The sequence below is a fragment of the Stenella coeruleoalba genome, assembly GCF_951394435.1.
Source record: "Stenella coeruleoalba genome assembly, chromosome: 2".
NCBI classification, from domain to species: domain Eukaryota; kingdom Metazoa; phylum Chordata; class Mammalia; order Artiodactyla; family Delphinidae; genus Stenella; species Stenella coeruleoalba.
In genome coordinates this window covers 11,402,355-11,690,712 of record NC_137147.1, presented here as the reverse complement: position 1 = coordinate 11,690,712, position 288,358 = coordinate 11,402,355, and the positions used below count along the sequence as shown (strand labels likewise).

The window sequence follows — 288,358 nt, the reverse complement described above, 5'->3', positions numbered from 1 at the left end:
GCTCCTTTTCACAGCCTGTTCTTGCTTCGAGAGGCACTGCGTGTAGGTGCCCTCAGTCAACAGCCCCAGCTGAGCTCCCAGCTGACAGGTAGCATCAACCACATGTCACAGTAGTGAGCCAGTTTGGACATCCAGCCCAGATGGGCATTCAGATGACCACAGCTCCAGCAGAGGAATGTATGATGGCAACTAGATGAGAGGCCCTGTGTGAGAACCGCCCAGCAGAGACCAGTCAATCCAAGAACGCTGAGAGACGGGGAGAGGGGTGTGGTTCTGATGTGGGATGAGAGGGGAAGTGGCAACACTCCCATGCCCACGATAAAACAGCATGTATGTTCTGGTCTCATTTACGTAACATCACATATGTATCTAGAAGCCTAAAGAGGGGCTTGAAAGATAATTACCAGATTGTTAATGGTGGTTAGCTCAGAACGGAGACATCCACGTGACCTTGACTCTATATTTTAATGAGTTGTTCAGGTGCTTTACAATGAGCATATGTTATATCATTACATATAATAAGCAAGGTTACTGAGGGTGGAGTGGGAGAAAGATAATAAATTAACCTCAAGGTTTTTCTGCAACACAGCCTTGAAGATTATCATGGCTATTTTCTTTAGGTGGTAAAATTAAAAGGATTTAAGTTTTCATCATCAGGATTTTATTCAGATCCTGGGTCAGGTGAGTTTAAGGAACTTGCCCAATGTTGCAAGGCTGGTATATCAGTCAGGGCTCTTCTTTGCCACAGAAACCAACAATAGCTGATTTAAGTAGATAAGAAAGTTCTTAAAAGATCATTGTGGGGGCTTCCCTGGTGGCGCAGTGGTTGAGAGTCCGCCTGCCGATGCAGGGTACGTGGGTTCGTGCCCCGGTCCGGGAAGATCCCACATGCCGCGGAGCGGCTGGGCCCGTGAGCCATGGCCGCTGAGTCTGCGCGTCCGGAGCCTGTGCTCCGCAACGGGAGAGGCCACAACAGTGAGAGGCCCGCGTACCGCAAAAAAAAAAAAAAAAAGAAAAGATCATTGGGCACCTATTCATGATAAAAACTCTCAGTGAATTAGGAATAAATTGGACCTTTAGCACCTTAACAAAGGGCATCAAAAAAACCCTGCAGCTAACATTATATTTAATGGTGAGTGACTGGACACTTTCCCCCGAAGTCTGGGGAAAAGTCAAGGATGTCTGCTTTCATCACTCCTAGTCAACATCCTAGTCAGCACAAGGCCAAGAAAAGAAATAAAAGACATAAGGATAAGGAAGAACTAAAACTGTAGGCAGTATGGTCCACATAGAAAAGACCAAAGAATTTTCAAAGACACTATTAGATCTAGCAAGTGAGTTTAGCAAGAAAGAAGGCTACAGGGTCAATATATTGTACAACAAGTTATTTATTTAATTGAATCTTTGTGGGCTAGCAATGCACAGATGGAAGAGAAAATTAATTTTTTAAAAAGGTACCATTTACAGTAGCACAAAAACTATGAAATACTTAGGGATAAGTAATGTGTAAGACTTCTAAGCTGAAAACTATAAAATATATTGAAGAGAGAAATCAAAGAAAACTTAGATAAATGAGATATACTGTGTTCCTGGATTGAAAGACTCAATACTGTCAAGACGCCAGTTCTCCCTAAATAGATCTCCAGATTCAGTGCAATCCCAATCAAAGTCCCAGCAGGCTTCTTTGAGAAACTGACAACCTGATTCTAATATTTATATGGAAAAGCAAAGGACTTAAATTGGCCAAAACAATTTTGATAAAGAACAATATTGTTCTTGAAATCGTAGTACCTGATTTCAAGACTTACTATAGTAATCGATACAGTATGCTATTGGTGAAAGGATGATAGATTGATCAAGAGAACAGAAAAGAGAACCCGGATATAGGCCCATACATATGTCAATTGATTTTTGATATAGGTACCATAGCAGTTCATTGGAGAAAGGATAGTCTTTTCAACAAATGGGGCTATTGGACATCTATATACAAAACCAAAACAACCGCCCCCAAACCCTCAATCCATACCATACACAAATAGCAATTTGAAATGGGTTATAGAGCTAAATGTAAAAGCTAATATAAAACTTCTAGAAGAAAACAGAAGAAAGTCTTTGATACTTTGGGTTAGGGAAATATTTCGTAGGACACAAAAGTGCGAATCATAAAAGAAAAAAGTAATAAAATGAACTTCATCCAAGTTCAAAACTTCTGCTCTTTGATAGACACTTATGAAAATAAAAAGACAAGCCACAGACTGGGAGAAAATACTCGCAGAACACAAATCTGATAAAAGACTAGTAACCAGACTATATTTTTAAAACTCTCAAAACACGATAATAAGAAAATAACCCAATTAAAAAATTAGCAAAATATTTGAACAGAACACTTCACCAAAGAATATATGTGAATGACAAATAATCACATGAAAAGATGCTCAACAGTACTTATAATTAGGCCAATAGAAATTCAAACCATAACCAGATACCACTATACACCTATTGAAATGGCTCGAATTTTAAAAACCTGACAATTTCACGATGCTGGCGAGGATGTGGAACAACGGGAACTCTTACACATTGCTGGTGGAAACTGGTGGAAATGCCACCTGGTACTGAAACGGAGCAGGACCCTATGGTCCTCGCCCCCCATGTCCTCTGCCTGCCTTTTGTCTGTGGAAAAACTTTAGCCAAACAGTAAGTTTAATCAGAGAGATGAGAAAATGCAGAAGCAAAGGAAAACAGCCAAACAAGAGCAAATGATAATTGCTTAGTCATTAAGCATAGTCAAGAACCTTTGGCTCCTCCTCAAGGACTATAGATAATATCCTGAGCCGTATCCCATGAGCTGTCGTGTAGATACTGAAGCCCCCACCAGGTGGAGAAGTTAACTGCACGATGACCAGGCTGTAGCCATGACATCAGCTGGCACAATTCTGAGAATTGACCTGAAAGAATGGGAATCATTCTGCCATTTGCGACAACATGGATGGAACCTGACAGCATTCTGTTAACTGAAACAAGTCAGAGAAAGACAAATACTGTATGACCTCATTTATATGTGGAATTTGAAAACATCACCCCATACAAACAGACAGTAGAATGGTGGTTACCAGGGGCCGAGGGGTGGAGAAAACAAGAAGATGTTGATCAAAGGGTACAAACTTCCCTTCCCTTATTCATAAGATGAATTAGTTCTGGGGATCTAAAGTACAGCGTGATGATTATGTTAACAATACTGTACTGTGTACTTCAAAGCTGCTGAGAGTGAAACTTTAATGTTCTCACCATAATAACAGCAACAACAAAATGGTCATTATATGAGGTGAAGGATTAACTAACTTTATTGTGGTAAACATTTTGTAATATATACATGTATCAAATCATCACATTGTACACTTGAAACTTACACAATGATAGACGTCAATTATATCTCAATAAAGCTGTGAAAAAATACCCCAATAAATCTGCAAAAAACGGGGGCCACTGAGAGGGCCAGAGAAGCTGGTTTTGAGAGTATACGCCGTGAAAAAGGCTCAGAGTCATACTGGACTCTGGACTTAGCCTCAGTGAGTGTCCAGTCAGGAAAACAGAAACAGGTTTTCAAGCAGAACAAGACTTACTCCATAGGCTGAACTGATGGAATACACGGGGCCCAGGTCACATGCCTGTACCTTAGCAGCAAGGGAGGTGAGGATTGGGAATATCTGGCATTTTCAACTTTTCAGGTGGAGGATTCACCATAAAATAAGGGAGTCCAGATGCTAGAGGCCAAAAGGAATGACAAATGTCCACTCTAGCTAGTAAATATGAAAGTTGGGTTTCGAGCCCTTATCAACCAGGACCAAGGTCCTCATCATGACATGGCAGGTCTTGAGGTGGTGCCTGAATGCTGCTCCCAGGATCCAGTCAGTCTGGAATGGGTTAACAACTGTGGCCCCACTACCATGTTCTCTCCACCGTGAGAGTGGTGAGCTCGGGGCTTCCCCTTGGCTTCAGCTGCTTCTCTCAGCCCTGCCCACACTGAGATCCCACCTGGGCCCTTCGGCACCATGTGTGGCTTCAGCCGGGAATGTCTTTTTTGGCTTAGAAGCGGCCAGGTCCTCAGAGAACAGAGGCAGGAGGGACACCCCCTTCATGGGCGCACAAGACGGGGAAGCTGGAGCTTGGAGCAGCCTCCGTGTCCTGATAGAACAGGAGGGAGGAGTGGAAGGTCGGGGTGGGTTAAGGAAGAAGAGGAGAGGTCAAGTTGAGGTTCTGAGATAAAAGCCCTTTCCTCCCCTCTGTCTACTTGCCCTGTTCTCTGAGAAAGTCTGGCTCCAGGCAACCCAGGCTCTCACTTACCTCTGCTCTCCTCCTCTGTTGACCCTCCCAGGCTGCTCAGCACCGTCTTCTTCCACCTTCCACCGATCTCTGGATCTTACTAACCCACAGCACTTCCTGAATCTCAGCCTTGAAACACTCACGCACCTAAAAACACTACCTGCAGGGAATAACACAGCTGAGAGAAAGGTATGGACTCCCGGATTCAAAATCGACCAAGGCTGGGAGGGCATCTTGGGAAAAGGAAACACCTGCAGAGCAGAGAGGAAAGAGAAGGAAGGTGCAGGGAACACCTGCAGGGTTCTGCTGCTTCAACCCTCTAAACCTCAGTGCTGCCTCCTGGCCTGACAGATCCATTCAGGATGACCTCTCTCCTGATAGAGCGACATCAGTCAGAATCAAGCAGAGCATCATTTCCCCCTTCAAGAGCTGTGTATTGGGCTGTGTCTATCCCTAGGCATCAGTCATGCAGCCCAAGTTCTTTCCCATCCATGCTTCTGCCTGGACCAGGCTGCTTCCATTCCTAGGACCACAGGTAACTAGGTGGCCACCACTGAGTACTGTCTTGATGAGACTGGTGATGACTGTATGATTCCTCAGTGAAATGGGAAAACTCAGGCACGGGGAGTTGCCTTTTGGTGATTCTTCTTTTAACCACATAAGGCTGGCAAAGGACTCAGGAGCTCTTGTAAGTTGCTGATGAGGGATAACTCTTTGATCATTGTCACAGTGACTCATGCACAGAATAAGAGGGTCCAATGGGTAGGCTAGGTTAGGTTATGCTGCAGTAACAACCCCCAAATCTGAGTGGTTTAACACAGCTAGAGTTTATTTCTGGGCCATGCTACGTGTCCAAGGGTGTGTCCCCAGTGGGTTCTGCTCATGTGTCCACTCAGGGACTCAGGCTGCTGGAGACTCCATCTGGACATGTGCTGGTGGGACCACTGCAGCAGTGAAGGGAGGGGAGTGGAGTGAACAGCTCACCGGTTCTTAAAGCTTCCTCCTAGAAGGACACATGCCCTGTGAGTTTCATTGGCCTGAGCAACTCAAGACTCTGCTGACTTCCGAGCAGATGGGGACGTGAAATCCTACCAAGTGCGTGGAAAGCAGAGTCAGCACTAACGGGGAACAGCATTAATGATAACCACAGATGTGCCCTCTGCTGTTGGCGTGATCCTATCTCTCCGTGTCCTCTTACATTTATGTTAGTAGCCTGTTTCAAAAGGCATTTAACACAAGAGGGAGGGGATATGGGGATATATGTATACGTATAGCTGATTCACTTTGTTATACAGCAGAAACTAACACACCATTGTAAAGCAATTATACTCCAATAAAGATGTTAAAAAAAAGAAAGGCATTTAAGTTTGCTGAACTTTGAGCAGGAGAACTTGAAGCATTCCATGCCCGACTCAATGAAACTCACCATATGATAACTCAATCTCAACCCTTAGGTATGATCACCGGACTTTTGTTCCTTGTAACTTGCCCACTACACCGCCTGCCCGCCTGTTGGGTTGTTAGCTATTCCCTGCGCCTGGATTCCCCATTAACACCACATCGATCCCTATGCCCTCTCTCCACCTGGAGTTCTATTATTGCTAATCACCGTTCCCAGCAAGTACCATCGTCTTTGCTGAGTACAGAGCTTTTTCTCTGGCACCCACTACTGATTCGTTCCCCTGGCCTAGCCCCGGCCTCTGTGCCGCACCAGCCCAGCCACCATGGGCCCGTCTAGAATCAGCCCCATCCCCTCCCAGTCCATTCATCTAATTGAACTGGACCATGAACAGCTCTCCTGAGACGTTTGCATTCTAGATTTGCGTCCAGATAAACCAAGCATCCACCTTTTTTTTTTTTCCCCTCATGCCCTTCAATCCCAGGAGGTGGAGCTAAGATTTATGTAACACCTGCCCCAGTCTTCCCCTTCTGCTCAAGCCCAGAACATTTTGTGTTCCTACTCTTGGTGCCCAGCCAGAGCGCCACCCACGGCAGGTGAAGGGTGGAGGTGGAAGACACTTCTGGAATAAGAGGGTGTCAGGACCAGGTTGAGCTGGGAGGAGTATCTGTATGTTGGGTGTAAGCCAGAGAACCGTCAAGGGGAAGCCAAGGTCGAAGCCGGAAAGGGAGTGCCAAGTACAAGAGGCAGAAAGGATGGGAACGCGGGACACGTATCACAGGGCCTTAGCCAGGAGGATCATGAGTAGGACACAGCGGGGGTGCCGGGTGGGCAGGACACAGCCCAAGGCCATAAACGGCCCGAGGGCTCTGGGCCACCGGCCTTGCCTCTCTGTTCCCCACACCTTGCAAGCACTTCTAACCCAGAGTCAGAAACACTGGCTTAAGAGACCAAGAGACAGACGGAAGCTGACAGATCCGCGCGTCTGTGGCTGTGATTCAGCTACCTCTCAGCTAGTGCAGCGAACCAGCGGGCAGAACCAGGAGTGACTAATACGAAGCTCTGGGGCTGCAGGAGTTCTGCACGGGCTGCCGAGAGGAAAAGGACACAGGGCTGGAGTCTCTCAGGTACTCCGTGGCCTGGCCCGGCGTGGCTGAGAACCGGAGGGACAGGCACAGCGGAAGGGCATCAGCGGTGCTACTCTGAGGCCTGCCGTGTGCTTAGGTGCGGGGCAGCCCCCTGCCCCCTGCTGGTGGATCCCGGCGGGGCTTTGCTCCGCGAGAACGCTCCGCACTCCCCGCCACTGGCAGTCAGGGAGCACCGTGGGGCCGCACCCCGGGCACACCCATCCGCACCCTCCCCCAGCAGGCCCCAGGGGTACCCGGGCGCGGAAGAACGCAAGAAGACCGCGCACGAGAGTGCAGAAGCCACTGCTTGGCGGGATGGTGTAAGGCGGGGGTGGGAGGGATAGGGTGGGGTAGGGGGCGGTCCCTCTCATGGGCTGTGTTCTGATTGGCTGAGGAAATCTCAGATACCATTGGTCTAAACCTGAAGTCGGCAGCTGACCGTGCTTCTCAAGGGTCCTTCTGCAGCATTTTTGGGGTCTTTGGGGTTGAGGGGTGCAGGGGGCTGTTGGAGAGATTTCTGTCACAAGCGATCAGAACAGTTGCATTGCACCCAACATTGGGGGCTGCACTCCCAGCTCCCAGGCATGCTAGCAATTTTCCTGGGCTCTGTCTCGTGCTCTCTGAGGTCCTACGGGGGGGCTATATCATCAACGTAGGGGGTGCCTCAGGCTGTCTGTACTCAGGGCAGTAGGCAGCACACCACACCACTCTGGCTTTAGAGGAGGGGTGCGTGAAGATGTTCCCTCAGTTCTCTCCAGCCACATCTTTCCTTTCCTTTTGTCTTCGTACCTGGACCAAGGAGAACACAAAAACTCCATGTGCTAATTGAAGCAATATCTTTCATCAGTAGACCCAGTGGAGCCTCCCAGAATACTCTGTGCCATTCTTCTTCCCTCTGTGTCTTGCAGCCAGAGAAGAGTGAGGATACCATATCTTGGGTGTCTTGTCCCACCGTGGAAGGCACCAGAAACGCCCACCACCCACCATATTTTTAATACCTGTGCTGTACTGACCCACTGAGTTTCCAGCTCACTTCAATAAAGCTTGAGATGAGACAAGTCCCAAACTCCATTATCTCAGTCCCCTTTGGGAGCATTTGCTGCCTTCAGGGCTTTAACGAACACAACCCCCCACTTCCATCAGCAGCCCCTCTGCTTTTACAAAATGATAGATGATACACACCTGCTAAAATCAGGTTGTTTTGCATGCAGAGATTTTCTTTTTTCTTTTTGGCTTATGTCTAGCTACATTTCCAGAGACCTGAGGGAAAGTTGCAAGGGAATCTCTGGTCAACTCCATAATCATTATGCCTGAGAGATAATGCAGAGACTCTCTCACACCTCTACTGACATGTTCTGGTGAAGCGCGTTTCCAAGGTGAGATTCGGTTAAGTTCGTGCTGAACCGAAAGAGGTTGACTCAGAAGTTGATTTATCAGAGAGCTGGAAAGAAGCCGGCCCGAGCGGTTGCCAAGGGCCCCATGCAGAAGTGCTGAATGTGTAAACTGTATCACTGTTTAAAAATGAGCCAACCCAGAAACTCTGGCTTCAAACAGCTCAGCCTCAAACAGCAGTGGGAAGCAGTCAGGAGAGGCTCCCCTGTGATCATGCCACAGAAGGGGTTCTCCTGCCCCCACTGTCATTCCAGCCACGGCAAAGAGAAGAGCTCCTGCCGGGGCTGGAAGCCTGGTGCTCTGGGATGGCCATGCAGGATGTACAGAGGCCAGAGAGTTTGGGCAGCCGTGAGCCAGAGGCCAGGTAAGGGAGAGAAAATAAAGGCAAAGAATGTGGATGAAGAGTGTGTTTGTGTGCCTAGACAGTGCCTGATGACATTGTAGACACGCAGTAAGTATTTGTGAATGAATGAATGAATGAATGACTAACACAGGCCAGGAGCTGTTCTAGGTACTGGGATATATCCATGAACAAAAAGAAACAGCCAGACATTCCTTGTGGAACTTTCATTTTAGAGGCAGGGGAAACAGACAATAAACATACAAAATACAGACATCATAGAGCATCCTAGAAGGAGTTATGTGCCTGAAAAAAATAGAGAAGGCTAAGGGGCTTGAGAGTGCTGGGGGTGGGTGGGTGTTGGAATTGTAAGTAGGATGGTCAGGGCGGGCCTTCCTTACCATGTCATCACTGAGCAAAGACTTGAAAAAAGACAAGAGAACTGGTCAAGTAGGTATCTGGGAAAGAGAGCTCCAGGTCGAAGAGAAAAAAGCCCATGCACCGAAAATTTATGTCCACACAAAAACGTGCACAGGGAGGTTTATGCAGCTTTATTTATGGCTGCCGAAACTTAGAAGCAACCAGTATGTCCTTCAGTAGGCGATGGGTGAATAAATCGGGGTACATCCAGACAATGGAATATTACTTAGTGCTAAAAGGAAATGAGCTATCAAGCCATGAAAAAACCTGGAGTATCCTTACATGCATATTACCAAGTGAAAGAAGCCAATCTGCAAAGGATTCCTGCTGTATGACAGTCTGGAAAAGACAAAACTACGGAGATAGTAAAAAGATCAATGGTTGCCAGAGATGGGGGACGGAAGGGTGACTAGGCGGAGCGCAGAGAGTTTTTAGGGCAGTGAAACTACTCTGTATGATACGATAATGAAGGACAGATGTCCTTATACATTTGTCCAAACCCACAGAATGTGCAATACCAAGAGTGAACCCCAATGTGAACTGTGGACTTTGGGTGATGAGGAAGCATCTGTGTAGGTTCATCAGCTGTAACACATGCCGCTCTGGGGAGAGTGTTGATCGTGGGAAGGTTATTCCTGTTGGGGGGAGGAGATACATGGGAAATGTCTGTACCTTCCTCTCAATATTGCTGTGAACCTAAAACTGCTCTAAAAAAATAAAGTATTAATTTTTAAAAAAGCAAAATAAAAATAAAAAAGCCTGTGCAAAAGTGAGAGTGAACCTGGAGAGGCACAGTGAAGTAGGCAGTGTGGCTATGTGGACAGAGTGAGGGGAGAAGGACAGAGAGATAAAAAGGGGAGTGCCGGTCAAGGTCGCGGCAGGAAACAGTTGGTCTGCTCACACTGGATGATTGGAAGAGAGTTTAATTAAAGGACAACTCGCAGAGTAGACAAGATTCCGGGGCACCAGGATTCAGTATCCCCGGGTGCCATTACCCACCCTGAAACTGAAAGGGCAGGAAAAGAGAAGTTACTAGAACCCAGGGAGAGAGGAGGTGGCTGCTTGCTGGCTGAGTGACACTAGCAGCCATGCAGAGCCCTGCAGGGGGGAAGCTGAGGGAATAAGCACCCCAGGTCTCCTTTCCTCTCTCCCTCGGTCACCTGCCCAGGGCCCCCTATTGTCTGAACCCAACCGGAAGCCAGAGAACCCTCTGCAGGTCAGCCTCTGGGGGCTGGGAGCAGGGTAAAGGGTGGAGAGTGGAAACACAGGGACCAACCAATGATGCCCAGCACACAGCAGATTGCGCAGGGCCCTGGGGCCACCTAAGGACTTCGGCTTTTCCTCTGAGTAATACAGGAGCCCTTGGGGCTGTTGGACAGAGGAGTGATGTGATCTGACTTCAGTCACGAATGAATGGATGAATGTCGTAAATAAACATCAGTAGGATCCTTAGTGCTGACATTAGTGACCAGGAGCTGAAGGAAGAGCATGAGCCCTAAGGGTCAGTGGAGAGGGAGATGCAGGAAATCGGTAGTGATGGTTTGTACATCAGAGGGAAGCAGGATAGGAGAGGAGGGGAGGGCGCAAGCACCCAGCACCTCCAGACTCAGGCAGCTGGGGTCTGCCGGGCTGCTTTATCCTCCTGGCCTCTGAGAGAAGTGCTCCAGATCAGTGGTTCCCTCTGAGATTCTACTCTCAGCCTGGTGAGGTGGGCCTGGAACCCTGTAGGACTGCCACGGAGACACCAGGCTTGTGGGTGTGGTCCTGAGTCATCCCAGGGTGGGGGGACTTATCAAGTGAGCCCACATTTGAGTGCGCGTTGCCCTTTGCTTGCTGTTAATGGGCTGAATTGTGTCCCCTCAAAATATATGTCAAAGTCCTCACCCCTAGGACCTCAGAATGTGACCTTATTTGGAAATACGGTCGTTGCAGGTGTAATTAAGTTGAGGTGGAGTAGGGTGGATCCTTTGTCCAGTATGACTTGTGTCCTTATAAGAAGAGAGAGATGACGTGAAGACAGACACACAGGGAGAAGGCCATGTGACCACAGAGGCAGAGACTGGAGTGATGCTGCTGGGACCCCAAGGAACACCAAGGATCAGCAGTCACCACCAGAAACTAGGAAGAGGCAGGAAGACCTACATGACCCAATGCCAACCAGCCTATTGGCCGGACAGTGACCAATCAGTGCTCTCCCTCGAGAATTTGCACTGAGACATAGATTCCTCTGCTGAGCTGGGTGCTTGCAGGAGATGCTGCCAGGGCCCTACACACATCCCCTCCACCCTCATCTCTACACACCGAAGGCAGCTGCGGGGCACGCCTGTGCTCTCTACCTGAGGACCCTGTCTGGCAGTGGGAGCATGTGTAGCACCAGGTGAGCCAGAAGTGCCGGAGAGTTAATGCTCCGAGAAGCAGCCCTCGGCCTGATGAGCAGAGCCAGCGGATACATACCCAGCTTCCTCAGCCCTCAGTCGGCATAACTCTTGTTTTTCCAGAGTTTTGCAGCAGGATTGAGGTTGAGTTGCACGTGGTGGTAATTTGCTTGGTGAAACCTTTTTATTGATTTCCTTCTTTGTCTCACTCCTCAGCCTCCCAGTGTTTGTGGGGTACCCCCCAAAATAAACTACTTCCCTAGATTCCTTTTGTCATGGTCTGCTCCTGGAACAACCCAAACTAAGACAGGGCTGGGTCTACCTGTCTAGTAGACTCGAATCGGAAGGCCGTGTGAGGACGGACGTTATCATGAAGGCAACAGAAAGATGAGTCCGAGAGAAGCAGACTGGGCGGGTCCACGAGGCCTCTGAGAGACAAGAAGATAGAAGTCACCAACACCTGAGAAACAGACGGAACAGCTGCGTCCCCACACACCCGCGGTCGCTTTCCCTATGCTGTAAGCTCTTCTGTTCCCTTTGGCCCCGAAACTTTAACAACAGCAAAAACAACAGTCAACCTATGTAACTTACTATAGGCCAGGCACTTTCCTAATGGCTACACCCATAAGGTTGTCAGATTTCAGCAATGAAAAAATCCAGGCTGCCCTATTCCATTTGGGACATACTTTTCTTAAACATTTATTTGTTCCCTGAAATTCAGATTTAGTTGGGTGTTGCCTTGAATCTGGCAACCTGATATACCATAAGGCAAGCACTCATGATCATTTTACAGATGAGGACCCAGAGCAATTAAGCAATTAATCCAGGTTCACAGAGATGCCAAGTCATAGGGCCAGGCTGTGCACCCGGGTGGTCTAACTCCGGAACTGTCTTCTCAGCTGTCTTGGGGAAGGCACTCAACAGTAAGTTGTGCTGTATCTCAAAGCAGTGCATTCCCTGTTGCTTATTCTTTGTGGTCAAGCAGTTGGGGCCATAATGGATTGGTGTTTGAGTCCTGCCTGGGAAATCTTTTTCTTTAAATTTTTTATAAATTTATTTATTTTTGGCTGCGTTGGGTCTTTGTTGCTGTGAGTGGGCTTTCTCTAGTTGTGGTGAGCAGGGGCTATTGTTGGTTGCAGTGCACGGGCTTCTCATTGCGGTGGCTTCTCTTGTTGTGGAGCACAGGCTCTAGGTGAGTGGGCTTCAGTAGTTGTGGCATGTGGGCTCAGTAGTTGTGGCACATGGGCTCAGTAGTTGTGGCTCGTGGGCTCTAGAGCACAGGCTCAGTAGTTGTGGCGCACGGGCTTAGTTGCTCCGTGGCATGTGGGATCTTCCTGGACCGGGGACCGAACCCGTGTTGCCTGCATTGGCAGGTGGATTCTTAACCACTGCATCACCGGGAAGTCCCTGCCTGGGAAATATTTAAGGCAGGAAGGATGAGCTTGTGAGCTGCCTTGGTGGAGGAGCAAAGGAGGGGTTTGCTGCTGTGTGGGGACCAGATCTTGTCTGGGCAAGGACATGCGGGTTTGCCATGGACCTGTTGGGGGCCATCGATAAACCCCCACCTGCCCTGGTTTGCCAGGGACAGTTCCAGTTTAGATCTGCTGTCTTGGGGTCTCATCCTGTTGAGCATGTCATTTGTAAACAAAGTATATTGTATTAAGTTCCATTCAGACAGCCTGCGTGGGTTTGGCGGGCCTCCACTTGGCACTCGCAGCTGCCACCATGGCCTCATCTAGTAGTTCACCTGTGGTTCACCTGTGGTTCAATCCAGAAGTTTCCTAGCAACATCTGTCTTTTCCAGTTGCACAACTTAACCAACACCTTTCTTTCAAGGACAGCATGCAGGGCGCTCACAAAGAGTACCGTGACATGGGGGATTAGGGAAAGCCAGCTGCTGCCAGCCTCGTCTGATGGTAGGAGAAAGTATTTGATGCTGCGGATCTGGTGGCCATTTGGCGTGCCAACCAGCTGTGCCAATGGCCTGTACCAAGAGCCTGTGCTGGGGGCTGCAAAATGCTCAAAGCCACCAGGCTGCCAGTTGATGGTGTCAGTGGGAAATATAGGAAACTGCAGATTAGGTGTATGGCAAGTATGTGGGATGCAAGCTGAGCAGTCCTCTCCTGCAGCACCGAGAGAAGTCCGAGCACCCTTGGTACAGTGGTGTTGTCACTTATCACATGGTGTAACTCTGCTTATGCACTGCATTGCTTGGCAATGCTTTTTACATTTTCAGGAAACCCTTCCAGTCGTAATGGAGCTCAAGAACATTTGTGTGCATATTTAATGAAAACTTAAGCACAATTATTCTGTTTCCCAAGAAAATTGATGACGAGCATGTACCTAGCACAAAATGTTGACGTTTATCCAGACACCACGGGGACCATGGTCACCGACCACATGGAAACCTGAAGACGGGAATCTGCTGAAGAAGCATCAACATCCACTGCAAAAGTAGTGATAATTTTTAGGAAGTGATGCCCTAAGTGGGTGACTTAACATGTGCAGCTCCAGAGAAGTCCATTTACACATCCCTCTGTGGACCATGACTTTGTTGAACAGGGACAGAGTTTCAGTTTGGGATGATAAAAAAAGTTCTGGGGATGGTTGCACAGCAATGTGAATGTATTTAATGCCATTGAATTATACCCTTAAAAATGGTTAAAATGGTAAATTTTATGTTATGTATATTTTACCACAATAAAAATGAATCTTGTTCATTTTTTCTCAAGTTTCCTTGTCCATATACAAAGAGAAGTGATAACTGTTATCGTGTGGGCTCCACTGGCAAAAGAACAACCTTGCAAACAGTTAAACGATGCCAGTTTGATATCAATGTCATCCAATGTTTTAAGTATATCCGTTAACTCCAATGCGGATTTGATGTTTTTCAACCAATTCACGGAATCAAAATAAAGTTTTAAATAGTTCATTCTCCCAAGGGTAAATCATCCAAAATGAACGTAAACACATTGTAAACTTAGTTAAAATATCCAGCATTGAAGATAAAATTGTTTCTGTGGTCTCAATACAAATATATTTGGTGAATCACAGCTTTATGGTAAAAATGATGTTTGTACTAAATGAGCAATGACCTTGGAATTGGCTGTGATGCACATGTAATTCATTCAAAGTAGCTGTGATGTCCACCAGCTGAAATAAAAGCTGCAGTTGTTAAACATTACGAATATTTGTATGCATACTCAGAGTAACTGTGACAATGCTGAAGCAGCATTAAAACAGTTTTTTTTGGCTGACGAGTCATTAATCAGATGTTAGAAATGCTTGAGCTGTGGCAGAACCACTTTGTAGATCAGCCCAAGAGTTTTACCAAGCTTTTTCTTTTTTTAAAGGGAGTCTCAACATTTTTGTCAAAAATCAGTTGGAAATATTTAATCAAAGTACTCAATGAATGGAGCACTAAAATAGAGCTTCAGGTTTTGAAGCTTTTTAGCAAATTGCAATGATGGAAGACAAAGCTTGCAAACAAGAAGGCATGAAAATGAAAAAAAGGGACTGAAAAAATTCTGGGATGCGCTTTGGGAGATCTTAACTTGAGGGGAGAATCTTTGGATGGAGCTTATTTTTTTAAGTGTATAAATTTATATTCTGTACCAGATGGAATAAAATTAAGAAAGGCCTACAATCTAGGTTTGACAAAACACTGAAAAGAGTCACACTGCTCCAAAATTGTTCTCCTGATGAGTATTCCACGCTGTACTAGGGACTTAATATGTCAGAGAAGAACATATTTGGTGTATCATTTTAAGTTCCTTTCTAGTTGGATCTAAATTAAGTGTGAGTGTTTGTTTCCTTTGGGGAAAATTTTTTTTTTCCCATTTAGAATTTGTGTTAAAAATGTCACTAATAAACCCTTGAACCTCAAAAAAAAAGAACAGTCATAAATATAGATCTATTATTCGGTGCCTTTTTATCTTATAGAGATACTTACTAAAGAAAAGTAATCTGAAAGGAGGCAAAAAGACAATGTGTGAAAATATCTTGGCTGAAATATTATACATTTTGATTTGAAATAAATTAGAAATGAGAATCTCCTTCATCTAGCAAAATTTCCTTTGAGCTCACCAAGCACCTCAGCACCAGGAAAGAATATTTTCTCAATTAAAAATATCATGGTCTGCTTGTGGTTGCTATGGGGGAGGGGGGTGGGGGAAGAATGGATTGGGAGTTTGGGACTAGCAGATGCAAAATGTTATATATAGGATGGATAAACAACAGGGTCCTACTGTGTAGCACAGGGAATTATATTTAATATCCTGTGATAAACCGTGATAGAAAAGAATATGAAAAAGAATGTGTGTGTGTGTGTATTTAACCGAATTACTTTGCTGTACAGTAGAAATTAACACAACATTGTAAATAACTGTACTTCAACAAAATAAATTAAAAAATAAAAAAATATCATGGTCTGTAGAGGAGTCTTTTGAAGATCTCAACAATTTCAAATGTATCAACAATTAAATGCAATTTTGAAGACAATTTCAGGCTATTTTATAAAAATCAAAAAATAACGAGCCCAAATTAAAAAAACAAAACGACCCATATTCTTCAGAAGAGTATTTACGACACGGTATTAGAATCAGATATAGCTACAAAAGAGAGTAAAAGTACTTGATTGTGCACCCAAAGTAATTATTCTTCTAAGTTTTTTCAATGTTCACACAATTAGTATAAATACTTTCAAGAGTTTGTTCAGACATATATGGATACAGATATATGTTATTTTTATTTTGAGAACGAATATTATTTTAAAATAGAGTTTTTGAATGAAACTATTTTATAGGTTCACCAATGTCGTAAAACCAATTTGTTGATCAATATATAAACATAATTAATACAATTTTAATTGCTTTTAGTACCCCCTAACCTCACAGGAGACAGACCAGCCGGAGACTTTAAAATCCTGCTCAGAAGACTATTTGAAAAGGCTGGGATGCCATAGTGACCGAGCAGAGTGAGTGGGCCACAGGAAAAGAACAGAATGCACTGCCCACGTCAAGGTGTTTGCAACTGCAGTGCCCCAGCAGGAGCCACTGAAAGACCCAAAGAAATGCCCATGCAAGAAAGGTGTGTAATACAATCAGACTCAGGGGGCGTGGAGCCTTTTTACTGTAGAACCAGTCAAGTAGCAAATCTTCTGCCCCCCTTTCCCTGCCTTCCCTCCCCCTCACACTCCAACCCACAGGAGCCAGAAACCAGAAACTGGAGTTAGCCAACTAGGGAGGGGAAAGGGAGAGAAGGACCACAGCCTGGTGCTGGAGCACGAGGGCAGGAGGTGGGGCAGAAGTCTCACCTCTGAGTCAAGATTTGGCTGTTGGTTGGAGAGGAGAGTTGCATTTCTGAACTGAGACAATGGATGGCAAAGAATAATGACCCAGGGACTTTTTAAAACCTCTTTGGTTTTAAAACAAACAAAAATTGAGGGGCTAATAAGGAATGAAACGTTGATGTTACAATGTGGATAGACCTCAAGAACATTACCGGCAGCAAAAGAAGCCAAACATGAAGGTCACATATTGTACGTTTCCATTTATATGAAACCCCCGGAATAGGTAAACCCATGGAGACAGAAAGAGGACTGGCTAGAGGTTGCCGGGGTTGAGGCTTAGGGAGTGGGAGATGGAAAGGAGAATGACTGCTAATGGGTACGGGGTCTCCTTCTTGGGGTGAGGAAAATGTCTTGGAACTTGATAGAGGTAGTGGTTGCACAACACTGTGAATGTACTAAATGCCACTGAGTTGTACACTTTATTTTATTATTATTATTATTATTTTGCGGTACGCGGGCCTCTCACTGTTGTGGCCTCTCCCATTGCGGAGCACAGGTTCCAGACGCACAGGCTCAGCGGCCATGGCTCACGGGCCCAGCCGCTCCGCGGCATGTGGGATCTTCCTGGACCGGGGCACGAACCTGTGTCCCCTGCATTGGCAGGCGGACTCTCAACCACTGCGCCACCAGGGAAGCCCAAGTTGTACACTTTAAATGGTTAATTTTATGTTATATAAATTGTATCTCAATTAAAAAAATATCAAGGGGCTACCCCAAATGTTCATCCAGGGACAGGAGAAGGATGCCTCCTACTGGGATGGTTTAAAGGCCAGTGCCTAGCAAAGAAAAAAGTTTTTTGTAAGGACTGTTGTCTCTCACATTCTGCGTGTAATACATATGACTAAATAGGGCTGGATGCCTCAAACCATGTCAACTGTACTCTCTGGGGGATTTAAAGAATTTTCGAGGGCAAATTTGGACTCTGCTGAAATTTCACCTACTGTGCTGACTTCAGACCATTAGCTCCACATACTCTGAGCAACAGTAAAGCATTAGGCAAGTGAAGACACGACAGAGAAACAGCTTGAATTGTCTCCCTGGGAGCTGAGTCTCATTAATAGGAGAGTTCCAGGCTGGGGTGAAGTTCTACAAGCTTCTGCTGCCACAGACTCTGGACCACTTTGGACCAGAACCAGCCATCACCTCCTGTCATTCTGAGGTTCAGCTCTTTGGCGTGTCCTCGTTTCCCCTACCTCTGGATTCTGACCATAAATCCCCTAATTCCTGAGACAGGTTCTGTGCCAAGCAAACAAGGAACCCAGACAGCTTGGAGTCCAAGAAGCCTGCTAATTCGGAAAAAGCCTCTTGCCCCAGAAGAGTAGGGACTGGCAGCTGGCAGGCATCCTGGGTGTCGGCACTGGCTGTTGTGTGCCCAGGGGAAGGTGGGCAGGTTATTTTAAAACACTGGCATGGCGCTACTGAGCTTTGAACTTATAAATGTGCATTAAAATTGGAAATTATTAACCAGAGAAGTAGGGAAGTAATTAGGATCCAAAGTACATTATTAACTCAAGCGAGCAGATCAACTTGACCTCTCCATGCCTCAGTCTTCTCCTCTGCAAAATGTGAATCCTTTTGATTTAACCAGATGGTGTGAGAATGGGATGGTATAGATATATATCGAAATGCTTTGAAAAGTACAAAGTGTAACACGAAATGCAAGGGTTTTACCCAAGCTGTTTACATAGGAACTTAGTCCAAAACACACCTAGTGGCAAAACCGAGGGCTTTCAATATTTAGGGAGAAGTTGGGCCAGTGGCTGGATCTACAGCCAGACCATACTCTCTCATGCAGGGTTGGAAGATCTGTTTGGGCTGTGTACCAACACCCTGTCCTCAAATTTGTCATTTATTAGAAAGAGAAAACTGGCCAGAAGGGGTAAACCCAAATGAGAAAAATTAATCATCAACCTCTCATTGTAATTGCCTTTGTTTTTCAGGATTAATCAATCCTAGGTCATAAAAATAACACAAAGATTTGAGTTTAAAATTAGGGGCATTAAGTAGCGCAAAGAACAAATTTCGAGTGTTTCTTACTTGTTTACCTAGCTGGGAGCATGAAGGACGTGTGTTTAAGTTGGCTTATTTGGAATTAGGAGACTTTGATCTAGATGTTCCATTCTCTACCAAACCATGATGACATTCAGTTCAACTCAGTAGATATTTGCTGAGTTTCCATTTTGCTTCCAAGCCAGGGATACTGGGGTGAATGAGATAGGTTTCCCCTCCCTTAGTTTGTACATAGGCTCTTGGAGATCAGCCCCAGCCCTTGTCTTGGGTTTGAAGGAAATGAGTAGACATACACAAAACCCGTAGACATACACTTTGAAGTGTGTTGGGTGTGTATTCTAGCCAGAGATTTCCATGGAGTTAGCACCAGCAGAGGGGGACACCCAGGTTAGAAACCCTTCTTTTGAAAAGCTACCAAACTCTCTGGTCCCTTAATCATATCCCGAATCAAGAGTCTGATATTTAAACTGACAGCCACTCATCACGTTTGAAGGGCAGACATCTGAAATTAGAATGCCCAAAGGTCAGGAAAGCAGAAGATGATATTTGGTGTGTTGTCACAAGGCAGTGTGTTTTAAGATACTACACTCATTTGCATGGTGGTTGAAGGTTTTTTTTTTTTAAGACAACCACTAAAACTCCAGACCAATTTTCAGCCTGAGTACTCCCCATGATTTTGCTCCAAATACTCAACAGATGGGCCGTGAGTTGAGTTTTCCTGAATCTAAGCACCAGCAGTGTTGCCCAGCTCAGAAATACAATAAGCAAGACTCAACCCAAAGTACAAGAACATTGATTTTTTTAAACTAATTTAAATTTAATTTAATTAATTTATTTATTGGCCACGCTGCATGGCATGTGGGACCTTAGTTCCCCGACCAGGGATCGAACCTGTGCCACCTGTGGTGGAAGCACAGAGTCCCAACCACTGGACTGCCAGGGAAGTCCCAAACATTGATTTTTTAAAGAATTTTATCCTTCCAAAGATCACAAAATACTTGCCCCGAGCTGCTACAAGTGAAGTTTCTCCAGGGGCTTCCATCCTCCACTCAGCTAGATGCAAGACCAGCCAAAACCACAGACTTTCATCCAGTGTCTTTCTCCCAAACGGGTCTGGGAAGTGCAGGCTGGAAAGAGGCTTACGATTCAGTTTTACCATTTGATGACGGAAAAGAGGAATCTCCTTTTATGCTCTGTTGGCACCAAGAGGGTTAGAATTTCAGAGCTGGATGACACTTTAGATTTGGTCCAATGACTGCTCTTCATTTTCCAACTCCAGGACTTTTTATCTTTCCCAAACTGAAACTCTGTACTCATTAAACAGTAACTTTCCAACCTCCCCTTCCCCCAGCACCCAGCAACCACCATTCTATATTGTCTCTATGATTTTGACTACTCTAGGAACCTCATATACGTACAGTTTGAATCATACAGTATGACATTTTATGATCTTTTATGACTGCTTATTTCACTTAGCATAATGTCTTCAAAGTCATCTATGTTGTAGCATGTGACAGGACTGACTTCCTTTTTAAGACTGTATAATATCCATTGTAGGTATATACCACAATTTACTTATCCATTCATCCATCAATGAACATTTGTGTTGTTTCCACTTTTTGGCAAACACTGCTATGAACATAAGTGTACAAATGTATGTGTGAGTCCCTGCTTTCAATTCTTTTGGGTATATACCCAGAGGTGAGATTGCTGGATCATATGATAATTCTATATTTACTTATAAAAAATCTATTTATTTATTTATTCGGCTGTGCTGCCTCTTAGTTGAGGCACGTGGGATCTTCATTGCGGCGTGCGGGATCTTTGGTTGCGGCATGTGGGATCTAGTTCCCTGACCAGGGATCGAACCCAGGCCTCCTGCATTGGGAGCATGGAGTCTTAAGCACTGGACCACCAGGGAAGTCCCTATGTTTACTTCTTTTGAGGGACTGCCATAATGTTCTCCAAACTGGCTGCACTATTTTACATTCTCACTAGCAATGCACAAGCCTTCTGAGTTCTCTGCATATTCACCAGCACTTGTTATTTTCTGTTTTTTTTTTAAATTTTTATTTATTTATTTTTGGCTGCATTGGGTCTTCGTTGCTGTGCATGGGCTTTCTCTAGTTGCGGCGAGAGGGGGCTACTCTTCGTTGCAGTGCGCGGGCTTCAGTAATTGTGGGACGTGGGCTCAGTAGTTGTGGCTTGCAAGCTCTAGAGCACAGGCTCAGTAGTTATGGTGCACGGGCTTAGTTGCTCTGTGGCATGTGGGATCTTCCCGGACCAGGGCTTGAACCTGTGTCCCCTGCATTGGCAGGTGGATTCTTAACCACTGTGCCACCAGGGAAGCCCTATTTTCTTTTTCTTTTTTTTTTTTTTTTTTGCGGTACGCGGGCCTCTCACTGCTGTGGTCTCTCCCATTGCGGAGCACAGCCTCCGGACATACAGGCTCAGCAGCCATGGCTCACGGGCCTAGCCACTCCGTGGCATGTGGGGTCTTCCCGGACTGGGGCACGAACCCATGTCCCCTGCATCAGCAGGGGAACTCTCAACCACTGTGCCACCAGGGAAGCCCTATTTTCTGTTTTTGATTATGGCCATCCTAATGGGTATGAGGTGGTATCTCACTGTAGTTTTGATTTGCATTTCCCTGATCATTAGTGATGTTGAGAATCTTTTCATATACTTATTGGCCATCTGCATATATTCTTTGGAGAAATGTCTATTCAAGTCCTTTGCCCACTTTAAAATTGGGTTGTTTGTTTTTTGTTGTTGAGTTGACACTTCTTTTTATATATATTACTAAATGGGTCACAGGAAGGCTGCGCTTACCCAAAGACACTTAGCTGGATGGTGGCAGAGCCAGAATAAGAATTTAGGGATCCCAGTAACACAACAGGGCTTTGTCCCACTTCATTCCTTATAGAGGAGGAAACAGAGGTGCAGAGGTGAGGAGACTCACCTCTGCTACTTAGGGCTGTGGGCTCTAGGGCACAATCTGCCAAGAACAGGCTCCATTTGCTGCATCTTGCTCAGTGATTGGAGCCCAGATTCTCAACCCTGGTGCTATGGTTTCAATTGTTTCTCCTGTCCCCAAATCCACATGTTGAAACCTTAACCCCCAATGTGACTGCATTTGGAGATAGGGCCTTTAAGGAGGGTAATTAAGGTAAAGTGAGGCCATAAGCGTGGGGCTCTAATCCAATAGGACTGGTATATAAGAAGAGGAAGAGACACCAGAGCTCTCTCTTTTTCTCTCTGTGTATGCACAGAGGAAATACCGTATGAGGACACAACAAGAAGGTGGCTGTCTGCAAGCTAGGCAGTGAAGCCTCACTGGAAACCATCCCTGCCAGTACCTTGTTTTGGCCTTCTAGCCTTCAGAATTGTGAGAAAATGAATTTCTGTTGTTTAAGCCACCTAGTCTGTGGTATCCTGTTATGGTAGCCTGAGGCTACTAATACACCTGGATTCAGAAAGTTACCAGATGGAGAAGACCCCAGAGAGGAGTGCCAGCATGAGGTATGGGCGGTCAAGTTGGCCAGCTGGGTCTCACAATGCGTGTGGCCATGTTAAGTTTTTCTGGAATCTTATAGGCTTCAATCTGATATCCGAGTAGTCTCCTCCTGGCAGGACAGAATTTCCTGATGTTGAAAATAAAGAGCTTAACAAAGCCTACTAAAATAATTCTAAAGGCTTCCTGGATATCAAATAGCTCTCACTAAAAAGTATTCTGATGATTTAAAAGTCCCAGACACATGCATATTAGGTTTCCCTCAAAGTGCACATGGTTTCACCACCAGTGTTGTACTTCTTTTATTCTCTTCTCTTCTCTTCTCTGTGATCTCTGGTTTGGGTGGGTTTTCTCGGCTATTTCTGATGTATTTGTCAGCCTTTCCTTCCCCGTCCACCAGATTAACTGCCAAATCCCTCCAAGGTTCCTTATTTCTGTAAGATCTATTGTAGTTATACTTCAGATGGTCTTGATTCTAAATCAAATAGGACCCAGCAAGCAAGCGCCAATGGGAAGAGGAGGAAGTGAAGAGCATCTGTGAGTGGGGCAATGGTGGGTTGGGGAGCAGGCTGGCTCTTAAGGATGGGCCTAGGGAAGGGGGCTAGAATGTCAAGTGGGAAACTGAAGCAGAACCCTAACCTAGTAATAGGAATGGGTTCAACACCATAGGAGTTGTCCAGCACGGTGCACTAGCTTGGTGTCAGCAGACAATCTTCTAAACCACTGAGCTTCTCCCTTCTGCCCCTCACCCTTTGCTCCATTTTCTCCAGCTCTAGCCCATCCTTCCTGTCCTCACCACGCCTCACCATCCAGTCTCTTTGTTTCATGCTACATAATATTTCATCCCTCTTTCTTGGATTTGTCTGCTCACTGGGGACTCTCAGGGTAATGTCACAGTCCTGGGACTTCTTTCAGGGTCAAGGGCAGGATCCCAACATGAGTAGGGGCTGGCTGAGACTCAGCTGTGTCAGCTTCCCAGCGTGAACTCTGGCACACATTCCAGAGCCTCTGAAGATTTTACCTGGGAGTTACCAGTTCCTAAAGGAACCGGGCAGGGTGGGAGTTCTAGATGGGAGGTCTAAGAGAGTGGTGAAGTTGGAATTTACACTCAGGAATTAAGACTCCCAACCTAGTGCTCGGTCTGCTATAGTACTTCTCAAATTCTGATGTGCATCTGAATTTTCTCAACATGTAGATTCTGATGTAGTAGGTCTGGGGCGTGGCCCTGGATTCTGCATTTCTAACACACTCCCAGGTAATATGGACACTGTTGTTCCGCCCTTTGAGTATCAAGGCCCCACTGCATCATATTAAGGGAACTCCAGCTGTGCTGGAATTTCAGCTACCATGGAAGGCTGGAATATTTTTGAGTACATTGGGCCTCTAGTCAGGCCTGGTGGGTACCACCTCCCCTGATGCCTCTCATCAGTCTTGAATCTGTAGCCAAAAGGTTCTCAAGCTTGAGGGTGTATAAGAATCACCTGGAGGGCTTAAGACAGTCATCTGGATCCCATTCCCAGACTTTCTGATTCAACAGGTCTGGGGTGGGCCCCAGAATTTGCATTTCTATTGTTTCCAGGTGATGCTGATGCTGCAGGTCTGGGGATCAGACTTTGGAATCACTGTTGCAGAGTAGCTAAAACTGAGGTACCACTAGGGTCCCACAATAGAGAGTCTGATGGTTTGGGTTTGAACCTGATTCTACTCCTTACAAATAGTGTGATATGAGGTAAGTCACTCCTTTTCTCTGAGATCCAGTCTTCCCATCTACAAAGCAATGATAAGGCACCTCATTGCACAGGATTGCTGAGCAGTTGAGAAAGAATGTTTACAAGTGCTTCACACGTTTGTCCCTAAGAACGGGTTCCCAGTCTGCATGGAGAATCTGTCTGCTGCCATCAAACAATTAAAATTATTCAACTGTTTAAAGACCTAAATATACGACATGACACCATAAAACTCCTAGAAGAGAATGTAGGCAAAAACATTCTCTAACATAAATTGTAGTAATATTTTCTTAGATCAGTCTCCCAAGGTAAAAGAAAGAAAAGCAAAAATAAACAAATGGGACCTAATCAAATTTAAAAGCTTTTGCACAGCAAAAGAAACCATTAACAAAACAAAAAGACAACCTATGGAATGGGAGAAAATACTTGCAAAAAGATGCGACTGACAAGTGGATGACGCAACTGACAAGCAGTAATATCCAAAATATACAAACAGCTCAGACAACTTAATATCCAAAAAACCCAAACAACCCAATCAAAAGACAGGCAGAAGACCTGAATAGACATTTTTCCAAAGACTACATACAGATGGCCAACAGGCACATGAAAAGACGCTCAAAATTGCTAATTATTAGAGACATGCAAATCAAAACCACAATAAGGTATCACGTCACACCAGTCAGAATGGCCATCATCAAAAAGTCTACAAACAACAAATGCTAGAGAGGGTGTGGAGAAAAGGAAACCCTCCTGCACTGTTGGTGGGAATGTAAATTGGTGCAGCCACTATGGAGAACAGTATGGAGGTTCCTTAAAAAACTAAAAACAGAGCTACCATATGATCCAGCAATCCCACTTCTGGGCATATATCCCCCAAAGACGAAAACTCTAATTTGAAAAGATACATGCACTTCAATGTTCATAGCAGCACTATTTACAATAGACAAGAGATGGAAACAACCCAAGTGCCCATCAACAGACAATTGGTTTAAGAAGATGTGGTATATATATACAATAAAATATTACTCAGCCATGAAAAAGAATGAAATATTGCCATTTGCAGCAACATGGATGGACCTATAGAATATCATACTAAGTGAAGTAAGTCAGAAAGAGAAAGACAAATATTATATGACATCACTTGTGTATAGAATCTAAAAAATAATACAAATGAATCTATATACAAAACAGAAACGGACTCACAGACATAAAAAGCAAACTTATGGTTACCAAAGGGGAAAGACAGAGGGGAGGGATAAATTAGGAGTTTGAGATTAACAAACTACTCTACATAAAACAGACACAACAAGGATTTACTGTATAGCACAGGGGAATGGAAAATAATCTGAAAAATATATGTGTATATATAACAGAATCATTTTGCTGTACACCTGAAGCTAACACAATATTATAAATCAACTACATTTCAATTTTTTAAACAGTTGTTTCAGTCCATTGGTCTGTTGTTTTAGTTGCTTGACTTACCCTTTTCATGGAATTGAGTAAATTAATCAAATGCATCGTATATTTTTTTCCAGGACGCTCTTTGGGAAAGCGAGGTCTAGAAAACCTGCATCTGAAACCCACAAGGCATGGCTTGTTAAACTTTAATGTGCATACAAATCACCTGGGGAGCTTGTTTGAATGCAGACTTTTATACAGTGGGTCTGGGATGGGGCTTGAGAATTTGCATCTCTAACATGCTCCCAGGTGATGCTGGGGTTGCTGGTCCAGGACCACACTTCTTGTAGCAAGAATTCTGGAACAGTATGAATGTGCAGATTCCTTGGCACTGCCCAGACCTTTTCTATAATTTCCTCAGGTGATCCTTCGGCAAACTAAAGTTTGAAGGCTATTGTCTCAGTCAGCCTTAATCTTTTGCCTTATAAATGTCGGCTGTAACCCAAACAGTGGGAGATGTCAACATCACATGGCCTGCCCAGCACATTTCATGGGGATGGAGAGGGAAGCAGAGGTGCCTTCAAGTCCCACTTCTACCACTTCTGGGCCATGCTGGGAAAATCATTTCACTTTCAGTTCGTTCTTTTGAAATAATCGGCTCATTTGTAAAATGGGAAAAATAATATCTGTCCTTATAATGGGTCGTTGTGAGTCTGGAAGGCTTGCTGGGTCCAGAAGCACTTTGGAAACTGTAAATTTGCAAATGCAAAGGATTATCTTAAAAACAGAAAAGGTTAGGGTAAAACTTTCTGTGTCAACTTATGAAAAACTAATTTTACCTGGGTCTTGGCCATAGGCACGTGGCTGAATGCAGAGCACCACGAAGGCAGTAAAATATTTTGGGGTTGGTCCAAACCTAACCCAAGCATAGGTCTTCCAAACCTTTGAATTTTGACCAACTCCAAAGAAAGCCAGGTGGGTATGACTATGTCTCCCTTAAAAATTATTTAAATTGTTAAATGTACATTAACACAAGCAACATCTGAAGAGTAACATGTAATAGCTCTGACCTTCTCCATATAGGAGTCAGTAGGGTTTGAAAAGCAAGGGAATTGTTTGGAACTGAGCTCATTTCACAACACAACCAATGTTGTGAATATTGTTTCTGAGTGAGCCCACAAACCCATTTACCTCTTAATATAGCTAAAACTCAACACTTAAAAAAAAACTAACAGCAGTGTTGTGTAAAGAGCATTATGCTGTATGAAGCATTTCTATATTCACTGATTTTTACTTCCTTCCCATTTTAAAGATGAGGAAACTGAGGCTTAGAGAGGTTAAGAGAGTAAAGATTATAGAATCAGTCACAGGCCAAGAGCTTGAATCTGGTCTGCTGATTTCAAGACTGGTGCATATTTCTGGCCTTCTAGAACCAGTCCCAATGAGCAGGGTTTGAAGGATTCCATCTTGGATCATCGTGTACATACCTATTCCTATAACCACAAGACCTGGGAATTCTCCTTCCCCTGCTTAGTCTCCCACCTGGTAGTGGAGGATTCAGCAGGACAGTGCCAAGGGCAGAAGTATTAGTCAGGACAGACAAATTACCTTAGCAGTTTTTGAGGGATATGTTTTGCCCCTTGGGCTCCTCGTTATACTTTCGTTAATTCAAAGGGGTCTGTCTCATCTCTAATTGGAAGCAAAGTTACTACCTCTAACTTAAGCAAGAAAATGGGTGTATTGCTTAGGATTTATCTTGGTTGCTAATGACTGAGACTTGAAATAATATCAGCCTATATGAGTTGGAGGATTGTTTTTTCTCTCACTTCAAGCCTGAAGGTAGGTAATATAGGGCTGGTATGGTAGTTTCACGAACTCCTCAGGAGCTCAGGCTCCTCTGCCTTTCTCTTCACCATCCTTAGGGCTGATTTCTACCCTCCAGTTCACTTTATGGCTGTGATATGGTCATTGTAGCTCCAGCCATCACATCAGCACTCCAGGTAGAAAAAAGGAGGAAGAAGGGATGAAAAAGTGCATCTCCCAAATGAGTTAATGTCTTTAAAGCTGGGTACAGGGACTTCCCTGGTGTCTCAGTGGTTAAGAATCTGCGTGCCAATGCAGGGGACATGGGTTCAAGCCCTGGTTCAAGAAGATTTCACATGCTGCGGAGCAGCTAAGCCTGTGTGCCACAACCACTGAGCCTGCATGCCACAACTACTGAAGCCTGCGTGCCTAGAGCCCGTGCTCCACAACAAGAGAAGCCACTGTGATAAGTCCACGCACCGCTCCGAAGAGTAGCCCCCGCTTGCCGCAACTAGAGAAAAGTCCACGCACAGCAACGAAGACCCAACGCAGCCAAAAATAAATAAATAAAAAAATAAAGCTGGGTACATTTATTCACTTAGTAAACCGCAAGCTTTATTTCTAAGGAAGAAGGGAGAATAGCTATTGGCATCTATGCTCTGTTAGGATTTTGGGTAGTTCATGGGACTGAAGGTCAGCGACATCTCAGGGATTCAGAGAAAGTCTCTGTAGGGAGCTGTTGTGGGATCATTTTGCCCTGCTTCCTTCAATCCCTGTGGGTCCACTCAAGACTCAAATTCCCAGGAGAAAGAGTCTAAGTTTAAGTTTGCCTTAGCTGCTCGCTGGGGGGTCTGAGAAGTGGACCTCTGTTGTTGACTCTCCACCAATTATAAGGACTGGGCCAGGATCCTTGCTCAAAAGAAGGGATTCTGGGCAGAAAAAAGTCACTAGTGTCTCCCAGGCTTCATTCGTTGTCCCATTTTGTTCTCTCTCTTCCAGCCCCGGAATCTTCTCAGCACAGAGAAGGGATGGTAGGGTGTGGAGTGGAAACAACAGGGCTTTTGCAACAACACACCTGGGTTTACTCACAGGTCTGCGTTTACCAGGTGTAGGACGTTGGGCCCGTATTACTTCACATGGCTGAGCCTCAGTTTCCTCAGCTATTGGAAAGGGGATAATCTTACGTGCCTTAAAGTTGGTTGTGAGGATTAACATAGTGGAATCGGCACAGTCTCACTAGTCTTGAGGATGAATAGGGTCACTTTGACAGCGGTAATCTAAGTTTCACTGATTCTCCATGACCTGTGAGCCCCCGCTTCCCCTGCTTCAAGTATTTGTGAGGACAGTTAGGGAATGCCCTGCACACGTGCTTACCAAGAAGTCGGATACTCCCACGCATTGGTGTTGCCCTGCCAGGCACCTTAACCCTTGTCCTTCACTCAGCCCTGGGGGGCCTTTATCAAAGCTGAGCTATGGTTTGGGGAAACTGTCGGGAAAAAGCTCTTCTCCCCTCTTTGAAGTTACTCTCAGTGGAAGGGACCCAATTTAGCCGTCCTTGGGTCTCAGAGTTTTCTTGAGGCCTCCTTCCTCTCTGAGGCCCTGGACATGCAGCCATAGGACTCCCTGGCGGTGTTCTGATGGCTGAAGTTGCTCATCACATATACAGAAATCCATCTTCTCCTTTCTCCTTAGGAAGTAAACACTGATGTCCAGCTGGGCCCCTTGCCACCTGGAGTAAAAGACAAGATTTCTTGGCTTCCCTTGGAACTCAATATGTCCATGTGACTAAGTTCTGGCCATCAGGACATAAGCAGAAATGCTATGTAAAAAGAAGTCTGCTTAGGGAAATTTCTCAGCTATAAGTGTGTCCCTTTTTGCCTTCTTCCTTCATTTTTTCAGACAATAGCCTGAGTTGTGATGACTGGAGCTCCAACAGCCATTTTGGACCCTGAGGAGAGCTTGTAGACAGAAGCTATGTCCTTAAACAGTGAATCAGAAAGGTTGAAGTCCGTGTCCCTAATGATACTGTGGAATCTCCATGCCAGTCCTGGACCATCAGTTCTGGACCTCCTTTGCATCAAAGAAAAATAAATTTCAATCTTATTTAAGCTATAGCTATTTTGAGGGTTTCCTTTTTTTGTGTGTTATAGTCAGCTGAAACTGATCCTAATAGATGTTGCCACACTCACATCAGGTAATTTCCCTTTTCCCCTTGGGGTGAATTCTTGCCAGGTGATCTCTCAGTCCTCATGAAAACAGATTTCTGAAGGGATCTTCCCCACTGGTATTCCAGATGTGTCCAGGCATACCCAAATCCTACCTAGAATCAAACTGGGTCCCTCCTAACTCACATTGTATCTATTCTTATAATACATGGTCTGACACAGTTCTGAGCATACCAGGCTCAATAAAACTTAGTCAGCATTCTCTTCATCCTTTATATGTGTAGGTGCTCAACTCCTTCCACCTGTTAGGTCTGGGCTGTAATGCAGAAGGCTGAGCCAGGGTGGGGAAATCCTACATAAGCATCTATGAACCAATCTGCCCCCCTAGAGGTCCCTTTCCACTTTCCAGCCTTGCTTCCCTTTAGGACATTGCCGGGCAAGACCCTGAGCTCAGAGGGTCAGCCACCATCCATCAATAACACCTCCTGCTGAGCCACTGGCCGGGGCTGGGGGTGGGGTCCCAAAAGGAGAAGATGGAGCCCTTATCCTCAGAGGCTTCTCTACCCAACAGGGACTAATAACGCTGAATGATGAGAGTTGAGACTGGGACTCAGGAACGCAAGGCCAGCTTGAACTACATTATGTGCCTCTGAGGTCTGACTCATCCCAAATAGCCTCCGGGTTTCCTGGGTAACCTTCTCCCCTCCCCTAATTCATGCTGACCTGAATCCAGGCTACTGTGGATGCAGAGGTTCTCCTGATTATTGGGGTCATGGGTGGCTGAATGACTTTTGTTGTTCTGATGATTTGTCTTTAAGCAGGAAATCAGATCTAAGCCAGTTCTAGGCATTCAACTTATTAACTGAATTGAACTAAGGAAAAGGAGAGTAAAAAAACATGCCTGAACAAATGGAAGGAACGGGCCAAGTCAAGAGATGGTTTCTTTCCAAGTCCCTGCAAAAGTGGAAGTGTGCTTCTCAGGCCCAGGACAGTGGGGCTGGAGTCACCATCCCTCCCGCTCCCCCACCTCCCTTTTCTCCTCATCCCAGGCTGCGCCAAGGAGTCTGGGCTTTATTTCCCACCAAAGACACCTGAGGAATCCAGGGGTCAGGCTGAGTCAGGTGACCCAGTGTGTGTCACTGTGTTCAGAGTGTGCAGTCCCCCTTCCTTCCTGGAGTCTTAAATGAAGGCCTGAGAGGGTCTTTGCGCCGCAGAGGTCCTGAGACAGCAGAAAAGGGAGGCTGAGGTGTGGACAGCGAGGCCCAGAGGAGGCTCAGGGAAGCTCCTCAAGCCAGCATTCCTAGGAAAAATGCCCCTGGGGATGGTGGTTGTTCTTCCCTTCGCAAGGTCCTCGCTCAACTGTAGAGTTGCCTTCTGCAGTTCAACAGAAGTAGACTCGGTCCCCCATGTCCTATAAGCCCAAGCGCCTTCCTCTGAGTGTGTGGGAAGGAGGTCGAGGCACCGAGGGAGCAAGTTTTCTTGTCAGTAATCCAAACGGAAAGCTGGCCCAGGAAAAGTTTTTGGAGTAAATCCACCCCACCTTGGAAAATTCTATCAAATTATCATATTCTGCGCTATATACACACTTTCTATAAAAGCAAAAACTAAATGGTACTTCAGGAGACAGGGCCTTGGGGTGTCTTGCACAGTAGCCTAGGGGAGCTTAGAGGTTTCCTTTATTACACCTAGCTCTCATCAGGCAAGATGTATTTTTACTGTACCTAGCTCTCCATTCAAATGATCAGAGCAAATCCAGTTACAAATGACAATATCTCTTTGAAACGGTGATGGTGACAGAATCTTGAGTGTTTCCAGTATGCAAGGGGTGGTAAGTGGAATGCAGCGTAAGGTAGTCTTTATTACCAACTTATAATGTGTAAACTGTCACTGACAGTCTATCTAATTAGTGTGTTAGTTATCTATTGCTACATAACACATTACCTCCAAACAGCAGCTAAAGACAACAGTTATTATCTCATAGTTCCCGTGGGTCAGAAATTAGGAGTGGCTTAGCTCAGGGCTTTTGGCTAAGATCTCCCAGGAGGTTGCAGTCAGGCTGTCGGCCAGGAATGCAGCCTCATCCGAAGCTTCAGCGGAGGTGGAGGATCAGCTTCCAAGCTCACGTCCATGGTCGTTGGCAGTCCTTGGTCCCCCACCATGTGGGCCTCACCACAGTGCTGCCTGGTGACATGACAACTGGCTTCCCTGCAGTCAGTAATGTGAGAGAGGCTGAGGCCCAAGACAGTCTTTTTGTTTTTTAATATTTATTTATTTATTTGGCTGTGCAGGGTCTTAGTTGCGGCATGCGGAATCTTCAGTTGCAGCATGTGGGATCTAGTTCCCCGACCAGGGATCAAACCTGGGCCCTCTGCATTGGGAGCACGGAGTCTTAACCACTGGACCACCAGGGAAGTCCCCCAAGACAGTCATTTTATAGCGTAATCTTGAAAGTGGTGTCCCATTAGTTCCGCCACGTTCTATTTGTTAGAAGCAAGTCATTCGCTCCACCCACACTCCAGGGAAGGGGATGAAACAAGGATGTGAAAACCAGGAGGCAGTGATCATTGGGGTGGGGAAAGGGCATCTCAGAGGCTGATTTCCACAGTTTCTGCCTTTTCTTTCTTTTTGTTTTTTAAACATCACAAATACTTCAGGGATTTCTGTGGCTTAATCATTACCCTGGTGTCCCTACTATTTTTTTCTTTAAAGTCAGAAAACTCCTGCAAGGGAGTTTTCGGGCACTGGGGAGGGAATTCTATCCTGTGGTTTATCTTCTGTGGTTTGGGGAGAAATGTTCCACAAATTGGATTTTCTAGACAACTGAGGGCTTTTCCCTTTAAACACCCAAGTTCTTTCCATACTGTACAGGAGACCCATGTAATTCTGGAGTATAATTCCTGAGACCATTGAGAATACCTAGATTACAAAAGGAAAGGTGTGTACGTATGACTAGGTTTCTCAGGAATTGCAATTCTATGATGTCTCATTTCTCATAAGCATTCCCACACATTAAGTTAAATAAATATCTTTGTAAGTTTTGCTAAAACTCTCTCATGTGGTTAATAACTTTTGTGCAGGTTGGAGCAGTTGCTAATATAGCTTTGAGAATCAATTTTTCTTGTTTCTGGAGGACTTGATTATGTCCTAGCTATGAGCCATTATTGAATGAAACATTTCATTCCTTTTAAAAAAAACAAAAAAAGTATTATCTTTATTCCAAGCCAAACTGTCATCCAAGTACAAAGGCAACTGAGAATTCCTAGTGTTTGAATGGCAGAATCTATTAGAGGATAAACTTAGACTCCCCCAAGAGATGATGGGAAAATCTTCAACAAAAGAATGGGCAGGGGCTTCCCTGGTGGCGCAGTGGTTGAGAGTCCGCCTGCGGATGCAGGGGACACGGGTTCGTGCCCCGGTCCGGGAGGATCCCACATGCCGCGGAGCGGCTAGGCCCGTAAGCCATGGTCGCTGAGCCTGCGCGTCCGGAGCCTGTGCTCCGTAACAGGAGAGGCCACAACAGTGAGAGGCCTGCATACCACAAACAAAACAAAACAAAACAAAACAAAAAAAAAACGGGCAGAGGACATTGATTCATATCACTGTAGACCAAGACAAAACACATGCAGTGACTATGATGGAGGAATAGATTCTAAATGATCTAGAAGTGATATAACTGACAACAATTCAGATGCAAAGGGGGAACAAAGTTATATACAGTATAAACACATTGTGGTATAAATGAGACACTTCATTCTGTAGGTTACTCTAAACATCTATCCCTTGCAAAAGAACCACCAATTTCTTAGTCATCCTCACTTTTTCTTCCCTTCTAATACAGCTCTAAAGGTCCATTTTCCTTGTGCTCTTTTCCATGCCTTGGCTTCCTCTTTGAGGCAGTACAGCTTAGTGGTTGTGAGGGGAGGCTCTGGAGTTATACAGTCTTGGTTCCACCACTTCCTGGATGTATGACTTTAAGCAAGTCACTTGACCTCTTTGGCTTCAGTTTCCTCATCTGTAAAGTGGGACTTTTTATGTTTCCTACTCATAGGGCTGTCGTGAGGATTAAATGGAACAATCCACGTAAATCTCTTAAGAAAGTGCCAGGAACGTAGTAGGTGCTCAATAAATGTTCGAGGTGATGGCCACTGGTCATGGGAATAAGAGACAACAGCAAGGTCATACTGAGGGCAGGTGCTGGCCATTGACAGGTATACTCAATGGCATCCTGGTATCCAAATTCTTGTCCCATCTAAAGGTAAATCACGTCTAACCTTCAGGGTTGCTGGTGAGTGGACTAGACACCTACTCTACTGAGTCCTTCCTGCATCTGCAAAGAGAGAGCCAGGAGCCTGAAGTGACCTTTCTCTTGGGATTCAGGTTCCTCACCAGGAACCAGGACCGATATGCAGGTGGACTCATTCAGCCATGTCTCAGACATGAGACTCCCATGTCTCAGAGGTGTGTGCTTGGGGTTGTTAGCCCTTGAACAAAATAGCCCAGACACTAGTGTGTTCCAAATGCAAATGTTTGCATTTCATACGTTTCTGCCTCTGAAAGATCACTGCCAGCTGCTGCTGTCGGCATTGCCAGCATGCCTGCTTCCAGCAGCCCTCTTCCTTCTCCTTCGAATTTTTTACTTTCACGGGCTGGGAAATGTGAGAGTGAACCTTAGTAGAATTTTCTGTAAAAGACAAGGCTTTTTTTTTTTTTTTTTTTTTTTTTTTTTGCGGTACACGGGCCTCTCACTGTTGTGGCCTCTCCCGTTGCGGAGCACAGGCTCCGGACGCGCAGGCTCAGCGGTCATGGCTCACGGGCCCAGCCGCTCCGCAGCATGCGGGATCCTCCCGGACCGGGGCACGAACCCATGTCCCCTGCATCGGCAGGCGGACTCTCAACCACTGCACCACCAGGAAAGCCCAAGACAAGGCTTTAAGGGAAGGTCCGAGGGCTGTGCCGCGAGCAAAGCTTGGAGCTGACGAAGGCTGTGTACTGTGGCAGAGACAGCAGCGGGCAAGGACTTGACCTTGTCTCAAACCACCACATTTTTGAAGTTTTATTTAAACTTTATCATAGAGTAAAACTTGGCTCTTTTCCCTTTTCTCTAAATTTAAGACTTATAAATGTATGTGACCACCACCCCAACTGGGATACAGAATAGTTCCATGACCCCAAAAGACTCCCTTTATGGCCATGCTCTCCCCCACCCAGAAGCTCTGGCAATCCCGATGTTCTCTGCATCACGACAGTTTTGTCCCTTCCAGAACATCATGTAGATGAAATCATAGTGTATGTAATTCTGAGACTGGCTTCTCTCACTCAGCATAATGTCTTTGAGATGCATCCAGGTCATCGTCTATCAACAGTTTGTTTCTTTTCATTGCTGAGTAGTTTTCCACTGTATTGTTTATTCACCTGGTGAGGGATATCTGGGTTTTCCCAGCTTTGGGCTATCACAAACTCCTATTAACATGTGTGTACAGGTTTTTGTGTGAATATAAGTATTCATTTCTCTAAGGTAAATATCCAGGAGTGAGAGTTCTGGGTTATATGGAAAGTATATGTTTAACTTTATGAGAGATCACTAAACTATCTTCCAGAGTGGCTGTACCATTTTGCATCCCCACCAGAAATGCTCCAGTTGCTCTGTGTCCTTGTCAGCACTCGGTATTGTCTGTCTTTTTATTAGTCATTCTAGTAGGTGTGAATTGGTATTTCATTATGGTTTGATTTGCATTTTCCTAATGGCTAAGGATGTTGAACATCATTTCATGTGCTTATTTGCCATTCTTACATCCTTTTTGGTGAAGGTCTATTCAAGTCCTTTGTCATTTTTGAAAGTGGGTTGTTGGTTTCCTTACTGTTGAGTTTTAAGAGTTCTTTATGTATTTTGGATACAAGTCCTTTGTCAGATCTGAGACAAGGCTTAAGCAAATACTTAAGCACCTGAGACATCTCCCTTATTAAATGGGGATAATGTAGTTTTCTTCGCCTATTTCCCAATGTTGCTCTGAGGATCAAATGATAAAGGCAAGTGAAACATCGGAAGTTGGGAAGGAACCACCGTTGCTGCCTGGGTTATCCAGGTTCTTGTGTGAATGGTCTGTGCCCTACAGGTGTTTCTTTATTTGCATAATATTATGCTCCTTCCAAGCAGGTACTTGACAGATTAAAAGGTTTAAGGTGAAGGGGAATTTTGTGGAGAAATGGTCTCTGCTGACAGCTACTCCTTTTTTTTGTCACCGCTGGAGCACATTTCCTCCCCCCAGATCCCAGGAGACTTGGCCAGGAAGGTGCTAGAGGTCGATGGTGGCTGAGCAGCCGGTGTCAGGAGCTCCTCTGCAGACCATCTGCCCCAGCTTTAGGAAGCAGCTCCTGCTGGCCCAGGCAGAGCCCAGCACTCCCGTTGAGTGAGGATCATATGCCACAACTGAGGGTTGAAGAGAGATGTGCAGGAGAGGATGTGACTTGTTCCCAAGTGAAGGACAGACAATTGGACTCCATCTTCCAGATCCCATTGCTTGGCCGGCTCCCTTGTGAGCGAGCCAAGCTTGAGCCTGGCTCAGAGGAGCCACCAGTGGCAGAATATATAGGACCCGTGTCCTGGTAGTGTTTACCCCCAACCTAGCAGTGCTCACAGGTGCCCCAGGAGTGCTCACCCGTAATCTAGTAGCGCTCACCTATATTCTAGCAGTGCCCACCCATATTATAAGAGTGGGTATAAGGGTGGCCTCCGCACTGTCTATCCCACCCCTCTCACCTAGCACAGGAGAACTCCAGTTTGAAGAATTCACTTCAGCTTACGGGGTGACCCTGAGGTCTTTGAGAATAATCCCATTCATCCTGCTACTGACTGGTTCTGGAACACACATGACCTGATTCGGCCGATGAGACACAAGGAGTGGTTTGCTGAAGGTCTCTGGGAAATTGTCCTACCTTTTGTGGGTGGGGGCAGGGTGGGGTGAGAAGCCAGATCCATTCACTCTGTTTCATCCTGTCTGTCTGTTTGTGTGTCTCTCCGTCTCTGTCTCTCTCCCCCTCTGCTGGGGTGCCAGCAGCTAAGACCACAGGGACCCAGACTTGGAAGGAGTCCAGTGCTGAGGCTGGACGAGCAGAGACGCGGAAGGAACCTGAGCCCTTGTTTCCGCCCTGACGCCCTGGTGAAGCCCACCTGATCTGGAAGTCTTTGCTGAAGTTGACAATATTCTCTCCAGTTTAATTCAGTTTGAGTTCAGTCCCTTATTATTTGCAGCCCAAGCACAGTAGCTGTTATAAGCTGTCCCCTCACCAAGCTCAGGACGCCTCCTTAGTTCACAAGTCAGACTTCAGAGGTACCGAGTGGCTCTGGGGGTGAAGACAAGGAAGAGGCAGAAAGGCAATGACCTCTTCTCACTTCAATGCTACAACATCAGTTTTATGGACCACATCTCATTCTTTTTCTGTTTTAACATGGAAGCGTTAAAAATCACCTAACCCTTATTAACTTGGATTAAGGTGAGGGGAGAGTCTGAATTATAGCATCTGTTCAAAGGAAGGCAGTTTGTTTTATTCTATTTGACGTGCACAGTAACTAGACCAACACTGGGTAGAGGTCCCGTTGGCCTGCTTCAGGGCAGACACAGTTAACATATTGTTGCTATGCCAACACTAATCGTTTCTTTGGGGATTTTTTTCTTCAGAAATATAGGCAATAGTGGCTGAGTCAATAGTGTAAACGAGGTAACAGAGGCAGCAGAGGAGGCTTTAACCTATTTCAGGGAACAGACTGTTTTCAAGGAGCAGCAGCCCCTGGCAGAACAACGCGGTGCTAATTGTGCATTCATGACTGCGGCTCGGGACAGCCCCGGCGCTGCCCGAAGGCTCACGAGTTTTAAATCTGAGGAATCCTGAAGGCTGACGCTCCAGGGCACACGCACCGGAGACCCTGCCGCGTTCACGGGCAGTGACAAAGCCACACACACAGGACACGGTGGAGGAAACTCGCTTGGGCCCCGTGCACTATCGGAGGATTTCTCTGTGGGAATGTGCTGCACTTGCGCCTTTTTAGTAACCACTGGTTACCAAGGCAGTGAGTGTATGCGTGTGCGTGTGCGTGTGCGTGTGTGTGTGTATGTGACACAGAGAGAGAGAGAGAGAGAGAGAGAGAGAGAGAGGCTGAGTGCCAGCTGGCAAGAGCATCCCTCGACTTGTGGAGATTTCTCACAAGCCCTCAGACCCTGGAGAGAGCTGCAAGTCCTTGGTCCTGGCCCTAGTTTAGTTTTCCTCGTTGACTTCCCAGATTGTTGCCGAAATCTTGAAGACTAGAGCCAATCAGAGTATTGTTTTCCTTAGCGGATAAAGACACGTTCATTTTAGGAAAAGCCATCTAATACTGGTGTGTATTTGGGCTGCGGGTCGGGGGAAGGCCCCTTTCCTTAAATAGGAGATGACCACGGAGGAGGGGGGAATCCTTCAGCGTGTGCCAGGTGTTGAGCTACCTGAGAGCCAGGTCGCCCTCCTTCTTTCTCTGTCACGTGTGACTCGAGTACCTGCCAGGTGTCAGGCGCTGTGCGGTGTGGAGATGGGGATGAATGAAACACAGAACCTGCTTGTGAGGGGCTCACAGTGTAAGGGTGTAAGGGGAGACATGCACACACGCACACATGCGCACAAGCACACAGGTGGCTCTAACGTGTGTTGAGATGTACAGGGAGCGAGAAGCACGGAGGAGCGTTCAAGCTGGCATTTGAAGCTAAAGGAGGCGTCCCGAGCACAGAAGGGAGAGCAGACAGCATGCGCAGAGGCAGGGCAGTGCGAGCGGAGAGCTGGTTTGTTTGGGGACCAGGGAGGCCTCCAGCCTGGCCGTGTGGTGCAGGGATGAAGAGCAGGGGCTCTGTGGGCGGGTTAGCCGGGATGCTAACGCAGGACCACAGGCACTTTACCCACTCTCTCTAAGTCTGTTCTCTTGTCTGTAAAAGGGGGATAATAATCATACTTGTATTGGGCGGCAGCGATTAAATGAGATGATACAGGTTAAAGTGCTTAGAGCCGTCCGGGCACATGGTAAGCATGTCACCCGTTCGCAGTGTTTCAGAAGCATCGCTGTCAGAGGAGTTTGTGTTAGTCTTTCTGAAGCCAACACTCCCCTGGTTCTTCCTCAAGGCACTCTGGTCCTGCCAGGTGTGTGAAAGTCTTGGTCATGGAAACGATATACTATTTTTAACAAGTGAGGTTCCACAAGACATTATGCTGAATCGGAACTGCCAATATAAATTCAGAATCTCACAAAAAAACGTCTGCAGCTTTGTCACTACAGAGGGTAAACTCCTTGCAGCCAGATTTTGGTTTTCAACGTTTGTTCTCCACTAATGGAATCAGGTCTCCTTGGAAGGTAGGTGATTCTGTATCTTGGGGCGTGGGGGGAGATAATCCGGATGGAAAGTTCTGGATCATCTCATGATCCAGAAAGGAAGAATGCTATAAAGGACGCCAAGGGCATCCTGAAGGTGCTCACGCGGACAAGTTGGACAATTTGACCTTCTAATCATGTGGTTTATTGGAGAAAACTCGTGAAAGGCCATGAGTTCATAATGATATGCAAATAAGGACTGTTAGTCTAACATTAAACAAAAGGGGAATTGAGTGACTTGAGGTGGATGACTAGTGGGGTATAGTATTTGCTTTTTATTCTAAAATTAAGGGGTTGTTAATATGTGTGAGTATTTCATTTCTTCTATAAGGCATGTGACTGGTTGTAATGACCCGTCCCAAGCAAGCAGGGATGGGTGTGTGAACCTCCGGGTCACTCCTGGCCCCTCTCCTCTGCTCACCACACAGGGACTGGCTCTGATGGGCTGCGTTTCCCAGGTTTCTGATTGGGTGTGGCCAGCTGGGAGGGAGGCTGGAGAGTGGGAGGGAAGGAGAAGCCAGGCTGTTTCTCCCCATGCTTCTCTGTCTCCGGCCGTCTCCAGCATCGGCTGCATCACCTTTATAGCTCCAGCTGCTGTCCTGTTGGAGCTACCATGGTGCCAGTTTCTTTGGGGGGCCCCCAGCCGCAGGGCTCCACTACCACCTTCTCCTTTGTCTCACCAGCCCAAAGGTGTTAGTGGTTTCCTCAAGTTGCTAATCTCCCTGTCTCCTGTTCGGCTTCTCAGCTGTATAGTCAATTCCCTTCGATGTATCCCCTTCATGTAAATTATTCAAATGACCTCTGTTTCCCAGTTTGTATCTGATAGGATATGTCATTGTTTCTATCTGCACAGGCAGGGAAGAATAAACACCAGGAACTGCGAGTCAACCAAATAATCCCAGAATAAACAGACACAGTGGCAAGGGCAGGAAGGGTCAATGAGCACCGCGGTGACATAGAACCCAGGCAGGGGGAACTCAGAGCCGAGAGGCGGCACACAGAAGAAGCAAGCAGGGAGAGGCTTCCGCACGATTCTCCTGGTGACGCATTCGTCACGTGTCCTGAGGAGAGGAGCTCACTTTGCACATGAGATCCCTCATCTGGTAGGAGATGAAATGTTTCGATGGTCTTATATGAATAATAATAGAATGCAAGTAAAAGAATGCATAAGTTTCAAATAATATTGTGGGACCAGGTCAGTACATCCTAATAGGACAAATGGGTTAGATGGTATCAGCTAAGAGACATTTAAAGGTAGAATCAATTCTGGGAAAGACGCCGAGAGTGGCAGGTGCCGTGCGTGTCCTGTCCGGCTCCCCTCGGTACCCATAATTCCCTCATCTGTCACTGGGCAGCTTCAGACCACGAGCCCTGCCACTCTTTGCCTGAGGGCTGTCTCTGGCCACTGGAACCAGCTTGGTCCAGGTGGGCAGCCTGGAAGTGTCCATCTCCAGGGCAGCCCTCAACCAATATCTGATGAGAAGGGTGGATAAATATTCCAGCACCCCTGCCTCCCACTTGGGGTAGCTGAGGTGTGATCTACACCGTCTCCCATGTTTCTGGGCAGGACTGTGCCTGGTCACCCACAGTGGTCACCTGCTTGCCGACACGGCCTCTCTGGATTCCTCCTTTCCTGGTCTCACGTCCCCATGTCCTGACGGGTGATTCCTAGAATCTCCTCTCAGAGAAACTACTTCCACTCATATTCTTGTTCAGTGTCTGCTTCTGGGGGAGCCCAGACTAAGGCACCTTTAAAAAAAATAAACTCATTTGGAATAATTTTAGATTTAGAGAAAAGTTGCAAAATTAATACAGAGACTTCTCATTCAGTTCCTTCCAATGTTGATTTCTCTTTTAAAGAAATGGCTTTATTGAAGTGTAAATGATATACAAAGGACTGCACGTATCTAATGTGTTTGGAAATATGCAACCCCAGGATACCATCACCACAATCACGGTAGCAGACATACCAAACACCTCCCAAAGTGTCTTTGTATCCTGCCCCCTTTTTTATTGTTAGTTTTGTTTTATAACACTTACCATGAGATCTACCCTCTTAAATTTTTAAGTGCACAATATATATTAGTAACTATAGACACTACGTCATACAGCAGATCTCTAGAACTTATCCATCTTGCATAACTGAAACTTTATACCCACACATTATCTGGTCATTTGTTGCCTGTTAAACCTAAGAGGTTAACATTGCACATTACTATTAACTAAATCCAGGCTTTCTTCAGATTTTATCAGTTTTTCTGCTAATGTCTGCTTCCTGGTTCAGGATCCCACAGGATCCCACCGTGACTCCGTGGTGTCCTCTGGTCTATGACAGTTTCTTAGTCTTTCCTTATTTTTCATGACCTTGACAGTTTTTTGTTTGTTTTTTTTGCAGTACGCGGGCCTCTCACTGCTGTGGCCTCTCCCGTTGCGGAGCACAGGCTCCGGACGCGCAGGCTCAGCGGCCATGGCTCACGGGCCCAGTCGCTCCGCGGCACGTGGGATCCTCCCGGACCGGGGCACGAACCCGTGTCCCCTGCATCGGCAGGCAGACTCTCAACCACTGCGCCACCAGGGAAGCCCTGACCTTGACAGTTTTGAGGAGAACTGCTCAGGTAGTTTCTAGAATATCCCTTGGTTTGGGTTTGTCTGATATTTTTCTAACGGTTAGACAAGAGTGACGGGTTTAAGGGAAGAGGATCTCACAAACGAAGTGCCCTTCTCACTACATCATCTCAAGGAAGACACCAAATTCAACTAAAAAACATTAAAAAAAATCGATTAAAAAGACAGATGATTAAAATCCCCAAGTCATCACAAGTAAAAATTTTTTATAAAAAGGGACCCAGCCTGGAGTCCAGGGGCTCATGTTTGAGTCACCTGGCATTGGACAATCCAGGTCCTATGTCCCAGCCAAGAACCAATTAGCCAATTGCCTGATTCTATGTCCTCAGCTTGTCTGAGAAAGTGTCCTCTGAATTTTGGCTCTGGTAAGACTAATGACTCCTCAGGAAGGAGTAAATATTATTGAAACCCTAGGACGATATAAGAAATGCAATAAAGGATTAATAAATGTAGCAATAACCCTGGGAAGGAAATATATCGGGTGCAGAATAATGAATTAAAGCCATGGTGTGTGTGTTTTAGAGTGGGTATAAGTAGGTGCAGTAATAAGTGGTGTAACTTGTGTTTCTGAATATTTTCTCTGCTATTTGAGGTCTTTGAACTATTCAGAAGAATCAAATGGATTGTTTGTAGTGGAATTTCAAATTGTTTAAGAACATATCATTCATCATATTTATAACTGAGAAAAATTGGTTTTCTGAGTTCTCTTAATTAGATGTAATTGTAACAAATTAAGGATTCAGGAAAGTCTACACAATTGTGGGAGCTTCTTTTCCCCCATAGAAAAGCCCCTTAGGCGTTAAATCGTCTATCAGTGGGTTACAACAGGACTAATAGTCCCTCCCGGCTCCTATCTGTAAAGCTGTTAGCTTTCAGCCGCTGAAATACTAAGCCTCTCATAGATGCTTTAGGCATTTTCACATCTTTCATCTCATTTTATCCTCATAAGAACCTGGTGGTATTATCTTCATCTGACAAATAAGAGAACTAAATGTGTAATTTAGGATGCATCTGAATGTGAGAAAGAGAATACTGGACCAAAAATGACTTAGACGGCAATAGATTTATTATCTCCTTGAGAAGCGGCACTGCTAGCTGCAGGGCTGGTTAATTCAGGGGCTCCGTAACACCGGTCCCAGCTTCTCTGTGCTGCTCTTGACTACTTCTCATGGGCATAAAGTGGCCGCAGCAGTTCTAAGCATCCACAGTGTCCTCGTGTGAAGCAGGCTCTCCTATGGTGTTAGGGAGGAAATCCTCTCCCAGCAGTGCTTTGGTGGCTGCTCCTCACTGGCTAGGATTGAGTCCTGTATTCAGGTCTAAGCCAATCACCTACAGAGGGGCGGAGTTACATGATTGGCTTGGACCAGTCAACCTTCATCTCCTGGGACTGGGAGGGTGGATAGGCAGCCAAACCAGCAGAGAAGATGGGCACAGGCAGCCCTGGCTGTGAGGAGGCGTGGCGAGGGCGGGGCTTGTCTAAGCTCAACCTGTCAAGCCGGGACTGGAGTCTTAGGTTCCAACTTACACTTTGGCATTTCCCACTAGACCTCTCTGAGCCCTTGGAATGAGGTCACCCCTTTAAGTGGTCTTCAACTTGGAAGGAGCCTCCAGGGCCTTCTGGGCCAGTCTCTCTCTGACCAGCCGGCGAAGCTGGGTTTAAACTTCACAGAGCAGACTTGTCTTGCTTCTTCCCAAAGACTGTCGCAGCTCCTGAGGCTCCGAGGGCCACGTAGTCCATGCTTTTTACTGCACAGATGGGAACAGTGGGGCGGGGTGGGAGAAGGAGCTCATGGTCACAACAGCAGGGGACTGGATTCAGGGCCTTCAACTCCTGATTCTTAATACGTTGCCCTTTCTACGCCACCTGGCTGTTTTGCAGGTGAATACTAATAAAAGTGAGCATGTATGGGGGGCACTTTAGAGCAGCACTTGAAAGCACAGCCTGTGGAGCCTGACTGCTGTGTTTGTATCTTTGGGCGAGTTATATTACCTTTCTGTTCCTCAGTTTCCTCATCTGTAAAATGGGTATAATAACTGGACTGCTTCCTCGGGTTGTTGTGAGGAGTAAATGAGTCGAGTACACGTAAAGGCTTTGGCACACCTGGTAAGCTTTTTAATTATTATCGTGCTCCTACCACGTGCCCAGCACCATGTTCTATGTTTTGCATTTATCTAATCTTTATGACACCTCTATTATTAGCAGAATTGTTTTACAGATGAGGAAATTAATGCACAGAAATGTCAGATAACTTCCACAGGGTCCCATAGCTGAGGCCACACTGAGTGTCAGACCATGTCTGTCTCTAGAAGCCTGAGCTCTTAATCGCTTTGCTATCCTGTCTCCCTCCCTTTGGTGTTCGGCCTCTTGGGTTCTCTACTGCAGATAAAAAAAAACCAAGGCCAGCCAGGTCAAGCCCCCTAGTTCATGGTCACCAAGCTAGTCAATGAAACAGGAACTAGGAGAGAGGGACATTTCACCAGCCCACGCTTCCCCTGCAGAGACAGAGCCTCCTCAGGTTCTGACAGCAAGATTTGTCTCAGCTACTCTGTCAGGCAGTTCTTCCTCATGTCAGACCCAAATCTTTCCTGCTTTAATTTAGGCTCATCTTCTTTTTGCTGAATCTCTGAGACCTTTTTCTAGTTTATTTGAATTGTTAGCTTATGAGTCAATGAGCCTTCACACCTGCCACTCAGCCCTGCCCTGTTTGTCCCCCGACGTCCACTTCAGAGCCTCTCCCTGAGGATGTAGCTAAGGGCTTTCTGTGCCACCTTCAGGGACAAGAGGACCAGGGGTCTCTAGAGTGTCTACTCTTGCCGCAGTCTCAGCTCAGCCTCAGCAGGATCCCATTCCTCCCCAGGCCTGGATGAAGCATCTCCCTCCTGACATCTTACTTCCTTGTACTTCTCCAGACTTCCCACCTCCCATCTGGCTGGGGAGTGACTATTTCTAATATGTGAACTGGGGGAGGGAGAGACTGTCCTCTAGACCGGCACTGTCTACCACTAGTCACATGTGGCTATTTAAATTGATTAAAAGTCAGTAAATTTTAAAAATCCAGTTCCTCTGCTGCACTAGCCATGTTTCAAGTGCCTGATAGCCACGTGTGCACAGTGCCTTTGTATTGGACAGCGCGAGCACAGAACATTTCCACCACTGCAGAAAGTTCTATTGGACGCAACAGAATTGTGGTTCTCTAGCTCAGAATCATATGGAGAACTTGTTAAAATACCTAATGCCGGGCCTCCCCAACCCAACCAGAGTTTCTGTCTCAGTATGTCTGGGGTGGGTTGGAGGATTTTCATCTCTGACAGTTTCGCAGGTGATGCTACAGAGGCTCGCCCAGGGCCCCCACTTTGAGAACCGCTGCTCTTCACCCACCACTGGGAGAGCCTGCTTGGAAGACCCATACGCTGACCCTGAGCTGACAGTGGGAAAGAAGCACTGGTGGACACAGCTCCCTCAGCTAAGCTTCAAGAGGGAGCGTGAGACCAGCCTTTTCTTTTTAATTTTTATTGGAGTATAGTTGATTTACAATGTTGTGTTACTTTCTGCTGTACAGCAAAGTAAGTCAGTTACACATATGTACATATCCACTCTTTTTTTAGATTCTTTTCCATATAGGTCATTACAGAGTATTGAGTAGAGTTCCCTATGCTATACAGTAGGTTCTTATTAGTTATCTATTTTATATATAGTAGTATGTATATGTTGATCCCAATCTCCCATTTATCCCTGCCCGCCTCCCCCCTGTAACCGTAAGATTGGTTTCTACATCTGTAACTCTATTTCTATTGTGTAAATAAGTTCATTTGTACCATTTTTTTTAAGATTCCACATATAAGTGATATCATATGATATTTGTCCTTCTCTGTCTGACTTACTTCACTCAGTATGACAATCTCTATGTCCACCCATGTTGCTGCAAATGGCATTATTTTGTTCTTTTTTATGGCTGAGTAATATTCCATTGTATATATGTACCACATCTTCTTTATCCATTCCTCTGTTGATGGACATTTAGGTTGCGAGACCAGCTTTCTAAAAGCAAACATTGGCGGGACAGTGGGGTGTGTTCCTGAATTTGCCAAAAATAAACCCCACCCTCAACCCAACAGAATAATCCTGCACCCTCGTGGGCTGCCTGGGCTTCATTTCCACTTGTTTGTAAGTTCTGAGAAGGAGCCACTTCAGTTCCAACCCTCATCACTGTCCTTCTCCAATGACAAATACAAAACGAGGAGCCACTCCAGTGTCACCTAAGACACTGGTCCTTGGTTGCAGTTTTCTTTCCACCTTGCACTTTCCAAGACCCATATGTACCTGGTACCTTCTCTTTCGAAGAGGCTGTGTCGGGGACAGGAAAGCACTGGATTTGGAGTAGAAATATTTGGATTCAAGTTTCTGTGTGACCTTGGGCATTGCCCCTCTGAGTTCAGTAATGGCGTAATATGATCATATTACTTTACAAAGCAGTTTTATGCTCAAGTAATATAGGATGTGATTTTGTTTGTAAGTCACAGAGTGCTAACCAGACCTCAGGTCCCGTAGCTTGGTGTGTAACTATTAGAGCACAGGCTCTACCCAGTTATTTGTTTATCCACACATCTCTCGACAGCCTGAGAACTCCTCAAGGCAAGGCTCTGTCTTATTCACCTATTAATCTTTGAGCCCCCTAGTGCTTGACCTGAGGTCCAGCAAATAGTTATAACAATAATGATTATTATACTAAAGCATACAGCATGTATCATGTGTCAGGCACTGAACTAATATATTAATTCATTTAATTCTTACTGCTTCTGCACAAGGTATGTATTACAGTTATGAGATTATACATAAGAGGTGCCACGTAAATATCTATTTCAGCGTCTAGGGCAGCCCTTCTCCAACTGTAACAGGAATAGGAATCACTCAGGGATCTTGATCTTGTTAAAGTACACATCCTGATTCAGCAGGGCTGCGGTGGGCCCTGGGATTCTGCATTTCCAGCAGGCTCCCAGCTGCCAGGTGATGCTGCCAGTCCGCAGACCACACTGCGGGTTCAGAGATCTAGATCATTTAACAAGTCATCAGATAGAAAACATCCAGTCCCTTGTGGGGTGAATGCAGGGGTGGGAAACACTCAGAAAAAAATAACTCATGCCTTACTTTGGTGGTGAGAGGATTACAGATCCTCAGGATAGACATTCTCTGAGGGGATGATGAAGTGAGTCAATCAAAGACAGCTTTCAAAGTCTCATTGGAACAGTCTGTTCTCACAGTTTCCAGGAAAGGCGCAGGGTAAATACTTTCCAATATTAGGAACAAAGCTTACAGTGTGGGACTGCACATCTGATCTTAACAGGGAGCCCAGCACTTGCGGTCAAATCGCCTGGACTCTGTCCTCCAGCGAGGGCTGTGAGACCTTCCCATGGCAGCCACGGCACAGGTGGACCTGAGGCCAGTCCCCCTAGCAGGTGGATGGATGCTCAAGGGCAGTGGGAGGAAGTGTGTGGATGAAATGTGGCCTCAAAGTCACACAGAGCTGGGTTCCAATCCGTTGCCACTTGCTAGCTGTTCAGTCCGTGTACCTTATCGCCGTGTTTCTGTTTTCTCAGTGTAGCAGACAGATGATACCAGGTTTGATGAAGAAACCAAAACTCCCGGAGGCTTTCAAACAGAGTGACTGTGATGCAAAGAATTGGTTACAGAGGAGATGGCAGAGCTGGAAGCCAAACGGGGCAAGGGGTGGCAGTCCAGAGGCTAGCAGGAAGACAGCTGTGGGCTGAAGGCCCGGGAGGGAAGCTGTGTTTCCACAGCCCAGGGGTCAGGTCACCAGCGTGAGGCTGGAACCACAGAGGACACGGCCCTTGCCAGGATGCTACCTGAACAAGGACGAAGGAGGAGAAATACCCCTAGGGCTTGGCTGTTTACCCCACCCTCCAGTTTCTGCCATTCCCTCCCTGGGCTGAACCTAGCTGGACGCTGGGAAACACGGCCTGCTGCGGCCAGCCGTGCTGCAACCCGGAGCAGGAAAGGGGAGGAATGGCTCCGAGGGCCAACAGGCTCAGGACCTGCATCACAGGTTCAAGGACTGGGCGGGGACGCCTGTGTAAACGCCCCGGCACAGTGCCGGCCACACCAGTAAAGCGCGTGTCCTTCCCGCTCTTGGAAACAGCCGGCCTCTGGGGGTTAACCGTGTCTTCTGGGATGCCGTCTTGGCTATCAGCAAGTTCCCCTGTCTGTGTGGAACTCCAGGCTCTGCAACTCAAGAGAACCCTTCTCTACTGGCCTCTAGGGATCCTGGAACAGGGGGGAAAGGGTCCTTCAGACCAAAGGACCATCGGGGCCCTGGGAAGTGGCCAAGGCTGGATGCAGGGACACCGGCAAGGGGTGAGGGCCTGGACAGGCCTGTCACTGTGTTGTCCATTCGTTCATTCATTCATCCATTCATTCATCCGTCCATTATTCTCTTAACAAGCAGTCACTGAGCCAGAACCACAGTAGGTGTCAGGAATGCAGGCTGTGTCCCAGCCTGGTGGGTGATACAGGCCTGTAAATTAATATTTCAGTCAGGGCTATCTTGGTTCTAAGAAACAGAAAACGATTCAAAAAACGCAAGTGAAAAGGAGGCTTATTGAAAGGGGTAAGGGAATCTGATGGAATCAAAGTTCAGGAGGTGCAGCTAGACCTCAGGGACCCGGCCCCGTCTTGCTCTCTGCCTCCCTGAGCGTCTGCAAACCAGATCACACGTGGTTCCTGCTCCCCCAGAACTTCTGCCTGTGGTGACGCTGGCTTCCCTGCAATCAGCTGACTCAGGCCTTGACTCCCTGAGACTGTACAAGTCCAGCGCGTCCTCACCAACAAACTGAGATCACTGGTCTCTCCGTTTACATTATAGCGAGAGATCCTGCCCCTGACTGACTCTCTTGAGTCAGACCCCAGGCCCCATCAGGGTGGCCTGGACAGGACAGGCAGTGGGGAGGCGGGGGGAAGGGCGGTGCGAGCTGCCCTTGGGAGGGGCAGGTCCTGACAAGGGAGCCGAGGGCAGGCAATGAAACATGCTTCCTGCAAGAAATTATTACAGATCTGGCCTAAGGAGTGTATTGAATATGGAAAAGCATTTAAAGTGATAATAGTGACCATTTATCAATTTATCAAGTTTTTATGTGTCAGACATTATATAAGTGCTTTTTATATGTTTACCTCTTTTAATCCTCACTGTAGGCCTCAGAAGTCTGCTTTATTATTTTCCCCATTTGACAGATGAGGAAAACAGGTTGTAGGAGGTTAAATACTTGGCCTGAGGTCAGGTGGGTGGAGGTGGTAACAGCAGACTTGAGCCACATCGCTGAGCCACATGCCTTAGTCCTGTGTTTCTCTGCTTCCATCGAGAGCAGACGCCCATCGGTAAGGCCATTTCCTGTGCACAACCTACAAGAATGCTGTCTCCAAACCAAACCTTCCTTTTGTTAAAGAATTTCAGATGCACAGACTTGGGGCATTAATGTCCCATTTTAAGGCTCACCATAGCCATCCACCTGTGCTCAGATCCTCCTTTATCTTGATCATGTCTTATCCTTCATCCAGGTCCCTATCCTAGGCTCCTCCCCTAGAGCTGTCCACTCTGCAGTAGATAACACACGTGCTTCCAATTTACCTCGCATAGGTTTAATTAATATATGCTATCCTTTGAAAATGTATATGTGTTTGGGGTTTACTTTTCAGGGACTGTTTATTTTTTATTTCTTTTAAAATTTTATTTATTTTTTAAAAAAATTTATTTATTTTATTTTATTTATTTTTGGCTGCATTGGGTCTTTGTTGCTGTGCGTGGGTTTTCTCTAGTTGTGGTGAGCGGGGGCTACTCTTCATTGCAGTGTGCAGGCTTCTCATTGCAGTGGCTTCTCTTGTTGCAGAGCACAGGCTCTAGGCGCGTGGGCTTCAGTCGTTGTGGCTCGTGGGCTTAGTTGCTCTGTGGCATGTGGATCTTCTGGGACCAGGGCTTGAACCCGTGTCCCCTGTGTTGGGCGGATTTTTAACCACTGTGCCACCAGGGAAGTTCTATATCTTTTTTTAGATCATAAATCACATAAATTGCCCTCTAAGCCCTGTTTTTGCTACATCCCACAAATTTCCTGTGTTTTCATTTTCATGCAGTTCAAAATATTTTAAAATTTCCCTTGAGATGTATTCTTGGACCCATGTGTTATTCAGAAGTATGTTGTTTAACCTCCAGGTATTTGGGGACGCAGTGGTCCATAGATGTCCATTATGCACAGTTGATTGATGGTGTTGTTGAATTCAATCATGTGCTTACTGATTTTCTGCCTGCTGGATCTGTCCATTTCTGGTAGCGGGGTATTGAAGTTTCTAACTCTGTGAGTGGATTCATCTATCTCTCCTCGCAGTTCTATCAGTTTTGTCCTATGTATTTTGATGCTCTGTTGTTAGGCACATATGCATTTAGAATCATTAGGTCTTCTTGGAAATTGACCCCTTTATCATTATGTAATAATGCCCCTCTTCATCCTTGATAACTTCCCTTGCTCTGAAGCCTGCTCTAACATTAATATAGCTACTCCTGCTTTCTTTTGATTAGTGTTAGCAATGTATATCTTTCTCTACCCATTTACTGTTAATCTATATGTGTCTTTATATTTAAACTAAGTTTCTTGTAGACAACATATGATTGGTTTTTTTTTTTTTTTTTTTTTTTTGCGGTACGCGGACCTCTCACTGCTGTGGCCTCTCCCGTTGCGGAGCGCAGGCTCAGCGGCCATGGCTCCCAGGCCCAGCCGCTCCGCGGCATGTGGGATCTTTCCGGACCGGGGCACGAACCCGTGTCCCCTGTATCAGCAGGCGGACTCTCAACCACTGCGCCACCAGGGAAGCCCTGGGTTTTTTTTTTATCCACTCTGATAATCTCCATCTTTTAATTGGGGTATTTAGACCACTGATATTCATTCAAAGTGATTACTGATATAGTTTGATTAGTATCTACCACATTTATTACTTTTCTCTATTTGTTGTCCTTGTTCTTTGTTCATATTTTTGTCTTTCACTCTTTTTCTGCTTTTTGTGTTTTTATTTTGTTGTTGTTGTTTGTTTTTTTTTTGCGGGACGCGGGCCTCTCACTGTTGTGGTCTCTCCCGTTGCGGAGCACAGGCTCCGGACGCGCAGGCTCAGCGGCCATGGCTCACGGGCCCAGCCGCTCCGCGGCATGTGGGATCTTCCCGGACCGGGGCACGAACCCGTTTTCCCCTGCATCGGCAGGTGGACTCTCAACCACTGCGCCACCAGGGAAGCCCTGCTTTTTGTGTTTTTAATTGAGCATTTTTAAAAACTTTTTTTTAGTGAGTTGCCCTAGAATTTGCAGTATACATTTATAGCTAATCGAAGTCCACTTTCAAATAACACTATACTGCTTCATGGGTAGTGCAAGTACATCATAACAAAATAATACTAATTCTACCCTCTTGTCCCTTGTATCATTGCTGTCATTTATTTCACTTATACATAAGCCATATAGGTATGTAACAAATACATTGTTCCTATTATTATTTTGAACAAACCATTGTCTGTTAGATCAATTGAGATTTTTAAAAAATTTATTTACTATTTATTTTTGGCTGCGTTGGGTCTTCATTGCTGTGCACCAGCCTTCTCTAGTTGTGGTGAGTGGGGGCTACTCTCCATCGCGGTGCACGGGCTTCTCATTGCGGTGGCTTCTCTTGTCGTGGAACACGGGCTCTAGGTGCGCAGGCTTCAGTAGTTGTGGCACACGGGCTCAGTAGTTGTGGCTCACGGCCTCTAGAGCGCAGGCTCAGTAGTTGTGGCACGTGGGCTTAGTTGCTCCACGGCATGTGGAATCTTCCCAGACCAGGGCTTGAACCCGTGTCCCCTGCATTGGCAGGTGGATTCTTAACCGCTGTGCCACCAGGGAAGGCCTGAGATTTTTTTTTTAAGTTTTTATTTTATCTTCAATTATTCCTTCTCCAGTGCTCTTTATTTCTTCATGTAGATCTGAGTTTCTGACCTACATAATTTTCCTTCTCTCTAAAGAACTTTTAACATTTCTTGCAAAGAAGTCTACTGGCAACAAATTTCCTCAATTTTTGTTTGTCTGAGAAAGTCTTTATTTCTTCTTCATTTCTGATGGATCATTTAGCAGGGTACAGATTCTAGGTTGGTGGGGTTTTCTTTCACTCAGCACTTTAAATATTTCACTCTACTCTCTTCTTACTTGCATTTTTTCTGAAGAGGAGTTGGATGTAATTCTTATCTTTGTTCCTCTGCAGGTAATATGTTTTTCCCTCTGTTTTTTTTTTTTTTCAGGATTTTTTTCTTTACCTTTATATGCCTAAGTGTAGTTATTGGTTTTCTCTTTGTTTGCATTTATCCTGCTTGGTGTTCTCTGAGCTTCCTGGTTCTGTGGTTTGGTGTCTGACATTAATTTGGGGAAATTCTCAGTCATTTTTGTTTCAAATTTTTATTCTGTTCCTTTCCCTCTTACTTCTCCTTCTGGTATTCCCATGATGTGTATCTTACACCTTTTATAGTTGTCACATAATCTTTGGATATTCTGTTCTGCGTTTCTCAGTCTTTGTTCTCTTTGCTTTTCAGTTTTGGAGGTTTCTACTGCTATATCCTCAAGCTCAGAGGTTCTTTCCTCAGCTGTGTCTGGTCTACTAATAGGCTCATTGAAGTCATCTTTCATTTCTGTTATAGTGTTTTTATTTCTGGCATTTCTTTTTGATTCTTTCTTAGAATTTCCATTTCTCATCTGTTACATTGCCCATCTGTTGCACGCTGTCTGCCTTATCAATTAGAGCCCTTAGCATATTAATGCTAGTTTTAAACTCCTGGTCTGACAATTCCAACATCCCTGCCATATCTGAATCTGGTTTTGACATTTGCTCTGTCTCTTCAAACTGTGTTTTTTTTTTTTTTTTTTTTTTTGCCTTTTAACATGTCTTATAATGTTTTCTTGATAGCTGGACATGATATACTGGGTGAAAGGAACTGCTGTAGACAGGCCTTTAGTGATGTAATGGTGAGGTGCGTGTGTGTGGTAGGGGAAACATTCTGTAGTCCTGTGATTAGGTATCAGACTTTCAGGGATCCTATACCTCTGGGTTGTGAATGTCACCCATGCTTTTCAGGGTTTTTTTCCTCCCCTTAAGGGGAGACAGGATGGCTCGAGGGGGCTGAAGTTGGGTATTTCCCTTTTCCCATGTGGAAGGTTAAAGCTACACCATAGTCTAGGGGCTTCCCGGTGACTGGATCACCCTGGAGCGTTTTACTCCCAGACTTGTTCATACTGAGCCTCCAGCAATTTGTTAATTACAGTTCCAGTTTCAGAGGTTGCAGCTTGTGGGTTTCTGCTCCAATAAGTTGTTATTCTCTATATTTATCTGTTGGCTTCTCCAATTTGGGGGTGGGTAGTTTGCCCCGTGACCTCACTTCTTTTACAGATCTAAGGAGAGGTGTTGATTTTTCCCTTTGTTCAACTTCTTGCTTGTTGTTAGGATAACATGGTGACTTCCAAGAGCTTCTTACATGGTGGACCAGAAACCAGAAGTTTCCCTTATCTAGTTTTAATTGAGCATTTTATATTATTCCATTTTATCTCTCCTCTTAGCCTATCAATTATAACTCTTTTAATTTGTTTTGGTGGTTGCCTACAAAATACATTTTTTAATTGATATGTCTACTTTTAAATAACAATATACCTCTTCACATGTAGTGCAGGTACCTTTTCCCCAATTTCTCCCTTCTATCCCTTGTGACATTGCTGTTATACATTTCACTTACCATATGCTGTAATTACACATTTTTATTCTTGTTGCTTTAAACAAAGTTATCTTTTAGATCAATTGAGAATAAGAAAAGTAAAATATTTTCTTCTCTGATGCTCTTCCTTTCATTACATAAATTTAAGTTTCTGACATAATTTTCTTTCTGCCTGTAGAAATTCTTGTATCTTATTTATTTATTTTTTTGCAGGGCAGGTATGCTGGTGATATATGCCCTCAGTTCTTGTTTGTTTGAGAAAGTCTCTTTATCTCCTTTACTTTGGAAGAATAATTTCTCCAGGTATAGAATTCTAGGTTGGTGGGTTTTTTCTTTCAACATTTTAAATATTTCCGTGCCATTCTCTCCTTGTTGAGAAGTCTGCTGTACCTCTTCCCTTTTTTCCTCTATTGGTATGTTCCCCCCTGGCTTCTTTGAAGATTTTCTCTTTGACTTGGATTTTCTGTAGTTTGAATGTGACGTGCCTAGGTGTGGAGTTATCTTGCTTGTTCATTTGTTTTGGTGCTTATTCTGCTTGGTGTTCTCTGATCTTCCTAGATCTGTGATTTGGAAAGTTTTTGGCCATTATTACTTCAAATGTTTCTTCTGCTCAGTTTTCTCTTCCTTGTCCTTCTGGTATTCCAACTATGCATATGCTACACCTTTTGATGGTGTCCCACAATTCTTGGATGTTCTGTTCCATTCATGCTTTTTCCTCTTTGCCTTTCAGTTTGGAAAATTTCTATTGACCTGTCTCCAAGTTTACTGATTCTTTCCTTGGCCGTGTTTAGTCTCCCGATGAGCTCATCCAAGGTGTTCTTCATCCTGTGATGGTGTTTCTGACTTCTAGCATTTCCCTTTTGATTCTTTCTTAGAGTTTCCTTCTCTCTGTTTACCTTATTCGCATGTTCTTGTATGTTGTCTACTCTTTCCACTAGAGCTCTCAACACATTAACCACATTTATTTCAACACTCTCTCTGATATCCAACATATGTATCATATTTGAGTCTGGTTCTTTTGATTGCTTTGTTTCCTTAGACTGTTCTCTCTTGCCTTTTATCAGACTTTGTTATTTCTTGTTGAAAGCCAGGCATGTATTGGGCAGTAAGGCCTGGGGTAAATCGGCCTTTAGTGTGAGAGTTTACGTTAATCTGTCTAGGTGTTGGGCTGTGTTTTTTTTTTTTTAATTAATTAATTAATTTATTTATTTTTGGCTGCATTAGGTCTTCTTTGCTGTGTACGGGCTTTCTCTAGTTACAGTGAGTGGGAGCTACTCTTTGTGCTGTGCACAGGCTTCTCATTGGGGTGGCTTCTCTTGTTGCAGGGCATGTGCTCTAGGCATGCAGGCTTCAGTAGTTGTGGCACATGGGCTCATTGGTTGTGGCTTGCAGGCTCTAGAGCTCAGGCTCAGTAGTTGTGGGGCACAGTCTTATTTGCTCCGTGGCATGTGGGATCTTCCTGGACCAGGGATCGAACCCATGTCCCCTGCAGTGGCAGGCAGATTCTTAACCACTGAACCACCAGGGCAGTCCTTGGGCTGTGTTCAATGTTTGCTGCAGCCCTGTGTTCCAGAGGCTTCAACTTCTTCTAGAGTCCTTGTTTTTGTCCCCTCTTGAATCTGGACATCCCTAAGCACTCCTCTTTGGAAAGAGTCTGTGTCTGACAGCCCTTTCAACTGTAACCCACTGTTATTGTGTTGGACACTCTTGGTGTGGTGGCTTTGTGATTCATTAGCTTTTTGGGGCATGTTTCTTCACTGAGCCTACTTCCTAACCTATAAAATAAGAATAGTAATAAGCCAAGATGTGGAAGCAACCTAAGTGTCCACCAACAGATGAATAAAGAAGATGTGGTATATATACAATGGAATACTACTCAACCATAAAAAAGAACAAAATTTTGCCATTTGCAGCAACATGGATTGAACTTGGAGGGCATTATGCTAAGCAAAATAAGTCAGACAGAGAAAGACAAATACTGTATGATATCACTTATATGTGGAATCTAAAAAATACAACAACCTAGTGAATATAAAAAAAAAGAAGCAGACTTGGAGATATGGAGAACAAACTAGTGGTTACAAGGGGGGGGCCAGTATAGAGGTGGGGGAGTGTAAGGTACAAACTATTGCGTATAAGGTAGGTTCAAAGATGTATTGTACAACATGGGGACTATAGCTAATATTTTGTAGTAACTGTAAAGGGAAAGTAACCTTTAAAAATTATATAAAATTTTTTAAGTGAAAAAAAAATCAATGTGGAGCATTCTTCCCATAAAGAAGAAGAAAAAGAGAAAGAGGAAGAGGAAGAAGAAGGAGAAGAAGGAGAAGGAGAAGAAGGAGAAGGAGGAGAAGGAGAAGGAGAAGAAGAAGAAGAAGAAGGAGAAGAAGGAGAAGGAGGAGAAGGAGAAGGAGAAGAAGAAGAAGAAGAAGGAGAAGAAGGAGAAGGAGAAGAAGGAGAAGGAGAAGAAGAAGAAGAAGAAGGAGAAGAAGGAGAAGGAGAAGAAGGAGAAGAAGAAGAAGGAGAAGGAGAAGAAGGAGAAGGAGAAGAAGGAGAAGAAGGAGAAGAAGGAGAAGGAGAAGAAGGAGAAGGAGAAGGAGAAGAAGGAGAAGAAGGAGGAGAAGAATAGCGCCTTTTAAGGCTGTGTCAAGGCTCACATGAAATCCTAAGTGAAACACTACGCACCATGCCCAGTATCGACTTGATTCTTGGTTGAATCAATGGGCCTATTTAGCTCTACAACATTCATTGCTGCTGGTTTAGTTGGATGGTGACCCAGAGTATGGCTTTGCCTCCCTCAACCACACAGTTAGAATCAGAACCCTTCTCTCCCCATCCCAGTGGCTCAGCGGTATGAATTTTGCAATAGGCAAGTTTCTTAAAAATAAATAAAGTGCTTTCTAGGTAGATGCTTTAAGCATCTAATGACATCTTTAAGTACAGAAACTGCTGGAACCACCTCTCTCTCCTGAGAAAATAATAACCTCCCTAACTGCACACTGACCGAAGATACATTCCCCCAAGTAAATAGTATTCTGTTCAGAAGCATCCTAATTAGGTATTTACCTGAGAGATTACAGTGGCTTTACTCGGCTCCCCAGGGAAGTATTAAGCATCATATCAGGGCCGACAGGACTGAAAAACAAGCCAGCACCAATAAAATAAACCCTGTCATTGATTTTCCACGAGAAGGCAGAGGGCTGGGGCTCTGGGGAGAGGAGCTGTTAGCCAGCCGTGGGTGGGGCAGCATGAATGCCTGCATGAATGGAGGCAGCTCCCCTCAACGATGGTCACAGATCAGGCTGAGAGGCAGTGCCTTTTTGTCCCACCTCCCCAGAATTAGGCATCGGGGCTCTGCAGAATGCCTTTTGTGTGGCCACTGAGTGCTGAAACAACAGATGTAGGAGCTGCTGAGGCTCCATGTTTTGTGGGAGGTGGAGAGGTCCTCTCTGTGTCCTCCCAATTCTCATTGGCTTTGGGTCATGGAAGTCCCTGGAGAGGCCAGGGAGCCTTATACAAACTTCCCTGGAGGTGGAGTTACCTGCTCCCACCCACTCCCCTTCTCTTTCTTCTCTTTCTTCCTCCATTTCTCTCCTGTATTCCACTTCTAACTATCTCATTCTCCCTCCATCTCCTCTTTTTTTCTTTTACCTTCTTCCTTTCTGCTCAACAATCCCCTTCTCTGTCTTCCCTTTCTCTCCTCCCTCAGCTCCCTCATCCTCCTTCCCCACTGCCCACTCTCTTCCACTTCCTGGCTCCTCACCTGGAACTCCAGGGAGTCCAGACCTGTCCTCATCACCCACACGGACATGGCCCCTGGCTGGGTGGTGGTACCCCTGCTGCAGGCCCTTGGGTGCCGGGAAAGTGATGAGAGTTTGGGAAAATCAACCTCAGCTTCTTACCAGGAACTGAGAGGAGATACTCCTCAAACCCGGCTCTTTTGCTTGCAGGCACCATCAGCTGTGCCTTGGGATCAACGTCATAAAGCTGTCCGGGTGGAAGGTTTCTACGGATACACTGCGAGGTGCACAGGGGCTGTCCTCGAGAGCTCGTAGATTGTACATACACTCAGAGGTGGAGGGTGGTGAGATTCTCAGCACGTGGGGACCACCAGCCGTCACAGTTTGTGAAGGGGGCATGGAACACGTGGGTCTCCTTCTCATCCTGGCTTATGGCCTAAAGAACATGCCCTTTTGTTTTCATTCTCAGAGCCCTTCTTTTCCAGCACAGAGGGCTTCGTCAGCATGGGTAGAGTCAAAGGAACCCTAGCGATTGTCCTGATCTGGAGCTCTTAACCTGGGTCTATAGCCTGGAGGTTTATATTAGTCTGCTTCTGCTGCCATAACAAAGCACCGCAGACCAGGCAGCTTAAACAATAGTTTATTTTCTCATATTTCTAGAGGCTGGAAGTCCAAGATCAAGGTGTCAGCAGGGTTGATTTCTTCTGAGGCCTCTCTCCTTGGCTTGCAGACGACCGCCTCCTCCTGTGTCTTCACACGTTCTTCCCTCTGTGTGTGCCTGTGTCCTAACCTCCTCTTTTCATAAGGACACCAGTTCTATTGGATTAAGGCCCACCCTAGTGACCTCATATTAACTTAACTACCTGTTTAAAGACCCTATTTCCAAATATAGCCACATTCTGAGGTCCTGGGAATTAAGACTTGAACATAAAAATTTAAGGGTGGGGGACCATTCAGCCCATAATAGGGTTTGTGGATAAAACGGGGGGAAAATAGGGAAAAAATGACATTTTTATTTTCACAAACCTCTAACTGAAATGTAACATTTCCTTCCTGCATTACAAATGTGGGCAATAAACCATAGTTACATTAGCAGCACCTGTGACATTGTTACAAATAAAAGTCACAGATATTTTCAGATGAAATTACAGTTGTCACAAACATCCTAAAATATTGTTTATATTCATAACTACTTTGAAATTACAGTTGTTATACCCACTGCTGGGTCTCCTTTATTGCATTTATTAAGAAACATATATGTTACTATATAACAGTTTTTTCAGTGTGTTGATAATTTTATGATAATTGGTTTCCCTTGCAAATTCAATTTTATTTTATGCACTTCAAAACATTATACTGATAACGGGCCCAGAAGCCTCACCAAACTGCCAAAGGGATTCATAGTACATAAAAGAACCCTGGACCTAGTTGAAACTTCAGTTTTACAAGGGAGAAAAAGGGCACCCAGAGAGGGAAATTCACTTGTCTGTGGTCACACAGCTGGTTAGTGGAAGGGCTGGGCTAGAGCTGAGGTCTTGCGATTCCTAGTCCACTGCTTGGTCCACTCCATCATGTTTGCTAGCTGTTATTCCCCTGGTGAGGACTGGTATAAAATCATTAGCTTTGATATGAATTTTCAAAATACCTTCAGATTAGTAGTATATCCTATATGTCCTTCAGATGTGCAGCCTTCAGGGTCACCCTTCCCTTTAATAGCCAACTAGCCTAGTCCCCTTTCTGAGAGATAGAAAGTAGGCCAGCTTTTAACTGCTTCCCCACCTGACATGTTAGGGAGATCTTGGAGGAATGTTTATGGGTTTCATGGGCACTGGTTTTCTCTGATGCCCCCATCTAGTAGGGCAACCAACTTATCCTGGTTTGTCTAGAACTTTCCCAGTGTTTGCATTGAAAGTCCCATGACCTGGGAAGCCCCTCCTTCCTGGGCAAGCAGGGGGCGTTGGCCACCCTCCCAGTCAGCCTGTTGCGTGGACAGCTGCTCCAGCCCCTTGGGTCATCCCTTACCCACTCATCGTTGGCCTGCCCAAGCTGTTCCCTCTTTGCCTACTCTGCGTGGCTCTCCAAAGCCCAGCTAAAACCAGGCTGTCTCTTGCTCTGCAGTTTCTCTGAAGACTTGGGAATTATACTGTGGGTAAGAGAACAACCTAATATCTTACTGTGGATCTCAAGGCTCCTGGCTGCCCGGGACCCTTGCCCATGGGCTGGTTCTCTCTCCTTGGCCCCCAGCCTGCTGCTACTTGGCGTGGGTCAGTGTGGCCTCTTCCAAGGTTGCTCAGCTCCCTCTTCCCCCACCAGAAGACCCTGACCTCGGCCCTCAGCCCTCTTCCCTCTTGGGGCTCAGATCACTAACATCCCCCCACTTCCCAGTCAATATCCTGATCTTTCTAACAAATACCATATCATATCACTTATATGTGGAATCTAAAATATGACACAGATGAACCTATCTATGAAGCAGAAACAGACTCACAGACATAAAGAACAGACTTGTGGTTGCCAAGGGAGAGGGGGGTGAGGAAGGGATGGATTGGGAGTTTGGGATTAGCAGATGCAAACTATTATATATAGAATGGACAAACAACAGGGTCCTACTGTATAGCACAGGAAACTATGTTCAATATCCTGTGATAAACCATAATGGAAAAGAATATGAAAAAGAATGTAGATATATGTATAACTTAATCACTTTGCTGTACAGCAGAAATTAATGCAACATTATAAATCAACTATATTTCAATAAAATAAATTTTAAAAAATCCTGGTCTTTCTCAAAGGTGCTTCTCTACAATGAACACTGGCTCTGACATCATCACCGCAGCACACGCCCCAGCTTGGCTTCACCTCTGCCAGTGAGAAGGTTCATAGATGTGGTTTTCTAAAAACAATCAGATGTCCATCCTCCATGTCTATGTCTCTATTCCTGCCCTACCAATAAGTTCATCTGTACCATTTTTCTAGATTCCACCTACATGCGTTAATATACGGTATTTGTTTTTCTCTTTCTGGCTTACTTCACTCTGTATGACAGTCTCTAGGTCCATCCACATCTCTACGAATGACCCAATTTCATTCCTTTTTATGGCTGAGTAATATTCCATTGTATATATGCACCACATCTTCTTTATCCATTTATCTATTGTTGAACATTTAAGTGGTTTCCATGTCCTGGCTATTGTAAATAGTGCTGTAATGAACATTGTGGTAAATGTGTCCTTTTGAATTATGGTTTTTCAGGGTATATGCCCAGTAGTGGGATTGCTGGGTCATATGGTAGTTCTATTTTTAGTTTTTTTAAGGAATGGACATGTGGACACAGTGGGGGAAGTGCAAGGTGGGACGAATTGGGAGATTAGGTTTGACATAAATACACTACCATGTGTGGAATAGATAGCTAGTGGGAACCTGCTATATAGCACAGGGAGCTCAGCTCAGTGCTCTGTGATGACCTAGATGGGTGGGAAGGGGGTGGTGGGAGGGAGGTCCAAGAGGGAGGGGATGTAGGTATACATATAGCTGATTCACTTCATTACACAGCAGAAACAAACACAACATTGTGAAGCAATTATACTCCAACTGAAAAAAAAAAGGAAAAAAAATAAAAACACTGAGTTTCCTTCCCTCCAACACGACTTGCTGCAGTCATTCCTGGAGCAAGGCAGCAGCATCTTGGAGAATAAATAAATAAAATAAATACTTTGTGCCAACACTTATAAGAAAAAAAAAGAAAAAGCAGTCCGCTCCTGACCCCTAGGGCAGTAAAAAATACCTTTGCATCATTGGTGCAGGCGTTCATGCATTCATTCAAGACACATTTACTGAGACCTACCACGCACCAGGCACCGAGCTGGGATGTGTAGATGCAAAGATGAACAGGATCAACCCCTTGCTCTCTAGTAATTCCCTGCTAGTAAGGGAGATAGACCATCATATGATGCAGCCAGGGTTGTATGGTGCAGTCTACCAGGTGCTGGGTGAACCAAGTGACGATGTGGTCGTTTCCATCCTGGTGACAGGGTGGAGGGTGGAGAAGGGAAGGGAAGGGGTAGTGCCGTGATTCTCAAAGAATGATGTCTAGACCAGCACCGTCAGCATCACCTGGGAACTTGCTGGAAATGCAAACTGTCATGCCAACCCAGACCTCCTGAATCAGAATCCCTGGGGCTGGGGCCCAGCAGTCTGTGTGCTAAGAAGCCCTGCAGAGAATTCTAGAGCCAGTCAAGTCTGAGACCCACGGGCACAGTGGATGTTGTTGGTGCCCCTCCCGCAGTGCCCATTGCAGGTTAGTGCAAGCGTCCCCCCAGCTGCTTCACGTGTTGGCTGCTAACCCCTCACAGCTGTCCGCTTCCCTGCAGCATTGCCCTCTGCCAGGTAGCTGCCTCACCTGGAGGTTACCTCCATCCCCACCCCGAGAGAGCACAGCCAGTGACGGACACGGGCTACACTGAGCTGCTATCTTGGCCACAGCTCTGTGCGGGGGGTGACTCTGGGGCGCAGGTAGGATGCAGAGCTCTCGAACGCTCCGACGGAAGCTCGTCCCCAGCTGAGTGCACGTTCCTGCTCCCCTCATACCCTTCTCCCGAGACCACCCCCAGTAAATCGACCCCATGCACCCCAGCTTTAACCTCCTGAGCTACCTGTCAGCGCAGAGGGTAACAGCATAGGGAAGCTTGTACACGGATACACACATGTAACACATTCCAAAATCTCAACTCTACGCTTTGACCGGGTATCAGCAGATGGTTTTGTACGTACCTGGACAGAAGGGTGATCGTTTAACACAGCTGACGTTATTCGAACGCGCATTTTTCATCGGTGGAGATGCAAGTGTGCTCTCCAAGGCAGTTTTTGGCGATGCTTTAATGAGAGTGACTCATCAGTCACTTCTGATTCCGGCTGTTTATTGGCGCCATCAATCACGCTGAACCCTCTTGGCGTTAATGGGAATGTTATCAGTGCTTCTACAGGATTCTCCCTGCACCTCAGCTTTAAATAACAAGATGATTATTTTTCACATGTTATTCAATCTGGGACTTGCCCCACCATTGGTTTGAGTCGGGGAGACCCTCACCCTGAAAGTGCTTCTCCTTCTGGCCCACCGGAGGAAAGTCACTTTGCCTCAGATTTGGGGAAGGAACTGAGCCGAGATGCCCTCACACAGGCTAATTAGGGGTTGCGCTTAATTACAGGTGTTCTGACATTTTTGCAAAGGCTGCCACGTGTCTCTCCTGATGTTGGATATTTATCTTGTCGAAGCTAATAGGAGAGGCCACGTCCTCCAGCTCCCCAGGGGCCTGACAAGTTGTTGGGGCTCCCAGTGTACTTTATGTGGTTATAGTGACACAGGCCGGGACCTGGGACCCTTTACTGCAGTGCTTGCACTTGGACAAACGACTCCTCCAGCAACAGAATACAAAGGAGCTCTAAGGGACTGAACATAACTGCACGCATGCGTGATTGGGGCAGTTATGCACAACACGGTACAAAAAGGCCAAAACCCAACTGCCACTTCTGAGGTGCGGGGAGCAAAAGCAGGGAGCTGCGCGTGATCCCTGCACACGGCACCGCCAGGCGGGTGGGCAGGACACCGTACCCACCGATCCGCCCCTACCCTCACCCTATGTGAGGGACCAGCTCGCCCCTCACCCCTCAGGGACCAAGCAAGGGCACCTGTTACTTGTTTTCACGCACGAGTCCCCATAAAGCCTTGCCTGAATTTCTTGTCTGGCCTCTTCTCAATTTCTGCTGATTAAAGGGTCCAGGAACTCAGGTCGGTAACAGCGGTGCAGGTAATCTGTGTGATCTGTGAAGTGGGCTTTCTTAAATCACAAAGAGGATAGAAAAATAGTGCCCAGTTATTACCTCCCTGTGATTATTCTCTTTGACTGAGAAAATCTGTGAATCAGAAGAACAAATGCATGTGTCCCCAAGCCAGTCCCCTAAAATGAGCATTTCCTGGGGACTCGTGAGATTAAAGGACTCAACAGCCAGGTGAGGAATGAGTGAGTGAATGGAGGGAGGTTAGGGGTGAGCTGGGGTGGGGCAGGGGAGAGCAGGGGAGCTTGTGAGGCCAAGGGTGGGGGTACAGAGCAGAGACCCACAGAGCAGTGCAGAGCGGAGTCTGGTTTCAGTCTCCAGTGCCATAGTTTTGTCTAGTCATGAGACTTACATTCTAGCAGAGGAGAGAGCCGCTGACCAAGTGAAAATAAACCAGAATGTTCCAGACTATAGCCCTTTGGAGCACATAGTCTTGGACTGGCAGATGGAAGGCCCATATCTAGGGCTTCTTTGTAAACCACACTCTCATCGCGTTCACCACTGCTGCCTCTGTTTCTTCCTCTGAATCTCTTTCCTTCTCTTTGGCATACACAGCTCCAGTTTTCTCGAAGGTCACAAGAAGCCAGAAGAAGCAGCTCTGTCGGCAGCTTCCGCCAACATGAAATGGAACTTCCAAGAGGCCTGCAGGAGATACCGGTTTAGGGGTGAGAAAAGGCCTTGATCAAGTGACCTCAGGAAGGGACTATTTGTCTCCGGAGCCACCTCTCCTGCCCCCCAGCCTCTGTCTTCCTGTCCATTCCTTTCAGACCAGGATCTGTGCAAGGATGGCAGTGGGTGAGCCATGGCGAAAATTCTTTTTTGGCCCTAGGAGAGCTGGGTTCCGGTCCTGCCCCTGCCCAGGTGACCTCAGGAAAACCTCCTGTTTTCATCCCTGAGGTGACAAGATTGTGTTAGGTGACATCTGTGGCCCCTTCCAGCTCTGGGTTTGACTAGCATCTTGGCTTCCTTGAAGCTTGGCAAGCCATTGTGCTTCAGCAGCTCCCTTGGGGGCAGCTGTGCTCTGAATGTTCGTTTTGTGATGTGAAAAACATGGCAGGGAGCGGGGCATTGATTCAGTGAAGACTTTCTGGTGATCTGTCACGTCTTGCAGCACCTGCCCGCTTCATCCACTTTACGCTACTGGAAATCAAGAGGAAAGTGGAATTCCAAAATAAGAAGAGCACAGGCAGAACAAAGGGACGGGTCTCTGCTGAGGTGGTCAAGGGCTAATGCCAGGTATTTCCCACTCTCTGCCTGGGCAAGCGGTAGTGTTGTGCTTCCTGACCCCGTGTGTTTGGATGGGGCCATGTGATTAATTCTGGCCAAAAGGTTGTGAGGGGGAGTTTGCATATCACTTCCAGGCCAGAGCATGGAGGTGACAGGGGAAACCTTTCAGCACTCTTGACAATGTTTGCGAAGGAGTCTGCTCAGTCAGTCTGGGTCTCTGAATGACCACATTAAACAGTGTCCAGCTGACCCTACATAGACGTGTAACAAAGGAGAGAAATACCCTTTGTTATCTTAGGTCCCTGAGACTTGGGGGTTGTTTGTTACTGCACCATAATCCAGTATGTCCTGACTATTACACAAACCTAGATTCTGTCAAGAGCAGTGGAGAACATGGTTAATTTCCTCTGAGCAACTTTCATTAATCCTTCATTGGGAGCAAAAAAAAAAAAAAACCAAAAGATGCCCATGTGGAAGCTTAACTGGGTCTTTCCTTCCCATCTTACAGTGTGCAATGGTCAAGGATAAAGAGGCCTTGGAAATCCACCACTAAGGTGAAGGTCTATGTAGATTCCTGCCACACCAGTTCAGACCTTAGGTTGCGGGGCCTGTTTTTCCTCTGCCTCATCTCCCCAGCCTGACTCTGTACCCAAGCACAAGGAGCTTCCTTTCCCTAGCAAGCCCTTTCTGAGTCAGATGGATGAGAAATCAGTTGAGAAATGGAAAACAAGACAGCTTGATCTTTCAGGGATGAGTTTGAAGACATTTCCCAACTTAATATTTTACCTGCCAGGAAAAAAAAAAGAAAATATTCATAGGAAATTATCTTGAAGAGCCCATGTGATGGGTGAGAAGAACTTTCCTCATTGTTTTCAGTGATGTTGTTAGATGACGTGATTGACTATGAATGATATCGAGAGGGATTATTATTGCTGTCCAACCCACTGTTTGCCTGAGACATTTATTATCAGGGAAAGCTGATTACATGCATAAGAATTTTCATGTCTAGCCAAGACCCATAGTAGATGATTTCAGTAAAGCAAATGTATGGACTTAGAAAGAAATTTTAGCAGAAAATTTCCTGTTAAGAAAACTCTTCAAATATAAAATTTTCAAGTCTCATCATATTGGCTCATCATCCCTAAAGTAGAATTTGGTGTGTGTCTACTATGGGACCAACTAATACTTTACCTGGCAAAAGATGTCTGTGCCATGATAGTTATCTATGATAGAATTTATATAAACCCCCTAGACATTCCCCATTGGTACCCGTGTCCCTGGCTGGTTTCCAGGTGTGGCGTTAAAAAGCTTAGCTTCAGGACCCACCTCAGCTACTGACTAGCTCAGAAACGTTAAACAAATCAGTTTATTTCTCCGAGACTTGATTTCTTCACCAGCAAAAGGGAGTCAACTGCCAACTCCTAAGGTAGTTCTGAGGCTCCACTGCTTCTATGGCTCAGTTCTGGTCATGTTCTCCCACTGAGAAGTTTCCATTCCCATCGCCTTGCTGTGTTGTCCAGTATGGTAGCCACTAGCCACGTGTGGCTATTTCAATTTCAATTTATATTAATTAAGATGAAATATAATTGGGACTTCCCTGGTGGTGCAGTGGTTAAGAATCCACCTGCCAATGCAGGAGACACGGGTTTGAGCCCTGGTCTGGGAAGATCCCATATGCTGCACAGCAGCTAAACCCGTGCACCACAACTACTGAGCCTGTGCTCTAGAGCCCACAAGCCACAACTACTGAGCCCGCACACCACAACTACTGAAGCCTGTGCGCCTAGAGCCCGTGCTCTGCAGCAAGTGAAGCCACCATGATGAGAAGCCCGTGCACGGCAACGAAGAGTAGCCCCCACTCGCCGCAACTAGAGAAAGCCTGCGCACAGTAATGAAGAACCAATGCAGCCAAAAATAAAATAAATACATTTTTTTAAAAAAAGATGAAATATAATTAGACATCTCGTTCCTCAGTGGCGCACACCACATTTCACATGTTCGACAGACACTGAGGCTAGTGGCTACTGTATTGAACAGTGAAGATACAGAACATTTCCCTAATTGCAGAAAGTTCTATCCAATGGCACTGGATAGCACTACCAAATTCTTGGTTAACATGAAATCTTGTGAGAAGTTCCCCTACGTAAAACAGTTAAAAAGAGATATTCTGATTGAAGACAGGTGGGGAGATCGGAGTCCCTCCTGTCCTCCACCTCTCCTGGCTGCCTCTCGCCTCTCGGGAGGCCGTAAGGAACCCCGCAGAGGCCCTCGGAGCAGAGTCTGAAAACCACTGGTTCATAGGCTAAAGCTCAGACTGCTTCGTAGGTGGCCCATTATGACCCGGCCTCAAACTATCCTGTTCTCCTCTCCCACCTCCGCGTCACCGTCCCCTCCCCAGGACAATGAGTTTCCTCTCCCTAATATGCCCTTCCCCCTCCCCTGCTTGCTACTCATGTTAATCACCTTCCAGGACCCCGTTTGAAGTAGATCCCACTCAACAAGTGGGGTTAGTCACTCCCTGTATCCATTACTGGTGCTTTAACTGCTTTGGACTGAGCCTGTCTCTGCAGCCAGCCTGTGAGCTCCTGGAGGGCCGGGGCCACGCCCTGTATCTCTGTATGCTTGGTACACGGGCAGCACTTAGGAAATGTTAGTGGGGTGGATGGACAGAAATTGGGTGAGGCCTTGCAATGGGCCTGTCTCCCCAGCTACACTGTGGGCCAGGGTACTGTCCTGTTTTCTCATGACAACACACTCACACTGACCCACTGCATACTCACAATCTAGCCCTGTTTTTGGACTACACAGCTGCCTTCAGTCCTCAGGTCTGTCCCCAGTGCTGGTGGGAAAGGACACTGTGGCCCGGCCGGGCCTGGAGCTCACGGCTCCTCATTCTTCCCTCCCACAAATATTTGTTAGGCACCTACTGCATATGCAGCAGTAGCTGGGGGGCAGGGGGATGGAGCCCTGGCAAAGCAACACTATCCCTTGCTCTCATGAAGTTCACGTTCTAAGTAAAATAAACAATAAATAAGTAAAACATATTTTGTCAGATGGTATGATGGAGAAAATTAAGCCTGGAAGTGGGGAAGGGAGGGTGGGGCTGGGGCAGGAGAGCAGTGCTGAGGGGGTCACAGGGTGAAGGAGGGTTAGCAGGTGGGTCTCAGGGGAGGTGAGAGACATAAAGGCCCTGAGGAGGGAACCATGTGGATGTCTGGGTGAGGGGTGGTTTGCACAGAGGGGACTGCAAGGACAAAGACCCTGTGGTGGAAGGGTGCTGGGGGTGTTTGAGGCCCGACTGGGCAAAGCCTCGTAGGTGTCTTGCTGTGGACTGAACTGTGTCCCTTCCAAATTCCTATGTTGAAGCCTTAACTCTCAAGGCGACTGTATTTGGAAGTAGGGTTTTTAGGAGGTAATTACGGTGAAGTGAGGGTGGGGTCCTCATCTGAAAGGATTGGTGGCCTTATAGAAGAGAGAGAGAGAGATCACACCAGTGAGCACGCAGTGAAGCCAAGCAGAGCGGTCTCACCCCAACCTGGCCACACTGGCCTCCTGATCTTGGACTTCTGGCTCCAGAGCTATGAGAAATAAGTGTCTGTTGTTTAAGCCCCAAGTCTGTGGAATCTGTTACGGCCACCGGAGCAGACTAAGCCACCTCTGTAGGGACTTTGGCTTTTACTCGGAGTTGGGAGCCCCGGGAGGGTTTGAATGAGGAGTGGCACATACTGACCTATGGTTAAAAGAATTTGTCTGGCTTCTGTGCTAAGAACAGAGGGGACAAGGGGACAGGGAGACCCAAGAGAAGTCTATTGAAAACATCAGGCAAAGTCCGCACAATGGAATACTTCTCGGCAATAAAAAGGAACAAAGTGATGCCTGCTACAACATGGAAGAACCTCAAAAACATCCTGCTACGTGAAAGAAGCCAGATGCTAAGACCACAGACTGTGTGATTCCACTTACGTGAAATGTCCAGAAAAGACATGATGGAACGTTCTAAAATGAGACTGTGGGGATGGCTGTGTAACTATAAATTTACTCCAAATCATTGGTTTGAACCAGGGTGATGAGAGTGGAAGTGGTGAGAAATAGTCAGACGCTATTTTGTGGGGTCAGCAGGTAGGATTTGCTGACGGATTAGACCTGAGATGTGAGAGAAAGAAAAGGCAAGGATGGATCTACGTGCTAACACTTAGAGCACTTACTATGCTGCAGATCCTGGCCTCAGCCCATTACAAATATTAACCCATTTAATCCTTACGAAAATTCTATGAGATAAAGACTATGAACCCCATTTTACAAATGAGAACACTGAGGCACCACAAGGTGAAGCAGCTTGCCCATGGTCACATATTTAGGATGAGACCAAAGAACTTGATTAGTGGAACTGACATGTATTAAGATGAGGCACGCCATGGGACTTCCCTGGTGGCGCAGTGATTAAGAATCCACCTGCCAATGCAGGGGACATGGGTTCAAGCCCTGGTCTGGGAAGATCCCACATGCCAGGGAGCAACTGAGCCCGTGCACCACAACTACTGAGCCTGCGCTCTAGAGCCTGTGTGCCTCCACTACTGAAGCCCATGAGTCACAGCTATTGAAGCTTGCGTGCCTAGAGCCTGTGCTACCCAACAAGAGAAGCCACCACAATGAGAAGCCCGCGCACCACAATGAAGAGTAGCCCCCGCTCGCCGCAACTAGAGGAAGTCCGAGCACAGCAACAAAGACCCAACACAGCCAAAAATAAATAAATAAATAAATAAATAAATAAATTTATTAATAAAAAAGGAAAGATGAGGCACGCCTGTGACAGGAGCTGGTTTGTAGGGACAGAAGGTCAGAAGTGCCGTGTGGACACATCACGTCTGAGAGGCCCCCTGGACACGCTGAGTGAGCCACAGGATAATCGATCAAGTCAGTGGTTTAAAGGAAGTCGCTTTGCTCTGGGACCCTCTTGCCCAAGCTTAAACTGAAGGTGTTTTTATTTGGAAAGGCACCTCGGAGCTGTCCCAGCACAGTGGGATTGAGATGGGGGGGCTAGAGCCCTATGCAGCTGGGAATGGGACGTCAGAGACGGTAGCGGATTGCATATGGGGAGTCTGGCCATCACGGGGCAACTGATTTTCTGCCCACCCTCAGGACAAGCAAGATGCGAGGACAAAAATTCTGGTTTCCAGACATGAGTCAGCACACCTGGTGATTCTAAGAACCCCAGGCAATGACTGTTTCCCTTCAGCCAAGCAGACAGAGCCTCAGCACAGGGATTTGGGTAATTAATGTAATTTGAGTCATTAATTGACCTGATTTGGTCTCATCTGGACTATACAGTTCTCACCAACATTTGAGATACAATTAGAGGTTGTTATGTGTCTCCCTGTTGACCCACTTGTGGGAGACTCTTTCTGAGTTTACCCGGCAGGATGTAAATGACTTCATCTGGCTTCTAGAGTAAAATACAGTGTCTCTACTTTCAGACCTGTGGTGTGTAGAGAACAGTAGGTGGGAAGCCACGAGACTGGCTTCTGATAATCCCCAGGCCACTTATACAGAGGGCAGGCAGTCAGGCTAGATGATCTTCCAAATCCCACCTGTATTAGTCAGGTAGGGCCACCGTAACAAAGAATCACAGACTGGGTGGCTTAAACAACAGAAATGTGTTGTCTCACAGTCCTGGAGGCTAGAAGTCCAAGATCAAGTTATTGGCAGGATTTGTTGCTTCTGAGGCCGCTCCTCTTGGCTTATAGACGGCCACCTTCTCCCTGTGCCCTCACTTGGTCTTCCCTCTGGGCCTTTGTCCTGATCTCCTCTTCTTGTAAGAACACCAGCCATATTGGATTAGGGCCCATGCTAATGACCTCATTTTAACTTAATTACCTCTGTAAAGACCCTATCTCCAAATACAGCCACATTCTGAGCTATTAGGGGTTAAGACTTCAACATATGGATTTATGGGGACTCAATTCAGCCCCCAACTCCATCCAACCCCAAGTTTCAGCGATTCAGCGTCCCCTCTCTGTTGCTAACTCCCCATGAACTAGGCGTGACATTCTTCCTCTGTACCTCAGTTTTCCCATCTGCTCTGCCCCCCTCAACTGGGAGGCACAAACCAGTTAATGTACAAGAAAGTGCTTTGTCACCCCCAAAGCAGTGGTCCTTGGACGGACAGCACCACCCCTCGGGGGCATTTGGGAAATCTCTGGGTGCAGGCTTTGGGTTGTCACCGTAGTTGGGAGACCTCAGGGCATCTAGTGGGTAGGAGCCAGGGACAAGTCCTGCTTCATGGGGGACGTGCCCACACCACGAACTGTCCTCTGCCACTCGTGACTTTCTAATATCCTCTGTGTATTCATGTAGGTGAAAAACAACCCATAATCATCTGAACTTAGCGCCTAATTCTATTTTACATATAAACACAAAGCATTTCTTTTTGCAAAGTTTAAATGTATACTTTTTACAGGAAGGCACTGCCAGGCAAATCGAGAGAAGATTGTACCTTGTTTTGTTTGGAACTGTATCAAAAATTATTCACCACTTTAGAAAACACATTTTCTAGAACACACATTCAGAAAATGGGCTTCTAAGGCAATGTCACTCATAGCACTTGAGTCACCAGTAAGACATACCTGTACCAGTTTGCATGTGTAGCTGCCTTGTCCCTTCCAACTAGAGATGCAGATGTCTCCTCAGGCTGTTCCCTAGCATAGCTGTGAAATATATTGTCCTAATTTACTTTCTTTCCATTCCTTTTATCACAGCCAGGGCATCATATATTTTCTTGAAATTACGAGATAGGTAGTTATATTATCAATGAATTTCCCTTAAAGAGTGTAAAGGGAATGCTAAATATTTCTAAATGGTGGCTATAACCTAAGAGTTGAGAAATTCTGCTCTAAGACAACACGCGGGTACAAATTTGTACCCGGCTGGTCAACGTCGCCATCTGGGGGTTTTGCATTTCTTCAGCCCCCGGGCACAGGTGCACCTGACCCCCCCAGGTGATCTGGTTGCAGTGGAGCACCCTCAGAAGGAAGGGAACGTTTTTGCTTTTGTCATTTCTTTTAACTCTCACCCAGCAAGGCGCTGGCATCTGCACTGTCTACTACTCATTACTTTAGACAATAGAGTCGGTCACTGCTGAGGCCTCTGGACTTCTGTGAGTGAGAGGGCACAGCTGAAAGCCCAACTCCCCCAAACCCGGCTACCTGTGCCAAGCAGCTGGCAACACCCCGAGAAGCCGGGTCACTTGGAGGCCCGGCTGGGGCAGAACTGTGGGGACCAGCTTGTCACCGGTGACGTCACTGGGCGGGGCAGTTTGAGTTTGGGAATTCTCAGCTGGAGGCTGAGAAAACGACCTGTGCGTGGGCACAGCCTGTACCCTGGGGCAGCCCACCCTGCCACCCTGCCACTTGTCTGTGCTCCAGCTTCACTTCCAGCCTGGGTGCCAGCCCCTTCCCAGCCTTGGGGCCTCCAGCTTCATTAGTGGCACAGCACATAAACGAGGCATGGCTCCCCTGGGATGGCCACCCTCCCCGGGGTGCTGCAGACCCTACCCCAACCTCTCTCCCTGGTGCGCATTGGCCTTACTGCTGCGGGTGACGTGGAAAGTCCACCAAGAGAAGCCTCCTCGGCAGCAAGCCAGAAGTGGTCCTGCAGTTTCCCTTAGTGCACCTGCTCTGTGTGTCCTGTCCCTCCAGGTCGGTTACTCTGAGCCTCCAGCTGAGAATTCCCAAACTCAATGCCCTGCTCCTTCCTTGAAACCCCCCAGCAGTTCCTCAGCTCCTACAAAGAGACTCCCCAACGTGTGGACCACCTGCATAACTGCTTGTCAAAATGCAGGTTTCCAGGTTGCATCCTGGACCCACAGAATCAGTTTCTGGGGATATGACTCTGGAATCCATCTTTTAATATGAGGTCCCTGGGTGATTCTGTTTTCTCTAATTTGGGGCATCCTGACCTACAGAAAAAAGTCCAGTTGTCTTCATGGCACCGGCAACTCTCACAGCTAGGCTCTGGTCTACCTATCCAGGCTCATTTGTCACAACCGGGCTCACAGTGAACTTGTCATTGCTCCCCAGCATCGTGTGCCCTACCGTTTCCACATTCCTCTACATATACTCTTCCTTCTATCTGGAAGCACAGTCCCTCCCTTCCCCCTTGAAAACTCCTACACACCTTTTAAGACAAGATCAAACAGCACCTCCTCTGGAAGCCTTCCATGACTCCCTTGGTGACTTCTATGCACCAAGAACTCCTGTGCTAGTGAATGCAGAAGAAGGGGACCAGGGGGCTTCCTTGGTGGCGCAGTGGTTGAGAGTCCGCCTGCCGATGCAGGGGACACGGGTTCGTGCCCCGGTCCGGGAAGATCCCACATGCCGTGGAGCGGCTGGGCCCTTGAGCCATGGCCGCCGAGCCTGCGCATCCGGAGCCTGTGCTCCGCAACGGGGAAAAAAAAAAAAAAGAAGAAGGGGGGCAGAGAAACTCGGTTCTGTCTCACCGCCAGCCAGCAGTTGATCAAGGCTGCTTCCCTGGCATTTGTCTCCTGTGTTTGCAGGGTTAAATGAGGTTCTTTAGGGGGAAAAAAACTCAGAACTCTTTTCTTTGTTCTACTGACTCTTCTAATATATTTTTTTAAGGTTTTATTTATTTATTTAGGCTGTGTTGGGCCTTCATTGCTGCGCGCGGACTTTCTCTAGTTGTGGTGAGCAGGGGCCACTCTTTGCTGGGGTGCGTGGGCTTCTCATTGCGGTGGCTTCTCTTGTTGTGGAGCATGGGCTCTAGGCACGCGGGCTTCAGTAGATGCAGTGCGAGCTCAGTAGTTGTGGCTCACGGGCTCTAGAGAGCAGGCTCAGTAGTTGTGGCTCACGGGCTTATTTGCTCTGCAGCATGTGGGATCTTCCCGGACCAGGGCTCAAAGCCGTGTCCCTTGCATTGGCAGGTGGATTCTTAACCACTGTGCCACCAGGGAAGTCCTGCTCTAATTTTTAATATGAAAAAAAGAGAATCTCGGGTTCATGTTCTAAGAGGGTGGCTAGCCTATCAGGGAATGTAGAGCTGACAGGTGTGTTGTTAGCAAACCCAACAGACTCCAAGCTCCAAGCAACAAAAATGCAGGCTGGGGATACTTCCTACTTCCTGGCGACCCAAGACTGCTGGAGAATTTTTGCCTGATGTGAATTCAGGTACATATTCGGTCTTAACAGTTGGGGTTAACACCCATCCGATTTCTTCTGTGCGGATATCTTCCTTTCTGTTTTTCTTGGTTGAGAATTTTATATCTTTAAGGGTTCCTGCTGCTAAACTGTTTTCATAGATGCAAACCAACTGTTCCGGTGGTGAGGCTATTATATTCCCTGCCAACTTATCTCCAGGAGAATTAAGGGGTTTGGGGAAGGGGAGGACGGCAAGCACTAAATGGACTGGCTGGGTGCTGAGCTGGACACAAACAATACGGTCTTGCTCCTAGAATTCTGAAAGTTCAGGGTGAGAAGGAACTTTGAAGTTCACGTTGTCTAACCCCTCCTTTCCATGCTTGAACTCCCTCTGTGACATTCCCAGCAAATGTTGATTATCTGACCCTTGTACATCACTTCCTGTGCCAGAGAACTCATTACTCTCTCAGGCAGCCCATTCCATTTTCTTTTCTTTCTTTCTTTTTTTTTTTTTTTTTTTTGCGGTACGCGGGCCTCTCACTGTTGTGGCCTCTCCCGTTGCGGAGCACAGGCTCCGGACGCGCAGGCTCAGCGGCCATGGCTCACAGGCGCAGCCGCTCCGCGGCATGTGGGATCTTCCCGGACCGGGGCACGAACCCGTGTCCCCTGCATCGGCAGGCGGACTCTCAACCACTGCGCCACCAGGGAAGCCCCCGTTCCATTTTCTGATTGCTCTGCTCGCCAGCTTTCTCATAGGGTAAGCTGACATCGTGTCTCTGTAACTTCTAGGGAATGGCCTTGCTTGTGCCTGCTTGTGTCACGTAGAGAGAGGCTTAAGGACTGGAGGTTTTCTCTTGTTCAGGTTAATCATCCCTGGTTTTGTACACTACTTCTGTGGGTGATGGGAACCTACATTGTTTTTACACTTTTTTCACATAATGGAGGTACTGTGACATGAGCCCTCTGTGGAGAGCTCCCCAGTGGCATGGTTCACTTACTTCTCCCCGGGATGGGCATGTGAATTCCATCCGCAGCCATTCACATCAAAGTGGTGGCTGTCACTACCTCAGTACTTAGTAGCTTAATGCTGGGCACATAGGGGTACTCAATGAATATTTACTGGATAAATACAAGGATAGATGGATGAATGGGTGGATGAATGGGTGGGTGGTTGAATAAAGAAATAGATAAATGGATGAATAAATGAAATTATGACTCAGTAAGTGAAGGAGGCCAACTGGAAATGTTTGGATCAATCAATCAATATCTATGGAACCTCTTCTATACCAATATCGTGCTGGGTAGAGGGAAAGGAGTGCTGGGGAGAAAATGAGCCTTTTACAAAGCAGTGTAGATATAATGATTTATATCCTAATGAGAGAAACAAGCTGGATGCAGACCTGTGAAAACAGCCTCCTCCCTCTCTAGACCTAATGGTTATTGACATCTGTCTATAGCAAGTTACCCGCAACATAAATCTGGCTCCTTGGAGTTCCTTCCTGTGATTTGGGCTTGAAAGAAGTTAGAGCTGGAAGGGCTATTAGTGATTAACTGGTCAAATCCCCTCTTTTACAGTGAGGATCTGGAAATGGAAGTGACTTACCCAAAGCCACACAGGGAATTAGTGCCAGAGCCAGTTCTGGAATCCCTGTCTCTCAACTCCCAGTCCAGCACCTCTTTTCCACTATGCTTTCTTTGCTCAGAGATTATTTGTCTTAATCCACATTCATTGTGTACTTGCTCCAAAATGTCTGCTTTGCATTAACTTTGCAGACCTGGCTGGCTTTGAATTCCATATATATCATTCATTCATTCATTCATTCACCCATTCTCTATCCAGCCACACTTGGGGGAATATTTATTATTTCACATTGACCATTAGTATTTAGGATAAACAATGCTCCGTGTATTTATTAAAAATAACTTTGAAAATAGTCTCCTTGGTTTTTACATAAGGTTCACAACAGTCTCCCTTGGAAGCCAGTATGGAGTTGAAGAAGGCTATGTGTGATTTAAATTTAAAGATGGGCCAGATATGACCTGTGATGAATTTTCAGTGGCTGTTGTGCACTCGGGTTGCAGAGACATTAAGGAAGGCTTGTAAACTACCTAACAGAGCACTTAAAAATCTAATAAATAAGAAATACAATGCCACTGTCAGAAGCCTCGATGGAGGTCGGAGGAAGCCAGAGAAGTAATTTGTGCAGTAAATCCTGTGTTTTTCCATTACTCTTTTTTTCCCCTTCAGACGGGCTAAAAATAGAAGTCTCAAATAAATACATATCAGAGGTAGAAAAGAGAAAATGGTGATTTGGAATGAATTGCTTGATGGTCTAAGCTGACAATATAGAAATTGGAATCAGAGATTATAAGCGCAGGGTATGATACCACCATGTTTTCTAGGGAGCCATATTTGATTTGGCAAAAGGTCTAAAGGGCTAGGTGGGGGGGAAATGTTGCCACGTCCCATAAAAACAGATCAAGGTGAACAAGGTGAAGACCCAGGGAAGTATGACTTTAGTCCTTACCTGGTTGATGTCTCCTGGACATTCCATGGTCTGACTTCTTTATGGTCATTAATGACCATGACTGAAGGTGTTTCCACTCCGATGTCTCAAACCATCTGGCTTCTCCTCCCATCACGCAACTACTCTTCTGATGACCACCAATGACCTTGTCATTGAGGCCAGTGGACACTTGTTTTATCCCTTGTTTCATGTGGCGCTGGTATTGACCCCTGCTTCCTTTCCCTTTCACTGCTTTTCTTCCTCCTTCTCATCCCCATGTTCTCAGTATCCTTTGCTGGCTCTTTTTCATCGCTTGTATTTGAATGTTGATGTCCCCCAAGGGCTGTCCTTCACTCTCTTTTTACTCCACACATTCTTAGCAACTTTGAGACTCTCAGCTTTCTGTCTTCGCCCATTGTATGTCTTAGCTCCATATTTTCAAATTTTTTCTAGATCTGTGCTGCTTAATATAGTTGCAGCTAGCCGCATGTGGCCTTTTAAATTCAAGATCTCAAATTAAAATAAAATTTAACATTTGGTTTTTCATTCACATAAGCCACACTTTAAAAAATCGAAGTATGGTTGATTTACAATGTTGTGTTAGTTTCAAGTGTACAGCAAAGAGATTCAGTTATACATATATATATATATATTCTTTTTCCAGATTCTTTTCCATTATAGGTTATTACAAGATATTGAGTATAGTTCCCTGTGATATACAGCAGGTCCTTGTTATTTACCTATTTTATATATAATATTATGTATCTGTTAATCCCAAACCCCTAATTTATCCCTCCCTGCCCCCCCTTTCCCCTTTGGTAACCATAGGTTTGTTTTCTATGTCTTGTGAGTCTGTTTCCTTCTTTCTTTTTGGCTGCGTTGGGTCTTCTTTGCTGTGCGCGGGCTTTCTCTAGTTGCGGCGAGTGGGGGCTACTCTTCGTTGTGGTGCACAGGCTTCTCATTGCAGTGGCTTCTCTTGTTGCAGTGCACGGGCTCTAGGCGTGAGGGCTTCAGTAGTTGTGGTTCGCAGGCTCTAGAGTGCAGGCTCAGTAGTTGTGGCACACGGACTTAGTTGCTCCGCGGTACGTGGCATCTTCCCGGGTGCCAGGACTCGAACCCATGTCTCCTGCATTGGCAGGTGGATTCTTAACCCCTGCACCACCAGGGAAGTCCCTGTGAGTCTATTTCTGCTTTGTAAATAAGTTCATTTGTATCCTTTTTTTTAGATTCCACACAAAAATGATATCATCTATTTGTCTTTCTTTGTCTGGCTTACTTCACTTAATATGATAATCTCTAGGTCCATCCATGTTGCTGCAAATGGCATTATTTCATTCTTTTTATGGCTAATATTCCACTGTATATACATATACCACATTTTCTTTATCCATTCATCTGTAGATGGACATTAGGTTGCCCCCATGTCTTGGCTATTGTAAATAACCACACAAGCCACATTTTAAGGGCTTTGTAGCTGTTTGTGGCTCTCCTGTTGGACAGTGCAGCTACAGAACACTACCATCATTGCAGAAGGTTCTACTGCACAGTGCTGTTCTAGCTATTGTCACCTGAATATCCCACAAGCACCTCAAACTCTTCATGCCTCAAATATATTATCAGACTAACTTTGGTGTACATGGCAAAGGGTGACAAAAAGAAATAAAAAAAAAAGAAACTTTCAGTTGTAAGTAATATAAAACCCATCTCAACAGGCTTAAATAATAAAGGGAATTTTTTTGATGCACAATACTAAATGGTCCAAAAGAAGGGTGAGTTTCACATGAGGCTTGACGTAGCAACTCAGCAACATCTTCAAGGACCGTCTCTCTACTACATCCATAGTGTTGACACCATCCAAAGGCTGGCGTCACTTATGGACACAAGGTGGCTGCCAGAAGCACCCAAAGCAATAATCTTTCTCACTCTTGTCCAAGGAACACAGGGGCAGTTTCAGGTGCAGAGCATAGCGATCTTTTTTTTGCAGATTATATTCTATTATACGTTATTACAAGATATTGGGTATAATTCCCTGTGCTATACAATAGATCTTTGTTGCGTATCTATTTTATGTATAGTAGTTTATATCTATTAACCCCATACTCCTAATTTGACCCTTCCCCCTTCCCTTTTCCTTTGGTAACCATAAGTTTGTTTCATATGTCTGTGAGTCTGGTTCTGTTTTGTATATAGATTCGTTTGTATTGTTTTTTAGATTCCACATATAAGTGATATCCTATAGTATTGGGGGGGGCAAAAAGTGCCTTCGGTTTTCTAAGTAAAAGACACATTTTTCATTTTCACCAAGAATTTTATTGAACAAAGTATTCACCCTTTTGTTCCACTACCTTCTGCCATTTTTCAGGCAACTTCATAATTCCATCTTCCCGAAACTTTTTATCTTTTTGAGCAAAGAACTGTTCCAAGTGCCTTCTACAGTCTTCCAGGTAATTGAAATTTTTTCCATTAAGAGGATTTTGTAAAGACTGAAATAAATGGAAATCCAAAGGTGCAATGTCTGGTGAATATGGCAGATGAATCAGAACTTCCCAGCCAAGCTGTAACAGTTTTTGCCTGATCATCAAAGAAACATGCAGTCTTGCGTTATCCTGATAGAAGATTACATGTTTTCTGTTGACTAATTCTGTACGCTTTTCATCGAGTGCCGCTTTCAGTTGGTCTAATTGGGAGCAGTACTTGTTGGAATTAATCATTTGGTTTTCTGGAAGGAGCTCATAAAAGAGGACTCCCAATCCCACCATATACACAACATCACCTTCTTTGGATGAAGACCGGCCTTCGGTGTGGTTGGTTCACTTCACTTGCTCCATGATCTCTTCCATTCTAAATTGTTGTACAGTATCCACTTTTCATCACCCATCACAATTGGTTTTAAAAACTGAAAGTTTTCATTACATTTCAGTAGAGAATCGCATGCGGAAATATGGTCAAGAAGGTTTTTTTCGATTAACTTACATGGAACCCAAGCATCAAAGCCATTCACATAACCAAGCTGGTGCAAATGATTTTCAACACTTGATTTGGATATTTTGAGTATGTCAGTTGTCTCCTGTGTGGTATAACATTGATTGTTCTTAATTATTGTTTCGATTTGATCGCTATCAACTTCAACTGATCTACCCGACGGTGGAGCATTGTCCAGTGAGAAATCTCCAGCATGAAACTTCACAAACCACTTTTGACATGTTTAATCAGTCACAGCACCTTCTCCATACACAGCACAAATCTTTTTTGTGCATCTCAGTTGCGTTTTTACCTTTCTTGAAGTAATAAAGCATAATATGCCCAAAATGTTGCTCTTTTCTTCCCTTTTCAATATTAAAATGGCTACACAAAAATTCACCATTTTTTTAGCATCTTTATTGGAGTATAATTGCTTTGCAATGTTGTGTTAGTTTCTGTTGTATAACAAAGTGAATCAGCTATATGTATACATATATCCCCATATCCCCTCCCTCTTGCATCTCACTCCCACCCTCCCTATCCCACCCCTCTAGGTGGTCACAGAGCACCGAGCTGATCTCCCTGTGCTATGCGGCTGCTTCCCACTAGATATCTATTTTACATTTGGTAGTGTATATATGTCCATGCCACTCTCTCACTTCGTCCCAGCTTACCCTTCCCCCTCCCCGTGTCCTCAAGTCCATTCTCTACATCTGCGTCATTATTCCTGTCCTGCCCCTAGGTTCTTCATAACCTTTTTTTTTTTTTTACATTCCATATATATGTGTTAGCATACGGTATTTGTTTTTCTCTTTCTGACTTACTTCACTCTGTATGATAGATTCTAGGTCCATCCATCTCACTGCAAATAACTCAATTTCATTTCTTTTTATGGCTGAGTAATCTTCCATTGTATATATGTGCCACATCTTCTTTATCTATTCATCTGTCGATGGACACTTAGGTTGCTTCCATGTCCTGGCTATTGTAAATAGTGCTGCAATGGACACTGTGGTACATGACTCTTTTTTTTTTTTTTTGCGGTACGCGGGCCTCTCACTGCTGTGGCCTCTCCTGTTGCGGAGCACAGGCTCCGGACGCGCAGGCTCAGCGGCCATGGCTCACGGGCCCAGCCGCTCCGCGGCATGTGGGATCCTCCCAGACCGGGGCACGAACCCATGTCCCCTGCATCGGCAGGCGGACTCTCAACCACTGCGCCACCAGGGAAGCCCCCATGACTCTTTTTTAATTATGGTTTTCTCAGGGTATATTCCCAGTAGTGGGATTGCTGGGTCATATGGTAGTTCTATTTGTAGTTTTTTAAGGAACCTCCATACTGTTCTCCATAGTGGCTATATCAATTTACATTCCCACCAGCAGTGCAAGAAAGTTCTCTTCTCTCCACACCCTCTCCAGCATTTATTGTTTGTAGATGTTTTTAACGATGACCATTCTGACCGGTGTGAGGGGATACCTCATTGTAGTTTTGATTTGCATTTCTCTAATGATTAGTGATGTTGAGTATCCTTTCATGTGTTCGTTGGCAATCTGTATATCTTCTTTGGAGAAATGTCTATTTAGGTCTTCTGCCCATTTTTGGATTGGGTTGTTTGTTTTTTTGTTATTGAGCTGCATGAGCTGCTTGTAAATTTTGGAGATTAATCCTTTGTCAGTTGCTTCATTTGCAAATATTTTCTCCCATTCTGAAGGTTGTCTTTTGGTCTTGTTTATGGTTTCCTTTGCTGTGCAAAATCTTTGAAGTTTCATTAGGTCCCATTTGTTTATTTTTGTTTTTATTTCCATTTCTCCAGGAGGTGGGTCATAAAGGATCTTGCTGTGATTTATGTCATAGAGTGTTCTGCCTCGAAGAGTTTTCCCCTAAGAGTTTTATAGTTTATATGGCCTTACATTTAGGTCTTTAACCCCCAAAATTCACCAATTTTGATAAGTCTTTTTTTAAATGCACGCTGATTTGACAGCTGTCACATATAACCTAACAAAATTGTTTTGAATGAAGTTAAAGACAAGTAAGTGCTGCTAGAACCATCTTATGGAAAAAAGCAAACGAAACTTTTGGCTACTTAATATTTGTCTTTCTCTGTCTGACTTATTTCACTAAGAATAATAGTCTCTAGATCCATCCAGGTTGCCACAAATGGCAATATTTCATTCTTTTTTATGGCTGAGTAATATTCCATTGTATATATATACCACATCTTCTTAAGCCAGGCATCTGCTTGGGTTGCTGCCATGTCTTAGCTATTGTAAATAGTGCTTTTCTCTTAGCATTTTTCAATCAAAGCCTTGAGATCCACTTTGGTTGGACCAGTCCAGGCTGCCTGCCTGTGCCTGAACCATTCACTGTGGCCAGGGACATGGTAAGGATTGGCTGGCTTAGTCCCATGGTGCATCTCTCGTTACAGAATCACTTGGAATAAGCTTTTCCTGATGCACAAGTGTTCTCAGACAGAAATTGGGAGCTGCAGGGGAGACAGAAGGGAAACATGGGTGCTGAGGTGGTACCCACGGATGTCTGATAGGAGGGGATGGCATGATTTGACAATGAGATTGATAAGTGGAGTTTGCATTCCATTTCCTTTATTTTCGAGTTTTACAATCAGAACCTGGGTACTTTGGGTTGAACTTGAAGAAAGGCAAGCAGCAGCTGCAGCAGGATCATGCTTCTTTCATGTAACCCGCTATCAGCTCCGAGCAGGACAGGGCTCCTTCCATCCCATGTATCTCCTAAGGAAAGCTTTTGCTTCTCAGCCCCAGAAATGATGGAGTTTTCTGGGGGGTCCAGAAAATGGGGTTATTTTTTTAAAGCCCAAAGTAGAGTGGGGAAAATGTGCATTTTCCATTTACTGTGATATATTCTTCCTCAAATTGGGGAAAGAAATGCAAAGAATCAGGGGAGGGGAAGAAAGCAGGAAGAAATAATGTAAGTGAACACAGTACCATACTTCCTGGTTCAGACTGGCAGAAAGTAGAAGTGCTTCTACGATGGCACAGGAAATTGTGATAGATGCCGAAACTATCAGAACAGAAAGCTTTTCTATAATCTTTATGCTGCTTTATTTTATTTGTTTGCCAGTAATCCATATCACCTGTAAGAAAAGCACCATCTTCTTAAAAGTTCTGGCAAAAATTCACTGCATATCATGGGATAGAAGTTAGTAAAGCCACGTCTTTTCAGCATGTATGCATTAGGACAAGTATTCAAATGGATCAGACCAAAGCTGCTTTCTCTCTACGTACAATGAGCATCTTAAGGGAGGAGTGAGAGCGGCCTCACAAACTCCATTAACAAATACTTTATTCAGAGAGCCTTATAAACCCCATTTAGCTTTAAGTATTTGTCACATCTAGAGGGTCTCCAAGGGAGGGGCTTCAGTTTTCTTTAAGTTATACGGTGCTCGGGAAAATTGGCTAGAGCGTGTTGAAATTCTCTTCTTGCACAAATGCAGAAAAATATTTTTCTCTGAAGTTGCTTAAGATGATTGTTTTCAAAAAACCAAAGCATTTGAAATGTGTCTGCAGAGCCCCCCTGACAGTTATTTATGAAGAGCTGAGAAGTGGTGGAATAGAAGGCAGCCAGTGTTCTGGGTTACATTGTATTCCCCCGAAATATACGTTGAAGTCCAAACCTCTAGTACTCCTAAATGAGATTTTATTCGCAAATAAGGTCTCTGCAGATGTAATCAAGTTAAGATGAGGTCATACCAAATTGGGGTGGACCTCAATCCAAAGACTGGTGTCCTTTGGACACAGAAACAGAGGCAGAGAGAAGAACTACACGTGAGGACAAAGGCTGAGATGGGATTGGGATAGGGAGGGTGGGAGTGAGATGCAAGAGGGAGGGGATATGGGGATATAGTTGCCAGCAAAGAACACCAAGGATCGTTTGCAGTCACCTAGAAGCTAGGAAGAGGCAACGTAGAACTCTTCCCCAGACCCTCAGATGACACATGGCCCTGTCAGCGCATTCCTCTTGGACTTCTGGCTTCCAGAAGCATGAGAGAAGAAATTTCTGTTGTTTTAAGTCCTCCAATGTGTGGTATGCCGTTGAGGCAGCCTGAGCAAACTTGTAGAGCCACTGTGGGTCTTCTCCCAGATAGAACAAGATTCACTCTCTTCCGTCCTTGGATCTTCAGAGAAACACAGGTCCTAAATTGTCAGACTGACTCAAAGTGACCTTGCAAATATCCCACTCTGCTGCTACGGCCACCTACCAGTCTCTGTGTCACTTCCTAATCTTGAAGAACCTCCCCCCCCCAACCTTCTGAGTTAAGTCTCAACAACCAGACAACACAGTTTAGTTAGAACAGGGGAGACCTGGAGAGAGCAACAATACAGGATCTGGTTTCCTGGGTATGAATTGACTCTGAGCCCAAGAAAATTTTGCATGTTCTGGTAGAAGGGCAATGATTACAAGATCTACTTCTGAAATTTAATGACTGGAGCCTTGGATAAGACACTTAAGCTCTGTGAACCTCAGGCTCCTCATATGTAAAATGGGTCCATAATTCCTGCCCTGCCAATTTCTCAGGGTTGTTTGGGGATCAGCTGAGAGCGAATATGAGTGAACCAGTTTGAAATGGAAGTTACATACAAATCTGAGCCATCGATTTTATCAGGGTGGTCACAAAACCCAGTTTCTCAGGGAGGGACGGAGAAAGCGTGAGAGCAGGAGACTGTAGCAATACCAGGGTGTTTCTAAAGCAGAGCTCAGAATGAAGAGATCTGCCCAAGGTCAACCAACAGGACCAGAGATCTACAACTAGAATTTGGCTCTCTAAAATTCACCCTCTTCCCCATTCCTGTCTCTCTCTCCAACAGATTCTACATACTTGGTTTGGGTTTGGGTTTGGGTTTGGGTTTTGTTTTATTTTTTAAATTTATTTATAATTTAATTTTTATTTTATATTGGGGGTATAGTTGATATACAATGTTGTGTTACTTTCAGGTGTGGTCACTTTCAGCAAAGTGATTCAGTTATACATATACATATATCCATTCTTTTTCAGATTCTTTACCCATATACGTTATTACAGAATACTGAGTAGAGTTCCCTGTGCTATACAGTAGGTCCTTGTTGTTCATCTATTTCATATATAGTAGTATGTATATGTTAATCCCAAACTCCTAATTTATCCCTTCTACCCACCTTTCCCCTTTGGTAACCATAAATTTATTTTCAAAGTCTGTGAGTCTGTTTCCGTTTTGTAAATAAGTTTATTTGTATCATCATTTTAGATTCCACATATTAGTGATATCCTATGATATTTGTCTTTCTCTGTCTGACTTACTTCACTTAGTATGATAAAGACTATACTTTCAGGGATCATTTCCATTAGTTTGTTACATATATTCTTCTTTAAATTATATTTTATAATTTAGGAAATTTCTGCCTCTGCTTCTCCCCGTCTCAATTCCTATCCTCTCTCTGTCCTTCTCTAGTCCTCATCCTCTTTCTCTCCTTCTCAAACCCCATTTTTCTTTGGAAAAGTTTCAAGTAGAATGAATTCAGGGTTCTCAGCCAAGTCTCTGTATAAAGAGTTCACTATGTACTTTAACAGAAATTATCTCCTCTGCAGAATCCCTACTTTAATCTCCCCCAAGGCAGGTTTTTGTAGTGTTAGAACAAAATGACACGATTCTCTTCAAACTAAAAGCCTTATTAATTAGCATTCAGAAAATCTTGCCACTTCCTCTTCTTACCTTTCTTGTAATTGGAGGCTTAATTGATTGGATGAGTTTCAATGATTTTTCAATAGCATGTGGTTATTAGGACCAATCAAATACTCCAGAATAATTGTCTTAACTTTTGAAGGGGGTTGGGGGCGGCAATAATCATCTCTAACATTGCTGGGATTTAAAGAACACATCTTGGCTGAGTTAAAACTTCTTTCTGTGTAACGTATGTCTCAGTGGGGCTGGAACCAACATACACCTGAGCCAATAGGCTTTCATGGCAGATGTGTTCACAGCAGGTGACCCCAACCCGGGAAAGCATCTCTTTCATGTGAGGTCTCTTGTGGCTCAATGAAAAGCTTGATTGTTTCAGGGAGACCTGACTTAAGATCTCATTACGGGTATGGGGGAGAGACAATTGGCTTATATCATGTTGAGTCATCTCACCCGGGAGATAATTGCCACTCTCCCAGGCTGGAAACCCCTCCATCGCTTACTAACTGTGGGACTTCAGAAAAGTGTAGAGGTCGTGGGGTTCTCAGCAGAGGAAAGGAGCTTAATGGGTCCAGCCCTTACCTGCCTCGTCCACAGAAGAGAATGAATGTCAACAGCCCTGAAATCAAATTGCAAAACTATACAAGTGCGAAGTGCTATTCTCCATGCAGTAAATGAGCTGAATGGTCATAGAGAGACCTGAATGGGGTTGGAGGACATCCCCTGACCTATTACTTTCTTTGACTTAAATTTCAAATGAGCTTCCAGCCCAGTCTCTTCTTGGGAGCTGGTCTTGACATTCCAATTCAAAGGGGACCCTTCAGTCCTCCTGACATGCCCTTCCTAATCGATTTTGCACCACCCGCAAAGAAAGTGCTGTACCCAGCAGTCTCCCTCAGCAAACCTAGTCCTTCAGTCCCCTGTGGTCCTGCTGCTTCTGTGGCGGGTCTTGCTCGATGAAGGCGAAGCCTTAGAGCACCAGTGAGGGGAAGACTGCCCTCACCTTGGCACCTCAGGCACCCTACTGCCACTCCAGCCATGAGTGGCGGCATACTTGCAGCCCAGACACTGCCGCCTGCCACTTTGATTTTTTTTTTGGTAACATCTTTATTGGAGTCTAATTGTTTTACAATGGTGTGTTAGTTTCTACTTTATAACAAACTGAATCACTTATACATATACATATGCTCCCATATGTCTTCCCTCTTGCGTCTCCCTCCCTCCCACCCTCCCTATCCCACCCCTCTAGGTGGTCACAAAGCACCGAGCTGATCTCCCTGTGCTATGCGGCTGCTTCCCACTAGCTATCTATTTTACGTTTGGTAGTGTATATATGTCCATGCCACTCTCTCACTTTGTCACAGCTTACCCTTCCCCCTCCCCATATCCTCAAGTCCATTCTCTAGTAAGTCTGTGTCTTTATTCCTGTCTTGCCCCTAGGTTCTTCATGACCGTTTTTTGTTTGTTTGTTTCTTAGATTCCATACATATGTGTTAGCATACGGTATTTGATGTTCTCTTTCTGACTTACTTCACTCTGTATGACAGACTCTAGGTCCATCCACCTCACTACAAAGAATTCAATTTCGTTTCTTTTTATGGCTGAGTAATATTCCATTGTATGGGACTGTGGACACCATGCCTCCATTTCCACCTGTGATCAGAAAGCTCAGAACAAAACAAAGCCCAGCCCCAGGACACATACCTTACTCCTGTCCAATTGCCCCTCTTTTCTAAAGGGCCCAGGGAACAAGGGGCGGCTGTGCCTATCTCTTGGAGGAAGGATGCTCTGAGAGGTCTCAGAGCATTTGTCCCCAGCAACGGTGAGGTCTCTGCTCTGGGGCTTTGATGCAAACTTCCCTGCCGGGGAGGGGGATGGCGAGGCCATTCCTCAAAGGTGCTCGACCGCAGGCTGGAGCCCTGATCCCTGGAGTGGGTGGGGGAAAAGCGGCAGGGACACAGCGGCCCTAGGAAGATTGGGGGTGACCATTCTGCCTTGAGAAGGAGAATGAGGCATCTTCTCTCCTGCCAACGCCTGCCTTACCTGTATACCTCAGTGCAATCTTCCAGCAAAAAGGAGAACCACCTTCCCCTCCGTGGGCAGCTCTGGTCCTGCCTCCAAGGGCACATGAAGGTCATCTGTGGCCATCCCCTTCTTCCCCGCAGTTCTAGATTGTGGATTCTATTACTAAATTCATAAAATCAAGACAGGACTTAGCGGTCACATTGGAACCTGTTCAAGGTGACAAGCGTTGAACCTGCACTTAAAGATCCAGGGAATACAACGTTTCCTGTGAACTCCTCAGTCCAAGCATATATCTGGTTCTTCCAGATTCCCAGGACAGAAGCCTGGGAGTCATCCCGACTCCTCTGCCCGGCCCCCCGCCCCCCACCCCACCCCCACTGTCCTAGGCCTCTTCAGTCAGCCAGTAACTGCAGTCCATTTATCTCCTAACTTTCTTCCAGGTCCATGCCCTGGAGTCTGGTCCCCCTGTCAGGTTTAGTCCACACCTGGCTTCCTCCATTGGATTTCCTTTCTGTAATCTGCCCCGCTTCATCCCGTATTTTCACACAGGCTGCCCAGTGGTCTCTTTGAAAGCCGAATCTGACCACGTCACTCACTGACTCGTGCAGAATCCCTGCGGAGTCCGTTATTGTCTCCAGGACAATAGCCGAACCCCAGAGCCTGACACCCGAGGTCCTTGAGGACGTGGCTGGCTTCCCCGGGAGCCCTTCAGCCATTGCCCGGCACATTCTCATTCTCCCTGTTACTGTCGTTCCTCGACTCAGGGGTGCACCTGAGTTTTCCTCTGTGTTACATTTCTGAAATTCAGACGTGTCTGAAATTGACATACACACTTCAATCCCCCACCCTCACCCCCGCCCCGAGGAACTGTTAATAGATCAATGGTGCATCATATAATCACTAGCGTTTTGGATCGGAGGAGCCAGCATGGCAAGCGGCAGAAGTGACAGTCAGTTCGGCAAGCGAGGCAGGAAATGGAGAGAGATGTTGTACGCTGGACTTTATCTGGTGGAGCCGCCTGAAAGGGGCTGGAAAGGGTCAAACCGATCTTTTGGCAAGATCTGTCTAGAAGTCCTGTGAAAAATGGATTGGAAAATGATGACAATGGAAGGGGGATGGGAGAGAGAACCAGACCTTAGAAGCGGAAATGTCTAGAGGACACTTTGCAGACAGACCTTAAAGTATGGCCCATTAATGTACAGTTAGTGCAGATCAAGTGCAGGCAAACTTTTTCTGCAAAGGGCCAGTTGGTATCTCAGACTAATGAGGGTCTTTAAGATTTTCCAAAAAGCCTGTTCCATAATCCTGCTTTAGTAATCGGGTGCACTGCCCAGTCCTTTCTAGCCAGCAAGCATCTTCCTTAACCTGAACCTCACGTTTAATTGGTATTTGTATCCTCTTTGCTTTAATATTCATGGATGCCAGGCGCAGCTTTAAGTACCGTAGATAATTCAAAAGTAATTAAGACTCCAGGAACTCGAAATCTAGTAGAAGAGAGAGACCTGCTAAACAACCGGAAGAGGGATTCAAACACGCTGTACAAGAGGTATGAACCAAGGGCCGTGAGAATACAGAGGAAGGAGGGGGGCTTCGTTCTTCCTGGTCCAAGGGAAGGCTTTGCCGACGGATGACATTGGAATTGGTCCTTGAAAGATGGAGTAAGGTTTGTCCAGGAAGAGGAGACAGCTTGAGCAGAGACACAAAGGTGAAAGTGGTGTGTTCTGGAACAGCAAGGGGGCTGGGGGGAGAGAGCTGGGGCCGAATGAGTGAGTGCAGAGCCTGGAGGAGAGATTAGAAAGGCAGGTGGGGGGCTAGACCGTGAAGGGCTTTGCACACCCTGCAAAAACTATGGAGTCTGATCCTGAAAGCACAGCAGGCTGAACAGAGACAAATAACAATTGTTCCCCAAACCTTGAATACTAAACTTTCACACTGAAATTTAAAAAAATAATTCTCTCTAAAACTCGGTTCTCTTGCCTTCTCTGCTCTGACATCTACTTCAGCGCAGCTCCAGTCGCGTCTCAGGAACACCCACACCACCACCAAGCCCCTGTTCTGTTCAACCGCTCTTTGCAATGAAAACGCCTCTTCCAAAGAGTTAAATGTGAATTTGGGATCTCATTGATCTATTTCCACTTATTACCAACAGCGGTTGGAAGATTTGCATGATGAAAAGTGGGAAGATGAAATTGTCTTCTCCTTGGAGAAATCATCTGTGCACCTGCCATTTAGAAATTATTCCAAGTTCACGCTTCGTGAGAAAAGTTACAAATTGTTCCCTGGCATGGAGCTAATGCACCCATCCACAAGCGACCTCGCTCACGTCTAGCTGTGTTATCAGCTGCAACACCCTCTTGGTGTGGCCTTGGGGAAGCAAATGAAGAGTCATGGATCAAGGTCACTGCCAGGCATTCATTCATTCACTTATCAAATATTTATTAACACCTGCTTAGGTGCCCGGCACCAGGCAAATTGTACCGGGAGGTACACACACGTGAATCGAAAAGCACAAGTCCTCCCCCCCTAGAATATAAGGTCCGTGGAGCAGGGACTCGGCTTGTCTCATTCACTGCTTTCTTGCCGGTCCCTATAATGGTACCCAGCACGTAGTAGGGGGTGTCAGTCAGTATTTACCAAATGAATGAATAAAGGAATGAAAGCATTTATATTGTAATGGAAAGAATACTGGAAACCTGGGTTTGAATCCTAGAATCTGTGCATGAGCAAGCCATACTCGTACACATTTTTATCTATAAAAATGACTTCCTTCACCAATTAGAAGTTGAAGCTTTGATCCTAATAATATTGAATACCCGTAGTTCCATATCATGTCCCCATATATCTTTATCTTCCTGAATGGGAGAAACCGGTCTAACAAAATACCATAAACGTCATGGTTTCTGAAACGTCATCATCTACTACTCTCCAGGTCCCAGATAATACCAACTGATACTAGGAACAGGGAAAATTGAGACTCCAACAGAACAGAGAATGAGTAACTGCTTTTTTTTCTTTGTTGGCGTGGTGTTCAAGGGCCAGAGGAAGGACAGAAGTCCGACGAATTCCTGCTCTGCCACAGCTGTGCGGTGCCAGTTGATGGAATTTTGTCTAGCCCCCTCATTACACAGTCAGCAAAGAGACATGATCAGCAGAGAGCTGGGCGCGCCACCCCCGCTCCCCTTTGCTTTTTGGTCAAGTGAGTCGTGGTAGTCAGCAAGCCTGCCCTTCCTGGGCAGTTGTAACAGTTCAGATAATAGGCCCACAGACGTCAGCCCTGCATTTATCCGCTCACAATGGCTCAGTTCTGCACTGCAGCATTATTGCAAGCCCACTTTGAAACAAACACGCCTTGAAACACACACAAATGTGTCCCCGTGCCCCCGCCTCTGCTGGAAGCTTTAAAAGACACCTCAGCGAAACCAAGCTGGGCTGTAATGAGAAGGGGCCGTTCCTGAACACGAGGCAGAGGCCGGCAGATACTTAATCAATAAACTGAAATGCCAGGTGAGTTTGAGATGGAGGGGCAAACCGTGGATGCCTGGTCCTGCCAGGCTTGCAGAGTGCCAGCTGATCGGGTTTCGCCCAGACTTGGTCACAAACGTAGGCGGAGGGCGTGTGCGACCTGAGATGTTTCACGATGCCCTCTTTAGATGAAAATGTCATATCCTCCTCCCTGACCGTTGCCTTTCATGCCTGAAGAGTCCAATTTCAGGCCAGTCTTTTAGATTATTAGAGGCATTGGGTCCCTAAAGCTTCTCTCTAAATAATGGAAGGAGGGATGTGCTTATTGTCATTAGCAGCAGCAGCTGTGTTCTGACACGTAGTCACAGTTACCAGGGGCCTTTGCGAGTTTGTCATTTAACCCTCACAATACCCCGATTGAGGTATGTGAGGCAGAGACTCCCACATTTATAGATAAGGAAATGAGACTCATACGGGTTCAATGACTTGCTCAGGGTCACCAGCAAATACACATTAGAACCAAGAGCTCTCATGGTTGGGATTGACTCAAAGCTCATCTAGTCCCCGGTATCTCTTCTCAGATGCCTCTTGATATCCTAGACAGGCAGTCACCTCACTTCTACGTGGAACCTTCAAGGATTGAGTTTACTTCCTCACAAGACAAGTGCTCCGTTCCGCTGTTGGTTAAGCCTCATTGTCATTCTGTTCTCCTTTAGATCATGGAGCCCACATCTGTCTGCCTTTATCTTACAACCCTCTTTGGCCACATGGAATAGGTTGAGTTCTTCTCCCTGACAATCTTTTCTGTTTGAGGATCATTCCTATGTCTTCCACTCCGAGGTCTTCTTTAAGCCAAAAAATTCCCCAGAGTTCTGAGATACCCTCACTATCATTGTCACCCTCCTTTGTTTTTTTTTTTTTTTGGCGGTACGCGGGCATCTCACTGTTGTGGCCTCTCCCGTTGCGGAGCACAGGCTCTGGACGTGCAGGCTCAGCGGCCATGGCTCACGGGCCCAGCCGCTCCGCGGCATGTGGGATCTTCCCGGACCGGGGCACAAACCCGTGTCTCCTGCATCGGCAGGCGGACTCTCAACCACTGCGCCACCAGGGAAGCCCTCCTTTGATTGTCTTAAACTGTTAATATTCCTTTAAAAAAGGGACCCATCAGAACTTGACATGATAGTCTACCTGTGGCCTGAGAAACAGAGTAGAACTGTTACTATCGCCTCCTCGGATTGGGACCCTGTGCTTGTTTTAACGCTACCAGAGCCTGCATAAAATCTGCCCCTCACCTAGAATAGTGAGATGTAGGGAAGGTAAGATTTGATAAAAGAATCATAGAATAATGGGACACAGGACGGGTAAAATTTGCCGAGAAGATCCTGGAACAGTGAGACACGGGAAAGGTGAGATTTGATGGGAGGAAATCAGGAAAGCATGGAATGCTGCAGTGGAGAGGTTACACTTGGGGACAGGATGGTGGGGACCTTGTGGGTGCTGGAGCTGCTAGAAAGGGCAGTCAGAGAGGCTAAGAAAAGAGGTCCTGGGGTCAGCCATACACCCACCTTCTCTGCCCTTCCCTGCAAGGCCCCAAATTCAAGAACTGCAATTCCTGACTAAGCTGCTTCAATCCCCCATCCTGTGATTGCCAGGGTGACCGAGGACACGTACAGCAGAAACGACTAGTGGTCCACAAAGTCTGTCCTCTCCTGCCATTAGTTAGAGATTAATAGAGTCATAGGTGAACACGTGGCCGCATAACTAGAGATATTTCCCAGCCCTCCTTGTAGGTAGGTATGGCCATGTGACATTCCCACCAGTGGATAGTGAGCCACTTGCTGGTCTAGGCCTTAGAAAACTGGGTGGGGCTCCTCCATGACCTTCTCTCCCTCCCTCCAACCCCACCAGCTGGAATACAGGATGTGGCAGGGACCCAACTTCAACCGTGCCCAAGAGGATAAAACCTGCGGCAGTGGTTCTCAAACTTGATCTCATTGGAATCACCAGGTGGGCTTGTTAAAACACAGGTTGCTGGGCGCACCCCCAGGGTTTCTGGGGGGGGTTCTAATAATTGCATTTCTAACAAGTGATTTCTAACAGGAGATACTGCTGCTGCCCATGGGGGGTCTGCAAATGACACCTTAACTTCTGTCTCAAGGGACTGCCTGAGTTTATAGACACAGTGAAGACATCCAGGACTGGACATCAGACCTGGGTACAAAGAGGTACCTCTGAAGGATTCCTGAACCATACAGGGCAGAGGACCCAGGAGAAAAGCCTGGGCATTTGGTCAAGCTGGCGTGGAGAAGGATGAGCTGTGCTTTGGCCCCTGCTGGCCGGTGATACAGTTTGCATCTCTGAGTGCATGAAGCAGGATGTACCAATGACTCAAGATTTCGCTCCTTTCAATTCTTTGAGGCTGTGCTCTGCTCATCGGATGGGATCTTGGGGAGTGTCACCTTGGACTTGGGGTGCTGGCCACCCCTGACCTGGGAGGGACAGCTGCATTTCCTCTGTCCCCCCAGCAGAACCCCAGCTGTCAGCTCTGATTCTGCCCTCCTGGGGTGTCTGCTGCTCGTCTGGCTGCAAGTCCCCCAGGCTGGCTCACTGGGGGGGCCCTGTCAGGAGCAGCCAGGAGCAGCCCATGAATGCCCCCTCTGCCCCCAGGCACTGTGCCAGCTGTTCTCTGCGCTTTCTCCCATTTTGATCTAGTCATTTGTTTTATTCATATACTCATATCTGGATTCGTCTCAAAAGGATTTTAAGGTAAATTTGTTTTCCAACCCTCACAAAAGCCTGTGAAGTAAGGATTATTATTTCCATTTTAAAGTCCATGAACTGCTGCTTAGAGAGGGGATATAACACAGCTAGTGGGCACAGTTAATGGCAGAACTGGGATGGAACATTGGTCTTTTTGACTCCAAATTATATTCTCTTTTTTTCCCCCAATAGGCCTTTTTTAAAAGCTATGAAAAATGGATACATATAAAAGAACATATGTAAAGTATATGTAGGTTATAACGCATAACAAAAAAATGCCCCCTGTGAATCGGCCCCTTGGGTTCTCCATGGGCCATGCTGCTTCCAAACGAATATTGCCCGGGACCCTCCAGGAACCAAGGTGAGCTGAGGGCGTTGTAGTGTTTTGTCCTGTAACTCTCACCTCCCCCGGGAGGCAGGCATGCCATGCTCAGAATGCAGACGGAGAAACCAAGGTGCTGGGGCTCTCCCAACCAGGCCAAGGTCCCAGGTGGGGTCCCAAGGTGACCCGAGGCTCACAGAGCCCAGGGCTTCCTCACCTGGCTGCTTGTCACACCCTCTGGGCCCATTTTGGAACATGTAGATCCCTGATCTCCAACCCTGACCTTGTAGATCAGAATCTCCAGAGCTGTGGCCCAGGAAGGTATTTTTTTTCAAAACTCTGGTGCAGCTGGCCACAGACTGGGATGGGGGACTCAGTTCTCTAGCCCCGGGCTACACGGAGTGAGGGGAGAGCTGGGGATGGAGCCTCAGAGCCGCAGGCACACCGACCTCCGTGACTTTGCCACCTCCCGATTCAGTGACTTGCAGCCACGGGAGGGCCTCAGGGTAGGATATGGGGCCCTCCTGATACAAACTTGTAAACCCTTCCCCACGCAAAGGGCACTCCACCCCAAAGGCTGTCATTGCCGCCTAAGGCCAAAGTTAACGAACGAGTAGTGAGGGTTTCTAATATTTGTTGTTTATAAAGTAAAACGAGCCTATTGCTAGAGCTGACTGAGGACTCTTAATTCGGCATTCTACTGAGAAGTCTGGCTGTCATCCAGCTCTTGGCTCAGAGATGGCTGGGAATCCTGCAACCCTGGGAAGAATACACGCTGCCAGAGTCCCATTGGTGTCGCCTTGTGCGTTTCAGCTTTACCAGCGTCCGTGGTGTTGGTGGCGAGCTGTCTGGTTAACACTGCGGTATGCAGTGATGCCTATTTGCATCAGCTGTTTGAGGAGTTTATAAGTTTCCAATAACTCCATGCTAATGTTATATTCACGTGCAAACTCTCCACACCCCTGTTGCAAAGGCAGCTGTGACCGTGCACCTCGGCTCCCTTGAATTTGCTTGGATGGTAGCATCGCATGTTACCGTGCAGTTCCTTTTTCCATTAAAACTCGGGACGGGTGGGGGCAAGGGGTCCATGGGGCATCTTCTATCCAAGTAGGTCACCAGTCGACAAAGTTTGAGAGCCATCGGCCTAGAGGCGTCAACTCTTAGAGCTGGGAGGGACCTCGGCCCCAAAGTCGGGGAACCTCACAGCCCACTATGGTTTCTTTAACAAAGTAGACTCGAGAGGTAGTTTCTCTTCTGAGACGAAGGCCAGGCACACATACAGTGGCCGCCTGCCCATAACATGCTATTTCATTTACAGCAGCCCAAGAGCGTAGCTTGTGTGTGTTAATATTAGATTATTTCTCTTCATAGTTAGCTGCCTCCTCACTTCCCGGTTTCCATGGCAACACTTCTCAAACACCACTTGCACTCTGAATACACAATGTAAACAACCTTCATTTGAACATTTCCCAATTTAGGGGTTTGGAGCCACAGCCAGCAGGCCTGCCATTAGGAATAAAGTTGAGACCCCAATCCTGGGAAGCTGTTCAGAAGCGGCGTGCTGGGGGGTGCTGGGGGGGACACGCAGCAAAGGATTCCTGAGCCAGGTCTTTGATGGACGAGGGGCCCAAAGGTCACTCACTAATACTCTGTTCTTTCTTAGTATATGAGTGGCTCCGGGTTACTGAACTGGCAGGGACTCCTCTGTCACTTAGAGATGAGGAAACTGAGGCTTGGAGAAGGGAAGTGATTTTCTTAATGTCACACACTTTGTGATGGAGACGAGACCAGAACTAGGGTGTGTCCAGGAACTGCACATGTTCACCCAGCATTCGGCTCCCCAGCACCCTGGTGCTCATGGCAGACATTGTTGGTCCATCCTGGACTTCCTTCCCACTGAGCCTAGACGCATACTTCTCAATTCTAGCACAGTGCTCTGGGAAGCCATTGCCAGTTGATTGGAAATGGCACGTGAGATGATGTTCAGTTGCCATTCCAGCATGACCAGTACTAGATCCAGTACTGCAAAGAGAATGGCATTAGTGTAGGTCACTCATAGGTTTCAGAAGCCTGGAGATCCAAGAAATAGGAAGATAAAGCAGGAAGGAAGTGACTCGGTTGAGCATCTTCTGTGAGGCAGACGCTGACGGAGGTTGGTGCTTCCATATGCATGCTCTTGTCTCACCTCTGAAACTCACCAGATCCCCATTCAAGGGGAGTCAAGCGTTGGTCAGTCCAGACAACAATCAACAAGGGGGGCAGAGAAAAACTAATTGTGGACCTAGCCAGAGACATAAGACAAAGCAAGTCCATGATGGGCTCCAAGGACTGGATGGGGGAAACCAAGATCAAAGGACAAACCCAACGGGCAACAGGAGGGCCAAAAATGGGAGACGAAGCCCAGTGCTGGTGGGTGTGGGGGGCAGCACAGCCGACGGGCAGAAGTGGGGAGGGGTGGGGCGGAGGGGAGGGACCTTAGAGAGGCAGGTGCCCAGTGAGGGTGCTCCCTTTTTCCAGGGATCTGGTACAGGGGTACTGCTGGCTGTCCAGAGCTGCCTGACATGGGGCTTCCTCGGCAGATGGTGGTGACATCGTCTGTGCCTCTTGTCTTGAGAATTGCCTCCTCTGGGCTTGCTGGCTGCAGGAATGTTCCCCGAGGCAGCCCAAACTGGCACCCCACCTCTTCCTGAGGGAAAGGCACTGATCCATCCAGACAGGGGTGTCCGGAGGAAAGCCACGTGTCCTTTTCCCCAGTGCATCCTGTGAGCCCAGAGGTGCTGTGAGGGCCTCAGCAGGCTCTGGGCTCAGGTGGCTCCGCTATAGGAACTCCCTCCACTAAAGAAAATAGGGACTCAGCCCGCTATCCGGGGAATGGCTCAGGACCCCACTAAAGGCATTGCTTTCTTCCTTTCATCAAAGGAGATATTTTTCTTTCCAGTTTCTACCCACACATAGCAATGCACACATTTTCCACATAGTTATAAGCGTGATAAGGAGAATGGTTGTTTTTTTTTTTAAATAGAAAAACCTCAAACCTTTTCCATTCAACGTCTTAGCAACCCTTAGCATCCTTCGATTTCTGAGCAAATGATCACATGATTGCTGTGTCTTTAGCAAAGAACCAAAGGACACTCCTGGCCTTAGGAAGTTGAGGAGAGGCTCAGATAGCGGGGCCAGGAAAGTATCATCAGCGGTGTCCTATGGGAGTAGGTTGCCCTTCCTAAGAGTCAAGATTTTGGGAAGTGGGCAGGGAGTGGGGTTTCCCCCATTTAGTCACAAACCAGGCTTTGGAGCAGTGGGAGGATGGAGTCCATCATTTGCAGGTTTTAAACAAGCAAACGGAAGGGGAGGTTCAGCCCTAATATAGTTGGTGCGCGGTTTCCCAGGGGCCCTGAGCCTGCTCCTCTCAACCATCAGAGTGGATTTGGTTTTGCTGATTACAAACGTGTGCACTGGGAATGGGGCTTTGCCAGTTGTCTGTACTCCCAGGGATGGCACATTGGGTTTCCCCAGTGATGCTGTAAATGTCCCTGAGAGCCAGGCCTAGGCTTCAGGTCCCCATCCCATAACCTGTGCTGGGCTGGTCTCAGCTGGGGTCCTCGAAATGAGCACGCCACGCCCTCAGGGTATCACCCTGGAAGGAAATCCACACGCCCGCTGGGGCTCTGGTCTGTGATGACCCGGTGAGCGCGTCTGAGCATTAAACCTGCGGCACTGACAATGCCCTCTGTCCTCAGTACCTTGGATATTGTTTCTGCTTTCTGTTCTCCTGCCTCCTTTGAGAGGAAAGACAAGGTTGAGAACAGTGTTGCCCCTCCTGTCCTCAGAGAAGACCTCTGTGCTGGGGCAGTTTGCCAAATGGAAAGAGCTACGAGCCAGGGAACCAAAGCCTGGCTTCACCACTGACTCACTGTCACCCTGGGAAAGGCATGCCCCTTTTCTGGGCCTCAGTTTCCCCGTCTGTAAAGTATAGGGATTGGGCTATAGCAGGATTCCTCAAAGTGCCAGTTCTATGGGGTTATTAACTGGTGATAGGAGCAGAAAGGAAAGCGGGGCCAAATCAGTTTGGGAACTGTAGAATTTAGCAAAATAAAAATGCTCCATTGCTGCGGACCTTCTCAGAGCCTTTAATACACTTTGTGGATTTCCAAAAGGGATTATAGCATAAGGTATTTCCAAAATTTATTTAAATATAGACCCTCTAAACTCTTTCAGTGTCAGTATTAGAATTCTCTTTCTCTCCTTAGAGGGCCAGCAAAGTCACTGATCTTCACTTCTTTGAGTGTCTAAAGCTGTTTGGTTTTTCAGTTTGTTTCTAAACTATAAATAGTCCTTGGTGAGGTCTAGGGGGTGGGTGAGGATCCACCTTAAACTAGAGGTTCTTGGAAGTCTTTAGAAGATGGCTTTGGGGGAAGGGTTCCACTCTTGCAGAAACTGTATGCAAAAGCTGATGTGTCTGGTTTGTACACTTTCCTGGGGTGGGGGGCTCAGAGTCTAGAGCATTCATCACATTTTCTAAGGCATCTGTACCCCAAAGGTGGTGATGCATTGCGCTCTAATTCTTGGTAGAAATCATCTGATTTTGTAGGAATTTGGGCAAGACTTTGATATCTTGATTGGAATCGGCAGTTGGGAACAGGGAACAGAAGTGACAGGAAAGTGGACAGAAGATGGGGAAAACTAGAGGGACCAGCAGTGGCTCCATCCCGGGCAGGGCATGGCCTCCCCAATTTCTTCCCTGGTCCCACCATGAGTGCCTCTAAAAATCATCACGTGGTTCTTGGCTATGGAACTCAGCTACTGAATACTAATGCTCTGTGGCGGGGAGAAAATTACCGCTGTCTCAGAAAGGCTCCATCTCTTACAGGTCACCGGGGCTCCATTTATTAAATTGTTGCTCAAGGGCACAAACGTCCTGCAAGTATGTGTCTCCTCAAGGTCAGATACTTTCTCTTCCTCAAAGACACGGGGGCCTCCAGCTCGGACTCCCTCCTTGCAAACCGGAGAGGTTGCTGAAAAGGTGAGAAGTGGTGGCAGGAAACTTCCCTCTTTACAGAGAAGAGCCTGCCCACAAATGCGTCCGAAGGCGGTGGGACATCCGTGGGGTGGCTGAGAGAAGGTTCTGATGGAACCAAAACCGAAAGAGCAGATCCACAGAGGGAGACTCTGAAGTGTTAATTCGAAAGCAGAGATCTCAAGCTCACCATTCTGACGGACTACCAGCCGTCCTTGGATCACCGGCCTTTGCAACAGAATACTAAGCATGAGTTTACACATTATTACTTACCAGCGGCCTGAGGGATTAGAATTCTTGCCTTGAACGGCCTCATGACTGTTCACACACATGACCCCACGGAGCACAGGGTTAGCAGTCGAAGGGGAGAAGGTTACTTGTGTAACCTTTGTGTTCTCACAAAAGCTCTTTCTTTCTCTCCTTGGATATCTTCTGAAATATCTCCACACCGCAGGCAAGAATTTGATTTCAGAACCTGGTTAAAAAGGGGGAAGAGAGAAAGGACAGGCCTCAGAGCTAACTGACAACATTCATCCGAAATCCTTTAAATTAATTGAAACCGCTGAGTCACACCCACCCATTGTGTAACAGCCATTTACCCACATTGTGTAACAGCCATTAAAGTATTAGTGTTACTTTGGGGGGCACTTTATTATGCCACCCAGTGGGAAATCTCCTCTGGGACCCCCCCTTTTTTTTCATTCCCCAAAAGAGTCTCAGTTTGCTAATTTATTTTCAAATGGGCTGAGTCTGGGTTGATCCCAGCCTCCTATTCAGCTTTCTGCCTCAGCGTAAGGATGGTGGGCTATGTGAAAGTTGGTGTCCAGCCTGAAAGCCGTGCTTGATATTTTAAAAACACTTTGAATTATCTACAAAGGCAGAACCACCAATCCATCACCTAGCAGGCGTTAAAGGGTGACTTACATGTGCAGGCGGGTGAGCTCTGAGGTTCCGTCTCTCTGTGTCTTTTCTGGGTCTCAGTTTCCCCTTCTGTCAAAGGAGAGCTTAGACAGGAAGGTGCATTCTTTTTTTTTTTGCAGTACGCGGGCCTCTCACTGTTGTGGCTCTCCTGCCACAGAGCACAGGCTCCAGACACGCAGGCTCAGCGGCCATGGCTCACGGGCCCAGCCGCTCCGCGGCATGTGGGATCTTCCCGGACCGGGGCACGAACCCGCGTCCCCTGCATCGGCAGGCGGACTCTCAACCACTGCGCCACCAGGGAAGCCCAGGAAGGTGCATTCTTGAGGCAGGATGATGAAAAGCAGAGATCCTGAACCCAGACTGCCTGGCTTTGAATCCCCGCTTTGTCACTTACCAGCTGTGTGACTTTGAGCAAGTTACTTAACCACTCAGAGCCTTGGGCTCCTTCATCTGTAAACTGATGATTACAGAATTGTTGGGAGGATTAAAAGGGTTGCTAGATATAAAGTGCTCTGAGCACCGCTTGGCCCCGAGCGAGGATAGGTAAACGTGATATACTGTTGTGACTGTTCTTGTTGGGGCCCTGGGGAGACGACTCTTTGTGCATGGCACTCATCACCCACCACTCACCGTGTCCTCAGCTCCCTGGGCACACTGCTGGGCTGTACTTCCCACCTCCCTTGCGGCCCTGGCCACTTGGCAGAGTTCTAACCCCAGAATGTGGGTGGAAGTGAAATCTGCACGTCCAGGTCTGACTCATAAAAACCTTCCCCGGGGGATGGATTTTCCGTGTCTCTCCTGCTCTGCCATTTCAGCGCAGATGAGTTTGGCTCCCCTGGAGGCCCAGTGCTGAAGATGGCGTGGCCACGAGAGGGAAGGGACCAGGAACTCTGACTAACCGCTTGGAGAAGAGCCGCCTGCCTCTACGCCCGATTCGGACTTCGTTTGCGTGAAGAATAAACTTCAGCGGTGCCGAGCCAGTGAGGTCTGGGGGCCGCTAGAGTCGCTGTAGCCAGGCGCTGGGCTCCTGTGGACACTTATGGAGACTCAGACATCCTTCCCGAGGGGTCGAAACTGCTTGTGGTTGTTCAATTTCCTGTCTCCAAGTTTCTGATGTTATCTGGGTAACTGAGCCAAAGGACACCCAGTTCTCTGGCTGGGGACAAGAGTTTGTATGTCCAGCAAGCCCTGGCCTGGGCTCTGGCCAGCTCCCCACAGACAGCTGCCTGAGCTGACTGCCCACACTTTCTGGACAATGGGGCCGAATTTCTGCCCAGATGCCATGGGGAGCTACTCAGGTTCCCCGGGCAGTAGCCCATGTTCAAAGTATTCCATTTCAGTTCTTAGACCTTGGTCCTCCCCTGTCTTCCCCATGGCTCTCCCTTGAGTGGGAATTAGCAGGAGCGTTTGTACAGAAGCCTCTGAAGTGGGCAAAGTGAAACTTCCTCATTAAAACTCGAAATGTAACGCCCTCCCCAACAAAGCCGGGCCTAGAAGGACGCTCGCTGTGTTAAATTGTCTACTGGTGGGGAGTGACTTGCCGACAGTGCCCCTGAGCTGGAGACACGTGTGTCCCGACAGTCCCAGAGGCATTTACTAATTCCCCTTGTGGCGGAATCCCTCTCCCTTTGATGACAATCTCCTCCAATGCTTTCTCTGTCTCTCTTTCCCTGCCCTTGTCATTTTTCTCCTGGCATGACGGTCATTTCTACGCATGTATTCAGGCCCCTCCAGAGATGCAGAGAGGCCAGGGCTTTTTTTTTTTTTTTAACATCTTTATTGGAGTATAATTGCTTTACAATGGTGTGTTAGTTTCTGCTTTATAACAAAGTGAATCAGTTATACATATACATATGTCCCCATATCTCTTCTGTCTTGCGTCTCCCTCCCTCCTACCCTCCTTATCCCACCCCTCTAGGTGGTCACAAAGCACCGAGCTGATCTCCCTGTGCCATGCGGCTGCTTCCCACTAGCTATCTGTTTTACGTTTGGTAGTGTATATGTGTCCATGCCACTCTCTCACTTTGTCACAGCTCACCCTTCCCCCTCCCCATATTCTCAAGTCCATTCTCTAGTAGGTCTGCGTCTTTATTCCCGTCTTGCCCCTAGGTTCTAAATGACCTTTTTTCTTTTTTTTTTAGATTCCATATATATGGGTTAGCATACGGTATTTGATGTTCTCTTTCTGACTTACTTCACTCTGTATGACAGACTCTAGGTCCATCCACCTCACTACCTGAGTCATTAGAAAGAAACCAAGAAATGTGAAAACAAAGCAGAGCCCTTTCACGGAAAAACAAAGCCAAGCTGCCGTAGCCTTTGGCCGCTCATACACCAATTATAAAGGAAAATCGGGCTTTTGTGCAATGTCATGTTTCACAGTAAGCGTGGAGAGGCCAATCCAACAGCAGAACATCAGCAAGGGTCTAAAGTGGAGACACCTATGAGCCATGTCCCTCGCCAAAGAGCCCTTCCTACTGTCCCTTGTGGTAAGCCCTACCTGCCTTATTTCTACTCTCAGACTGACAAGCTCCAAGCGATCAGAGGGGCAGTGGGTGCCCTCGGGGATCCGCACCTTGGAGTGGAGGCTTGGACTGTGACTTATTACCCTGGGGATCTTGGCCAAGCCACTTAGTCTCCTTAAGTCACAGTTTCACATCTGTGGTGGAGGCTGATAGTTGCCCATCCAAATCCCTCCTCCTCTGCTTCCACGGTAACAGGATTCTCCAGGGCACAGTATGCTCAGGTAGGCATTTTCAACCTTTCTTGGGTTGGCGTGGTCATGTGACTAAGTTTCCACCAATGGACTGTGAGCAGTGACACAGGCTGGGGCTGGGACTTCTGACATTGGGTGTTCCTGCCTTGTGCTCTCCTCCTCTGTCCTGTGGGCTGAAACCCAGGCGTGCTGGTGAATCAGCTTTTTTTTTTCTTTTTTGCGATACACAGGCCTCTCACTGCTGTGGCCTCTTCCGTTGCGGAGCACAGGCTCCGGATGCGCAGGCTCAGCAGCCATGGCTCAGAGGCCCGGCCGCTCCGCGGCACGCGGGATCCTCCCGGACCGGGGCACGAACCCGCGTCCCCTGCATCGGCAGGCGGACTCCCAACCACTGCGCCACCAGGGAAGCCCAGGTGAATCAGCTTTGACCGTGAAGATGATGAGAATGCCCTAGATGATGGCAGAGCCACCACAGGGCAGGAGCCTGGGTCTCTGAGTGATGAGTAGTAGAGCTGCCTTACAAACCTGGATGGCTCTATGGGGACTCTTGCATAAAGGAAACTGCTTGTTCTCTATGACATTCTAGTGCTGGATTTCTTTTCCACAGTAGGTTAGTCTTTAACTGATAACATTCTTCATAGGCTTATGGTGTGGTAAGTTATATAAGGGTAAAGTGCTCTACAGTTAGGTGTTCAATACATGGTGAGCAAAGGGATGGGTCATTCCCTTGTTTAAATCCAAGAAATCTGAGAATCAGATTTACAAAACATAGAGCAGCTGCATAACTTGATGTCAGGGAAGCCCCAGGCTCAGCCTGTTTGAGCACCTTTCCTCTGCTAGTTGGCCTTGGATGAGAGTTCCCACCATCAGTCAGTAACCAGGAGATGACCAGGAAGGAAACAGGGATAGCATATATAGCCTTCTATCTCTACCCAAAGAGCTAGTTAGCACACCTGTCAGAACGAGTAGCTGTAGCGTGGTGTGGCTGGTGAAGGGTATGGCTAAGGGGCAGAAGACCAGGTTCAAATCCTAGCTGCACCTCTAACTCCTTTGCAAACTCAAGTGGGCCACGTAACTGTCAGGAGCCTCAGCTTCCTGAAGCGTCCGTAAAATGCAGATGCTAATTCTGGCTCTGCCTGTTCCCCAGGGCTACTATGGGGACCAAAAGACACAAGATGGTGAACACACTGCATACGGCAGATGCCAGTGGGAGAAACCTAACAGATCAAGCCCTATTTGCTGAATGTGGAACAGGTATGCTTGTCCCTTCCTTCCGTAAGTATTTGCTGAGGACCTGCTAAATCCAGTGAGGGGAGATGTGGGCAGGGGAGACATGGTTCCTGTCCCCACAGAGCTTAGAGTCTGCTGGAAACTATACACAAGGAAATAGGCAATTACAATACAGCATGATGAATTATTTGATAGAAGTACAAGCCACCATGAAAATATAGAAGAGGGGGCTCTTAACTCAGACTTCTGTGCTCCTGGAAGGCTTCCCAGAGGAAATGATATCTCCTTTAATATTGGAAGCAACAGAAAGAGTTAGCCAGGTGTCTTAGTTCAGGCTGCTATAACACAAATACCCAGACTGGGTGGCTTATAAACAACGGAAATTTATTTCTCAGAGTTCTGAAGGCTGGAAAGTCCAAGATCATGGTGCCACCAGATTCAGCGTCTGATGGGATCCACTTCCTGGTTCATAGATGGCTGTCTTCTTGCTGTGTCCTCACAAGGGGAGATGGAGCTCTCTGGGGGGTCCCTTTTATAAGGGTGCTAATCCCATCCATGAGGGCCCCACCCTCATGACCTAATCACCTCCCAAAGGCCCCACCTCCTAACACCATCACATTTGACAGTAGGTTTCAACATGTGAATTCTGTAGGGACACAAACATTCAGTCCATACCACCAGACAAAGGGGGCTTTGGAGGTGGGAAGACTGTTCAAGGAAAATGAAGCAAGGGTCACCTCTGAAGAGCAAGAAAGAGCCTAAAAGAGATTCTGAGTGGCTGGAGCCTGGAGTGAAAGGAAGGGAATAATGAAAGATTGGGCTGGAGGAGCTGGGAGGGTCGGGAGCAGGGTAGAGAGAACACACTTGGCTGCAGCTTGGATAAAATACCAATGCCCAGTTCCTGCCCCCAGGTGGTTTAAAAGCTCCCCAGGCGACTTGAATGTGCAGCCAATGGTGAAAGTACTGATTAGATCACGCAGGATCTTATATGTCAAGCTCGGGAGCTGGAAGTCTAGCTTGAGAGCAGCAGGGAGTCTCTGAAGCTTTTATGGGAGGAAGGGACATGACCGGATTTTCCCTTTTACCCTAGCTGCTGGTTGGAGGAAGGAATGTGATGGAAAGACTGGGGTTACAGACACTAGTTAAGAAGGCTGCCGAAGGGTGCAGGTGAGGCATGGAGCCACAGGTGATAATGAGGATGGCAATAAGGGGACAAACCTGAGGCCTGAGTGACGATAGACTGGAAGGAAGTGGGGGAGAGGCAGGAAGACGAGGATCAGCCTCAGATTCCTGACGTGGGGGTCAGAATTCCCGAAAAGACTCCATTTCCAGATACACACTTACGAGTCAGCAGCGGAGAGCAAATAACTCCAGCCAGAGAATTGATGAGCTCTCCTGGGAAGAGGGGTGTAAAGAGAGAAGAAAAGAGGGCCTAGAATAGAGGCACAGAGGGCCGAGGGCAGAGCCGGTTGGAGAAGGAAGAGAAAAACCATAAGCACACACTGTTAAAAAAGTTAAGGATGTGACTGTTTTAAGAAGGGTGTGTTTAAGCGCAGTTGTGCACCGGGTCGCCAAGATGTCGTTCCCCAAGTACAAGCCGTCGCACCTGGCGACCCTGCCCACTACCCTCGACCCAGCTGAATACGACATATCTCTGGAAACTCGGAAGGCACAAGCTGAGTGTTTGGCCATAAGATCCCGGCTTAAATGCGAGTACCTGCTTCAGTACAACGACCCCAGCCGTCATGGGGTCATCGAAGATCCTGCATTGATTCGTTGGACCTATGCAAGACCAGCAAATATCTATCCCAATTTCAGACCCACTCCCAAGACCTCACTTTTAGGAGCTCTGTTTGGAATTGGGCCCCTCCTCTTCTGGTATTATGTTTTCAAAACCGACAGAGATAGGAAAGAAAAACTTATCCGGGAAGGAAAATTGGATCAAACATTTAACATCTCATATTAAGTCTGGCAATGATGACTATATGTACTGTTGTTTAAATGAATCTATTAATCATTACAAAGTTTGTCTTTCTTAATATTAAAAAAAAAAAAGAAGGGTATGTTCAAGAGTGTCCAGTTCTGCTGAGATGTCTCCACAGGTCACTGGTAACCTTGACAGTGAAGATGAATGGGACCTTGGGGTGGTGCTGAAGTGATGGTGAGAGGGGGCACCTCCTAACAGGGACAAGTATTTTTTACCTTCTTCACATTGTAACCAAAATGTGTTTATTCATTCATTCTATATATACGTCATTTATTAAGCACCTAATGTGCTGGGCACTGTGTTTCAGAGCTGCAGAAAAGACAGCAGGTCCTTGAGGTCCTCACTGGCCAGGAGGAGACAGATACTCTCTCCCATTTCACAAGACCACGTGATGTAATTGCTATAACGGAGATGCACGTCAGGGGCTTTGGAACAAGCTGGACCAACTCTACCAGGGAGGGGGAAGGGGTGGCCAAGAAAGGTCCCAGAAAGCAAGGAAGTGGGATGAGGTTTGCCCTGGTGTGGTTGTCATGGGGGTTGCCCACTGCAGAGTGCAGAGTTCAGCCTGCAGTGGAAGAAGCGCACTTCCAGACCTGCCCATGTTGCTGGGGCCACGTGCCTGGCTCTGGCCAGTGAGTGGTGAGCAGCGGTGCGCAGAGCCCAGGGTCCTCAGCTGCCAGCTCAAGACCCTCCAGTGGGCTCTCCTCCCTCTTGCATGGCGAGCAGCAATATCTGAGACTGTGGCTGTTCCTAAGAACGTGAGTAACTTCCCTCAAGACACACCTCTTGATAGACAAGAAATGGAGGGGAGGAAAACTATTTTCCCTCCATCTATCTTACGTTCATTGGCTGGGGCCTTGTAAATTAGACCAACAAAGGACAGATTAACAAGAGAAAACCAAACAGAAGTTTATTCACCTGTGCCTTGTGCATACACATGGGATTACCCAGTAATGAATAATTCAAAGGGGTGGGAAGAATTTGGGCTTATATAGCATTTTAACAAAGTAAAAGTACATCTTTAGAGAAGGTGAGAAGACAAAGGAAAAAGACTTTGCGCTTCCACGGGTGGCAAATTGTGAGAAGGCAAATATAAAGGGAGATCAATGGCGGATAAGGGCGAGTTTTAGCAAAGTTTGTAGATAGATTCCTCTGGTGCTGTCCCTGATAAGGCTCTAGAGTTGTCACCAGTGATTAACTTCTGTCCTTCCTGGCACAGAGCAGAGGGGAATAATCTCTACAGATTTATTTCCTGCATTTAGGCAAATAGGGGACGTTTTTCTTGTATTTGCTTCTTCTTATTTGCCTTCAGCTCAAAATAATCCTTATGCCAAAGTAGCACGTTTTGGAGTCGAATATTCTGCTACCCTGAAGCAAACTTTTGTTGTTTTACTGTTTTTTTGTGGTTACCACAGCATAACCTAGCCCAGTGGTTCTCAAAATGTGGCTCCTGGACCAGTAGTATCAGCTTCACCTGGGAACTTGTTAGAAATACAAATTCTCAGGCCCCACCCCGGACTTACTGAAGCTGAAACCCTGGGGTGGGGCTTAGCAATCTGAGTTTTAAGAAGCCCTCCAGGGGATTCTAAAGCATGGTCAAGTTTGAGAACTGCTGCCCTAGGTGGTGCCAACTGATACAGCTATCTGGAAGACACAGCAGGAGGAATTACAATTCATGGAGAAGGTCGTTTAAGTAAACTCGAAAAAAACCGAGTAAGAAGATGAATTAAATGGTGAGGCTCTTCATGTCATAGGAATGAATACTTAAGAAAACATGTAGTGTACCTATCTCCACAGACTGAGCCTTCCTATCAAAATATTGAAAACTGGTCATGTGGACAGTCTCCTACTATGTCACATCACAGAAAATACTCAGAATCCAATGTCACTGAAGCCACAACTAGGCTAAGATAAACCCCGAAATGCGCTTTCCACTCGTCTCCATGGCCTTGCTTAGGAAATGCTCCTGGATGCTTTGAATCTGAAAGGTACATAAAATCCAATTCTCTCTTCTGCCGGGTGAGTCATTAGAGCTGCAGCAAAGGCTATTTGGTAACGGGCAGTATTTAAATGAAGCAAAAAGTACAATTTCAAATGAATTGCTTTTTAAACTGTCAGATAAAAGGAATCCATTTGTGCATGTGAAATTATTCCAAGGTTCTAACTATTAACTGAGAGCAGGTGAAAGATGTCAAAGAAACGTTCTATTAAAGAGCTGGCTAAATGTTTCAAGACAGACACTTGATGACTCCTTTGGCCGGTTTTGGATTCAGAAATGTCTATTTTTGCCAGCCCTACATGAGCTCCATGGACAAAAGTTTTAGGAAAATACTAAATCCTAGTAATAAGATGCCATTTTTTAAGCTTCGATAAGTTTTTTAAATTAAAGTATAGTTGATTTATAATGTTGTATTAGTTTCAGGTGTACAGCAAAGTGATTCAGTTATACACATATGCATATATATACATATATACACACACATATATATGTATATATATATTGATATATATATTCTTTTTCAGATTCTTTTCCCTTACAGGTTATTGCAATATATTGAGTATAGTTCCCTGTGCTATACAGTAGATCCTTGTTGGTTATCTATTTTATATATAGTGGTATGCATATGTTTATCCCAAACTCCTAATTTATCCTCCACCCCCCTTTCCCCTTTGGTAACCATAATTTTGTTTTCTATGTCTCTGGGTCTAATTCTGTCTTGTAGATAAGTTCATTTGTATTATTTTTTTAGATTCCACATATAAGTGATATCATAAAATATTTGTCTTTCTCTGCCTGGCTTTCTTCACTTAGTATGATAATCTCCAGGTCCATCTGTGTTGCTGCAAATGGCATTATTTCATTTTTTATGGCTGAGTAATATTCCATTGTATAAATATACTACATCTTTTTTATACGTTCATTTATCAGTGGGCATTTAGGTTGCTTCTATGTCTTGGCTATGGTAAATGTGCTGCAATGAACATTGGGGTGCATGTATAGTAAGATGCCATTTTGTTCATTAGAGACACTTTAACCAATGTGACCCAAATGCTGTCTTACGGCGGGACAATAGTATATTATTGCTTTAACTTTTTCCTTTGCTGAAAATACAATGCCAAGGGCTCTTGGCTAGCTTTCCAAATGCCCATTTAACACTGTTCTGTGGTCTTTTATTTGTTATTGATAAATAGCAATCCTTGTACAGCCTGGTCAATAAGAAGAAAATTCTTCAAACATATGAAAAGTGCCCTTTTTGTCACCGGCAGGTAGGCTTGGTAGAGGTCACCCATATAGAGGGAGATCCTCGATGGTAAGGCTGCTCTACAAACAAAACAGAATCCTGAGCTGTTCTACACAAGGGCAAGCCCGGCCTTTTCCATTTCATTTCCTCTAGGGGTTTCTACTGCAATTAGTCTTGTGTTCATGCCTTCAGTATCCATGGGACTACTGAAACAGGACTACTGAAAATAATTAGTGAATCTTCTCCTTCCCCTGGTCCTCCGGGTACCTCTCACCTGTGTCACTATGCCAGGCTAGCACAAGCAAAATTCTCCCTGCTTGGTCAGTCCAAGAGGAACTGTGAAGATGGTGCCCCACCAGAAGCATTGGGACAGATTTGCAAGGGCCGTGCTTCTGACACTTGAACGTGCACACAAATCTCCAGGGGGTCTTGTTAAAAATGCACGTTCTGACTCAGTAGGTCTGGGCTGGAAACTTAGAGCCTGAATTTCTTGCAAGCTCCCAGGCAATGCTTATGCTGCTGTGGACCACATTTTGAGTAGTGATGGAATAACACACATTCTGCAAAAACAGTGACTTTTAGAACTGACCCTATTAAACAGGCATTTATCTAAGGGTCTGGCTCCCCTTTGCTTTGGGGTTCCTTGAAGCCAGGAACTGGATCTTACACATTTTTTGGTTGTTTTGTTCTCTGGCTGGCACTTGGCATTAATCCCGCACACAGTGGGTGTGTATTTATTTAATTAAACAGAGCTGGCCTTGTTCCAAAAAGGATTTTAAGCGGACTAAACCCTAGCAGGCCCTAACTAGGGGCTTGATGAGTTGGCCAGGGAAGGAAATCATTCCCAGGGTAGTCACAAACCCTCTGGGCTGAGGCCCTTCCGCTAAAGGTCCCCACCACCTGCTTGCACCTGGATTACAACTCAGCTGCTGCTCTTCTGAAATTCTCCCTCCTGCCCCATTTTTAAAGTGGTTTTACACTAGAGAGCCGATCAGAGAAAAGGAGGAAAAACAAAACAAAACAAAACCCAGAAGGCCCCGTGGGGCGCAGAACTCTCGGGTTTCTCTCTGCCGGCTCTCCAGCTTTGTGCAGGTCGCCGTAGCGCCCCGCCGCCGGCTCCCCAGCCCGCCCCGAGAGCCCCGGAGGAGCCGGCCCTGGGGGCGCGGGCGCTCGTCGGCTTGGTGCAAGCCTGTTTGTTAGCTCTGCTCGAGCAATTAATCTTCTCGTGCATCCCCCGCCCCGGGGGCGGGGGTCGTGGGGGCCTCGGGTCGCCTCGGGGGTCGTGCAGAGCCCGGACTAGAGCGATCGCTCTACAGAAACCCTTGTTCCCAGAGTCCCTGCGGTGCCAGAACCCGTTCCTCTCTGCAGCAGCCTCGGAGGGTTAGAGAAGGGCTTGTTTCGGCTCCATAGGGGCGGTGGGGAGAGAAAAAGGGAGAAGGAGGGTGATTGTGTGGGTCAGTGGTTGAGCCTCACGGGGGAAGGGAGGAGCGCCCGGGCGAGTGCGCCCTAGGGGAGGAGTACACGTGCTGGGGAGGCGGGGGGTGGGGGGTGAGAGGCGGGCAGGAGGGGAGGCGAGAGCTGTGGGGGGGAGGCGCCACGGCCTCGCAGACGCAGGCGCTGGCAGCCGGAGAGAAAGTTCCCGGGGAGAGCTCGCCCCCGGAGGGCCGTCGTCGAGGCTGCTCGAGGCGAGGGTTGCAGGTCCCGCGCGTCCCGCCTGCCTCCCCATCTGAGCGCACTGGGCCGCCGGGGCTCGGCTCGCCGGGAAGCAGGGAAACATCGCTGGCCGGCTACCGCCGCCAAACTTGGAGGGGGAGGATGCTGCGAGTGCGAGCGGCGGCGCAGGGCGCGGGGGCACACTGAGTGCTACCGGGGCTGCGGCCGGGCGAGGGCGCCGAGGCTGAGCGGGCAGGTAAGGGGCGCCAGCGCCAGGACTGCGCCAGCCCTGCGAGCCAGGGCCGCCAGCGCCACCGTGCCGGCGTCGCCTCCTCGCCACGGAGCCACGGTGAGCGGAGCGCGCACGCCGCGCGCGGGACTCTGAGCTCCGGCCGCGCCGCGCGCCTGCACCTCCTCTCTCCCCTCTGGGCTTCCCCGCCGAGCTCGCCCGCGGGCCATGAAGCTTTGGCCCGTAGCCCCTCGCCTCTGAGCCTCGCGTCGCCCGCTCCAGTCCACGCCGCTCCGCCACAGATAGCACTCCGGCCAGTGGGGCTCCCCATCCTCTGCCAGAGACTGCATCCAGGCGCTCCGGGATGGCGCTCCGCGGCCCCCCGCGGCCGCGCAAAGTTCGCAGGAGACGAGAGATGCTGTGGCAGCAAGTTGGCTTCGTGTGCGCGATTTTGGCGCTGGTGTGCTGTGCGTCTGGTCTCTTCGGCAGCTGGGGTAGGTACTGGTGCGGGCCTGCCCCGGGAGTTGGGGGGCTTGGGCTGGAAAGCCGCGGGGCAGCTCCGAGAGGTCTTCCTTTCCTTCCCAGTCAGGTTGGCCCCCAGGGTTCATCCAGTCCCTTACCCACCAGGCAGGTAGAGCGCACCCAGGAGAGCTGATATCGACTCTCTGAGCTGTGGTGCCTGTTCCCCTGAGCTGCGCGCGGCCCCTGGGGCCTCAGAACGCGGCTGCAGGTCTGTGTTACTAAGGCGAAAACCTGAACCACTGGCCCCCTCGGCGCCAGAGGTCTGTCCCTGGGGTGCCCAGGGAGTGTGGGCAGCGCAGCGTCGGGATCCAGGTGTGGATTCTCTTGGACTGGGGCGGACGAGACTAAGTGGACCAATTTCCATTTTGCAGAGCAGAGAAGGTTGTTCTCCGCGTCCCTCGAAAACCCAGATTCTGAGGCTGCGAACTGAGCCTCAGCTCTCCCCTCGCCCCTGCCAAAGGGGCGCCCTGGGTGTCCTGACGCGTCCTCTCCAAACCCTAAAAATGTGGGCAGTCTGTCCCCTCGGGAGGTTGCTGCTGTGTTTCAGCATCGCTTCTCAACTCCTCTTAATCTCCGCGGGACCAGCTTGTGCCTGGAACCACTATCCACACTCCTTCATCCAAGGAGAGACTGAGGGATTTGGGAGTTGCTTAGGATATACAAATTTAAGATGGAGAGAAAAAGAAACTTACGAAAAATATGTTTAGGGAAGGGAGTGGTGGATGTGAGCCTAGGTGGAAGCTTCAGAAGACATTCAGGTGGCTAACATTCCCATTTTTAGTTGGATGCTGTGGACCTTCTAGTATTGTTTTTTTAGTATTCTATTTTAGTTTTGAATGTCCTCTAGAAACTATTTAAAAAAATTTTAATTGAAGTATAGTTGATTTATATTGTGTTAGTTTCAGCTGTACAGCAAAGTGATTCGGTTATACATATATGTGTGTGTATATACTTATGTATATATGCTATTTCCCCAATTACTGTCTAACATTTAAAAAAATGAAATGGCATGATTTAGCAACCTGGACATGGGGAATAAAGCAGATGGTACCTTCTTGAGCAGTTAGGGACAATTTAGAGAGGTTCATATTGATAAAAATCAGGTGGAACTTGACTTAACTCTTCAATACTGGCTTTCAAAACCCAAACTATGTGATTTGAGGATAAAAGGTCAAAAACTGGCCCTTCCCAACAGAAATGCAGAAAGGTTATTTGAACACCTTAGTACCTGGTGCTTTGCAATTGGGCAAGTTGGTGTGTGTTCTCCCTCAATTACAAGAAATAACAAAATACCTAGAGGCTCCTAGATGTCGGCATTATAGAAGAGGTATTATTATCCAGCTGAAGTAGTGTGCGCATCAGGAGAGGTAAATGAATACTTTAAAGGTCTTAAAGTGAGAATCATTTTTATTTGCTGGATCAGGAAGGCCTTTAGGAGAAGGCCTTTAGGATCTCCCTTGTTACTCAACACGGCCCTTGGACCAACAGAATCAGTGTCACCTGGGAGCTTGTTAGTGTAGAATCTTGGGTTGTGGGCCAGACCTACTGAATCAGAATCTGCATTTTAACAAGGTTCCCAGGTGATGTGTGTGCACATTCAAGGGTGAGAAGCTGCGGGCCAGCCCCCATCAACTTTCTCCACCTGTTTGCTGACTTTATCCTTCAGGGCAGGAACGCCTGAGCATGTTTACTGGCTAAGAACTTCATGGTCACCTATCTAAACCCTTTGTTGCACCTGTGAAGGGCTGAGACTGGAGCAATCTTGGCCAAGGTCAGATCACATGCTGACCACTCTGGGACTAGAAACAATGAACTAGATCTAGGAAGCAGATTACTGTAGGTGAGCAGGTGATACTGTGCTTCCAGTCATTGTATCACTCCCTACAGATGGCTCTAAATAATCAAACAGGGCTGTTGCTGACATAGCTGGATACAGGCGTGTAAGGCCATTGGGAGGATGCAGGCGCCATGTTGATCTAATGGTGTTTGTGACTTATTTTCCAATCCAGGGCACAAAACAGCTTCTGCCAGCAAACATGTTTTACCAGACACATGGAGAAGTAGAAGGCTGATGGCACCAGTGAATGGGACTCAGACAGCTAAGAACTGCACAGATCCGGGTAAGAGAGAGATTCTTCCCTAAGGCACTTGGCAGGGTCTGGAGATGGCGCGTACGTGGACAATTATAGCCAGAGCTGAGAAAAGGTGGTTTTGTGACCCTGAGTAGGAAAGGGTAGCTATAACGTGTTGAAAGGTAACGTACAGACGTTAATCAGTCGTGCTGCTAAGCAACTCCAGTACTTTCTTTATCCAACAACTGAAAAGATCACATTTCAGAGTTTGAAATTCTCATTTTTTGTTCTCACGATGCTCCCAAAGGCTCAGTGTTCCGCCCCAGCTCCCGCAGTTTTGTTCGCCTGGGTGTCTTCGTTTTCTTTCCCTTTTGCCCTCTGTGTCCATCTGATGGAGCTTCAGGGACACAAACCCTGCTGCTCTGGCAGAGGGCACTTTGGGATGTCTCACCAGGGTCGTTCCACCCAGGGTCGCTGCAGGGGTGGGACACGCTGGGTCGCTGGGGTCCCTTCTCTGGAAGAGGAGTTCCAGGTAGCAGTGCAGCCTGGTAGATGGGTTCTGCTCACCCTGGGAGGTGGTTCGATGGGCTCTTCAGACTTCTCCAGGCGGTCAGAGGCTTGTAGGGACCCAGGGATGACATCTCGTCTGTTCTCCTGCCAGATGCAGGCTTTGCTTAAATGGGTGGAGGTTTCTTCTCAGAGCCTGTACGGGCCAGTGAGGAGAAGCTGCCCGGGCCTCACACGGGCCAGTCCTAGGTTTTAGCTCTGGCTCCCTAACTTGGGGGTCTTTGTGAGAAGGACTCAGTGGGATGATGCTTTCAAAAGCTCTTTGGGAACTATGAGGTTTTCTTATTTTTTTAAATTTAAGTATAGTTAATTTACAGTGTTGTGTTTCAAGTGTATAGCAGAGTGATTCAGTTATACATGTATATCTATTCTTTTTCAGATTCTTTTCCATTATAGTTATTACAAGATATTGAGTATAGTTCCCTGTGCTGTACAGTACGTCCTTGTTTACCTATTTTATGTACAGTAATGTATGTATCTGTTAATCCCAGACTCCTAATTTACCCCCACCCCGCTATCCCCTTTGGTAACCATAAATTTGTTTTCTGTGTCTGTGAGTCTATTTCTGTTTTGTAAATAATTTCATTTGTATCATTTTTGAAGATTCCACATATAGGTGATACCACATGATATTTGTCTTTGACTTACTTCACTTAATATGATAATCTCTAGGTCCATCCATGTTGTTGCAAATGGCATTATTTGATTCTTTTTTATGGCTGAGTAATACTCCATTGTGTATATATACCACATCTTCTTTATCCATTTACCTGTTGGTAGACCTTTAGGCTGCTTCCATGTCTTGGCTCTTGTAAATAGTGCTGCTATGAATACTGGGGTGCATGTATCATTTCGATTTATGGTTTTCTCCAGATCAGTGCCCAGGAATGGGATTGCTGGATCTTATGGTAGCTCTATTTTTAGTTTTTTAAGGAACCTCCATATTGTTCTCCATAGTGGCTGCACCAGTTTACATTCCCACCAACAGTGTAGGAGGTGGGAATGTAAATTCCCTCCTAAAAATTCCTTTTCCTGCAGACCCTATGAGGTTTTACTGTAGATGGGTACCACTTGGCTTTTCTATGAAGTTGCCGGGCAAGTCAATCTTTTTAGATGTCTGTTTTCTCACCTGTAATATGGGCAGAATAGTACTTGGCCTCCTACTGCAGGGTTGTTGGAAGAACCTGGTAAGGCTCTGTATGGGGCTGTGTGCAAAAGGAACTAGAAACCCAGGCCAAGGGACCAGGTTAGGATGGCAGTCTTCCCATGTCTTCTTTTCATAGGCAGGTCTTATCTGCATTTTACAGGTCGGAAAACATCTAGGGGAGGAGACACGAGTCACTCAAAGTCATGAACCTTACAAGCGGGGAAGCTGGCACTGGAACCTAGGCCTGTGGGTATGAAATGTTTGGTTAGTTCCATGCACTGAAGAAGGCCAGGGCCTTCCCTCAGAGCCTGTCTTCTACACCATCAACTTCCCTTCCCTCAAGGTGCCGTCTGAGAAGTCCATTTGGGACACGGAGGTTTTGGTAAACCTCTAAACGGTTCATCCTCTGCTTGATGGAGATGGGACCGGGTGAACTTGCAGAGAAGCATCTCGGATTCCCATTAAACTCCCATCTGTCTTGGTGACCCAGTGGACAGTGGTGCCCGTCCTGTCTTTTCACCTCCTCCAGCATATGCTTCCATCAGCCAGAAGTGGCCGGTGCATGTGCAGGACTAAGCCATGAACATGTGTAAGGCCAGGAACTATGGGTCCATCCTCTCTAGGCACTTGAGAGGCTAAAATTAGCACCATGCATGAAAGGAAGACTTAGCTACTCTGGGTAAAGAATCAGGGTGAGTGCATTTTTGACTGGTTTCTAGCTCATTGATGGCCTCATCGTGGGCCGGCTGTGTCCTCCTCCTGTGGCTCCTGTCCCACCTAGTCTGGGCACATCAGCTTAGACGGGGCCCCGTTCTTAGAATAGAGTCTTCTATGCCCCATTGTTGCCCTTGTCTCTTCAGTGTACAGTTTGATCAGAAATTATTCCACTAACTATGGAGCAGTCAGTCCTATTTGGCAGGAAGGACTGGTCTTGTCCCCCTTGTGGAGAGGGAAGCAGGGAAACCGCAAAATGTTTAACAGTAAGTAATACTTGGATTATCCTTTTTGTTGACTGTTTCTGGGATAGGGTGATTTGAATGTGTGGCCAGGATTAAGTGATTCTTAATCCTGGCCACACATTCAAATCACTGAAGCACTTTTGCAATGCCCAGGACCCAACCCTGGAGTGTCTGATTGCCTTCGTCTGGGGCTGGGGCCTGGAAATCAGTACTTGTTCAGAGCTCCCCAGCTGCTTCCAGGTTGAAGCCAGGGTTGATGCTTGCTGGACTGGAGCCGGGCTGCTCAGCATGGTTGGCATCACCTGGGAGCTTGTTAGGAATGCAGAGTCTCAGGCCCCAGAGCTACCACAGAATCAGAATCCTAATGAGATACCCGGGACGGCTTCCATGCCCACCAAAGGCTGGGAGGCACTGGGCTAGAACACTGCCTGACACTTTGTAGGCTTTCAGCAAGTATTTGAATGTTGAATGAAGGCTAACACTTGGTTTAACATAGTGATTTTCTTGAAAACCGGTTTGGTTTCTTTTTTTAAATGTAGGGAAGCTAAAAAAAAAAAAAAAAAAAAGACTTTTCCATACCCTTCAGTGGTCAAAATTGGAGTTTGGTTTTTGTTTTATTTTTCTATTTTTATCTTCCTCCAGAGGCAGTGGGTCCTTCCCTACAAAATGCATGAAATAGGAATGAGGGGCAGTGACTTTGAACCCTGTGGGAACTGTCTTAGTTCAGGCTGCCAGAACAAAAAATTACAGACCGGGTGGCTTAAACAGCAGACATTTATTTCTCATAGTTCTGGGGGCTGGGAAGCCCAAGATCAAGGTGTTGGCTAGTTCCATTCCTGGCTTGCAGACGGCTGCCTTCTTGCTGTGTGCCCACGTGGTGGCAAGAGAACTGGAGCTCTGGTTTCTCTCCCTCTTCTTATAAGGGCGCTAATCCTGTCTTAGGGACTCCACCCTCATAACCTCAAACCTAAAGACCCCACCTCCAAACACCATCACATTAAGGGGTTAGGGCTTCAACATAGGAATTTCAGAGAGACACAAACCTTCAGTCCATATCAGGACCCAAAGGGTTTCCACACATTTCTCGGTGGTGACACTGGAGTGTTTGAAGACAGTTGAGGGTGGAACCGGTGATTCTCACCCCTAGCCCGCAGGTGAGAAGCACCTGGGAGGCTCTGAAAGATACAGATGGCTGAGCCTGGCTCTGACCTGTGAGGTCCGAACCAGTGATGGACACCTTCAGTGGCTGACCTTTGGAGCTTCTGGGAACCATGCTCTCCCCCTGCCCCCGCCCCCAGTCTTCTAAGATGGGCCCCTTCTTGTGACTGTCACCTCCCACTGGCCTTTCCTGATCACCCAACCCAAAGTGGCCTTCTATGGCACTGGTTCTCTTGGTTTAGGTTTTAACAGGCACTAAACCTATCCATTGTTATATTGTTTGTTTGCCTCCCTCAACTAGGATATAAAAGGCGAGCCTCGTTTGCTTTTTAAAACCATAATAGTGCTTCAGTGTTTCCTTTTGTAAAGTGAGGGTGGCAAGCGGGGTGATAATTGCATTTATTTCATAGGGTTGTTAGAATTAAATGAGTTTATACCCATCAAGCACTTACACGCATACATGTTCACACATTCACTCCCATTTTCATTATTATTTTTTTATCTGCTTAGCCCAGAGATGACACAGTGCCCATGTATTGTAGGTACTAGATAACTACTTGTCAATTGAATTTTATGAGGACAAGTAAACATCTTGACACACATTGTTTGTTTTCTGTGAATACATTTTTTTTTTTCATCTTTTTGGAGATTTGGGATGCTGGAGGATGGCATACCTTGCAGAACTTGCCTCTGAATAGAAAAACTGGTTCTTGTCTCTTGACAGTTAGGTGGTGGTTTACGTTTTGGCTTCCTAGCTGGGATGGGAATGCCTTCCCCCATTCTTACACCGTCTTTTCCTACGCGTTTGAGATTGAGTCAGTGGTCCTGCCTCTACCATGCCACCCCATTCATTTAGGTGCCCAGCATCCTGTGCCTCATGTTTGAAAAGGGAGAGAGGAGCTTGGTTCCCTCCATTGATATTGGAGGAATTTGCTTTGTCATGTTTGGCTTTGCTGCTTTTCAAATATGTCTTTTGAAAGGCCTGGTGGCTGTGTGTCTTCGCTTGAGCTGCCATAACAAAGCACCGTAGACTGGGTGGCATAAAACAGAAATGTATTTTCTCACAGTTCTGGAGGCTGGAAGTCTGAGATCAGGGTGCCGGTAGCATCGGGCTCTGGTGAGGACTCTCTTACTGGCTTGTGTGTGTCCTTATGTGGCAGGAGAGAGTGAGTGAGAACAAGCCTCTGCTGGCCCTTCTTATAAGGCCACTAACTCCATCAGGCCCAAAGCTCACCTTCACGACGCCGTCTAACCCGAGTGACTTCCCAGAGGCCCCGTCTCCAACAGCATTACTTTGGGGGGTTAGTGCTTCAACATAGGAATTTTGCGGGGATGCATTCAGTCCATAATAGTGTCCACAGAGGGAAGGCTGGGGCGAGGAGGGCTGGCAGAGAGGTGCTTGAGAAGCATCTGAAGTTGAAGGTGGTTGCTAGATTTTTCAGGAGAGCAGAGCTGTGAGATCACGTGCTAGGTGGAGGATCTTCTGTGGTCAGCCTGGCTCTGATCTATTCTTCCTTTTTGTTGCATGCCAAGGCTGAGGTACAGACCACAGGGAGAGGGGACGGGGTGGTGGAGGCTGGTGTAGGAGCCAGCGTTGAGGCTGGGCCGGGAAGACGTGAGATCCCTGAGCGGGTGCCTGCTGCAGTGGGTCTCTGTAGGCGCCCCTGTGTGGGGAGCAGAGGTGCAGAAAGTACATCAGCCTGGGTGGGTGTGGAGGTGAGCTGGTACCGGCGATGACGCGACGTGTCTGCATTCTGAACGAACGTCTGTTCAGAGGCTGCTTCAAGGCACACATCCCAAGTTCGAAGGCTGTTATGTGAAACCGAGCGCTGCGTTGGAAAAGCAAGAATTGAACTTATCCCTGTGGGCAGGGAGATCGCAGATGAGTTACTGTCCCAGACGACAGCTGGAGTTCCAGCGGGGAGGGGCTTTCCTGGGCAGGGCAACCTCCAAAGCAGCCGGGTGGCTCCTTGGGGCAAGTGTCACCGTCCACCTTGGAACAGCGATAGGCTGGCAGAGCCACGAACCTGATCACAAGTGCAGGCTGAGGAAGACGGCACCCTGGCATCAGTGCGACCACTCCTGGCTTTTTTGGGGTGGTGGGAGTTGGGGATGTTAATACAGTGGATCAGGTGGCTTGGGGACCAAGGGTCTGGGTTCTAGCATTGGCGCTGCCAAGATCCTGCTTGGCATTTGGGGTCGATCTTCCCCCATCCCCCCTCCCTCCCTTCCCTGCAGCCCCTCTCCCTCCCCACTCTCTGTCTCTCTCACACAAATACCTCCCCAAACGAGATTACATAGGATTACTTCCGGCAGCCATGCAATACCCTGTCTCAGCGCGCACCAGCTCTTTCCTTCTTGGCGATGACGGCTTGTCATGGGGAAGGCAGATGTGTGGAATTGTGTCCCAGCTCACTGTTACTGGCCAGCCACATGACCTGTAGCGAGTTATATAATCTCTCTAAGCCTCAGGTTTTCTCTTTTGTAAAATGAGGATAGCAGCACTTCCTACCTGTCTCATAGGGCTGCTGCAAGCCTTAAATCCCATGATGAATTGAAGTATTTAAGGGTACCTGGCGCACCACTGTAACCATGGCTAACACCAGCGTCCTGTAGGCAGGCGCTGTTCTAGGTGCTTTCTGTGTATTAACTTACTTGCTCCTCATAACAACCCTTTGGGTAGGTGCTCTTAGTGTCCTCATGTTGCAGATAAGGAAAAGGAGACTCAGGTTAAGTAACCAGTCCAAGGTCACCTAGCCGGCAAGAAGAGACAGGTATATGGTGGGGGCAGGGAGAGAGAGAATTAACAGACTTTATTTTTAGAGTAGTTTTAGGTTTACAGAAAAATTGAGGGGAAAATTGATTTCCTATATTACTTCCCCTCTTCCCAGCTTCCCCTGTTAATACCTTGCATTCCTGTGGTACCTTTTTTGCGGTTGATGAGCCAATACGGACACATTCTTATTAACCGAAGTCCATAGTTTACATCAGGAGTCACTCCTCGTGTTGTACATTCTGAGTTTTGATAGACGTATAGTGACATGGATCCACCGTAACAATATCATACAGAACAGTTTCACTGCCCTAAACATCTTCTGTGGAAGCAAGGTTTTTAACTTGGACGGTGTGAATTGTGTGCCTATACCCTTATCCATAATTATGAATAAACAGGGTGGAAACAGACAGACTAGAGATGAGGACTTCCGTTGCAGTTCCAGACTCCATCACTGGCTGGGTGCCCCCTGAGGAACAGGGAATGCCCATCCATTGTAACAGCAAACACCTGTGTGGGCTCCACTTCTTGGTATGTTTCTAATACCGATTTGTTTGTAATCAAAAGTTTTGTTGTTGTTGTTTTTTTGCCTCATCCAAACTATCGGGGCCATTTGCTAGCGATCTCGCCTCCTTGCCGGGCCATCTGACTTCCAGATTCTCCACTCTTGACGCCATGCGGGCCTCCCGCAATCCAGAGAGCACCCGCTCGGCTTCCTCCTGAACTCTGAGGATCGTTCCTCCTGAGTTAAAAATGGAAATCATTAAGCATTGCCATGTGTTGCCTTGCGTGGAAGAGATCCAGCCGTGCAACTCCACAGCAAAGTCAAATGCTTGAAAAGGGTGGTTTTTTAAATTGTTATTAAACATTGTCCATTATGAAGAGGCCATTGGAGCATAGCATTTTACTAAAAAAGAAGAAAAATAAGTGTGCTGGAATAATTTACAGTTTCTCCTGAAAGGACAGTGGATGTCCCCCTTGGGAAGGGAACAGAAGGTCACTGTGTGGCCAAGAAGCAAAGGAGCGCTCTGCCCAGTGGCTTGTCCCCTTGCACATGGGAAAGTACCACCAGTTTCTGGGCCCACAGCTCCCTTTGGTAGGTCAGCACGGGGCGGGGCTTCAGCTCTGGGTCTCATGTAATTGCGTGAGAATTGAATTGCAATGTGCGTTTCTCGACTGTCTACACAGCCTGTACTGTACTAGGCTCTGAAGCTGGAAGGGACCCAGTCTCTGCTGTCAGGGCGTGTGCACTGCGCAGGGGAGACGGGGGCTTAAGTAACAGACAGAGTCACCTATGGCAGATACCTCCAGAGGAAAGAGCGACGTGGTTCAGGGCAAGGGTGCCCTCCCGGGAGAAGGTGACATCTGAGCCCACCCTGCAAGGGTAGGAGGTGGCAGTGGAAGGACATTGTAAAGCAGAGGGCTCAGTGCATAGAAAAGTGCTGCCTGAGAAATCACAGCGGCATCTCCTACCTGAGCAGTGCTTACTAGCAACCACGCATCGTGCTCATTGGCTGTCCGAGGGGAGAGAGAAAACAAACACTTCCTAAGATTACCATGCACAATAGTTAAGTAATTAGGCTTTGGGGATTTAGCATGGAGTCAGTGCTCAACCAGGGCTAGGTTGAATCAGATTACTTTTTTTTTTTTTTTTTTTTTTTAAAGCAGACGGAGGTAGGGCTGGGCAGTATGCTGGGGCTGTCCAGGATGAAGTTGGTAAACTGGCTCACATCGCCCCTGCCCCAAGCCACAATTAAGGCAGTCACCCCAATTCACAGGTTGTGCTGGGCCCAGAGCAGGTTGTAGTTAAGCTAATAGAAATATTTGCTAGTCTTTCTGCACTAGGCTGTGAGCTCCTTGAGAACACAGCTGTGTCCCCTGCATCTTTGGCTCTAGGACTGAGGCCAGAGTCAGGCATAAACTCAGCTTGCAGCAAATAGTGACTGGATGGACAGAGGCCCTCGTTCTACCCGTCAGGGAGCTGCGGCCCCCGAAAGCAGCTGCTGTCTGCCTGGCTGTCCCCACTAGCCTCTTGATGCTTGGGGGCAGATCCAGACACCCAGCCAGGAGGAATTAAGAGTTAAGAGCTCAAGGGTTAAGAACACGGACTCTGGAGTCAAACTGCCTGGTTTCCGATCCTGCCTCTGTCCTTAGTAGTTACGTGACCTTGAACTAGTTACTTTATCGTCTAACCTCAGGGAAGGGGCAGGGTTTGTTTTGTTCACTGATATATCCCAAACTCTGGAACGGCACTGTGTGCGTGCGTGCGTGCGTGTGTGTGTGTGTGTGTGTGTGTGTGTGTGTGTGTGTGTGTGTTGTAGGTGTATAGAAGCCCATACAGCACCTTCCTCATGGGGTTGTATGTGCTAAGTGTGTTAATCTATATAATGGGCTTACAATAGGGCCTGGCACAGAGCAAGCACTATACAAATATTTGCTGCTGAAATTACTTCCAAAAGATAACTCGAACATAATTTTATAGGATAAATTTTTAGAACTGAAAGATTGAGGGTGAATTTTGTAAAGGCAGCATTTGCTTTATTTCAAGTAAAAAAGTTAAATTGATATCTGGACTTATGTTTGCTTGTTACTCTTTGAGGACAAGAAGCTGTTGATTTTTTGAAGGGCTGATGCTGAGACGGTGCAGACCACGCAGGCTGCAGTGGACCTCTGTGTGTGTTCCACATCTGGTCCCTTCTGTTGGTGAAGGGGGACCTGATGATTGAAATCTGGAATTTGGAGACCAGAGTTTGCATTCTGGCCCTGACACAACCTGTGCATGAGTCACTTTGACTATTACAGCCTTAGTTTCCTGCCTGTGAAATGGGCATAATGATGATGCTGTTTATCCTAAGGCTTTTTAGGATCAAGTGCTGTGCGAGTATTATTACTGTTGTTTGCATAACTCTAGTAGATGCTTAACCCTTTGAAGAACATTCCTTCCTTATGAAATAGAGAAAGTCAGTTATTTGGGGCTTTTCAGAATTGACTCGTAAAACCACAAATAGGATTTGGTGCCCGCATTGCGCGCGGCCTGCTTGCAGCAAAACCCCCATGGGTGGGGCGTCTGGCTAGAAAAGAAAGACACAGGAGGTCTTTTAGAACATCCTTTCAGATATCAGCTTTTATGACCCCCTCATCAGCTGATCTCATTTCACACTATAAATGTCTGACATTTGATTCCATTATACATTCCAAGTTCAGGGACCAGCCTTTTAGCTGGGCTGATCCCACACCAGCTGGTTCAGCTCTGTGCCTAAGATTTGTGTTTATTAAAATAGTCACATGGGGCTTCCCTGGTGGTGCAGTGGTTGAGAGTCCGCCTGCCGATGCAGGGGACGCGGGTTCGTGCCCCGGTCTGGGAGGATCCCGCGTGCCGCGGAGCGGCTGGGCCCGTGAGCCATGGCCGCTGGGCGTGCGCGTCAGGAGCGTGTGCTCCACGACGGGAGAGGCCACAACAGTGAGAGGCCCGCGTACCGCAAAAAAAAAAAAAAAAAAAAAAAAACCCCACATGGATGAAAAAAATTACTTAGGAGGCCTTCTGTGGGCAGTTTCTCAGAGCTCAGGTAGGAAACCGTTCTTGGGTTTGATATTTGGCTGGACGACCATTCGTGGAGCAACATTGTCTGCTGAGCCCCTGGGGAAATGAAAACTGACCTAGATGTGGATGCTGCCTCCAGGGAGCTTCCATTCCAGTTGAAAGGAACAAAATACAAACCTGGCCTGTAATACGAGGGGGAATATGAAGTATTCCAATCCTGGGGGTAAGGACAGAGGAAGGACAGCTCAGTCCTAAATGTCAGAATCAAGAGCATCACATCAAAGGGGGCTCTGGGGATGGGCCCTTGCTGAGCCTTGCAGCAATCCTGTGAGGGTGGGCGGTAGGTATTATTGTTATTATATCCAGTTTACAAAAGATACAGGGAAGGCACAGAGAGCTTAAATAGTTTGCCTAAGTTCTCCTAGCTCGGAATTGGCAGAGTGGGGATTGGAACTCAGGCCACCTGTCCCCATAGCCTGTGTTCTTTGGGGAAGATGATGAAGCGTCCCCTGGCTAAGGGACAGTTAGGTCCTGGATAAGCTTAGGGCATAAGGTGGGTGGGCGGGTGTGGGAGGCTAGTCACCCTGTAACAAGCATGTTGGACTAAGAGCCTTAGACCCCCCGAAGGCCCTTTGTACCCTGTAAGCAGTGGGGGCCACGGACAGTTTCTGAGCAGCTCTGTGTTTTAGGAAGCTGACTCTGCTGGCAACATGGGGCATAACTTCAATTAAGGTAATATGTGAACGTTCTTAGCGTCAAGCCTTAGGAGCTTTCTAGGGGGAAAAACAGTGAAGGCAGGGAGAACAGTTAGGAACTATTGCAAAGAGATTTAGGCAGAAGTGATGGTCTTGGGCAGGTTGTGGAGGAATAGATGGAGAGAGGCAGCTTCTGCAGGTCTTGGTAGGTGTTGGAGGTCGGAGTTGTCAGTTCTGATCACAGGTGCAGATAAACGCTCCCAACACCACCATTTTCCAAGACGGGGGTGTGGGAAGCACTCCTTCCTTCTTTAGACTTGGACCCCTCTGCAGGGACCCTTGCCCAGAACCTTGTACCGAGCACAGTAGCTGGTTTCTATCCTCTCTTTCATACTCTGAAGTACGCATCTGACCGACACTTATTGGCCCTCTGTGGGTGGGGCCCTGGTCGGTGCTGGGATACAGAGAGAAGTCCCTGTTCCCAGTGAGCCCGCGGGTGTAATCGCCTCTTGTGACCTGGAATGACACTCTAATGCCCAGCGTGGCTGGAAGACATCACACACTGTGCAGCGTTTGAGATGTGCTTTGACGCAAGTGGGTATTTGCTGGACAGATGGGAGTGTGCGACATTCCTCGTGCAGGGCACGGTGATTGCAGAGATGGGGTGGTAAGAGAGGACCCGGCCGGATCAGGGCGGAGAGTGGTTTTCAGCTGGCTTTGGGTTCAAGTCCTCGGGTGGGCGTGGTGGGCCCTGTGGCTGCACCGCACCAAGCCCGAGGGGCACTGCCTCTCCGTCTGGCTCGTGTAGGGTGGCAGATGCAGTTTCTGGCCTCAGGGAGCACAGCCGAGAGGCAAGGGAGCACGGATCTCCGCGATCCTCGTGCTGCTTCTCCACGTTGCCTCTGTGTCGGGACGCCCAGTTCATAACACGTTTTCTCTCAGCAGAGCTTAAGCCCCATGGGATTTCGCAGAGGCTTTTGCTGTAAGTGACACGTAGGCATTTAAACAAAACCCATACGGAAGAGTTTTTAAAATGTAGAGCATTGTACAGACTTAGCAAAGGGAAGGCTGTGGCCCTTTTTCTGGGGGACAGCCAATACTCAGAGCCTCACCTGTCCCTCTTCTGCTTCGCCCACTCTGAGTATACAAAGGGGCAGCTGAGTGCTCGTCCTGAAAGGATTCGTGTCATCACGTGGGCGCTTGGCAGAGTGGCAGCAGCCCAGCCTCCCTTGGTCGCTTGGTGGCCTTTGTGTCTTACCTTATTTGGAGATGAACATCCAGGACAGGGACCATTAACGTGCCATGTGAAATGCCCTCGGTGCTGAATGAGCTGCCTCAGGGTGGCTGATGACCTTGCCTGACCCGCACGGTGAGGACAGCGCACTGGGTGGGGCCCGGGATGCAGGACCGAACTTGCGGGACGTGGATTGGAGCCAGAGACGGGAGTCCCACTGTCGAAAGGCTGGCCTGCAGTCTGGAGGAAACCCATTACCAGAAAGCAGTGGAGCCTCGTTGGAGACCCGCAGGAGTCCCGCAGGAGTGTCGATAAAGGTGATTAATGGAGTAGATAGAATGACTTAGAAGCGGAGATTAGAGCAGCTAAGTAGCTCTGGTTTATTAAGCCTCTGTCAAAGCGGGCCGTGTGGGGAAGGGGCACTTGACATTGTTTTGCAGTGATTCACCTGCTTACAGGAGGCCGCACCTGGGGAATCCTCAGGCCAGAAGGGGAAGAGCCAGGGGCAGCTCCCCTCCCCTAAGTGCCTCTTAAAGGAAACCTTGGCTTCTCAAACAGCCTCCCCAGGAAGGTGGAGGGAAGCCCCATCACCTGGGCTATTTAAATTAGATGGGGCAGCACGCTGGCGGGTTTCTAAGAGAACTGGCTGCGGAACGGACTGGCCGTGCTATCGCATCTTTTCTCTAATTTCTGGGTAATTCTTCTGTGGGCCTCGGAGGGGGAGCCCTTGAAGGAATTGCTTTGAAATCTCTTTGATCATTTAAACCTTGCTTGTTTTCCCTTAGCTGGAGAAAATTCCAATGTAGCGTGGTGTGACAAGTATCTAAATGACTTGTGGGTTTTGGGTGACCCATATGCATTCAGAGGAAGAAAGAAAGAAGAGGGGGATTGGTATCTACTTTGCAGACCACAGGCACTGGGCAGGCGTTGCTGCTGCTTCCACCGCCCCCAAGCTCACAGTCAACACTTAGAATCGCACAATGAAGTCAGAGGGCCCCCAAGAGATCACGGGGTGGGGGTGGGGGAAGAGGCACGTGTTGAAGCTCAGAGCCGTGCCTCTCCATCTTTAATGTGCCCACAGTCACCTGGGGACTTGGTTAAAATGCAGACGCAGGAGGTCTGGGGGAGGCCTGAGGCTCTGGGTATGCGGGCCTCTCACTGTTGTGGCCTCTCCCGTTGCGGAGCACAGGCTCCGGACATGCAGGCTCAGCGGCCATGGCTCACGGGCCCAGCCGCTCCGCGGCATGTGGGATCCTCCCAGACCGGGGCACGAACCCGTGTCCCCCGCATCGGCAGGTGGACTCTCAACCACTGCGCCACCAGGGAAGCCCAGCGCTGCTTCTTTGGAGTAGTGAGAGTAGAGTCTGCCTGTTCTATGTTTGGGTCCCAGCTCTGCCAGCGACCTGAGCAGCCTTGGGCAAGTTACTTGGTCTCTCTGAGCCTCAGTTTCGCCATCAGTGAAATGGGGGCTATATTGCTTACCCAGCAGGGGTCTTAGTAGAATTCAACGAGATCATGGCTGTCAGCTGCTTTGCTTAGCGCTGTGACCACTACATAGCCAGAGTTTGGATATGGAAAGCTTGTGCTTAGAGCTTGGTCCGACATTCTCCAAACTGCTTCGAGGAGCCCCGGTCCCTCAGGGTGGTCTGCCCCTCTCCCCATCTCTTGCTCAGAACAGTGTTCATGATTGGATAACTTTGGGGAAGACTTGAAAAGTCTGCCTCTAGTGGAGACTGATTGGGTCACAACAGCATATTCAAGGTTCTGAGATATTCTGCAGTAAAGAAGTATTTAAACTTAAAAATTTGTATCATGGAAAAAGACATAATGTAAAAGTTACCATTTTAACCATTTTCAAGTGCAAGGTTTAGTGGCATCAGGTGCAATCCACATTCTTGTGCAACTGTCACCGCTGTCCCCCTCCAGAGCTTTCTGATCATCCCCAGCTGAAACTCCACACCCGTTAACCAGTGATGTCTCGTTCCCCTCCCGCAGCCCCTGGCGACCTCCATTCTACTTTCTGAGTTTGACTACTGTAGATACCTCATATAAGTGGAATCATACAGTATTTTCATTTTGTGTCTGGCTTATTTCACTTAGCATAATGTCCTCAAGTTTCATCCATATTGTAGTGTGTGTCAGAATCCTTCCTTTTCAAGACTGAGTAATATTCCACTGTGTGTATAAACCACATTTTGTTTATTCATCCATCATTGGACACTTGGTTGTTTCCACCTTAGACTATGGTGAATAATGTTGCTATGAACACGGGTATACAAGTATCTGAGTTTTACACTTTTTTCAACCTAGTATTTCCCCAATATTGGTGGGGAGGCGTGTGGGTGGAAAAGTGCTGAACAGTCCAACCCTCTCTCCCCAACCCTGTATATTGCAGCCCCGGTGGGACTCCCAGGACTGTCCCTGAGGTCCTCAACCCTGACTGTGTTTTAGACTCACCCAGGGAACTTAAAAAAAAAAATACCCACGCCTGGGCTCCACCCTGGACCAATTAAATGAGGATCTTTAAGTTTGGGACCTGGCCAGAGGTATTCTCAAAGCTCTCAGGTGACATTAATGAGTAGCCGGGGGTGGAGGGACTTGCAGAGGTTGACACCCAGTGGTGGTGCAGGGCAGGGGTGAGAACTGAGGCGCATCGAGTCCCAGGATGTCACGGGCTGTAGCCGCTCCACGAGTCTGCATCACCCAGATCGAGCTCCTGCCCTGGAGCTCCTGTCATGGGTGCCTGAGAACAAGGGCAGCCCTTGTGTTTGGCAGCCCCTTGGGCTCCCGTAAGTCCAGACCATATTGAAAAACATCTGTTGTCCATCTCCGCTAGGGAGGCTCCGTCCTCAGTGGGAGAACCCAGATGGAGGCAGGGCCATGCCTGCATGAAATCACTGAGGCTGCCACTTAGTGCCGCAGTGTGGACCTGCCTCAGCGTGGTGTGCAGACCCGAATGCAGATGAGGCGAAGCATTTCTGATTTTGAGGACACTTTTTGTTTACAGAGGGCAGTAGGAACACCACAGTTCAAATATTTCTCAACTGGGAAGATCACTGTTGATCCTTCTTGTCACTTTGAGATTGAGAGATTGAGTTTCTGGCCTTCATGCTGTCAGCCAGATGGTCTGGGCTGGTACACACCACCCCTCCCTGAGACACGGATTTGCCTCAGCAGGACTTGACCTTGGGAGCTACGGTGTAGTGGTCTGCCGTCCCTGTTTAATTTCCAGGAATTGGCAGTCTTGACTGCCCAATCTCACTTTGGTCTGATGTGTCATCGTGTGGAGGAAAGACTTAAAGGCATTTAAATTATTTTTTTATAGCATCCCATGGGCCCAGGAGAATAAGCCAAAAGCCTGTTTTTATTCCAAGTTAAGCCTTCCAGCTCGGTCCTCTCTTTCCGGGAGTGTATGATCCTGGGGTCTTTTGTAAGGAGATCCTCAACCCCAGAGAGATCACAGCAGCGTTTTGCCAGGTGCTGCCGGGCAATACACCTGGGAGGCTGGGGCGAGATGAGCTCCAGGGGGTCCGCTCCTTTCCTGGGCCCGGAAGCACAGTTTGCAGGAGCAGAGCTGGTGAACCCATGGTAACCAAGCCCACACATTCACTTCAAACCTAATAACCAGTCCCCAGCCAAGCTGCAGAGCCTGGGGACAAGAAAATCCCCTTCTGATTCGGCACACCTGACCATGGTGTCATGGGGCGGTGGGCCGTCCCCCTCACTCTTTCCAGGTGGGGAGCGTGGCACACTTGGTTTGAACAAACTGGCAGAGATATCCTCAAGCTGTTTTACTCTATAGAGACATATGATATGAAAGAAATGATTAAAAAAAAAAACCCTTACAACAATAAGGAGTGATTTTGATTCTTGACCCCATCCTCCTCTTAGGGAGTCTTTACGGCTTTTTAATGACCCGGGTCTCCATCCACTGTGCAGGCGGAGGATAAAGGCTGTTTCTCCCTTTCTGTGTGATCAGGCCCATCCTCGTGCAGGCGTTCCTTTGAATTGGCTGTGAAAATCCATCGCGAAGACTAGACCACGAAGCGGGGGTATTTGCCGTTCTGGGGTTGAGAGGCAGCCTAGGATCCTGTGAGGCTGAGTTGGTCTGGGACTTCTGCGAGTTGCAGGCATTAGAGATTGATCATCTAGCAACTGGCTTTGCTAGCTGTTGAACGCACGTCAGCTCACCCCATTCACGGCGCAGCTGCCTGTCTGGTTCATCTGTCTTAGAAGTCCGCGATTTCCCTTTCTGCTGCTTCCCTTTTCATATAACCCAGTGTCCATATAGCAACAAGTGGCAGGGGCAACCCGAAACTATTTAGTAGACCCGATCCCTCATGGTTTCCTTGATATGATTTGTTATGGCCCATCTGTTCGTTCACCTCTTTTCTCTCCCTTAACTGCATCTTGGGAGTTGTCTTTTGGATGCAATCTGTGTCTTAAATTGTAGGACCCTGTCGTCTCTTTCCAGGAGTAGTTGGCTCCTGGAAAGAAGTAAGTTTGCAAACTTATCAGAAATGCACCATCACTCTCCATTTGATTGAATAATCTTTGAGTTGAGCTAGTCTCTGAGGCCAGATTTTAACCGCTAGCTTCTCAGACCGACTGGGTTCCCCACTCACACCTCTCCTGCTGCCTCTGGACTTGAAGTGTGCTCAGGCGATGTGCTCACTCATTTATTTACTCATTTACCCAAGAAATTCAAGAGCCACTGATGTGGGAATCACTTTGCCACGTGTAGATGAATCGAACAGGACTCACCCTAACATACAGTGCGAGAGGGAAGAGGAATCATGAATCCAAATGTTAGTATGTCACGATGAGGAAATGAACTGCTTCTGCAAAAAAAAAAAAAAAAAAAAAAAAAAAAAAATCCCCAAAGTCAAATGGAAATCTAGCTCTTTATTCCAAAAACTCATTCTCACATGAAATAAGCATTGCTTAAATGCCCACCCTGTGGTGCAGAATACCATAGGCAGATAACTAAATACCAATACCAACAACTAAGATACTCTCTGGGGATAGAGGGACATTCAGATCTACATACCTTCAGAGGCAGACGAAGCCATGTGAAGGGCCAGAGAAGCAAGAGAATTTTCCTTGTGGGCCTTCATGGAGGAGCTGGCCTTAAAGGTGGCGTGGACAACTTTTGACCCCGCGGATGGAGGGAACTACATGGACCCGGGCCCTGAGGTAGGACTTTCTGTGATGATTTGTGTTATTGTCTGCATTTACTTACTTCCGGACCTTCCCGCATGGGGGTGGTGGGGAATGTGACTTGTGTTATAGGGTATTCAATCCATTGACGTTGGACATGGACATGAAGCTTGCTTTGGCCAGTGGCACATGAGCAGATGTGACTTATACTCTGAACAGAAGCATTAAAAGCCGTGGTGTGTTTCTGCCAGCTTTTGCTCTTTTCCCTTTCCCACGAAGATGGCATGTCCTGGATGGGGCTTATCCTTCTGCCTGGATTCTAGAATGGCAAGACAGGAGAAGCCAACCCATGCCTGCCAGTATATGATGCAAATAAGAAATGAATGTGTGTTGTACGCCACTGGTACTTGGGGGTTGTTTGTTACCGCATCGTAACAGTCATCTAATGAAAGTTGACTGATACAGTCTCAGTCATAGAGTGGTGTGGTTTGCTCACATGTAGTAGAAAACGAGGGGGAGATTTGGGGAAGAGAGATTGTCCTAGAATCAGATGACAGCAGGTTTCTGTTGTCCAGCTAAGGAGTTTGGATTTCTTACAGAGGCAGTGGGAGTTGGGAAAGGCTTCTGAGCCCAGGATTGATGTGATGAGGAATGTGCTTTGGGAAGGTGACTCCAATCTCAGGACAGAGGATGGAACTGGTTCTGGGGAGATGTTTGAGGTTGTTTGTGGTCCAGGCAGAAGGAGAAGAGGGCAGGGACAGTGGAGTAGAGACAGGATCCAATTTCAGAGACTAGGTCATTGTCAGATTAACATAGACCTGGCAGCCGCCTGAAGGTGAGGGAGGCAGAGAGGCGCAGGGGCCAGGTTCTTGCTGGTGGGGGGGCTTTGTCTTGGTGGCCCCTCCACAAGCTGGGGGAAGAGCTGACCTCATGTGCGCCATCTGGCCAGCTCACCAGGCGTCTGAGCACTGCTTGTTTCCAAGATGAAACATTTTGCTGTGTCAAGACGAGAGGTCTGGGGAGACATGCCAGGCATTGGGTGGACTTCCATGTTCACTCCCGGCTTTAGAACTTCCTAAAATTCTGCTGCTGCACAAACCATTGTGCAAACAGGGTAGAGGTGTGATGGGGCCTGACTAAGGAGACAGATGGAATGCCTGGGGGGATGGGGTCCAGTCGGGGTGCACTGTATCCCAGAGCAGAATGCAGGGTGACCCCATGAGGGACTCGGGGCTTTGGCCTGCCCCACCCATTGATCAGTGTGTAGTTGTCCCTTGCATCCACGGGGGATTGGTTCCAGGACCTTCAGGGATACCAGAATCCCAGGATGCTCAACTCCCTTAGGTAAAATGGAGCAGTAGTCAGCCCTCCTTCTCCACAGGCTGTGCATCTGTGGATCCAGCCAACTGTGGTTCGAATCTTGATTGGTGGTTGGTTGAATCTGGGAATTCGGAGCCCACAGACATGGTGTGCCGATCGTAGTAGCATCACTCCTTCATTAATCACTCATTCAGCAAAGTGGTTGAAGTACCAACTCTGACGCTGGACTGTGTAGGTTTGAGTCCTGGCTCTGCCATTTACTAGCAGTGATGTTGGGCAGGTTACTTATTAACCCTTCTGTGCCTCAGTTTCCCCATCTGCAGAATGGTGATGACACCCCTGAGGTCAGTTGTCTTAGTGAGGGTTCAATAGCGCTTAGAGTAGGATTTGATGATACACAGTAAGGGCTGTTGCAGTTGGGGTGGGGGCAGTATTTATTGAGCACCTACTAGGTGCCAGGTACTGTTCTAGGCACTGGGGATACAGCAATAAACAGAGTCCCTGCCCTCGTGGAGTTTATTTTAGTGGAGAAGGCAGCACATAAATTTGCAAATAAGTAGATGTATAATGTCAGGTGATAAATAGTGTGAGGAAAAATAACTCAGGTTGAGGAGATAGTGACCAGGATGGGTTTGGGGATCTAAAATAGGGTTTTCAGGAAGGCCTCTTAGTGGACGGGACCTGAATGTGGTGAGGGAGGGTGTCTAGCTATCTTCTAGGGGAAAGGGGAGTTGTGTGTCCAGAGAACAGGAAGTGCAAAGGCCCTGAGGAGGCTGTGTGGCCAGAATGTAGTTTGCTCATTCAAATACTTCCATTTCTTTCTTAAGGAAATTGAAGCTTTCTGTTTCTATTACAAGTTCAGATTTTATAACAAATGGGATAGTGAGTAGTGCAGGAATATGGAAGCCTGTTCTCAAGAATTTTTTTTTTAATTTAATTTTTTTATATAGCAGGTTCTTATTAGTCATCCATTTTATACATATTAGTGTATATATGTCAACCCCAGTCTCCCAATTCATCCCCCCACAACCCCCACCACTTTCCCCCCTTGGTGTCCATACGTTTGTTCTCTACATGTGTCTCTATTTCCACCCTGCAAACCGGTTCATCTGTACCATTTTTCTAGGTTCCACATATATGCGTTAATATACGATATTTGTTTTTCTCTGACTTCACTGTGTATGACAGTCTCTAGATCCATCCACATCTCTACAAATGACCCAATTTTGTTCCTTTTTATCGCTGAGTAATATTCCGTTGTATGTATGTACCACATTTTCTTTATCCATTTGTCTGTTGATGGGCATTTAGGTTGTCTCAAACCTTAAATTGTCTTTTGTAGCTTCAGTTTTACCATCTATAAAATACGGGTGGTCTTCCTTACCCCTCGGGATGGGTGTGAGGAATACATGAGGTCATGTGTCCTTAATCTCTGCACCCACAAGGCGTTCGGTAAACGTTAATTATTAGAAGCCTTGGAAGAGAGTGATCTGAGGACAAGGATGGCATTGTCTCTCCAAGATAACATGTTGGGTTCGAATGTGAGGTCATAAGGGCGTGATAGATCATTATTGTAACCATCTAATTTAAAGGGCCTTATATCCAAGCTGTTATTTATATTGCAGTAATAGCTACTTGCAGTGGTAATTTTCCTTGCTAGAGGGGAAAATGGCCATGACATCTGTGAAATGGCATTGAACTAGGGCTGTGGTTCTTAACTTTGGTTGCTCATTAGACTCACCTGGGGAGATTTAAAAGGTCCTGATGCTGAGGCCACATCTCGGACAAATTAAGTCAGAATCTCTAGGTGTGGACCAGTCTGCAGTAGCTTTTAAAGCTCTCCTGGTGATTCAAATGTGCAACCATGGTTAAAAACCACTGAGCTGGGTTGGGTGGGGGTGGCCTCTTATTCTGGAAGATTCTGCAGGGAGATTTGGGGGCGTGTGTGGCAGATCCATGATCATCGCCACTGTGATATGCGACTGGGGCAGGGGGTGGTGCTGAGGTTAAGAATGACCTCAAGAGTCAGGGTTCCACTAAGCTACTTCCTCTGTAGTGTAAGCTACTTCCATTGCCAGAATGGTTCATTACGCAGCTGGACATAGCTTTAGTTTTAAACTTCTAAGAAAAGTGTCATTAAAATGAATGCTTTACAGTGGACTCTGTGCTTACTAAAAAGAGTGCAGGCTCTGCAGTAGGTTCTGATATCAATCTCCTATTTCTTCCTCCTGGGGAGTTAGTGATCGCCCTTAGCCAGTGTGGTGATGGGAATTAATGTGATACATCTTTGATTCCATTCAGTGTCCCACAATGGGCTCATTCCACCTGGTTTGTGTTGGGAGGCACCGAATCTTTCAAGGAGCCCAAGGCACCAGCAGCCTGGTATGTCTCTCTGTGGGGTAAGACAACACGAATGGCAAAACGCAGAGTCAGGAAAACTGAAGCTTCAAGGTAAAGTAGCTGCCAGGAAAAGATGAGGCTTCTCGTTAGATAGTGAAATTCTCATTGTTTATGTTGTTTCCCTTTTTGGCTGCCAGGGAGCTGAAGTTGTTTTATGCTCATTTGCCTTAGATTCCCTTAGACTTTATTTTAAAATTGTAATTCTCTAGTCCCTGTTTACCATTCCTTCTCCACACTGCTACTCGATTTCAGCTTTTTACTCTGATCTTGGTCCTTTTTTGAAGTATTTGGGTTATAAAAATACTTTTAAAGAAAATAAGTGCTAGACATTTTGGACATCACCCTGTGCCTCAATATCTGATTGGAAAAGAGTTGTTCTTATCATGTTCAAAGGAGTTGTTGGGATGTTGGAGCTTCTTTTGCAACTCTGACATCTTCACAGGTGAGGACCCAGGCCCAGGGAGAGGAAAGACTTGCTCAGGAGGTAAGACGATGTGATGGGAAGAGCCGGGCACTCGGCGCAGGAGTCTGGGTCCTGGCTTCTCCATTTACTAGATATGTGAACTCAGGCAGCTTTTAACCTCTTTGAGCTCTCAAATTCCTTATTTATGAGATGGAGACCATCCTAGCTTTGCAGGTTTGTTGTGGGGATTGGATGAGTTAAGGTGTATAAAGCACTTGGTAGGGTGCCCCGCACTTAGAAACAGAAACAGTAGCATTTTTATCACGATTATTGCTAAGTCCATGGTCAGCAAACTCTTTCTGGAAAGGGCCAGATAGTAAATATTTTAGGTTTTTCAGACTGTATGGTGTCTGTGGCAATCGCTCAACTCCGCCATTGTACGATGAATCCGTAAGTGTGTACGGATGTGTTGCAATAAAACTTTATTAACCCTGGGCTGTAGTTTGCGACCTGCTCTAGGTCACACAGCCAGTCGGCAGTTTCCTGATTCCCAGTCTCTGGGGCCCCTTCCTCTGGACCCATACTGCACACCATCGGAAATGGAGACTGCACAGTAATTAGTTTGGTGTTGTCCAAACTATTGGTTTTTGGGGTTAATTTCTTTTCCCTAAGATTCATACTAAGGCAGAGTTTCATCTTGACAAATCTGAGACAGGATCCGCATGCCCCTGTATTTCCTCTGGGTTTCATCTTCTGATGTGCTTGGTAAAATCCTTTTGAAGCACATGGTTCCAAGGGCTCCCTTTGGTGAAGGCTAGTTGGGGCCCAGAGCCAAGAAGGGATGGAGCCAGGCTCTTGTTGAATGTGGGCGATTCATTACTGAGAATGTTGCACAGGAGTGACAGTCTACACTCAGGAAGGAAAGCAGGCGCTGTGTCAGCCCCTGACCGCGGCTTATGATCTGGAGTTACCAGCCCTCAGGGAGGTGGCCAGTCATGCTCCAGCCTCGGGAAGGCTCGTAAAATGAACCTTTGCAAAACAAGAGGCAAAGAACGGGGACCCTGCATTCCAGGTAGGAAGGCTCGTGTAAGAATGACTGTGAATCCTCCCCTGCCCCCACCTTCTCCCGATTTTCAATGTCCTAAATAATAAGTGACTGGATAATGTTTCTTGAGTGTACAGGGCACGTTCTTTTTTAGTTTTTTTTTAATTAAACTTTTAATTTTGAGAACTGTAGATTCACACAGTCGCAAGAAGCGGTACAGGGAGGTTCCATGTGTTCTTTACCCTGTTTTCCCTAATGGAGATATTTTGAGAAACAGTATCACAGGATACTGACACAGACGGGGTCAAGATACAGAATGTTTCCATCGCCCCAAGGATCCCTCCTGTTGCTGTAGGGCATTCTAAAATGCAAGCTTGTATTGAATGCGGGGGCATTCAAATAGGGTAGCCCGCCAGCAGAGTGGTTCAGATACCGTCTGTGGCTGCGTCTTGTTTCCCACAGCAGAATGTCTCCTTTCTGAATTACGGATAAAGGAGCTTTGTAACTGATTTTCTTCCTAAGAGGCAGTTCTTGTGGGTTTGAGGATGTGCCGTGGCACTGGTGTCACAGGGCAGACACTTGCCACTCCACCTGGCGGACGTTTGGTCATAAGGAGTCATTTTAGGGATGGTCGTAGAGGGGAAACTTGCCGAAGCTCAGAATAACACATTTGTAAACGACAGCTGCAGGCTCACGAGTGTATTGGACCCTGTTAAAGTCTCGGCGTCTAGAAAGACAGTGGAGAGTAGTAACTGGTGAGCTGACCTCCGTCATTTGATCCTGGGAGGCGAAGTTCTTTGTGGGGAATCGGTAACAGTGGTGGGTGAGAGCCAACTGCGCTTCGGCACCCTTGCTGCCAGGTTATAAAGAGAGGAAGTTGCCCATCAAATTCTGCCACGTGCGGATGTACGACCATCAGTAAGATAAATGAGGTTCTAACACACTGTCCTTTAAGGTATTCTGAGCACACCTTGAAGGGAAGTTCAAGGTAGAATCGATGACATTCAAGTGTCAGGATTCAGTTAACCTTATAGTCAGGATCAGACAACCAGAGCCCACCCAAGCCACAGCCAGACTCAGGTCGTTTGGGGATCAGGCACCCTCCCTAAGGATGCAGGCTGTCGGCTTCTCTTCCTGGTCACTGTGGGTGGGGATGACCTCCACAACATCTCAGCCTACCCACGTGTCTTGAAGGCCACTGATTTCATCAGTGAGAGTGCATTTCTAACACCCAGTATGCTGAGCATCCAATTAGGGTTCTAGTTACCAGTATTCCCAACTCATTATGCAGATTAGCAGAATCCCTGATGTTTATGGGAAATAGAGACAACGGAAGGACTCGGTGTTCCGCCATTCATCATGCTAACTCACCACCCGTGGGGTGGGAATTCCAGATTAGGGCACTGACATCCCCTAGAGCTTAGCTGAAATTACACACACACACACACACACACACACACACACACACACACTCACACACACACACACACACACACACACACACAGTCTATGCCGAAAGCTCACAGTAAATTAGAGATATCTTTAAAAAGTGGTTGCAGGACAGGCTGAGCTTCAGAATGCCACCTTTAACACATAGATTGTGGGACTCTGAGATTTTTAACTCAGAGGCTCTGTTTCCCCATCCATGAAGTGGGGATAAGACCTACCTCAGAGGGTTGCTTGTGGAGTTTAAGAAATGTTAGCTGCCGTTGTTAAGTGAAAAAAAAATGCTTCTCAGCTTTCTTCTGCATCCACTGGTATGAACAAGACGTGCCCTTCAGAATCATTCTTAAGTTCTCCTTCTCTAATCAAAAAGTTATAGACTTTATTTCAGTTGGAGAGGTGGGAATAAGAATGGCAGGGGTTGGGGGGTAAATAGGAGGAAGGGAACTGGCCTTTGAGTCCCTGCTCTTTGATCACCACTGTTGTGGGTGACAGTGAACAAGAGTCCTGACCCCCAGGGAGAGGAGAGGCCTTGAACAAGGAGTCAAGAGTGAGATGAACTATGAACAAGTGCAAGAGGCAGTCAGAGCGTACAAGGGGGTTGATCTCGTAAGAGAAAGCTCCCCCGAAGCAGGGATGTTTGACTTGAGACACCACAGTAGACAAGGTAGATGTCTTGTCTGGAAGATGGAAGATGTGAATGGCAGATACAGAGGCACTGGGGCAAGGAAGGAGGTGGTATATTACAGCAATACAGCCAAGTTTGTAGCGTTTGGAGTAGAGTGACGGGCGAAGGAGGCGTGAGGTGAGGCTGTAAGGGTGTAGGCGCTACCTTGAGCAGGACCTTATAGGCCAGGGGATGGAATGTGGGCTTTGGCGAGCTCTCCCCTAGGGCTTTGCGTTTCCATTAGTGTGGAATCTGTTTTCAGATGATTCTCAGATGTGTGGCAGCGTCATTTTGCTGATGAAGAATTGAGGCGCGAGGAGGTTAAGCAGGTTGGAAGTTGGAAGATGGAAAGCAGGCCCAAGATTCACTCCCTGGGCCTTGTTTCACCATCTGCCAGAAGGGGAGGTTGTAGCTGAAGTCTGAGGTCCACTCCAGCTAAATTGGGATGAGTTAGACTTGCAGAGGGACTTACATGGGAGCAGGAACACGGCACCTCCTTATGAGGGTTATAGAATGCTGGCCCGATAAGTTAAAAATGAAAACTGCACTCAAGAAATTCCATCAGCCATCTGTGGAAATCAGCCCCTGTCTTAGTTCATTTGGGCTGCTATAACAGTACCATAAACTGGCTGGCTCATAAACACGAGAAATTTATTTCTAATTTCTGGAGGCTGGAAGTCCAAGGTCAGGCGCCAGCGTGGTCAGGTTCTGGTGAGGATCCTCTTCTGGCTTGTAGATTGCCGACTTCTCATTGTGCCCTCACATGGTGGAAAGAGGGCAAGAGAGCTCTCTGGGGTCCCTTTTATAAGGGCAGCTACCCTACTTGTGAAGGTTCCACCCTTATGACCTAATCACCTCCCAAAGACCCCACCTCTAAATCCCATCACACTGGCAGTTAGGATTGCAACCTATGAACATGGGGGAGACACAAACATCCAGTCTGTAACAGTCCCGTTGTCCAAGAATGTGATTCTGTCGAGGTTGGGAACCCTCGAAATTCTGATTAGGATTTCCTGGCTGTGCTTTGAAAATGACCCTCGAGAGTAACTGTAGTTCAGTACAGGGAATATATAAAAGATGATACCATAAAAACTCTCCCTCCTGCCTCTGTCCAGCAGCTGCCCAGATCCCTTCCACGAGGCAGCCCTTTCCCAGTTCTGGCGCGTGTGTGTACATAGAGCTTGGGGCTGTGTGATGGTTTATGTATTTCATACACATGGTTAGCCCAGCACACACATTGTTCTGTACCTTTCCTCGCTACTGAAGGCCGACCCAGATCATTAGTAAATAAATGTGGGGTTTTCTTCCCCTTTAGTCTGTAGAGCATCCTGTTGTAGGATAGGGCTATGACCTATTGACCTGGCTCCCTCCTGACACACGTGTAGGTTGGTGAAGCAAAAGAGGGCAAGGAACAGGGTCGTGATGAGTAATTTAGGAGGGGGATTGCTGGCCAGAGAATATGTGAATTGGGGATTTTGATAGATGGTGCCAAATGGCCCTCTATCAAATTTGGACCAATGAACAGCCTGTGTCCCAGGAGCCAGAGATGAAGCACCCCGTGGTGTTATCAGCTTTGTCGAGGTTGCTAATCTGGGGTGTGGGGAGCGGAGATTTTGTTTCTCACCCGTGAGTGAGGTTGAACATCTTTTCCTGTTTGAGCCATTTATTTGTGTCCCCTTCCTGCTTACTATCATTTACATCCTTTTCTAGGCACACACTTAATCGGTTGCATACTACTTGGGCTGTCTTGTCAGAAAGGGAATTGCCACCTCCACGTGTCCTGAAGGTTCTTAGTTGCTTAGAGAACCTCAAGGTGGCAGGGCCTGGCCCAGCAGGCTGCGGGAGGGGCCTGGCGTGCTCAGTTCCCCGAGGCAGCTGTAACCCTATAGGGGTCGAAGCTTCCGCCCCACTGGTTCTGCCTGCATCTGCCGCGGTCCTCACTCGAGCTCTCCGCACAGCTGGCCGGGAGAGAGGAAGTGCACTGCTGTCACGCATAGCTGCATACTGTGAGAAATTGAACTCAGTCACCTTCTGGTTTTCCTTGCCCTCCCAGTGAGCTTGGCGGTAGGGATCTGCCTGTCGGAAACCCAGGGCCAGGTCTTAGACCCTGGTGAGCTCCCCTGCCCCCTGGTTGGGCGTACTTAGCCGCTTTCAAGCCCCGCCTCACTGTCCCCATCTTGGCTGCTTTCAGTTCATTCAATTGTTCGTTATCTGTTGGCCTGCCTGCAATGTGGCCAGTACCTTTGTAGCTTGGGGACCGCAGCAGAGATGAGAATGGACAAATGCCCGGAGCTTATAGCCCGGGGTGGGGGAGGAAACAGACACAATAAACAAGCAAAGTCTATAACCTGCTAGAATAGAATCTCTCTCTTGTGCACCCAAATCCCCAGGGGAACCTTGTGAAAATGTAGATTTTGATTCAGCAAAGCCTGAGAGTTTACATTTCTAACAAGCTCCCAGGAGATGGTACTGTTATTGGTCCCCAGACCACACTCTCAGAGACAAGGCCCGAGAAGGTGTTAAAAGCAATGGGGGAGATGCTTCCCACTAGCCGTCTATTTTACATTTGGTAGCGTATATATGTCAATGTTACTCTCTCACTTAGTCCCAGCTTACCCTTCTCCCTCACCGTGTCCTCAAGTCCATTCTCTATGTCTGTGTCTTTATTCCTGTCGTGCTCCTTGGTTCTTCAGAACCATTTTAAGGGGTGAGATAAGGAGGGTGGGAGGGAGACACAAGAGGCAGGGGATACGGGGATATACGGATATACGTATGGATATAGCTGATTCACTTTGTTATACAGCAGAAATTAACACAACATTGTAAAGCAATTATACTCCAATAAAGATGTTAAAAAAAAAAAGCACTGGGGGAGAACACAGAGCAGGATAAAGGGGCCCTAGGTGCTATTGGGGGTGGGGCATTGGGAATATCCCAGAGGCTCCCCAGCTGAGCAGCAGTAGGAGGGAGGTGGGGACACTGAGGGGACAGCCAGCACACAGGCCTCACAGCAGCAGGAGAAGGCCGGGTCGCTCTGGGGGACAGCAGGGAGGCGCGGTGGCTAGAGTCTGGTGGGCGTCACCAGAAGAGTGGGTTGTAGATGTGGGGCAGAGGGTCTCATAGGCCGTGGAAACACGAATGTTCTCTTCATTTGGTTACTGACAGTGGCCCAGTGGGGTCTCAGGCTCAGGTAGAAGCCGAGGCCAGAGAGATTTGATGGTTTGTCAAAAGCTAGCCCTGAGCCCAGGTCCTCAGACTTCAGATTTTGTACTTGGGGATGCTAACCTGCAGGGTGTGGGAACTTCGTCAGTTCATGCAGAAATTGGTCTGGTGTTTCAAAATGCCTCTTTGTCCAAATAGTAGAAGCAGGACTGGACTGGGGAGGGCCAGAGGACAGAGGGGAGGTGCAGGGCTGCTGGGCCTGGGAGTGCTGCCTGCCCCCAGGTTTGGGACGTCAGGCCGGGGCTGGGCTCCCAGGCTTTGGAGGATCTGCCTGTACTCTCCAGCCTGAGGTCGCACACAGCGGCCCTGAGTGATGCCGGCCCCGCGAGCCGACAAGTGAGGGGTCCTGAGTGTGGTCTCGGCAGGCAGTCTTTCCCTTTGTGGGTTCCTCTTGGTGTTCGCCCTCCCTCACGGTCCCCTCGTTCCCCAAAAAACTGCGTTCGCCTTTTGATAGGTGTCAAGCCAGAGAGTCAGAGAAGGAAGGATTTATTACTTGGCCACAAGTAAGGAGAATACTGGGGATCTTTCCCAAAGCAGTATCTCCCTGAACAGCAAAATTGGGGACATTTTAAGCTAAGGGAGCATGCATATTCATGAGGGGAATTTAGCATAGAATTGGAGCAAGAGTCATGCTAGGTTGAAGGAGTCCAGGTCTTAGTGGCTTGAGGTCACGAGAGCCAGCAAAGGTCAGCATCATTAATTCTCTGGCTCCATTTAGTCTGGTGGCCAATTGTTCAAGGGGGTTGAGGACCCTGTAAAACAGCTCAGGAATGTGTGTCAGGCTATATTACTTTACCTTTGAAACAGACCTGGGAGTCTTAGTGACTGATTTATTGTCTCCGATATGGTTATTTCCCTGGTCTGGCAATAGCCCCTTGTTCCCACATTCTTTTGTTCCCTTAACATCGTTAACTACGGAGACCTATTCTTCTGCACGGGCAAGCATGGCGGCCAGGCTTAGATCCCAGAATGGCCTAGGCCTAAAGTGGCTGCTCTGTGTCAAGAAAGCCATGCCTCGTTCTCTTCCCCGGAGACCCCAAGCTTATCTTGCCTACACCCTGACTGGCTGGCGTCATGTTTATTTCCCCGTGGGTGCGTGCATGCCACGGAAGGTACGAGGGCTGAACCCCACTGTATACTTGCCTTGCACGTACCCAGTCTAAACAGGAAACACGGAGCTCTGATGAATTTAATGTGACATTTTCCATGCTTTTCTCTCGTGCAAACCAGAATGAGCATGCCACTCTGCGGACTGTCGCAAATTAGTAAATAAAGCTTAGTGTCTGAAGCCAGAACTCCTGAATCTGAACCCCAGATCCATCACTCACTAGCTGTGTCACCTTGGGTGTGCCATTTGACCTTTCTGTGCCTTAGTTTCTCCGACTGTAAAGTGGGGACAGTGATGACAGTGCCTGGGTTGTCGTGAGGATTAGAGGAGTTAATGGACTATGTCGCACAGCACGGTGCCTGGTACAGAGGACAAGCTTAGTGAATTGCACCATGTCCTGTTTCTTGATGAAGCTTCAGTGGGTCCCATGGATTTAGGATGGAGTCCAGTCTCTGCAGTGGGATGCTGTTCAGTTCTCTCTGGGATCTGGCCCCTGTTCCCCTCTCTGGCTCCTTTCCCTACATGCCCCTCGCCTACCTGATAACCCACTGCCGCACATACATAACAGCTACATGTCCCCGAGGATCTAACGCTAAGCTGAAATCCTTCTCAACTCTCACAGTACAGAGGAAACACTTTAAGTGCCGATGGAATCTTACAGAGATGTCAGATGCTGATATTTCAGGTTTCCCAGGTAACCAGACGTGGGGCATTTGCTTCTGTTGGGCCCGAGTGGAATTGTTCCCTTTGTATTTTACTCAATTGTTTTTCTCGCTCTGATGAGTAGTCGTTGGATAATTACATCTCCTTTCAGTATTAGAAGCACATTTCTCAGTTTCTTGAGACTTACTTGGACTGTTTCATCACGAAGGTCAAGTCAGTGTTACAGCCTTGCTTGGAAGGGTAAGATTAGGGTCATCTCTGCCGGAAGGACTTGGCACAATGAAGACCTAGGGAGAAGTTCTTCTGAAGTCAGTAAAGATCCCGACAGAAGGCTTGGTTGCAGAAAGGAGTTGGATATCCTGGTGTAAAACCAGAAATAGGTCAGCTTGATTAAGTTTCATTTGGGAAGCTCAGCTCTGAAGAATACATGTTGCATTTCCGGACTCGAAGAGACGCTTGGACGTGCACATTCATAGCAGCGTTATTCATAATAGCCAAAAGGCGGAAGCAACCCAAGTGTCCACCAATGGATGAATAGATAGAATGTGGTGTAAACATACAGTGGAATATTACCCAGCCTTAAAAAGGAAGGAGATTCTGACACATGCTACAACATGGATGAACCTTGAGGACCTTATGTTAAATGAAATAAGCCACTCACAAAAATAGAATTCCTGTATGATTCCTTATAGCAGGTGCCTAGAGCAGTCAAATGATAAAGACAGAGAGTAAAATGGTGGCTACCAGGGGCTGGTGGGAGGAGGGAATGGAAAGTTATTGTTTAATGGGTACAGGTGTAGATTTTTACAACATGAAGGGAATTCTGGAGATGGATGGTGGTGATGGGTGCATAACAATGTGAATGTACTTAATGCCACTGAAGTGTGTACTTTAAAATGGTTAAGATGGTGGAGTTTATGTATATTTTACCACAATATAAAAAATTAAAAAAATATATGTTGCTTTTTAAAAATGTGACAAGGAAGACCGTTTCAACCTGTCATAGTCTGTTTTCAGTGGAATGATGAAATCAGTGGAAGTCTCTCAGATCTCCCTAAAACACAGAATCAAATATGAACAAATGTTTGTTTTTGGTTAAGTTACCTTCTGAGGATGCTTCTGGAAGGGCTGCTATTTGAGGCTGCTTTAGCAAAGAGTAGGGTGTGGAGAGAGACATTAAAGTTGGTTCTTTTCTACCGAATTTTCCTGTTCCAAAAATTGCTTGTTTCAGTTCTGCCTAGAGGGGACATAAGGTGGAAATATTGGGTAGGGAACTGGAAAAGAAAAAGAGAGTATGTTCAGAGAGCCATTTAAAGGCATTCAACTGGGATAGGTCTTTTTTTTTTTTTTTTTCCCATCTAAAGAGCAAACAGTGGTGACCCATTTTGAAACATGTTTATTTTTAATTAAGTTGACCCTTAGCAATGATAATAATGCTTGTGGGTTCTCCTGTTTGGGAGCATATGCCGAAATCCCATGACATAGAAGAAGATATTATTTGCTGATCCACCTGTGTTCGGTAAGCGCCGGGAGGCTGGTGTGCAGGAGGGGTGAGTGTTTCGGCTGGGCTGCCCGGTGATCACTGCTCCTAGTGTGTTGAGCTCCAGGCTCACATATCTAGTGGCCTCCCAGACACCTCCTCCGGGAGGTCCACCGGGCACTTCCAAGTTCACACGATCGATGCAGATTCTTGATGTCCTCCCGCACCCGTCCCGATGCCTGCCCCACCTCTTCCCCATCTCAGCAACATCACCAGCTGTCCAGGTGCACAAGCCAGAACCTATCAGATGTCCTTCCTTCCCACACCCCGCCGGTCTGCACCATCTAGCTCCAAAGCACACCCCGAGTCTCTCCAGTTTTCTTCCATCTCTGTTATCACCTCCCCTGTCCCGGTTCCCATCCTCTCCAATGTAGTCTCGGATGATCATCTAACTTACGGGGCTTGTCCCATCTAGTCTAGCCTAGCCTAGGGAGCTCTGTGCCCTTATCTCACCGAGCCTGTTAGGCTCCTCGAGACGAGTGGGAGAACATCTTAACTGGGCCCCCTGTTGTCCCCCTCCCCAACAATCCGCTCTCCAAACAGCCACGATGATTATTGAATCCTTTCTAAAATTATCAAACACTATCACACGTGCAAAAATGTGCACAAGGGTCTTCCCTTGTGGTGCAGTGGTTGAGAGTCTGCCTGCCGATGCAGGGGACGCAGGTTCGTGCCCCGGGCTGGGAGGATCCCACGTGCTGCAGAGCGGCTGGGCCCGTGAGCCATGGCCGCTGAGCCTGCACGTCCAGAGCCTGTGCTCCGCAACGGGAGAGGCCACAACAGTGAGAGGCCCGCGTACAGCAAAAAAAAAAAAAAAAAAAGCACAAAACACAAATGTAATTATAACACATCATTATAAAGTGAACACTCATAGACAGGTCACTCAGGTCAAGAAATGGGCCATTGCCCAGGACCCCCAGGAGCTCGTCAGCATGTCCCCTACCAACCACACCCCTTTTTCTCTAGTAACCACCATTCTGACCTTAGATGTAGTCACTGCCTTATGTTTCCTAAACTAGGTAAAACTAGTTTAATTTTGCCATAAAAACAACCTTTATATTAATGGAGTTATACAAACACACACACACACACACATTTTTGACTACTTTCTTTTAGTCAGCATTATTTTGTCCATGCGTTCCTTGCAGCTGTAGTTCATTGCCATTGTGATTATTACATACAATACTATACATTATTTCATACAATACTATGCATTTCATTGAATGCTATACAATTTATCCATTTGCAGTTGTTAGATATTTGGGTTGTTTCCCGTGTGGCGCTAATACCAGTCACGCTCCCGTATACGTCCTTGTCCGTGTCGCCTGGTCCACGGGCTGCCCCTACCTCTAGGGCAATACCCAGACACGGAATTGCTGGGTCATACCGCCAGGCAGCTTTCCAAGGTTTTCATATCTATTTACATTCCCTCTGGTCACATTTGTGGCTTCTAGTTGTGCCGTATCCTCATCAACACTTATTACTGGCGGCCTTTTTAAGTATTGGTGGCCTCTGGGGGGCTGTGTGAGTGGTGTCTCATTGGAATAGCACTTGCCCAGTTTCTGAAGAGACTGAGCATCTTTTCATCAGTCTGATGACACTCGACATCCTCTGTGTCAAGTGCCTCTTTCATCCTTTACTCATTTTTCTGTCAGCTGTCTTACTTGTAAAAGTTGTTTATGTTTTAGATATGGGTTCTTTGGTTTTTGCTACAATTAGCTCCCAGTCTGTGGCTTGCCTTTCTTCTCTTAAGGGTGTCATTGGATAAAGAGAGGTCTAATTTTAATAGAGTCAAATGCGTCCATCTTCCCTAGTTAGTATGCCCTGTGTTTTGTTAAAGGTTGATTTCCCTACCTCAGGGTCACAAAGACATTCTCCTGTTTTGTCTTCTGAAAACTCTGTAGTTTATTTCACCTTCATTTCTGTAATTTGCTTGAGGATGTTGTAAGAGAGGAGTCCAGTGTCACTTTTTCTGGTAGATAAACCCATTGTCCTGTTAATGGAGGGTGATCTTTTAAAAATGTACATCATGGACTGTCACCTCCTCCCTTGAATCAGCTGTAAGTAACCTCAGATAGCTTCCAAACCCCCTACCTTTTGCTTACCTTCCTGTTTGATCATTGTGGCTTTAGTTCTGTTTCTCAAATAGGCCAAGTCCATTTCTGCCTCAGGGCCTTTGCATTTGCTGGTCTCTCCCTGGAATATTCTCCTCTCGGTGTTTTACCTGGATGTCTCCTTTGTATCTTTAATATCAGTATCACTCTTTCAGAGGACCTTCTGTGTTTACACCATAGATCTTTCCCCTCATTACTCTTTCTCCTGTATTAAAAGCATTGGTCATTGTCTTAAAATTATTTTCTTTCATTTTTCTCTCCTCAGTAGAATATCACTTCTTTGAAAGCAGAGATTGGCTTGTCTGCTGTTGTGTTTCTGGTCCCAAAACCTATCCTAGCTAACAGTAGAAGCTCATTCATTGTTGAATGATTGAATAAATCCATCATACTTCTGTGAAATAAGAAATTCTGTGAAAACGGCCACCTGGTGCCCTAAAGGACTTTCGCAAAAATTTAAAAGGTAGCTGATGGGTGCCGTGAGGATTTTCCTTGTCTAACAAACACTTACGTAGTGCTTACATGTACTAAGCACTGTTTTAAATTGCTTACAAAAGATGAGCTCATTTAATTTTTATAAAAACCCTTCAGAGTAGGTATTATTATTGTCCCCATTTTGCAGATGAGGAAAATGAGGAACAGACATAATAAATACCCAAGTTCACCAAACTGGGACGTTGAGGAGCTGGGATTCAAACCCAGACAGGATTTGTGTGAGCTGTGAAATACAATGAAAACGGGAAAGGGAAAGAGTGTGAGGGAGTGTCAGTATCCCTCTGGAGAGTTGCAGGTGTCCCTGGGGAGTAGCAGAGCATCTCCCATGGTGTTCCATAGAATTCAAAACCCTGAAGATGACCCCTTGATAAAGGACGTTGGGAAATGTGCATCTTTGTGTGGTGGCTCTGGCCCACTGGTGGACAGGGCTGGATCTCAGGGTGGGGAGCAGGGGTCTCAGGACTGGAACTGGCCCACTGGTGGGTGGGTAAGCCCCTGGGGCTACTAGGCTAGAGAGGGGACTCCAAAATGACACTTGCCGGCACCAGGGTCCTCATGGTAGGTTGAGCTCCCCAGAATGGCTGCTGGCAGCATCTGTGTCCCCAGGGGGAGTCCCAGTTGCTGCTGCCTCTCAATGAGGCTCTCCAAGACAGCAACTAGGTCTTCCCCACCCAGGCTACTTCCAAATTACTGCACCTGTGCTGGGACTCAGAGTCCATGAGATTTTGTGTGTACTTTTTAAGAGTGGAATCTGGGCTTCCCTGGTGGCGCAGTGGTTGAGAGTCTGCCTGCTGATGCAGGGGACACGGATTTGTGCCCCGGTGCGGGAAGATCCCACATGCCGCGGAGCGGCTGGGCCCGTGAGCCATGGCTGCTGAGCCTGCGCGTCCAGAGCCTGTGCTCCGCAACGGGAGAGGCCACGGCAGTGAGAAGCCCGCGTACCGCAAAAAAAAAAAAAAAAAAAAAGAGTGGAGTCTGTTTTCTACAGCCCTCCAGCTCTCCATATTCCATACATAAGCCCCACTCGTGTTTGAAGCCAGATGTTTTGGGGGCTCATCTTCCTGGTGCAGGACTCCTAGGCTGGGAAGCCAGTGTGGGGCTTGGACTCCTCTCATTTGTGAGCTGCCTACCTGGTGATGTTGGTCTTGACTGTACCTCCTCTCCACCCCTCCTGTCTTGTTATGGTTCCTTATTTATATCTTTAGGTATGGAAAATCTTTTCTGCTAGTCTGTAGGTTGTTCTCATAGGTAGTTGCTCTGTAAGTAGCTGTAATTCTGGTGTGCGCATGGAAGAGAAGAGCTCAGGGTCTTCCTACTCTGCCATCTTGGCCATACTTCTCTAAGTATAGTTTAAAAGTAAGGGGAAAAGACATGTAAGCACAACTCTTATTAAAATTTCTGTATGTTTCCTTCCTGTAATTTTGTTATAACATGAGTTTTAGACATAGCTGATTATATTGAATAGTTTTCTATTCAATTTTTCTTCCACTTAGCATTTGATTAATAAATATCATTTTATCATTTTTAAAAAGATAAAATTTTTTTAAAATTTGACCCCCTTTATGTTTCATGCCCCCCCACCTCTAGCAACCACCAATCTGTTCTCTGTATCTGTGAGCTTGTTTTTGTTTTGATTTTTTAAATTCTACATATAAGTGAGATCATATGGTATTTGTCTTTCTCTGATTTATTTCAGTTAGCATAATGTACTCAAGGTCCATCCATATTGTGGCAAATGGTGAGATTTCATTCTTTTTTAGGGATGAATAATATTCCATTGTATACATACCACGTCTTCTTTATCCATTTATCTGTTGATGGACATTTAGGTTGTATTCATAGTTTGGCTATTGTGAATAATGCTGCAGTGAACATAGGGGGTGAATATATCTTTTTGAATTAGTGTTTTCCTTTTCTTCAGATAAATACCCAAAAGTGGAATTGCTGGATCATATGGTCATTCTATTTTTACTTTTTAAAGGAAAAATAGAATATGGAATATTGTTTTCCATAGTCGTTGCACCTATTTACACTCCCACCAACAGTAAACTAGTGTTCCTTTTTCTCCTCATCCTTGCTGACGCTTGCGATTTTGTTGTCTTTGATAGTAGCCATTCTGACAGGTGTAATATCTCATAATTTTGATTAGCATTGCCCTGATGATTAGTGATGTTGAGCATCTTTTCATGTGCCTATTGGCCATCTGTATGTCTTCTTTGGAAAAAATGTCTATTCAGATCCTATGCTCATTTTTTAAATCAGGTTGTTTGGGGTGTTTTGCTGTTGAGTTGTATGAGTTCTTTATATATTTTGGATATTAATCCCTTATGAACTATATGATTTGCAAGTATTTTCTCCCACTCAGTAGGTTGCCTTTTCATTTTGTTGATGGTTTCCTTTGCTGTGCAGAATATTTTTATTCTGATATAGTTCCACTTGTTTATTGTTGCTTTTGTTGCCTTTACTACAAGGAGCTTTTGTGTCTTCTTCTAGGAGTTTTGTGATTTCAGGTCTTAACTTTCAAGTCTTGAATCCATTTTGAGTTAATTTTTGTATATGGTGTAAGACAGTACTCTAATTTCATTTTTTTTTTTTTTTTTTTTTGCATATGGCTGTCCATTTTCCCCAACACCTTTTATTGAAGAGATTGTCCTTTTCACATTTGGTATTCTTGGCTCCTCTGCTGTAAATTAATTAACCATATATGTGTAGGTCAATTTCTGGGCTGTCTAATCTGCTCCATTTATCTATGTGTTTTTATGCCAAAGATTATTTACTGTAATTGTATCCTGCCAAGTGACTACACCATTAAGTGAAACAAACTGTTTACTTTTAGTTGTTAGAGTTCTAGGTGGTTTTTTACTTCTGCTATCATAAGTAAATAGTCTTGGGATAAATGTCTTCTGTGAAAAAGCTTTTTAAAAAACATTTACAATTGTTACCTTAAGATGCTTTCCTGAAAGTGGAATTATAATACTTGGGCAGAGTATACACATATTTTTTTAATAAATTCATTTTATTTACTTATTTATTTGGCTGCGTTGGGTCTTCGTTTCTATGCGAGGGTTTTCTCTGGTTGCGGCGAGCAGGGGCCACTCTTCCATCGCGGTGCGCGGGCCTCTCACTGTCACGGCCTCTCCTGTTGCGGAGCACAGACTCCAGATGCGCAGGCTCAGTAGTTGTGGCTCACGGGCCCAGTTTCTCCGCGGCATGTGGGATCTTCCCAGACCAGGGCTCGAACCTGTGTCCCCTGCATTGGCAGGCAGATTCTCAACCACTGCGCCACCAGGGAAGCCTGAGTATATACATTTTTAAGGCTTTGATTTCTAATTGCTTTCTAAGAGAATCATGCCAGTTTGCTATCTGCAGAATATAAAATTCTTTGTTTTTAAACAGACACCAATGACCTATTTTTAATTAGGAAATTCTACTACAAGGTGGATAACTGATGCCATGAATTTTTGTATTCTTACAATTAAACTTGTTTCCCATATGTCGAAGTAAGATTATTATTGTTCAAGTGTCATTCTCCCACATTTCAAGGTTTGTAACTTCTTTTTTCTGTAAATAGCTGATGTGTCTGTTCCCTATCCGTCTGGGGATTTTGTGGTTATACAACAGATGTGTGTCATGTTATTTAAACAGACCAGGGAAAGGCCTGATCAGATACTAAGATTCAGCATGGCTGCTCAGGGCTTGGGGATACACAGGACCTGTGCCCTTGGCGTGGCCAAGCCCAGTCTAGCATTTGAGACCCCCAAAGGGTCTGTATGCATCTCCTTCTCTTGCTCACAGTGGAGCTGATAGGGAAGACGAGTTTACTTCTTCCAAGTCATCTACATTTTAACAGCATCTTGAAGGCACCCTTCCCCCCAAACCTCCAAAGTCCCAAAGTGAAGGGATTTCGGGTGTTTTAACTGCTTAGTGAAGAAGATATTTTGGACAGAGATGCCTACCCAGTGTTTATAATAATAATGCTTTATCTTCCTGTTTAATTTCCAACACCCCTGCACACTTACCCCTCTCATTTGATCCTCACAGAAGCGCTGTGAGGGAGAGAAAACGCTCACTGTCTGTTTACAGATGAAGTGATGCCCCATTGGACAGGTAAAGGAGTTTAGTGCTCACTTATTGGACCGGCCATCACCACCACGAGATCTGTAAGCGTTTTGAGGATGACTGTCCTTTTATCCGTGTTGGTGGTTCCTGCACACTGCCTGTCCATCTGGTGCGAGCCATTTACTGGGGTGATCTGGTAAACTCAGCTCTAGGACCCACCCCGCTGTCTTCCCCTTTGCACCCACCAGGCTTCTGGGTTCCCACAGAGTCTGAGTTTCTACAGCACAAAGATCCCCAACGCCCAACTCAGCTGCACGGTCTCATCCTTGTTATTTCAAAGGATGGGCCATTCTTGCGTGTGAAAGTAATTAGAATAAAGCCGTCCAGCCTTTTAACACACAATTGAAACGAAAGGGAATGTTTTAATCTTATAAAAAGAATGGCGTTGCCATGCTCCCAGCAAGCTTCCAGGTAGGAGGCGTCAGGATGGAAAAAGCCACAAGTGTTCATGGCCAAAATATGCCCGTGGCTGGTGAGCGTTTCAGGTTGGCCCACAGTTGGCATCGCTCCCCACACGTTTCTCATCTCGAGGATATTGACGGATTATGTAATAGAACATTTTTTTGCTGAAGATAGAATTTGAAACTGCAAAAATGTTCCCTGCGCTAGCTAAAAAATGTTTTTGAAAGAAGTCTTAGGCTTCAGACTCGCCTTGGAAAATGCCGCAGGGGTGGAGAGGCAGAGTAGTTAGGGAGGGAGCGGGTCCTCGTGAAGGTACAAGGGGGGGCACAGCTGATTTCCTTAAAACAAGAAGCTCTCAGCTGCATGAATTTCTGGTTGCTAGGTCCCTTAGTAAAAATAAAGCAAGTGAAGGTTGAACTGGAAAGGAAATGAACGAAGCGAGGGATCTTTCAAAGGCAAGGGCAGCCGGACTGGTGTCCTTTAGGGAACAAATTCAATAAATTTGAAGTTTGCTAAGTGCTGGGACGGCAATTAAAAGTCCTTGCCGTCATGATGCTACAGTCTAGCATGTGGGGGAAGAGAAATAGTAAACAAATACTGTGTTTGGTGGAAAAACGAAGCCAGGTGACAATTACAGAGAGAGGGAGTTGAAATGACTCCGCTTGAGTTGGGGTATGTGGGATGGGGGTGGGGAAAGATGATGAGCTTAGCTTTAGTGGTGTTGAATTTGAGGTCTCCGTGGGTCCTCCATGTAGGAGCCAGTGCCCAGCTGGTGGCTGGGGATGGAGCCTGGAGAGATGGGGGCTGGTATGGGATCTTAGAGGGTTGGGGGGCAACAACAGCCTTGGGAAGCACGGCATGCTGGGGCCGGGGGGAGAACTCACAGGTGCTCAGGAAGGATTCGTTGAAGTAACAAATCCCGATAATGGCTTGGAACGTGGGGAAGTTCCAGCAGGCGTGGTCCCCTGACCAGGTAACTTGGGTAGAGGCCCGGGACTTTCCTTTGCTTGGCCAGACTGAAATAGAAACCCCAGGCCTCAGCTTCCCTGTCTAACCCCAGCCTGATGCAGTTGGTGCTGGGATCTGACCTCAGGGGCCTCTCAGGTCACTAGACTCTTGGCAGCTCAGGCCCAACCTTGTCTGTTTTGCTTCCCCAGGTCTCTGGAGAGAGCTTCCGAGTTCCCTTTCCAAGAGGCCTGGATGGGGCCACCTTGGCACCCCGTCTGGGGCCAGGCTGGGGCACTGCCTGAGCTCTGGCCCCGTCCCAGGCTCTCGGTCCCTGTGCTTCTCCTTCTGGTGCTTCAGTCCTTCCCCTCCTTCCAGTCCCTGCATTCTCTGCTCTCCCGTGTTTACCTCTCCTTGCTCAGAAGCGCCTGGGGGCTGGGTACAGGAACTAGGCAGGCAGCTGTAGGTTGGATTGACCCCACTGAAATTTACTATCAAGTCATTAAGCCAATATATTCACACGGCCACTGACGCAAATGGGCATCCCTAAAAGGGATTTTGAGGCGTATGGTAGAGATGGCTTCTGGCTTAAGAGCTTCCAGGTAAATGGAAATTTGGGCTTAAAAATGAGGACTTTAGAAAATAGTTCCCTTTACCACCGTAACAGTGATACCCTCCCCCGCCCCCCCCCCCCCCCCCCCCCCCCCCGCCTCATGCAGCACTGACGTCTGTACTGGAGTCACGTTTTGCTCAACAAATTTTGCAGAATAAAGGTGCAAAGAGAGAAGGCAGCTTGGGGCAGAAGCTATAAGGCTGCTGGTAATCGGTCAGCAAACACTGAGTACCTACTGTATACCAGAAAGTGGCAGCTGGCAAAGAACACACAAGATGAGGCCGTTTCTCCCTGGGTTTCTCTGCCTAGTTAATGAAACTTGTAGTGTGTTGGTGGCTTTAAGAAAATAACAGAGGAAGAGAGAAGGACAAGCGAGGAGGGGAAGATTCTTCGCATTTCTCAGTCCTTTGCTTCCTCTTGGGGGGCGGGTGCTGCACCTGCACGTGAGGAGCGGACAGACAGGCTCAGCCTGGGTCTCAGAGGTAACAGTTACAGGACATGAAGTCGGAGCCGACCACCTGGGGGCTGAGCAGAGTCGGGGTGCAGGGCGGGTTGCCGGACGTCTACAGTCTGGGAGTGAATCTGTTCCCATGTATTCAAAGGCCACTCTGTGTCTCGTGGTCAGCTGGCCACCAACTCGTGGCCAGTGGCTGCTGCGCCAGCACCAATTAGGACATAAGGCCCTTGAGGACTTTACACTGTGTTAAGGGTACAGATGAATAGTGCCTGAGGGTTTGCCCTCCACTCTGTCGTCCACGTGGCCATGAGACGGCTCTTCTGAAGGCTGTCACTGTCCACATCCTTCCTTTGGTTAAAGTCACCAGAATGCATCGCTGCCCTAGCGATGAAGACGAAACTTCTCAGTCCTGTGTCTGGAACCCCTGGCCTTCTGGGCCCTGCCGCCCGGGCTCCATCGCTGCGCCTGCGCGGTTCCTGGCCGCATCATTCACCCTCGGATGCTTCCTCTATACTCACGGCCCCGCCCCCTGCGCCACCCGCCCCCCCCACCCCCCACCCCCGGTCCTCTATCTGGCGATTTCAGCTTCTTTCTTCAACACCCAAGTGAACAGCCAACTCCCTCAGACAGGGTTAGTTGTTCTTTTTATTTCTCCATTACTGCTTTTGTAACATAATTAGATTATAATACTTAGTGTGTCACATAATTGTCTGCCCAGATGTGCTGTGAGCAGCTCTACTCACCACCCAGCACCCAGCCGGTGGTTGGCACTTAATGGTCCCAAACCTTCACAGAATGGCCCAAATCTGTGATGGCTGTGGTTCCCTCCTTGGTGGCCCCCATCCTCTCTGGGCAGCCTCTCTGCTAGACTCTTGAGGGGTGGAGAGGGTGGGAAGGACGAGAGCAAGTGGAAGGCGAGAGCCCCAGAGTGAAGGGCGTGGGATCGCTGCCCTTGAGGATAAAAGGAAGAGGCAGGGAACGCACAAATGTTTATCCACAAACACAGGATGAAACGAGTGTGTACACAGACAGCAACACCTGTGTGGGGCGTAGCGGGGAGACAGGGTGATGGTGGCTGTAGGCACGAGGAGGTGACATTGCAGCACAGGGCCCATTGGGAACAGCCTTTCGCTCAATTCCAGAGGCCCCGTCCCCATCAGAGGCAGGCAGAGGGGGAAGGAAGGACTAAATGCACACTCGCTGTCCCCTGGTCTTTGCACAGAGGAGGCTCCCCCTCCTTCAGATGTCTCCTCCACTGCCATCAGGGGTTCCCTGATGGCCTGAGGGAACTTGGAGCCTCTCCCTCTGCCCCCTCCAGATGACAAACTGCACAGGTGACCAGAACAGCCGTGGCTTCTGCTTGAGTGCGTCCAACAGAATCTCGGCGGGCATCCAGCACACACTGGGGCTTAATAAATGTTGACTGAATGAAGCCCCTGCCCTCCTCCCTCCACTGGGGCCCGGCAGCCTGCTGACTTCCCCAGCCCACCCTGTGAATCCCTTCTCCCTGCCTTGCCCCTGCCCTTCCCTCTCTGCCTGACCCTCCTTCCTCCCAGTCTTTCCAGCTTCCGCTTGCTCAGCGCCTCCCTCATGATGCCCCCCGGATACACCACAGTGTCAGCTGGGCCCTCCTCCCTCTGTACATCTGGGCTGCTCACAGTGTGACCACCACCTGTCTGTCCCCGCCCTGTCCTGGGGGCTCCTTGAGGACAAGGACCACTTGCTTTGGCTGCCAGTACACAGCACGTCGTCTGGCACACCTGTGCCAACTGGGAAACATCTGAGTTATTCTTAATTCACCTCCCTCGGCTGTTGGAGCCTTGATGAGATTGGGTCTGCAGATCAGATTCCTACAGTGATTCCAAGGCTTGCCATTGTCTGTCTGTCTTTTTTTTTCTTAATAAAAATTGTATATATATATTTTAATAGATCTTTATTGGAGTATAATTGCTTCACAATACTGTGTTAGTTTCTGTTGCACAACAAAGTGAATCAGCCATATGCATACACATGTCCGCATATCCCCTCCCTCTTGAGCCTCCCTCCCACCCCCCCATCCCACCCCCCCCATCCCACCCCTCTAGGTCATCATAACGCACCAAGCCGATCTCCCTGGGCTATGCTGCTGCTTCCCACTAGGTAACTGTTTTACATTCGGTAGTGTGTATATGTCAGTGCTACTCTCACTTTGCCCTCCCACCCCATGTCGTCAAGTCCATTTTCTATGTCTGCCTCTTTATTCCTGCCCTGCAACTAGGTTCATCAGTACCACTTTTTTTTTTTTTAGATTCCATATATATGCGTTAGCATATGGTATTTTTCTCTTTCTGACTGACTTCACTCTGTATGACAGACTCTAGGTCCATCCACCTCACTACAAATAACTCAATTTCGTTTCTTTTTATGGCTGAGTAATGTTCCATTGTTATATGTGCCACATCTTCTTTATCCATTCATCTGTCAATGGGCATTTACAAACTTACAACACAGTGAATGAGCGCTAGAGATCCAATGCACGGTATAGTGAATATAGACAACAGTCTTGTATTAAAATCATCAAACTTGCTATTGTCTTAACGATCCTTGTTTTGGAGCAAGCTTCTGTATGGGCTTATAGCTCACGCACAAGGCCTTCACATCTGGATAGGCCGGCCCAGGAGGGCTCAGGTGGACACCCCCAACTCCCTGAGCATTCTTGATGGGGGACAAACTGGAGCCTCTGGGTGCTGGTTTGTGCTTCTCCCTCCCTCTAGTGCCCTGCCCTCATGTTCCCCCATGTAGCACATCTTAGCTGTGACATGTTGGTGGCTTCCTTCTTCCCACTGTGAAGGCAGGACTGTAGCTACTCACCCCTTTGTCCCCAGGGCCTGAAGCTCAGAGAGGGAGCACAGTAAGGGAATGAGCCAGCCTCGGGTCTTAATATCCCTGGGGTAGTGTGTGCTGTGACCCAGAGGTCCCCTAGCAGGTGGAAGATGATTATAACAGCAGTGCATATTCTTTTTTTTTTTTTTTTTTTTTTTTTTGTGGTACGCAGGCCTCTCAGTGTTGTGGCCTCTCCCGTTGCGGAGCACAGGCTCCAGATGCGCAGGCCCAGCGGCCATGGCTCACGGGCCCAGCCGCTCCACGGCACGTGGGATCTTCCCGGACCGGGGCACGAACCCGTGTCCCCTGCATCGGCAGGCGGACTCTCAACCACTGCGCCACCAGGGAAGCCCTATATTCATTTTTGATTACTTACGATGTGTCTGCCACTATTCTTGGAATTTCATGCATATTAACTATTCTTTTTATTGGTTTTTTAATTTTTATGCTTTATTTTAGTACAATATAATTGACACACAATACTAAAATTCACCCATTTTTAATTGTACAGTTTAAGAATTTTGTTCATTTTGTGCGGCTGTGTAACCACACTACAGTCAAGATGTAGAAACTTCCTTCACCCCCAACATTTCCTCATGCCCACTTGCACCGTATCCCTCCTTGACCCCTAGTCCCAGCCAATCATTGATCTGCTTTTTGTCACTAAAATTTTGCCTTTTCTATAGTTTCATATATATGAAATCATACAGTATGTAGCCTTCCTCTTTGGCTTCTTCATTTAGCATAAAGATCTTAAGGTCCACCCATGGCGATACATGCTAAATACTTTTTATTGCTGAGTAGTATTCTTCAGTGTGGATATACCACAGTTCATCTCTTCACCAGTTGAGGGATATTTGGGTTGTTTCCAATATTAACTATTAATTCTTGCCACAAGACTATGAGGAAACTGAGGCAGCGGGAATAGTAAACTTGCCCAAGGTCACGTAGTATGAGTGGCAGAGATGAGATTTGAACCAGGCAGTCTGGTGTCAGAGCCCATGTTCAAATCACCCCACCATTCTGCTCTTTACCAAGTGTCTGCTATTCCAAGCACTGTTAGTAATAACTTGCGCTTGAGAGCTTGGTGTGTGCCAGGCAGCGTTATACATCCTTCACCCTTATAAACTGGTTTAATCTGCAAAACCTTTTGTGGGATAGGCATGGTTGTATCCTGTTTTGCAGATGAGGAAGTTGAGGCACTGAGAAGTTGCGTAGTTGTAGAAAAGGCTGAATGAAACGAGAAGGAGGCCTGCTTTTCCTGCTGGCTGCCCTGTCCAGATGCTGACCATCCTGGCCTTCTCCTGGGAGCACCTGATCCCAGGGCCAGGCCTCTGGGAAGGGAGGACGCAGAGTGTAAAGGGAAAGGGGCGCAGTCCTGCCACTGCACGCAGACCTCCCTGGTGGGCAGGCGATCCTGGGATGATGGGGGTTTGCCAGCAGGTGCTTGGGATAAACACAGTCCCGGCCCCTGGCCAGAGGGATGAGATCACAGCAGCCTTGTTGAGCCAGGAGCGTGTGCTGGTGGAAGAAAGGGGGATGGCCTTGTGCCCTGCGGCAGAAAGAATATATCGATGGGTGTCAGGTTTTACTGGGGTGTTATGCTCAGGGCTGCCCTGTGACTTCAGCCCTCAGGGTGGAATCTCCTTGCCCTGAACTGATACCTTCTCCTTTGTCCTTGGCTGGGCTTTGGAGGTTAGAAAGGAAGCAACCGGGACATCTTCAGAACTTGATTGGATGCACAAAACCCATGCTCGTGGGCATTTTGTATGAGCCTGTTTCTGTTGATACATCCCTCACCCACCCTAGTCCCCACCTCTACAGCCTAGGTTAAAATGCAGATACACGTGTGTGTGCCTTCTCCTGCACACCTCATTGCCACGCCTGTGGAAAACAAACGAAACCGGAACTGGAAGGTGGCCATAGGCGCTGTTTTCCTTTAAACTTGCCTTCTGCCTTAAGACTTGCCCTTGGGTGACAATGTTGATTTTTATGGGTAGGTCCAAGGTAAAGGTTCCCAAAGCCAGAGTTGCCGTTTATTTTCCTTATTTATCTCTTTTTTTAGTATCTATCCAAGTAGTGAAAACTTTTTATTTTTTATTTTTACATTGATTTTTTTAAATTGAAGTATGGTTGACTTATGTTCGTTTCAGGTATACAGCATAATGATTCAGTATTTTTATAGATTATACTCCATTAAAAGTTGTTCTAAGATTATGGCTGTCATCCCCTGTGCTGTACACTATATCCTTGTTGCTTATCTATTTTATACATGGTAGTTTGTTTCTGTTAATCCCTTACCCCTAATTTGCCCCTCCCCCCTTCCCGCTCTTCTTTGGTGACCACGAGTTTTTCTATAATCTGTCAGTCTGTTTCTGTTTTGTGTATACATTCATTTGTATTATTTTTTAGATTCCACATATAAGTGGTATTATACAGTATTTGTCTTTCTCTGACTTATTTTACTAAGCAGAATATTCTCTAGGTCCATGTTGCTGCAGGTGGGAGAATTTCATTCTTTTTTATATTGAAAACTTTTCAAAAAAATTAAACGTAACCAGTATAACCCGTGTCAGCTGGAAGATGAGGATTATGGTGATAGTAATTCTCACTTTATATTTTTCTGTGGGTTTTTCTCAGCATCTTTTTAGATTTTTAGAACAACCCTGGAGTAGGCAAGGAAGGCACGATTACCTCCATTTCTTTTTCAACCTGAGGCTCAGCCCGAGTAACTTGCTCAGGGTCACACGGCGTTGAGTAGCGTGCTGGGACTGGACCCGGGCCTCTTGTTCTGAGTTCACTGTCTTCTCGGCCGCTCTGCAAAGCCCCCTTCTTGGCTTTGGTTGAGGAGCTCAAGCTTTCCATCCGGCTTTGAGGTGAGACAGACTCAGGAGTCGGAGTGAGGGAGCTGGCGGCTGCTCCAGCTACCATCCAGGAATCATTGGAGTCACTTTAATGCCTTCTGATGCAGCAGGAAGGAAGGAAAAGGCCAACCCCAGGCCTAGCTCAGTCGGAGGTTGGGAGGTCTGTCCTTTGACTCTGATCACATGAGAGCAAGGTGTAATCACTGCTTCTGCCCAAGCTTCCGGGAGCTACTGAGCGCTTGCTCTGTGGGGTGGGCACTGCTGTTCTTGCAGTGCTGTATTAAGTCGCTGAACCCTCACAGCGAGGCAGAGGGAGGTCGAGGTTGCCCAGTTACTAAGCAGCAGAGCTGGGATTCCAACCCTGACCCCCAGACGTGCTCTTAATCCCACACCGTTTGCAGAGCAATGGAATGGAGTTTTGTTTTTCCCGAGGTTGGCCCCGGCCTGGTTTGGAAGATGATGAGATTTGGTGTAGTGAGCTGAAATGCTCTGCCTAAGAAATGAACAAGAATGAAGGGGTATCAGCAGGTAGAAGGTAGCTCCTCATAGGAGAAACAGCAGGAAAACGGGGTTGCAAGCTGCTCAAGGGGAAAGATTGCCCTTTCCGAGGGGAGTGGCCACGGTGATTTAAGCAGCTGCGCAAGGCTCCGTTTCCGGTGGTGTTTGTACTGTGTTACACCAAACCTTCAGTCGCCAGCCACGAGGGGCTTTGCGGGTCAGGGTGCTTTGGGGCTGAAAAAACAAGAGGTGACATCATAGCGTGGGGCAAAGTGGGGAAGGGCCAGCATTTGCTGCCTGTGAGTCTCAGGGTGGAGAATGAGCATGTGAAAGAAGTAGAAACTCCGAAACAGAAGTACTTGGAGAGTTGTTAGCGTTTTTTTTTTGTTTTGGTTTGGGTTTTTTTGCGGTACGCGGGCCTCTCACTGTTGTGGCCTCTCCCGTTGCGGAGCACAGGCTCCGGACACGCAGGCTCAGCGGCCATGGCTCACGGGCCCAGCTGCTCCGCGGCATGTGGGATCCTCCCGGACCGGGGCACGAGCCCGTGTCCCCTGCATCGGCAGGCGGACTCTCAACCACTGCACCACCAGGGAAGCCCTAGCATATATTTTTGAAAAAGTTAAACATAATTCTCATACAGATGGACAGCAAACATGTGTCAAAGACCTGTTTAACTCATTAATGACAGAAGCAGCGGATGGAAAGGAAAGATACAGGTTCCAGGAAAGATACAGGAGACAGACATACCTCGTTAGTGAAAGGATGCTTGAATCCGATTCCAAAGTGAGATACCAAACCGATGGACATCCTGCAGGGCAACGAAGCCACCACCTTTGGGATTGTCTTTTATCCCTCCAGACAGAAACGAGTGGGAGTTTACCAATTCTCAGCACGTTATCCTCTAACTTCACAAAGTCTGAGCCACAATGAGGAAGAAATTATCCAAGTGACATTCCCAGGAAGACCAGATGATCTTTTGCTGGGCAGGTTAGATGATGCTCTAGTGTGGCATTGAAGGGACAGCAGACATCCATCTGCCTTATTTCAGAGTTGGATAATTTTTCCCTAAGTCTTTAGAGACATGTGGGGAGAAGTTGCTCCGAATTTCCTGTAGTAGCTGGGTTTGGGACTCTAGCCGCTATTTAGATATTAAAGGACACAGGCTCGTTGTTAAAGGTGGTAGATTGAAAATGTGCATCACCTTCGCTCGTTCCCGAAATCCCATCAGAAGACAAGTAAAAGGGTTTTTTGAAAAACTAGAATCCAGAAAGGTAAGAAAATGTCAAGCATTTTGGAAGCTGTGGAGCGGAAGTGTGAGTAGCAAGTCATCTTGCATGTGGAGGGGACAGTGTAAGTTGGGCGGGGGGCTGAAGACAGGAGGGTTGGTGGGAGGTCGGGGAAGCAGTTTGGTGCCCTCTACCCACCCCTCCCCCATTTTGCACAACCAGACGACCCTCCCCCTTCCTACTGTGGCAAAACAAATGAGGGTTTACTTTTTGGAGAAAGTGGAAGCGAGGGTCCCCGGAAAAAGGGATTAGGAGGTTTACAAGCTGGATGGGGACCTGTAGCTGTCTTCCCCACTCAGCTTCCAACAAGCTGGCAGCCAATTGTGTACCCACTTGGAGGAGACTAGAAAGTTCTCTGGGGGACTGGTCAGCCTGAGAGAATGGATCTAGAGACCTGACCTCCAGAGGTCCCCACTGAAGCAGCCTGATTGCCCTGCGATGAGACGTTTGGCCTCCAGCCTCACCCGTGTGCCCTGCGCATCCAGGCAGCTCTTCACGCCTCTTGCGTGAGCCCAGAGGGCCAGGAGTCATCTGGCATCCAAGGAGAGCCTTGACTTTGTAGGGCAAACAGAAGAAAAGCAATTTGGAGGCAACTAACTATGCAGGGAGGGAGATGTAAGTTGGGGCCAGGGATATATTCCTAGGCTGTGAGTAGACTTTGCATTACTATGTGGTATTGTTGCCAAAATCTTTAGTGTGGATCTAATCCTGGGGACAGACAAATCCACCTGTGGATCAGTCTACAAGAAACTGATGTGGAGACCTCACCGATGACAAGGAGAAGAAAAAAGCTGGCCCAACTCTAAAACAGAGGAGGTGAAGATGGCACGTCTATGAAATGCCATGGTTGGATCCAGAACTGGAAAACGTATATATTCGCAAAACACATTTTGGGGACAGTTGGAGAAATCTGAATGTGAGCTGTACGTGAGTAATGTATCGAGATTAAATTGCTTGACAGTAATCGTAGTGATGTGGGTAGGAACAGGGTCTCTAAACTTCAGTGCTGTTGGCATTTTAGGTCAGATCATTCTTTGTGGTAGGGGCCGCCCTGTGCATTGTAGCATGTTCGGTAGCATCCCTGGTCTCTACCCAGCAGATTCAAGTAGCACCCTTTCAAGTCTTCATTATAGAAAATATCTCCAAACATTGTAAAATGTCCCCTGGGAATGGAGGAGAGGAGAAACTGAAATCGCGCTTGGTTGAGATCCTTTGGTATGGAGGGGAGGCTCTTCTTGTTCTAAGGAGAAACGTGTTGAAGTATCTAGGGCTGAATTTCGCGTCAGCAATTTACTTTCGAATGGTTTAGCAAACCAAATGTATGATACAGAAAAAGTGACTGTGACAGATAATAACTGGCTGATCTAGGTAAAGGGTACATGGGCGTTCGTTGCATTATCCTTTAAACCTTTCTTTAGGTTCAAAGAGTCTCAGAGTGAGTTCATATAAAAAATTAGCAAAAGAGAACCCAGAGAATTTTAGTACAATGGAAGTGAGGAGCTCAAAAAATGGCTAAAAGATAAAATTGAGAGTCTCCTGGCTATAGAACAAAAATTGAAAGCAGGAGCTGCCTGAACCTGCCACATATTCACCATGTGACTTTGGGCAACTGTGTGACCTCTGTGGATTTCCATTTCTTTGTCGGGAGGATGGAGCTCATAATTTCTGTCCTGTCTCCCACACAAATGTAAAAGGCGATTGCTGTCCTTATTATGGAAAGACTGACTCTGACCCTTAGAGACACTCTCTGTGAATGGGGTTCATGTACTCACTGCTCTGGTTTGCATTCATTCACCCATTCATTCATCTGAGAAACGTTATTCGAAAATCCTACTATAAATAAAGATGCTTTTCTTAAAACCAACAGGAGGGGAAAAGAAAATTAGAGGAGATCAGAAGGTCCAACGTTAGAGTAATAGCGATAATATTCTAGAAAGAGGGGATAGGGAAAATGGAGTGGGGGGATGTTATTAAAAATAATTCAGGAACACTGCTTGGAACCAAATTTCCCAATGAAAAGCCCATTAAATCCTCGGCAATGTGGATGAACATGAGCCTTACTAAGGCTTCTCATTGTGAAATCATCCCCAGTGTTTAGTAAAGCGTCTAAAAGTTTCCAAAACAAGGAGAAGGAGGTCGCATCAGATGTCCCGGCAGCAGCGCTGGATGCCAGAAGGTCATGGAGTAACACCTGGAAATCCTGGAAGAAAACTGTCCCAGCCTAGATTCTCCGACCTGCTGAGCCTCTCATCGAGGTTGAGGGCAGAATAAAGATATTTCAGACATACAAGGTCTCAGATGTATCTCGGTCTCAGTGGCTTTGCAGACACGCTCCTGGGTCTGCTCCTCGGCTGGCCTTTGGCGCCTGGCTCAGTGTCCCTGACTGGCACTGGCCCTTTCTCAGTCACCAAGGTAGGGGACTCCCACCTCCTCTCCCATGGGCTCTCTCGTCCATGCCATTGGCCAGACACTGACCACTGCGCTGGGCTGGGCTCCTGGTCCAGCGGGGAGAAGACGCCTCATGGTGTTCATTATTTCCTCAAGTCAGACACCTGCTCTGAACTTGGGCTGTGTCTCAGGAAGTGTACACCTAACGAGTCATGGCCCTGATCCACCCACAGACTGTCACAGTCAGTGGGTGTGTGAATCAAGAACAGAAAGATCTGTTCCAGAATCCGAGGATCTGGGATGTAAGGATGACTGGGAGGGAAACAGGCAATGATGTGTTTATACAAATAAAACACATCATAAAAGAAAGGCTCCAGCCTGTGGCCACCAGGAAGGGCTCTCGGGGTTCTGGGCTGCATCTTGAAGTTGGGGGGCAGGAATTAGGCCAGCAGAGGAGGAGCCTGTGTGAAGGTGTGCAGACATGAATTGGTATTGGGGGTAGGGGGCTCACAGGTGGAGGGGTCCCCAGTGAGTTTGGGTTTCCTTGCAGCCCTCGGGGACCGGTCAGAACACATGAGTCTCAGTGGATGGACCCACCTTCCATGCCACCTTCCTCCAGCTGAGTGAGAGCAGAAGGATGTGTGGGGAATCATGACCTGGCTGGCTGTGACCTTGAATAAGCACTGCCCACAGGTATTTGCCCCTGGTAGCCTGAGGTTGACAGAGGAGACAGGAATGTAGGGGGCCCACTGGGCTCAGCCCCTGGGGTGTCCAAGAGGTAGGCAGGGACTGGGTGGGGGTTTCTCTCGAAAGTTCTGCCGCGTGTGCTACATGTCACGGCCACACACACATACACCGGGCTCTATTGGAGAGCATGGATCGCCAGGCAAGATGTCACAACATTGTATCCTTGGGGACTTTGGAGGCAGCGTTTTGCAGCAAAGTGTGCCAAGGCTTCCAGAATCTGGAATGAGGTTTACTTCTTTGGACCTTCATCAGGCTCTTAGCCTTTCTGAACTAACTCCTCTTGTCCATAGCGTGGGGATGATGTCAACCTCCGGGTTTCAAAGATGTGGGTGGAACACTGCCCGTCGCATTACGTTTGTACATCTTCAGCCCAAGAGAACAGGGGGCGTTATTGCAGTTCTTAAGAAAAATGGATACTTGGAAACAGGGGCCCCAGGAGGAGAAGTGCTTTGCCTGGGGTCCAGAGGGAGCCAGAGGGAACTGAGATGGGTGCCCAGGGTGCTCAGCCATCATCCAGGAGTGCATGCCCCCCACGTGGGGGGCTACAGCCCGCCTCTGCCTCGTTGACCCTCTGTTCTGCAGTCACTTACCAAGCATCCTGAGTGAGATTGTTGTTAAGCTTTGCAATAATTCTTCTCTTTCTAGGTCTTTTAGACATCAGAAAAACACACCGCTGAGAATGAGGTTGGGGAAGAGATCTGTCTCCTCCCCCATGGACTTTTAAGATGGGGAGAGTGAACTCCATGGGTTTGGACAGCCATACATCAGACTTTTCTAATGAGGAAGAACACCCTTCACTTAGCTCTGTGTGTGTGTGTGTGTGTGTGTGTGTGTGTGTGTAACCATGGTTAGCCTTATTTAAAAATATATGAAAAATTTCAAACATATGTAAAATTGAGATAATACTGTAATGACCCCCACACACATAGCCATCACCCAGATTCATGGCCATCCCCGTTTTATCAGTATCCCCCCACTTACCCCTTCCCATGTTACTTTGAGGCACATTGCAATATCATACAGGATATCACTCATCAGTAATTCAGCATATATCTCTAGAAGGCTTTTTTATGACATAACCGCCACTATTGCATACCATGACTGCATCTGGGAATACCAAATACCAAAATACAGAGGGAATGCCAGCACGTTCTTTGCTTTTGTTCTTCCCCGGCGTGGCTCCTGGAGACGGAAGAGTGATTTCAGGAACGGTCCCGGGACTTCCCTGGTGGCACAGTGGATAAGAATCCATCTGCCAGTGCAGGGGACACAGGTTCGATCCCTGGTCCGGGAAGATCCCACATGCCACAGAGCAACCCGTGCACAACTACTGAGCCTACGCTCTAGAGCCCACGAGCCACAACTCCTGAAGCCTGCGTGCATAGAGCCCGTACTCTGCAATGCGAAGCCACTGCGGTGAGAAGCCCGCGCACCACAACTAGAGAAAGCCCGCACGCAGCAACGAAGACCCAACACAGCCAAAAAAAAAAAGCTGTCAGGATTGCTTTTGGTGGTTTTTACCCCGCCTCTCCCGAGCCAGGCAGGGCTGCTGTGCCACGGTCAGCACAGCGCTTATGTCCAGGAGGGGAGGCAGGCGCAGTCGGGTGGATTGGGCCCCTCTTGTGAGATCAAATTGGATCATCTTGAAGGACCCAAGCTTCTGGTCATGGGTCTACAAGTCATCAGTCCCTTAGAAGGTGGCATCAAGTCATAAAGCTGAACTCCATCAACAGAGAATAGGTGTTCTCCCACACCCAAGGCTACTCCCGTAGGCAGGTGGGCACCGAGCACGTTGTACCCAGTTTGCAGAAGGCTCTGGCATTCCAGAGAGAAGTTTCCCTTGCAGCAATCCCCTAGCTCTGCCCTCCCTTCCTTAACTCTCAGCATCACTGGCTCTTGCCACATTTTCTCACTGTGCTCAGTGTTTTGAGAGCTGAGCCTGAATTTTAAATTCATGCTCTCTATATACTGAGCCTTCCTATTACACAAAGTTAGGGGACCTTTATGCCTCGGGTCCAGTGTTTGGCAATTCGCTTGCTTACCCTACTTTTGTTAATAGATCTTTAATTCTCTCTAAACATTTGCTTCTATCTTTTGCTTTTATTAAATTTTGAAATGCACGTGTGTTTTTGAGTCCTCTGGGTAACAAAATGTCAACAGATTATAGAGTACATTTTTTTCGGTGCCTGCTGGCCGGCAGTTACAACAGTAATCAAAATCTGATTAGAAATAAGGCCGTGACCCCACACATACACACTCTCCCCAGATCCTCTGATAATAAGACCAGGGAAATGTGAGAAATTAAACCAATGATTAGGTTCCCTTCAAATAGTTACAACTTTTTTACCAAATTCCTTTCTGGGGATTGGGCTTGGTAGGATGAAGTGTAATTCAACTGCTTATGTCCACCAGTGACCTGAGCACCTCTAGAATAAGGTTCATGGAGTTTGGAAGCTGCCACTTGACACCCACTGGGGATGGCTGTGATTTTTTTTTAAAAAAGGGAAACAAAGGTTGGGAAGAACGGGGAGAAATTGGAACTCTCATGTACTGCTGGTGCGGATGTAAAATGGTGCAGCTGCGGCGAAAAACACTTTGGAAGGTTCCTAAATAAGTTAAACATAGAATTCCCATATGGCCCAGCACTTGTTCTCCTAGGTATGTACCCAACAGAATTGAAAACAGGTGCTCAGACAAAAACTTGTATGCCAATATTCCTAGTAGCATTATTCATAATAGCCAAAAGGTGGAAACAACTCAGATGCCCATGAACTGATGAATGGATAAACACATTGTGGTTGAGCCATCCAATGGAACATTACTCAGCCATTAAAAGGAATGAAGGACTAACACAAGCTACGGCCTGGAAGACACCATGCTAAGTGAAAGAAGCCAGACACCAAAGGCCACGTATTGTGTGATTCCGTTTATAGGAAATGTCCAGAACAGGTAAGTCCATAGAGACAGAAGGCAGATTGGTGATTGTCGAGGGCTGTAGGGAGGGGGGAGATCATAAGGTGTAACTGGTCAGTGGGTAAGGAGTCTTATTTTGGGGTGAAGAAAGTGTTTTACAATTAGATGGGGAAGCACATGGTGAATGTACTAAATGCCACTGAATTGTGCACTTTGAAATGGTTAATTTTATGTTACGTGTATTTCGCTCAATTGGAAAAAAGAAATGACAGTTTGGCTTTGTGTAACACACTGTTTGCTTGCCATGAAGCCAAATAAGTGTGTTGGGGAGGGTGTGTGAGCGAGGTGGTCCGCTGGGGCCGTGTGGTGCAGTGGATAAGAGAATGGGCTCTGGAGGCAGGCAGTCGTGGGTTCAAATCCTGACTTTGCCAAGCTGTGTGATGTTGGGTAGGTTGGTTAACCTCTCTGAGCCTCAGTTCCGTCATCTGTAATATGGAGCTGCAGTAATGCCTACCTCACGAGGTTGCTGAGAAGACCAAGCTCTTAAGGTCAGCCACGAATGGATGGGTTCAAGCTGGCAGCCGGGGGCATGCTCCTTCTCCAAACTCTAGTTCCCTCTCCTGTAAAACTCATCTCCATACTGTAGCTGCTGCTTCTGCTAAACTAAGAGTGAGAATCCTGCCTGGCATACCCTGTCATGTGAGTGACAAAGACCATGGGCAGGAATATGCTCGGGCAACTCCAAGCCTCTGAGCCTGTTCTCTGGCCACAGAGACTGTTGGGGGGGACTTAGAAGGTGTCTTTTTTCCCCCATGATCCATCTGCTGTGCGTTCCATGCAGGAGGCTGGGCTAGAGCTGAAAGGCACCGGAAGCCCTTTGCCAGGTGACGGGCGAGCCCGTACCTGTCCAGCTCCTGCTGAGAGTGACAAGTGTTCCCTGTCTCCAGCTGGGGCATGCAGGTTTTTCCAGGAATGTATTAGCCCAGCACCAGGGTCAGCTGCTTAAACCAGTTTAGCTCAGGTGCCAGGAGAGTTTGGGAGGTCCTGGGACCAAAATCTAAGTCAGTGGTTCTCCACTGCCTCCCAGGGGATGTAGGCCAAGGTCTGGGGACATTTTTGGTTGTCACAACCCCAGGGGAGGGGTTTTTATTGGCATCCAGTGGGCAGAGGCCAGGGATGCTGCCAAACACCTTGCAATGCTCGGGACAGCCCCCTAGACAGAGGACTTGCTGGCACAGAATGTCAGTAGTGCCGGGGCTGAGATCCCTCCGCTAGATGCACCTGTCAGGAAGGCTGGTTTATAATGCCAGGGAAACGCCTCAGAGGGGACCATTCCTGCTTGCCACGTGCATCCCGTTCGTTACCTCAACAGCCGCGTAGGCACCTCCCCACTTCATGGAGGAAAAAAGGGAGACCCCGGAGGGATGAGTGACTTCGTTCAGGGACCACAACTGCCAAGTGGCCGGGCTGGGATTTGAACTGAGGTCTCTGTCACTCCAGAGCCTGTTTCTTCACCTGCCCATCAGCAAAACAGGGAGAGTGGCACATGTCTAGCCTAGCTTATGGAGACCAAATGGGTCAGGTATGTTTTATTTAGATGAACCAGCATTACTCAGTGCTTCGTGCCTGGGAGCTGTGTGGCATGGTCCTCGTTCACAAGGCACCTAGAATTGTAGTGGGTCAGGGGTAGACCTTAAAATGGATAACTTCAATCTGCTATGCTAAGGACTAAGCTTCAGGGAGAAGGGTGTACCCACACTGAGGAGGAGCTGCCTGAGCTGAGCATGAAGATAAGAGAGAGGCAGTTGGCCTGTAGAAGAAAAGCGGGGAAGGGTGTTCCGAGTAGGTGGAACAGCATGAACAAAGGGATGGGGTTATGAACCGGCATGGAGCTGTGGCGGGAGCTGGACACTGAACAGGCTCCGGAGCCCCAGGCGACAGGAGGAAGGACACCAGGGTGCCATGCAGAAGGGCTCGGACCTCATCCCCAGAGTGAGCTGGAGAGCAACAGGTCAGGTGCGTTCTAGATCAGGCATCCTGGCTGCTGTGTGGGAGACGGACCTGGAAGGGTGATGGGCCAGGATGTCAGGTTGCTCGAGGCAGTGAAGTTGGGCTGAATCGGTGGGGTAGAGGTGCGGCGGCGGGGAGACAGATGAGAGGCAGAAGGTGAACCAGGCAGAACTTGGTGACTGGTTTGCCCTTGGAAGAGAAGGAGAGGGGCCTAGGCTTGTCCTGGGTTTCTAGCTTGGTGAAGGGGAGTGTTGGTATCCTACCTAAAAAGGAGGATGCAGGAGATTTGGGGCAGAAGGTCTGAGTTTGAGTCACCGTGGGACGAGTAGGGGGTTTGTCCAACACCCAAAGGTTGAGTGGTTGAGTCTGACCTCGGGGTGGTGGATGTGCATGCAGTCGGCCTGCTTTCATTCACGTTACGGGTGAGATTCCTCCAAGCTGCGGGACAGCAGTCACTGGTTTTCGTTTCTCTGTATAATTGCATGGTGTGAACACATACGGGATTGGTTGGTCCATTCAGCTGTCGGTGAGCATTTAGGTTGTTTGGAATCATTAGGAATATTGCTGCAGTGAACATCCTTATGTTACCAGCTCGGGTCCTTGCACTCCTTAATCGACAGAAGTGGATAAGAGGCCAGATGAGGAATTCAGGCAAGGCTTTAATGGTACTCCGTGCTGCAGCACAAGGGAGTGAAAACAGGTAACAGGTGTCCTTGCTTGTTCCCTAAGGGGCCGGGCGCTGGTTCCTCAAATGGGCCGAGGGCAGGGGCGGATCAGTGGGCGGGGCAGGAGGGGTGGCTTAGGTGACCTGTTGTGGCGGTGCTGCGTGCGGGGATCACGCGCAGTCCCCTGCTTCCGCTCCCGGCACCTCGGAAATGGCAGTTGGCTTGTGGCCTTTTTGTATCTTGTTGTTTATAACTGCTGTTATTTTCAGTCCAGTTTCTTTGTGTTCTGTTACCCCAGATGTTCAGGTACAAGTGCAAGCTCTGGTAAAGGTCCCAGGTCCCAGCCTGTCTCACTTATATGTGCCCTTTGAGGGACATGGGCTCTCATTTTTGTTGGGTGTTTAGGAGTAGAACTTCTGGGTCACAGGAAGGTGCTTGGACATCTTTCGTAGACATGGCCGATGGTTTTCCAAAGTGTACCTGTTTACGCTCCCGCCAGGACACATGGGGGTTCTGGTCCCTTTATATCCTGACCAACGTTTCTCTGGTGTCTTGTGATTTTAACATGCTTTTCTCTGCAGATGAATGGTTCTGGGCCCCTTACCCTGTGTTTATTGGCTCTTCAGTTATCTTTTTCCCCCCTGTGATGTGTCTGAGTCTTTGTGCAGTTTTCTAGATTGTCTTTTTCTGGTTGATTTGTATCCAAGTCCCTTGTCAGATACGTGCACCGTGAGTATCTGCTTACCCCCATGCGTTTCATTTTCACTCTCTTACTGGTGTTTTTTTTTTTTTTTGCGGTACGCAGGCCTCTCACTGTTGTGGCCTCTCCCGTTGCAGAGCACAGGCTCCGGACGCGCAGGCTCAGCAGCCATGGCTCACGGGCCCAGCCACTCCGCGGCATGTGGGATCCTCCCGGACCCGGGAACAAACCCGTGTTCCCTGCATCGGCAGGCGGACTCTCAACCACTGTGCCTCCAGGGAAGCCCTCTTACTGGTGGTTTTTGAATGGAAATCTTAAATTTTAATAAATTGAAGTTAACAATGATGGCAATGAAGTAAACATCGTCAGTAGAAATGGAGCAGAGTGGTAGCTTAGACGGCAGAGGAAGCCTAGTGCTCTGGCTAGTGTGATTTTTTTTTTTAGTTATTTATTTATTTTTGGCTGCATTGGGTCTTCGTTGCTGCGCACGGGCTTTCTCTAGTTGCGGCGACCGGGGGCTACCCTTCGTTGAGGTGTGCGGGCTTCTTATCATGGTGGCTTCTCTTGCTGCGGAGCACAGGCTCTAGGCACGTGGGCTCAGTAGTTGTGGTGCACGGGCTTAGTTGTTCCATGGCATGTGGGATCTTCCTGGACAAGGGATCGAACCCGTGTCCCCTGCATGGGCAGGCAGATTCTTAACCACTGTGCCACCAGGGAAGTCCCTAGCGTGATTTTTAAAGGAATTAAGGTCTCTGGTTTCTTGAAAGGAAGGAGATGGCCTGGGAGTGGATCTTGAGTCTTAGATCTTTATTACTGGGCAGGTCCCCAGGTCTCTGTCTGTGGAGGGGATGCTATCTGCCTGGCTTCCTGGGGGCTCCACAGGATCCCGGGAGTCCGCATGGGTGAGAGGACTCTGAAGAAGGATATTCTCAGAGGTTCCTCTCTGAACCCAAAGGCAGAGGCGTGGCCCCAGACCCGCCTCCTCGTTGGCTGCAGGTGTTGAGGACCGGACACAGCAGGGACTGCTGGAATAACCTAGGAGGGAGGGTATCGGGTTCCGACCTGAGGTGGATGGGGGGAAGCTGGGCACGCCGCCCCCTCTGCCTCCCTGGGGTCTCCCTCTTTCCATCCAAGGCCTGGGAGCTCTTGCCTGGGGGCCGAGGAGCCCCGGAGAAACGGGCTTCAGGAGGCTGGCTGGCCTGGATTCCGTTTGTGCCACCTGGTAGGTGCCCACTGTGATGGGGCTCCTTCCCACAAGGGCCAGCGGTCGTGCTGGAAACCCAGCTTCCTGTCGCTCAGCACAGCCTCCCCATCGCTCATTGTGCTCCAACCACATGACCTTTCTGTTCCGCGATCACATCACCACTTCCTCCCTTCGCTGAAGCCGTGCGCTGAGCTGAAGCTTCTTCCTGCCCCAACACCCGCCCGTTTTCACATCGTCTAGGCCTCTGCTCGCTGTTCCCCTCTTGGGTGGCCCTTCTCCCGCCCACCCTCTCCCTGCTGTGGTCTCTTCTGGAGCTCGCCTCGCCCTGAAGCTGGGCCACACGGCACGACTGGGCTGGGGTCCCCTCTCCCTCCAGTACAGCAGATACCCAAGGCACGGACTTCACGCCGTTTGCTGCAGCCCTGTGGCCTGGACTTGTGCCTGGCACGTAGTAGGAGCTCACAGACCCTGAAGGCAGAGGAACACAGACCCACAGATGATAAGGAGTGGTCCTCTGCCTCTGAAGTTGGAACAGGGTGGCAGCGACAGGGACCAGAGAGCAAATTCCACGGCCAAAAGTGGGAGGACCCCACCTTCCATCAGTGCCCTCTGTCCTCATTTAAAGAGGACTCGGAGGGGAGTTTGAAGCTCTAAGGGCCGGGTTGAGTTTCCTAAGGTGCTTAGGTATCCCTCGTGATCCTTGGTCCCATCAGTCGTGAAGGTGGGGCATCAGCACGTGGCCACATTTCCCGGCCTCAGGGAGGGCTCTGCCCTGACAAGCCTGCTTCCTGCCCCTCGGGGCCACGTGTTGCCATGATGGCCACAGCCCCATGCCAGGTTCAGAGCAGTGCAAGGTGGCCGTTTGCTGGGGCAGGACAGGTGTTGGTGGGAAAGTGGCTTTTGGGTGTCTGGGCAGATGCTGGCTGTGCTGAGATCCTGTTATTCTGGGATCTTGTTTTCAACACCCCACCCTGCTCCCATGGAGCTTCTCTGACCATCAGAGGAAGAGGGGCTGCTTTTCTAAAGATCTGGGCTGTCATAGTACCAGCTGTGGGATCTCTGCCTTTGTAGGATTCCACTTCAGAGGCAGGTACGGCTTATCAGCTCCAGAAGGAACTTGGGTGTCCTGCCCGGGCTCAGTCAGCACCCAGAACTCTCAGCCTGTGGGCGGGGCTTCCCCCCCCCTGCCCCCACCGCCCAGCGCAGGTGCCAGGCTGGGTGCCTGGTGGGCCAGACAGAGGCTTTGGAGGCACAAGGGACCCGAGCTGGACGCCAGATGCTGCTGCTTATGAGCCAGTGACTGTGGGCAAGGGAGGTGACCCCTCCGAGCCCTAGTTGTCTCTTGTGTAGAAGGGGACATTGCTCCTTCCTCTGAGCCCTGTTTTGTTTGTTTTGTTTCTTCTTGCGGTACGCGGGCCTCTCACTGTTGCGGCCTCTCCCGTTGCGGAGCACAGGCTCTGGACGCGCAGGCTCAGCGGCCATGGCTCACGGGCCCAGCCGCTCCACAGCACGTGGGATCTTCCCGGACCAGGGCACGAACCCGTGTCCCCTGCATCGGCAGCCGGACTCCCAACTACTGCGCCACCAGGGAAGCCCTCTGGGGCCTGTTTTAAGGGTTTAATCGAAAGAACAGTCCTGGGAGGATGTGCCTGAAGTAAGGGGTGGATGGCAGAGATGCCCACTGAGCCGCAAAATGCAGCCCGATGGTCACTTTAAGAACTTGAATTGTGGACTTCCCTGGTGGTCCAGTGGTTAAGACTCTGTGCTTCAATTGCAGGGGCCACAGGTTCCATCCCTGGTCGGGGAACTAAGATCCTACATGCTGCGTGGCATGGCCAAAAAAAAAACAACTTGAATTGCATTGGCACAGTACTTTGAAGTTCTTCAATTATGTGATATTGTTTTGCTTTGTCTTTTATTCTTTTAGGCTTGGGATTCTCAACCGTGCCTGCACGTTGGAATCGCCTGAAGGGCTTTAAAATTTCTTTTTAATTTAATTTTTTAAATTAAAATTTTAGGTTTCCCCTCCTCTCCCAACATTATGATGTCATCACAGAGGTGTGGCCTGGGCCCCAAGATTTTTCAAAGCTCCCCAAATGATTTCTAAGGCTTAGAAGCCCCTGTTTTAGGAGGTCACGTGAATCTGTAATTCACCACCTTTCAGAAATCTGTAGGAAACCCAAGATAGGTAATTTAAAAATTCATGTAAGTTCTTAAAAGAAACTTTGCCTTATTGTGTCAGTTTGTATCTATCATCTTGTCTGTTATTTGAAGTGTGTGGGTCAGCTCCCTAGCTGAAAATCTCCACTGATTTTCTTTTGAGTCCTCTAAACCCCTTCCTGCCTCAGGGCCTTTGCACTTGCTGTTCCCTCTTGCTGAACACTCTTCCCAGATCTTGATAAGGCAGGGTCCTTGAAATCTATTCAGGGCTAGCTTAAATGTCACCTCCTCGAGAAGCCTTCTCAGACTTTCCAGTCTCAAGTCACTCTCTCCCCAGTCACACCCTGTCACGTCACCCTTCACAGCCAGAACTGCTATAATTACCCTGTTTATTTTCTTATTGCTGGCTGCTCTGTTCTTAAACATGAGCCCTTGAGAGCCTCGCTGTCTGTTCACTGCCGGATCTCCGGGCCTGGCACCTGAGAAGCACCCAGTGAGGACTACTTGAATGTAAATTAGGTTGAATGTGCATCTTTGGCATTTGTGAGCCTCTTGAGAACAGGCCCAAGGATTGTGTCCTTTAAGGCCTCTTGCAGTGCACAGGAGTAGAGGCACAGGTGGTGCTGTTACATAAAAATATATTCATCAACTTGTCATTAGAATAAGCGTCTGAACTGGAAAGACCAGTCTGAGCATTTGCTCTAGGCTATTACAGAGGGAGGGGGAAATGAAGTAGGTACAAAATTGCAATGTACAATTCTCCTTTGAGGTCGTGTGGATATACTATAACGATAGAGGCCAAAACTACTGTAACAGAGAAGATAGAGGCCAAAAGTCGAGTGGTAGAATCTCTGGGTTGAAGGATAGCCAGGAATTTCATTTTCTTCTTTATGATTATTTTATATTTTGAAAATTTCCTATAGTGAACACATTTCCTATAACTAGAATTTATAACTAAATTTTAACGGGGGAGATTTATATTTTTTGATGCTTCTGGTAGAGTGGTTTAAACACTCTGGCTTGCAAAACAATTATATATATAGTATATATGTTATATATACATTTATATATAAATAAAAGTAAGACCTCTGGCTCCGAAGCCAGATGAACCTGGCTCTACATCTTGCTAGCTCTACCTTAGGCAAATTAACTTCTCTGAGCCTCAGTATTCCCAGCTGTTCAATGGGGATAATTACAGTCTGCCTCAGAGTTATGGTGAGGATTAAATATGTTAATCTATGCAAACTTTGCCTGGCACATAAGGAGCGCTCAATATGTGTTAGCCCGTATTTTTATTACTAGTGGGGTACCAGTATATTTTAGGTATACGTCTCACTTCATCGTTTAATCCCCCAAACAAACCTATGAGGTAGGTGTGGAAGCAGAAACTGAGGGAAGTGAAGCGTAACTTGCCTTTGGTTGTTGTCAGAGCAGGGATGGGGAAACAGTTTCCAGCTACCTTCTCAGGAGGCCATGAGTTGACCACCTGACCCTACCTGGATACAGAGGAATTGGTCAGTCCTGTTAATCGGTCCTGGAGCAGTTCTTAGAAAATCTTGTGCCCCAGAAGTGGCCCTGGGACTGTTTCTTTAAACTGTGACTCAGAGGGTCCTGCCTTGGGCATTCTGCCCTCTAGTGGCAGATAGAGGATGTGCGTCTGTTCTAGGCCACCGAGCCTCTTGGCCTGTTATGAAGAGCACTGGATTCAGAGTCAGAAAATCTGTATCCCGGGCTGTGTCTCTTCTCTCACTGGCAGTGAGGTCATTGGCTAATCTCTCTCAGGCACGGTTTCTGCTCCCACCCCACCTTAGACCTGCCTCCCCCTGCACCCCCAGCCTTGTCTGGACAACTGCAGGGCTCTCCCTGCTTGGCTTCCGAGCCATCGTATCATATCACCTCCCAGTTGTCTCAACAACCAGCAGATATGTCCTGGTCACTTTCACATGTAAAGACCCCAGGGGCCCTCATGGCAGGAGGAGAAAGGCCTGGCCCGAGCTGGAAGCTTGCCATGTCAGGCCCTGTGTCTGGCCCCCCACCCTGTTCGCTAGCTTCATTTTGTGTCCCCATGTCCTGCACACTGCTTGCGTAGACCCCAGAGGGCACCAGGAGAAATGACACTCGGTTGTGGAATTGACGAGCTGGAGCAGGCAGCCACATAGGTGCCAGGGTATGAGAGAGAATGCCCTGAGTGCTGGGGACTTTGCACGTGCCCGGTCCCCTCCTGGATGCCCTTCCTCCTCTGTCTCCAGACCCACACCCCCATGGCCTTAAGGCATAGCTTGATCTCCCCATTTCTAGAATGTTGCCTGTTGGCACTCCAGGCAGCAAGGACTGCTTTCTGCTCTCTCCTGTTACCGCTGTACTCCCTCTGACCCCTCGCCGCCCAGGTCATGCCTGTGACACTGTTTCCCACTTGGCCTTCCCTACGAGACTGGGAGCTTCCCCGGGGCAGAGGCTGAATCGGCCATCAGAGTCGCTTCCCCTACCCAGCAAGGTGCCCCTCATGGAGTGGGCTCCAGTGTTTATAAATGAATGAAGGGGAATGAAGATGAAGGCCGCTTCCCAGACACCCAGTCCCTGTGCCCTGGGGGCCTCCTCCTGCAGATGCACCTTCTTTACCCACTCCCTTGCGAAGATCTTCAGTGTGGCCTAGAGCCATGCCTGGCCGGACCCCAGTCACCGCCGCTGGATAGCGTGCTTTCGGCCGACAGCCCAGTGACTCTGAAATATAAGCCAGAATTAGTCTAGACCAAACCACTTCATGACTCCAGCTTGACTCGCATGAGATATGAACGGGGTAAGCACCGAGTGAAATGAATTTTTGATTACCACTTGGGCATTGTGCATCTTTGTGTCTACCTCGCCCCATGTTTCTCTCCCCCAGCTCAAGCCTGAATGTACACTCTGCAGTTCCTCGGGACAGCCTGGCAGGCAGGGCCTTTGGGGTAAAATAATGTTGGAAGTAGCATAAGAAAGGAAAATGACAGGCCTCTTCGGGCAGAGGTTTTAGCCTCTCTGCTGTAATTTAAATTTGCTTTAAATTTCAGGGCTGCATTTATGAAGACTGAAGGGCAGGGTGTACGGTGTAGCGTGGTCACGTTTTAGACCTGAAGTTTTTTCGGGGAAGTTTAATGGAGGTTTTTAGGTCAATTCTGATTTCTAAAAACATCATCTGTGTGTGCATTGAGAGCCTGCTCTGTGCTTGTGCTGGGCTGGAGGGCTGATAGAAAGGTGAAGTGGATAAGAAGCCTCTCCTCAAGCAGACAGCTGTAAATTAGGACAAGAAGAAAGGTCTCGGTGCGCTAGGAAAAGGCAGCAAATTCAGAGCCCTAGCAGGTCAACGCTAGAGGGCTTCATGGAGGAGGTGGCCATCTAGGTCGGCCTTGGAAGACACTGAGGCTTTAAATACGTGTTAACTGAGGCTAGGGAAGGGCAGCCCAGGTGGAGGGAGCATGATAAACAAAGACCCAGAAAAGCAGCTGTCTCAGAAACGAGGCGCTGTCAGATGGACCAGAGTGGGGCCCGGGAGGGGGAGGGGACAAACTTGAGAAGGAAGGTTGGGGTAAAGTGGTAGGGGGTGTTTGAGAGTCACTATGGCGATGGCTGCCCTTGGCATGGAAGAGCTGTTATCCCTGGGAGCATTTTCCATCGTTGGGGCTATAGGGACAGCAATAGACACGAACCTGTCTGCTGGGAAGTGGTGGGTGAATGTTCCCACTCCGTGAGCTCAGAGGGCAGTTTGTAGGGGGTTGGTTACCAAGTGACCCATTGGCACGATGCAAAGAAAAGAAGGATCTGGCTTCTCTCTACCTCCACCCCCACTCGCATCTGTTCTTTGAAGTCTGACTCAGACTGACCAATGCTAAGAGGAGAGTAATATTTAAGAGACTGAGCTGGGTTGGGGAGCACCCAGTGCCAGGTCTTGAATCCTGGCTCTTGCTTGTGCTAGCTGTGTTATTTGAGGCAAGTGATTTAACTTCTCTGAACCTTCATTTCCCCATCTGTAATCAAAGGGGACAAAGTAATTAGGATAGCACCTGAGAGATAAAGCGGTTCTGAGCAATAAAGGAAGCCACTTGTGAGACTTAGAAACCATGCCTGACAAACAGCAAGTGGTTAATAAGTGTGGGCTGTGGCTTTGCTGGAGTTACTGTCTTACTGATGCTGCCTGGTTTGGGTCATGCCCCAACGACTCTTAGCATCTCTGATAAGACACGGAACCTCCCAGCTCCCAGGTGCTGTGTCTTATAAAATGTTATACTGGGAGGGGTCTGCCAGGTAGGTCCCATCTGCAAGGAGCTGAAACAAGCTCAGCTGGAGGTCAAGGTTGCACAGCCCCACTTAGATGCACACCCAGGGCTTCCGAATAGCATAGCGACTTGGCTCCCACGGCTGCTCAGGAACGGGGATGGGCCTTTGTCACAGGTTCTAGGCGAGCTGGCACCTGCGCTCAGGAACAGGGATGGGCCTTTGTCACAGGTTCTAGGCGAGCTGGCACCTGCGTGGTCTGGGTGCAGATCTGTCTCCGGGTTCGGCTGAACTGGGATGTCTCAAGGACGGTGTCTGCCCATCCCCTGTCCCTTCCCCCCAGCCCTCTATGTGCTTCCTGAAATTGATGCCTCACCTCCCAGGATTCATGGGGAGAGGGGAGAGGGAGGGGTGGTGTCCGCTGCTGCGACAGGACAGCAGAGGTGAGCAGCTGAGGAAGAGGAAGAGCTTCCATTTGGCAGGGCTCTGGATACTGAGAGCCTATGTCCCCAGTGGCTTCAAGGCCCTGAAGTGGTGCTGGGCAGAGAGGGGCCTGGGCTTCACTCCTGTGACCTTGGGGAGGTCACCGATGATCCCTGTGCTCCAGTCTTCTCAGCTGTAAAATGGGATCAGACGAACCTCCCGAAGTCACCGTGTAGATTAACCAAATGCACGTAAAGCACTTACTAGTCCTTCCTTCTCCAGTTCCTCACGAGTGCCGAAAACCAGCAGGGCCCCTGGGATCCAGCTGTGAGCAGGACCCTGCCCCCAGGCAGTCTGCTTTCTGGGGGGACGGGGTAGCCTTTAGCACAGTGCCTGACACATGATAAACCCTCTAAACGATGCATGGTACCTGCTGTTAACCAGAATTAGTGTTATTTAAAGCCAGCCTCTTCTCCCCTCCTCTCGGCCGGCAAAAGGCAGTTAAATCAGCAAAAGTCAGAGAAGGTAGAGTCCACGGCAGGAGCCCAAGCTGCTGAATGGGGTTTGTTTGACGTTTCCTTTAATCTGTGTTTAACGTGTAAGCAGATTATCTGAGCAGATTATCTGAGCAGAACTGGGACCTCTGTGTGGGATGCTTTGCCCGTCTCTGGCCTGGGCAGCTGGCCTGCGGCACCACCACTGAGGCTGGGTTCTCTGCTTCTGTGGAAATTCCGGGTGGTCCTCGGTGGAGAGATTTGGGCGGGAGGAGGGGGCTTCTATAGCTGTAAAAATTTGTTCGGGACGCCATCTGTGAACGCAGATGCACTTCACCTTTGACCTTTGAGGTTCCTTCTTTCCCCCCGCCCTTGACCTTTGAGAGGTTCCTTCTGTCCCCCGACCCTTGACCTTTGAGAGGTTCCTTATCTCCCCCGACCCTTGACCTTTGAGAGGGTCCTTCTCTCCCCCCACCCCTGTGTGAGTCTATCTTTAGTCCTGTGACCCCACCCCCGCCAGCCTCCCGCTGTCCTGACCAGGTCAAAGGGAGGACAGCAGGAGCTGTGGGGACCAGGGGCAGAGGGCAGGGGTGCGGTGGCAGTGGTCTGCCTCTGGGGAGGAGTGTTTCTATCACTGATGTTTAAAATTGTGCCGGGGTGACCATAACTTTATTTTTTTTTTGTCATTTTACAGTGGGAAATATACATGACATAAACTTTGCCATTTGAACCGTGTTTAAGCGCACAGCTCAGTGGCGTTAAGCGCATTCACTTTGCTGCGCAGCCATCCCCACCATCCACCTCCAGAACTTTCCAGACTAAAACTCCACACGCATTGAACACTGACTCCTCTTTCTCCACTCACTAGCCTTGGCAACCACTAGCCCACCTTCTGTCTGTATGCATTTGACGACTCTCGGTGTCACGTATAAATGAGACCATGGAGTACTGAGCTGTTTCTGACTGGCTTTATGTCACTTGGTGTAACGTGTTCAGAGTTCATCTGTGTCGTAGGAGTATCCGTCCTTCATTCTTTTGTAAGGCTGAGTAGCACTCCACGTGGTACGCGTTTACCATGTGGTGTTTCTCCATTCAGTCACGGATGGAACTCGGGTTGCTTCCACCTCCTGGCTATGGTGGATAATGCTGCTCTGAACGTGGGTGTACGGTATCTGTTGGAGTCCCTGCTTTCAATTCTTTGGGGTACCTACCCGGAAGAGAAATTTCTAGATCATCTGGTAGTTTTATGTTTAGTTTTTTGAGGAACCGCCACACTTTATAAACTCTTTATGCACAGTGCACCCCTTTATTGCCTGCATCTGGGGTCGACACAGCCAGCCCGCCTTGGGTGCCCCGTTCCTGTACCGTTTTCCTCTGTTGTTGCCTAATAAAGCCTTGAGAGAGACCTCAGGACCTGTGTGCCTGCGAGTTAGGTCTGGAGCGTATTGGAGTCTGAGGCTGTGTCCCTGTCATGAGAAATGGGCTCCCCCAGGGCTGGGGAGTGAGGTCTGTGGCTGCCGGCGCCTAGCCTGGCTTCCCAGCCACGTGCTCCTCCGTTCTTGGAAGCTTCCGACGGCTGACTTCCAACCTTATTGGTTGAAGAAGGCCCACAGGCACTGATTGGGGACGCCTGTCCTCTGGACTGGACTTTAGCCAATGGCCTGGGTTGCCCCCTCCCTCGTGGCTCACAAGACACTTAATGTCTACACTTAACGCATTTGCAGAGTGGGGAGGCCACAGCTCCCCTTCCCCTCTGGGTACTGGTCGGTACCAGTTCCAGATGATGGTTCTGGAACTCATGGTGTTGACGCTGAGGGATGTCAAGGCTACTGGTATTCAGGTATCTAGGGCAAGGGCTCCAGGGCAGCCCCCAAAGACCAAGACTGGGGCCCAGGAGACATCTCACGCCCACCTCTGGTCAGCCTGCGTGGGAAGCAGAGAACACCTCTGGGCTCTTGGAAACTTTTGTCCAGACTTTGTGTTGAGTTTCTTTTTAAAACAAACAAACCCCACCTCCTTTAAGATATGTGCACTAGAACATTTATGGTAGAAATACTGTGACAACTGAGATTTTCTTCAAAGTAAATGGGGTATGGGAGTTCCCTGGAGGCCTAGTGGTTAAGATTCTGGGCTTTCACAGCTGCGGCCCAGGTTCGATCCCTGGTTGGGGAACTGAGATCCTGCAAGCCGTGTGGCGTGGCCAAAAAAAAAAAAAAAAAGAAAAAAAAACTATAATAAACAGAGTGGGGAGACAGAGGGAGCCAGCACAGCTGGTGGGAATATGAGATGAAACCAGATCGGCCCTGAGTTGATAGTTGAAGCTGGGCAGTGGACACATGAGTGCTCATTACACTATTCTCTCTGTTCCTGTCCGTTTGACATTTTCCATATTGAAAAATTAAAAAAATATAGCCTTTCCCTCCACCCCTCTCTTGGAAAGAAACTAACCTGCCCCGAGCTCTTCTTATGTTTGGACACTTCCCTATTCTCTTATTAAATGCTCACAACACACGTGCAATGGGTACTGTTATCCCCATTTTACAGGCGGGTAAATGGAGGCGCCTTGACATTTCAGCAGTTGAGTGGCTTAGCTGCGATCTGAACCAGGTCTGGTTCCCACACTGCTGCTCTGCCCCCTGGACTTGCTGCCCCTGGTTGGAGAGTCCCAGCCTCACCTCGTTAGCACTGGGTCTGTGCAGCCTGGACCAGCTGCTGGAAACCAGTGCCCTGGGCAACTCCTGACCATGTCTCTGTGGCTTTGCCTTCCCCTCTCCTGTCCCTAGGAAGCCCTGCCTGTAGGACCTAGAGATCGTTATAGGGAAGAGGAGATGGGATAATGACTTGGCCCAGGTCACTCAGCTCCTAAGGGGCGGAGCCACTCCTGGGCCCCAGCCCCCCGGGGGCCATACGCCTCATTAACTCGCTCTCATTTCCTGTGTCTTCCCTGGGCTCCTGAACTTTGCTGCTCAAATCTCCCCTCACCCTTGGGCTCCTGTGTTCCCTGTCGAGTCTTGGTCCCAAGCATCCTCTTGCACTTGTTTTCCTCCCAGTCTTGCTTGGTTTCTTAACTTGTGTCTTCTGCTCAGTTGGTCTGTTGCCAGCTGGTCCCTCTGCAGAGGTGGCTTCTCCCATCCTTCGCAGAATCTGTGCATGGCGTCTCTCCCTGCCCCTTCTCTCCTCCCTCATCCTGGGTTGTTCCCGCTTCCCTCTGGCCTGTGTCTTCCAGCTCAGCCCAGGTCGTGCCACTGCTGTCCCACTGCTCCCACGGCCCAGGTTGACAGCTTTCTCCCACCCTCATGGAGGGAGTGCGTTTCTCTCCACTTACGCCAAGGCGTGCCCACACCATCTCACCTTCCCCTGAGCAGAGGGCACAGCTACTTGCCAAACAGGACCTGAATTCCCGGCCTCCTACTCGGTTTCGTCAGCCTGTCAGCCTTTATTCCATTTAAGATATTTTTAAACACTCAACACTTTTGCCTTAGTTTTAACTCTTCCCCCGGTTAAAATGTGGCTCTCCTTCCAGTGGATTTTCTCCCTGAAATCTAACAATGTATTTTCTTAAAATGGCTTCTAAAAATTTATCTGTTCACCACCATAAATTTGAAATGAGAACCATCACAGAAATGATAAAGCATCCTCTTTGGCTGTACTCCGTATCCTGCACCGGACTAGCTGGGGGGCTTCTCTGTGAGCCCCATAAGCCTTCCCGGACCCATCTGTATCATCGCACTTACTTTTCACTAGACAGGCCTGCCAGCACCTTTTTTTTTTTTTTTTTTTTTTTTTTTTTGCAAAAGGCACCAGGTTTACCAGGGAAAACTGCAATTCCTATTTTAGGAACCTTGAGTTGACTGTGACCAGGAGGTGGCGTGGTATTAGATAGGATGCCAGCTAGTGTAGCAGACACTCATATTTCAGCGTCTTCGCACAATAAAGGTTTACTTCTCGCTATGTAACACTCCAGGGTGTGTTCCTGGCTGGTGGAGCATCTTCCACATGGTCACTCAGGGACCCAGGCTCCTTCCATCTTTGGCTCTCTCTTTAGGGCTCTGGGGAAAGAAAACAGTGGAATAAACACACCTGCTGCTTGATGACCTTGGTCTGGAGGGGTGCATCGCTTCCGCCGGTGAGAGCTGGTTGCATGTCCCACCTAAGTGCGAGTGCCATTGGAGGTGTTCCGGTTGGCTGGGTTCCTAGCCGACTGCCAGCATCACCTGCCAGCCAGGTACATGCAACACTTAGGATGTGAAGCCCAGTCGAGTCTTTGGATGACAGCAACTTCAGGCAACATCTGGCTGCAACTGCCTGAGAGACCCTAAGTGAGAACAGCTCTTCTAACCCCAGTTCCACATTCTCTGTCCTGCCCACCCTTCCCAGGAAGCCCCAGCCCAGGCAGAGCGGGCACCACCAGCTCTGGCTACATGTACCACACTCCTAGAGAGCACCTTTCTCAACCTCCTCTTTCCTTCTCCCCAGTGCCCTGTCGATTTTATTGATTCTTCTTTTTCAGCAGTACCAGAAACACTCTGTTGTATAATTTTCTAGAGATAAGGCAGGATTTCTGGATTTAGAGATTAGTGTGTAGAAAACTAATGTCTTTTTTTTACGCGGGCCTCTCACTGCTGTGGCCTCTCCCGTTGCAGAGCACAGGCTCCGGAAGCGCAGGCTCAGTGGCCATGGCTCACGGGCCCAGCCGCTCCGCGGCATGTGGGATCTTCCCAGACCGGGGCACAAACCCGTGTCCCCTGCATCGGCAGGTGGACTCTCAACCACTGCGCCACCAGGGAAGCCCCAAAACTAATGTCTTGATCTGAAAAATACATTGGGTAGTTATCTTCTCACTTATAATTTTAGGATCATTGAAAGAAGAGACAGTCGCAGATTTTTTTTTTCTTTTCTCCCAAGGATTGTCCCTAGATCGTGTCAGCCTTGCTTGATTTCATCCCGACGTCTCATCTGCCTGTCACTTGCCTTCTGGGCGTCCGGACCCTGATTGCTCCGTTTCAATCCTTTGCCAGTTTTCCGTCCTACACAAACAACAGTTTGATTCATATATTGGGGCCACAGCTTCTGATCTCTGGGTTGTGGCCGGAAGCAGCCTTGTTTCCAGTGAGTGACCTCTCCAGTAATGGGATATTCAGGGGTTATTGGTTGCTCTTCATGCCCTACTGGGTAGCCAGTGCTCACTTTTAGGACCACTCCCTGAAGGAGGCCTTGGAATGGGAGGTGGGCACTCAGATGCCTCGGCGGTGAAATTGCAAAGCCCTCTGAGTTGGTGGCAAAGAGAAGAGGGAGAAACGATCAGTTAAGATTGACTTTCCTTTTCCATCATTCAAGGAGTCCAGACTGTTGGTGAGCATCACCCCTGTGGAGGTTTCTAAGGAATGGTTTCTGCTTGGAGGTTCCAGGAGTTTCTACCGTTGTCCATCATGTGATTACCAAGTATCTCCTGCAGCACAGAGCGTGCAGGGGACTTGCCCCACGTGGATGCTTGCCGTCCAAGATAGGGGCCAGTCAAGTGCCACAGGAAATGGTCATGGTTTCTGTCTAGTTCCATCCAAGACAAGCTTTTAATAGGAGCAAAGCCATGATTCCTAATTTTCCCTTAATTTAATTCTCACAGTTTGGAGTTTGTCATTTGCGCTCTCTTGTCTTTATAAATTAGAATGTTTTCCTTGATTTGGGCAAGTCACATCCATTTGCAATGTTGTTAAAATGCAGAAGCAATACAGACTTCTGCAAGCAGTTGAAAATGGTCATCCAGATGGGAAATTACTGCACTTACAATAGTTTTCATCATAATACATAGTCCTACATAAAATTTTGTTCAAAACAATCTTAAAGGAGACTAGGATCAGTTGCTGTTATTTCCATAGAAATTCAGATTATTCTTCCTATAACTTTTAACACTAGTCTGAACCACAACTAGCTACTTAATATACAGTTGTGTAGGGTATCGGCAACACCCTTTACACATCCTCTGTGAATGCTGTTAAATTTTAAATGATGGGTAGAGTGGGAGAGAAGGTACTAAAGTGAACACCATCATTCTAGGCTCTTCTGCTTCAGGGCAAATTTCCTGGCTCCCTCCACCCAGAGAAAGCAAGGTGCCAATTAAGAGATGCTTTGAGGGCTTCCCTGGTGGCGCAGTGGTTGAGAGTCCGCCTGCCAATGCAGGGGACACGGGTTCGTGCCCCGGTCTGGGAAGATCCCACGTGCCGCGGAGCGGCTGGGCCTGTGAGCCATGGCCGCTGAGCCTGCGCGTCCGGAGCCTGTGCTCCGCAACGGGAGAGGCCACAACAGTGAGGGGCCCGTGTACCGCAAAAAAAAAAAAAAAAAAAAAAAAAAAAAGAGAGATGCTTTGAGACTAGAGCTGTGGGGTAACCTCCCCACTCAAAAGCCAGACAGCAAGAGTGATGGCAGGGGAGGGCAGAAAAAACAAAGGGATGCAGTACGGGGTGGGGAGGGTCTGAGTGACTTCTAGGATGGATCATGCAGCCCAACGGTTCTGAACTTGATCCCAGATAGATTTATAAACTGTCCTCCTATTTTCTTTAGAAATGATGGGCTCATCTTCTGACCTGACTTTTTTTTTTTAATTGAAGTGTAGTTGATTTAAAATGTTGTGTTGGGCTTCCCTGATGGCGCAGTGGTTGAGAGTCCGCCTGCCGATGCAGGGGACACGGGTTCATGCCCCGGTCCGGGAGGATCCCACATGCCGCGGAGCGGCTGGGCCCGTGAGCCATGGCCGCTGAGCCTGCGCGTCCGGAGCCTGTGCTCCGCAACGGGAGAGGCCACAACAGTGAGAGGCCTGCGTACCGCAAAAAAAAAAAAAAAAAAAAAAAAGTTGTGTTAATTTCAGGTGTGCAGCAAAGTGATTGAGTTATACATAGATTCTTTTTCAGATTCTTTTCCATTATAGGTTATTACAAGATATTGAATATAGTTCCCTGTGCTATACAGTAGTATCTTGTTTTTTATCCGTTCTGTATATACTAGTTTGCATCTGCTCACCCCAAACTCCCACTCCATCCCTCCCCCAACCCCTCTCCCCCTTGGCAACCACAAGTCTGTTCTCTATGTCTGTGACTCTATTTCTGTTTCGTAGATAAGTTCATTTGTATCATATTTTAGATTCCATATAGAAGTGATATCATATGGTATTTGTCTTTCTCTATCTGACTTACTTCACTTAGTATGATGATATCTAGGTCCATCCATGTTGCTGCAAATGACATTATTTCATTCTTCTTTATGGTCAAGTACTATTCCTGTTTGTGTGTGTGTGTGTGTGTGTGTGTGTACACACACCACATCTTCTTTATCCATTCATCTGTCAATGGACTTTTAGGTTGTTTCCATGTCTTAGCTATTTGAATAGTGCTGCAGCGAACATAGGGGTACATGTATTTTTTTAAATTATAGTTTCGTCCAGTTACAAGCCCAGGGGTAGGATTGCAGGATCATATTGGCCTGACTTTTACAGCGAGCTCTTTCTGCCTGACCGGGGGACTCAAGTGTCTCGGGTTAAGAGTTAATCTTGGCTGCACTCCTTTTAACTTGCCGAGTTGCCACGAGTGGAAGCCACGCTTCCCAACCTTGCTGCCTGTAACAATGCAGTGATGCTAAAGGCCTCTCTAGACCAGCAATTCTCAGAGCAGGGCCTTCGGCTTAACTGGAAGACTTCGGGGGCCTCCTGACAGGCCAGGGCTGATTTTTAAAAAATCCTCTCTGGTTCTCGTGGGCAAATAACGTACCTAGGACTAGCTCCAAAAGCTTCATTTGCAGAAATTGTGAAGGGTAACTGTTACCTGAGCTAGCTATTAAGGGTTGCTTTGCTAAACTTTTTATTTGTAGACTAAAATTAGCGAGTTGCTAGAGTTTGACAGACCTAATTCAGGATTCTGTAAGAAGTCTGGATTCCAGCCAGCAGTTGGCATTCCTGCCCAGTTCCGACTACACACGTATCCAGCAGAGTTGGAATCTCCCTGACTTGGAGGAAGCTTGCTTTATGAGGGCCCCTTCTGTTCATTGTTCTGAGATGCTCATAGTTTTTCATTGCTGCCATTTCTGCTCTTCATTTATAAGCAAATCACTGTTAGTTTGGCTTCGTTGCCCGCTGAGTTTCGTGTGTGTTGTTTGCATCGCAGGGCGAGGTTCGCCACACCTGCATACTTTGGCTTGTCATTTGCCAGTAGTGAGACTGATTTTAATTTGACTAAATCACACTCCTGCTTCTCCCACCATCGCCCCAAAGTGGCTGGGGAGCGATGCTTTGTTTTCATCATGAAATCCTTTGTCCCCTGGGAAGTGGGGACAGGTGAGGTTGGGTGAGCCCCACACACTCTTATTCCTCCTTTGTGGGCCATAGTGTGAAAGATAAAAAGTGAAAGATGAGAGGGTGTAGAGAAAAAAGAACCCACCTACACTGTTGGTGGGAATGCAGCCACCATGGAGAACAGTGTGGAGGTTCCTTAAGAAACTAAAAATAGAACTACTGTATGACCCGGCAATCCCACTCCTGGGAATATACCCTGAGGAAACCATAATTCAAAAAGACACATGCACCCCAGTGTTCATTGCAGCACTATTTACAATAGCCAGGACATGGAAGCAACCTAAATGTCCATCGACAGATGAATGGATAAAGAAGATGTGGTACACACACACACACACACACACACACACACACACACACACACACACACACACACTGGAATATTACTCAGCCATAAAAAAGAATGAAATAATGCCATTTGCAGCAACATGGATGGACCTAGAGATTATCATATTAAGTGAAATAAGTCAGAGAAGGACAAATATCATAGCACTTATATGCAGAATCTTAAAAAATTATACAAATGAACTTACAGTAAGTTCCCTACCTACGAACCTTCAAGTTGCAAACTTTCAAAGATGCGAACGTGTATTCCATCAACTTCGGGTGTGAGTGACATTGCAGCTTGCCCTCCATCTCCTATCGCTGACGATCCTTCAGCTCTACTGTCTCCAACCTCCTCTCCCTCCTCCAGTCAGTACCTCTTCTTGCCTGTTCACTCGATGCCAGCCCCTGTATGCCAGCTGTTGTACTGCACTACTGTGCTTTTTAAGGTACTGGACTGTAAGATTAAAAATGTGCTCTTTATTTTTTTTGTGTTTATTTTTTTATGTATTATTTGTGTGAAAAGTATTATAAACCTATTACAGTACAGTACTGTATAGCCGATTGTGTTAGTTGGGTCCCTAGGCTAACTTTGTCAGACTTACGAACAAATTGGACTTAGGAATGTACTCTCGGAACAGAACTCGTTTGTATGTAGGGGACTTACTGTATTTACAAAACAGAAATAGACTCACAGGCATAGAAAACAGATTTACAGTAACCAAAGGGAATAGCGGGGGTGGGGTGGGGGAGAGATAAATTAGGAGTTTGGGATTAACATATATACACTACTATGTACATATATAAAACAGGTAAACATATAAAACTGTATAGCACAGGGAGCTCTACTCCATATCTTGTAATAACCTATAATGGAAAAGAATCTGAAAAAGAATATATATGTATAACTGAATCACTTTGCTGTACACTTGAAACTAGCACAACATTGTAAATTAACTATACTTCAGTTTAAAAAAAAAAAAGAAAGATGTGGGAACTCATGCCCCTGCTCAAAGGCAGACTTAGGGTACAGGAATCCCACGGAAAGGAATGGAGACCAACCCTAGGAATGTGACTTCCCGCATCACCCTACAACTTAACGGCATGTTTAAAAATACACCCACAGCTTCTTTGTCTTGAAAGTCAGTTTACATCTAGCACATCTGTAGCTCTTTCTCTGCGATGGGATAAGTTTTATACACAGTGTGTACGATTTAGAATTCTGCTTCTTCATCTGTCTTCTCTGTTCTTGACTGTGTCTCTCTTTGGAATTCTTTTTCCTGTATGTGCAGCAGTCTGCTGAGCTGTGACGGTGACACATCTCATGGGGGCATTTGAATGGCTTCCTGAATCTCTGTCACTGCCTCTGCTCGTGGTGTTCCCCCCACCTCCCCGCCACCCATACACCCACTTTTTACCAGTGCATAGATTAGAGTTGGAGGCCTAATACAACATAATAGGGTTACAGGGCACCATCTCCATGCCGGACCCTGTGCTGCCCCAGGAATTCTAACGTGGACAGGCCTCTGGCTCCTGCCTTCAAGGTGCTAATAGCATTTCCTCTTAGTCTGGTAGGTGGAAAGTGTACATTTTCTTATTGATCTCTGAGTTTTGACTGCTTATGAAGTCTTATATAGAGCAGCATCACGGGAAAGGGGAACTTCTCCTCCCCTTTTGCTGTGGTAATTCACACCAGAGGTTCCCAGTAGCTCTGAGGTTGGAGGATGGTGTGAGATATATCACAGAGGATAATCAGAGATTTGCATTTGAAATGCAGAGGTGTCTGTTCTCAGAATCCCACAGAAAGTAAGCCTCCCCTGTGCCCAGCTCCTTCTGCCTGGTTCTCCTGGCTGCAGCATTGGAAGGAGTCCCTGAGTCACCACGTGGAGCGACCATCTGTGACTGACAGAGGGGTCACAGCCTGGAACTATTTGGGTGTCTGTCCGTGATGTGAGCGTAGTACTGTTTCCTTAACTCTCAGTCCAGGGCTCTTTCCCATGTTCTTGAAGGAAGAAAGACCTTTGGCATGAGAATAGTTGCCTAATCGTCCTGGAGGGGCGGGGCAGGTATCTGTGCTCTGGGGGATTTAAACTGGCAAAGGTGGGAGGAGGTGTGCATGAGCAAAGATGTAGGGGTCGGCTTGGCCAGAGACTGTGTGCAGGTCAGTGATCAGGCTAGAGGGCAGGGTACCCCCACGAGAATGGCTGGCAAGGTTGGAATTGTTATCCAGGGCAACAATTTTGAAAGGAATAAAAGATGTTTCTGAAAGTTCTGTTTGTGATTATCTAATGTTGCAAGTTGGCATTTGATAAAAGTAAAGAGCAAGACCACCTGGTGGAGAAGCTTTTCCTACCTGTGTTATTTTTCTCACCCTAAAAATAGAAGCCAGTGACATACTGCTGTTAGGATTCACAGTGTTACCGAGCTCAGGTTTGGCCACTTGCCACTCAAAAGCCAATAATTCGAGAGGCAAGTGTCAGTAGAAAGAAAAGTAGCTTTAATCAGAAAAGCCGGCAATCTGGGGAGAAGGTGGACGCGTGTCCTGAGACCAACTCTGAAGATTCTGCTCAGCTGTGACAGCTTTTCAAGGGAAAAATGGGGGTGGGGGGAATCTCACTGAATCATCGAGGCAGGAGGTCGGCTTCTGCATCATTCTCCATTGCGTGCAGACTGGCTGACTCTCTCTTCAGATGTTATCTTGCCCACATGATCTGCCTGTAGGGTTGCTTATGGAGCACTTAGGGTAGAGAGCTAACATTTTTTTTTATAATGTTTATTTTTTATTTTTATCTTTTTCTTATTAGTTATCCATTTTATACACATCAGTGTATACATGTCAATCCCAATCTCCCAATTCATCACACCACCACTCCCAACCCCTGCCGCTTTCCCACCTTGGTGTCCATATGTTTTTTCCTCTGTGTCTCAGTTTCTGCTCGGCAAACTGGTTCATCTGTACCATTTTCTAGGTTCCACATATATGTGTTAATATACGATATTTGTTTTTCTCTTTCTGACTGACCTCACTCTGTATGACAGTCTCTATATCCATCCACGTCTCTACAAACGACCCAATTTCGTCCCTTTTTATGGCTGAGTAATATTCGATTGTATATATGTACCACATAATCTTTATCCATTCGTCAGTCGATGGGCATTTAGGTTGCTTCCATGACCTGGCTGTTGTAAACAGTGCTGCAATGAACATTGGAGTGCATGTGTCTTTTTGAGTTATGGATTTCTCTGGGTATATGCCCAGTAGTGGGATTGCTGGGTCATATGGTAATTCAATTTTTAGTTTTTTAAGGAACCTCCATACTGTTCTCCATAGTGGCTGTATCAATTTACATTCCCACCAACAGCGCAAGAGGGCTCCCTTTTCTCCACACCCTCTCCAGCATTTGTAGTTTGTAGATTTTCTGATGATGACCATTCTAACTGGTGTGAGGTGATACCTCACTGTAGTTTTGATTTGCATTTCTCTAATGATTAGCGATGTTGAGCAGCTTTTCATGTGCTTCTTGGCCATCTGTATGTCTTCTTTGGAGAAATGTCTATTTAGGTCTTCTGCCCAGTTTTGCATTGGGTTGTTTGTTTTTTTAATATTGATCTGCATGAGCTGTTTATATATTCTGGAGATTAATCCTTTGTCCGATGATTCATTTGCAAATATTTTCTCCCATTCTGAGGATTGTCGTTTTGTCTTGTTTATGGTTTCCTTAGCTGTTTCAAAAGCTTTTAAGCTTCATTAGGTCCCATTGGTTTATTTTTGGGTGTTTTTCCATTACTCTAGGAGGTGGGTCAAAAAAGATTTTGCTGTGATTTATGTCAAAGAGTGTTCTTCCTATGTTTTCCTCTAAGAGTTTTATAGTGCCCGGTCTTACATGTAGGTCTCTAATCCATTTTGAGTTTATTTTTGTGTATGGTGTTAGGGAGTGTTCTAATTTCATTCTTTTACATGTAGCTGTCCAGTTTTCCCAGCACCACTTATTGAAGAGGTGGTCTTTTCTCCATTGTATATCCTTGCCTCCTTTGTCATAGATTAGTTGACCATAAGAGTGTGGGTTTATCTCTGGGCTTTCTATCCTGTTCCATTGATTTATATTTCTGTTTTTGTGCCAGTACCATATTGTCTTGATTACTGTAGCTTTGTAGTATAGTCTGAAGTCAGGGAGTCTGATTCCTCCAGCTCCATTTTTTCCCCTCAAGACTGCTTTGGCCATTTGGGGTCTTTTGTGTCTCCATACAAATTTTAAGATTTTTTGTTCTAGTTCTGTAAAAAAAAAAATGCCATTGGTGGGCTTCCCTGGTGGCGCAGTGGTTGAGAGTCTGCCTGCTGATGCAGGGGACACGGGTTCTTGCCCCGGTCTGGGAAGATCCCACATGCCGCGGAGTGGCTAGGCCCGTGAGCCATGGCCACTGAGCCTGCGCTTCTGGAGCCTGTGCTCTGCAACGGGAGAGGCCACAAGAGTGAGAGGCCTGCATACTGCAAAAAAAAAAAAAAAAAAAAAAAAAAAAAAATGCCATTGGTAATTTGATAGGGATTGCATTGAATCTGTAGATTGCTTTGGGTAGTATTGTCATTTTCTCAATATTGATTCTTCCAATCCAAGAACATGGTATATCTCTCCATCTGTTGGTATTATCTTTAATTTTTTTCATCAGTGTCTTATAGTTTTCTGCATACAGGTCTTTTTTCTCCCTAGGTAGGTTTATTCCTAGGTTTTTTATTCTTTTGTTACAATGGTAAATGGTAGTGATTCCTTAATTTCTCTTTCAGATTTTTCATCATTACTGTATAGGAATGCAAGAGATTTCTGTGCATTAATTCTGTATCCTGCAACTTTACCAAATTCATTGATTAGCTCGAGTAGTTTTCTGATGGCATCTTTAGGGTTCTCTGTGTATAGTATTATGTCATCTGCAAACAGTGACAGTTTTACTTCTTTTCCAATTTGTATTCCTTTTATTTCTTTTTCTTCTCTGATTGCCGTGGCTAGGACTTCCAAAACTACATTGAATAATAGTGGTGAGAGTGGACATCCTTGTCTTGTTCCTGTTCTTAGAGGAAATGCTTTCAGTTTTTCACCACTGAGAATGATGTTTGCTGTGGGTTTGTCGTATATGGCCTTGATTATGTTGAAGTAGTTTCCCTCTATACCCACTTTCTGGAGAGTTTTTATCATAAATGGGTGTTGAATTTTGTCAAAAGCTTTTCCTGTATCTGTTGAGATGATCATATGGTTTTAATTCTTCAATTTGTTAATATGGTGTATCCCATTGATTGATTTGCGTATATTGAAGAATCCGTGCATCCCTGGGGTAAATCCCACCTGATCGTGGTGTATGATCCTTTTAATGTGTTGTTGGATTCTGTTTGCTAGTATTTTGTTGAGGATTTTTGCATCTATATTGATTAGTGATATTGGTCTGTAATTTTCTTTTTTTGTAGTATCTTTTTCTGGTTTTGGTATCAGGGTGATGGTGGCCTCATAGAATGAGTTTGGGAGTGTTCCTTCCTCTGCAGTTTTTTCAAAGAGTTTGAGAAGGATGGGTGTTAGCTCTTCTCTAAATGTTTGATAGAATTCACCTGTGAAGCCATCTTTTCCTGGGCTTTTGTGTTTTGGAAGATTTTTAATCACATTTTCAATTTTATTACTTGTGATTGCTCTGTTCATATTTTCTATTTCTTCCTGGTTCAGTCTTGGAAGGTTATACCTTTCTAAGAATTTGTCCATTTCTTCCAGGTTGTCCATTTTATTGGCATGGAGTTGCTTGTAGTAGTCTCTTAGGATGCTTTGTATTTCTGTGATGTCTGTTGTAACTTCTCCTTTTTCATATCTAATTTTACTGATTTGAGTCCTCTCCCTCTTTTTCTTGATGAGTCTGGCTAATCGTTTATCGATTTTGTTTATCGTCTCAAAGAACCAGCCTTTAGTTTTATTGATCTTTGCTATTTTCTTTGTTTCTATTTCATTTATTTCTGCTCTGATCTTTATGATTTCTTTCCTTCTGCTAACTTTGGGTTTTGTTTGTTCTTCTTTCTCTAGTTCCTTTAGGTGTAAGGTTAGATTGTTTATTTGAGATTTTTCTTGTTTCTTGAGGTAGGCTTGTATAGCTATAAACTTCCCTCTTAGAACAGCTTTTGCTGCATCCCATAGGTTTTGGATCATCGTGTTTACATTGTCATGTGTCTCTAGGTATTTTTTGATTTTCTGTTTGATTTCTTCAGTGATCTCTTGGTTATTTAGTAACATATTGTTTAGCCTCCATGTGTTTGTGATTTTTACGTTTTTTTCCCCTGTAACTGATTTCTAATCTCATAGCGTTGTGGTCAGAAAAGATGCTTGATATGATTTCAATTTTCTTAAATTTACTGAGGCTTGATTTGTGACCCAAGATGTGATATATCCTGGAGAATGTTCTGTGCGCACTTGAGAAGAAAGTATAATCTGCTGTTTTTGGATGGAATGTCCTATAAATATCAGTTAAATCTATATGGTCTATTGTGTCACTTAAAGCTTGTGTTTCCATATTAATTTTCTGTCCAGATGATCTGTCCGTTGATGTGAGTGAGATGTTAAAGTCCCCCACTATTATTGTGTTACTGTCTATTTCCTCTTTTATAGCTGTTAGCAGTTGCCTTATGTATTGAGGTGCTCCTATGTTGGGTGCATATATATTTATAATTGTTATATCTTCTTCTTGGATTGATCCCTTGATCATTACGTAGTGTCCTTCCTTGTCTCTTGTAACGTTCTTTATTTTAATGTCTATTTTATCTGATATGAGTATTGCTACTCCAGCTTTCTTTTGATTTCCATTTGCATGGAATATCTTTTTCTATCCCCTCACTTTCAGTTTGTATGGGTCCCTAGGTCTGATGTGGGTCTTATGTAGACAGCTTATATATGGGTCTTGTTTTTGTATCCATTCAGTGAGCCTGTGTCTTTTGGTTGGAGCATTTAATCCATTCACATTTAAGGTAATTATTGGTATGTATGTCCATATTACCATTTTCTTAATTGTTTTGGGTTTGTTTTTGTAGGTCCTTTTCTTCTCTTGTGTTTTCCAGTTAGAGAAGTTCCTTTGACATTTGTTGTAGAGCTGGTTTGGTGGTGCTGAATTCTCTTAGCTTTTGCTTGTCTGTAAAGCTTTTGATTTCTCCATCTAATCTGAATGAGATCCTTCCTGGGTAGAGTACTCTTGGTTGTAGGTTCTTCCCTTTCATCACGTTAAGTATATCATGCCACTCCCTTCTGGCTTGTAGAGTTTCTGCTGAGAAATCAGCTGTTAACCTTATGGGAGTTCCCATAAAAATTTGTCATTTTTCCCTTGCTGCTTTCAATAATTTTTCTTTGTCTTTAATTTTTGCCAGTCTGATTACTGTGTGTCTCAGCGTGGTTCTCCTTGGGTTTATCCTTTATGGGACTCTCTGCACTTCCTGGCTTGGGTGGCTATTTCCTTTCCCATGTTAGGGAAGTTTTCAACTATAATCTCTTCAAATATTTTCTCGGGTCCTTTCTCTCTCTCTTCTCCTTCTGGGACCCCTATAATGCGAATGTTGCTGCGTTTAATGTTGTCCCAGAGGTCTCTTGGGCTGTCTTCATTTCTTTTCATTCTTTTTTCTTTATTCTGTTCCACAGCAGTGAATTCCACCATTCTGTCCTCCAGGTCACTTATCCGTTCTTCTGCCTCAGTTATTCTGCTATTGATTCCTTCTAGTGTATTTTTCATTTCAGTTATTGTATTGTTCATCTGTTTGTTCTTTAATTCTTCTAGGTCTTTGTTAAACATTTCTTGCATCTTCTCGATCTTTGCCTCTGTTCTTTTTCCGAGGTCCTGGATCATCTTCACTATCATTATTCTGAATTCTTTTTCTGGAAGATTGCCTATCTCCACTTCATTTAGTTGTTTTCCTGGGGTTTTATCTTGTTCCTTCATCTGGTACATAGCCCTCTGCCTTTTCATCTTGTCTATCTTTCTGTGAATGTGGTTTTTGTTCCACAGGCTGCAGGATTATAATTCTTCTTGCTTCTGCTATCTGCCCTCTGGTGGATGAGGCTATCTAAGAGGCTTGTCGCTAATCATTCTTTAACTGCTTAATTCTTCATTCTTCTTTCGATCTAGGAAGAAAATCAACAGGTTAGGCAAGGCATGGTGTGCATTCAGGGGAGCATAAGTCAGGAGTTAATTTCAGTTGCTTAGTGATCGCATTCCTATAATTAGGTTTTTAAGGTTACAGGGGGACAAATGGGTAAACAGGAAAGGGGCAAAAGAGCTGCTTTTAGTTCCCCACTGTCAGACATCATTCCATTTCTATGGGATTGGGGCAAAGGTCCATCTTTTGTAACTTCTTCATGCTGACACAGGGTACCATATTCTCAGAGTGGAAGGTGTTGACATGGGTACTATCTCTTTGCTAACAATTTTAGTTGGCTACTTACATTTTGATGCCCACCAAGGTATAGATTATTTTGAGCAATAATGTTAATCCCAGTCTTTTGAGGCTAGTTCTTGGAATTGCTCACGATGGAGCACCTTATGTCATGGCTGCAGTCTGGTCTTCATGCAGTTAGTTTTTTGCCTCTAAATTGTTCTATAAAAACAACTTAAGAATGTGCATCAGACGCTGAAAGATTCTGTGACTCTCATCCTAATCATTAGCTGCTCGAGCCTGCTTTTTTGTGACTCAGGGAGGCCTCGGAGACTTAAGCTTTTCTACAAACAAGAGGCAGGGAACAGAGAGGGGCTATTGTACTTGCGGGGGCCACTGCAGTGTTCTGCTTGGTTCCAGTAGCATATGTAGGATTTGGCTCCAAAGTGGTCCAGATCAGAAAACTTGATGCAGGTGTCACAGGGAACCCAGCCTGACCTCTCCTCTTTGAGAACAAGCCATGCACCTGAAATAAGGGCCAAGAGGACCGAACCCTGAGCTGGGGGCTGCAAACACACCGCTGTCACAGCACCTCCACCTGGGCCCTGGCTTGGGGCTGAGCCATGAGAAGGATGGGCCCCTGCTGTCATCCCTTCTGGGTCCACACCCCCCGCCCCCCGATATAGGCCTTATTTCTGTTTTCTAAACGTCCCGGTTATTTGCCTGTTTAAGTTGGTGGAAACAGGCAGGTGAGCTGCTGTGGTTGGTAAATTGTAGCCTGAAACTGCTGGGTAACAGAAGGGCGGTTCAGTGCCACACTGAGGTTGGCCTTGTCCCCAGGGCAGCAGGGGCCACCGAGGGCCTCTGAGGAACAGCCAGGCACAACCACGGCGGGGCTAAGAAGAGGCAAGGCTGGCAGCAGGCGTCTACACCGAGCGTCAGAGAGCTGGACATGTGGGAACCGTTTTGGAGGAAGAACTGGTGGGCTTGTCGGAGACCGGAGGGGAGAGATGGGAAAGGACACTAAATGGGTGGAGCCCCCAAGGCCCAGTTTTACTGACATCTCCTCCCCCTCCTCCCTGAAGTTTTCTGTGTCCTAAGAAGAAGCCTGTTCACCTCAGCGCCTTGCTTCCCAGGACCCCTGACCAGCCGGGGGCTGCTCTGATAGGTTCCCTCACACCTGCCCCACCTGATGGGCCCAAACAGATCCATTCTTGAAACAGGAGGGAAAGGGGCAGGGCACAGACTTTAGAAGAATGACATAGCCCAGGGACACGACATAAACTGATAAGAACCAAGTAGGTCCAAGATGGCAGACGCATCAACTTTCAGTAGACCTTGAACCTCACTGTACTCTCATTGTAACACATCAGCAAGCTAAATGACACAGCCACAGGTGCCATGACAGTTCCAAGGCAGACCGTAAGGGTCAAAAAGTGGGCGGTGGCCCAATTCCTGGAAATCCCTGCCCCTTCTTCCCCCCGCCCCCAAGTAGCTGGAATACTCCTCCCACTCATTAGCCTATGAAATTACCCGCCCCTATAAAACGGACAACTCCATACCCTGGGGCTACTCTCACCTTATGAGATGGCCCACAGTCTGTCCGTGGACTGTGTTTCTCTCTAAATAAATCTACTTCTTACCTATCACTTTGTTTCTCACTAAATTCTTTCTGTGATGAGACATCAAGAACCTGAGCTTCATTAAGTCCTGAGACCAGGTGTGTGAAAGTCCCGATCTGAGTTGCGCGGTTTCCTTCTGACCCTCGCCAAGCTGGAAGGGGAATTTCTACAGCTGTTTGGGCACAAATCACCGCCGAGAGAGTGGGCTACGCTGGGCAGAGTTGCCACGTGAGGGACCCTTGTCTCCCTGCAGGGTGGCCGTTCCCGGCTCAACGCCTGCTGCTTTCCCGTCCTGAGATCCTCCCAGGCCAGGGTTAGGCCGAGTAGCCCTGGTGACAGGCTCGGTAACTGTCGGGTATTTGAGGATGATCAAGCAGCCTCCTGGAGGGGGATTCCAGCAGGATTTAGGATCTTAGTTAACAGCCCTAACAACCTATTTCTGTTCAGCCAGGTTAGATGACATTTAAATGCCAGCACTGTCATGAGCTACCTGCCGAGAGCCCTGCTAACTTGTTCAAGCCTCAATTGATCATAAAATGTGTTTTCAGTAGGATACAGAATTACCTAGACCCGGGTTCTCAGAAGATAACATGTTAATTTCATGCACACCGAGTTAAAAATGTAACTCCGTGGGGTCTAAATTGCCATAAACTTGCTTACGCAGCAAAACCTCACCTTGATTTTGAAACCTACTAGATAGATAGGGATGATATTTCCCGTTTGGCCTGATGAATCCAAACAGTTCAGATCAGCGGCAACTGGATCTGATGTTTCTTTTCTCCCAGAAGGGATAGAACAAATATATCTAAAAGAAATTAGGAAAAGACGGTTGGATTTCTACAAAATGCGGATAGAAAACAACTTGATAGTACGGTTACTTTTCATATGCAAGGTGTTACCTAAGGAAAAAATCAGTATTTCATGGCGTGGACTTTTAAATTAAATGTTGCCCCATGTTTGGATTGAAAGCCATTTTATTGCCTTCTGGGAGTGGTTGTGAAATCTTGAAGCATCTTCAGTTACTTATATCTGCCTCTACATTGGTGAGGTGTTGGTGCCGGGGCTCAGCTGGCTGCCAGGGCTTTGCTATACGATGGAGCTGAACTAATCCCTGGCCCTCCAGTACCCCCAGCACATTCTTCCAATGAGAGTTTCCATTACGCTGGTTAATTAAGACAACTGCAGAGAAATTTATTAGTTGCAAAGGTAGTTAGAGAAGAGAGTTGAATGTGGCCTAAAGAAACTGCAGAGAAGGAGAACTTGCCTTGAGCCTTGAATGTGGGAGTCGGGGAGGAGTAGAGGTGGGGGTGAGGAGCAGTTTTTTTTTTTTTTTTTTTTTTTTTTTTGCGGTACGTGGGCCTCTCACTGTTGTGGCCTCTCCTGTTGCGGAGCACAGGCTCCGGACGCGCAGGCCCAGCAGCCATGGCTCACGGACCCAGCCACTCCGCAGCATGTGGGATCTTCCCAGACCGGGGCACGAACCCGTGTCCCCTGCATCGGCAGGCGGACTCTCAACCACTGCGCCACCAGGGAAGCCCGAGGAGCAGTTTTAAATCAAATACCTGTATGTTGGAACTGGTGGTGTTCTGTTAGTGATCTGTACCTTGATAAACTGGAAGAGATCAGAGGATGCTGGCTCAGAATTGGGGGAAACGCACACCCAGCCACCCAGAGGGCGGGTGAACCAGGGGAGAGAAGACCACGGGGCTTGACTAGGAAGCTCCAGCCACAGTGGACCCTTTAGACCCTAGGGAACTGCAACTCCTTTTACCCACAGCTTTGAACCCCAGGTCATTAGGAGTGCCCCTCCCTCCCTGGGGAAGTATTGGACAGTATATAACTGAGCACAGGATCGTCTAAGATGAAAGACCACCTCATAATTAGCTGCAGTGATGCGAAGTTAATTCCTTTCCTCTGACAGCCCTAAAAACAACCTGAGAACCTAGGTCTCCTGTTATCTTTGCCTTTTCTCATTTATTTCTGTGGGTTTTGGTGCTTAGTGGGAGATGCATACTTTGCAAATGCAAGTTAGAAAGTGTTTTTATCGATATTCTTGATGCCTGGTGTAAACAAGTGTGTTTGAGGAGCTGTTGGCTAAAGGAAAGAGAGAAATCTCAAATCTCACTGGTCCTTCTGCCACTTGAGGGGAGAAATTGGGAAATGGGAGTGAAAGCCTAGGTGGAAACGACTGTTTAGAAAGGGCCTCCACTCACACAGGCATCTATCCTGTAACCGCAGTCCTTGATTTCCCACAGCAGAGCAGGGGAAACAATGAAAAGACTCCAGTCTCATCCCTCAGTCTCATAATGAAGAGTCAGAAATCTCCTGCCTCTCGGGGTTGCGTTAGCCAGCAACGCTCGCAAATCAAGTCGACAAAAATCTATTGTGTGCCTGGTGCTGTGTTAAGAACTGGCAGCACCAAATGGAAAAACAGAGACTGTCCTCAAGGAACTTGTGCTCCCGGTCTGGTAGTAGATCACTGTGTACAGCTGTGCAGGTTGTGCACTGCACAACTCTAGAGGGCGCCATTCAAATCAGAGATATTGTTGATTTGTCTCTTTATTATGAGCATATTCCAGTAACTGGAAGCAAAATGTTCAGGAAGGGGCACTTTTTTCTAATTCTAGGCACACTATGGGCTAGTAGAGCCTGAATGTGGAGTCAGACAGAAAAACAATGGCAGTACAGTGTGACAATGGCCAGAGTGGATATGTGTGCAAACAGCAGACTTAGTAGGAGGAGCCCTCCATGTGCCTGAGAGAATCATGGAAGGCTTTGCAAAGGTGGTCCTTTGGAAGACCATCCCCCTAAGCAGAGAGGCAGTGTTATGTAGTGGGAAAGAGATTATGTTCAATACCCAGACTTCCTGGGTTCAAATCTCAAATGGGCCCCATACTGTGTGACCTTGGACAAGTTACCTAACCTCTCTGTGCCCTTCCTGAGTTGCTACTAATTCTGCAATACCCACGGGGCTTGTGTCTCTCCAGCCAGGCAAGTGGCTCCTTAGGAATGAAGCATGGGGCTGAGGGGGGTGGGGGCAGGGAGGCATCTCAGTCCTTCCCCTATAGACAATACACTCAGAGCCCTACACACAAAATGCACCAGCCTTTCCTGGCACGCAGACCCGACAAAGGTCAAATTCACCCACTCATAACAAAACTCATTCTTTTTCTCTCTAAACACCAATGCTCCCAAAAGTAAGAGAAGTATGGAATAAATATATTCAAATCATCTAGGTCCATTGCCCAGTTTCCTTGATGATGGGATATATTGGTTTCATAACATTTAAACACTTGATAGTTTTCTGACTGTGGTCCTCAGATAACTGTTTATCAACTTACACTCTTGTTTCAAGGTACGAGGGCAAAGCTGAACAAGATTAATGTTCGCTGGAATAAGTAAACCATATGTTAAGAGCAAGGCATAAAATTGGTTACCCTGGCTTCTAAAAATACCTCTGTGAGGCAGGCAGGATTATTGAGTGCTAAGTGTGCTCACAACTTAATTTAGTATGGCCACCCACTAAATTGTGATGGTCCTGAAATATATTGAGTTACATATCAGTAGTTGAAACTTTTTCCCTTTCCTCAGTGTATATCCTTGGGGACAGCCATGAAGAGCATCCCAGATCCTTCATATCACCTACTGTGGTCCACAGACCAAGAACAAAACCCCTAACTAGATCATACAGGTGGATGCTTCGAGACTGTTTGAGAGCATATGTTTGGAAAATCAGAAAATGTTATTCCTTTGGAGGTTAAGATAATCACAACAGTAACTGAGAAATCCCCAAATCTCAGTAGCTTCACCCAGTAGTAGTTTATTTTTCACTTGCTTGGCAATCCAGTGTGAGCGTTTGGCAGGGAGCCTTCCAGGTGGTGACACAGGGATCCAGGCTCCTGCCTCCACTCTGCCGTCTTCAGATGGCCTCCAGGGCCCCCGTGGAAGGTGAGAGAGGGCTGAGAAGACGCGCCAGCTTCTGAGGCACTTTGGAACACTAGCGACACATGACACACTGGTGATCTGGTTGATGAAGTCCTCTGGGTGGGCAACTGTTTTTACCAGCAGCAACCCTATCCTGTGGAAGTGAGCACGAATCTTTGGGAAGCCTCCCCACCTTGCATCTCTGCCACCGTGCAGTCATGAGTAACAGTACCCTCCCCCCAACACACACACACACACCCCACAGTTCAGAACAGCAGACTGTCTAAAGCTCAAAGAGTACAGACTGGAAACAGGACTTCAAAAATCCGGGAGAGGGCTTCCCTGGTGGCGCAGTGGTTGAGAGTCCGCCTGCCGATGCAGGGGACACGGGTCCGTGCCCTGGTCCGGGAAGATCCCACATGCCGCGGAGCGGCTGTCCCCGTGAGCCATGGTCGCTGAGCCTGCGCGTCCGGAGCCTGTGCTTCGCAACGGGAGAGGCCACAACAGTGAGAGGCCCGCGTACTGGAAAAAAAAAAAAGAGGTGAAGCTGATAGGGCTCATTTATACTAATATGTAGTTGACTGACAGCTCTTTTTCCCTTGGAAATAATTGCATTTTTATTAAAAAAAATTTTAATTAATTTATTTTTGCCTGTGCTGGGTCTTCATTGCTGCGTGCGGACTTTCTCTAGTTGCGGCAAGCGGGGGCTGCTCTTTGTTGCGGTGCGCGGGCTTTTCATTGAAGTGGCTTCTCTTGTAGCAGAGCACGGGCTCTAGGCGCATGGGCTTCAGTAGTTGTGGCTCATGGGCTCTAGAGCGCAGGCTCAGTAGTTGTGGCGCACGGGCTCAGTTGCTCTGTGGCATGTGGGATCTTCCTGGACCAGGGCTCGAACCCATGTCTCCTGCATTGGCAGGCGGATTCTTAACCACTGCGCCACCAGGGAAGCCCAATAATTGCATTTTTAAAAGAGCATGTTTGAAAAAGCTTTGCTCTGGTCTTGTCAGAATCTCAGTTCAGTGACTGTGTTAGAAAGGAGTTGTGTAAATTTAAACATAAATTTAAAAGAAATGGAAAAAAACCAATACTGCCCTTGGTGCTGTGGGTGCTATGCATGTCCATCTCCCTGAGTAGAGAGCAATACAGTGTAGTGATAAAGTGCTGACTGCCTGGGTACAAACCCCTACTTGACCACTTGCTGTGTGACTCTGGGTAGGTTATCTAGCCTCTCTGTGCGCTATACTCAGCTATTGCAGAAATTTCTGCAATACCCCAGGGATGGTGTGTTCCCAGATAGATCAGTTAACCCTTCAGCTGGGAGTCGTATCCCCTCCCGAGAAATGACAGGATTTAAGAACAGGACTTAGTTGCTGTTTGTGTGTGTAACAAAGAGGTAAATACGAACATTCAAGTTGGAAGCTTTTCCATCAGCCCCTTAGTGGTCAAGATGGTGCCAGGAATTATTTAGTGCAGGCCTCACTTGAGTGGTTTCCAGCATTAAGGGTTGATTACAACACTAGAACCACTTTGCAGGGTGATCACATACAGTGAAGGTAGAGGGCTATAGGTACACACACACACACACACACACACACACACACACACGTGTGTGTGTATGTGCACGTATTTGGGGAGAGGGGGGCTAGGCTTATTCCTCGTGTGGATTCAGACGGAAATGATTTCCGAAGAACCAAAGTCTTGAATTGTCATGGGATGCTCATGTGGTATTTGTATACTTATTGTTGCAAAGAGGATGCACGTGTGTGTGTGTTTTGTTTCGCATCCACAAGGGGGGGATGAGTCAGGATGGAAGAAAAAAAAAGGGGGTGACTAAATTGACCCGAGATTAAAGTCTATTATTGTATTTGTTGTGGTTAAATTGAGTCTTCTGAGTTTGTTTCAGGAAGTGGCTTACTTCATTATTTTCTTGATTATCCCAGAATAGCAAGCAATCAGTACCTGTGTGTTGGAAAGTGCAGCTAGAGCTTTCCTATCTCTGCAAGCGTGTGAGTTATGTTACCTTGGAAGCCTTCTAGGTGGGCTAATTGTTTTAAAATGATGGCTGTGAGGTGTGAGCCAAGGTGGAAAAACTCCAGGCATTGGAGCCAGGCCAGTTTGCTTGGGATGAGTTGTGGCTTTCCTGCTTATGGGCTGTATGGGCTCAGGCAAGTCATTTAGGCTTTCTGAGCCTCAGTTTTCTCATCTGCCAAATGGGGATAATAAGACCTGCCCTTCAAGTGTTAATTAGGATTAAGTAAAATAATAACTTACAAATGTTGGTTTCTTTATTTCTCTAGAGGGAGTGGGCCGCTGTTCGTTTTACCTTTTCCCTTGTCCTGGAGCAGGTTAATCTATACCTGTTCTCCCAACAGGGAGTTTCCCTGTGGGAAAACTTAGGGTGGATGTATTGATGTAAGCCTTTTCCTCATGTGAGAACGTGGGGAACTTTGATGCCAGTATGTGTGGATTACAAGGCATTATCATCGGGACTAAATAGAGCATCCTAGGGGCTGGAGTTTTCTGAGAGAGAAGAGAAGCTGCAGGAAAGGAAGTCTGGCCTGAGGACCATCCGGTCGAGCCTTTGGGGTGAACCAGGTGTGAGGGGGGCTTTGGTGGGGCTTCCTTCAGACAGAGGTGGGACTGGGTCAGGACAGCCTATGGAAAACAGCTCCCCAGCCAATTCTGAGTAAAGTTCAGTCTCCTCAGGCGTTTCCCATCTCAGTCAGGGTCACTGAGATGCGAAGGGGTCCAGCAAGCTGACGTCAGCAACTCCAAGTCATAAGAGGAGGCGATGTTGAACAGCTGGGTGGAGGAATGGCCCTGGGGGTGGGGGGTGGCCGCGCTGTTTCCCAGGGAGCCAGTTTTCTGCAGGGCTGAATGAAGCTGGAAGCCATTTGAGGCTGTAAGGCACAGAGGTGGAGGAGTTGCTCAGGAGCGAGGGATAGGAAATGCAAATGCATTAAATGTTTTCATTATTGGGAGCTTTGCAGCTGCCGCTGACCTTCTGTCTTTTTTGTTTAAGAGTATCTTGGGTTTTAGTACTTTTTATTGAAGGATAACATACAGGGAAGTAGACTTAATACATTTTCCCAGCTGTGCGTACCCATTTCACCAGCACCATATCACGCAACAAAATATTACCAGCTCCAGAAGGCCCGGTGCATCCCCTTCCAGTTACCCATCCTCCTGGCTGTACTGAGCCCTTGTATGCTGGGCCCTCTTCCACACGTTTACATCGACCTTCTCGCTCCGTTTTCTGAACGAGCCTAAGTGGTAGGCACTAATTTGTTCCTGTATCACAGGTAGGAAACAACGGAGACATGGCAAGTTAGGAACCTTGGCCAAGGCCACACCACTAGCAAGTGCTGGACAAGAATTTGAGGCAGCCGCACAGCACAGGGAGATCAGCTCGGTGCTTTGTGACCACCTGGAGGGGTGGGATAGGGAGGGTGGGAGGGAGGGAGACGCAGGAGGGAGGAGATATGGGAACATGTCTATATGTATAACTGATCACTTTGTTATAAAGCAGAAACTAACACACCATTGTAAAGCAATTCTACTCCAATAAAGATGTAAAAAAATAATAATAAAATAAAATAAAGGCAGTGAGAGGTCCACCTTGCCCATGTGGCTTCTGGGAGGAGACAGAGGGCACTTGTCACCTAGAGGTCCCATGTACTATATGCAGAGAAAACAGTGACCAAAAGTGATTGAGAATTTAGTAATTTGATTAATAAAATATACATGCATCCAGAAACAGAGGTCTAGACATTCCTGATGCTTGCACATGGGGGTGGGGTGTTCATTCCATGTTCACTCAATGCACGTGGATTTGAGCATCTCTTAGACAAACTCTGAGCTCTCCCCACAGATGAAGAAGCACTTCTCTGGTGCTTTTTTTTTTTTTTTTTTTTGCGCGGTATGCGGGCCTCTCACTGTTGCGGCCTCTCCCGTTGCGGAGCACAGGCTCCGGACGCGCAGGCTCAGCGGCCATGGCTCACAGGCCCAGCCGCTCCGTGGCATGTGGGATCTTCCCGGACGGGGCACGAACCCGTGTCCCCTGCATCGGCAGGCGGACTCTCAACCACTGCGCCACCAGGGAAGCCCTCTCTGGTGCTTTTGACAGATGAGGAAGGCGGAGAGAGTCACTTCTCCCAGAGAGGAGAAGTGACTCGCTGAAGGTCACACATTCAGTGATGATCAAGACTGGGACTCAGACCCCTGTGCATATAGACTCCCTGTACAGCGCTCTTGCCTTTCTGCCTTGCAACACCCCCATTCATCAGCTTCTCCGTGAACACATTTCATAGACACTCACGGTTGAGTTGAATATTCCAGAGCCTCTGTTGGGTCACAGGCCCAGGGTCTCAAGCTGCCCACGCACATCCCTAGCCCCAGCCTTGGAATCAAGGTTGAGCACTTAGCAGAGCTCCACCACCCACTTACTCTTTAGCCAGTGAGCTGCTGCTAATAGCCAGCATCTTCCATGCCCAGCAGGACGCCTGCCCCTTTCCGAACCATCTCTGAGATCAGCCAATTCCTTTCTTTCATTTAGGCTCTTACCCAACATGCAGTGAGAGCCGGTGCCCCGCCAGCCTGCTCTCTCCCAGCCAGAGCCTGTCTCGGTTATTTGTATAAAGCAGAACCAGGTCCCTGAAGCTCATGGGTTCTCTGAACCCTTAGTCGGTGGAGGACGACAAGAAATCCATACAGCCTGCTGACGTGTCTCTCCAGAGAGCTTCCTCTAGCTCAGTGCGTCGGTGCCCTGGGATTATGAACCTTCACTCTTGCACCAGCATTATTGAGTACTTACTGTGTATGAGGGGCACTGTCCGGAGATAAATAAGACAGACGCATGCTTTGGACTAGGCCATTTATCAAGGAATCCTCCCAGATGGGCACTTTGTGACACACAAGATCAAGGCCTCTGCCTTCCTGGGTTTCCATCTAATAGCAGCTGGATGAGTTAGGACTTTGGTCGGAAGTGACAAAGACCCAGCCTCGACTGGCATGAGCAAGGGATGGGAAATGATTGGCTTCTGATCTGGGAGGTCTGGGTCCAGCTTCAGGCATAGCTGGATCCAGGGGTCAGTGGGTGGCAACAGGATGGGCTCAGCTCTCTTCCGTACTGGCTTTCTTCCCAGCCAGTCTTGCTCTACATAGGGACCCTGGAAGGTCATGGCCTGCATTGTTAACCCCTTTTAGGTTCAGCAGAAAGAAAGCTTGCCCCAAATTCCTAGGATTGACGCTCATTGGATCATCTACCTATCTCTGAAGCAACCTTGTACAGCTAGCCCTAGGGAGGGACTGGCCCCACTCACATCATACGGACAAGAACAGGGAAAGGGTGTCCCCCAGGGAGAACCAGGGTTGCAGGATGCTGGGCAAGCAGAAACAACAGATGTCAGCTCTGTCAACCGCCCCAGCACTCTGAGTACCCAGCTCTGGTATAATCCGTCTCTCTCTGAGACAGGCTGATCTGCATTTGGGCCAGGCACGTCTGTCCTCTTGGGCACAGGGTGTGTGGCAACAGCCCACAAGCCTTCCTGGCCTGTGCCATCTCCGTATCATCACCCACCTATATTCATGGCATCACTCTAGCCAGAAACCACAGGTGTGTCCTTCCTCCCCTCCTTTGGTCCTCCATCCTGCTGCTCAGGTGGCCACAGGATTTGCGCACCTGTCCCTTCCTCAGCATCCTTGAGTTACTGCGGCAGCTTCTGCCTAAGGTCCCTGTCCCCCACCCCCACCTCCGCAACACCTTTCTAAAACAGGCATCAGCAAACTACAGCCCGGGAGCCAGATCAGTTCCCCGCCTGTTTGTAGATGGCCCACAAGCTAAAAATGGTTTCCACATTTTGAAATGGCCAGAAAAACATGTTAAAGAGTGATCGTTTGTGACGCCCGAAAATTATGTGAGATTCAAATTGCTGTGAACGTAAATAAAATTTTATTGGCACACAGCCATGCCTATTTGTTGACGTATATGGCTGCTTCCATGCTACTAAGGCAGAGATGAGTAGCTGCCACAGAGACCATGTGGCCCCCACAGCCTGAAATACTCACTCTCTGGCCCTCTACGGAATTAAGTTTCCAGCTGGGGTTAAAATACTCTAATCCTGTAATTCCTGTGCTCAGAAGCCGAGTGCTCCCTGGTGTCATGGGGACACAGCTAGATTCCCCCCCTGGCACTCAGGTCCTCTTCTCATTGTCGCCTCCCCTGCTTCCTGGGTCCTGACTGCACAGGATTCCCGGTCTCCAGGGCTCCCTCCTTCCTGCCTCAGCCTCCAGTTCATTCCTTTGCCTAGAGAGCCTCTGTCTCCTTCCTGGGAGAATCCAGGAAATCTTTGGAGCCCAGCTCTCTCATCTGCTGCTTTTCCCTGAGTCATCTTTTCTGAGTTGGAGTTAATTGTTCCCTTTTCTGTATTGCACTAAAATTCTGTGTAAGCTGCTCCCTGCGGCATTTGTCTTGTTACAGTCGCCATCCACTACACATCTGTTTTCCCCTCCCCGCTAGATTGCAGACACTGCCAGGCTTATCTTTCCTCCCTCCCAGCCCCCAGCACACATCCTCCCGGTAGATGGTACATACTCAGTGCTTGTCAGAAGGAATGAAAGTCAGGGTCTGGTCTGGAAGCAGCTTCTGTTCCAGGGACAGACCTGCTGGCTGTATAGGAACACACGCGTTGGAGAACTGCAGCTGGTAGAAGAAAAATATGAAATTAAGACAGAATGAACAAGGATTCGAGTTGACTTAATGAGACTTTAAGGGGGGAGGGGGGAGAATCAGAGTTCTCTGGCATGTTCCTAGCCAGCCAGTGTGGGTAGAGAGGGTCTTGTGAGGGAGGAAGACCTGTGCTTAGCAGCATGTGGACTGGTAGACCGTGAGAGGCAGAGAGTAGGCAGGTCTTAGTTACAAGGAGGCAGAGTGAGGCAGGCATCAGTGTTCAGTGGACAAAGACAGCAGCCACCATTTTAATGTGTTTTATTTCCTAGACCAGCGTTTTTCAACCTGGATACTGTTGGCTTTTGGAGCTGTGTAAGTCTTGGTTATGGGGGCTGTTCTGTACGTTGTAGGAAATTTAGCAGCATCCCTGGCCTCTGCACACTAGATGCCAGGAGCACCCCTGCCCCCAGCGTGGCAACAAAAAGTGTCTCCAGAGCTCACCCAGGCAGGGGTGACATAATCATTCCTGGTTGAGAAACACTTTCCCAGATGAGTGTTCCTCCACGTTCTGTGGTCAAAGACTTGTTTCTTTATTTCACCAACACTCTTGTGAAATACTAGAAAAGCATGTTTGTAAAATGCTAGAAAAATGAATCACTCAATAAATGATCACATCCTTGGTTGTCACAACATCAAATTGCTTACAAGTGTTGAAGTGCTTATTCTTCTCGCTCTGTTTTCCTCCTGTCACGGACAGGTAACAGAGGGTTCACAGACCACACTTTAGCACAGCGCTAGACGCAGAAAAATATTCGAGAACCTTCATTCTCTGCTTGAATAGAAGGGAGGTATCATTCCCACTGAATGGGTATCGCTTTCATAAAGTCGAAAAATCATAAGTTGAATCATCGTAAGTCAGGGATCGTCTGTGTAGTGCACTTCAGGAAGAGTTTGCAGTACTGGGCGGATAAAGGGAGACAGAGGCTGGCGGGAAAGCGGAGACTCATTTCCCTGCCTTACTGATCAACTTCTCTCCTGTCATGTGCTGTGCTCCCTGCATCGAGGGGACAGGACATGAGTGAATTGAGCTGAGGAACCCCTGGGGTCAGGCATCTCATTGAGGACCTCTTACTGTCCTCTTACTGAGGTGGAAACTGAAGACCGCTCTGTCAAAATGACATTTAGGGCTTCCCTGGTGGCGCAGTGGTTGAGAGTCCGCCTGCCGATGCAGGGGATGCGGGTTCGTGCACCCATCCAGGAGGATACCACATGCCACGGAGCGGCTGGGCCCGTGAGCCATGGCTGCTGAGCCTGCGCGTCCGGAGCCTGTGCTCCGCAACGGGAGAGGCCACAACAGTGAGAGGCCTGCGTACCGCAAAAAAAAAAAAAAAAAAAAAAAAAGACATTTAGTGGCAGAACTGAGGCCAGAACTGAACATTCTGGACTCTCAATCCAGTGCCCATTGTCTGATTCTTGACTGCCTCATGAATCTTAATTCTGTTGTGTTTTTGAAGAGGGGGCATGGGCCTGAGAAGACATCTAAGGGGAGAAAAGGCTGGAAGTGAAGGTTCGGTGACCTCACGTGGTTCATTTTATAGTCTGTTCTATGGTTCAGTGAATCTCCTGTTTATAACAAGCTAATAACCTTCTCAAACTTCACAGTGCTTCATGGAAACTAAGGAGTGAAGTAATTTTCCACAAGCTCACAAAGGAAAGCCGAGAAGGAAATCCAGACCCCAGTGACTTCATCAGAAACGTTTTGGACAGAAGCTAAGGTTGAGAGCAAGCCTAGAACTTAGAAAGAATGAGACAGACGTTTTTGTTCTTGTGAGATCTTAGGAGAAAGGGGTTATGTGTCTGAATTACAACCATCTGTCATTCAACAACTGTTTCGTTAAGCACCTGCAATGTGAAACACCCTGGAAATCCATCAGGCCTGCCAGTGTCCTCTTTCTGCCTGTCACCTTGCTTCACCTTATTAGTTGAGCTCCAGTGGCTCGATGTCTCATTAGAACTGTGAGCATCGACAGGACTCACCGAGGGACTGCCTGGGATCTGTACAAAAGGAGAAGCTGTCGTGTCCTTTCCAGGAAGGTCTCGGTGGGCCTTCCCAAATATGACTGGTGACCTCGGCCCCTGTTTTTACTCAGTCCTGACCTGAGGCTTCCTGCTTTGAGGCTGCTCAGGGCACCAGCGGGGGTTAAGTCTGGGAAGGGAGGCAGGATTATATGCCAAGGAGAAGGGTGGCCAAACAGGGAACCTCTCGGGCTGGGGGTGGGGAGACAGTGCAGAACCTAGGCGTGCTGGGGTGGGGTGACCCCGACCCACGGCTGTGAGTTATCAAGTAAGTGGTGACAGCGGCCCGTCAGGTCCCTCCACCAGCCTGGCCCCTTGGTCTCCTGGTTTGGCCCCATCGGGGCCAAGCCCCTCGTTCTTCATATCCTAACCCCAATCCCAGTTTGCCAAGATCCAGTGTGTCAGTCAGGGTTCTCCAGAGAAGCAGAAGCAACAGGAGGTACACACACACTGTGTGTGTGTGTGTGTGTGTGTGTGTGTGTGTGTGTCCATAAAGAGACTGATTTCAAGGAATCAGTTCATGTGATTATAGGGCCTGGCAAGTCCGAAGTCTGAAGGGCAGGCTGTCAGGCTGAAAAAAAAACCACTCAGGGGCTGATGCTGCAGTCTTGAGACAGAATTTCTCCTTCTTTTCCAGGACACTTCAGTTTTTGCTCTTACGGCCTTCAACTGATTGCATGAGGCCCACCCACATTATCGAGGGTGATCTCCTTAAAGTCAACCAACGGTAGATGTTAAGGCACATCTGCAAAATACCTCCGTGGCAACCCCTAGATTTGTGTTTGATTAAATGACTGGGTACTATTGCCTAGCCAGGTTGCCACATAAAATTAACTGTCACCTCTACTAGACAGCCCTGGTCATGATTTCAGGACCAGAGCAGGTCAGAGGTAAAGGGGGGAGCTCTTCCAGCCTCCTCAAGGCCCCTTGCTGGTTAGTGGGGATCCCTAACCAGCCTTGCTGGTTAGACCGCTCGCTCTTGGCAAATCATCCAACCTCCCTTAGCTTTGTCCTTGGGTGGGAGGCATTCCTGAGCCCATGTACCTGCTCCAGCATCTGTCTTTCCCCAGGCATTTGCTTGAGGCTGTCTAGGAAGGGGGCGTACCAAGTATCTATGTTGGAAGTGATGGAGGTCTTTCCTGGCATGTAGGCATGGGTTAACTTGAACTCTCTCGACTGATTGGTATGGATTTTTACTATGGGGCACTGAACTCCTAATGAGTAGAGTGGCCATGAAATTTATGATCCAAACTGGGACACTTTGGAGAGTAGAGGGGACATTATTAATCATGCTGGACAGCAGACGTGAATCAAGATGTTTCTGGGGCAAATCAGAGCATATAAGAGACTTAATAACAGCAATCACTGTGTTGTTCTTAAGAGTTCATTAACCCAGAGTAGTTTTCTGTGCCTGTGTTCCGTAGATGAAGGGTTAATTAAGTCAACAAATGTGAGGGCAGTTGTGGGCTGAGTTGTGTCCCCTCAAAGGTATGTTGAAGTCCTAGCCCTTGGCATCTGTGACTTTGACCTTGTTTGGAAATAGGGCCTTTGCAGATGTGATTAATCAAGATGAGGTCATACTGGAGAAGCGGGGCGAGGTTGCTGAATCCAATGACTAGTTCCTTACAAGAAAGCCATGTGAAGACACAGATGCCCAGAGGGGAAGGCTGTATGATGATGAAGCAGAGATTGGAGTGATGTGTAAGGCAAGGAACTCCAAGGATTGCCAGCTGTCACCAGAAGCCAGGAGAGAGGCCTGGAACACATTCTCCCTTAGTCTCTGAAAGGAACCAACCCTGCCACACCTTGATTTTGGACTTCCAGTCTTCAGAACCACAAAAGATTAAATTTCTGTTGTTTTAGGCTTGTGTGTGGTACTTTGTTACAGCAGCCCTAAGAAACTAATACGGGACTTCCCTGGTGGCACACTGGTTAAGAATCCGCCTGCCAATGCAGGGGACATGGGTTCGATCCCTGGTCCGGGAAGATCCCACATGCCGCGGAGCAACTAAGCACGTGCACCACAACTACTGAGCCTGTACTCTAGAGCCCGTGAGCCACAACTACTGAGCCTGCATGCCCCAGAGCTCCTGCGCCGCAACTACTGAGCCCCCGTGCTGCAATTACTGAAGCCTGCGCTCCTAGAGCCTGTGCTCCACACCAAGGGAAGCTACCGCAATGAGGAGCCTGAGCACTGCAACGAAGAGTGGCCCCCGCTCGCCGCAACTAGAGAAAGCCCTCACGCAGCAACAAAGAGCAGCCAGTAAAAGAAAAGAAACTAATATGGGTGCCTCCTATATGCCAGGTTCTGGCGGAAGTGCCAGGGGTAACATCAGCAACGCACAGCAGATACAGCCCAATCTTATGAGGGCTCACCATGTAGACCTTTGTCCCTGGGACTTTGCACAGACTGCTGGCTGTATGGTCTAGCCAGACAGTAATTGTTTCTGCAGGTTGATCAGGCAACTGAGATTAACACCTGGCCCAAATCGATCTCACACCCACCTTTGCCGGCTGAGAACGACAGGACAAGTCAAGTGGGTTCTGTTGTTGACTTTGGCAATGGTGACATGGGCTCAGGTGACATCAGGTCTTGTTCCAGGGGAGCAGAGTGCCTGTTGTGATGAGCCCACCTGAAAATGGGTCACAACAGGCAGAGCCCACGCTGCTTCCTGGGCTTCTGAGCTTGGGAGATGAGCTCACCTTTCTAGCAGCAGCAGCAAGGACCATATCCAGCCCCATCCCAAAGTCTCCTCCACAGGAAACATGGTGGTGGCTGACATGTGCGATTTTCACGTGAATCCAGGTGCTTGTTACTTGTCCATCCATGTTGCGAAAAGTATGACAATGAGGGACAACAGTGGGGAGTGCTAAGGTTTATCAGCGGTAATAAATATGCTCCCTTTGCCTATATTGTGGGAAGTTCTATAGATCTCTCTTTACTGACATATAACAAATATTAAAAAAATACAGATTTTTAAGTGCACAGCTTGAGTTTGACAAATGTATGTAACCATGTAACTACCACCCCAGTCAAGATCTGGAACATTTCTGTCACCCTAGAAAGTTTCCTGTGCCCGTGTCTAATCAGCCCCTCCCCCAACCCCAGAGGTTCTGACTTCTGTCCCCGAGGGTGGTGTTGACTGTGCTTGGGCATCGTATCTGTGGCATCACGCTGCTTGTGCTGGATTCTTTCATGCACCATAGTTTTAAGCTTCATTCTTTACTGATAAATCATAATAAATGGACTTCAACATTTTACTATAAAAAACAGTATAATCATGTTATAAAGCGTTTGGCAAGGGGGCGATGGGAGGGAAAGTGATTTAGGATTCTTCTATGTGCCACAGCCGTTGTAATGGTTTTAGTGTATTTCTTTCTAGTTCTTTTCATTTGCTTATTTGTTCATAGCTGCAAAAAAGCCAAAGGTGATTTTTTTGTGTTTCTTTTTAAAATTTATGATAAACATTTTTTCCACATCCCGTGTCTTCACCATTTTTGATAATACTCTGTCTAAATTGTGCCATGAGGGCAAGGGCTTTCACTGTCACGTTCACTGATGTATTCCCAGTATGTAGAACAGTGTCGGGACATTGGTAGGTGCCAGTAAATGTTTGTGGAAGGACTAGATGAATGTATCAGAGCTACTTAACCATTTCCCTATTACTGGACAATTAGTGGCTTCAGTGTTGTACCATTAGAAATAATAAATATCTTCACACAAACGGTCCTCCCACCCCATTTTGAGTGACATTCTTAGAACAAGTGCCGAATATTGTGTCAGAGAAGAAACATGTTATGGTTCTTGTTAGACAGTCAGGTGCCTTGTAGAGCTGAATTACTCAGGTGTCAGTCTTGGCTCTGCCACTTACGTGCTGTGTGACCTTGAACAAATTACATCACCTTTCTGTGTCCTAGTTTGCCCATCTGTAAAATGGGACTAATGATAATATTTCCCAGGCTTGTTGTGAGGATTAAATGAACTACTATGTGTAAAGTACTTAGAAGGCTTGGTGATAGTAAGCCCTGTATATGTATTTGCTGTTTATGTTTTATACATAAAAGAGGTTATGCTAAGAAAAGGTTTGCCTATCTTTCCAAATAGAAATGGTTTATATCTTAATAACCACTGTCCTTTTGATAACTTAGTAGCGCTGTGTGGTGCCCAGTGGCGAGTGGCTCAGAGCTGGGTTGCTGTGTAATGGACAGGAACCTTGGTGACTGGTTCACGTCAGATGTTTTGTGTGCCTGCCTGTCAAATGCTCTTGCTGGAGGCCATCCAGTAGAGGCAGGGACAAGACCGGGGTGAACAGTTTGTCCTCACAGCCCTCAGAATGCTCAACCTAGCGCTGGAGAGAGACATACAGACACAACTAAAGGTTCTTCCTATCGTGGCAGTGAACAAAGGCCCCGCCGAATGAGAACAAATCCCCGATACCTATTGAGAGTTTACTGCAGGGGAGTCGGCCGCCATCACCTGTGTTTGCCAGAGACTCAAAGGCAGGTCGGGGAGTGAGGCAGCTTTATAGTCGAAAACAAGAAAAGACTTGCATTTCGCCCTGAAGGAGGTTGCCGGCCTGGGGAAGCTGAAGGTGGCTAAATAGAGGCAGGGTATTTTATGCCATTGGTTTGGGGAGTGTATTCATTTCCCAGGGCTGCTGTTACAAATTACCACAGACTGGGTGACTTAAACAGTAGAAATTTATTCTCTCAGTTCTGGAGGCCGGAAGTCAGAGATCAAAGTATCAGCAGAGTTGGTTTCTCCTGGAAATTCTGAGGAGAATCTTCTCCTTGTCTCTGTCCTTGCTTCCGGTAGCTGCTGGCAATCCGTGGCATCCCTTGGCTTATGGACACATCACTCCTATCTTTGTGTTTGTGGTCACATGGCCACCTTCTCTGTTTCTCTGTGTCCTTTCTTCTTCTTAGAAGGATACCAGTCCTTGGATTTATGGCCCACCCTAATCCAGTATGACCTCATTTTAACTCAGCTACCTCTGCAAAGACCTTATGTTATAGACAAGGGAACTGCATTCTCTCAAAATCCATACGTTGAAGCTTAACCCCCAAAATGATGATATTTGGAAATAGCGCCATTAGGGAGATAACTGAGGTTAAATGAGGTCGTAAGGGTAGGGCCCTAATGTAATAGAGCTTGTGTCCTCATAAGAAGTGAAAGATATCACCTATATGTGGAATCTAAAAAAATGGTACAAATGAACTTATTTACAAAACAGAAAGAGTCACAGATGTAGAAAACAAACTTATGGTTACCAGGGGGGGAAAGTAGGGGGGAGGGATAAATTGGGAGATTGGGACTGACATATACACACTACTATATATAAAATCGATAACTAAAAAAGACCTACTGTATAGAACAGGGAACTCTTCTCAGTACTGTATAATGACCTACATGGGAAAAGAATCTAAAAGAGTGTACGTATGTATATGTATAACCGATTCATTTTGCTGTATAGCAGAAACTAACGCAACATTTTAAATCAACTATACTGCAATAAAAATTTTTTTTAAAAAGTGAGTTTCCCATAGACAGCAAAAAAAAAAAAAAAGGAAGTGAAAGAGACACCAGAACAGAAGTGCACGCACGCGAAGAAAAGGCCATGTGAGGACACGGTGACAAGGCAGCCAGCCACAAGCCAGGAGGAGGGCTCTCGCCAGAAATCAGCCGTGCCAACACCTTGATCTTGAACTTCCAGCCTCCAGAACTGTGAGAAAATTAATTTCTCTTGTTTAAGTCCTCCAGTCTGTGGAATTCTGTTATGGCAGCCCTAGCAGTCTGATGTACCTTCTTTCCAAATAAGGTTGTGTTCAAGGTTCCTGGTGGACATGAATTTTGGCAGGGGACACCATCCACCCCATTGTAGGGGTCATATTGAGCTTTCTCTGGCTGGTGTTGAGTTGGAAATTGGGACAAAACAGTAGGGAGGCTGGCCCTCACTGACCACGTCCTGACCATCTATCTGGACCATTACTACGGCTGTGGGCCAATTGTGGTTGGGCTTCCTGGACCAGCTGCTGCAGAGGACATGGGTCAGAGTTGTCCTGTATGGCCTGGCCAGTGTCCGTTTGCATGTTCAGGCTCTTGTCCTGCTGCTGCTCACCAGCTGTGGTGCTGAGGAAAGCACTTGACCTGTCTGGACTCCAGTGTTCTCTCTCCCCTTGAAAATGGGACATTAAGCTGTTCTCCGTGGGCGGGAGAAAGATGCTTAGCATCAGGGCAGGGAGAGAGGTGGAGATGGCGAGGATGGCTTAGAAAGTATTTCCCTGGTGATTTTGATGAGCCCATGGCCCCTCCTGGGTGGAGAACAGCTGGGCCACTTGGCATCTGGAGCCTCTTCCAGCCATAAAATTCCACAGTGGTTTCTCCTGGAGAGAACAATCCTCCTGCTGGATCTTCCAATCATATTTTTATTTTTCGTGGCGCTTAATCTCTTTTGGAATGTACTGAAATGAGAGAGAAGATTTTAAACTCATTTTCATGCTGGTTAAGCCAGTGATTTAATCTAATTATTTTTACTCCTGTTTGGGACATGAGAGTGATGCTGTAACACCTAGACATTTCAGCTGTTGTCCATGAAAGGTACACAATTCTTAGCAACTTTATTTCAAACCATAGAATTGGGGGAAAATCACAATTTTTTTATTTTTTATTTTTTTGCTTTGGTTTCTGGCACTGGGTGGTTTCTAAAACACAGAAGTCGAAATGATAGAAATTTGAAGCTATTTAAATTACTCCCCAGCCTTCCCATCTAGCTTTCATAGTTTCAGAATAAACGTCAGGGCTCAGAATATGGGGTTATTTTTAACCGGGGTAGAAAGCAAAGGGAGAATGGCATGTTTTGAGGCATTTTTTTTTTCCTTTTTGAAAAATTCAATTCACAGTTTCTATTCCCTAAAGAGAATCAACTAATTAAAAGGTTTAAGAAAGATCAGCATCTAATGGAAGGACTTGTCTGTCAAACACTCTCCGTCTGGGAAGGGTCACGGTTCAGCGTCCAAGCAGCAGTTTGAAAAGCCAGGAGCTGAGAAAGGAGGGCTAGCCACACCATCTCCTGGGCATCCTTCCGGGCAGAGCTCATCCTAGCAGCTCCTGGGTTTGTGTCAGAAGGGAGGTGGAAGGCCAGGTACTCATCACTCAACGGGCATTTCCTGAACACCTGTCTTGTGCCAGGACCTGGCAGCCCACAGACGTGACCAGTGCAGCCAGACCAGAGCAGACTGGAGAAGTTGCCAGGGCTGGACCACGCAGGGTCTCGAAGACCTTGATAGGGTTCTGGGCGTTTCTCCGAAGAGTAGTTGAAAGCCATTGAGGAGTTCTAAGCCATAAATGCCTGTGGAAAACAGAAAGGAGCAGATTGAGAATGGTCGTGGGGAGGTCAGGCAGAAGGCGGGTGCAGTGGTCCAGCCAGAGTGGATGCAGGTGGGGGAGATGAGGAAGCTGATGGACTCGAGAGCTGTTTTGGAAGTAAGATTGTGGAGGATTGGCTAAAAGAGGGCAGAGTGTACCAGTTAGCTTTCAGTGCAGGAAATAGAAACCATTCTCAATATTTTCAACAGAAAGGAATTGAATTCAGGGAATTAGGTCCTTACAAAATTGCAGGAAGGGCCAAAGGAGCAGGAATTGGAAATGGAATATTCAAATTCAAAAACATCTTATGTGCAAATAAGGAAGTAGATGCTATTGTCAGGAGAGCCTGTCCACACTTAGATCTCCGAAGCCTTGGTTGCCAGAGGAATAACACCTCTCCCTCTTTTCTGTCCTCTGAATCTGCTAGGTTGGCCGAACCTCCTTCTCATTCAGAACCCTAGCTGCATGGTAGGTCAGGTTCCACAGAATAGGAAACAGGGCACAGCCTGCACACCCGTACCTAGTGTTCTCGACAGGAAGGCTCATGGAAGGAAGTCGAAATGGATGCCGAGTGCCCACTGGCCTGTCCACTTATCACAGGGTATGAGGGAGGAGGAGGTCGTCAAGGATGCCACCAGACCAACATGGAGGGTGGGCCGTTCGCTGGGGACGGGTTTAAGGTATTTATAAGGTAGCCAGAGAGTGATGTGCCGTTGCCAGCTGGGTATGTTAGGTCTTGAGCTCAGGAAAGACTGAGATCTGGGAGAAGTCTGCAGAGATTAGAAGGTCAAAGCCAGGTCACCTGGAGAGAAGAGGGCTCAGGGCAGATCCCCTGGAACCCCAAGGTTCGGGGTCCCACAGAGGAGGGGGCCCTCTGAAGGAGACTAGGCAAGTGAGGACAGCGTGGGGTCAGAGAAACTAAGAGAGAACATTGCAAGAAGGTGGAGTCACACAACAGTGTGGGTGAACCTGAATGTATTTCGCTAAATGAAAGGAGCCAGACCAAAAAGGCTCTATATCCCGTGATTCCATTGATCCGACATTCTGGAAAAGGCAACACATCAGGGGTTGGGATTCGGGGGAGAGTTCAACTACAAAAAGGCTGCAGAAGGGAATTTGGGGGTGGGGGAACTCTTCTGTCTCAGAGGCTTGAGAACCCATAGAAATGCACATCACAACGAACAAATCTTACTGTATGTAAGATGGATGGGTGGATGGATGGATGGATGGGTGGGTAGATAGCTAGATAACACATACATTCATTCATACATATGTTCATTCGTACATAAAAGAAGTGGTCAGTTTTATTAAATGTTTCAAGGAGGTCAAGGAAAATGAGTGACAGGTTTCCCCAGGATCCACAGGACAGTGGGCTAGGCCTCTGTAGGAGTGGGTCCTGGGCTATAAGTGGAATTGACCTAAGACATGCAGTGTGTATTCCTCCTTTTGAGAGCATGAGTTCTTGACACGGCCCTTGGAGCTTCCAGGAATACAGAACCTGCTCCTTGGATAAAGGAGACCTTAGTCCCGAGATGTGCCCCTCTTGTGGGTAAAATGCTTGGATGGAAAGAGCCTGGTGTTGGTTGGGCTCCCAGCCTGGGTTCTTCTCTCACCTGTGCCAAACAGTGGTTGTATGAGTGCAGGTGAATGCTTAAGCCTCGCAGAGCCTCCATTTCCTCATCAACAAAATGGGAATAATGATCTTCTCAGGACTGACCTGGCAGATTAAAGGACTTTGAAAAGTCAGTAACGCAGCCTCCAAAACTTGACGAGGGTGCCACTCTCTCCATGGGCTTGCTGCCCGTCCCACCTCCCCCAGGTCAGTAACCCCTGGCTTCCTTCATGCCCCACATCACAGCAGGCTTCTTCCTGTCTCTCAATCATTTGTTGCCTTATTGGACCATCACCAGCCCGTTAAGGGCACATCCTCAAGGCTAAGCCCCTAGCCTAGCACCTGGCACATAGTAAATGCTCAAGAAGCATGTATTGACTTGAACTCGTTCAGGATCAGGGTGTATGCCATCCTGATAACCTCCTGCTTTCTGAATGACTTTGGCTTTCTCCAGAAGTTCCCATCACTCTCCCAGGTGAAGAGCTGCCAGACCTAAGGATGCTCACAGATGCAACAGGTTCTCATCCACCTGCTCCCAGAGAGCCCATCACCTGCCGCGTGGGGCTTAGTAAATACTTGTTGAACAAATTCATACATTTTGGAACTAGCAGCATTGTTGGCCAAAGTATAGAGCCTTGAAAGGGCAACATAAATTCGGGGTTTCTGAAATATAATGGCGTCACCCATGTAACTGTGTGTGTCAACAGGAAAGGTCAAGGGTGCGCTAGGGGTCTGGCTTATAAGGTGTTAGAGAACTTAGTAGCTAGTGGTGGGGAAGGGATGGCAGATGTCCCCTGGGACCTTACATTTCCCCCCTCAATGTCCAGGAAGGCAGCTGGCAGGAAAGACCTCCCGCCCCAGTTCCCCCCTGCCCTGCACACAGTGGTGGGGGGAAGTTCCAGAACCAAGAGTGACGGAGAAACCAACTCTGGGCTCCGAGGTCCACAGGAAAGAATGCTAAAAGAGGGGTGGGGAGTGGCTGCTGGGTCGCTGGCAGCTTTATCTCCCCTCCTTCTCCTCCCCTGCCCGCCCCCGGGTGTGGACGTTGCTGGAATCATCTCTGGTTCCCTGAGCTCAGCTCCACCTGCAGACACATCTCTTCCCTACACCCACCAGATTTCTGCGGCTTAAAGGCTTACGCGTGACCTCGAAAGCCGCTTGTGTGCGCCCTGTTGATTCCTCTCTTCTCCCTGGTGGGGATTTGAGCAGATAGGGCAGACTCGGCCCCTCTCAGACCCGCAAGCATCCCACCGTTGAACGTGGCCGCGGGCCCCCAATCCCAGCAAGCCCAAGAGAGGAGAAGAAGGTTTTCTCAGGAAGCTGGGATTAAACTGCACCAGCATTCACATCCTAACATGGCCGGTATAATCACGCTTGCTCTTTCCCCCACTAAGCTGATCTCATCTTCTCTTTTGCTTTCACAAAGCAAGGCTCATCCTCTGGAACAGTGGGCACAGACCTGGCGTGGAGGGAGGAGTCCGTAAGTCAACAGTCCTCAGAGTGATGGCAGCCTAGCTGGGATAAGTGCTGTGCATACACTATCTGTATCACTTAATCCTTACAGCAGCCTGGCGGGCGGGTTCTGTAGCGTCCCCATTTATAGGTGACGTAACAGTCCTGCGGTGTTAAACAACTCGCCAAGGTCATGCAGGTAACAAGTAAGGGACAGAGGCACTTCCTGAAACCTAAGCTACCTGCTTCTAAAATCAAAGCCTGAAGCCGCTGTGTAGGCTGCCTGCAGTTTAAAATGCTGCTGTTGAAGTAGAGACACAGACGTAAAGAATGGACATGTGGATACCAGGATGGGAGGAGAGGGGGAAGGGATGAACTGGGAGATTGGAATTGACATATACACACTACTAGATAACTAACGAGAACCTACTGTATAGCACAGGGAACTCGACTCAATGCTCTGTGGTGACCTAAATGGGAAGGAAATCCAAAAAGAGGGGATATATGTACACGTATGGCTGATTCACTTCACTGTACAGCAGAAACTAACACAACATTGTAAAGCAACTATACCCTAATAAAAATTAATTAAAAATAATAAAAATTAAAAAATTGTTGCTGTTGATGACGAAGTTGGGAGGGGTAGAGTTCCTGCTGCACGTGCTCCATGGTCTCTACACCCCATCCCCTGTACGCCAATTTCTAGAGGATTTGACTCTTAAGCTGGGGAGTGGGCTGGTCCCAGCTGCCAGCTGCCAACGAGGGAGGGCAGGGTGGCCATCGCCCCGCTTGCAGCCGTTGCTATCCACGGCAGGGCATATGCACACGCAGTGACGATGACTATTTCACCACCTTGCGTGGCAGCAGATTGCCACTGAAGAAATAGAAGGACAGAGAGGTGAAACGACTTGGCCAGGGTCCCACAAGCTGATGGGTAGTTGAATCAGGACCCAATTCAAATCTTCCATTTCAAGTCAGTGCAGCATGATTTCTATCCATGTTAGAGGCAGCCCTTAACCCTGGACGAGGAACTCAGGATCTCCCTCCTGGGTCCTGGCCTATATGGTCCCTGAACTAGTCACTCCCCCGCTGAGTCTCATCTGGAAAACAGGGACATGTGTGGCTGCAGTGCCTGCCTCATGGGCTCAGGGTGTGTCCAGAAGACTTGGGTGGGTACAGAGGGTGATTAGCAGCTCTTAGCTCTGCCAGTCACTCTGTCTCTACTGGCAAAATTCAGACCGTGATGGCATTCACTCCCCTCTACAGCCCTCCAGTGTACGCATGGGGTCACGGAGCAAGGCGCTTTGGCTGAACCATTAGAAGCCTGTTCCTACCAAGGACAAAGCCATTTACAACCCGCGTCCCCTCTCTGCTGGAGCCCAGACGATAATGTCCTTATGGCAGAAAGGCAGCATTACTGGATTCTAATTTTCCAAGAGTGCCCAGTGTTGGATAAATCACTGCTTTGGAGAATCAAAAACTGGCTCGAAGTTTCATGGCAGAAATGTCTGCTTGATCTGCCCTGAAATATCCCAGACAGTTACATTTCTCCTGGAAACAAGGTCCAGGACGCAGGAATGTCGAGTTACTGCCTTTATAATTCTCCATCTCTGAGCCGACAAGCCTTGAAGTAGACCCATGCCCTTGAACTGGCAGCAGCAATTCTGTTAAAGAAGTTTGATTACAGGGGGAAAAAAAGTGAAAGAATCTATGTTTCATTAAATGCTGCTTGTTTTAAAGTGGGAACATGGTCTGGGAGTCTGGGGAGCTAATGTTTTCTGGGTCTTGTTGGGAGAATCTCATCTTAAACAGAAGAGTTTTCTGTTTTAAGGGAGAAACCATCCTTTCAGAGCTTAGAGCCAAATTATATTTACAGAGAAGGGGTTTTTGTCCTGGAAGTTTCTAAGCGTTTATCAAGTGCCCACTCTGAACCAGGTATCATTCTAGGCATTTAAGAGGTTTGCAAGGGTAACGAAAGCGTTCTAACAGGATGAGATGATGTAGATGGTCGATTGTCATTTTTGTTAATATTTTAGCATTGTTCATTCAACTGAATGTTAAGGTCTCTTGAGAACCTACTGTGTGCCAGGCCTGGCCGAAGCACTGTGAATGCAATGCGGGGCAATGTGGATCCCTGCCTTCCAGAAGCTTCCGGTCTCGCTGAAGTGCCGAGGACGTGGGGGTGTTTTGGTGTCTGATGGGGAACCTGCAAAAATGACATTCACAAGATAAAATGCTTACCTCTTGGTCATCTCCAATGGGGGGCGGGGCGGTGAGAAGGAATTACCCCGCCATTATAGGTGACGTTAAGGTCCAAGAGCCCATAACAGAAGCATTCTTGGGCCAAAGAAGGGCCTATGACACGGTACTCAGTGACCTGAGATGCCACCTATGCCAGTGGAAGCACACCTGGCACCTGAGTGGGCCTGAGAGGTTAGGGGACAAGGATGCTGTCAGTCCTCACCTCCTCCCTTGTTCCCGCTCGGCGTCAGGTGCCCCTCCAAGGCTTACCTAGAGCCCCGCCCCCCATGGATCATTTCCCCTGCTCTGTGTGGCACTGCTAAAAGAGTGCCCTCCCTGGGGACAGGAGAGTTTCCTAGTGCCAGCACTGCCTTCCTCGACCCTGCCAACGTCCCTTGACCTCTCTGGGATCTTGGCTTCCCCCTCTGGAGTGACAGGTCCATTGTGGGCAGGAGGAGAGATTGGGAGGAGGGGCTGATGGGTCTGGGACAGGCTGGAAGGGCTGTGCAAGAGGCCGCCTGTCCCTGAGCTCTGAAACGACTCTAGCGGAAGGGATAGGCCTCCCCTTTCCCCTTCACGGAGCTGCTTCTCAGTTCTGACTTGACGGCGAGGGAAGAGTATTCCACAGTCCTGGGCGGGGGGGTGGGGGGATGCAGGTTTGAAGCCCACCACAAGCTTGACACGCTGTAACAGTAAGGCACGTTATTAAAATTAGTCTCACCGTTTTACCGATGAGGAAACTGAGGCACAAGGAGGTTCAGGAACGTGTCCCTGTCGACCCAGCCTGTAAGTATTAGAGCAGAGAACTGCACTTGGCCGTGTGACCTTGGAGCCTGCCCTCCCAGGCAGGCCAGCCATCCCTGGCCTCAGCCTGCCCGTTGGCAGGGATCGTGTTGGTAACAGATCCGAGTGTGTGTTGAAGCCACTTGGAAAGCTGTCTGCTAGGAATGTGGTTGGAATCCATTGACAAAGCAAGGAACCATCCCGATTTTCTTCTTTGGTGACTTTTGGCTTCTTTATACTTTTCTTGGTAACTTTATTGAGATGTAATTCATACACCATACAATTCATCTGTTTAAAGTGTACGATTCAGGGGCTCTTAGTATTCAGAATTGTGCAAGCGTCTCCACAAACAATTTTAGAACATTTTCATGACCCCGAAAAGAAACCCTGTACCTTTCAGCTGTCACCCCCCAAACTCCATACCCTGCAGCCTTAGGCAGCCATTAACCTGCCTCTATCTCTGTGGCTTTGCCTGTTCTGCACATTCTATATTAATGAGATCCTGCAATAGGCAGTCTTCTGTGAGTGGCTTCTCTCACTTAGCAAAATGTCCTCAAGCTTCCTCCATGTTGTCACATGTATCGTACTTCATTTCTTCTTATTGCCAAATAATATTCCATTTGTATGTATATATCACGCTTTATTTACCCACTCATCAGTTGGTAGATGTTTGGGTTGTTTTCTGCATTTGGGTTATTACGAATACTACTACTATGAACATTTCGTGTGTGGGTTTTGTGTGGACATATGTTTTCATTTCTCCTGGGAAGATACTTGGGAGTGGAATTGCTGGGTCATATGGTAACTCTGTTTAACCTTTTGAGGAACTGCCAGACTGTTTTCCAAAGGGACTGCACCATTTTGCATTCCCACTAGTAATGTGTGAGGGTTCCAATATCTCCACATCGTTGCCAACCCCTGTTATTATCTGTCTTTTTGTTTATAGCCTTCCTAGTGGGTGTGAAGTGTTTCATTCTTTTTTTTTTAATTGCAAGGGATATGCAAAACATGATCAACTTTAAGGTACTAGAATATCTGGATAATTCCGTATCCAGCAATGTTTTCCTAAGAGCGCAGGTCTGCGCTGGACAGAGAAGTAGCTGGCCTCTCCCCTGGTAGTCTAACACCAGGGGGGCTCTTCAGTTCCATGGCCGACCCCCCCCAGACCTCAAATGACACCCCTTGGTAACTAATATTGAATACCTTACCATGTCCTCTTGTCTTCCAGCGATTCATGAGTTCCCCGCAGACCTGTTCTCCAATAAAGAGCGACAGCACGGAGCCGTCCTGCTACATATCCTTGGTGTAAGTGGCCCTCTCGGGGTGGGATGTCCCTAAACTTCAGGCATGTGAAACCTGTCTTCAGAGCACAGTGTGTCAAAGATCTCATCCAGTCTTTGTAGAGCCCTGTGAGAACAGATGCTGGATGTGTTTTAACCACAAAGAAATGAAATCTTAAGGATAGGAAATGATTTGTTCAGTGTCACACAGCGAGTGGCCCCAGGGCCGAGACAAGGATTCGCGTCTTCTTGTGCCTCATTTTCTGCTTTTATAAAATGGGAGTGACAGCATCTTTCCCAGATGTATAAATACAAGTGAACATGGGTCAAGTCCATCAGACGTCGCAGGGCCCGTGATAAGGGCTCTGTCCCCACTTGCTATCATGATCCCCGGGATCCCCCCACATTTTACTGCCTTGACATAACTAGTTTAAGACTTTGGTGCCCTTCTTCTCAAACTTCCCTCAGTGTTAGATGAGCCTGATGACCAGTGGTGGAGTTCAAGTAGCAGTTCAAAAAGGCACAGTGAGCTCAAAACTAAATTATAGGTAAAAGTCGCTCTTCTCTGCAGGCAAACTACAGCCCGCAGCCACTACCCATGTCTGTAAATAAAGTTTTATTGGAACACAGCCATTCTCACGCTTTTCTGTATCATCTGTGGCTGCTTTTAGGCTTCACTAGCAGAGCTGAGTAGCTGTGTTGGAGACTCCGTGATCCACAAAGCCAAAAAAATTTACTGTCTGTCCCTTTGTAGGAAAAGTTTACCAGTTCCATTGTTTACTGCAGGGAAATGAGAGTGCTCAGGGTTTAATTTTCTACTTCGCATCAGTCACAGCAAATGTTCCTCCTGATGTGGTTCTCTGACCACCCAGCACCATCTGCTTACATATTTAAACCCAACACAGTATTCGTCTTTGCAAGAGATAATTAAGCAAGTGAAAGCTGGGATTCTCACATAGAGAGTTGCCAGCTGAGAATAATGTATGAGTGAAGTTTTAATTAACAGGATAAACCACTAGTGAAAATGAAGGTTGTGGGCAAATTTTGAGTGACAGACCTGTGTGTTATTTCTCTAATAGAGTTATTATCTTCCTAGTATCTCTGGCCTTCCCATGCCCTCTCCTTTCACTGAGGGGGTGTGGGTTTGGCGAATTAGTCCCATAGTTCTGTCCCTCTGCCTCATCAAAGTCTTGACAAAGCTTTTTTTCCTGAACCTGAGAGGACCTCAGGAATTTTGCAGGAATCTTTTAAAAAAAAATTTTTTTTTTTAAATTATCTATTTATTTGGCTGTGTGGGGTCTTTGTTGCTGTGCGCGGGCTTTCTCTAGTTGAGGCGAACAGGGGCTACTCTTCCTTGCTGTGTCTAGGCTTCTCATTGCAGTGACTTCTCTCTTTTTTTTTTTTTAAATAAATTTATTTTATTTATTTATTTTTGGCTGCGTTGGGTCTTTGTTGCTGCTCTCGGGCTTTGTCTAGTTGCAGTGAGTGGGGGCTACTCTGAGTTGCGGTGCGCGGGCTTCTCATTGTGGTGGCTTCTCTTTGTTGTGGAGCACAGGCTCTAGGTGCGTGGGCTTCAGTAGTTGTGGCACGTGGGCTCAGTAGTTGTGGCTCGAGGGCTCTAGAGTGCAGGCTCAGTAGTTGTGGCGCACGGGCTCCGTTGCTCCGCGGCATGTGGGGTCCTTCCGGACCAGGGCTTGAACCCATGTCCCCTACATTGGCAGGAGGATTCTCAACCACTGCACCACCAGGGAAGCCCAGCGGTGGCTTCTTTTGTCGCGGAGCATGGGCTCTAGGCGCATGGGCTTCAGTAGTTGTGGCATGCGGGCTCAGTAGCTGTGGCTCATGGGCTCTAGAGCGCAGGCTCAGTAGTTGTGGTGCACAGGCTTCATTGCTCCGCGGCATGTGGGATCCTTCCAGACCAGGGCTTGAACCCGTGTCCCCCGAATTGGCAGGTGGATTCTTTTTTATTTTATTTTATTTTATTTTGCGGTACACGGGCCTCTCACTGTTGTGGCCTTTCCCGTTGCGGAGCACAGGCTCCGGACGTGCAGGCTCAGCGGCCATGGCTCACGGGCCCAGCCGCTCCACAGCATGTGGGATCTTCCCGGACCGGGGCACGAACCCGTATCCCCTGCATCGGCAGGCGGACTCTCTACCACTGCACCACCAGGGAAGCCCTGGCAGGTGGATTCTTAACCACTGCTCCACCAGGCAGGAACCTTTTAGTCCAGGCATTACCCAACTATGTCTGAAGAACCAAATCTAGCCTACCTCCTGTTTTGTATAAATAAAGTTTTATTGGAATGCAACCACACCCATTCCATGGCTACTCTTCTACAGCACCAGAGTCAAGACAGACAGTGTGTCCTGCGAGGACTCAAATATTTACTATCTGACCCTTTAAGGAAACGTTTGCTGAGCCCTTCTTCAGAGCAAGAAAAGGCTGGAGCTTTAGAGCCAGTTTTTGTCTGTAGCACTAAGAAGCTTCTCAGAACTTCTGTCCCAAGTGAAGGAAACAGTGGTGACATCTTGGCCCCTTTTCTCTCCAGTGTTTCTGAGGCGTCAGGGGAGCCAGAGGCCCTTCAGCCTCACGGGACACCCTTTGCCTGGGAGATGCTGTTGGGGGGAACTTCCGAGGGTGTGAATTCAGTCGGTATCCTAAGCTTTGTAGCAGCGTCTCTCCCACCTCTCTCTGTCCGCTTTACCCACACCCCCAGTATTTGTTTCCTTTTTCCTTCCCCCCCCACCAAAAGATAATGTGTCAAATTCAGCGAAAGCCACACCTGGACTCTGGTAGAGTAGGTGTCTACTCCAGGAGACATCTGCCTCAGATGCTCTGGTCACAGTTGATACATCTTCCACTTCAGTCACAGTTAATTAATTGTAAAGTTGTCATAATATCACGCTGTTTTAGCTGAAGCAGCCCAGCCTTTCCCTCTTTTGTGAATAGGCCATTCATGTCACTTTTTCTTTGAGGAAGAAATGGTTTCCACCAGAGCCTAGAGTCAAATCCCATCTCCTTTCCATAGGTCCTGCTCCTTGCCTCTCCCTCCAGCGTCACATTCTTTATTTTCCACCTTATTCTCACTCTGTTCTACCTGCACCAGTGACCTTGCTGTTCCTCAAATGCATCAAACATGCTCCTGCCTCAGGACCTTTGCACTTGCTGTTTCCTGGCAGTTACAGATACTTCATTTGCCTATCTGCTCGTCCCCCACAAAGAGGCAGAGGCTTTTCCTGGCATCCTCGCCACCTATCCCTAATGGCTAGAATAGTCCCTGGCACATAAGATGAGCTCAGTAGAGCCGTGTTGGGTGGACAGGTCAGGGAAGAGTTCTGTAGATAAAACCGTCTAAAAACTACCCATCTGTTCTTCCTCTGTCATCAAACAGAAGAAACTGAGACCTAGAGATGTGACTTATCCAAAATCCCAAGGCAGATAATTCCCAGGATTAGCACTGGAATTTGGACTCTGATCCATGAGCCTCCCAGTGTAAATGGCTTGTGGATTTTAACCTGGACCGACACCAAGCAGTGTCCGAGAAAAGGCTGGGTCTCACGTCGCCGTCTGTTTTGGCAGGAGGTGGGCAGTCAGTAACAAGGAAATGATGCCTTCTCTAAAACTAACGAGGGGAAATCAGGATGATGATTATCTTAAACTCTTAAAATGGCAATTTTAAATGCTTTCCCCCTTGGCGCTTAAGATTAGGATCTTGCCTTTTGAGGGCCTACCGTGGTGCTGAAGAGAGAGCTGCTTCTTTAAGAAGCACAGGACCCTGTGGCATGAGTTCTAGTCCCCGCCACTGCTCAGCAAGTGATGTCTCCTGTCTGGGCTTCAGTTTCCCCATCTGTCAGTGAGGGAATTGAGGAATCACATCTCTGTGGTGCTGGAATTTTCCTCGGTGCCTCCCTCTGGTCTCCTGGCCTCTGCCCGAGCAGGCTGGTTTGGAGGGTGATGGACGCCTGGCCGTGCCCATCAGTGGCGGGAGTTCTGGCTGACGCTCTCTGTCTCCCCATTTCCTTCGCAGGCTCTGTACATGTTCTACGCCTTGGCCATAGTGTGCGATGACTTCTTCGTTCCGTCTCTAGAGAAGATCTGCGAGGTACGTGGGAAGGACTTAGGACCCTTTGGCAAAAGCCTGGGTGAGGGGCTGGGGGTGATTGACACGTGGCGTGTCGGTACCAGGCCAAGAAGGACCGGGGCGGGGAGCAGGCCCAGGCAGAGGCAGGGAGGGGCAGGACAGGATGTAGCATGGTTTGGGTTCTGCTAAAAGCTATCACAGGTGCTTCAGTGGCTGAAACGCTGCGGCACCTCCTCTGCGGCAGGGCTGAGGTGGCCGGGCTTCTTCCTGGGGTCAGCGATGAGCCCCCACCCCATTTTGCATCAAGCCCAGAGCTCCAGCCCTTGCGAGGACCCCTTCTGTAGCAAGCTCAGTGGGGAGGTTGTGCTGGCCCAGGGATTGGATGCTGCAGTGGCTTCAGAGCCCAGGCTGCCCAGGAGTGCCTTGGGAGGTGAGGGCAGGAGGAGGCCGAACCCTGCCCTGAGCCAGCCTGCCCAGGGGCCTTCTGAGAACCACAGGTGGGCACCTTCGAGTTGGCATTCAGGTGGGCCCAGAATCTCCGTGGTTTTCCCGAGCACCCGAAGCCTCCAGCCCCACATTGCAGATGAGAGGATGGGCCTTTGTGGCCAGAACACAGCGTTGCCAAGCGGAGTGGGCCTTGACGGTTCCAGCCCTGTCCCGTGCTGGCTCAGCCCTGGGGACAGGATGTGAGGGTCTGTTTCAGTGAGCAGCCAGGTGTCGGGCCTGCCACTGAGAAGGCCTTCTGGGATGCAGGAGCCAGGCTGTGCATCCGAGGCCTCCACATCCCACAACCTGACGTGTGGAGGTCCGCTTGGTACCCAAGGTCTGTGTGAGCACCAGAGGAGATGGGCGCTAAACTGATGGACTCCCCGCTGAGCACCAGACCCTGTGCTAGGCATCCAAAGATGGAAAAGACCAACCTCGTCCTCGTCATCCAGTGGGGAGGCAAGCGCATGGACCTCAGACCCTCACTGCGTGATGCGTGTTTCAGCTCCTCTGTCCCAGGGGAGTGGCTGGCTCGTGGGAGCCACTTAGAAAGACTTCATCAAGGAGACGTTTAAGGGCTCAGAGCGCGAACAGCAATGGACAGATGGGGGAAGGGGACAGGCGATTCTGGGTTGAGTGCCTGGCAGTGTGGAGGAGGTGCAGGGAGGAGAGGCCGCGACGCCAGCTGCCGTGCTGCTCCCCTGCGCTCTCCCTGGCTGCCAAGTGTCCAGTTAGCATGTTTACGGCCCCCACCTCACAGCCCTGAGGGTCTGCGGTCGCTTCTGTTTCAGAAACTCCATCTGAGCGAAGATGTGGCTGGAGCCACCTTCATGGCTGCAGGAAGCTCGACGCCAGAGCTGTTTGCCTCTGTAATTGGTAAGAAGTCCCATCGCCCCAAGACGCAGGATGCAGAGAGAGCCCAGGTTTGGTGTCCAGACTAGTGTGGGCATTTGTCAGCTCTGAGTCTCAGTTTTCTCATCCGTAAAATGGGAGAAGTAGAGAGATAGAAAGTGAATTAGTGGTTCCCAGGGGTGTGAGGTGGAGTGGGGTACTAACAGGTATGGGGTTTCTTTTGGGGGTGAAGTGAATGTTCTAAAATTAGACTGTGGTGATGACTGTATAATTCTGTGACTGGACCAGAAAACACTGAATTGACATTTTAAATGGGTGAATTTTATGGCATGTGAGTTACATCTCAATAAAGCTGTTCAGAAAGTGGGAGCATTAGAGTAGCCGGTCCCTGAGGGCACCTCCACCTCTGGTTTTGCTGTCCTCAACCGCAGTCGCTGGTGTTCTCTGATAGTAAGAACAGCTTCCCTCCGTTCATGGGGTGGGGGACACAGAGCCGGCCCGGGTCTAAGGAAGCGGAAGGCCTGGGCTTTGCAGAGGAGTGTCTGTGCCTTTCTCTTTCCAGGTGTGTTCATCACTCACGGAGATGTCGGGGTTGGGACCATCGTGGGGTCTGCTGTGTTCAACATCCTGTGTATAATCGGAGTCTGTGGACTGTCCGCAGGGCAGGTCAGTGGTCTCTCTCTCCGTACGAAATGACATAGGGACAGCGCGGGGAGACCCAAGGCCCAGCCCTAGCCGAGCCCGTAAGTGCTGTGGCTGTCAGAAACGGTTTCCTCTCCGAGCCTGCTTCCTCACGTGTAGCAGGGCTGTCCTTCCTTCCTTCCACCGGTGGGTCTGAGAGCAGAAAGAGCGTCAGCTCCGTGGCTGGTCCAAGGGGGGAGCGTTCATTCAACAGCAGTAAATATTTAAGAGGCGTCTCCTGTAACTCTGACCCTGAGCTAGACTTGGCACGTATTTGGGGCCCGCCTTCGGCCTCCCCACAGGACGCACGAAGCTGGCTTGTTGTTGAAACCCCATCGCATCTTCCTGGTCCTCAGAGCCCCAGGGGGACATTAGACTCAATCTCAGAGAGTCAGGCTCAAGGGTAGGCCCCGCCTGGCCAAGGGAGTTAGAGGTAGGCAGCCGGTCACCCCCGGAAGGTTCGAACATCGGAGGGAAGAGTGAGTGCCTCTGGCCTCTCCCCCGACACATGGCTTCTGCTGGGAAACATGCCATGTGGTCACCTTGGAGGAACAGGGGGCAGCTTTGCCATCACTTAGGAACATGATGTGGTATCATTCCGTCCCCAAATGTGACAAAGAGCACAGGGTGGCCTTGAACGGCCAGACAAGATGTGGTTCTGGTGGCACAGTTAAGATGAGCTCCGTGGACATGTGTCTGCACCTGCAGGGGTCTGGGGGTGGTGGGAGCCCCCCAGCAGTGTCCCCTGGCCCCCGTACCCCATCTCCCCAGCCAGTAACAGCTGATGTCCCTTTGCTCAGCAGGTCATCCGCCTGACGTGGTGGGCCGTGTGCCGAGACTCTGTGTACTACACCCTCTCTGTCGTTGTGCTCATTGCCGTGAGTTACCTTCCCCCCCCGCCCCCCGCCCCTGCGAAGGCCCCGGGGCCCTGCCCACCTCTGTCGCTGGCACTAGAAACAGAGAACCCACGGCGCCCCTACCCTGGGGTGTGCTGGCCACTCATTGCAGTCATGTGGACCAGTCTCCCTCCACCGTGCCTCCCTGTCCCGAAAATCTCATGCCTGATGCTTTGCTTACCCATCACATCCAGGTACCACCTTGAGGGCACAAAGGCCTTGAAAAAGCTAAAGAAGGCGTCATACGGTTGATGCAGTTAAGCTCAAGCACATGCCCTCAGAGGCCTTCAGATCCTCACTTAGAGCCCATTTACTGAAGAGCAGAGTTTCTGGTGTCCCACCTTACCGCGGAGCAGGGAAGAGAGGCCAGCTGGGAGCAATCAGGGCTGGCAGCTGGGAGCAAGGATATGGGCAGAAAAGGCAGAGGGACTGAAACAGAGATCCCTGAGGGCTCGGGTACATCATGGCACATGACAGTGACACAGCCCATGACACAGGTTACTGCCATCCAGAGGGGAACAGCTTCCAACCAAAAGGAGCTTTAAAGTGAGGGCATGAGGGCAGGTCATTTTCAAGAGGGCAGATGCACATGGCATGCCCAGATTTCAGAGTATGGAGCGTGCCCTAGAGTGACAGTTCTCAACCTAAGAACATCTAGAGCCAACTGGATTTGATAATCATGACCCTTGTATTAGTTATCTGTTGCTGTGTAACAAATTTCCCTCAACACTCAGCAGTTTAAAACAGCAAACCTTTCTTGCTTCCATTTTCCATGCATCAAATCTGGGAGTGGCTTAGCCGAGCCCTCTGGCTCACGGGTGTCGGCCAGGGTATAGTTATGTCAAGGCTCCCGTGGGCAACGATCTGCTTTCAGGATCACTCGCTAGGCTGCAGGCCAGCCTCGAGCTGTTCCACAGTGCAGCTCTCGGCATGGGGACTGGTTTCCCTCCCAGCAGGGGCGAGGAGGCACCAAGCTGAAAGCCACAGTCTGCTTGTAACCGAATCTCGGAAGTGACAGCCCATCACTGTTGCCATATTCTGTTCCGAGCAAATCCCTAAGTTCAGGCCACGCACACAGGCGAGCATGAAGATCAGGCAGTGGGATCATCGGGGCACCTGAGAGGCTGCCCACCACACCCCCCAAAAATGAAAGTTATAGATAAAACTATATACCTATACACAATTTTACAAAATCAATATAATGCCCAAACTATACCATAAAGGACAAATAAAAGTAATTCATAATAAAAGAATACATCTTTCAATGTGTAAACGTTTGGGCATGAAGGTGCTAGAATGCTGAATGATGTGATCCGTTGCCCCCATATGGGAAATCTTCTGGCCCTACAGCTACCAGTGCAGACTGAGGCTGGTATGCTGGGCTGGCAACCCCGTGAGTGGAGCCGACCTTGATGATGTGATTTTCCAAAATTATGAATGACTCCTGATAAAATCCTAAACAGAGCCAAGTACCATCATCCCTCCGTTTGCATGACAGTTAACTCACTAGAAAATTAAGTATTTATTAAAACCGTGTAAGAATACTTTGATTTGCAAAATGGAATTAAGGTTGAGGCTCAGGTCATTTTTTTTTCTACTTGCCTAAATGTCTAGCAGGACATTTAAGACGTGTGCCAAGTACGGAAGAACTCCTCCGGTAGAACCATTTCACATGCTCTAGGCTGACTAGTACCCCGGGACTTCACTGCCTCTAAATGCCAGTAGCCCTCCATTGGGTTATAAAAGCTGAAACTATCCCCGTAAATGTCCCCCAGGTTTCCCAGGTGGTGGCACTGAGCTCCCCTCTATTGAGTGCCTCTTCCTCAGAGGCTTGAGTCTGGGGAGCCTCACAGCAATGCCCAGCCAGGAGGACCCTCTCCGAAGTGACTTCCCAAAGCAGATTCTGTGTGTGCTGCCTGCCGTGACAGCCAGGAGAGGGGTACAATGGGCCCAAGTCCAGACCACATCCCCCTGGTCTCTCCTGGCATCCCGTGTCTCCAAGATCAGATTGGTGGGCACTGCCCCTCCACCTTCCTGTGCGCACTGGGCCTGGCTGAGGCGGTCACAGGATTCCTCCCCTGGACCACGGAAGCATCATTCATCCGTGTCCCACGTAGGCAATGCTGGGTGGAATTGCTGGGCAATGTCAGTGCCCTCTTAGGAAGCCACGGCATCCCCACCATCACCCCTGGCCTCCTTTCAAATGGTACAAATGGGTCCTTTGCCCTCAGAGTTTCCAAAGGGGTTACTCTTTATTTTTTAAAAAATGACACCCCTTCCTCCCCACCCACACACACAGAGGTACCACAGATTGATCAATAGATAGATAGATAGATAGATAGATAGATAGATAGGTAGATGATAGATAGATAGATAGGTAAGTAGGTAGATAGACACAACATACATACATACAGAGATGCCTTTTCAGTTTTTAAGAGTCTTGATTTCAGCAACTCTGTTCCATTAATGAGGGCAGACCCCTGCCAGGTTGGCCCCAGTGGCTACTTGGACTGTTGGTAGCACAGGCCAGTTCTCTTTGGAGACCCACCCTAGACCTCATACTGCAGCATCTACTGACCAAGGTTTCCACTAAGGAAAGGTCACCTTCTCTGTCTGAGAAACCCAGACATGGAGAGAAGAGCCAGCTTTCTGTGAAACACATAACTAGCCTATGTGTTGGCTCTGGGCGCTTAGAGGTCTGCGTTTGTTCTTCTTTTGGAATAAATCTGTCGCCCCGCCCTTTGTTTCTTTTGCCTTCCAGTTCATATATGACGAAGAAATTGTGTGGTAAGTTTTCAAAGTTTGTTTCTCGTTGTTCCTTTTTTGTTAGTATCCTTGCTTGTCGGGTTCATTGAAGCTTTTTTAAAATTATTTTTACAAACATAAGTTTATGAACTTGTGAAAGTAAAAAGGGTATCATTCTAAGCAGTCATGCCTTTATTTATCCTTTCAAAGTGACAAAGATTGTTTCCCTTAGTATTCCCACCCTGCCAGATATCAAGATATATTATAAAGCTAAAATAAAGAAAACAGTATGGTGTTTTGCACAGGGATAAGCATAGGCCAATATGGAACTGAGAACCCAGTAATGGGCCCAGTTCTGGGCTGGGGGATACGACAGGAATCATGACAAGGTAGTGAGTTGGGAGAGGCGGGAGCGGTCCTCATACTATAAAAATGAGAAATTCGTATAGAATAAAATAACATCAGCTCGTTCCCTCACACCTTATACAAGAATAAATCCCAGAGGGATTAAAGATCTCGCTGTGAAAAGCAAAATTAAAACAATTTAGGGTAGAATATAGGGACTCATCTTTATTATATGGAGGTAGGAAGTGATTTTTTAATCAAGATGCATAAAGCACAAACTTCTAAAGAGGTTGATGTTGCCACTCTAATTATAGGGCATGAATGTATCTTACATCCATAAGCCATAAAAACGGTTCTGTTCATTGACCATGATTCAGGTCTGCATCCTGTATGAGGTTATTTGTTGGGCATAGATTCAGGAGAACTGATGCGAGCGGCTGCGTGCTATGGGCCCAGAGCATCCTGGTTCTGGGTCCTAACCCACCGTGTGAGCCAAGAAGTCTCTCCCTTTCTGGGTCTCCTTTTCCTCATCTGCAGATGGAGTTTTGAGGGGGTGGTCGGGTCATCTACAGACCCCTTTGTGGCTCTGCTGGGCTGTGGGCTAGCAGAGGAAGAGCTCCCCAAGATGACTGTAGCTCATGTCAGGCACATAGTAGGTCTTCAGGACACACTTGTCAGATGACCCAACAAATTAAGCTGTGTGACTCCTCAGAGGCTTGTGTTCTGAGCTACAAAAATCCCCACCATGTGTGGGGTTGAACGCTGGTTCTGCAGGACGGTGATAAGAGTGCACCCCAGAAAGACCCCCACCAAGCCCAGCCCCTGTGTCTGGCCCAGGAGGCTCCTGTGACTGGCCCATCTCTTCAGGCAGTTCTTAGGGTCCCTTCCCACCTGCACCCACAGCTTCTCCTGTCGCTGGCCAGAATCTCGGGTGACCATAGGGGCTCTTAGCATCATGACTCCAGGCTCCTCCCCTCCCTGAGTCTGGGATGAGGTGGCCCTGGGCCCTCCTTTTTCTAGGTAGCTGGGGGCACTCCTCCTGAGCCGTGTAGATGAGACCCCCTGTAGTTGAGAAGGCCCCACCCTCAGCCTTCTCTGTTACCAAGCGAGCTTCAGACCGTGGGACGGCTGGGGGCTGGGTGGCTCACCCGCATGCCTGGGTCCTGGGCCGGGCGCTGGGTCGAGGAAGGTGAGAGGACCACGCCCCCTGCTCCGCCCGCCGCGCGGGGGTCACTCCCAGCCTTCAGGCCGCGGGCCTCCCGGCTCTAACCAGTCTCCTTTCTGTCTTTGAGGTGGGAAGGCCTGGTGCTCATCGTCTTGTACGTGTTTTACATTCTGATCATGAAGTAAGTGCCCTTTCTCCTCTTCTGGGCTGTCTCACCCCTGGTCTCACGTCCTGCTGTAGCCTTTTGTCCGAGCAGGAAGAAAACCTCCTTCAGCCCTTGCGGTCACTTCTGGCCACCCCAGTTCTCTGGGGGACACCCTGCTGGGGCAGCCAGAGTGGGAGAGAGATAGTCAGCCTCTGTGTTAGGGTGCTGTCGCACTTGGGCCGGGGTAGGTGGCTGGCTGGTCGGGGGGAGGTGAGGCCCCTCCCAAAACAAATAGCAAGAGGGGACCTCTCTCCCAGCCCGGTCCACACCCCCGGCCCGTGCCGCAGGGTGACCGCTCGTTTGTGCTGACTCTATAAATCGCCTGATAATTTAATGCCACTCTTTTGAAAGAGCCGGGCACCTCCATTTTGTCAGACTTCATAAAATGCCACCTCTCGGGGCTGCCACCTTGCGCAACTGCACCGGGCACCGCTTGTAGTTGTAAAGATGCAGACCTTGGCGCCAGGCTTGTGTACCCTGAGGCCCTGCAGAAGCTGCCCAGGTCAGAATCATCTCAAAGCTACCCATGATGAATGAACATTCAGCCATAAGAAGGGAAGGAAATTCTGACTCATGCCACAAATGTGGATGAACCTTGAGAACATGATACTGAGTGAAAGGGATCCAGTCACAAAAGGACAGATACTGTGCAGTTCCACTTACGTGAGGTACTGAGGAGACGCAGATTCCTAGAGGCAGGCGGCAAATTAGAGCTTGATTACCAGGTGCTTGGGCGAGGGAGTAATTAGTGACTCGTGGTGAATGGGAACAGAGGTCTGTTCGGGATACTAAAAATTCGGGAACTAGATAGTGGTGATGGTCGCACAACCTTACGGATGTAATTACTACCGCTGAATTGTGCACTTAAAAATGGAAAATAGTTAAAGTGGCAAATTTTATGTGGTATGTATTTTTCTACAATTAAAAGAAAAAAAAAGGCAACCCACGAGCTAAGCCACATTCAAGTTCGTAAGTTTCTCCTCACACCTCCGCAGGTAATTAAAAAGGAAAACACCACTGAGGTTTACGACGCTCTGAATCCCCCGTTGACCTAAAACGTTTATAATGTTTTATAAAAATGGGTGATAAGCTGTCAAACTGCAAGAGAATGGTCCTTAAACCATCTCCTCTCTGAGTGCCTTGCAGTGGGGCCACCAGCCTGGGGTCTGGGATGGAGTCTGTTCTCGGTGTGGGCAGCAGTGCTGGCTGGGATGGTACAGGGAAAGGCCCCCAGGCAGCGCACGGGAGCAAGGCCAGGCCTGGGAACACCTGCTTCGAGCCTGTTCCGAGGCTGGGCTGAACTTCTTTTGTCAGGACAGGTTTATAGCGCGCAGAGGTAGGCGTCAGTCATTTTCTCGGGCTGAAGGTCTCCTATGGCCCCAGGAGGCCCACTCGGGAGGAGCAGGCCCCCTGCGAGCGCACATCATCCCAAGGTTGTGGTCAGGAGCCTCTGTCAGCTGGGTTGAGAAGCCTCAGCCCCCCACCAGCTCCCCCAGGGCCATGCTCACTGCAGGTGCACAGGGGAAGGAGGTGGGGGAGGGCCCTGCCCAGCCGATCCCGCAGCTCTGACCTCCCGCCTTAACTGACTTGCAGGTACAATGTGAAGATGCAGGCCTTTTTCACAGTCAAACAAAAGACCATTGCAAATGGCAACACGGTCAGCAGTGAGCTGGAGGATGGTAATGATTACTGTGGTAGTAGCTCTGATGACCCTTCCATGCCATTGCTGGGGCCAGGTAAGGCTGAGCAGACAGGAGCGGGCAAGCCATGTCGTTGAAAGTACTCTCCCCTTCTCTTCCGTGCACACACGCTCCCTCTGAATTGTCCCTCTTCCCCGTGGCCATGGGACCCTGAATGAGGAGGGGGCGTCATTTAGGAGGTGTGGCTCAGGTGGGCGTTTACTTAGCTGGGAGAAGGATGAATCAAGGGTCCGCAGTCACATCCTTGGGGATCGCCCCAAGCCTCCCGAGGCAGTCTCAAGCCCTGCTTGGCTTTCCTGAAATGCAGTGAATTACATCTCTGACCCATGTCAAAGGCCAGTGACAGGAAGCTGAGGACTTGGGAAGGCAGAGCAGGCTCCGTCTCCCTGTGGTTTCTCAAATGCCAGGCCCAGTTCTGGAGAGCTCTGTTCTAGAGAGACCACTGGCTCCTTGCCGAGATGAACAGCAAGGCTGGGAAGGGTGCCGCGGAGCTTCGAGGACTTCCAGACCCACCCCCGAGAGCCCTGGTGGGAGCCTCTTCCCCTGGGGACGGTGGTCTGGTCTCCTCAGCTTCTCTTTGGCCCCTTGTCCGGGGGTTCTGGGCCTCCGGAGCCAGCCCGTGTCTGTCAGGTTCCCCAAATGTCTGGGCCCGACCAGCTCCTGACTTGGAAACCTTGTCCTCAGCTCTTAATCCAGCCAGGTACCAGGTGACTCCATCTGTGGGGACAGCTGCCAGGAAGGCGAGAGAGTTCACACTCTTTCCCATCCAAGACCTGTGTTAAGTCCTGAATAGATTCTTGGAGTTAAGATCTGGAAAAAAACAGCTTAAGCTGACATTGTTGAGTTCCACCCACAGTGTTGCTAGAGGCTCCTTTAACCAGGAGAGAGCCCCTTGGACCAGCTACCCGAGGAGTATTTCTCCTTTGTTCCTCATGGCCTTGGGCAAGTCACCCCCTCTTTCAGGTAACTTTAATTCCTTTGTGGTGTCACTGATGTCTCAGAGCGGACTGTTGGCCAGTGTCTGGGACACGTGGAGGCCGAAATCTATATTCCGAGGCCCTCTCCCCAGCCTCCACCCTGGGGTGGGTCAGGGTAGGAGCTCCCCCCATGTGCGCTCTGGGCAAGCATGCCCTGTCCCGTCCCAGGTAACCCCCAGTAGGGAGGCACCTGTCGTGGGTGCTGAGTGAGGGGTGGATTTCTCCACGTGGAAGGAGGGAGGCTGGTGGGGAGAGGGTGTGAGTGCGGTCGAGGCTACAGCCTGGCTGCCGAGGCCTACAGGCGGGCGGGGTGAGGAAGGAGGCCTGCAGAGGGCGGGGCTGTGCCGTGTGTCCTGTTTCTCCAGCAGAGCGGGCGGCCCCGGTCTCAGAAGGGGAGGGAACAGCGTGGCTGCTGGTCTGGATTTTAGCTCCACGGACACCGCGGCGCATCCCCACCCACAGTTTCCTAAGACAGAGGCTGCTCCTGGCCGCCCTCGTCCAGGGAGATCAGTGCTCCTGGGGTCCTCTGGACCTCCATGGCAAGAAGAGAGATTCCACGTGCGGAGTCGTTCAGGCCAGTGGGAAGTAGCCGCACCCTCAGGTGCCAGCCCCGGGAGCTACCTGCCACCCCTGTGGCTGACGGAAGAGGCCCGTCCCCAGTGCCACGGGGCAGGGACGTGAGCCACTTCCTCTTCCACGTTGATCCCAGCTGCCCCAAGGCCACAGCCCGTGCAGGGCCTTTCCAGGCGCTCCCTGGTGGCCTGTCTCCCTCACTTTTGTACCCACGACAGTAGGATTTCCCACAAGTTTATTGCTTTTCCCCAAATTTCGAAGCCCAGGGCAGTTTCTAAAAAATTGGAAGATTAGCCACAGGATTGCCCCCAGGCACAGGGAAAGGTGCGAAGATAGGTCTCCCTCCAGCTCTTATCAGGGCGAATGCGCTTAGATAAAGGCCAAGGAGGAAAAGATTTGGGGGGTTGGGGGATGCAGGCCTGGAACTGGAGAGGTGGGAAACCCAGAGATACAGCCCCAGTTGGTGGATGCCCCTTCCCTCCCAGAGGGCCGTGTGCAGGGCGCTGTCCCCTAGAAGCAGACAGACTGACAGGGGCAGGAAGAAGGAGCGCCTGTACCATCCCGGGGGATGGGGAGGGGCCTGAGGAGACCGGGGCTTCGGGACTTTGCCTTTTCTCACGATGCTGCCACAGAATGTTTCCAACTAGGAGCTTCTCTCCCCTGGTCCTCAGCCTTCAGGCAGGTCGTGTAAACTACCCCATCCAGGGTTGTCAAAGGTTGCTGGCTACTAAATTATTTCAGGAAGACACGTACACGCACACCCCTGGCTTTGCTGGTATCAGCTTTGGTATTTCCCCATATATGTAAAATCAAACATTTTTAACGCAGCCTCTTGACAGGAGAGGACACACTGCCTTTTTACCCTCACTTCTGTTAAATACCTTTATGTACTTAAATGTTCTTAAAGGTCCTACAGTTCAGCTCACCAAGTCAGCTGGAGCCAGTTTTCTCTCGAGGGGAATAGCATCCTCCAACTTTGTTCTGCGTACAGTTGTTTGGGGTTTTTTCTCCCTACAAGTTTTACACGTTTTTTACATCACACTTCAGTTCAGCTCAAGAAAGCAGAACACGGTACACCAAGAAAAGGTGACGAGCGCAAAGGCGGGAAGGCACGCCTTCGTGTCCTGTCACGGCTGGGGGTCTGGCCTCTCCTTGTTGGCTGTCAGGTGGCCTTGACCACGACCTGACAACCAAGGCCATCTTGATCACTGGCTGGGCTCACTCTGGGTCCTTTCCAAGCTGCCCTGGCCCTAGACACAACTTTGGCTTGGAGCAGGGAGAGAGGGAAGGATACCTGGCCTTAGGCTGAACTGCCGGAGAAACATGCTGTACCTGGTTGGGTTCCCTGCTGGGCCGGCGCCCTTGGCTTGGACATATCACCCTGTGCTGCCACTTGGTGGGCGGTGCCAGGACGAGGTGCCTGAGGAGTCAGGTATCATGGCTCTTCCCTCCTCCTGAGCTCGTCTGTTCCCCCAGGTGGTGCCCACGGTAGGGCTGGTTCTACCCACGGAGCCTGCGGCTGTTCTGCTGGTTCCCCCCTCCCTCTGAGGTGCAGGCTGCAGAGGAGGGAAGGAGTCCAGCTTTCCTGAAGCAGGGCGGGGCAGCAGGCACGGGGGCTCCCCGATCCTCAAAGTGGGACCGAGCCAGGAGAGGGGGCCCTCCAGAAGGCCAGAGGCCCCGAGCATCGAAGCCCCTCTACTAACACCCTCCTTCACATAACCAACCCCCTGGCGTCTGGGCCACTATCGAGAATGCTGTCCCAGACTCCCCGGTGTCCACCGCACGCTAATCACCTCTGGCAATCTCTGTTGGCCTTTGTCTCCTTAACTCTTCTCCTCTTCTAAATTGTAAGTAATCTGCTTTCATCCAAGCCGTAACACATGCATTTACAAAACAAAATCCGAGTCCAGCGCACGCCTTGTTGGAGGTTAGTGTCTGTCTCCGAAAAAATGCATGGTCCTCCTGGCTTTGGTTCTAACCACACGCCTCCTGTCTGCTGAGCCTTGCTGCCTCTTTGGTGAGGGTGTGTGTGGCTGGTGTGCATTTGTTCGTGTTTGTGCCATTAACTCCTGCTTAGGTTTGCTCTCGACTACTCCTGGTTACCCTGTTATCCAGGAAGGACACTCACCGGGAGCCGGTGACCAGTGGAGAGGGATGGGCATATCCGCCTTGATAGCCCCTTGGAGGGGAAAGCCCCCTGCTTCTGTGTGCTGTGTTCCGGAGTGCTTCTGTTTCTGGACCCTCTGGGGCTCTGGAATTAAATGTCAGACCCCCCAGGACTCGAGCTTGGAGCATGTTTGGGAAGGCGGCAGGGCAGGTCTGGGCACTGGGGAGATTTGTTCTTCGGCCTCATGAGGGGAAGCAAAGGGTCAGAGAGAGTGGCCTCCCTGCTGGAGGGTGCTGGTTTTACTGGAGACACTGGGCTCGGCCAGCAGCTCTCCGTGCACCCTCCGCAAGCAGGCTTCTCCTGGGTCTCAGCTGCCTCGCCCAGGGCGTGTGAGCCAGGTCTTTGACCTCACTGCCTACCTCATGGAGAACAAATTTGCAAGCATCCTTCTGTGCCAGGTGGAGATGGTTCCTCTAAGACAGAGCAGGTGGCCTCATGGGAAGTTTAAGGCCGGTGCTGTCTGGTGCCTCCCAGCATTTTCCATCCCAGGGGGCCCTTGTCAATTTGTAAAGTTTTGTCTGAGCCTCTGTAAACAGCAGGAAAGAAAGATCCTCTCAGAGTCAGGGGTGAGAGGTGGCAGGAATCCTGTCCACTTTGTAGGCGGGCTGCCCTGTGAGGCTTAGATGAGGAACTGAAAGACCCTTGCAATTCGCCAAGACTGGGCCCCAGAAGAGAGGGGCATCGATTGGCGGAGGGGCTGGCGGTGGAGATGGGGGAGTGGTCCTGTAACAGGGGGACTTTGGGGCTCTGTCCAGTGCTTGCAGGCGGTTCAGACCCAGTGGCCCACTTGACTAAGGGGACGAGCTGTCAGCGCTAATCATGGCTTTGTGCTCAATATAGTGAAGGAGGAGCCGCAGTACAGCAAAAACCCAGTGGTGATGGTGGATGAGGTCATGAGCTCCAGCCCTCCCAAGTTCACCTTCCCAGAAGCAGGCTTACGCGTAATGATCACCAATAAGTTTGGGCCCAGGACTCGTCTGCGCATGGCCAGCAGGATCATAATTAACGAGGTGAGTTTTCTTCAAGGACCATGAGACCGTGAGAGCGAGTGGCCTCGGATGGGTTCTGGCAGTATGAGGAGGCCCTGGCTTGTCAGCACACTTTCTGGTGTTGGGCCTGGGGTGTCCTGTGCCAGGCTGGCATTTATCACCGCACCTGTTGAAGGAAGGAAGCCCAAACCTCACGCACAGGCAGCAAATGGTCTTATCGGGAAGGATTTTAAGGCAGGTAGCAATCAAATACCATGCCTGCCATGTTCTGCTAAGTATCTTGTCAAGTACTAGAGTAAAACTAATTGGAGAAAGGCTAGTCTGAAGTACGGATTGTTTATTTTAACTGTCATTCAGGGCAAAAAAAGAATGAATACACACCTGTTCTCTATGAGTAGAGCAACTCTAGAAGGAAACTGAGAAACCTATAGAAACCTTCTGGTTTGTCTCTCTCAGCATGTGGATCCGTCACCTCCTTCGTGTTGTAACCTATGCCTCTTTTTTTTTTTTTTTTTTTGCGGTTCGCGGGCCTCTCACTGTTGTGGCCTCTCCCGTTGCGGAGCACAGGCTCCAGACGCGCAGGCTCAGCGGCCATGGCTCACGGGCCCAGCCGCTCCGCGGCATGTGGGGTCTTCCCGGACCGGGTCACAAACCCGTGTCCCCTGCATCGGCAGGCGGACTCTCAACCACTGCGCCACCAGGGAAGCCCCATAAATATTTTTAATGGGAGCCAGACAAAGATGAGCTGTGCAAAGGCAAACAGATTCTTGGGAGCATGGAAACCTGTTGATTTCTTGAAATGTGGCCTCTACGTTTCCCTGGTTTCGTAGAAACCCACAGACTTGGCGAGCAAAGTCAGCTTCTGCTTGGGTAGAAAGGAGGCAGACTTGGTCAGTAGCTGCAAGGAGATGGGGGAGGGAAGGGGACAGTTCGGTTCAGAGCACACCCATTTCACGTGGCAAAAGACTTAGACAGCAGAGGCCTTCCGAATGGCCACTAACCCAATCAGGATGCTCAACATCATTCGTTGTTAGGGAAATGCAGATTAAAACCACCATTAGATACCACCGCCCATCCACCAGAATGGCTAAAATGAAAAGGATTGACAGTGTCAAACGTTGACCAGGATGGGAAGCAACTGAAATTGTAATCCGTTGCTGGTGTGAGTGTAAAATGGTTCAACTTGCACCTACCTTATGACCTAGCAACCCCACTCCTAGATAAATACCCAGGAGAAATGAGCGCATATGTCCACAAAAAGATGTGTACACAAATGTTCATGGCATTCTTCATGATAACCAAAAAGGAGAAATAACCTAAATGCCCATCAACAAGCAAAGGATATGTTGTGTGTTATTCACAGGATGGACTACTATACAGCCCTGAAAAGTATCAGGTGACTGCTGTGTGCAGCAACATGGGTGAACCTCACAGATACTCAGTTGAGTGAGAGAAGCCAGACATAAAATAATATGTACTCTTTGAATCCATTTGTAGGAAGCTCAAGTTCAGGAAGAACTAATTGACGTTTATAAAAGTCAGAATGACGTTACCTTGGTTACCCCTGGAGAGAGGGGACCCTAAAGGAGTCTTTGGAGGGGCTGGAAATGTTCTATATCTTGATGTGAACCATCATTGGGCTGTTGGACACATAATATAAATGCACTTTTTGTGTGGAAAAAAAATTTTTTTAAACGATGCAAAGTCTCTCCTGTGTGACTGTCTTCAGGTGGTTTATGACCATCTACTGGGCGGATGCAGAATGATCGCTGTCATCCAGTGACATGGGATGGGTTGTCAGGTTGGCGCTAAGAAGAGGAGGCCCAGGGCTCTGACTGATACCCTCGCTGGTATTGGTCCAAGTGGAAATGAGCAGACTTAGCTGGATTCCAAAGTCCCTGGGCCATTTTTCAGGCAAACCCATCTCCAGGGGCGTCGTTCTCGAAACCCTTAAGGGCCGCCACATGGGCGACACTTTGTCACACGCCTGGGTGTCTGTCTTGCGTCCTCTCCGCACAGAGGCAGAGGCTGATCAGCTCGGCAAACGGTGTGAGCAGCAAGCCACTTCAGAACGGGAGGCACGAGAGCATCGAGAACGGGAACGTTCCTGTGGAAAACCCTGCAGAGCTGCAACAGGAGCGGGAGCAGCCGCCGCCACCCCCAGAGCCAGAGCTGGTCGAGGCTGCTTTCCTGTCCCCCTTCTCCATGCCCGGTGAGTTCGGGGGGGGGCTCCCGGGCTACACTGCTGGGGGCTCCAAGGGTCCAACCCCGGGTCTTCAGGATGGAGAGTTGGACCCATGAGGGCGGGGGAGGCTGGTGGGAAGGGTGGGCATTAAGTCACTCGGCGAACACCTCCTAAGTGCTGAACTGTGGGTTAGAGCTGCACTGGGATGCAGGCACAGCCCAGGGCTGGGGAGCCTGTGTGCCAGACGGCCGGCCAGATGGAGACCTGGGAAGTGCCAGTAGCCCCTAGTGACTGCACTCAAATGCCCAGGGCATCGAGGCTTTCCCATGCAGTAAGAGAAACAGCCATGTGTGTTACTTTTATGGGCATGCTCAGACTCTCCAGCCCCTCCAGCACGGGCAGGCTGTTTTGCCCATGCGTTGTATATTTGCTGGGACAGGATATTCTGAGGCCATAAATGACCTTTAGACAGTTACACCTTATCTATTTGATGACATCTCCTACCTATAAGTAAGTCAGAACAGGCGTGACTCTGCCCCCAGCCCTGAGCATCCTCCCATCTCATTGGACGGGCCCAGTGTCATCTGACTGCCAGCTCCGTGCTGACCTCACCTCTGCTGCATCCACACTGGCCTCCTCACTGTCCTTCCCAGAACAGTAGCAGGTGTGCTCCTGCCCCAGGACCTTTGCACTTGCCTTTGCTGGAATGCGCTTTCCCCAGTTATCTATATGGCACCTTTCCTCACCTTCTTCGGGTCTCTGCAGAAACGTCACCTTCTCAGTGTGGCCTTCCCTGACCACCCTAATTTAAGTATTTTATCTATTTGGTTATCTTGTGTCTCCCCGGCTAAGATATCAGCTCCGTGCTGGCCGAGATCTTTGTCTGTTTCATTCACTGTATCCCCAGTGCCCAAGCCCGACACGTAGTAGGTGCTTAGTAGATATTCATCAAATGAATGAATTCAGGAGTTCGTGCGCGAGAGGATCCCCAGACACACCCAGTCTGTCTTCATCTTTAACCAAACTCCTCTGCAGTCCACGATGGGAAATGAAGGCCTGAACTCTTTGGCCTCATCTCAGAGGTTTTTTCTTGGTGTCCTGCCATCCTGAGAGGCAGCAGAATTCCAAATTTTCAAGTCCAGAACTTGATATTTTTCTGAAAAGAATTCTGTTTTTAACATCAGGCTTACAGACCGCACCTGATTTGGGACATGGCTTGGGGGGGTAGAGGGGAGAGGCTGCCCCAGCCCCTCGTCCCCATCTTTGTGGGGACACTCCTGCTTCCCCAATAGATGGTGTGGGCCCTCCTGGACTGGGCTACTCTGCCCCATGCTTCATCTGGAAAATATAGGTTCTATTTGCAGTCACAGGGCTTCCTCGGAGTTTCTGGATTAGAGTCTCCAGAGCGTGCTGAGCACAGCTCCCCGGGGGCTCTTCTCCAAATTCAGGGCCTGGTTCCCAAACCCAGATAGTCCAAGGACTGGAACGTGGCCTGGGAATCTGCATTTTCAAACCTTCTCACGGGGATTCCTGGGGCCTAGGCCAGGTTAGGAATTGCTGCTCCTGGTCAGCACCTCCCAGCCTTCTTTCACATTAAGGGAAGACCCAGAAAGTGGAATGTATTTCCCCCACTGAGGTCACAGAGGGGCCCAGCCCAGGGGTTGGGTCCTCCCCAGGGCTCCCTCTGCTGACCAGAGGGCTGAGGGATCTGTATCTCGGCCTGCCTCTAAGACATCCCTGGCACGTCGGCCCACGTCGGCCCACCTTCCGGAACACTCTGTGGGAGCAAAGGTCATGCTCAGCCAGCTAGTCTGGTGGGCTAAAGGTCGAACTGTCTTTGGGTGGGAGCTTGGCCCCTGGGACTGGGGCTGGGACACTGAGGGAGGGAGGGGTGGTCTTCTCCAGGTCCTGGAAACCTGTATCAGATCATCCGTTTAGATATGCAGGAAAAAGAAGCTTTCTGTGGGGCGGAATCCTGGGAGGGAGGTGTGTCCACCCAGAGGAGAGCCTGCTCCAGGGCTGATGGACCAGGACGGGCCTGCCCCACCTAGCATTTCTTACTTCTGTGGTCCTGAGAGGTCCGGACACAGTCCCCTGGGTACTGCACGTAGCCTCGAGCCGTCACATCACCAGCCAAGTCCACGTGGGGCTGAGAACAGGGGCTGTAATCACCAGTGGGGTTTCAGTTCCTCAGGACCTGGACGCCAGATGCCAGGGAGGCCTGGAGTATGGCCACAGAGAGGGAGATGCATCCATTGTCCAGGAAACAGCCTACCTTGCTGGGGAGTCGGACTGAGAAGGGGCTACTATTCGGGGTGTTCTGTTCTCCAGCCCCAGGAGGCGGATGCAATCCCCATTTTACAGACATGCGGCCCGACGGGGTCACCGTCCCCACCACCCTGTACTGCCGGTTCGTCTGGATCCTGGTCCTGATGCTGCTCATAGACCAGGGCTCTGCAGGAAAGCAGGGAAGGGACACGCCCTTTTTGGTAGCTGCTATTCTATAAAGTGAGGCAGCCCCATGTCAGGGCAACTCATCTTTCCATTTCCTTGAAAGCTTGAGTTTGGCAGGACTTTGTGGGGTGGCCCCAGAGCCAACTACCTCCTCCCCTTGTCCTGCTGCCAGGATCTGATGCTCCTTAGAGAAGTGGCTTATGGGAAATCGGGTCTAGCTCCCTGCAGGGACTCTGGGCAGGTCACCTCCCGGGGCGGGCGGCGGTGCTTATAGTGCTGCTCTCTTGCAAAGGCCAGGACCAGGTCCCTGCCCCCATGAGCCCTTCCCCAGGGAGCTCTGCCCTTCCTGGTGGGCAGGGGCTTCCTGTTGAAGTTGGTTCCACATTCCTCTTCAAGCCAAGGGCTCCAGGATGTTCCCCTGGGCCGGCCCGCAGCAGAACCAAGTGCTGTGAGCTTCCGCCCAGCGCTTGCCTCTCCTCGCCCTCAGGAACGGGCCGGGGCTTCCTGTGTCCCTGCGGAAAGCTCCCTTTGTGTCCCTGCGGAAGTGTTTCCAGGTGTTGCCCTGGGAAACCACAAGTGACTTCCTCTCCACCTCCTCCTCCCCCCTCAGCGTGAGGAGCAGGGGTGGGAACAGAGTCGTGTGGCTGCCGCCCGTTTAGGTGTGTACGGCAGCCGAGGGAAATCGAGGCTGGTGTGGACAGAGGCTTACAGGAATTTAGAGCCCGTGGATGGGACACAGCCCTGTGAGAAATTCCGAGTATCCAGCCCTCCGTCCACCCGCTCGCCCTCCTCATCTTTTCAGCTCATCTCCGGTTGTGGCATCACAATCATCTGGGGCTGTAGGGAGGCCCTGAGGGGCTTTCGGGGTGGATGGAGCTCATGTTCTCCTAAACTGGACCCCAGGAAGGAAGCATGGGGCCAGGGAAGGGGTAAGGGGGTGGGGCACTGGGAAGAGGGCAGAATCCGTCCCTCTGGTCAGCTTGGAACCAGCGTGGCTGCAGGTGTCAAGGAGTGACGCCAGGCCGTCTGGTGTGCAGCTCTTCTGCATGGTCGGGGACAGGCTGGGAGGCAGGCTCTGGAGTCCAGAAGTCCCGGGTTCGAATTCCGGTTCTACCACTCACCAGCGCCCTGGCCCCGGGCAAGCTGCTTCATCTCCTAAACCTCAGTTCCTCATCCACAAAATGGGCCGATGGTCTCTGTAAATAAAATAAGTAAGTAAGATAGAGCTTTAGACACTGCCTCTGTGCACTGTGTGACACATGGGTGCTCAGTAAATGTTCATCTGGGTCACAGTGCTTTAGTCTCATGGTTTCTCTTATACCCAGCTTCGCATGCCCTCCCCTGCTTGGACCATAAGCGATGTTCTAGAAAGGTCACAGGTGCCAGAATCCCTGGAGGCCTGGTGCTGTGCTCATCCCCAGGGTCAGGGAGAGGGAATTAGTCTCTGCTAGGTGCCTCCTATGTGCTGGGCCCTGGGTTTCAGGCACTTTGCAGACAAGAGGATTTTTTAAAAATTATTTATTTATTTATTCATTTATTTAATTTTTGGCTGCATTAGGTCTTAGCTGCTGCACGCGGGTTTTCTCTAGTTGCTGAGAGCAGGAGCTACTCTTCATTGCGGTGCGCAGGCTTCTCATTGCAGTGGCTTCTCTTGTTGCGGAGCACGGGCTCTAGGCGCGTGGGCTTCAGTAGTTGTGGCATGTGGGCTCCGTAGTTGTGGCTCGCGGGCTCTAGAGCGCAGGCTCAGTAGTTGTGGCGCACGGACTTAGTTGCTCCACGTCACGTGGGATCTTCCCGGACCAGGGCTCAAACCCGTGTCCCCTGTACTGGCAGGTGGATTCTTAACCACTGTGCCACCAGGGAAGCCCCAAGGGGATTGTTTTAGTCGGTAAATATTTGGGTACCAGACTGTTGTGGGCCTTGGGGTCCAGGTGGGAACAGGACAGCCATGGAGCCTGCCCTCTGGGACCTTGCTGGGTAAATCTGAGCAGATAATTTCGTGGTCCACTTTATGTAGCATCTCCTGCCCTTACCACACAGCTGAAGGGTAGGTGAGGTGGAAACGCCAGCCGCGGCCCCCCGGGCTCTGCCCACCCACATGAGGCGTCACTGGGCTTGTGAACCAGAGCCAGGGGCACCCAGCCCCAGCCTGCATCTGGTGCCCACCAGGTCTGATGCTGGATTTATATCGACACCGGGCGCAGCCATGCTGTTCCCACTCTGAGCCACAGAGGCTGGTAATCGGGCCTCCTGGGCCAGCTGTTTGTTATGGGAGAGGAAAAGGAGAAGGAGCTCTTCCTCCCGTGGAAACTGTGGGCTGCGGCCCAGGCACTACCCTGCAGTGGCCGGCCGGTGACCCTGAGCCCCAGCCCGGCTGGGGAAAGCCCTTAGTACAGGCTGTTTGTGGCTGACGTACAGTCTGAGACGTCCTCCTGCCCTGTGGGCCACACCCTTGCCCTCCAACTGGACTCCTCCTGCCCCCATAAGGGTAAAGAAATCACATCTTGTGTTCTGGGATGCTGGCGCCTGCGTCCATTATTATAGTGACCACATCTAATTGGGGACTTGCTGTATGTCCGGCGTTGAGTGAAAAATAGGTAATTCTTACAGGGCTCTTACGGGGCTTCTGTGTGCCATGCCCTGCTCTAAGAGCTTTACATGTATTCCTCATTTAATCCTCACGACAACACGTGAGGTGGGGACGATGGGCATCTCCATCTTATGGAGAAGGAAAGGGAAGCACAGAGAGGTTAAGTGACTTTCCCACAGTCACCCAGCTACCAAGTGGAGAGCAGGTTTCCGAACTGGGCAGCCCTGACTAACTACTGCCTCTTTGTACTGTGTACTTACATTCAGTCCTCGCAGCTGCCTTGTGAGGGAGGCATTATCATTATCCCCATTTTACAGAGAGGAAAACTGAGGCTCGGAGAGGCTGTGGGACTTCCCAAGTCACACAACCATCATGTGGGGAACCACCCTTCCACCCTGTGCCCCTTGAGCTAGGAACGCCATCCCGAGCCAGTCTACTTGGGAGCGGAAGCCCAGGCCCTGGGAGGTTCTTGAACGGTAACAGGCAGTAAAGCTTATTATTGAGCACTTGCAGTGAGCCAGGCAGGGTGCTTCACGCAGATGAACTCACTGAGTCCTCAGGACAACCCTGGAAGGTGGGTACTGTTATTATCCCCATTTCCCAAGTGAAGAAACTGAGGCTCAGAGAGGTTTAGTTGCCCAAGATCACACAGGAGGAAGGGGCAGAGCCAGGATTTGCACACTGACATTCTGACCCCAGATGTGCTGAAGGGACAGCACTGTAGCCCAACCAGGGGATTCTTCCAACTCCTTCCTTTGGAGCCCGTGAGAAAATGCTTGCCTCCACCTGGGGTGTCTTCTAGCTTCTGCACAGGTGCCAAAGAACTTGAGTCTGTGTTGAGCAAACCATGTTGAACTGAGTTGAATTATGGGCCTTTGGGACCTGGCATGCGTTCTTCAGGCCTCGGATGGCACAGCTAAACCTTTTCTTCCTTTAGCAGCATAAAACTCGGTGCAAGCCATCTGAAGGTTTCGGGAAGCTTCCAGGGCTTCTTCTCCCCACCCCAGCCCCATCTTCTACATAGCACTGACAGAGCCGTGCTGACGGGGAAGAGAGAGGTCTGCTTAGTCTCTCTGAACCCAGTAAGGGATACTGCAGAAATGGAGCTCTAGAAAACTCTGGGCCCTATCCTTTCCTCTTAGCTGCTCGGCACATCTGGGAACACAGTGGAGAAGCTGCTGGTGCCGTGGGCTCATGTACATGTGAAATTCCGCACGCGGTTCCCGTCTGCTCCAGGCCGCCAGAGACACACGGCACTTTATGGTGGAAATGATCTTGTTTTTGCCTTGGCCGCGGGGGCCACCAGAGAGACAATCTACCACACGTTCGGTAGATTGTCCCGTAAGTCAAGGTCAGGATTTCAGAGAAGTGCCCTTGTCAGCCACTGTGGAGCGCTGAGGTGTCAGTTCACACCTAGTTAGAACAGACACTGGCTGAGCACTGTTATTTTTTAATATAACAGCTTTATTGGAGTGTAATTTACTTACCCTAATGTTCATACCTTTGAAGTATAGAGTTGAGTGGTTTTTAGTCTACTCACAAAGTTGTGTACCCATCATCACCCCCGTCGGTTTTCTTTAGCACCCAAAAGGAGCCCCCTACCTATTAGCAGTTATTCTCCATCCTTCCCCCATCTCCTGGCAAATGCTACTACTCTACTTTGTCTCTCTGTATTTATCTATTCTGGACATTTTATATAAATGGAATCATCCAATAAGTGGCCTTTTGTGTCTGCCTTCTTAGCGTGATGTTTTCAAGGTTCATCCACGTTGTGGCATGTGTCAGTCCTTCATTCCTTTTTATGGCTGAGTAATATTCCATTGTATGGATGTACCACATTTCTCCATTCATCAGTGGATGGACATTTGTATTATTTTCCCTTTCTGGTGATGAGTGGTTTATACAAATAGCTACTAAAGCATAATAGGGAAAGGGGGGGTCTGTTTCTATCTTTTAATCTAAATGAAAGCGGTTTTCCTCTGAATTCTCTGTGGTTAACAACAAATGGTCTCTGAATACTAGAGTTAAAAGGGATTTTGGGAATTTTAGACCTTCTTATATTCCAAAGCAGGAAACTGAGGGGAAGGGGCTTGCCCAAGGGGCGGTCTTGACCAGACAGAGCTGGGCATCTGGACCACCTGCCCTAGAATCTGCTCTGTGATGACCCTGCAGCCAGGCCCGTGCAGTGCAAGCTGGGAAGTGAAGGGGCCCAGGACCCACCATGCACCAGGTATGTGCTGGGGTCCTGAGGTCACACAAGCTCCCTTTGAGATAGAAGGAGACCTTCCCCCCCCCCATAAGGATATAGGGGTGTGTTATGGATCCCACGAGCAGGGAAACAGCTGGACTCCCCCAGGGGCCGGACTCGGGACCTCCGTGAGTGTTGCGGCTCTTGTCTTCATTTCTCCACACCTGCCTGTCTCGTTCTGCTCTTTGGCTGCAGACCGGCTTTTCTCAAATTCACTGTCAGTGCACACGGCAGATCGTGGCCTCCCACTGGCCCCAGACTGACTCCTGACAGGTCCTTCTTCCCTAACTTGGTTCACTGGTGTTGCATCTGAATTCCAGAGTCCCGAGAGGGAGAGAAAATGCTACAGTCCCAGAGGTCAGGGGTTCACCCCTGGTCAGAAGCCGTGCTCGCCAACACGGCTTTGGTGGCCCCCGGGAGGGTGGGCTAGAGGGAAGGAGGGCTGAGCCCACGTGCCTGCACCCCTTGTAGGTGTCTATGACAAGTAACTCCAGCTTCATCAGGACATGATGAATGGAACTCATCTCAGATGCAGGAGAAATTGATAGACGTAGGTCCCTTATGCAGTGGTGGGAAGGACGCTTCTGGCTGGGCACCAGCGGTGACTCCCACTGAACCGCTGCCACCACGCCAGGATTGGGGAGGTGGGGAGCTGGGATGCACCCAAATGTTCAAGAACTCACCGTCAGAACTGTGACCCGGGGACCATGAGGCCGCTGCCGCAGCTGATCTCTAGCGCCCCAGCACCACGCAGTGGACACGGGGCTGCCGGTACAGCCTGAGGGACCATCTCTGATTCCCACTCAGCTAGCACCTGGGCACGGACATGCTACTGCAGCAGGACTAACATCCCCAGAGCCCTGCTTAACAGTGGTGCATCTAAAGCGGCAGAAAGGCAGCCCGGCCCCACCTCAACTCTGCTTTTCAAAGGGACCCAATCTGAGTCCAGAACTTCAGCTGCAAGGGAGTCTGGGAAACGCCTCTGCAGACGCAGTAGGAGGAAGTTGGCCTGGGGAATGCTGAGGACCCACTCAGCGTGTCCACCCCCGTGGGAGCTGCAGCGAAGCGTGGAGAGAAGCAGTACAGCCAATCTTAGCTGATGACTTACGCCAGAGCAGCTCTAGCGAGGGACTCGTGTGGCTTCCAACCTCCTAGTGAAACAGAGGAGGGGACAGGGCCCCGACCTGTAGCTTCATGGAGCCCCAGCCCCGCACTGTGCTTCACACCTTATATTTGGTGCTTAGCTTCTGCACACAGCCCTGCTGGGTGGCTCGTGTGGTTCCCGTTTCCCGGGGGAGGAAATGGGGGCTCAGGAAGCTGCACACAGGTGAGTAGGGGCCACGGGCAGGGCTGGTACCGCAGGCCTGCCTGACCCCCGAAGTGCCGTCCTCGGCCTGGTCCCAGTGTCGCCTTTGGCCAAGAGGGCCCGCAAGCTGGAGCACCTGCGCTGGAGTGCAGGGGGCAGCCAGCTGTTGGGTCTGCGTGGTTTGTAAGCACCGGGAGCCCACAGCCCGGCCCTGAATGTTTGCTGGATGTTTAAAGCGAGCGTGCCTGCCAGCGCGAGGACCAGCAAGCGTTCTTCACTTCGTTGGTGTTCGTGGGACCAGCGGCCTCTGTTTCACCCTCCCCGGGGCCTCCAGATTCAAGGTGCGGCCTTCAGAGGCGGGACAATGAGCTCTGTGCTTTTTGCCTTTTTTTAGTCTCCCCACAGATCCTTGGAGTGGGTGAGGCGGGGCAGTTACCACCTCACAGACGAGGACAAAAGGAGGCTCAGAGAGGGTGAGGGTCCACCTGCTGCCACACAGTTGCGAGTGACAGAGGATGAAACAGCTCTCTTTGGCCCCAAGCCTTGGGATTCCTGAGGTGGAGTGCAAAGCTGGCCATAGCTTGGGATCATCGTTAGAATCAGGGAGTCGACGAACCGACCCCAGCTCTGGGACGCACTTACATCCAGTCCCAGAGCTGGACATGATAGGGGCTGTGGACACGTATGCGGAGCTGGGGTAAGGGTCCCTGGGAGCTGCACCAACCGAGGGAACTCTGGGCCCGGCTTCTCTGTTGACTGGGAGGTCCTGGTCTGTTTGTCTGACCTGTCCCCCTCTCCTGTGTGGGAGGATGCTTCTTGGGGAAGCACGAACAGGGTTCCGGAGGCTGAACCGTGTTATCCGAGTGTGCGGTGTGAGGGGGAGACTGGGCCAAGGGCGCGTCCCTGGGGAAGGGCTCTCTCAGCCCCCGCAAGCTCTCCAGGTCCCTGCACTGAGCTGCCAGGGCGTCTATTACTGGGCCTTTGGTCCCTGTGCACTCAGCCCTGACTGCCCACATCTCCGTGTCAGCCCTCAGCGGGGCCTGCCTTGCTGAAGCCTGTTTCCTCTCACATGCTCCCTTTCAGTCTTCTCCTTCCTCCCCAGCCTCAGCCTGGCAGCTCGGTTTGGTTACAGCCCTGACTTGTCTGCTTCCCATGGGGCCCCTCCTTGCCCCTCTAATGCCTTCAGGGTCAAAAGGCATCCTCCAGGACTCAGGACAGTGTAATTAGGAGGCTTTGGTTTTGGACTTCTGGGTCTGCCACTTCCTAGCTGTGTGACCTTGGGCTAGATGGCTTACTTCTCTGAACCTGTTTTAGTCTTCATAAAACCACCCAACCCAGTGCTTGAGTAGCAGATACTCAGTAACTGGAAGTTAATTAACCATTAATATCAACAAAAGCTACACTTTGGTGCTTGCTCTGCACCAGGCGTTGTGCTAAATGTATCTCCCATGTTGGCTCACTTCAGTCTCACAAGAGCACTGAGAGGTAGACAGTGAGCACAATGAAACTGTTGTTATCCCCATTTTGCAGGTTAGAAAACTGAGATACACAGAGGCTAAATATTTTTCCAAGGTCACCCAGGTAGAATATGCCAGAGCTGGTATTTGAAGCTGGCAATCTAGCTACCATTAACCCTGGGGCTTCTGTGCCCCTCAAAGACCAATCAATTTAATGGTAGGTCTAAATTTAAGGATAAAACAGAAGTCTATTAAAAGTAACTAAAAATTATTGATCCTAAAGTTCATTAACCCCTAAGGAATAAGAAAACTTTAATGATTCCCCTTCTTAAGAGGATTTTTCTGTTTCGATCACAGCCATGAGCTAAAAGTATAAAGCTCTATGCTGACAGTCGACACCTCTGTCAGCCAGTGGGTAGTAGAAGGACTTCCACAGGCTTTGAAATCACAGGACTCAGAGGGCAGGCGAGCAGTATAGTACAGAGGACCCAGGATTAAACTCTAAAGACCTGCATTCAAGTCCAGGTACTACCTCTCACTTTGTGATGTTTACGTCACTGAATTTCACCAAACCTTAGCTTACTTACCTGTGAAATGGGGAGATATGAAAAATAGAGTGTTGATATGGAAAATAGAGTATTTGTGAAAACCACCTCCGAGATGTGTGAGGCACAGCACAAATGTTGAATAATGATGAGGGGTCTGTTCATTAATCCAGCCTTGACAACGCTCCACCTTCACCTGCATCCCCTTGCCTCCCCACAAGGGCCAGACTAGAGGCCATTGGCTGGGAAAGCAGGGTCTATTTGTGACTCTGCCACTAATTTTCTGTGAGATTTGGGCAGTTCATTAATCTTCATGCATCTTGGTTTTCTTCTTTATAAACAGTTAAGCAAGTGAGATTTATCTCAGGAATGCAAAGCTGATTCAACACTTGAAGAACAATTAATGTAACACACTGTATTTTTAGACTAAAGGGTGAAAACCACATGATCATCTCAACAGACACAAAAAAGCATCTGTCAAAATCCAACACCCTTTCTTGATTTAAAAAAAAAAAAAAACACTCAACAAACTAGGAATAGAAGCAGGTTTCCTCAATCTGCTAAAGGGCATCTCCAAAAAAACCCAAAGCTAACGTCATACTTAATGGTGAAAGACTGAAGACTTTTCCCCCTAAGATCAGGAACAAGACAAAGATGTCACTCTTTCCTCTTCTATTAAACATTGCGCTAGAGGTTCTGTCCAGGGTAAATAGGCAAGGAAAAATAAAACGCATTCAATTTGGAAAGGAAGAAGTAAAGCTGTACTCACAGATGACATGATCTTATATATAGAAAATCCTAAGAAATCCACCCCAAAACCCCCACAACCCTATAAGAGTTAATAAACTTGCAGAATACAAGGTCAGTATACAAAATCCAATTGTATTTCTATACATTAACAATCTGAAGATGAAATTAAAATTTCATTTACAATGCCATCAGAAACAACAAAATACTTAGGGATAAATTTAACAAAGGTAGAACAAGATTTGTACACTGAAAACTATAAAATATTATTGAAAGAAATTAAGGAAGATTAAATAAATGGAAAGGCATCCTGAGTTCATGGGTTGGAAGACTTAAAATTTTTAAGATGCCAGTAGTCCTCAAGTTCATCTACAGATTCCATGCAATCTTTATCAAAATCCAAGCTAGCTTTTTTTTGCAGAAATTGACAAGCTGATTCTAAAATTCATATGGAAATGCAGGGGACCCAGAATAGCCAAAACAATCTTGAACAAAGTTGAAGGACTTCCTGATTTCAAAACTTATTATGAAGATATAATAATCAAGACTGCCTGGTACTGGCATGAGATAGAAATATATATCAATGGACTAGAATTGAGAGTCCAGAAATACACCCATACGTTTAAGGTCAGTAATTCTGCATAAGGGTGCCAAGACAAGTCAGTGGGGGAAAAACAGTCTTTTCAACAAATGGTGGGCTTCCCTGGTGGCGCAGTGGTTGAGAGTCCGCCTGCCGATGCAGGGGACACGGGTTCGTGCCCCGGTCCGGGAAGATCCCACATGCCGCGGAGCGGCTGGGCTCGTGAGCCATGGCCGCTGAGCCTGCACGTCCGGAGCCTGTGCTCCGCAATGGGAGGGGCCACAGCAGTGAGAGGCCCGCGTACCGCAAAAAAAAAAAAAAAAAAAAAATGGCGCTAGGAAAATTAGATAGCCACATTTTAAAAAAGAAGTTGGATCCCTAATTCACACCATATACAAAAGTTAACATGAAACAGACTTAAATGTAGTAGCTCAATATATGAAACTCTTAGAAGAAAACATAGGTACGTATTTGTGACCTTGGATTAGACCATGCTTTCTTAAATATATCGAAAGCATAAGTAGCCAAAAAATAAAATTAAAAAAAAACACTTCATCAAAATTAAAAACTTCTGTGACTTCTAGGACACTATGAAGAAAGTGAAAAAACAACTCCTGGAATGGGAGGAGACATTTATAAATTATATTTCTGATAAAGATCTAGTATCTAGAATATATACAGAACTCTTAGAACTCAGCAATATAAATGGGCAAGGCGTCTGAGTCAACAATTCGCCAAAGAAGGTTTACAAGCAGCCAGTAAGTCCATGAAGGATGCTCAACATTACTATCAGTCATCAGGGGAATGCAAATCAAAACCACAGTGAGATGCCACTAACCACTCACTAGAATGGCTATAGTAAAAGACATCCCTAAAGGGTTGGCAAAGATGTGGATATATTGGAAGCCTCGTATACTGCTGGTGGGAATGTAAAATGGTAAAGCCTCTTGGAAACCAGGCTAGCAGGTCCTCAGAGAGTTAAACATAGAGTTACTATATGGTGCATCAATTCTACTCCTGGTGAGATACTCAAGAGAAATGAAAACATATGTCCACACAAAAACTTGTCCACGCATGTTCATAGCAGCGTTATTCATAGTGGCTAAAAAATAGAAATAATCCAAATATCCAAGTGACGAACAGATTAAACAAAATACAGTCTATTCGTATAATGGAATATTATTTGGCCATAAAAGGGAATGAGATACTCCTTCATGCTACATCATTAATGAACTTTGAAAACATTATGCTAAGGGAAAGAAGCCAGCCACAAAAGGCCGCGTGTTGATTCCACGTATATAGAATGTCCCGAATAGGCAAACTACAGTGATTGGCAGAGCGTGAGGGGAGGGGGAATGGGGAGTACTGCTAAAAGGGAGGGGGGTTTCTTTTCAGGGTCCTGAAAATCATCTGGAATTATGTAGTGATGGTTACACAGTTTTCTAATATACCAAAACCCACCTAATCGTACACTTTAAAAGGGGTGAATTTTATGATATTTTAATTATCTCAGTTTTTACATGGAGTTAATCTAGAATGGTGGTTCTCAAAGGGGCGAGACAAGCAGCATCAGCATCTTAATTATCTCAGTTTTTTTTTATTTTTTTAAATTTATGTTTGGCTGCGTTGGATCTTCGTTGCTGTGCGCGGGCTTTCTCTAGTTTCGGCGAGCGGGGGCTACTCTTCATTGCGGTGCGCGGCCTCCTCACTGCAGTGGCTTCTCTTGTTGCAGAGCACGGGCTCTAGGCACGCGGGCTTCAGTAGTTGTGGTTCACGGGCTTCAGTCGTTGTGGCACACGGACTTAGTTGCTCCGCGGCATGTGGGATCTTCCCGGACCAGGGCTTGAACCTGTGTCCCCTGCATTGGCAGACGGATTCTTAACCACTGCGCCACCAGGGAAGCCCTGTCTCTGTTTTTAAATGGAGTTAATCTAGAATAGTGGTTCTCAAAGGGGCAAGACAAGCAGCGTGAGCAGCGTCTGGGAACTTGTTAACAAATGCAAATTCTTGACCACCCCCCTCCGCCCCCCCCCCACCCCCAGCCCAGTTCCAGAGCTGCCAAATCATTAGCTCCAGGGGATTCTGAGTTATACTCAAGCTCGAGAACACTAGTCTTGGACCTATGCTCTTTAGATCATGTAAACACTCCTAGTTCCAGGGTCCATGAATATCTACATCATCTGGTGACACACACATCCCCACGTACCACAGGTTAACCACTCTAGGTAGTTAACTATCCAAATTATTTTGTTTGAAGTTTTTCATTAGCAGCTGCATCTGTTCTTATGTTTTTCCCTCCAGTATGATTAGCCATCTGTTTTGTTAGAGTTCATTTTAAAGATTTTTTTTCACATAATTAAATTGTAATTTCCTACTTCAAAAAAGAAATCTGAGAGTGGAAGAAACACCAGCAGCCCTTCTTTCATGCTTACATTTGCACATCAGTTGGCATCCACAGGGAGCATCTCTCAGCTGTCCCTGACATTGCACTTGAAGGGATGGCAGTTGGAAGGGGGGCTGGAGGGGCTCCTGGTGGTGTCAGAGGAGAGTGTCCCTCAGGATAGACATTGTCCTGTAGCCCCCCAAACTCTATCGCTTCACCTATTAATTAGTCCAGACTCTTAATGTTAGAGAAATCCAACTGAGGCTGGTTTAAGCCAAAGGGCCCGTAGTGGCAGATTCACTGAGAGAATCTACTTTCAGGCAAAGCTCAACATGGGGCTCAAATGGTTACAGGACCCTGGGACATCTCTCAGCAAGGTTTTCCCTGTATTGGCTTCACCCTCTGGCAGCTTGCCAAGGTGACCACCAGCCATCTAGGCTTACCTCCCATCGGATTAACCAGTGGCGCCTCTGGCTGGGTTAAGGATTGCATTCGGCTGCATGTAACAGAAAATTCATGTGACAAAGCCTTCACCTCAAAGGATTTATTTTTATCACATAAGAAGTCCTGAGATGAGGGAGTCTCGTAGCTCTGTCATACCATTGGTGTCCCATTTCTGTTCTTCCATCCTTAGCAGGTGACTTCTGTCTTCAAGGTTGCCAAGTGGCTCCTGTGGCTTGTATGTTCATGTTCCAGGCAGGAACAAGGAGGAAGGACACAGGGCAGGAGACACGTGTCACTAAGCCTGTCTCTTCTTATCAGGAAGATAGTCACCTACCACGTAGACATCTCCTTATATCTCATTGTCCAGAACTGTCCATGGCCACTCCTACCTGCCAGGAAGCCTAGGAAATTAAGGTTTTTAGCTAGGAACCTACTGTCCAAAGCAAAATAGGTTCTGTTAGTAAGGTGGAAGGGATAATAGATATTACAGACAGTGATTCCCGGCAGAATCCACACGTGGGTCTCTAAATGGGTTATCCATCCAACCCCAAACCCATGTAAACCACTCAATGGCAAGGGTTGTTGATTTGTCCACTGGTGGATTCTCAGTACCTAGAATAGTGCCTGGCACTGAGAATGAACACACTGAGTAGCCAAGCTGGACTCAACACACCCACCCATAGAGCTAGGAAGTAGAGTCAGCCCTCCAAACCACATGGCTGATGTGGAATGGAGGGTTCGTTCCCTAAGGGAACATTAGCATGCTGTTACCAGGAGTGGGGCGTGGATGCTAGGCAGATAAGAGCAACGAATGCCCTGCCCAACCCAGCATTGCTCGGGCTAGCCAATTCTTAGAGATAGCCAGCTACCCATCCAGAAGTACACTTTTCATATGCAGACTACCCCTTCCGGAGCTCAGCACTCTGAATCGCTGGCCTCTGTCTGGCTCTCGCACTCCAGGAGGTACTAGTTCTTTGCCCTGATCACTGCAGGGTCAGTACCAGACGACTGGAGACAGCCCCTGTCCCCCAGAGCCCGCTGAAACTGTTCAAACCAGCCAGTCCTAGGCCTGCTCACCCTGCCTTGCATTTGCTCGTGGAAACCACAATAAGTATTTCGGTGTCTGGTGTCTTACGGTGCCTCATTAAACAATGGAGACGCTGAAGACAGGTGGAAGGTGTGGGTGGGGTGGGGCACAGCATGACCACTGTGAAAGTTTTCCACACTTGGAGCATGACACACAGTAATAAATATCTTACACACGCACACAGATATCTATAAAAAGGAAACAGAAGTCTTCAGAATAGTATTTAACTCGTTTACCGTAACTCTAATACTTTTTTTTTTTCCTTTTTAAGGAAATGCTAGTTGCCACCCACTTAATTGATTTCACAGTCCGCTAATGGGTCTCATCTAACAGTTGGAAGACACAGCCATAGAGCAGGTCTGATGGAGCACTGTTTCTTAGGAAACAGTGGTGGGCCATGAGGCTTGCCAGCCGGGTGGGACCAGATCAGGGCAGATGTCCCAACCGGATTCAAAACCCATGCTAGACAAACAGACAAGCATCAGCTTCAATTTGGCGTCTGTGAAAATAAATTATCCTTCTGCTGTGGCATTTGTATATATCTACAAAGGCGCTCCTGAGCATGTAAGTGTCCAGGGTTACAATTCCTCAAAGTGGATTTTTCCCTTACACACAGTGTTTTAGGTCAATTCTGGAGATGCCCTAGGCCTTCCCTGGCGGCCTGGATGAATTGGGATGTGGGCTGAAATTTTGGACAGACTAATCAGGTAGGAAAACTTTCTGCTGTTTGTGCAAGGATTACAAGGTGCAGAAAGGTATATGTAGAGGAAGACCTGGGAAGACAGCTGTTTTTCTAGATGTAGCATCTAGGATGAACACGTGAATGGATTTGCTGATTTCTAGCTAACCATATTCTCCTGATTCGTTATTATAAACAGGCTGGGTTGTTTTTTTTTCTTAGCAAATATGTTCTTAGTGACAGAAAGATTCAAGCACAGATTTACAGAGCTAAAACTGCTACTGCCAGCCTACTTTGCAATTTTTTTATTGAGCTGTAATTTATAAACCATAAAATTCATACTAATAAAGTATACAGTTCAATGTTTTTCAGTATGTTCACAAAGTTGTGCAACATCACCATATAATTTCAGAAAACTTTCATTACCCGGAAAAGAAACTTCATACCCCTGAGCAATCGCTCCCCCACATTCTCCACCTCCGCCAGCCCCTGGCAACCACCAGTCTACTTTCTGTCTCTATGGATTTGCCTCGTCAGGACATTTCATATAAATGGAGTCATATAATATGTGACCTTTTGTGTCTGGCTTCTTTCATTTTGCACAGTGTTTTCTAGGTTCATCCATGTAGCATGTATCAATACTTCATTCCTTTTTATGAGTGAAAATTCCATTGTGTTTCTATAACTACATTTTGTTTATCCATTTATAACTTGATGGATATTTAGGTCGTTTCCACTTTGGGGCTATTATGAATAACGCTGCTATGAACACTTGAGTACAGGTTTTTGTGGGACATATTGAGGAATTGCCAAACTAATTTCCGAGAGCCCGGACCATTTTACATTTCCACCAGCAGGGTATAAGGGTGCCTATACTCCCACATCTTCACCAATACTTGTTATTATTTATCTTTTTGATTATCGTTATAATTGTGGGTCTGAAGTAGTTTTGATTTGCATTATCCTAATGACTAAAGATGATGAGCAGCTTTTCACACGCTCGTTGGCCATTTGTGTATTTTCTTTGGAGAACCGTCTATTCAAATCCTTTGCCCATTTTTATTTTTCTTTTTAATTTTTAACTTTTATTTTTTTTGGCTGCACCATGAGGCTTGTGGGATCTTAGTTCCCCAACCAGGGATCGAACCTGGGTCCCTGGCAGTGAAAGTGCCAAGTCCTGACCATCAGGGAGTTCCCCCTTTGCCCAGTTTTAAAATTGGGATTTTTTTTTTTTATTTGTTGAGTTATGAGTTCTTTATATATTCTTTTTTTAAAATTTATTTAATTTATTTATTTTGGGCTGTGTTGGGTCTTCGTTGCTGCGCGGGGGCTTTCTCTAGTTGCGGCGAATGGGGGCTACTCTACGTTGTGGTGCACGGGCTTTTCACTGCAGTGGCTTCTCTTGTTGCGGAGCACGGGGTCTAGGCATATGGGCTTCAGTAGTTGTGGCACGTGGGCTCAGTAGGTGTGGCTCGTGGGTTCTAGAACACAGGCTCAGTAGCTGTGGCACACGGTCTTAGTTGCTCCGTGGCATGTGGGATCTTCCTGGACCGGGACTGGAACCCGTGTCCCCTGAATTGGCAGGCGGATTCTTAACCACTGTGCCACCAGGGAAGTCCTCTTTATATATTCTGAACACTAGATATTTTGAGTTAATTTTTGTATATGGTATGAGGTAGGGGTCAAATTTCATTCTTTTGCATATCTGTATACAGTTGTCCCAACACAATTTGCTAAAAAAATTACTATTTCCCTATTGAATTGTTTTGACACTGTTGTTAAATATCAATTCACCTTAAATGTATGGGTTTATTTCTGGACTGTAAATTCTGTTTCATTGTTCTATATATCCTTAGGCCAGTAGCACACACTCTTTTTTTTTTTTTTTTTTGGAATTTTTTTTTATTTTTTTATTTTTTATTTTATTTTATTTTATTTTATTTTATTTTATTTTATTTTTTAACATCTTCATTGGGACACACTCTTGATTACTGTAGCTCTGTAAGTAAGTTTTAAATTCAGAGCATGTAAGTTTTCCAACTTCATTATTTTTTCAAGATTGGTTTGGCTGTTCTGGGTCTCTTGTATTGCCATATGAATATTAGAATTAGCTTGTCAGTTTCTGCAAAAACGTCAGCTGGGATTTTAGTAGGGATTGCATTGAATCTGTAGATCAGTTTGGAGAGTATTATTTCCATCTTAACTATATATATATATATATATATTTTTTGCGGGGGGGGGCGGTGGTACACGGGCCTCTCACTGTTGTGGCCTCTCCCGTTGCGGAGCACAGGCTCCGGACGCACAGGCTCAGCAGCCATGGCTCACGGGCCCAGCCGCTCCGCGGCATGTGGGATCCTCCCGGACCGGGGCACGAACCCGTGTCCCCTGCATTGGCAGGCGGACTCTCAACCACTGCGCCACCAGGGAAGCCCCATCTTAACAATATTAAGTCTTTCAATCCATGTACAAGATGTCTTTCCATTTATTTAAGTCTTCTTTAATTTCCTTCAGCAATGTTTGTTAGTTTTCAGTATACTAATCTTCTGTTGTATTTATTCCTATGTAACCTATGTATTTTTTTCTTTTTGATGCTATTGTAAATGGAAATCGTTTTCTTAATTTCATGTTTTTGATGTTCATTGTTAGTGTGTAGAAATACAACTGAATTTTGCATATTGATCTTGTATCTTGCAGCTTGGCTGAATTTGTTTCTTAGTTCTAACAGTTTGTGTGTGTGTGTGTGTGTGTGTGTGTGTATTCCTTAGAATGTTCTCTATACAAGATCATACCATCTACAAATAGGGATAGTTTTATGTCTTCCTTTACAATCTGAATGACGTTTACTTATTTTCCTTGTCTACTGTTCCTGGCTCAAACCTCCAAAACAATGTTGAATAGAAATGATAAGAGCAGATATCCTCATCTTGTTGAAGGCTTTCAGCCTTTCACCATTAAGTATGATGTTAGCTGTGGGGTTTTTATAGATGCCCTTTATCAGGCTAAGGAAATTTTCTATTCCTAGTTTGTTAAGCGTGTTGGATTTTGTCAAATGACTTTTTTGCCTCAATTGAGATGATCGTGCCATTTTGTCCTTTATTCTATTAATGTGGTGTATTGCATTGATTGAATTTCATATGTCAAACCAACCTTACATTCCTGGGATAAATTCCCCTTGGTCGTGGTATATAATCCTTTTTATGTGTTGCTGGATTCAGTTTGCCAGAATTGTGTTAAGGATTTTTGCATTCGTATTCATAAGGGATATTGGCCTGTAGTGTTGTTTTCTCTTGATGTCTGGGTTTGGTATCAGGGTATTACTGGCTTCATAGAGCAAATCGGGAAATGTTCCCTCCTTCTTCATCTTTTGGAAGAGTTTTATGAAGGACTCATGCTAATTCTTCTTTAAATATTCGGTGGAAATACCCATGAAACCATCGGGTCCTGGCTTTACTTTAAAGGAAGCTTTTCCGATTACTGTTTCAGTCTCTTGTTATATGTCTATTCAGATTTTCTATCTCTTTTTGAATCACTTTTTGTAGTTTCTGTCTTTGTGGGATTTTTCTGTTTCACGTAGGTTATCTAATTTGTTGGCACACTGTTGTTCATAGTATTCCTTAATAATTCTTTTCATTTCTGTAAGGTCCTTAGTGGAGTCCCTCTTTCGTTCCTGATGTTAGTAATCTGAGTCTTCTCACTTTTTTTCTTGGTCAGTCTAGCTAAAGTTTTGTCAATTTTGTTGATCTTTTTAAGAACCAACTTTTAGTTTACTTGATTCTGGGTTTGGTTTTGTTTTTCTATGTCACTTACTTCTACTTCAATCTTGATTATTTTCTTTCTACTTTTTTTGAACTTAATTGGCTCTTTTCGTCTCTTAGGGTAGAAAGTTAGGTCACTGATTTAAGTTCTTTCCTCCTTTTTAATATAGGAATTTACAGCTGTAAATTTCTCTCTATGCACTGCTTTCACTGCATTCCATAAGTTTTGGTATGTTATGTTTTCATTTTCTTTCATCTGAAAGTATTTTCTCATTTCCCTTGTGATTTCTTCTCTGACCCATTGGTTGTTTAGGAATGTGCTATTTAATATCTACATATTTGTAAATCTTCCAGTTTTCCTTCTGTTACTGCTCTCTAATTTCTTTCCAATGTGGAATGGTTGTAGAATATACTTTGCATGATTGAAATCCGTTTAAATTTATTGGTGCTTGTTTTATGACCTAACATATTGCCTATCCTGTAGAATGTTCCATGTGAACTTGAAAAGAAGGTATATTCTTCTTGAATGTATATATTAATGTTTTTCATCAGATTCGGAAAGTTTTTGAGCGTGAGTTCTTCAAGTATTCTTCCTGCCCCTTTTTCTCTCTCCTCTCTTTCTGATACTCCCGTTATGCATATGTTGGCATGTTGGGTGGTGTGCCACAGGTCTTTGAGGCACGGTTCGTTTTTATTTACTCTTTTTCTGTTCCTGGCACTAGATAATCTCAGTTCACTTATCTCCAAGGTCACTTCTTCCTTTTCAGATTTGCTATTGAGCCCCTCTAGTAAAATTTTCATTTTAGTTATTGCACTTCTCAATTCCAGAATTTCTGTCAGCTCTTTTTTTGTAAGTTTTACTTCTTTATTGATACTCTGATGAGAAATCATTCTCATGCTTCCCTTTTGTTTTTGAGACCTTTTTAAAACTTCTTTGTGCATATTTAAAAATAGATGATTTAGGGGCTTCCCTGGTGGCGCAGTGGTTGAGAGTCCACCTGCCAATGCAGGGGACACGGGTTCGTGCCCCATCCGGGAAGATCCCACATGCCGCGGAGCGGCTGGGCCCATGAGCCATGGCCGCTGAGCCTGCGCGTCCGGAGCCTGTGCTCCACAGCGGGAGAGGCCACAGGAGTGAGAGGCCCGCGTACCACAAAAAAAAAAAAAGCTGATTTAAAGCCTTTGTCCAGTAAATCCAATATCTGGAATTCCTCAGAGATGGTTTCTATTAACTGCTTTTTTTCCATGTATAAGCCTTACTTTCTTGTTTCCGTGCATGTCTTGTCATTTTTGTGGTTGAAACTGGACATTTAAAATAATATGTTTATTAATCTTTTCCTCTCTTTATGAATTGTTAAATAAAAATACCAATGAAAAACTTAAAAATAAATAAATAAAATAATATAATGTGGAATAAGAAGAAGAAGAAGGAATCACATCCTTCCCCTTTCCCAGGACTATTTGTTGTTGCTTTATTGTTGTTGTTGTTTGTTTGGTGACTTTTCTAATTCTGTAAAATCTATATTCTTTGTTGCCTGACCACTGAAATATCCGTGAGGTTAGCCTAAGGCCATCTAATGATTGCACAGAGATTTCTTCAGATGCCTGGGTGAAGCGAGTGTCCCAGTCTTCGCTGATGGGCTCTGTGTGCGTTTGGGGGCACACCGTTAACACCCAGGCAGGCAGTTTACAACTCCACCTTGGCCTTTACTTCTTGTTTTCTCCGAGTCTCAGTTTTAGGCAGAAGTGAAAGCTTAGGACGTTCTCAAGTCTTTCCTGAGCCTGAAAATAACCCTGGGAACAGCCCTACGCGTGCTCATGGACTTTCAGCTTCCCAGAACTATGTGGGAGCTTTTCCAGGCCCTCTATGGATATCTCACTACCAGCTTTTCCTCTTAAGCTTTTTCATTAACCTATTGTTTGTCCAGCACCTCAGGCTGCACAGTTTTCCACAAGTGCCCCTGACTGTTTTCAACAGTGCCCTCAAGGAAAAGGCTTTTCATACTGGGTGAGCTCGGATTCAGGTAAAACAAAGACAGCCTTGAAAGTGGGGTCTTCCAGGAAACCAGCAGACAGGGCAGATAATGCCAGTCCTCTGGGAGTGGACTTGGAAGGCGCTCTAATCCTGTCCTACCCTTTCTGGTGGATGCCAGGCTACTGGTTTTTCAAGGCTACTCCAAAGCTGATGAAAGGGAATGAAAACAGGGCAAGTTAAAATTCTATATAAAGTTCACTGTTCTTACTAATACCCAGCCAATTTTCTTAAATAAACACTCCCTGGATTGCTACAAGGCTTTGGTTAATGTCCAGAGTTCTAAAACAAGTTGAGGGGCTTTCCTGGTGGCTCAGTGGTTAAGAATCCGCCTGCCAATGCAGGGGACACGGGTTCGAGCCCTGGTCCGGGAAGATCCCACATGCCGTGGAGCAACTAAGCCCGTGCGCCGCAACTACTGAGCCCGCGCTCTAGAGCCCGCGAGCCACAACTACTGAGCCCACGTGCCACAACTACTGAAGCCCGCGCACCTAGAGCCCGTGCTCTGCAACAAGAGAAGCCACCGCAATGAGAAGCCCGTGCACCGCAACGAAGAGTAGCCCCTGCTCACCGCAACTAGAGGAAGCCCATGCGTAGCAACAAAGACCCAACACAGCCAAGAATAAATAAATACATTTTAAAATAAATAAAATAAAACAAGTTGACTCTGACCATTTTTGCTAGTGTTCTCATTGCTTTTATGGAGGAGAGAATTTTCAGAGGTCCCTCCTCCACCATTTCATTGGCATCACCCACAAGCCTATTTTGAGCTTGCATGTGCTCCAAATACCCAGTGGCTTATTAAGGACACTATGCTTGCACTCAGTGGCTTTTGAGGCCACTTCTCCTCTGTTAATTGTTTGCAGATTCCCTTGGTAGGGGCCAGCGAGGTCATGCCTGCCAGCAGGACACCACATTTTAGTCTTGCATCTGCCACTGGCTATGTGACCTTGGAGCAAAGGAGCTGAGAGTTCCAGAGCACCTGCTGTGCCAGGCTCTTTGCGCTGGCTGTTTTACGTGCATTGTATCATGTCATTTTTGCAAGAACCAAGAAAGAGATAATGTTCCCATTTAACAGGTGAAGAAACTACTAAGATGCAAAATGCTTAGCACTATGCCTGCTACACATAGCAAATATTCCCTGCATCAACTATTGTGCTGTTGTTACTTACAGCTGTTCTTGTCAGAGGAGGAAGTGGAGTTGAGAGGATTGCTCAGGGTCATTTGAATTCCAGCCCAGGTCTGACTCCAAAGCCTAGCCGTGTATTCTGCATCCCCATTCCAGCTGCCCTGTGCAAATCTGTTTCAGCTCTGGGTCTCACTTTCCTCATCCTGTCAAGTAAAGGATTTGGACTGACAGAGGTTATTCAGTCAACAAACACTTAACTGTCTTGCTAAGATCGCTTCCAGGTTGACAGTATGAAGGTGTGTGATACTGTGAAGTCCGTTGCTAGGAGTCACATTCGTAGCATTCTCTTGTTTGGCTTGAAAAGATAAACCGACGGGTAGACTGGCAGGTGTGTAACCCAGTGTGTGTTTCTCTCCTCCTCCCTTCTGGCTCCGCCCCATCCCTCTGCAGAGGCAAGAGGGGACAAAGCCAAGTGGGTGTTGACCTGGCCACTCATCTTCCTTCTGTGCGTCACCATCCCCAACTGTAGCAAGCCCCGCTGGGAGAAGTTCTTCATGCTCACCTTCGCCCTTGCCACGCTGTGGATCGCTGTCTTCTCCTACCTGATGGTGTGGCTGGTGAGTGACAGAAGTGGGGGTGGGCCGTACGGACAGCTCCTGCCTGGCGCCTGCCGGCGGTGGGAGAGCTGGTGTCAAGAGCACGCTCGACGCTGCTGTGCCACCTTCGGCAAGTCGCCTACCTTAACAGACCTTGGCTTATTTCTCAGTAGGAAGGGGTTTCAGCAGAAGTGTGCGGTGCTGTGCTGTGCATCAGGGACACCCAGATGGACGCGGCATGGTCCGTGGTGGCCGTAGGAGGCAGATGAACCTGCACACGAACAGCCTGGGACACGCCGCTCTGGTGTGATGGGAAGAGGGGTGGTGGGGAGTCTCTGTATGAAGCCCTGGAGGGCTAATCCCTAGGCTCCCTTCCTTTTCAGTATCCATAGGGGAATGTGATGGAGACTGGAGTCAATGGGAGACAAACACAAGGCAGCCCTTTCCATGCCGCCTGCCAGGACATGCTCCTGTCCCCTTTCTATGTCCAGGCACAGATATAAACTTTAGGTAGACTCTTCTAGTCCTCATAACAACCCGATGGGGTAAGCAGTTTTATTATGCCAGCTTTACAGATGAGCAAACTCAGGCCTAGAGACTCAGTCATTTGCCCAGTTAGTTACACAATTAGCAACTATTGCACAATTAGTCACACAGCTAGTAAGTTCTAGAGTTGGGGTTAGAACCTGGGTATTGGTCTCCAGAGTCCAGGATCTCAACCAGTCTCCTGAACGGCCTCTCAGGTTGTTACTGGAATCTTCAGGTGCCATTTGGACTAAAGATTTTCAGACAGAGAGGCTTTGGCGTAGCTGGTCTGGCCACACCTGACAGCTCCCTGGAAAAACCTTTCGCTGGCTGGGCAGGGCCAAGCAGGAGCCCCTTCCGCCTCGCTCTGCATCACCCTGTGGGGCCCCTCCTCTTCCCCTCCCCTCCCCTCACGGGGGGGGGGGGCGGTGGGGAGCCCGGGAACAAGGAGAGAAATAGGTACAGGACCTCTGCCTTTCTATTGGGAAGCGCACCTGTCAGCCACTCACGCCTCAGTGGCATGCATGTAGCCACTTCACTCTCGTCCTAACACCTGATGTCCCCACACACCTAACACACAGGGCAAGGTTGTCTTGGTTTCAGAGACACAGGGGCCCCCTTTCCCTTAACCCCAGGGAAGCAGTTTGGTGGGGAAAGAAGAGCTGTGGGGTCACATGGGAATGGATGTGAATCCTGCTTCTCCCCCTGTGAGCCGTGAAACCTGGGTAGGTGACTCAGCTTCCATTAGCCATGGTCGCCCCCTCTACGAAATGGACTGGTTATTGGGAGAATGGAAGGTCTCCGTTCAGGCATCAGGTCTGAGCTTGCAGCATAGCAAATTGATCATAACTAAATTTCAGCCATGTTCACCATGAGATGCAGCCAACACTGTTTCCACGCTTGTTCAGATAGAGGTTTAAATCCCCTTAGATGCTGGTGTGTGTGTGTGCGTGTGCGCATGTGTGTATGTGTGCACATGTGTGCGGGCGTGCACGTGTGTGTGTGCGCACTGCGTGTGTGTGCACATGTCTGTGCGTGTGTGTGCGCGTGTGTGTTTAGGAAGAAGAGTTGGAAGTAGCTACTATCTAAACCCCCCAGAAAAGGATGGCAATCAGACATAATGAAAACTGGCCTCAAAATGAACTGAATTTGCAAACTTAAATTTTTCTGAATAGGGTTAAAGGTCAGCCCCTCTTCACATTTGATAAAAGAGTCCAGCGATTTCTCTTACTAAAGTGCATTCCCCAAACGACACTGCTAGTGAAAAAAGTATTTCGTGACATTTGAGTGGGTGTGAAAATTAGGGAAGATCAAATTAATGACTGTTTGAAATTTGTTTCTTCTCTAATTAATGAAAACAACAGTATTATGAAATCAGTTCTACTCATTAGCAGTGAGGTAGGACATCTAATAACACTCCCATCCCCCCGACCTTGACTTACAAACCCCGCTCTCACCTCTTAAAGCAGACCCTTGGCAGTGGCTTGGCGGGAGATACAGGAACCACCTTGCTGGGGCGCTCTTACCTGCGGTTTTGAACTTCAGCTAGCCTCAGTTTGAGGTGATTGAATGGCCTCCACAGTAGAAAATGGTAAAGACGACAGTGCCACATTAGCCTGATTTCCACTGAAGAAAGATGTGCCTGCCTGGGGGCCATGCTCTTACTTTCCTCATGTCCTGATGGGGGCACCAGGGAGCAGTGACGTCTCACCTGCCCACACCCTACCCCAGCCACCCTTCACATCTCTCACCCCCAACGCTTTGCGGAAAACGACTCTTGAGTGTCAGTGTCAAAAGGGAGAGACCTCCAAAATGGGTCATCCTGTCCAGCACCTTTGCCCTACTGGGGAGGTGAAAACCAAAGAGGAGGCGTGACTTCCACAAGGTCAACCAGATGGTCAGCGCAGCTCTGGACTCGCCTCTGCTTCCCTTTCTGAAGCCCAAGCATCAGGAGGGCTCCGAGAGCCCAGGGCTGGAGTCCAAGGCAAAGCCACCCTCACGTAGCATCTCTGGTCCTGAACACTTGGAGAGTGTACGCACACACACGAAACCTTCCTTCTGTCCTTCCAGCCCCCGGCTTCTTAGCCATGTAGTTCAGTAATTTAAGAAAAAAAAAAGGAAGCATCCCCAGTATTGCCACAGCCCGGGCAGTCTTGTGGAGACCTCCTTCATGGCCAGCATGGGTTAAGCATTGATGGATCGAACCGCTGTGTGGTTTTGGTGTCTTCAGTGTCTCTCTTCTTTCACAGCCCAGGGCAGCCCAGTCACCGCACCTGGTGATGCTGAGCTGAGCACTGTTTTGAGGGTAGAGCATCTTCAAACCCATCTGCAAAGCTTTGTCCTAGGAGGGATATCATTTTAGTCCATGAGCTCTGACTACATGCCAGGGCTGAGCTTTGCCCTTAGAAAGCACACTTCATCTGGGTCTGATCACCCTAATTTTCTCTGCCCCCATAGATTGCAAGACGAGTGATTGAAAGAGAAAGGAAACATACACCTATGAATGTCTTGCACAGACCAGGCACTGTCACCTCATATTTTCTCACTTAATCCTCATTTAAAAGTCCATTTTACAGATGAGGGAGCTGAGGCTCAGAGAAGCAAACCAGCTTATCCTAAGTCATCCAACCATTTGCTGGGATTGGAGCCATCAGCCAAGAGGCGAACAACCCTAAGAGATGCCACTGTTCCCGTTTTCTAGATGGGGAGGTGAGCCAGGACTAGTGGGCGTTTTGAATGGGGTCCAAGTACTTTCTAGGGCTTTCCATCTGGCTGCTGCTCAGGGCCCAACCACCTCCCAAGTGTCAGGCATTTATTAGAGGACTGTGTGACCATGCCTCAAGGTCCTTAAAAGCCTGCGAATCCTTTGATCCAGCAGGTCTATTTCTTGGAACTTATGCTAAGGATATAGTAAGATGAGATCCCAGAGAAGTTCACACAAGATAGCATGACGGCGAGGTTGGAGCACAGGCTTCAGAGTTGGAAAGACTTGGCCTGGGATCGCTGCTCTACCGCTCACCGGCTTCATGCCCACCAGCACTGTAACTTAACCTCTCTGATCCTCATTTCCCTGGGCATAATAACGGTGCCTCTCTCACCAGTGTGTGGTGAATAATAAAGAGTACCTGAGATTGTGAAAGTGAAACACCTGGAGAGGATCTGGTACACAGTAGGTGCTCATTAAATGTTACTCGTTACCATACAGTGATATTGTAAGAGCAAAAACAGAAACCACTTCCATATTCACCAGTGACGGGTTGGTGAAAACTTTAAAGCCATGCAATGGAATCCATGCATCAGTTTAAAATAATGTTATAGATGAGTATTTGAGTTGGAAAGATATTCACAATGTATTATTACGTGTAATAAATAGCTGCAAAATATAGGTCGGTGCTATAATCTGATTTTATTTTTTTCTAATATACACACCAAAAAGAAGGTCAAGGTGTATTCTAAAGCTGGGGTTTTCAAATGTGATTCCCAGACCAGCAGCCTCAGGGTCCCAACCACCTGGGAACTTGCTAGGAATGCAGATTCCTGGGCTTCAACCCAGACCTCCTGAATCAGAAACTCTGGGGGTGGGACCTGGAAATCTTACTTTAACCAGCTCACCAGAGAATTACCTACATGTTCAAATTTGAGAATCATGGGCTGATGCAAAGTGTTAATAGTGATTGTCTGAGGGTATTGAGAAATGGTAGGTGATTTTTACTTTATTTTCTAAACTTTTTAAAACAGTAAACACGTATTACGTAATCTGGAAAAAAGAACACGCAAAAGATGGTTTTAAAATAAAACCGTATTCCAGGTTTTTCTATTGGATATAGCAGTACTGTGTGTAAGTTAAAAACACTCAGATATAAGCACATTTTCCAGGGCTGCTCCTCTGTGAGTTGATATTTCCCCCGACTCTTCTGCAGGTGACTATTATTGGATACACCCTTGGAATCCCTGATGTCATCATGGGCATTACTTTCCTTGCAGCAGGCACAAGCGTTCCAGACTGCATGGCCAGCTTGATTGTGACGAGACAAGGTATGGATCACGCCTCAGCCCTGACGGCAGTCAGCATCACCATGCGGGCCCCTACCCCCAGCCCGAGTTACAGTTCGTGGCTCTCATGACTTGGCAGTCGTTACATCCTGCTATGAAGGAAACTGTGACAACAGGGAAGCATCATGTATTAGATTCCATCCATGGAGAGAGTACTACCAAGATCAACTCCTCCAGACCTCTAGAAGCATTTGTGTGGAGCTGTATAAAAACGGACTTGTTCTGGGAGTTCCCTGGTGGCCTAGTGGTTAGGGTTCCAGGCTTTCACTGCTGGAACTGAGACCCCACGAGCTGCGCCACGTGGCCAAAGAAAGAAAAAAAAAAGGATGAACTTGTTCCGGCATCACCAATGTGAGATTGAGCAGAGCTGGAGCCCAGACTTTTTTTTTTTTTCTTTTTTCTTTTTTTTTTTTTTCTTTTTTCTTTTTTTTTTTTTTTTGCAGTATGCTGGCCTCTCACTGTTATGGTCTCTCCCGTTGCGGAGCACAGGCTCCGGACGCGCAGGCTCAGCGGCCATGGCTCATGGGCCGGACTCTCAACCACTGCGCCACCAGGGAAGCCCGAGCCCAGACTTTTTATAGCAAATGCAATAGTAATGAGAAATGTTCTGGTCCTGGGAAAGCCAAGCGGGGATATCCTGTATCTCCAACTATTTTCCAATTCTCCTTCAGAATTCTAGACCTTATGTAACGTTATGGTTTGCTTGGCGGTTTTTCTTTGGAGCTAAGTGCCATGGGGTAAGCAAGGTGAGGAATACCGGTATGCTCTTTGATGGCAGAACAAAAGAGCTGTAAAGAGCCAGCCTTCCTTTACCGCTCCCTTTCTACCCGTGAGATAGCGTCCAAGCCCGGACCGCCACAGATCGTCCTCTGTGGATGGAAATTTGAAAGTATGGGGGGCAGGATGGGCGAATAATGGAGTGGAATCTCAGAGGAGACAGGAGAGGAGAGCAGTGTCCAGAGAGAAACTTGGTTTGGAAAGAAGGAAAACGTTTTATTTCTTCAAGATAAAAGAAAGGGTTGATTAGTTGGTCAGTCAGTCCTGAGAAAACACGAATTGAGGGGAAGGGAAGGGTGGGGGTATGTGTGGCAGTAGGCTGGAGCCCTTGTGGAGAATGGGGACAGTTGGGGACAGCAGCTGAAGGGTTTGGAATTGAATTGAGTGACCTTTGAGGTGAGTGTATTCATTTCCCAGGGCTGTCATAACAAAAGTACCCCAACTGGGTGGCTTAAAACAACAGAAATGGATTCTCTCACAGTTCTGGAGCACAGAAGTCCAAAATCAAGATGGCGGCAGGACCATACTCTCTCTGAAGGTTCTAGGGAGGATCCTTGCTTGTTCTCTCCCAGCTTTGGGTGGTTGCCAGGAATCCTTGGCTTGTGGCTGCATCCGTCCAGTCTCTGCCTGTGTCTTCCTGTGGTATAATTCCCTCTGTGTGTGTTTGTCCAAACTTCCTGCTTCTTATAAGGACACCAGTCATTGGATTAGGTCCCACCCTAGTTTATTATGACCTCATTTTAACTGGATCACATCTGCAAAGACTTTATTTGCAAATAAGGTCACATTCACAGGTTTCGGGTGGACACGAGGGCTGGGCACTATTCAACCCAGTACAATGAGTAAAAGGAAAGCCGATGAGCGCCTAGGGCCTGGCCGATGTTCAGTGACGTGAATTTGGGAGGGATTCCGGCATGAATTTGAAGTCATACCAGCTCCAACAGCACACGGATGAGAGATCACAAGTTCATCCAGAGCTGGGGTTGGCTGGGTGGACACAATGGAAGGTCAAGGAGGCAAAAGAATGTCCCATGTAAACAGCTGGCCTTGGAGTCCAAGCTAGTGGGTTGGGGGTGGGGGTCATGATACTAGAAGATTCAGGGCTTGGAGGGGAGGGTCCCAATGAGGTCAACGGGCTCTGTAGGAACAAGGACAGGTGGGGACATCATCTCAGAGTGGCTCCTGTGAGATGTAGAACGCAGAAACAGGAGGGGTGAGGCGGGGGCGGGAGTGTATAGTTGTCGTGAGGGTGATGCTGACGTGATTGGCAGAGGGTCCAGCAGACCAGGTTAAAGCCTGGACAGGTTCTTTATGGCAGGGGATACAGAAACCTCTGTTCGGAGTCCATCACACAAGGCAGGAGCCGTGCGGTGAGCTCTAACACAGAGGCTCTGCATCCTGGGCTCCCTGAAGGCTCGCAGCCCAGAGCGTGGTCCAGGCCGGCAGCATCGGCTTGAGAGAAATGCAGACTCTCAGGCCCCGTCCCAGCCCCACTGAATCAGAGTCTGCTTTTTTTAAAATAATTTTTATAACTTTATTTTTTTATTTAAATTTATTTATTTTAATTTTGGCTGCATTGGGTCCTCATTGCTGCGCACGGGCTTTCTTTTAGTTGCAGCGAGGGGGGCTACTCTTCGTTGCGGTGCACGGGCTTCTCATTGCGATGGCTTCTCTTTTTGTGGAGCACGGGCTCTAGGCGCACGGGCTTCAGTAGTTGTGGCTCGTGGGCTCTAGAGCACAGGCTCAGTAGTTGTGGCACACGGGCTTAGTTGCTCTGCGGCATGTGGGATCTTCCTGGCCCAGGGCTCGAACCCGTGTCCCCTGCATTGGCAGGCAGATTCTTTACCACTGTGCCGCCAGGGAAGCCCCCAGAGTCTGCTTTTTAGCAAGACCCCCAGTGAGTCGTGTGCTCTTAAAGTTTGAGAAGTGCTGCTGTAAGATTCCTCAGAGGGCAGTGCCTGTGCAGAGCAGTCAGTCAAACCTGAGAAGCTCTCCTCTCTCTTCTCCCAAACCTGGGCATCCTTGTGCCTCCTGACCCATCCGGCTAGTGCCTGCCTCCTCACCAGGGGCAACTAGCTGGTCCAAAACAGTTGCTGCTCATTCCTGTTTCACAAAATCCTGGGAGACTGGAAGGCAGGTTTCCCAGAGGTACTGCCCCCCGATAGGACTCAGCTGCTGAGGCTTTGAAGGCACTCAGATCAGTGCCCAGACAGGCAGGGAGGGAGCTGTGAGGCCGTTGAGGGAGGCCTTGTGTCCTGGAGGTCAGCGGATGACAGCAATAGGGCGGGAGGAAGTGGCCTGGCTATACTAGGGGGCAGGAGGTCAGATGGAGGTGAGGCAGTCGTCCGGATGCTCTTCTGAGTCTCTGCGAGCTTCTCAGCGACCAAGGCAACTTTATGGGCACAGGCCTGTGTGTTTCAGGCTTGTTCATTGCACGGACGTTTGTTTGTGGCCTGATTATGACAGTCGTGTCCATTTAGGGCTAAGGGGCCAGGTGAAAACAGGTTCAGCCCGTGTGAGTCTTATTTGTAAAAGTTTGTTTACTAACTTTTGATACCTCTCAAATTATTAAGTTCCTAAGACTGTGTGGCTTTCAAGAGACTGGACAGTGGGGCAGGAGAGGGAAGGTGGGGACACAGTCCCTCACCTCTAAGATGCTTCTAGTCTGGTTGGGGGGAAAGAGTTCACTCTTGGGAGACCACCCAGGCACAAAGCCTGATGCCCTGTCATCTGGGTCAAGGTCGTGGTGCCACCACCTGGGTCACAAGTATGCATTGAGGATGAGGCCCCTTCCCTCCCAGAGCACCTGGGAGGCTCAAATAAGAAGCACATAGTGGGTCCTCCCAAAACACCGGCTGACACCCCTGCAGGAGGAATAATGAAGGGCTCTGGATTAGTTTCCTAGGTCAGCCGTAACTACCACAAACTGGGAGACAGGAAAACAGAAACTGACTGTCCCACAGTCTTGGAGGTCAGAAGTCCGAGATCAGGGTGTCAGAAGAGTTGGTTCTTTCTGTCTGTTCAGGCCTCTCTCCTTGGCTTGCGGATGGCTGTCTTCATGTTCAGATGGAGCGCTGCCTGTGTGCATGCCTGTGCCCTAACATCCCCTCTCAATGAAAACACCAGTCATATTGGATGAGGATCCACCCTAAGGACCTCATTTTAACTTGATTACCCCGGAAAGACCCTGTCTCCAGATAAGGTCACATTCTGAGGTATTGGGGGTTAGGACCCCAACATATGAATCTTGGGGGGTCACAATTCAACCCACTACAGGCCTCACATGTAAGACTTCATGAAGGGAGTGGATCTCAGTCCTCATTAAAAGGTTTTAGAAATGTGGGGTCCATGAGGAAGGAATTCCTTTCTAAGGAATAGCACTGATGGAAATGGGAAGGAACAGGGGTTTCCAGCGACCTGCGCTTAATGCATGACATGTCGATTGTCCCCTGCAGGCCTTGGTGACATGGCGGTCTCTAACACCATAGGAAGCAACGTGTTTGACATCCTCGTGGGACTCGGCGTACCGTGGGGGCTGCAGACCATGGTTATTAATTATGGATCCACGGTAAGTTGGTCTCGCTTCCTTAGTGAGATGACGCCACGCGCTTTACAGGGAGTGATAGTGGTGTCGGCCCTGTGCCAGCCAAGGGCTGCAGGGGATGCACTGCCCCCTTCTCCTTGGCACGTTGGCAGCCACTTTGTGCAAAGGCGTCCCGAGCAGCCTGGGCAGTGCCTGCAGGAGGCAGCCTGTGTGTGCCCTGCACTCACGGGTGCTTCGGCCCCGTGTCTCTGCGCACCGGCACGCCTCTCCCCTCCTAGTTCATTTCCTCAGATGAGCAGAGACCTGGATCCATGGCCACGTGCTCACCGTGAACACCCACCTGTGGCTTCCAGATAAGGGAGGGGATGAGCCCGAGCACACTGGGCTTCCAGAACGGATGGGGGCCTGAACAGCCCAGAGGTTCAGGGCATGTGTGTTTGTTTTTCCAGGTGAAGATCAACAGCCGGGGTCTGGTCTACTCCGTGGTGTTGCTGCTGGGCTCCGTCGCTCTCACCGTGAGTTTTTGCAATTCCAGAATAGAAGCCTCACACGTACATCGTTTCCTCTGATTGTGCGCAGTCTCTGAATCCCCTCCCCCTTCCCCTTGGCAGTGAGGGGTAAAGCAGTAAAAACATAGAAATTCACAGATACCCCCAGAAACACTTTCTGCCAAGAATGTTGGCACCAAACACTGCACTTTTCCCTGAGCCACTAAGAAGTCCCTAGAGGAAGTGAGTTACGTTTCCTCTTCTTGCTGCCCGGTCTGTCTCCTCTCACTAGTGCCAACAGGAGACAAGTCCTCCCCCAGCCCATCTGAGCTGACAGGGGGACCTGATGGTCAGGTCTCAGGGCTGGCACACCGTGATACTGAGGTCTCCTCACTCCACATGCCCCAAACTGTGCTAACTCTACCTCTGCTTACTTTATTCCATCCTTACAAGCACCTGGTGATATTCTACTCTGCAGAAGTAAGCAAGGCTCAGGGGTTAAGTAACTTGCCCAAGGTCACAGGGATAGGAAATGACAAAGCTGGGATTTGAACCCACACCGGTCTGTCTCTAAGGACCCATGGCATTGCTCTGATGAGGTAACTCTGATCCAACGCTTAGGAGGCCTCAATTCAGGGATAAGAACGAAGGTTGTAAAAGGATAAGAACATAGAAAGAGGATGTGCTCCAACCCCGTCTCACACACACACACACACACACACACACACACAGACACACACACACACACACACACACACACAGACACACACACACACACACACACACCCCACACACGGTCCAGGCGGAAGTTTGCCAGACGTGGGCCAGCGGGAGCCTTGGAAGTTTTGCTGAAGAAGGCTGAGGATGCCAAGTTCTGAAGCAAAGGGAAGACCCAGTGAAAGTCCCTGGTTGTCACTAAAGAAGGCCCGGGAGGGCATCCCCAGGAAGTGGTGTACGTGCCCCGGCAGAGCCGGTGCCCTGAGGCCAGCTGCTGCGTGTGCCTGGAGTCTGCACCTTTCATTAGACAAGCATAAAGCCTGCAGGGCTCATTCTGATCAAACCAAGGATCTACCGGCAGCACCCCTCCGCTCTTGCCCACCTTTTGCAGAAAGTTCTGGGGTTCATCGTTCGTGTGTAGTTTTCCAATAAAAGTACCTTTTGTAGTATTTCTCTGCCCCCAAGCCCAACACTCACACCCTCTCCTTGCAGGTCCTCGGCATCCATCTGAACAAATGGAGGCTGGACCGGAAGCTGGGGATCTACGTGCTGGTTCTCTACGCCATCTTCTTGTGCTTCTCCATAATGATAGAGTTTAACGTCTTTACCTTTGTCAACTTGCCGATGTGCCGAGAAGACGATTAAAACGTAGCCACTGCCCCCCACGCCCGGGAGCTCTTCTGGACGCTCCGGCGCTGGCGTCCTCCTTCTCCTCCCCTCCCCCACCACGAGTCTCTCCTGCATCGGCAGCCACCGCCTGCTCTTTCATGCACCGGAAGGAAGAGCCATCGTGGTCTTTGTGTGGTCACGGGCCAGGCTGCTGGGCCTCCTCCGCCTGGGAGTTCTGCCCCCCAAAAGGCAAGATTCAGGGGGCGCTGTTTGAGCAGCTTCTCAGCCCTCTGAGCCACCAGCCGTAGGGACGTGGCATGTGTCTCCTCTTTTGGACACTTGGATCACGAGGACTTCTGTGTGCTGGTTGTCCTTCTGTCGCACTGCGGCCTTGGAAATGAGGCGGGCGGTGAACACAGGGTCTCCTGTGGCAATGCAGAATAGGAGTGTTGTTCTCAAGGGTCCCCTCTGGGCCAGAGAGTGTGGGCTCCTTGGGCAGCGTGTGCTACTAAGGGCCTGTGAATCCTGCCGGAGGCACTTACGGTTTGTTGGGAGTTTGGGGCTGTGACGGCAAGCACTCCAACCCTTTTTCTGAAAAAATTGCAAGAATGGAAACAGTTGTTCACAGCAGAAGAGAGAAAACGAGTGAATATTCTTATCACTTTCATTGATGCATTCAGAGAACGAGCAATGAAACATTAAAAATAAAATGTTAGCTATACATCTTCATACTTGAAAAATATCATTCCATACAAAGAACCTTGATGGGGACCAAAAAGGTAATGCTTATGGAAGACAAATCCTATGTATATCGTGTTGCACTGACACTAAGATGTTGGGTTTGGAACATAGAAAAGAGCGGAAGACTAACATCTAAACGGGTGCTAACTCAGAGACACAGTGGAGACGGTAGTTTACAGCCATTCATTCCAGACTTCCTGTGGCATGGGACGCACTGTCAGTTTGGGTTTGTCATTCCTTGTTAATGCTCTGCTCTCAAAACCACCCTGTTCAAAGGCCCAATTGTTTATATGCCCAACAAATTTCATAGCCTGCTGAACTGGAATGCGTGTGCCGGAAGTAATGGTTACTGACAAGAAGAGAGATTTCCTGAAAAACCACCAGTTGCTCTCTGCTGAGCTGGAGGCGAGTATGAAAACCGTAACTTGGAATTTTTTAGAGCTAAGGTTGTTGAACCTTATAGTTTGCTCCACAGGAAAGGCCAAAGATGGGAGGTTGATTCAAAAATAGATAGAAACATATTAAACAATTTCGACTGCTTCATAGCTCTCAAATATATATTAAAAAGATTTACGAACACAAACCATTCCTGGTTTCTACAAAGAAAGCACAATTCATTTTATATAGAGGTGTTCTTTTTTTATTTTTTTAACGTTTCTATTGCAAAAGGCTATCAGATTTGATGCACTTTTAATATTGGGCTGTTTTGCACAGAGGACTGTATGGGAATGCCCCATGATGCTGTGAGGAAAAGAGGCTTTTCGTGATTCACCAGTAATCGGTCATGGGTGATGAGTGTAAATCCAACAGCTTATTCTTTCCTCAGACACAGAGGTTGTGACCCGCAGTGGAATTTGTGGCTGTGCTCTTTGGGGCCTCCTGAATTTCAGAAGGAGGACGTGTTCAAGCTTACGTCCCTAAAATTCCCTTAGCATGGGCCTAAGACATGACAACTCCATCACCAGGCTTCTCTTCTGCATCCTCATCAGTGTTAAGACGTCTCTTTTCGTTTCTCTACTTAGATACTCAGTGGTCTTCTGGTTGAGGAGAAGGGCGATTTTCCTAAGAAATTAGCTAAGTGGGAGGCCAGGGAGCCCGTTGGTTCATCAGTATAAATGTCCAGATGCAGAGGGTTTCAGAGCCCTCAGGACCGCTCTGTGCCCTCATAAAATAGCAGCCTGGTCATCTCCATCTTCTCCATCTAACAGACTCATCCAGGTTTCAAACTGTGTCTGTCTCTGTTTGGCGTCTCAAAACTGCCCTGTGACGTAAGTAGGGATTACTGTCCCCATTTAACAGGAAATTTAGTCTTGGAGAGGTCAGGTGACTCTAGGTCAATGGCTAGTAAGTAGCAGAACAGGGACCAAGCTCCAGACCGCCACCTGGCTGAGCCAGTCCAGTGTGTGGCCATCCTTGGTGGGGCGAGTGTGCCTATGTCCTTGTCCTTGGGGTTGGTTGCTCCTTATTGCTTGAGTCAAAACTTCATCAAGTTTCTAATTGACATCTGGGTGCTCCAGCTCACATCCTAATATTTATCTCCAACCTGTGTCCCTATTATTTTCCAATAAAGACAAAAAAATATTTTTAGCCACAACAAGGCACAGGCTCCACGGTCCCTGATGACATCCCTGCTGGTGTTCAATTCTTTGAATCCTCGTGTAGCTTTCAGAGAACACATCCTAATCACCCACCTCTTCCTCAGCAGAACCCATTTGAGATTATAAATATGCTACAGTTGCAGTTTGAGACAAAAAATAATGTTTCGAGCGTGTAGAGCAGTCCTCCTGGCTAATTCTCTTACGACGTTAATGTGCCAATGTAACTTCCTTAAAGGATCTATGTATTTATTGTATCTAGGAAACTATATATACACTGTAGGTGCAGAATTCTCTTTTTTAACTAGATATTTTTCCATCTCAAGTTTAAAGAATTGCTTGATTAATTAGGCCTTCATTTTAAAATACTGCTTTCATCACTGCACAGGATTACTTCCTTTATTTTATCCGAAGCTAGTTAGCAGAAGGTAAAGTTACTCTGCTACAAAAATAGGCAATCTGAAAAATAAACTTAGCTCTTCGAATTGGGGGCAGAAAATGAACCACTGCCCTCAGATAGAAAACGTCTATAAAAGCAGGAGCTGGTGGTTCCTGTCCATTTCTGGTTTGGAATTTACCTTCGCCAGCCCAAGCATAGTCAGGGGGAAGGGGTGCAGTGTCTTGAGAACGCAGCCCTGGAGGAAGGTTCTGAGTCAGCTGCAGTGAGAGACTACTGTTAAGGGCAGGTCAGGGGCATCCCACCCCCATCCTTCCTGTAACCCACAGCTGCTGGCCTCTGTGTTTGTCTTCCGCGTGCACCGATCTTGTGAGTTTTCACCTGTTCATTACCTGCTCCCCCACCCCTCACGCCGCCTATTAAGGCTGTTTCTTGCTTCTCCCCGTCAATCTTCTGCCTTTACAGACCCAAGCAGCTGAAAAGGCATAACCCCCGGGGAGCCAGCTGAAACCAGATGGGCGTGCCCACCACTCCAGGGCAGCCCTGCAGACCCCGACCAAAGACCCCTTCTGGGCTGCCCAGGGTCTAGGTCCCAAGGGAAGAAACTGCCCCCTCTTCCCTTTTGACGAGGATTTGCAAGGCTCTTAGCATCAGCAGGAGACCAGCCCTCAGGGAACACCAGACTCCACAAACAGGCTGGGAATCCAGGAAGGGTGTGGGCAGCCTCTTTGGCTGACACCCTTCTTTCCTCCGGGCATTTCCCCTCCCTGAGCCCTAGGGCCCCTCCCTCTCCTTAAGGTGGGTGTGGACAGAATCGAGAGGGACTGGGAGAGGGTCACTTCCTTGCCTCCTTCCCCAGGTGTGAAATGGGCTAGCGGGGTCAAGGTCTGGAGCAGGGCAGGAGAGAAGCAGAGAGCCTCCAGCTCGGGCTGGCCCCTGTGAGCTCGTGGCCCTCCCGTCCGCCCTGATGCTGAGTGGGCCCTTAGGCCTGGGGTTGGCCTCTCACACGCCACCCTTTCCTTCTCTGGTAAGCCCTGTTCCTCCCCTGGCAGGGAAAAGATGGTTGTACAGGTATGTGACAGGCTCTCAGCAGATGCTTGTTGCTTGAATAAACAAAGAACTTGCCTGTTAGGGTGAAAATCTTCAGGAGGTGGTTCCCGAGTCCTGTGATTTAAATATTCCCAGATCCCTCTAATGCCCTCTGGACATCATTTCTGTGTGAGTCTCGGGGCGGTTAGTAGATGCGCCCAGGGCCCCTGAGATGGGCCACAGCTCAGCAACTTCGTCACCACGTGGTGCTCAGAGAAACTTCCAGAAATTTTGGAAAACGCTCTCTGGGCAGCTCTTGGGTGGCAGGAAGTCCATCATCCCCCATCCATCTCTGGACCCAATGTGGTGCCCCTGGCCCCTGCCCTTTCTATGTGGATTCACCCAGAGCATCCGGGCACCCCGCCAGCTGTGAGCCCTTACTCTCTGCAGCTGGTCACATGAGCCCCTCAAGTGCGAAGATGCTCACAGGGCCTTCTGGAAGCATACGGAAGGGGCCCCTCCAGCACTGGGTCAGTCTCCCCCACTGTGTCTGTCATGGGGGTGGTAGAACAGGAGGGTCTTTGTACGGGCCCATCCTACAAGGCAAGACACAGGTGGGACGCAGATTTCGTTACCTGGCTCGTGTAGGGCCCCTTTGCCTTGCTGCAGAGACCTGTTCCCCCAAGGGCAGTCCACAACAGTATTTTTGGCCGTGTTGGGTCTTCGTTGCGGTGTGCAGGCTTCTCATTGTGGTGGCTTCTCTTGTTGCAGAGCACAGGCTCAGGCGCGTGGGCTTCAGTAGTCGTGGCTCATGGGCTCAGTAGTTGTGGCTCGCGGGCTTAGTCGCTCCGCGGCATGTGGGATCTTCCTGGACCAGGGATCGAACCCATACCCCCTGCACTGGCAGGTGGATTCTTAACCACTGCGCCACCAGGGAAGTCCCGTAACGGTACAGATTTTTAAAAGGCTGTTGCATTTGCTTCTTAATAGGGAATACTAAATTGGGACACTAGCTTAGTATGTGCTTAACTTCAAACCTCTTAGCCAATGGGGTCAGTATTCGAAGTCACACGCTACCCAATCTCAAGGAAATCGTACCTGCATGAAATGGGGAGAAGGAGTGCTTTTCTCCCATCCTGCCACCCAGAAGGAGCTATGTTTTCCATCACAACGGGGAAGCCAGCTGGGTTGTATTAGAGCTTTGATTATTTTATGGGGATTTTTAAAAGTTCTCACTTTTCAATGACAAATGGCTCCCCAGTTCCCTTGGTCTCTGCTAAATCCTCACACACTGCTGGGGGCCAGGGGCGTGCTTGGTGTCGTCTTTTACCTGCGTGCTTCTAAGGCTTTCCAGCACCTCTTATGGTGCCAGTGTCTGGTCATCAAGGTGGCGTGTCCTCCGCACACTTCGTAGCAGGGGTTGAGAACATATCCTCTTCTAGTCTGGGAAAACATCTGCTTCCTGAACACCCTGATACAGAACCAGGGCCATGGGAGGTGGCTCTGACAGTTAGAAATGCCCACTGTACCCATGTGAAAGTCACGTCCTTGCTTGTGTGGTTTTTCCATCGTTAGATTTATGGGCCTGGGATGGGCTGCTTCTTGGTTAAAAGCCCTATGACACACACGGGCATATCCACACCTATTCCCACAGTTGCCGGAATTCAGACAGTTGCTTTTTATGCAACACGTTGGTTGGGACTTATCCACAGTAGAAGCCAATAAAGCCCTTAATCCTGGAGAAAGTATGTCCCCTCGCCACCCCACCACTGGAAAACATGCTTTTTAAACTATCGAGAAAAAGTCTGTACAGCTTTTGGTTTCTAGTCGCATGGTTTGGTCTGATCGGCCTTTGTGCATAAAGGAGGATCCCAGACAATGGAACTGTCCCTGCTCCCACCTCCAGAAGTTCCCAGATACTTGGGAGTATCCGGATGGACACGAAGTCCCCATTCAACGCAAGGAGCGAGGCCTTTGCTCCCACTGAAAATGGCTGGGAGGTGAGCCAGGCAGCTCTGTTTTTCCAAATCAAATGTTCTGGAGGGTTTTTTCTGGCCTCACCTCCAGAGGTGCCCTTCTGAGCACTCTCTCCATGTGACTGGACCTAGGCTGTTTGGGGGCCCAGTGGCCAGAGCTGTGGCTGAGCCTCTGTGGCCAGCTCTAGGGGAGCCTCGTAGGGGGTCTGCTGGCCTGGGAGACTGGGTGTCTAATTCAGAGCACACACTCCCTGGTAGAGCGCCCTCTGTATACGTCTCCTGTCCAGCGGCTGCCAGTTGCTAGGTGTCTAAATACAAAGCGAGCCTTGATTACCTAGAGAGGAAAGAGCGCTGCCAGCCAGATGGGGCCAGGCGCGCATGCAGACGCAGGAGCTGCCGAGGGAAGCGCAGGGGAGGCCTGGCACAGCCCAGGTGCCCAAGAGGCAGACTGGGCACTGTTTCCACAGGGCCATGGGATCTTCCTGGGACCCAGCAAATAGCAGGTCAATAGAACCAGAGGGCTTTCGTGCCCAGAAAGAACCCCCTTAGGAACAACCAAACCCAAAAACTTCTGAGGCTGTGACACATCACTTGAGTCCCCATGAGACAATGCCGGGATGCTAGGCTGAACGCTGCCGTCTTTGTTCATCTTCTCTAACAGGTGAAGCAGGAGCAGTGAGTTGAAAAGTTGTACATAATAAATATATTTATCCTGCTATTTATTTTTTCAATAACTGTGACCTCCTGCACTGTGAATGCTCTGTGATATGAGATCCTTAGTTTAATAAAACTGTCATTAAATTTGAATGGATTGATATTATTGGTTACTAAACACTGGCATGAGTTTATTCTTATTGTGAAGAAAAATCTAGACTAAATATTGAACTAAATCTTTATAAGAAACCTAAACGTCAGTATTGTAATGCAATATATGAAAATCTGTACACTGTCAATAAAATAAACGAATACAAGTTGTCTTTCCCTATAGAGAGCTTCCATTCATGTTTTAATAGACACATACATATTTGTAGTTTTGGAAAGAATTCTTTACACTGGAATAACAGCCATTTATTGAAACCATTTCTATTCGCGTATTGAGAAAAAAATAAACTTCAAAAAGAATGAGGGTTGGCGCCTTTTAATTATAATGATTGGTAATGAATCAAACAAAGCAGAAAACTCGTAACTTACCTTGGCTAAGCACGAATGAATCCAGAATGACCCAGCCTTCTCTTGCCTCACCAGCAAGGCCAGCTTTATGGGCTGGGGACACATGAGGTCAGTCACAGAGGGCCTCACACTCAGAAAGACCCCAGGCTCAGTTGTCACCATCTTGAAATCTTTCATTTTTTTTAAAAAGGGGCCCCACAGTTTCTTGTTTTTAAAGTGAAGTCTAGTTGCTGTACAATATTATATGTTACAGGTGTACAATATAGTCATTCACAATTGTTAAAGGTTCTACTCCATGTACAGTTATTATAAAATATTGGCTATATTCCCTGCGTTGTCCAGTATATCCCTGTAGCCCACATTTTCATTTTTGCCCTGGGCCCTGCAAATTATGAATCTCGTCCTGCTCGTCAAGAATAAGGTTACGCTGTACCTAACAGACAAGAAGTTGGTATCCTAAGGCAAAGAACTCTTGCAAACTAATAAGAAAATGGCAAAAACCCTTCAAAAGAAAAATTATAGAGGAAAAAAAAAGGTAATTCCCAAAAGAAGAAGTATAAATGGCTAATTAACAGAGGAAATTCCATCTCACTGCCCACAGCAGGGAATACATATTAAATACAGTAAAATATGCAGGTTTATAAAGCCTGGAACAAAGAATTTGGGAGCTGGGTCCCCAAAACTATGAATGCAAAAGTGAGTGTGAATGTGAATGTTTTTTAGAATGAGAAAAGGAACCACAATAAATTACAAAGTTTTTAAAGCTGAAAGTCTCACAAATGTCGCTAAAGCCAGTAAAAATACCATAGCATATTTGTTAACTGTGTAACACTCCTTTATAATATTTTTTCTACATTTTCCGACTGTATGTTTTTTCATCATTCTTTCATTTGACAGTGATTTTGTGTTACCATTTCCTATTCAGAGGATAGAAATATAATTCAGTATTTATCCTAGCGTGGTTGACTGAAATGTTTCTTATTTCCAGTTGGAATTAATAAAATATATAACTTCACACAGCTTTACTTGCTAAAAAAAATAATAATAATAAGGTTATGCCATCGGCTCTTGTGTCGTGAGAAATTGAGATGAGGGGGAGAGGTACTGGTTAATTCCTTCATTCTAAACGTTTCCTGCGTCCCAGCTGCCTCAGGGCCACCATAAACTGTAACATACACGTAAATCACCTGGGCATCTTGTTAAAAAGCAGATTCTGGGGCTTCCCTGGTGGCACAGTGGTTGAGGGTCCGCCTGCCGATGCAGGGGACATGGGTTCGTGCCCCGGTCCGGGAAGACCCCACATGCCGCGGAGCGGCTGGGCCCGTGAGCCATGGCCGCTGAGCCTGCGCGGCCGGAGCCTGTGCTCCGCAACGGGAGAGACCACAACAGTGAGAGGCCCGCGTACTGAGAAAAAAAAAAGCAGATTCTGGTTTAGCAGAATGGGATAGGGCCAAAGATGCTACGTTTCTAGCAAGTTCCCAGGTTTGCCAATGCAGCTGGTCCACTTTGAATACTGAGAAGGTGGATCAGTCCCACTCAGAGTGTGATGTGGGCACCTGTGCAGCCTCACAGACTGTTCTCCATCTGCCACAAGACAAGTATAGAGACTGAGAGAGAGTATAAACATTTATGGCAATGTGATGACTAATTTTATGTCTGAACATGTTTTTTTCATTGCATTTTTCTAGTAACTTTTTGTTGTACTTATAAAAACACCTGTCCACAAAGAAAATATTAAAAAAAAATCTTTCCCACAGGTTCTACTTTAGATGAGAAGTTGTGCTTTACATGAAAGTTTAGGTGGTTTTAGCTCTTTCCTGTTTAAAAGTCAATCTACCATGTATGAAGGACTTTGATTTCCAGCTCAATTAGCCTTGTGGGTCCTGCAGCCTCATGTTCTTTGTTCTCACTATCTCATTGTCCCTCAATCCATGTGGTGCTGCATGGCTTGATGAACCCGTGGGACACAGGACAGAAACAGAAAATGTCCCCATTTCACAGATGGGGAAGTTGAGGTTCCGAAAGCATACCTGCTGTGCGCAGGGTCTTTCATCCACTCACCGTGAGAGCCAGCCTTAACAGCCATGCCTCCTCCTATTGCCTGGGGCTGCCCAGACCAGACAAGGGAAGGGGTGGTTGGCTGAATCTGTCCTCCCCTGGGAGCTCACCTCCTAGTTGACTTCACAACTCAGGCTCTATCAGCTTGTTTTTGATGTTTTCTAAAACTTGCTCCAGGCAATTCCAAGTTCAACATGGTCCTGGTGCAGGCAGTCTGATGGTACAGTGGTACGAGAAGCAGGCCTTCTCCTGGGCGTCTGTCGCCCACCCTTGCTATAGCTATATTCCAATTTTTTAAAGTGGGCAAATGTTCAGAGCAGTTATTCTCCTTTCCTCCATCAACAGGTAGATGGAGGAAAGGAGAATAACTTATAAAAATGCTGAGATTATCAATATGGGGGAAGAGAATCTTAAATATTCAACTCCAGGCAATGATATGCAGGCTCAAGAGCTTACGGGTGATGTTTGCAACTTACTCTGAAATGCATTGAAAACATAAGATG

The 288,358-nt window shown here is 47.9% G+C and overlaps 2 protein-coding genes across 9 annotated transcripts; both read left to right on the top strand.

Annotated features, from left to right (window-relative positions):
• Positions 1-102,620: 102,620 nt before the first annotated feature.
• Positions 102,621-284,065, top strand: SLC24A4 (solute carrier family 24 member 4). Of its 8 annotated transcripts, none has more exons than XM_079912852.1 (17): positions 109,499-110,285; positions 112,323-112,433; positions 224,042-224,118; positions 228,122-228,196; positions 229,453-229,537; positions 230,076-230,179; positions 230,998-231,072; positions 233,852-233,877; positions 235,473-235,526; positions 237,144-237,229; positions 241,808-241,977; positions 243,976-244,168; positions 268,031-268,197; positions 272,622-272,736; positions 276,987-277,099; positions 277,525-277,590; positions 278,773-284,065. In XM_079912852.1, exons 1-17 carry the CDS (start codon positions 110,156-110,158, stop codon positions 278,923-278,925), a joined length of 1,800 nt encoding a protein of 599 aa, XP_079768978.1. In that variant the 5' UTR covers positions 109,499-110,155; the 3' UTR covers positions 278,926-284,065. The 8 variants fall into 8 exon arrangements, with proteins under 8 accessions (XP_079768974.1, XP_079768978.1, XP_079768977.1 ...); XM_079912851.1 differs by having other exon boundaries at positions 237,144-237,286; XM_079912850.1 differs by having other exon boundaries at positions 230,995-231,072; positions 237,144-237,286.
• Positions 104,196-104,668, top strand: LOC307182472 (NADH dehydrogenase [ubiquinone] 1 beta subcomplex subunit 4-like). The gene has a single exon (XM_079913801.1). The coding sequence runs from the start codon at positions 104,257-104,259 to the stop codon at positions 104,644-104,646; it is 390 nt and encodes a 129-aa protein (XP_079769927.1). The 5' UTR covers positions 104,196-104,256; the 3' UTR covers positions 104,647-104,668.
• Positions 284,066-288,358: the final 4,293 nt, after the last annotated feature.

Coding starts and splice junctions, on each gene's coding strand:
- SLC24A4 (XM_079912846.1), top strand. CDS start 110,156: ATGGCGCTCCGCGGCCCCCCGCGGCCGCGCAAAGTTCGCAGGAGACGA. Junction 228,197..229,452: donor CTCTAGAGAAGATCTGCGAG/GTACGTGGGAAG, acceptor CTTCTGTTTCAG/AAACTCCATCTGAGCGAAGA. Junction 268,198..272,621: donor CCTACCTGATGGTGTGGCTG/GTGAGTGACAGA, acceptor ACTCTTCTGCAG/GTGACTATTATTGGATACAC.
- LOC307182472 (XM_079913801.1), top strand. CDS start 104,257: ATGTCGTTCCCCAAGTACAAGCCGTCGCACCTGGCGACCCTGCCCACT.